At 44.1% G+C, this 288,358-nt stretch overlaps 2 protein-coding genes across 7 annotated transcripts; one reads left to right on the top strand and one right to left on the bottom strand.

Annotated features, from left to right (window-relative positions):
- The first annotated feature begins 56,399 nt into the window (after positions 1-56,399).
- DNMBP (dynamin binding protein) lies at positions 56,400-182,116 on the top strand. Of its 6 annotated transcripts, none has more exons than XM_073685022.1 (18): positions 56,440-56,548; positions 76,532-76,608; positions 104,622-104,768; positions 107,006-107,128; positions 107,538-109,529; positions 160,403-160,599; positions 162,887-162,986; positions 163,268-163,415; positions 164,437-164,454; positions 167,290-167,489; positions 167,924-168,054; positions 169,058-169,162; positions 169,793-169,921; positions 174,572-174,904; positions 175,614-175,793; positions 175,900-176,098; positions 177,432-177,982; positions 179,489-182,116. In XM_073685022.1, the coding sequence occupies exons 3-18, from the start codon at positions 104,624-104,626 to the stop codon at positions 179,672-179,674; spliced, it is 4,737 nt and encodes a 1,578-aa protein (XP_073541123.1). In that variant the 5' UTR covers positions 56,440-56,548; positions 76,532-76,608; positions 104,622-104,623; the 3' UTR covers positions 179,675-182,116. The 6 variants fall into 6 exon arrangements, with proteins under 6 accessions (XP_073541122.1, XP_073541123.1, XP_073541124.1 ...); XM_073685023.1 differs by lacking the exon at positions 76,532-76,608 and adding an exon at positions 63,865-63,936 and having other exon boundaries at positions 56,461-56,548; XM_073685021.1 differs by lacking the exon at positions 76,532-76,608 and having other exon boundaries at positions 56,400-56,548; positions 179,489-182,115.
- Positions 182,117-183,706: 1,590 nt separating this feature from the next.
- On the bottom strand, positions 183,707-268,391 carry ABCC2 (ATP binding cassette subfamily C member 2). The gene is made up of 32 exons (XM_073685027.1): positions 268,151-268,391; positions 259,544-259,717; positions 258,302-258,442; positions 257,951-258,085; positions 257,487-257,597; positions 255,800-255,855; positions 255,238-255,466; positions 248,371-248,540; positions 238,656-238,833; positions 238,170-238,424; positions 235,155-235,220; positions 234,913-235,050; positions 233,439-233,585; positions 227,328-227,412; positions 223,451-223,517; positions 222,892-223,018; positions 222,604-222,780; positions 221,953-222,120; positions 221,522-221,705; positions 220,923-221,049; positions 220,711-220,828; positions 218,357-218,576; positions 217,946-218,100; positions 216,877-217,032; positions 212,201-212,400; positions 211,984-212,110; positions 199,165-199,266; positions 198,357-198,500; positions 196,780-196,938; positions 190,120-190,286; positions 189,332-189,526; positions 183,707-184,929 (listed from the first exon to the last, which is right to left on the bottom strand). The coding sequence occupies exons 1-32, from the start codon at positions 268,190-268,192 to the stop codon at positions 184,800-184,802; spliced, it is 4,650 nt and encodes a 1,549-aa protein (XP_073541128.1). The 5' UTR covers positions 268,193-268,391; the 3' UTR covers positions 183,707-184,799.
- Between the last annotated feature and the right edge of the window lie 19,967 nt (positions 268,392-288,358).

Raw genomic sequence — 288,358 nt, 5'->3', positions numbered from 1 at the left:
TGCTGATAAGAGACGTCTGGATCCACCTCAATTCCGTCCAGGGGACAAGGTTTGGCTCTCTTCCAAATATGTGCGGCTCAAAGTACCCTCCTACAAGTTGGGCCCCCGGTTCATTGGACCCTTCGAAGTCCTCAGGCAAATTAACCCAGTGGCCTACAAATTAAAACTCCCGGCCACCCTATGCATTCCCAACTCCTTCCACGTATCCCTCCTCAAACCCGTTGTCCTTAACACTTTTTCCGACAATCCAGGTACTCCTCCTACTCCAGTTTCTGCTGAGGACGTCTTTGAAGTGGAGAGTATCCTGGCCACCAAGAGGGTAAGAGGGAGAACCTTTTTTCTGGTGGATTGGAAGGGGTTTGGTCCTGAGGAAAGAACTTGGGAACCCAGGGGGAACATCAACGCTCCGCTTCTCCTTGAGAAATTTCTCTCTGACCTAAAAAAGGGGGGGGGCCTAAAGGGGGAGGTACTGTAGCATCGGCGTCTCTGCCTCTTGCTAGGCAGAGACGCCGTCCCTCTCACCTTCCTGTTCAGCGCGCGGCGTCCTCCTGCGCTCCTTCCCTCGCTGCTGCCGGCGCGCGCTCCTTCCCGGGCACTGTACTTAGGGCGCGCGCGCCCGCGCTCCCCCTCTCTTAAAGGGGCCGCACGCGTCGTCCTAAGGGGTCCCCGGCCAATTGCCGGAGGACTTCCCATATATAAGGCACCTCCTCCAAAATGGAGGTGCCCAAGCAAAGTTGTTTGCACTGTGTCTCACCTGTGCTTCAGCCCTCAGGTTCCGCTGCTAGCCTGATTCCTCGTCCTGCCTGCCAGCCTGTTACTTGCCTTGTCTGTTTGACCGCTCACCTGGGAGCGTCCACCAGTTACCTGCCTGTTACCAGCCGCGTCTGTCTGACCGCTCACCTGGGAGCGTCCACCAGTTACCTGCCTCATCTGTCTGCCCGCTCACCTAGGAGCGCCCACCAGTTACCCGCCTCATCTGTCTGCCCGCTCACCTGGGAGCACCTGCCTGTTTCCTGCCAGCCTGCCTGGAGATCCTGCCGTCACTTGTTGTGACCATCTTCCTGGTAAAACCTATAGACTGCTACCTGCCCTGCTTTCTCGAACTGTGTCCACCTGCCAGCTACCAGAGACTTCCGCCTGCTTGCCGGGTCCTTCCGCCATACCGGTCAGTCCCAGCCATCTGACCCGTGGGAGCCACCTGCTCTCTTACAAGGTCGTCCCCAGAGTAGCACTTGGTCCCTCAGCCCGGATCCTCCCTGGTCACGGTGTCGTTAGCTGCCGTACGACCAGGGTCGATTCGGGTGGATACTTAGTCACGCCCCTCTGGGTCCCTCCTTGCACCTCGGCACAGAGGTTCCACCACCCGGCCCCGTAACACCCACAAACAGTCCCGGCTAGGAGGGGACCTGGATGTCTGAGAGCAATTGGGAAATTGGCCCTGGTCAGGATGAGGGTGTAGGCCTACCGTGCTCTCTGCGCTCCTTCTGGCTATCTCCTCCTGATAGGGTAACGGCCCACGGTCCCGAACTCACCGTGTATTCTCACCTGTATGGCCTGCAACGTGGGTCCCTTTCTACTCCCGGCCTGGTACGGCTTTGCTGGTCCCTTCTGTTGTGGCAGAGCCTCCGGGCTTCTTAGGCCAAGGAACATACAGTCCCCTGCGGACTGGTTATCTGCTGCAGGACGTGGAATCCTCACAGCCTCAGACACCAAAGTCTTGTAAATTGAGTTCTTTGTCTGCCAAGACAGGCTCACTTCGCCTCTTGTCTCTGGCTTGTGGCTCTCCTACTGCCACACTTCCTCTTAGGGTGAAATACAACTGTCCTTCTCTGCTCTGGGACACTTCTCAATCCTGAGACAGGTCGTCCAGTTCTCTCTAACCCTGCCCCCAGTTCCAGCTTTTATAGGGGCAGCCTGCTCCCCCTACTGGCCTGAGACAGGAGGTATTGCATGCTAATGTTCCCCTGACTAGAGAACCTCCCCCTTGCTCTCAAACACAGCTTTATTATATTTGTGGCATCCAGGCCAGGGTGACACACAATATCCCTGTAGCGGCCGAACCCTCGGGGCGCTACATTCCCCGCTGGTAAACCACAGCACGTCCTCGGGCTGGAAAAGAGCAAAAACAGTTAAATACAGGACATGCAAACTTTTTCAATAACCTTTTACATTTAGAAACGGACGACACAGATGAATTCCCTTTATGGGACACACTTTTCTTTCACTAGGCATTATAAAATATTTTCAACACTACTGGAACTCTTTTGTCACTTGTCATATAAAACGGTTTCAAGATCATGTAAAACATTTTCTAGCAGCATATTAAACTCTTCATATAAAACATTTTTAGGCAAAACACATTCTTGTATTCTTGGATCATGGCTGCGGTGCAACTTGCGACCAGGTGTTCATTCTTCATTTAAGTGCAAAAACTTCAGTAAACTTTTAAACATGAGGGACTCTCTGTCCTGAGGTAGACGTGGTAGTTTTTTTATAAAACCAGTAGGGGGCGCTTTAGGAAGCGCAACTATTTACAGGGGATTGGCCGTTCCCAGTCCTCGGCCGGTTGGAAAGGGGGTGGCTGCTCTCAGTCCTCAGCCAGGCAGGGGAATGTAGGGGGTAACGTTCACACGGGAAACAGTTTCACAAAAGTCCTTTGTACCCCGACGGGTAACTATTTACACATATGCTTTTGCTACTTACTAGTAGCGGTGTCCCCCATATGCTCCTTCCTCCTCATCTTGATCTTCAGACCCGTCCGGGCCCTCTTGGCTCTCCTCATAGCTGTAGTGCTGCAGCTCCTCCTCTGTAAGCCGATGGACATGGAGGGTGTATTGTCCTTTTGCGCCCTCGTGTCGGGTGAAGGTGACCATGTCACCAGGGTAGAGGTCACGGCCACGGTGTCCCTCTGGTAGGTGGCTTTCAACGTCCCTGCGGGTTACAAAGACGTCGCCTGCCATTTCCGGGCCCCTGATGAAGCCCCAACCGTTCTCCATATGGAATTTAATTATGGTCCCGGTGATTCGGGGACCGCGGGCGGCCCGGAGGTCCTGACGGGCCTTGCGTTTTTGCTCCGCGCTTCGGGCCTGGAGCCGCTCCTCCCTGACGCGCCTCTCCCGCCGTTCCCGTTCGAAGGTCGCCAGTTGCTGCTGACAAGCCTCCAGACGACGGACCACGTCCGCCCGGGTCTCCTGAGTGAACCCCATCAAGTTCTCGCCAGCGGGGTCCCACTCAAATTGGGCGTCTTCTAATGGGGGCGGGGTAACCTCTACGGGCTCCGGAGCCGGTATCAGAGGCTCGCGCGGGGGCTGGGTTTTCCATGGCTGACCGCTGGTCAGTTCAGCCGGCCACTCCGGACCGGTATGATGGGCAAACAGGTCCATGCCCAGCGGTGGTACAGTGGGGGGACCCGGTTTGGGAGCAGCGCCCGGGGGCACTCGGCCTTGCAACCAGGCCGGGGGTCTTCTGGTCACGTCTGGTGGTGGCCCAGCCCGGGAAGGGGGCGCTGGTTGGGTAACGGCGCCCGGGTTAACCAGGCCTTGCGACCGGGCCGATGACGCTTCCTCCTTTACGGCGCCCGGGGTCAAGGGGCGTGGCGCCGTGCGGGGCGTGGCCGCGACGCTCGCCGCTTGAAGCCTAGCTGGGAGCAGTGGCGGCGCGGCAACAGGCGCGGTGAGTCGGGCTTCGGGTTCTGCGACGGGAGGCTGGGGCAGGCTTGCGGTTGCTGGGCCTGGGGTGGTGACGTCCCCTGTACCTGCCTCAGTCCTCACGGCTCCCTCCGCGGCGTCGCCTCCGGTCCTCTCTCCTCCTGCGCCGTCCTCAGAGGCAGGCAGACTCCGGGGTGCGGTTGAGGCCTGTCACTGGTGGGTTTCGGCCTGCCGGGCCAGTTCCTCCCTCCACTCAACGAGCGCACCCCGCTGCGCTCGGACCATCCTCCGCTCCAGGTCCTCCAGTACAGCTTGCGCACGCTCTGGGTCTCTCGGGAGCTGCGCCAGGATCTCTGCCAGGCTGCAGGGTGGTTCGGCTTGCAGCAGGCTCCGGGCCAACAGGTTGGTGCTGTTGAATGCGTCCATTCCTGGGTGCGGTCTGTCTAGACTGATCCAGACCGCGCCCTGCCCCACGGATTTCTTCTCTTCCCACCCCAACTTGGTAACAATCACTTTCAGGGGCAGTCCCCCCACCTTGATGGACATCTCCACAACCGCACTCATGGCTGTTGGGGGTGGGCTCCTTCTTTGGCGCCATTCTGGGACCTGACCCACGATGGGAGGTGGCTTCCTGTGGTCTTTTGGCGCGCACATTATGGCGCTCGTTCTTCTGGGGCGGGCGCCATTTTCCAACACAGTCAATCTCAATAAAACAGTCTCTTTCTCTTCAGGCGCGCAGTACCCGTTGTTAGCGGGCACGAAATCCTGCCGACTACGCCAAAGCTGACTCGCCCCCTAGGCCGTGGGGCACTCGGGACCGGGCTTCAGGTCAATGCTGGGAGTAGTAGTGGCGACCCGGTCCCGTGGCTTAGGGTGGTCAGACCAGTGGCAGCCTTTTATATGTTTTAGGTAATGTCCGACTACGCCACCTATGGATTGCGGTTATTAGGAACCGCCGCTGCAAGGCAGACCGCTGGGGCTGATGATGTATGCAGCTGGGATAGTGTGAATCCCCACGGGAAGAGTGCGGCCCCAGGGCAGTGTAGTGAATGGTGGGAGTGATGGTGGTGAGAGTCCCAGTACCGGTAGTGCTGGAGGCGCGAAGGAGCACTCAGACAACAAGTTACAGTCCAGGGTCTTTACTCACAGTTCATTTGTTCCGGGTCACTTCTGTCAGCAGTGACCGCCCGAGCCGTGCTGCGTCCACCAGGTGTGGGGCTCGGTCAACTCCCAGGCAGCTCAGAAGTATGGCTCAGGACCCCCTTCAATCCTTCCTCTGGCCTGCCTCACCAGTGACCCACTTTTGTCCAGCTGCCGCGGATCTGCGCGGGTAAACGTGGGCCCCGTTCCCCGCTGTCCTTTATGGTGCCTTCCTAGCAGGTTTGATGAGGTGCTGCACCAATAAATGGTCACAGCCTCCGGTCTTTGGCTGAGGGTTGTTTCTCCTCCACCAACTTGGGATCCGGTACCCTTAATCTGCCTGACCCTTCACCCTGTATTCTCGTGGGTTCTTAGGGTCCCTTCCACCTTCTTGTTCCTGAGCCCCTCTGTTCCTCTGTCTCTTCTTCTCCTCTTTTCTGTTCCTCCTTCTTCTCCTTTCTCGTGGAGCTGGTCTGAGAAGGAACCACAGCTCCCCTTCACCTCCTCTCTCTCTCCACTCTCCTCCTCGGCCTTTCTCTAGGCCCACTCTGGAGTAGAGCTCCTACAGAGCCTCTACTCCCTGTCTTCTCCTCTCTCTGCACAGACTGACTGAACATCTGACCTAAGATGGTGCCCACCTTTTATACCTCCCTCTAGCCATGAGCCCAGGTGACCAGCAACCAATGGGCTCCTACCTACGCTCAGGAACCAACCCCTATCTGCTCCTACATCACTGGGTTTTCCTCCCCCCTCCCCACTCCAGCCAGGGACATGGTCTGTCGTACCTGCATTTCTGTCTAATGGGAGTACCGTTGAGCTGTCCCTCGGAAATGGGGTGAGTGTGCTGTATGCAGCTAACTGAGCCCTGGTCCATACTCCATCCTTACCTGGGAGTGGAATACCACACCTCTGGCAGAGGTGCAATACCCCTGTAGCGGCCGAACCCTCGGGGCGCTACAATTGCGCCATTTATTCCATGGTGCTTTACATGTGAACTCACCAGGACTTCAATTTACAGCAGGGGTTGTGTAGAACTTAGTTTTTAGGTCCATAGTAAAAAAAAAAAAAAAAAAAAAAAAAAAAAAGAACAGGCAGGTAGTTTCTAATCGCCCTGCGCTGGCGATTCCGCTGCTTCACGTAAACACTGCAGCTCTTCTTCTTCCAGGCTTCTCTGTCGATGGGGCGTGACTGCCGACATCATGCTGATTGACAGCCGGCTCTTCACAGGTAGAAAGTGGGGAACCGGCTGTCAATCAGAATGACGTTGGAAATTACGCCCTGTCAACAGAACATAGCAGATGAGAAGCTGCTGCTCTGTCGACATGATGATAGCGGATGCTGCAGTAGCGGTCTGTTACTGCTCTGTGCCAGCAGAGATCAGCGCGGGCCATTCAAAACAGGTGGAAGAAAGGTGATTCCGGCAGCTAAACAGGAACGGGTTCTTTACAGTCAGTGCAGTCAGACTGGGGAATGCCGACCACAAGAGGTAGTGATGGCCGACACTATAACAGTTTTTAGAAAAGGCTGGATGATTTCCTCGATACACTTAACATTGTGGGTTATAGATAATTTAGTGACAAAAACCATATAATTGGTGGAGGAAGGTTGAACCTGAGGGACCTGCGTCTTTTTTCAACCTATGTAACTATGATTGTTCTTAAGCACATTGTTAAAAAAATAGTTCTGGATAATCCCTTTAACATCTGGCTGAAGAGTTTTCTATTCCAGAAAAAAAGCATAAAATGCCCAACATTTTCTTTAATCATTTAAATTAACCAATATACTCATCCCAGGTCTGACGGTAATCCAAGGGTTAAAGCGATGTCCCACATTTCTTTGTTCAAATATCTTTATTTAGCTCCAAAAAGCTTTCATTGCTGTACAAAAATGCATCAAAAAAAGGTATCAAAACGCATCAAAATCGTAGCAAAACGCGCGTTTTGGCCTCAGCGTTTTTGCTGCCTAGAGATTGTATAAATTGTATAAATTTCTACAATCAAATACTGAATATGTGCCTAAGGCTATGTGTGCATGTTCAGTATTTGATTGCAGAAAATGGGTATGTGCCCATGATCAGGAAATGCTGCGGGTTTGACGCTGCGTATTTATGCAGTATCAAACCCGCATCATCCAGATGTTACAGCATAGTGGATGGCATCTCTAGAAATCCCATGTCCACTATGCGTGCATTTGAGGGTGCGGATTACCCGTGGACACTGATATGCGGACTGTCTTTCAGGACCGCAGCAGCCCAATTTCTCTTTTGGAGTCGCTAGTCTCTGCAACAGAAATTTGACCACTAGAATGTTTTGAATGCCGTAAATCCACATGGTTCAGTGAACACATGTGGATTTACCAGCGTTCAATAGAACGCAGCGTTTTGGACACAGTAAAAAGATTCTGCGCCCAAAGTGATGCTATGTTCGCATCGTGGGCACATACCCTTAAATTAAAAAATGGTGTGGGCTTCCGCTTCATTTTCACAACCAGCAGAGGGAATGCCGACCGTTGGGAGCTGTTATTAGTAGCCGGGGAAGGGGCCATTAGCCAAAAATGTTCTCTGGCTATTAATAACAGCCCACAGCTGTTTGCTTAGCCTTTACTGGCTAGATTACAGGGGGACCACAGGAAAAAATTGACGTAGGGTCCCCCTATAACATCTAACCAGCAAAGGCTAGGCAGACAGCTGCGAGGTGATATTAATAGCCAGAGAAGGGGCCATGGATCCTGGTCACATGAGCACCTGCTCATGTGTCCTATGTGGGAGTGACCTTCCATCACTGCGGCGGTCCCTCCGCCCTCTGACACACTCAGTTGTTTTTACTGGCATGTCAGTGCTTCATGCGCCAATCCACAGCATAATAACATAAGCACATGACAGCCTGTCATGTGCTGGGCTCTGTGATTGGTCGCCTAACTATACTTAACGGACACAAGGTTCTTATAATGCCACACCCCCAGAGGAAGGCACGTTAGCCAAAACACATGTAGGGATAGTGGTACTGTAAGGGACTCAGGGTAGTAGTTGTGGCCAACGGCTGATGTGTTCCCATACCCTGGTCCCCTGACAAAGATAAAAGTCCCAACTTTCCCTTGTTGTGGGTGTGGTGCAGGACACTCACATCTGGATCATAGATCTCTGCCGTCTTCAGTCTTCTCATCTCAGGAACGGCCGCACACACATTTAAGGAGTTCTGTTCCATTTTATAAAAAAGAACTTTACTAGAACATTTGTAAATATCTTCATACAGCACATTACATTGTATACCGACTCCACCAGGGTCACCGTTCGACACACCGCACGTAGAGATGTTCAGTGTCCATTTGTCCCGAGTTGTCCCTTTCATAGTGAACACTCCTGGTCTATAGGACCCTTGCAGTAGTAAGAATCCCTGTACGGACAGTTTCCCGTCCGGCTTCCCCTTCTCTGAAGGCTTGTGGAGACACAACTCACTGTGAATCCTATGGACCGTAGGTCCCGAACGTACGGAAATGTCTATTCAGATTATCTGAGTACAGGTTCTTCTCTGCTGGACAACTTGTGCCAAAGGTGCCCCCTGGACCACCAACTGTACTACTCTTACATCTTTCTCTCTCTCCCAGGAACTAACTGCAACCAGGAAACTGCACTCTGATCCACTGAATCAGCTCCTCCCACACTCAGCAGCTCCCAAACTCCTTAACCCTTTCCTACACTATCCTCTACTAACATGTAGGGCAATTAATCATAAAACCTTTTCATATTGCAAACAGGATACCATTGCTTGGCATACACATGTAAGGTATTATGGGTTGGTTGCTCACTTGATTTATCCTCTGTTTGGTGGTTGTGGTGTTAGGACCAACATGTAGTGAATATACAGTATGTCTGCACTTAGCACGCTAGCATTATTAATGCATGTTATGTTCACCTATACGATCACTATAGCTAAGTACCTCATTTAAATCAACTACCTCTGTGGACAGTCCTCCTTTTTATGTATTATTATGTTTTGATCTAATGATGTGTATGTATGCCACTCTATGTTGCTTTTTTGGTATTTACCACTGATTATCCTCCACCACTTAATATTTTAATGTACTTGTTGGTTTTATCATCATTATTAAAAAAAAGTATATTTTTATATTTAATTTATTGTTCTTGATCTTGATACATCGTTTTTCCTTTTCTGAGTTGTCCTTCAACATGACGTTGAACACACATTATAGTCCCTATTTATAATGACAATTTTTGTTATTTTGTAACCTTCATGTAGTTATTTAGATATAGTGGCATTACTTCAGGGTTCATCTTTTGTATTTTTTTGGAATCTCAACTCTGCAGCTTTTATCAATTTACGCTGTGGATATTTTTTGCAGCAGGTGCATGAGATTTCTTAAAATTTCCGGCACTATGTTGAAATTATAAAAAGCAGCAGATTTTCCACAGGTGAATACATAGCACAGCAGTGTTACATTAACCCCTTAAGCCCCGCGGGTGGTTTGCACGTTAATGACCGGGCCAATTTTTACAATTCTGACCACTGTCACTTTATGAGTTAATTACTCTGGAACGCTTCAACGGATCCCACTGATTCTGAGATTGTTTTTTCGTGACATATTGTACTTCATGATTGTGGAAAAATTTCTTCGATATCACTTGCGTTTATTTGTGAAAAAAACGGAAATTTGGCGAAAATTTTGAAAATTTTGCAATTTTCAAAATTTGAATTTTTAAGCCCTGAAATCAGAGCGATATGTCACACAAAAGAGTTAATAAATAACATTTCCCACATGTCTACTTTACATCAGCACAATTTTGGAACCAAAATTTTTTTTTGTTAGGGAGCTATAAGGGTTAAAAGTTGACCAGCGATTTCTCATTTTTCCAACAAAATTTACAAAACCATTTTTTTAGGGACCACATCACATTTGAAGTCACTTGGAGAGGTCTTTTTGACAGAAAATACCCAAAAGTGACACCATTCTAAAAACTGCACCCCTCAAGGTGCTCAAAACCACATTCAAGAACTTTATTAACCCTTCAGGTGCTTCACAGGAATTTTTTGAATGTGGAAGAAAAAAATGAACATTTAACTTTTTTCACAAAAATTTTACTTTAGACCCAATTTTTTTTATTTTCACAGGGGTAACAAGAAAAAATGGACCCCAAAATTTGTTGTGCAATTTCCCCTGGGCACGCAGATACCCAATATTTGGGGAAAAAACACTGTTTGGGCGCACGGCAGGGCTCGGAAGGGAAGGAGCGCCATTTGACTTTTTGATTGTAAAATTTGCTTGAATAATTAGCGGACGCCATGTTGTGTTTGGAGAGCCCCTGTGTGCCCAAACTTTGGAGCTCCCCCATAAGTGACCCCATTTTGGAAACTAGACCCCCCAAGGCACCTTTCTAGATGCATAGTGAGCACTTGGAACCCCCAGGTGCTTCACAAATTGATTCGTAAAAATGAAAAAGTGAAAAAAAAAACACTTTTTCATTTTTACGAATCAATTTGTGAAGCACCTAGGGGTTCCAAGTGCTCACTATGCATCTAGATAGGTGCCTTGGGGGGTCTAGTTTCCAAAATGGGGTCACTTGTGGGGGAGCTCCAATGTTTGGGCACACAGGGACTCTCTAAATGCAACATGGTATCCGCTAACAAATTGAATGGAAAATCGGCTCAAATTGTTAGCGGACACCACATTGCGTTTGGAGAGCCCCTCTGTGCCCAAACTTTGGAGCTCCCCCACAAGTGACCCCATTTTGGAAACTAGACCCCCCAAGGCACCTTTCTAGATGCATAGTGAGCACTTGGAACCCCCAGGTGCTTCACAAATTGATTCGTAAAAATGAAAAAGTGAAAAAAAAAACACTTTTTCATTTTTACGAATCAATTTTTGAAGCACCTAGGGGTTCCAAGTGCTCACTATGCATCTAGATAGGTGCCTTGGGGGGTCTAGTTTCCAAAATGGGGTCATTTGTGGGGGAGCTCCAATGTTTGGGCACACAGGGACTCTCTAAATGCAACATGGTATCCGCTAACAAATTGAATGGAAAATCGGCTCAAATTGTTAGCGGACACCACATTGCGTTTGGAGAGCCCCTCTGTGCCCAAACTTTGGAGCTCCCCCACAAGTGACCCCATTTTGGAAACTAGACCCCCCAAGGCACCTTTCTAGATGCATAGTGAGCACTTGGAACCCCCAGGTGCTTCACAAATTGATTCGTAAAAATGAAAAAGTGAAAAAAAAAAACACTTTTTCATATTTATGAATCAATTTGTGAAACACCTGAGGTTCCAAGTGCTCACTATGCATCTAGATAGGTGCCTTGGGGGGGTCTAGTTTCCAAAATGGGGTCACTTGTGGGGGAGCTCCAATGTTTGGGCACACAGGGGCTCTCCAAACGCAACATGGCGTCCGCTAACAATTTGAGCCGATTTTCCATTCAATTTGTTAGCGGACACCATGTCGCGTTTGGAGAGCCCGTGATGTGCCTAAACAGTGGAGCTCCCCCACAAGTGTCCCCATTTTGGAAACTATACCCTTCAAGGATTTTATTAAGGTGTATAGTGAACATTTTGAACCCAGAGGTACAGCACAGAATTTGTTTACATTAGGTCATCATATTGAATAAGTTGTCATTATTCTTGAGCGCAAGTGCTCGCTACTTGAGTTTGCATCGGGTACTCAGGTATGCACCATGTACAGCGTGTGCTCGAGTGACATGCTCGAGTCCCTGCTCCGCATGTTTCACGGTTATTAGACACCCAAAAAAAAACATGCGGGGATCGCTCGTGCATGGCAGGCAATCCCCGTAAAGTTTTTTGGCCGCGAAGCATATGGGGCAGAGACTCGAGCATGTTACTCAAATACCCACGATACTCAATGCATACCAGAGCACCCGATGCAAACTCAAGTAGCGAGCACTTGCTCTCAACACTAGTCGCCATATCGTCATCTTTTTTTCTTACTTTTGAAAAAAATCCCAACCCCAGCCCTAACCCTAGCACAACCCTAGCCCTAGCACAACCCTAGCCCTAGCACAACCCTAGCCCTAGCACAACCCTAGCCCCAGCACAACCCTAGCCCCAGCACAACCCTAGCCCCAGCACAACACTAGCCCCAAACCCAGCCCTAACCCTAGCCCAATCCTAACCCAAGAGTTTATTTTTGACGCCGTTCCTTGTGCGGTATAAGTGATTAGACGACTTTATTCTTCGGGTCGGTGTGATTACAGCAATGTCAGAATCATATGGGGTTTTTATGACTGACAGCTGTCACACACTAAAAGACGCATTTTTTGTAAAATCTAGTTTTTGCATCGCCATATTTTGAGAGCTATAATTTTTCCAGATTTTGGCAGACAGTCATGTGACGGCTCGTTTTTTGCGGGATGACTTGACGTTGTTATTGGTGCCATTTTCAGGCACGTGACATTTTTTGATCGCTTTCTATTCCGATTTTTGGGAGGCAGAATAAACAAAAACCAACAATTCAGGAATTGTTTTTTTTTGTTTTTTTTTATTCTGTTCCGCGTGTGGTAAAATTGATGAGGTAGCTTTATTCTTCGGTTCAGTACGTTTACATCGGTACCACATTTGTATCATTTTTCTATGTTTTGGCGCTTATACACAATAAAAGCTATTTTATAGAAAAAAATATTTTTTAGCATCGCTTTATTCTGAGAGCTATAACTTTTTTATTTTTCGGCTGATGGAGCTGTATGGCAGCTTGTTTTTTGCGGGACGAGATGACGTTTTCAGCGGTATCATTTTTATTTATATGTGTCTTTTTGATCGCGTGTTATTCCACTTTTTGTTTGGCGGTATGGTGATAAAGCATTGTTTTTTGCTTCGTTTTTTTTTTTTTTTTTTTACCGTGTTCACTGAAGGGGTTAACTAGTGGGACAGTTTTATAGGTCAGGTTGTTCCGGACGCGGCGATACCAAATATGTGTACTTTTATTGTTTTTTTTTTTGTTTTTTTTATAATAATATTTATTGATGTGTACATTATATTTTTATTTTTGGTGTATTATTATTTTTTTTTTTTATAATATTTTTGCACATTTTTTTTTTTCCACTTTCACACAGTTTATACACTTTATTACTTTGTCCCACTCTGGGACTTTCACTTTTTTTTTTCTGATCGCCTGCATGGCACAGGAATGAAGCACGATCCCTATGCCATGAAGGCTGTCAGAAGTGCACAGTGTGAAGATTACTTGGAGATGCACTGCGCATGCCCAAGCAATCTTCCTGCTCTCTGGTGACCCGGATGTTGTCATGACGACATCGGGTCGTCATGGCAACACCCGGGAAGCCTTTGCAGACTGCGCTGGAAGCCGGAAGAGGAGGTGAGTATCGCCGATCACCTCCCCTTGCCGCCGCAATGCCGCGATCGACTTCGATCGCAGCATCGCGGGGGTTAATGTGCTGAGAGCGGTGCAGGACCGCTCCCTGCACATAGTACCGGGTGTCAGCTGTGACAATCAGCTGACATCCGGCGGCGATCGCGCCCGCACAGCCTGTGTGCGCGCGCGATCGCCATGACGTACTAATACGGGTCTGGCTCTTAAGTCCCAGGGCACAGACGCGTATTAGTACGTCAGATGTTATTAAGGGGTTAAAGGGAATCTGTCACCCCCTGGAACTTATCTGACCTCTAATATGAGCATATACAGTACAGACCAAAAGTTTGGACACACCTTCTCATTTAAAGATTTTTCTGCATTTTCATGACTTTGAAAATTGTACATTCACACTGAAGGCATCAAAACTATGAATTAACACATGTGGAATTATATACTTAACAAAAAAGTGTGAAACAACTGAAAATATGTCTTATATTCTCGGTTCTTCAAAACCACCTCTTGCTTTGATTACTGCTTTGCACACTCTTGGCATTCTCCTGATGAGCTTCAAGAGGTAGTCACCGGAAATGGTCTTCCAACAATCTTGAAGGAGTTCCCAGAGATGCTTAGCACTTGTTGGCCCTTTTGCCTTCACTCTGCGGTCCAGCTCACCCCAAACCATCTCGATTGGGTTCAGGTCTGGTGACTGTGGAGGCCAGGTCATCTGGCGTAGCACCCCTTCACTCTCCTTCTTGGTAAAATAGCCCTTACACAGCCTGGAGGTGTGTTTGGGGTCACTGTCCTGTTGAAAAATAAATGATGGTCCAACTAAACGCAAACCGGATGGAATAGCATGGCGCTGCAAGATGCTGTGGTAGCCATGCTGGTTCAATATGCCTTCAATTTTGAATAAATCCCCAACAGTGGCACCAGCAAAGCATCCCCACACCATCACACCTCCTCCTCCATGCTTCACGGTGGGAACCAGGCATGTAGAGTCCATCCGTTCACCTTTTCTGCGTCGCACAAAGACACGATGGTTGGAACCAAAGATCTCTAATTTGGACTCATCAGACCAAAGCATAGATTTCCACTGGTCTAATGTCCATTCCTTGTGTTCTTTAGCTCAAACAAGTCTCTTCTGCTTGTTGCCTATCCTTAGCAGTGGTTTCATAGCAGCTAATTTACCTTGAAGGCCTGCTGCACAATGTCTCCTCTTAACAGTTGTTGAAGAGATGTGTCTGCTGCTAGAACTCTGTGTGGCATTGACCTGGTCTCTAATCTGAGCTGCTGTTAACCTGCGATTTCTGAGGCTGGTGACTCAGATAAACTTATCCTCAGAAGCAGAGGTGACTCTTGGTCTTCCTTTCCTGGGGCGGTCCTCATGTGAGCCAGTTTCTTTGTAGCGCTTGATGGTTTTTGCAACTGCACTTGGGGACACTTTCAAAGTTTGCCCAATTTTTCGCACTGACTGACCTTCATTTCTTAAAGTAATGATGGGCACTCATTTTTCTTTACTTAGAATTTGTATTATGGCAAGAAAAAAGCAGCTAACAGTCTATTCAGTAGGACTATCAGCTGTGTATCCACCAGACTTCTGCACAACACAACGGATGGTCCCAACCCCATTTATAAGGCAAGAAATCCCACTTATTAAACCTGACAGGGTACACCTGTGAAGTGAAAACCATTTCCGGTGACTACCTCTTGAAGCTCATCAAGAGAATGCCAAGAGTGTGCAAAGCAGTTATCAAAGCAAAAGGTGGCTACTTTGAAGAACCTAGAATATAAGACATATTTTCAGTTGTTTCACACTTTTTTTGTTAAGTATATAATTCCACATGTGTTAATTCATAGTTTTGATGCCTTCAGTGTGAATGTACAATTTTCATTGTCATGAAAATACAGAAAGATCTTTAAATGAGAAGGTGTGTCCAAACTTTTGGTCTGTACTGTAGGTGCACCAAATGCATAGTGTGACATGCAGAAGTAGTGCTGTTGCTTGAAAAGCATTCAGCAACTATTAGAAGTAACACAAGCACAGGAGACAGGAAGTGTTGTGCTCCAGAAGCATCCAGCAACTAGAGGGGTTAACACAGTCACAGGAGACAGGGAGTGTTTTAGCAGAGCCCCAGGGGGATTATGGAGAAGTTGTTTACTATCTGGCTGGAGCCTAAGAGAAAGGTACAGTGTGTGTTCTGTATCCCACGGAAGCGCCCCTGCAAGTGAAAAGGATTCAAGACTGGAGTGAAGCTAAGCTTAGGTCAGGTAGAGTTCCTGAACTAGCAGTGCAGAGTATTGTCAGGCAGAAAGATAAGGACTGGAAGAAATGGTGTCACAGGGATTATCTCCCTCAGCAAACCCTCCCCCCTCCTCCACCTCACTGTGCTGTAAAGAATGCTGTGTGTGTTCATTAATGTGCCTTTGCATTAGAAGTATGCTGTCCTGTACTACTGGGAAGACTGTGAACTGCTGTGCTGCTAAGGAAACTGCACTGTTTGTCACTGGAGCCTGTTGCTCATAAGACTTAACTTGCACTGGCTGTGCGGCTTCTTATTAAATGCTACTGTTCTACCATTTATGAGGACTCTTGTCAAGTGTGTTTGGTCAGCAAGTGAAATAACCTACGTGTCTGTGCCTGAGGGTCAATACCCCTGTGTGCCTGAGAGAAGCTGCAGCACATGGTCTATGATCACCCTGAGTAACTGTTCCCCCAAGATTCCAAAGAATTTATGTAACCTGTCTATCTGAACCTAGCGGCATGCGTGTAACAATACTAAAGCATAGTATTTTATTGATATTTACTAGTGTTGAGCGAGCACTAAAATGCTCGGGTGCTCGAAGCTCGGGCCGAGCTCGCCGTGATACTCGGGTGCTCGACCTGAGCAACGAGCCCAATGTTAGTCTATGGGAGACCCGAGCATTTTTGCGGTGGCACCCCCGGCAGTCTTTTAAAAGCCTAACAAGTGCCTGAAACGATAGTGACAGTGCTCAAATGACATGGGGACAGCATGGGGATCGCCCCAGGAAGCATTTCTGACCCCCAGGTCAATGCTGTCAACAACGTGGTCAGAGGTATTAAGCCACTTTTAAGGGCTCACAATAAAACGTTCAAAAACGAAACTGAAACTGCTTTCCTGTGAAATATGTTAAGGAAGTTCGTTTCCAGGGTAAAGACTTGTGTATAAGGTAAAATAAATATCCAAAAAAAAATACTCCTCCACACCTTGGGCTATGTTCACAAGTAGCATTTTTTATGCGTTTTTGCACTTTTGTATTGCTTTCAGCCGTGACAAATGCATTCACCGGGAAATGTCATTTTAACATTTTACAACCTTATCTGGCCATGTGCTGTGTAACACATGCATACAGTGCTGAAAAGACATGGGAACAGCATGGGGAAGACCCCTGGAAGCATCTCTGACACCCAGGTCACTGCCTAAAAGTCTTGCAACTATCCCCGTGCAAGTCCCATACTGCTAGCTTGCACTTGAAATGGGGCGTTTTAGTTTGGAGGAGGCCGAAGCTGGCCACTACCTCATGGCTGCTTCGGCAGCGAGGTCTCCATACTCAGTCCCCAGCCGCCCCTATTTGTCCCGGTGTGCCTTATACATAAGATTAAGCGCGCATACCAAAAAATTACCTGTGCCCTCCCCAGTGCATTTAGTGGGAAGGACAGCCTATTCCGCTGTAGTGTGTGCATGCCAAACCCCGTTCATGGTACATGCGAAGATGCCTCCCACCCTGCACCTGTCGTTGCAGACTTGCAACTATCCCCGTTCAAGTCCTTGTCCCAGGGCAGTGTTCAATTGTACCTCTCCCATTCCTTGCAATGCAAGTGCAAGTATGCTGCCTGCCACCCACCCACCCCCAGGCTGCAATACCATACTGCTTGCTTGCACTTGAAATTGGGCCTTTTAGGCATGTAGAGGTGGAATCGGGCCACCACGTCATGGCTGCATTGGCGGCCTGGTATCCATACTCAGTTCCCAGCCGCCCGGCGGCCAGGTGTCCACACTCGGTCACCAGCCGCCAGGGGGCGGCCGGGTGTCCATACTCAGTCCCCAGCCACCCCTCGGCCGGGTGTCCACACACGGTCCCCAGCCGCCTGGGGGCAGCCGGGTGTCCATAAACGGTCCCCAGCCGCCCCTATTTCTCCTGTCAACTTCCCCCCACACACTTTTCTTAGCCCGGCCTGCTTTAGTGCAGCATTGGACGAGCCCACCAGAGAACCAGACTCCTCCATTGGGCCCTGGATTCTCCATCAGGAGAGTTGAGATTGCCAAGGTGAGGAGCATGATGATGATGATAGAAGTTAGCATCTGCTTTGCTTTCTTGGAATGCAAGCGTAAGTGTGCAGCCTGCCACCCACCCACCCCCAGGCTGCAATACCATACTGCTAGCTTGCACTTGAAATGGGGCCTTTTAGTTTGGAGGAGGCCGAAGCTGGCCACTACCTCATGGCTGCTTCGGCAGCGAGGTATCCATACTCAGTTCCCAGTCGCCCCTATTTGTCCCGGTGTGCCTTATACATATGATTAAGAGCGCATACCAAAACATTACCTGTGCCCTCCCCAGTGCATTTAGTGGGAAGGACAGCCTATTCTGCTCTAGTGTGTGCATGCCAAACCCCTGTTCATGGTACATGCGAAGATGCCTCCCACCCTGCACCTGTCGTTGCAGACTTGCAACTGTTAGAACCTTGCTCTTAGGTTTTTTTTCCTTTGCTGGTCACATGTCCTTGTTGGCCTATTTAAGCCTGCTCCGCCCTTCTGGCTTTGCTGGACTTCATTGTATAACTACTTTCTAGCTAGCCTGTGCTCTGTATCTAACTCTGTTAGTTTGCTTGGTCTACGGACCTCTATGTTCTATATATTTTGTTTGTTCGTCTGTCTGCTACTATTTCTGTTAGGAGGTGTCCCATATTCCTCCCAGTCCTTAGTACTTGTAGGGATTCCTTCCCCACATCTATAGGTCTCCGTACAGACTAGCTTAGGACTTTAGCAGGTCTGATCGCAGGATCAGGTTCCCTGTTACATCGTAGGGATTCAGCTGAATTCTATCGTAGGGACAGATCTCCTCTCTTTCCTTAGCTCTGGTAGCAGAACATAACAGTAAGTCCAGCCTGCAAATTCTCTAAGGAAAGATCTTTCTGTTCCATCATGGTGTCGGTTCAGGATTTGGCTCATCGCCTACAGGGACTCTCTCTGGAGGTGGCCGAGCTCCGTCAGCACGTGAGTAACTGTCCTGGAGCACATTTCTTGGAGCCTAAGGTATGTTTGCCGGATTTATTTTTTGGTGAACATCGAGAATTTTTTTCATTTAAAAATGCTTGCTTATTGTATTTTCGTTTGAGACCCAAGTCCTCTGGGGATGAATCCCAGCGCATAGGGTTCATAATGTCACTTTTGCGCAAAGAGCCTCAGGAGTGGGCCTTTTCTTTGCAACCTAGTGATACATGCTTCAGATCAGTGGATAGTTTTTTTTCTGCTTTGGGACTATTATATGATGATCCTGACCGTGTTGCATCAGCTGAGACTGAGTTGAGACGTTTGAAACAGGGATCAGGTAATGTGGAAAAATATTGTACTCATTTCCGTCGTTGGTCTACTCAAATAGGGTGGAACGATTCTGCTCTGAAAAGTCTATTTCTTGCTGGGCTCAGTGAAAGGGTTAAAGACCTGCTAATTGCTTATCCTACACCTGAAGATTTGCAACAGGCTATGCAATTAGCTATACGGGTGGATAGGAGACTGCGTGCAAGGGTTAATGAGAGCAAATTCTCTGCTATGTCAGTTTCTGGTTATGAGAATGTGTGTACTAACAGTGGTGAACCGATGGAGATTGGATCGGTGGCACCTCGCTCTCAAGAAAAAGACCGTCGATTTTCTGAAGGCTTGTGTTTCTATTGCGGAAAATCTGGTCATTTGATTAAAGGCTGTGAGCTTCGTATGAAGAAAGAAAAAAAAATGGTCAGTCATGCCCGTATTGCCTGTTTAAATTCCAAGGGTGTATTTTTAGCTGCTTCCACGATTGCTCAGGAAAAATTAATGGAATTTCGGGTGTTTGTCGATTGTGGGTCTACTCTGAATGTAATTGATGGGGGATTCTTGGAAAGACTCAATTTAAAACCCGAACCTTTATCATCCCCCATTGCTGTGGTTTCTGTGGATGGTTCCCCTTTGAAGAATATTACTCTCAAGGTCTGTGAATTTCCTCTCACTATTAATGGTGTTCACCATGAGAAATTGGATTTGGTAGTTTTGAATAACTTGCCTTCTCCAGTAATATTGGGATTGCCCTGGTTAAAATTTCACAATCCTGTACTGGATTGGTCTACCAATGAAATTAAATCCTGGAGCCATAAATGTTATGACAAGTGTTGTAACGGGCGTATTGCAGCTTTGGATAGGGGAGAATTGCCTGTTCCTATTCAGGATTTTTGGAGAGTTTTTTCTGAGAAGGAATCGCAGGTTTTGCCTCCCCATAGAGACTATGATTGTTCTATTGAATTTATCCCTGGAGCGACTCTTCCTAAAAGTCGTTTATTTAACCTTACTATTCCTGAGAGGAAGGCTTTGGAGGAATACATACAGACAAGTTTGGCCGCCGGTCACATTAGGCCCTCTAAGTCTCCTGTGGCGGTTGGATTTTTTTTTGTAAAAAAAAAGGACGGCGGTTTACGTCCTTGTCTGGATTTTCGTGAGATTAACAAAATTACTGTACGCAATCCTTACCCACTGCCATTGATTCCTGATCTGTTTAACCAGTTAATGGGGGCCAAGTGGTTCTCTAAAATTGACCTTAAGGGGGCATACAATCTGTTGCGCATGAAGGAGGGTGATGAATGGAAGACTGCTTTTAACACTCCTGTGGGTCATTTTGAGAATCTGGTTATGCCTTTTGGTCTTACTAATGCTCCTGCATTTTTTCAGAATCTTATTAATGACATCCTTAGACCTTTGATCGGCAAAAATGTGGTTGTGTATTTGGATGACATTTTGATTTATTCGCCGGATCTGGAGTCTCATTGGCGGAGCGTACGTGAGGTATTACAGTTGTTAATGGACAATTCGCTTTTTGCTAAGCTGGAGAAATGTGAGTTCGCTGTACAGAGAATTAGTTTTTTGGGTTACATTATCTCCAGCGAAGGTTTTGAGATGGACCCGGTTAAAGTTCAAGCTGTACAGGAATGGCCTAGGCCTATTGGTTTGAAATCGATACAGAGGTTTTTAGGTTTCGCCAATTATTACAGAAAATTCATAAAAAATTTTTCTAGTATTGTCAAACCTCTGACCGATCTCACCAGGAAAGGTGCTGATGCGGTTCAGTGGTCTTCTGAGGCCATTGAAGCTTTTGTGTATCTCAAGGAGAGGTTCACCTCTGCTCCCATCCTTATGCAGCCTGATGTGACTAAGCCGTTTTTGGTTGAGGTTGATGCTTCCTCTGTGGGGGTTGGCGCAGTATTGTCTCAGGATAACGGGGATGGATTACATCCCTGTGCCTTTTTTTCAAAAAAATTTTCGGAGACTGAACTGAATTACGATATTGGTAATCGGGAATTATTGGCTATTAAACTCGCATTTGAACACTGGCGTCACTTCTTGGAAGGTGCGGAATTTCCCGTTCAGGTTCTTACGGATCATAAAAATCTGATATATCTTGATGCTGCCAAACGCCTGAATGCCCGTCAGGCTAGGTGGGCACTGTTTTTCTCGCGGTTTAATTTCTCCGTTACTTACATCCCTGGTACTAAGAATGTTAAGGCGGATGCCTTGTCTCGCAGTTTTTCTCCCATAGTCGGTGCTGAGAAAGAGGAGAACATTTTACAAGAAGGTGTTGTGATAGCTGCTTTGGACTCCGTTTTGGAAGATGAGATTCTTAAAGCACAGGAGAATGCCCCATCTAACACTCCCCATGGGAGGTTGTTTGTGCCTGGGACCTTTAGGAGAGATTTATTTGTTGAGTGTCACGAATCTCGGTTGGCAGGTCATCCCGGAATCTCTGAGACCAAGAGACTGGTGGGTCGCAGTTTTTGGTGGCCTGGATGGCAGAAGGAAGTCATTAAGTGGGTGCGTCAATGTACTATATGTGCTAGATCTAAGTCCTCACATACTCCTGCTGCGGGGTTGCTTTGTCCTTTGGAGGTTCCCAGTGCTCCTTGGACACATTTGGCTATGGACTTTATAACTGATCTTCCCCCCTCTGAGGGTTTTACTGTCATCTGGGTGGTCGTGGACCGTTTTAGCAAGATGTGTCACTTGGTTCCCTTTGTCAAACTGCCCTGCGCTAAGACACTCGCTAAGGCCTTTGTCAAGGAAATTGTCAGACTTCATGGCGTTCCTACTGACATTGTTTCTGATAGGGGTCCTCAGTTCGTGGCTCGTTTTTGGCGTGCCTTTTGTGACAGGTTGGGAGTTCATTTATCGTTCTCGTCCGGATATCATCCTGAATCTAATGGCCAGACAGAAAGGAAAAACCAGGATGTTGATCAGTTCTTGCGTTGTTTTGTGGCAGACAATCAAGAGGGGTGGTCTGAGTTTCTGCCACTTGCTGAATTTGCTCTGAACAATCATACATCTTCTTCTGCTGGTTGTTCGCCTTTTTTTTGTTGTTCTGGGAGACATCCGTCGTTTGGGTCGTTCTCCAAGTTGGGATCTGCCGTGCCTGAGGAGGAGAATTTTTCCGGTGATTTGGAGAGAGTTTGGACGGACGTGCGTGGTAATCTTCAGGAGGCCAACAGAAAATCTAAGGACTACTTTGATAGGAAACGACAGGAGGTTTTGTTCGCTGTTGGTGACATGGTTTGGTTGTCCTCTAGGAATCTGCGGTTGAGGATTCCTTCTAAGAAATTGGGTCCCAAGTTTGTAGGGCCCTTTAAGGTGCTTCAGGTTGTCAACCAATCTGCTGTTAGGTTGGAGGTTCCTACCTCCTGGAGAATTAATCTGGTATTTCATGTCTCTCTGTTGAAAAAAGCTGTTGTATCGGATTGTGACGCCTCTGCCTCTGTTCCTCCGGTGGTGGAGGACGGGGAATATGAAATTTCTCGCATCCTTAACTCTAGACTGTATAGAGGTAGTTTGCAGTATCTTGTGGCCTGGAAAGGTTTCGGACCCGAGGATAACTCTTGGGTGAGGTCGGATGATGTTTCCGCGTCCAGACTTATCAGAGCGTTTCACAGGAGATTTCCTGATAAGCCTGGTCCTAGGGGATCCGGAGGATCCTCTTAGAAGGGGGGGTACTGTTAGAACCTTGCTCTTAGGTTTTTTTTCCTTTGCTGGTCACATGACCTTGTTGGCCTATTTAAGCCTGCTCCGCCCTTCTGGCTTTGCTGGACTTCATTGTATAACTACTTTCTAGCTAGCCTGTGCTCTGTATCTAACTCTGTTAGTTTGCTTGGTCTACGGACCTCTATGTTCTATATATTTTGTTTGTTCGTCTGTCTGCTACTATTTCTGTTAGGAGGTGTCCCATATTCCTCCCAGTCCTTAGTACTTGTAGGGATTCCTTCCCCACATCTATAGGTCTCCGTACAGACTAGCTTAGGACTTTAGCAGGTCTGATCGCAGGATCAGGTTCCCTGTTACATCGTAGGGATTCAGCTGAGTTCTATCGTAGGGACAGATCTCCTCTCTTTCCTTAGCTCTGGTAGCAGAACATAACAGCAACTATCCCCGTTCAAGTCCTTGTCCCAGGGCAGTGTTCAATTGTACCTCTCCCATTCCTTGCAATGCAAGTGCAAGTATGCAGCCTGCCACCCACCCACCCCCAGGCTGCAGTACCATACTGCTTGCTTGCACTTGAAATTGGACCTTTTAGGCATGTGGAGGCGGAATCTGGCCACCACGTCATGGCTGCATTGGCGGCCTGGTATTCATACTCAGTCCCCAGCCAACCGGCGGCCGGGTGTCCACACTCGGTCCCCAGCCACCAGGGGGCAGCCGGGTGTCCACACATGGTCCCCAGCTGCATGGGGGCAGCCGGGTGTCCATGAACGGTCCCCAGCCACCCCTATTTCTCCTGTCAACTTCCCCCCACACACTTTTCTTAGCCCGGCCTGCTTTAGGTCAACATTGAACGAGCCCACCAGAGAACCAGACTCCTCCGGTGGGCCCTGGATTCTCCATCAGGGGAGTTGAGAGTGCCAAGGTGAGGAGCATGATGATGATGATAGAAGTTAGCATCTGCTTTGTTTTCTTGGAATGCAAGCGCATGTATGTAGTAGCGGCTAGGCCTGAGGTGGTCAGCGTTTTGGCGCATATCCTATCTCCTCCGAGGATTGCTGGATGTTTTCCTGCTACTATCCCAGTTCTATGATTCCCGTTAAAACAAAGCTTCAGGTGATAAATGATGGATGAGGTGGTGGCAAAGGAGAAAGAGCAGGAGGAACAGGGACCATTCACATCAATATCAGGCCAGTCAACCACATATGTCTTGTAGGATATGTTTATGTAACAAAAGGAGCGGTTCAGCTACACAGTTATAGGGCATACAGTGAGTGCAATGCCTACCAAAAATTTCGAGGCACTCCAATGCCCCTTGGAAATGACATGGAGGTCAGAGGGCCTTAACTAAACCGTTTTTTCCATTTATAGCAACTGGGTCTCCTGTACACTGTTGGCCTAAGCAGTGAATGGAAGGCTTTCCAAAAATTATGAGGAACTACACTGCCCCTTGAAACAGACGTGGATTACAGCGTACTAAAAACCTTCTACCCATTATTGGGGAGTGGGTCTCCCTTAGTTTTCGCCTTTGCATTGAAAAGCAAAAGCTGACTAAAATTAGGAGGAAATGCAATGCCCGTTGGAAGAGTCGTGGAGGTTAGAGGTAATTAAAAACAACATTCCAATGCCCCTTGGAAGAGCTGTGGAGTTCAGAGTGGCTTAAGAAAACGCTTTTAATGCCACTTTGAAGAGACGTGGAGGTCACAGTAGCTTAACAAGACGGTTTTAATGCACTTTGGAAAAGTGGTGGCGGTTGCAGTAGCTTAACAAGACGGTTTGAATGCACCTCGGAAGAGACATGGAGGTCCCATTAGCTTAACAAGATGGTTTTAATGTCCCTTACAAGAGCCATGCAGTACAGCATATTACAAACATTATTCCCATTATTGGGGAGTGGGTCTCCCATAGTCTTTGCTTATGCCTTCCAAGCAAAAGTTGCCAAAAATTAGGACGGAGGAACTTGCAATGCCCCTTACAAGAGCCATGCAGTACAGCATATTACAAACATTATTCCCATTAATGGGGAGTGGGTCTCCCATAGTCTTTGCTTATGCCTTCCAAGCAAAAGCTGCCAAAAATTAGGAGGAAATGCAATGCCCGTTCGAAGAGTCGTGGAGGTTAGAGTTAATTAAAAGCAACATTTCAATGCCCCTTGGAAGAGCTGTGGAGTTCAGAGTGGTTTAACAAGATGCTTTTAATGCCACTCAGAAGAGACGTGGAGGTCCCAGTAGCTTAACAAGAAGGTTTTAATGCCCCTCGGAAAAGTGGTGGAGGTGGCAGTAGCTTAACAAGACGGTTTGAATGCCCCTTGGAAAAGTGGTGGAGGTCGCAGTAGCTTAACAAGATGGTTTGAATGCCCCTTGGAAAAGTGGTGGAGGTCGCAGTAGCTTAACAAGACGGTTTTAATGCCCCTCGGAAAAGTGGTGGAGGTCGCAGTAGCTTAACAAGACGGCTTGAATGCCCCTTGGAAAAGTGGTGGAGGTCGCAGTAGCTTAACAAGATGGTTTTAATGCCCCTCGGAAGAAACGTGGAGGTCGCAGTAGCTTAACAAGATGGTTTTAATGCCCCTTGGAAAAGTGGTGGGGGTCACAGTAGCTTAACAAGACGGTTTTAATGCCCCTTGGAAAAGTGGTGGAGGTCGCAGTAGCTTAACAAGACAGTTTTAATTCACCTTACAAGAGCCATACAGTACAGCATCTTAAAAATATTATTCCCATTATTGGGGAGTGGGTCTCCCACAGTCTTTGCTTATGCCTGCCAAGCAAAACCTGACAAAAATAAGGACGGAGGAACTTTCAATAATGGCAACAAGGACCACGGTCACCCTGGTGGTATAGTGGTGGTGGAGGCTGAGGATACGGAGAAGAACTTAAAACAGCCGAAATGAGGAAGCGTATACCCATGTGTGGGTGTGAAGCGGTGCATGTGAATACACCTCCCGAAAAAACACAGTGGATTTGACTTTATGTTACTCTGCTGTCATTTGGTGGTGATGAGAAGTGTGGCCCAATCCAGCCCTTGTTTATTTTGATAAGAGTCAGCTTGTCAGCATTGTCAGTTGACAGGCGAGTGCGCTTATCAGTTATAATTCCCCCAGTGGCACTAAAAACACGCTCCGATAACACGCTAGCGGCAGGGCAGGCCAGGACCTCCAAGGCGTACAGAGCGAGTTCATTCCAAGTGTCCAGCTTGGATACCCAATAATTAAAAGGCACAGAGGAATCACGGAGGATGCTGGTACGGTCGGCAAGGTACTCCCTTACCATCTTTTGAAACTTTCCACTCCTTGTGAGAGTACCCCGCGCCTCAGGGTCTGTCCGAAGGGAGGGTCTGAGAAAACTTTCCCAGAATGTTGACAGTGTTCCCCTGCCTCTGCTGGATTGGAGTTGCGTCTCTCTCGCATGTATGCCTTGGTTGGGCAACGAACTGTGACCTCTGCCGCTAGCGTGTTCAGATGGGAATTTTTTTAACAGTTCTGCAGCAAGGGCCTTCTAATACTGCCCCATTTTTGTAGACCTCTCCACCTCAGGAATAAGAGAGTGAAAGTTCTCCTTGTAGCGGGGGTCTAAAAGTGTCACCAACCAGTAATGACTGTCACCCAACATATTGACAACTCGAGGGTCACGGTTAAGGCAGCGTAACATAAAGTCAGCCATGCGTTCCAGACTGGTAACGGGCAAGACTTCCGTGTCCTCACCAAGATGACGACTGACCATGCTCTACTCCTCCTCCTCCTCCCCCCTGTCCTCAGGCCACCAACGCTGAACCGACGGTTTGACAGTTGTACAGGTACTACCGTCTACAGCGCATGATACAAGCTCCTGTTCTTCCTCCTTCTCCTCTCCCTCATTGTCCCCCAATGCATGTTGGGATGAGACGAGGCTGGGCTGTGTGTAATCGACCGCTACGGCTTCTTGATCTATCTCATCATACTCTGGCTGCAATGCCTTCTCTTCAATTCTCTTGCAGAGAGCGTTGCAAAAGACAGACAAGTGGAATGCTAATGCTAATGATGGCGTCATCGCCACTCACCATCTTGGTGGACTCCTCAAAGTTTGTCAAGATGGTACATATGTCAGACATCCAGGTCCACTCCTGAGGTCTTGTGTGGAGTCTGACCTGAATATCGACGGCCTTGTTGCAGCTGGTACTCCACAACTGCTCTCTTCTGCTCACAAATCCTTTGCAACATGTGGAGGGTAGAGTTCCAACGTGTGGGGACATCACACACCAGTCGGTGTGATGAAAGCTGCAAACGCTTCTGCAACACAGCAAGGGCGGCGACTTGCGAAAATGAGCTGACAGGCGGCGTACTTTGACGAGCAGATCTGGCAACTCGGGTTACGATTTAAGAAACTGCTGAACCACGAGGTTAAGCACATGAGCCAGGCATGGTATGTGTGTGATCTCGCCTCGCCTCAGAGCCGCCACCAGGTTACGGCCATTGTCACACACGACTATGCCTGGATGTAGGTTCAGCGGTGTCAGCCACAGATCTGCCTGCTCTTTCACAGCTGTCCACAACTCACAAGTAGTGTGAGGTTTCTCACCTAAGCTTATGAGTTTCAGCACAGCCTGTTGCCGCTTGGCTGAGGCAGTACTGCAGTGCTTCCAGCTTGTAACTGATGTGGTGATATCTGAGATGGAGGCTGAACATGAGGAGGAGGAGGAGGATGATGTGCAGAAGCTGTACACTGTGGGGGCAACTCTGACTGACATAGTGTTAGACCCCTCCTGTTAGTTTTTTTTATCTTGTGTTTTGCGGTCACGTGACCATCTGCCTCTATATTCCAGCTCCGCCCTTCTGGCTTTGCTGGACTTCAGTGTTGTTTTGACTGTCTCTCTAGCCAGGTGCTTCGGTGCCTATCTCTGTCAGTTCTTGGTCCTCTGGGACCTTTAGTACTTTTTGTCAGTTTGTCCTTTTTGCTCTGCAACAACTTCTGTTTAGGAGGTGTCCCATTTTTGTCCCAGTCCTTAGTTCATTTAGGGACCCCTCCCTTAATTCTATAGGGCTCCATTCAGACTAGCCGAGGACGAAGGCGGGTCTGTTCACAAGGAACAGACAGCCCGCTACATCGTAGGGATTCAGCTTAGTCTTACTGTAGGGACAGTTTTCCCCTATCTTTCCTTAGTTTATGTTGCAGATCATAACAGTAAGTCCAGCCCAAAAAAACTAAAAGGAAAGAAATTCGGGGATCAGTATGGTTTCCATCCAGGAGTTGGCTCAACGCCTGCAGGGATTGTCTCTGGAGGTGGCCGAGCTTCAGCAATACGTGAGTAGCTGTCCTGGAGCGCATTTTGTCAAACCGAAGGTAGGACTGCCTGATGTTTTTTATGGTAAACAGCAAAATTTTTTTTTCCTTTAAAAATGCTTGTTTGTTATATTTTCGTTTGAGACAAAGGTCCTCTGGGAATGAATCACAGCGCATTGGTTTTATTATGTCACTGTTGCGCAATGAACCACAGGGGTGGGCCTTTTCTCTCCAGCCTAATGATCCATGTTTAAGTACTGTTGAAGAATTTTATTCAGCTATGGGGCTATTATATGACGATCCTGATCGAATCTCATCTGCTGAATCAGAACTTAGACGTTTGAATCAGTGGTCAGATGATGTTGAAATTTATTGCACACACTTCAGAAGATGGGCCTCAGAAGTTAAATGGAATGATTCTGCACTGAGATGTGTATTTCTTGCTGGTTTGAGTGAAAGGGTTAAGGATTTGCTAATTGCATTCCCTGCACCTGAGACTCTGCAGGAAGCTTTGCAGTTAGCTGTTCGTGTGGACAGGAGACTGAGATCCAGGGTCAATGATGTAAAAACTCCTGTAACTTCAGGTCCTAGTTCCCAGAAAATCTGCTCTGACAGCGGAGAACCAATGGAGGTTGGGGCGATGTCACTCCGCTCTCAGGAAAGAGATCGGAGATTCGCCGAAGGTTTGTGTCTTTATTGTGGTAAAGATGACCATTTGATTAAGTATTGTGAGCGTCGTTTAAGTAAAGAAAAAAAAAACGTCAGCTACGCCCGTATAGCTTGTTTACGCTCTGCAGGAGTGTTTCTTTCTGGGAGTACTACTCTGCAGGGAGATTTGATTGAATTTCAGGTATTTGTGGATTGTAGTTCAACACTTAATGTGATTGATAAAGGGTTTTTGGAAAACCTTAAATTGAAATCCAAACCTTTGTCATCACCTATTTCTGTGGTTGCAATTGATAACACTCCTTTGAAATGTATTACTCACAAGACTGCTGCATTTCCTCTCACTATCAATGGAGTTCACCAAGAAATTTTGGACTTGGTTGTTTTGGATAATTTGCCCTCTCCAGTTGTTCTAGGATTGCCTTGGTTAAAACTGCACAATCCTTTATTGGACTGGTCTACTAATGTGATTAAGTCTTGGAGTCAGAAGTGCTATGATAAATGTTGTAATGGTCGCATTGCGGCTGTGGAAAAAGGGGAATTACCGGTACCTATTCAAGATTTTTGGAGGGTTTTTTCGGAGGAGGAGTCGCAAGTTTTACCTCCTCATAGGGATTACGATTGCGCCATTGAGTTTGTTCCGGGTGCTGCTCTTCCCAAAAGTCGCTTGTTTAATCTGACTATCCCTGAAAGAAAGGCCTAGGAGGAGTACATAGAGAGTAGCCTGGCTGCTGGTCACATTAGACCTTCTAAGTCGCCTGTGGCAGTTGGATTCTTCTTTGTTAAAAAAAAGGACGGCGGTTTACGTAAATGTCTGGATTTTCGTGAAATTAATAAAATTACCGTACGCAATTCCTACCCATTGCCGTTAATTCCTGACTTGCTTAACCAGTTAGTAGGAGCCAAGTGGTTCTCCAAAATTGATCTCCCGGGGGCATACAATTTGTTACGTGTGAAGGAGGGTGATGAATGGAAAACTGCTTTTAACACTCCGGTAGGTCATTTTGAGAATCTGGTGAAGCCTTTTGGTCTTACCAATGCACCTGCATTTTTTCAGAACCTTATTAATGACATCCTGAGACCTTTGATTGGTAAGAATGTGGTTGTGTATTTGGATGACATTTTGATTTATTTGCCAGATCTGGAGTCCCATTGGCAGAGTGTACATGAAGTTTTGCAGTTATTGAGTATTAATTCACTCTTTGCTAAGCTGGAGAAATGTGAGTTCGCTGTGCAGAAAATTCGTTTTTTGGGCTACATTGTCTCCAGCGAGGGCTTTGAGATGGACCCTGTGAAGGTTCAGGCTGTGCAGGAATGGCCTAGGCCTATTGGTTTGAAATCTAGACAGAGATTTTTGGGTTTTGCCAATTATTACAGGAAATTCATTAAGAATTTTTCTGTAGTTGTTAAACCTCTAACCGATCTCACCAGGAAAGGTGCGAATACGGCCCAGTGGACTACTGAGGCCTTTGAAGCGTTTGAGTATCTCAAAGAGAGGTTCAGTTCTGCCCCTATCCTTATGCAGCCTGATGAGGCCAAGCCTTCTTTGGTCGAGGTCGATGCTTCATTGGTGGGGGTCGGAGCAGTTTTGTCTCAGGAGAACAAGGGTGGAGTACATCCTTGTGCCTTCTTTTCGAAAAAAAATTTCAGAAACCGAACTGAATTATGATGTTGGAAATCGGAAGTTGCTGGCTATTAAACTTGCGTTTGAACACTGGCGTCATTTTTTGGAAGGCGCTAGATTTCCTATTCAGGTTTTTACAGATCATAAGAATTTGATCTCTCTGGATGCTGCCAAGCGCTTGAATGCCCGTCAAGCTAGGTGGGCACTTTTTTTTTCTCGGTTTCATTTTTCTGTTACCTATATCCCTGGTACTAAGAATGTTAAAGCCGATGCTTTATCTCGCAGCTTCTCTCTTACAGTCGGTGCTGAGGAGAAGGAGAGCATTTTACAGAAAGGAGTTGTGGTGGCGGCATTGGACTCCGTTTTGGAGAATGGGATTCTGAATGCTCAAGATGATGCTCCCCATGTGAGGTTGTTCGTGCCTAGAGCCTTCAGGAGAGATTTGTTTGTGGAGTGTCATGAGTCTCGGTTGGCAGGTCATCCAGGAGTTTCAGAGACTAAGAGACTTATCAGTTGCAGTTTTTGGTGGTGTACTGTGTGTGCTAGGTCAAAGGCTTCACATACTCCTGCTGCGGGGTTGCTTTGCCCTCTGGAGGTTCCTAGTGCGCCTTGGACACATCTCACTATGGATTTTACTACTGATCTTCCAGTGTCCGAGGGTTTTACTGTCATCTGGGTGGTCGTGGACCGTTTTAGTAAGATGTGTCATTTGGTTCCATTCATTAAGTTGCCCTGCGCCAAGACACTCGCTAAGGCATTTGTTAAGGAGATTGTCAAGCTCCATGGCGTTACCACGGATATTGTTTCTGATAGATGACCTCAGTTTGTGGCTCGCTTTTGGCGTGCTTTTTGTGACAGGTTGGGAGTCCATTTGTCATTTTCGTCTGGTTATAATCCGGAGTCGAATGGTCAGACTGAAAGAAAGAACCAGGATGTTGAACAGTTTTTGCGTTGTTTTGTGGCGGACAATCAAGAGGTGTGGTCTGAGTTTCTGCCTCTCGCAGAATTTGCTCTTAACAATCATACATCCTCCTCTGCTGGGTGTTCTCCTTTTTTTTGTTGTTCTGGGAGACATCCGTCATTTGGGTCGTTCTCCAAATTGGAGTCGGCGGTGCCGGAGGAGGAGAATTTTTCTGGTGATTTGGAGAGAGTTTGGACTAATGTACATTGTAACCTGCAAGAGGCTAACAAGAAGTCCAAGAAGTATTTTGACAGGAAACGTAAGGAGGTTTTGTTTACTGTGGGTGACATTGTTTGGTTGTCCTCGAAGAACCTGCGGTTGAGGATTCCCTCTAAAAAACTGGGTCCTAAGTTTGTGGGTCCATTTAAAGTGCTTCAGGTTGTTAACCTGTCTGCTGTTAGGTTGGATGTCCCTACTTTCTGGAAGATTAATCCTGTGTTTCATGTTTCCTTGTTGAAAAAGGCTGACGTTTTTAATAGGGACGCCATTGTCACAGTTCCCCCTGTGGTGGAAGACGGCGAATATGAAATTTCTCGTATTTTGAATTCTAGATGGCATAGAGGGAAATTACAGTATCTCATCTACTGGAAGGGTTTCGGTCCCGAAGACAACTCCTAGGTAAGGACGGATGATGTCTCTGCTCCTAGACTTGTTAAAGCTTTCCACAGGAGGCTTCCGGATAGGCCTGGGCCTGGAGGATCCGGAGGATCCTCATAAAAGAGAGGGTACTGTTAGAACCCTCCTGTTAGTTTTTTCTATCTTGTGTTTTGCGGTCACGTGACCTTTTGCCTATTTATTCCAGCTCCGCCCTTATGGCTTTGCTGGACTTCAGTGTTGTTTTGACTGTCTCTCTAGCCAGGTGCTTCGGTGCCTATCTTTGTCACATCTTGGTCCTCTGGGACCTTTAGTACTTTTTGTCAGTTTGTCCTTTTTGCTCTGCAACAACTTCTGTTTAGGAGTCCCAGTCCTTAGTTCATTTAGGGACCCCTCCCTTAATACTATAGGTCTCCGTTCAGACTAGCCAAGGATGAAGGCGGGTCTGTTCACAAGGAACAGGCAGCCCGCTACATCGTAGGGATTCAGCTTAGTCTTACTGTAGGGACAGCTTTCCCCTATCTTTCCTTAGTTTATGTTGCAGATAATAACACATAGGGCCTACAATCCTCGGTGTGGAGAGGATGTGTTCCGTCCCAAGGTCCGACTGGGTCCCGGCTTCCACTATGTTTACCCAGTGTGCCGTCAGGGAGATGTACTGTCCCTGGCCACAAGCACTTGTCCACGTGTCCGTTGTCAGGTGGACTCTCCCAGTAACTGCGTTGTTGAGGGCACGGCAGATGTTTTGGGACACGTGCTTGTGTAGTGCGGGGATGGCACACCGGGCAAAATAGTGTCGGCTGGGGACGGCCACCGCCATAAGGTTGCGGAAGGATTCCGTCTCCACCAGCCTAAAAGGCAGCATTTCCAACGCAAGCAGTCGTGAAATGTGCGAATTTAGGACTGTGGCCTGTGGGGCTTTAGCTGCGAATTTCCGCTTTCGTTCAAAGGTCTGGGATATGGACAATTGAACGCTGCGGTGGGACGTGGACGTTGATGCTGTTTCTTGAGAAACTGCCATAACAAGTGAAGACTGAGAGGAGGGGGCATCTTTGCATGCAGTATGGACAGGGGATTGCCTTGCACGCACAACAGGGGGTTCTCTTACACGCACAACAGCGGAAGAAGCAGTGGTGACACCCGCTGACACTGGTCATGGACCCTGGGGTTCACCCCACAAAGTCGGGTGCTTTGCTGCCATGTGCCTGATCATGCTGGTGGTGGTCAGGCTGGTAGTTTTGTCACCCCTGCTGATGCTGGAATGGCAGGTGGTACAAATGGCCTTTTTGGGGTTATCAGCAGAGTCTTTAAAAAAATTCCAGACTCTGGAAGACCTACAGGTTGTACTGGCAACGTCCCTCGTGTTGGTGTTACGGGGAACTGTTGCCTGCCTTCTGTGTGCGGCCACCACACTGCTTCTTCCTGCCTGTTGGGGTACTCTGCCTCCCTCACCCTGTGTGCTGCTGGCCTCGCTCTGCATATCCTCTTGCCACATTGGGTCAGTTACTAGATCATCCACCACCTCCCCCTCTTCCACTTCCGCACCATGATCCTCCTCCTCACTTTCTGGCAATTGTGTCTCATCATCGTCCACCTCTTATGACAAATTGCCAGCGTCGACTTTCTGTGGCCGCGGCTGTTCAAATATTTGGGCATCGCTACATGGGATCTCCTCTTCCACCACTTCAAGCGGAGCAGGCGAGAGGCACAAATCTGGAAATGGACCAGTGAACAGCTCTTCAGAGTGTCCAAGTGTGGGATCAGGGTGAGGAGGAGTATGCGGTCGAGACTCACAGCTACTAAGATTTGACCGTGTGGAAGACAGACCGGAGGTGGTGGTGCCCAGGTAACTGGAAGTATTATCTGCTATCCAATTAATAACCTGTTCACACTGATCAGTTCGCAATACTGGTGTTGTTCTGTGCTTCCCTAGTAATTCGGTCAAGAAGTAGGAACGAGAAGATGTGGCTGTTGGTTGTGGCACATTTTCACCTTGGCCACGGCCCCGTCTTCTGCACGCACCATCACCAGAACATCCAGTTCCATGTCCCTTGCCACGCGCCTTGCCCATTGTAAATTAAGTAAAATAGCTTACACTCGCACTATCAATGGAAAAAGGGTAATAAAAAGTAGATTAGAACCGTGGAAGAGGAAAACCACAGTTCTATTTCTCTGGCCTACACCCGACTCTTTTAAACAATCTGAACAATCAGGGAGAAACTATTACTGTTTCTCTTTACGGAAAAAATGCCAAAAGCTGAATAATAGAGATTTTTTACAGTGGAACAGCAAAACCACAGTTATAATTTACTGGTGTATACCAGACTTTTTTAAATATATATATTTGCGGCTGAACAGTGAGCGACACACTCAAATTGTTTTTTTTTTAGATACAAATGGCCAAAAAGTGGATAATACAGAGGTTTGAACCGTGGAACTGAAAAACCACACTTCTGTCTCTCTGGCCTACACCAGATTATTTTCAACAGATATATTTGTGTCTGAAAAATCAGGGAGACACTATTAGGTTTTATTTTACGGCAAAAATGACAAAAGCAGGATAATAGAGATTTTTTACCGTGGAACAGCAAAACCACAGTTATAATTTACTGGTGTATACCAGACTTTTTTAAATATATATATATTTGCGGCTGAACAGTGAGCGACACACTCAAACTGGGGTTTTTTTTAGATACAAATGGCCCAAAAGTGGATAATACAGAGGTTTGAACCGTGGAACTGCAAAACCACACTTCTGTTTCTCTGGCCTACACCAGAATATTTTCAACAGATATACAGTATTTGTGTCTGAAAAATCAGAGACACACTTTTCTTTTTTTTTTTGGGGGGGGGGGGACCACCAAAAGGTTAATAAGACGGGTATTTGTACAGTGTGAAGGAGGAAAAAAAAAGAGGATTTAGATGAAAAAGGATTTTTCCTGGCCCCCGGGACCTGGAGCTAAGTCCAGCAATTTCAGCAACAGGAGCACACAGGACTGTAATGCAGCGTTTGTTGGTATAACCACTGTGTCTCCCATACAGCCTGCCTGCCTGCCTGCCTGCCTGGTATCTGGGATGGATATTAGTCCTGAGAAGGACTGTTTGTTTGATCTGGCAGCCTTTACAGACCCTACACTATTTTGCAGTATATATCTCTCCCTAAATCAGCAGCGCTGTCCCTACACTGTCTGATCCCGGCCGTCTGTGTCCAAGATGGCGGCGCCCGGTTTTAAATACTCGAGGTGACGCTGTGCGGCCAGCCAATCACTGTAATGCCCACAACCAACATGGCTGCGGCATTACAGTGACTGGCTGGCAATCCCTGCATGTTCATTGGCTCTGTAAAGAGCGCCAAACATGCAGGGCGGAGACCCGAGCTCCCGCCCAAGTAACCCGGAAATGCTCGGTGCTTGCCGAACATCCCAAGTGGCGAGATGCTCGGGCGAGTACCGAGCAGTGTCGAGCATGTTCGCTCAACACTAATATTTACAATTAAAATTATTCAAATATATATTGAGGTCAGCAGGAGAAATTACAAGGTGAGATGAGGAAGCGCCAGGTCTGTTTTGGAGTTTAGTTAGGAACTACTCATCAACCGTTTGGACACAGTCATGTATCAATGCCCCCATACCGTAATAATGTCTCCAATCATGTAATAATGTCCTCTGCCCTGTTATAATGTCCTCTGTCCTGGCTCCTTTCTGTAGAAATATTCCCCTAGCCTGGCCTCTTCCTGTAATAATATCCCCACTCCTTGCCCCCATCCCGTAATAATGTCCCCATCCTGGCCCATTCCTGAAATAATGTTTTCACATCCTAGTCCCTTTATTTAATAATGTCCCCCGTACTGGCCCCTTCCTTTAATAATGTCCCCTATCCTGGCCCATTCCTGAAATAACGTTTTCCCATCCTGGCCCCTTCCTATAATATTGTCTTCCATCTTGGCCCATTCCTGAAATAATGTTTTCACATCCTGGACACTTCCTATAATATAGTTCCCCATCCTGGCCCCTTCCCATAATATTGTCTTCCATTCTGGCCCCGTCCTGTAATAATGTCTTCCATCCTGTAGTAATGTACTCTGTCCTGTAATAAATTCCCCCGTCCTGGCCCCTTTCTGTAATAATGTCCCCAATCCTGACCCCCATTCTTTAATGATGTTCCCCATCCTGGTTTTCTTCTGCAATACATTTAAAAAAATAAATGAGTGATTTTTCTCACCTGTGCCTGCTCCCATGATGTGCAGGGGTTTCTTCCTTCTCCATGGTCTGCGCAGAGGGCTGGGCGTTGAGGGTAGAGACGTCATGCATTGCCCTCGACTTGTCCATCGATATCAAATGCCAGCTTTTGATTGACTGATGGATTTTATATCTATTTAGGTGCAGGGAGTTGGTGGTTTTCTGCACCACAATACGTTTCGGCTGAATGTACAACCGAGGACGTACATTCAGCTGAAAACGGCACTGGCATTGGCGGGACCCCTGACTACATAGGCCCGGTTGTAGAAGCACCCTCTGCCACCACAATCATTACCCCCCTGGGGATGACCATTGATTCCATTCCTGGTGTTTTGGAACACCAAGAATGAGACCCTGAGCCCCTTTTTGAATAGAGCGGAGCTGCACATGCTCGACCTCTGCTCCATTCATTGTTTATGGGACTGCAAAAGAACGCTGAGTGCCATTCCAAAGCCCTGATCTTGGGGTCAGGATTGGAACCCCAGTGTTCAGCAAGTTATACGCTTTACTATGGCTAAGGGTTAACTTACTTATTGGGGGGGAAATAAACCTTTAACTTTGTAGCAGGGCCGGCTCCAGGTTTTTCTGGGCCCCGGGCGAAAGCGTCTCAGTGGGCCCTTTTAACACATACACGATTCATGATGCACAGATACGGCGGAGAAATATATATATAGTACACAGGGCCCAGCCTGCCACCTCATCCTTCACATATGCAGACATGCGCATGCACACACGGTACACAGACATGCGCGCGCACACGCGGTACGCAGACATGCGCACACATACACGGTACGCAGACACATGCACGCACACATACACGGTACGCAGACACATGCACGCACACACGGTACGCAGACATGCGCACACACGGTACGCAGACACATGCACGCACACACACACACACGGTACGCAGACACATGCACGAACACACAGTACGCAGACATGCGCACACACACACACACAGTACGCAGACACATGCACGCACACACACGGTACGCAGACACATGCACGCACACGTGGTACGCAGACATGCACACACACACGGTACGCAGACACATGCACGCACACGTGGTACGCAGACATGCACGCACACACACGGTACGCAAACACATGCACGCACACGTGGTACGCAGACATGCACACACACACACGGTACGCAGACACATGCACACACACACAGTACGCAGACATGCGCACACACGGTACGCAGACACATGCACGCACACACGGTACGCAGACATATGCACGCACACACGGTACGCAGACATATGCACGCACACACGGTACGCAGTCACACGCACGCACACACGGTACACAGACATATGCACGCACACACGGTACGCAGACATATGCACGCACACACGGTACGCAGTCACACGCACGCACACACAGTACACAGACATATGCACGCACACATGGTGCACAGACAGGCGCACGCACACACGGTACGCAGACATATGCACGCACACACGGTACACAGATATGTACACATACAGACATGCACACATTTTTACACAAATTCTTAAAGACATATATAAAACAGACAAATATATATACACAGTCATACATGCTGATATTCACATACATGCACTCACACAGACCCATTACAAATATTTTTAATATGGGGATTGGGGAAGCCTCACTGACCTGTCCCCGGTCCAGTGTCCTGTCCAGCAGCTCCTCGGGTATGGGGCAGTGCAGGGCCCCCGGCGTGTCACAGACATCATGGCCCTGGACCATCAGAGGGGCCCACTTGCGGTCGGGTCCGGGTCCGGGCCACTCCCCCATCTGTGCAGGACCTCCGACGGTGTTTGATTGCCGGCACTCCCCCCAGACATGGCCGCGCGCTGTGCGGTTGTGTCTGCTAGTAATGACGCGGCAGGGGCGACACACAAGCAAAATTAAAGGTGCAGTGTCGTCAACCCTGCCGCGTCATTACTAGCAGACACAGCCACACAGCGCGCGGCCATGTCTGGGGGGAGTGCCGGCAATCAAGCAGCGACTGCGTCCCTGAACAGGTGCCGAAGAAGTGGCCAGGGCCCCGACAGTGAGTGGGCGGTGGGCCCCGACAGTGAGTGGGCGGTGGGCCCCGACAGTGAGTGGGCGGTGGGCCCCGACAGTGAGTGGGCGGTGGGCCCCTCTGATTTTCCAGGGCCCCGGCACTTGTCCGGGTACGCCGGGTGCTGACGCCGGCCCTGCTTTGTAGCCATGTGAGAGTTATTCAACTTGTAATTCAGTACTTGTCTCCCTGTCAGGGGTGGATTAAGAGTAGCAAGGGCCCCGGGCAGTTTAGAATGCGCCCCCCCCCCCCCCACACCTGATTCATCACGCCCCCCCCACACCTGATTTATCACGTGACATGTCACATGATCGCCTGTGATAGATCATGTGATAGTTCACGGGAAATTAATTTGGCACAATATTAATTGTGCTGCCTCATCTGAGAGCAGCACAATATTGGGGCAGATACGCTGATTCCAGCGATGTGTCACTTTTTCAGCTGCTTGTTGTCATTTTGAGAAAATCACCGTTTTATCTGCTGCAGATCTAGCAGCTCTCTGAGTACTGCGCTCTGTATAGCCCCACCCACACCACTGATTGGCAGCTTTCTGCCCATGCTCAGTGCACACAAATCTACTGATCAGTGATGGGGGTGGGGTCCTACAGAACTTACTAGTCATCTAGTGATAATTACCTTCTGACAAATCAATGATTTTATCAAAACAACACTAAGCAGCCCAGTAAGTGACACATTACTGGAATCAGTGCCTCTAACCCTACATTATGCTGCTCTCAGATTAGGTGGCAAAAACCTGATGACAGATTCCCTTTAAAGGAGCTGTAAACACAAAAAAGTTTGTATTACAAAAATACAAGCCATTTGTGAAATTAACTTTTTTTCATTGTTAATTCACATTAGACTGTATCTTCAACACTTTTGTCAGCAGGTCTTATTACTGACTCTGAATAGGACAGCTCTCTCCCTCTCCCTCAGAAGAAAGTCACAGCATGGTTAAAAAACGGGATCTTTTATGATTTTCTCATAATAAATAAAAAAGGACATGCAAGTCCTCCAAACTATTTTCCGTTTCTCTATAGGGGAGGTCCTAAATCTTTCTTGTTCTTTAGTTGATCACATGTCAAAAAGGCAAAGCATTTACTATGAACTCGCCTAAAAAAATATACACTTGGAGAGTAATATCATCATCTGCATGTAAATATTCCTTGACTCTAAGGGCTCGCTCACACTGTCGTATAACACTGCCGAATGCTATGTGATGTTTTATCGGATAGGACTCGGCCCTATGTTATACTATGGGACAGTGCAGATCTGCGATTATTGGCATGAGAAAATAATCTCATTCGATATTCGGACCATGTGCACCCATACAAGTCTATGGGTGCACGTAAAACATTGGACTGCACTCGGATGTCATCCAAGTGCAGTCCGATGAACACTCACAGAGACTATGGAGCAGATGGAGAAATTAAGTTCTCCATCTTCTCCATATCTGTGCTGCGAGAGAATCGGATCACACTCAGTTGAAGCTCTGACAGAGTTTGAGCCGAGTGTCATTAGCATAATTGGCCCTATTCTCTTGCATGAGAGAATATATGGCTTAGTGAGTGGACCCTAAAACTGAATAGTAGTGACGGACAGGCACCTCACAAGCGGGATCCATGTAGCTCTCAGATGTCATGTAGGTAGGGCTTCATTCCATGGGGTAGGGCTTAATTTCAAGGTATATAAAAAAAATGGACTTCAAATAAAAATTAAATGAACACAAAAAGCACTAATTGAATTATTTTTTTCGTATTTATGTTTGCAGCCCCTTTAAAAACCCTTTGAGGACCAAGGCACATATATGTCCCATAGTTTTAAACTGGAAAAAAATTTGATTGAATAAAATTTAAGGTCCTCCAAGGTTTAAGTAGGTCATAAATTCATATGAATACTTGCTCATACAATTGCACATGCCAAAAGATGAAGAAGAACAGAATCAAAAATATGACATTAAGTGGATCACTTACAGGTATTCAAGGTGAAAGAGACCAGCAAAGGCATCGTCTCGAATGACAGTAAATGAGTTAGAATTCAGCAAGCTGAAAATGAAAACAGCAGGTTAGAAGCGAACCAGACTTTATGGTGCTCAGAATTAGTCAAGCAGAATTTATTGACTGCTCTTGCAAAGCACTGAGACTCCCGCTGTGTATAAATGGCGCCGTGCGGCCTCCCGCTGTGTATAGATGGCGCCGTGCGGCCTCCCGCTGTGTATAGATGGCGCCGTGCGGCCTCCCGCTGTGTATAGATGGCACCGTATAGATGGCTACGTGCGGCCTCCTGCTGAGTATACGTGTATAGATGGCTACGTGCGGCCTCCTGCTGAGTATAGATGCCGCACGGCGCTCCCCCCAGAGACAGCAGGAGGCCGCACAGCGCCATCTATACTCAGCGGGAGGCTGCACGTAGCCATCTATACACAGCAGGAGGCCGCACGGCGACATCTATACTCAGCGGGGGGCCGCACGTATCCATCTATACACAGCGGGGGGCCGCACGGCACCATCTATACACAGCGGGGGGCCGCACATAGCCATTTATACACAGCGGGGGGCCGCACGTAGCCATCTATACACAGCGGGGGGCCGCACGGCGCCCCCCCCAGAGACATCAGGAGGCCGCACGGTGCCAACTATACTCAGCAGGAGGCCGCATGCAGTCATGCACACACACAAACATATACAGACACGCATAAACACATTTGAAACACAAAAATACATACAAACAGACATCACACAATGACATCTGCCCACACACACACACACACACACAAACAGACAGACATCACACACACACACCTGCCCACACACACACACACCTGCCCCCACACACACACCTGCCCCCACACACACACCTGCCCACACACACACACACCTGCCCACACACACATGCCCAGATGTGTGTGTGTATGTATAGTGTGTGTGTGTGTGTGTGTGTATGTGTGTATGTATAGTGTGTGTGTGTGTATAATTTGTGTGTGTATTTTTTTTTTTTAAGTTAAAAACAAGTAAAATGCATGTGTCATCAATATCAAGACTCCAGATATAAGGGCCTATTCACACTGAATTTTGCAATGCATTCATTTCCTCTTTCCAGGCTTCTATCTAAATCCCTGAAAAATGGCATTCAGATGTGCCTTGACATAGCCATTGATTTGAACAAAGGCAAACCGAGGCTAAAGTCTGAATCTTTAGGCTCCATTTGTTCTGCTTTCAGATGTCTAATTTCAGACAGCACAATCCTGAATTTCAGGGATTCAGTTGTAAGCCTTGTGTAAGGACCTGAATGCAGCGCTGAATGTAGTGTGAATAGGTCCTTACATCCTACACCACCTCAGGGGATTGTTGTTATGGAGTATTGCCCCTGGGTGGCCGCAGTTATGACCACCACCAGGGCTCGCGGTCACCCACCCTAGCTTTGGTATTCTGGGGAGCTGGTATAATGAATATCTGAGAAGAGCCCTAGAGAAGCAAGAACATTGGACAACCAAGAGGTGGTGGCCTCAAGTCAGTCAACAGGGCAAGACTTTCTAACCTGCCCACACACACACACACACACACACACACACACATCTGCCCACACACACACACATCTGCCCACACAGACACACACATCTGCCCACACACACACCTGCCCACACACACACACACCTGCCCACACACACACCTGCCCACACACACACACACCTGCCCACACACACACACACACCTGCACACACACACACACACCTGCCCACACACACACCTGCCCACACACACACACACACCTGTCCACACAGACACACACACACACACCTGCCCACACACACACCTGCCCACACAGACACACACACCTGCCAACACACACACACACACACACCTGCCCACACACACATCTGCCCACACACACACACACACACACACACACACTCACACCATCCCCCGGCTCCATTCCTCCTGCCTGCTCTCTCTCCTCTCCGGTGGTAAGTAGCAGTACAGGCCGGGCGCGCACTGCGTGACGTCACAGCTAGGAGACACGGCCGCGCACAGGGCCGTGTCTCCTAGCAGTGACGCGGCCGGGCCAGCACAGGGAAGTTAACTGCTGCAGTGCTGGCCCGGCCGATGAAGAAGTAGCGGCGGCCGCTGCTGGGGGAGCGGTCCGGGGCCCCCCCTCCCGCCACTGCTACCGGTATGTGTCGCGGCGGCCCGCACATATAATGAGGGCAATCCGGCATTAGACACCCCGCACGGAGCCGCGGGCCCCCTGCAGGCTCAGGGCCCCGGGCGGTCGCCCGGATTGCCCTCATTATAATCCGCCTATGATCCCTGTAGACTTTTCAGTGGTCCGGACAGCCACAACAAACAAGAAAGACCCTCCATAGAAAACATTTAGTAGATTGCCCTTTAGAACCACTAGGTGGCAGCACAGATTAAAATTTGCTGCTTCATAGAATAAGATAAACTGGCGCTCCTCATTAGACGTGACAGGCACATTTCCTATGAGGCCACCTTCAGACGTTTTTTTACAGCATTTTTTCCCCCAAACAAATAATATGAAACTTCCATCATTACCGTTCGTAGCTTTTTGTAATTTTCCTGCTGTTTTTAATGTATTTTTTTCTTTTATAAATGCTTTTTAGTTTCACATGCGTTTTAATGTCAAAACACACAAAAAAAATTTTTTCACAAAGTAAAAAAACACCACATCTAGGAATGACATGATTTACAGTGCCAAAAACACAACAACAAAAACACACGCAGATACTAAATCAGGCCACACGTAAAATCACCTGTGAAGTGCGTGTGACGGTCTATTTCTTTAATGTAAAATTTTAGAGGCTGAAATACTTTAACTTTTTGCCTTTTTCTTCCTCATTTTCTTCCAAGAGACAAAACATTTTCAGTTTTTCTTCCATATAGCCATATGAAGACTTGTGTTTTTGCAGGATAAGTTGTATGTTTTGAATGACACCATTCATTTTACCATATAATGATGACCCCATGGTGTTGTTTGGATTGAAAGTCCTAGCACCAAACATGCATGTTTCGCCCTGCTTCATCAGGGGGCATGTGAAGAGTGAAGTGTTGCTTTTTATAGTCAGGGCATCCAATCAGTGTCACAGTAAAAAGAATCAGCACAGCGATGGATCTATAGAAAAAAATGTACCATATAGTAGTGGCGCCTAAGGCTCTGAAATCCTCTCACTCAGGACCATGCAATGCACACTAGATGCCAACACACCGGTATGATACATACAAAGCTCTGCTACGGCAATACACACAGCTCTGCTGCATCAATACACACAGAGCTTTGCTGCATCAATACACACAGAACTCTGCTACATCAATACACACAGAGCTCTGCTACATCAATACACACAGCTCTGCTACGGCAATACACACAGAGCTCTGCTACATCAATACACACACAGCTCTACTACATCAATACACACAAAACTCTGCTACATCAGTACACACAGAACTCTGCTACATCAGTAGACACAGAACTCTACTACATCAATACACAAACAGCTCTACTACATCAATGCACACATTATGAACCCTGTTCCTGAGTATTTAAACCAAGGTAAAAGAGTGATATAGACAAAATCTCCATATGTGTGTTAAGAACCTTATTTTATTGAATACTGCTGTTTACATCAATGGCCTAAGTATACAGTGTATATCAATTCACACAGTAGGGCTGCTTATAGTAAAGTGCATAGTGCAAAATACACTGTGGACATTAGTACAGCAGAGTAAAATAATACTTAGTCAATAGTTATAATATGATGGTATGATGCCTAAGATAAGAAAATATCAGTGATGGAAATAATATAACCTGAAGACAAGCAAAAGGCCAGCATTGGTAGAAAGTATCATACTTAGCTGTTGTTTGGATTGAAAGTCCTAGCACCAAAAATGCGTGTTTCGCCCTGCTTCATCAGGGGGCATGTGAAGAGTGAAGTGTTGTTTTTTATAGTCAGGGCATCCAATCAGTGTCACAGTAAAAAGAATCAGCACAGCGATGGATCGATAGAAAAAAACGTACCATATAGTAGTGGCGCCTTAGGCTCTGAAATCCTGTCACTCAGGAGGTGCACTTCCTGTTTCAGGACCATGCAGTGCACACCAGATGCCAACACACCGGTATGATACATACAAAAGCTCTGCTACGGAAATACACACAGTTCTGCTGCATCAATACACAGAGAGCTTTACTGCATCAATACACACAGAACTCTGCAACATCAACACACACAGAGCTCTGCTACATCAATACACACAGCTCTGCTACATCAATACACACAGCTCTGCTACATCAATACACACAGAGCTCTGCTATATCAGTACACACAGAACTCTGCTACATCAGTACACACAGAACTCTGCTACATCAGTACACACAGAACTCTGCTACATCAATACACGCAGAGTCCGGCTGCATCAATACACACAGAACTCTGCTACATCAGTACACACAGAGCTCTGCTACATCAGTACACACAGAACTCGGCTACATCAGTACACACAGAACTCTGCTACATAAATACACACAGTGCTCTGCTACATCAGTACACACAGAGCTCTGCTACATCAGTACACACAGAGCTCTGCTACATCAATGCACACAGAGCTCTGCTGCATCAATATACACGCACACAGCTATGCTACATCAATATACACACATACACACACAGCTCTGCTACATTAATAAAAAAATACACACACACATTACCTGTGTCCTGCTCCTCTTCTCCTTTCACCACTGCTAGTCACGTGACCAGAGGCTATCATGTCACCCAAAGTTCCTGGCAGGACCTTCGATCTTTACAAAGACTAAGTGGTGCAGAAAGGAGCTTTTGTCTCTTTCATCCATCGCTACAGTATATTAAGCTGCATCTGTGACCTTAGGACACAGTCATAGCTGATGTTGGGAAGTACCCCTGACCTCCCAGGACAGCTCCCCAAATGTGCGACAGTCCCGCTGAATATGGAACGGTTGGGAGTTATGGTTGATGTCTCACAGAAAAGGACATAAATTCAAAAAACATCACAAAAAAAAGTCAACTATTAGGAGGGCGGTTGCAAACAACTTTATTATAATGGAACGCAATCGACCCCGGGGTCCGCGATGCAGCCTGGTGGACTGCTGCCAAACACTTTCCGGGTGAAAAGGAAAGCAACCAACTTAAATGATAAACCCTTCCGTGTTACTGCACACTGGAACGGGTATAGTGGTTCACTCTATCTCCGTTAATAGCATGAGAGATATGGGGTGAAAAACTATCTGTAGTCCTGTCACAGCACAGGGACTTCACTGGCGGCGCTAGGATGCGTGTGTGATTACGCCGACGGGTACACGTGCCTCCAGCCGGCGTGCTACCGGACTGAAGGGTACTACTCCACGTGGCTGACAGGCGATAGCCGTGGATAGGACGTCTGCAGGCTGCTCGGGGTGTTAGGGAACCCCTTTGGCAGAGCCAGACTGCTAGACGAAGCTACCTGCCTATTTCCACTAGCCTGCCTATTTCCACTACACCTGCCTATGGAAACTAAGTGGAACACAGTCGTCCACACAACAGCATCACTTGCTCAATGATCAGATCGCGCCGCCATGTTTGTGGGCGGGCCTTTTAAAGACTAAGCCCTGCCCACCGTCGCACCATTGGTGACGCCACCCATGGACCAATCAGGCGGTGCCAGGTCACCGAGTCAGGTGGTTGCCAAACCACCAATCACGGTCCGCCAGGTCACGGGCATGCTCAGTGCGGCGAATCCTGGACTTAGACTCCAAGAGCCCTGTCTCCCTCCGCAACCTATGCTTAACATTGCTAGGCACAAATACCAAAGAGACAATCTGTGCATCTCGTGGACCAGGTAGGTGTTGAGGCTGACGATGATGCTGAGCAGCATCAGCCCCAGCTGGACCGGAATGGAAGGCCACAGAAGGTTCTGGACCCATTTCAAATACAGCAACAGCCTGACGCCTAACATCAACCTTACCAACACCAGGTCAGATGACCAATGCACTAGCAGGATGCAGCAGACTCCCATTGATTCGTTCACCTCTACTACCTACCAATGTTTCCAAGTCCAATAGGAAAGTCCTGGATTTGGGGAAGTCGGCGGCATGGCATGCTCTCAGCTGTGTCTTTGGACACAGATACAGTTGAACATATTGGTAGAGCGGGAAGCATCTGAAGCTCAGAACAGAAGAAGCAATGACATCACTAAATTGTGCCTGCTATGTCTGGCCATACCCAACACACAGCCAAGATCTGCTCCTCTCATTGTGGGACTAGGGCTGGCTGAGCATTTTTTTTATTGCCAGTGGGGTGGAATGGAGGGGCATCATTCTGGGGGATAAAGGGGCACTGAGGCATCATGTGTAAGCATTATATTGTGTGGGGGCATTGAAGGCATCATGCTTGTAGGGGAGCCACTGCGGGAGCAGCATCATTGTGATGGGGGCAATGTGAATGCATCATGATGTGTGGGGGATACACTGTGGGGACTGTGTGGGTGGGATATTGTGGGGACATCATAATGTGTGTGTAAGTGAGCCCCTTGGGGGTTTCATTGTGTGAGAGGGGCATCATACTGTGCGGAAGGGCATTGTGGAGGTGTCTTATTGTGTAGTGCCATAAAAAGAGTATCAACTGTGAGGGAACACCAAGGGGCTTTGCGGGGGGCACCATTTCTATATGGGTGTACACAGTGTCAGACATTGGGCCCACCAGAGGATTTGATTCTGAGGGCCCACCTTTCTCCCCCACTCAAAAGCCCCATAGCAGCTGCAAGGTTTGCACTATGAACTCTCCTGAAGAAGAAGCCAGGGCCCACCGGAGGATTCTCCGGTTCTCTGCTGGGCCAGTCCAACCCTGAGTGTACAAACAGGGTGAGGGTATGGCTCTTTCCTCTTTCACCCTCTTTTCTGTCCTTTAAAGTTGTTAGATATGCACCTTCCCTCACCAAAATCCTTTTATCTGTCCACTGGCTGGAGCTAAGGATGTAGTGGGAATCCTTCCCTTTACTGCGTCCCATCCATCTGCCCTCTCACATATACCTTTTATATGGGCCGAAACACACAACCTCCTTTACGCAATGACCACATTAACCATTAAACCACCACCGCTTGTTCGCATCGGATGAGCTGGACTTCCCCTGGTGGGCGGAATAGATTTCCACCTCCACCAGCCGTGACTTTTCCTTCTAGGACTTTTCTAACAATGGATCTCAGAAAAAATAATCTGAAATATTCGCTATCTCGCAAACTCATATAAACTGCATATAAATTAAAAACAGATTGCTCTGCTGAATACGTTTGCCAAAAGTATTAACCTATTCTTGGCCGTAAAGCCCATTTTTTGTGTGTGGGAGGGTGCGAAGAATGAGTCCATTTTGGCAAGGAAAGGGTTGTATACTGGAAACAGGCCCCTCTCTCGGGACGAGACAGCACAGCGGTAATACGGATCCGAGCCAAGAAAGAGGAACTTTACTAAAGAACGGTCCGGAGGAGGTGGAATATTCTCCTCCATGTTGGTGGAGTGAAGAATGTCCGATATCTTAAGACTGAAGTGCATGAGGAATGCTTGACATCTTGGAATGTTGAATTAAATTCCTGTAAATCAGGTAAAACCCGATACCGAAAAAAATAAACGCTATTTTCTCTCCTGAATACATTGTGTCCAATGAAGCAGCTGAAAATGTTTATTTTTGGGGTTCCCTTGGGGATCCACTCCCATAAGAATTTTCTTTTCTTTGATTGCACATGACCAATTTGTTATATTGTCACATGTACCCACACACATTAGATAAAAGTCGTCCAGAATTGTCAATTTCAATCATAACGATTGTCGGTTGTTTTGGTGAAAGGAACGATCACTCCTCAGGGACTGGAGAAGTTTGTGCAAAAGTTTTGCAACTTTTTTCAAAGGTTACAAATGATGATTCAGCTGGAAACATCTGGAAATCCTAAATCTCGGCCATAAAGATAAAAATAAACAAAAACAGGTGAACACATAAAATAGACTTAAAAAAAAGGTGGTGAAATTTAAAAGAATAAGACGCAAAAAAAAAACAGGTGAAGAACATTTGACAAAAAAGGCACAAAAGCAATAATGAACTTTCCATCTCAGTTTGGTATTCATGAGATTTTTGATGGATCATAAGAGAATAAAATACATTTTCGGGCGATCGGACACCATATCCGTTATCACGATGAGTCAGGAGGTCACAGATGATTCCATTTGGTCTCATACTTCGCTTTGTATTCTGTTACTGAACAAAAGTACACGAGGAATTTGATTGTGTCCCAGTGAATGAGATTCATGATGCTTTTGTGCGGAGGAAAAAACCTGCACTGGATCTCAGTATAAAGCAGATGGAGCGGCTGCAGTATGTCACCCTCCACGGAGGCTGCAGCGTTATATGTACATTTGTGATTTACAGAATGGATTCCACCAGGAGAATAACTTTAGGGGATTCAGAGGTAGCAGTCGTACCGAGCCCTGGTGCCTGAGGGGCCAATAAGCACCCCGGCTACATGAGAAGACAGACGGTACGGGGCACCTGGGATATATTTTACCTTGGGGCTCTTTACACTTATGGATTTTTCCTAACCCTAAAATGTTAACATGTTGGGATCATAGTATGAAAGCAGGACTGGCTCTAGGTTTATGCGGGCCCTTGGGCAACAGAGTCTCAGTGGGCCCTTCTTTGCTCTCAATTTTCCCTCTTCGCCTTCCATGAACACTGGCCCCAGATCATCAAAGTGTTCATGCAAGAATTCTCGTGGAAAATATTCTGAAAGGTGACAACACTTTAACACAAATAAATTGCGACTTTTGGCATTTTCACGCCACTTTCGGACAGTTCTGCCAAAGTGACCAGAGCTGGGGATGAGCCGAGGTTGGACAGAGTGTGACAACACCCATTCAACAAATTCATCAAAAGTGGCAGAGTACATAACGATAAAAATGTTGCTCTAATCCCTGACTGGAGTAGCATTTCTAACAAGGCTCACATAGGAGCACACCACTGATAAGTTGCGTCAAATTCATTAACTACATTTTGCCGCATTTTATTCTTGCATGTCCCTCACCCATCATTAAGACTGGTGTACGAAACACCAGTCTTAGTGGATTGGAGATTATAATGTAAGGCAACGTGAACAAAAAACAGCGCAATATAGCCGTCCAAATAGTATAATGGCCTCCACATAGTCCTGCCTATAGTATTATGAGACTCACATAGTCCTCCATACAGTATTATGGCTTCCACATAGTCCTCCATACAGTATTATAGATACCACATAGTCCTCCATACATTATTATAGGTACCAGTTAGTCCTCCATACAGTATTATGGGCCACATATAGGTCTCCATATATTATTATGGGCCCCTTATAGTCATCTATACAGTATTTTGAGCCCCACAAAGTCCTCCATACAGTATTATAGGCCCCATATAGTCCCTCATACAGTATAATGGGCCCCATATAGTCCTACATACAGTATTATGGGCCCCGTAAAGTCCTCAATGTAGTATTATAGGCCCCATATAGTTCTCTATATGTTATTATGGCTCCCATATAGTCCTCCATACAGTATAATGGGCCCCACATTAAAAATAAATAAACAAACACTCACCTCTCCCAGTTTCCCGCCAGCTCTGGTCTCTGCAGCACGTCTTCTGACCCTCTGCCTTGGTCGGCACCGAGGGTGCACTGTAGTGACGTCATTGCGCCCTCTGAGCTGAGATGCCTCAGACGCAGAGGGGGAATGATAGGAGAATGTGTGTCAGCTGACGGCTCCCTCTCCCATCATTGTTTTCAACTGTATCATACATTGTATCATGCAGTTTATGGTACGATGCTGGAGGGGGCGGCACTGACAGCTCCCTCCTCCCGACTTATAAGCCCCATGGTCTGCTGCCATTGGCAGTACGCCACTGTCCTACCCATTCTCTCTGTTCTGCTAATGATATACAGTGGGGGGAATATGTATTTGATCCCTTGCTGTTTTTGTAAGTTTGCCCACTGACAAAGACAAGAGCAGTCTATAATTTTAAGGATAGGTTAATTTTAACATTGAGAGATAAAATATCCAAAAAAAAATCAAGAAAAATCACATTGTATAAATTAGATACATTTATTTGCATTTTGCAGTGAGAAATAAGTATTTGATCCCCTGCAAACCATTATGAGTTCTGGCTCCTACAGACCAGTTAGACGCTCCTAATCAACTCGTTACCTGCATTAAAGACAACTGTCTTACATAGTCACCTGTATAAAAGACTCCTGTCCACAGACTCCATTAATCAGTCAGACTCTAACCTCTACAACATGGGCAAGACCAAAGAGCTTTCTAAGGATGTCAGTGACAAGATCATAGACCTACACAAAGCAGGAATGGGCTACAAAACCATAAGTAAGACGCTGGGTGAGAAGGAGACAACTGTTGGTGTAATAGTAAGAAAATGGAAGAAATACAAAATGACTGTCAATCGACATCGATCTGGGGCACCATGCAAAATCTCACCTCGTGGGGTATCCTTGATCATGGGGAAGGTGAGAGATCAGCCTAAAACTTCACAGGGGGAACTTGTTAATGATCTCAAAGCAGCTGGGGCCACAGTCACCAAGAAAACCATTGGTAACATATTACGCCTTAAAGGTTTAAAATCCTGCAGTGCCCGCAAGGTCCACCTGCTCAAGAAGGCACATGTGCAGGCCCGTCTGAAGCTTGCCAATGAACACCTGGATGATTCTGTGAGTTATTGGGAGAAGGTGCTGTGGTCAGATGAGACAAAAATTGAGCTCTTTGGCATTAACTCAACTCGCCGTGTTTGGAGGAAGAAGAAGGATGAGTACAACCCTAAGAACATCATCCCAACCGTGACGATGTTCCCAACCCATACTTTGGGGGTGCTTTTCTGCTAAGGGGAAATGACGACTGCACCGTACTGAAGGGAAGATGGATGGGGTCATGTATGGCGAGATTTTGGCCAACAACCTCCTTCCTTCAATAAGAGCATTGAAGATGGGTCGTGGCTGGGTCTTCCAGCAAGACAATGACCAAAAACATACAGCCAAGGCAACAAAGGAGTGGCTCAAAATGAAGCACAGTAAGGTCATGGAGTGGCCTAGCCAGTCTCCAGACCTTAATCCCATAGAAAACTTATGGAGGGAGTTGAAGCTCCGAGTTGCCAAGCGACAGCCTCAAAATCTGAATGATTCAGAGATGATCTGCAAAGAAGAGGGGACCAAAATTCCTCCTGACATGTGCGCAACCCTCATCATCAACTACAAACAACGTCTGACTGCTGTGCTTGCCAACAAGGGTTTTGCCACCAAGTATTAAGTGTTGTTTGCCAGAGGGATCAAATACTTATTTCTCACTGCAAAATGCAAAAAAAAATATCTAATTTATATAATGTGATTTTCTTGATATTTTTTGGATATTCTATACCTAACCTTAAAATTATAGACTGCTCATGTCTTTGTCAGTGGGCAAACTTACAAAAACAGCAAGGGATCAAATAATTATTTCCCCCACTGTAAGAATAACATCCTCAATAATCTGAACCTCCCACTCCTATCTCCAAGACTTCTCTGGAATGCTCTACCCCAGACAATTTGATTAATTCTCAGAATCCACCGTTTTAAGCGTGTTCTAAAACCACATTTCTTTAGACTGTTCTATCACCTCACTAATCTACTGTAACTAACTATTCCTTGTTCTCCCTTCCTAACTTTTCCTCAAAAACTGGTCCTTTCTATTATCCTTTTTCACACTGTCCATGTGACGCGCCCCCTGGGCCGTGGGGTACTCAGTAGCCAGGCCGGTCGTTGCTAGGGGAGATGTTGCGTTGGCGGTGACTCGGTCCGTGACCCAGGGCGGTCAATAAAAGGGGATATTTACAGGGGATTTATAGTTCTTATATACAGTTCGTGACGCCACCTGTGGTATGCGGCTAAAGGGAGCAGCCGCTGCGGAGCAGGTCCTCTGGAGGTGATGTTAATGCAGCAGAGTTGGTGTGGCTCTCCACAGGTAGAGCTTAGCTCCAGGGCAGTGTAGATGTTGTAGATGTTGCTGTGCAGTGTAGTGCAGGGGATGATGGCGCAGCAGTAATAATTCACAGAGACAGTGGGGTGCAGTCTTCCTGATTTACTCACAGTTCTCACTTTGCTTCCGGTTACAACTGCAGATCATAGGAGGGGTTCAGCCAACCCTCAGGTACCTCCGGAGTACATAACGGGACCCCCTTCTGTGTGTTCCCTCTGGCCGTCTCCCTGCACCTCACACCCAGTGTCCCAATCCAGTGACCGCGGGCCTTGTCGGGCGACGTCTTCTCTGTCCCCTGGGTCCTCTATGGCCACCTTCTCGGTGAGTTAGATGTGGCTTTGGGCTGCAGTACCTGAAATGCTGCACCCTCCGGTTACCTAGTTGAATATTGCAATTGTGGCGCCCCTGAGGGTTCAGTCGCCACAGAGGTGCTGCATCTCACCCAGAGGTGTGGCATCTCCTTCTCTCAGGTAAGGATGGAGTACTGCCCGGGACCCTAACACCTGCACTCAACACTACACTACTCCAGGCCGGCTGGAAGGGCATTATACACTTCTTCTGCTGCCCCGTCCCTGGCTTGAGTGGGGGGAACCAAAAGTGAGGGGGAATCAGTAGTCGGTGTGGGTGGAGGATGCAGAACAGGGGAGCACTTAAAGAATATATATAAAAAGAGAAGACATCTTAGAGAGATCAGTCAGTAAGAGAGAGAGTGTGAGGACGAAGGGAGCAGAGGCTCTTCAGGAGCTCTGCTCGAGAGGCAGACTTGGCCTGTTGCGCCCAAGGCTGAGAGAGGAGTGGGAGCAAGGGAGGAAGGCTCCAGGAACTGAGGGGATCCCAGGGGGTACGGTGAGTGCAGGATGGCACCCATACGCCCGAATCCGGCAGGCGGTGGAGGGATCAGGCCGCAAGAAGGGAACCGGTCCCTGGACTAGCCGAGTTACTTTAAGTCTCAGCTAGAAAACCAGAGGCTTCTGCACTTTCAAGGTGCAGTTGCCACATCCGCACCTAAGCCGCCAAAAAGGGCACCAAGCCAGGTCCGGGAACTTCAAGTTGCCCAGAGGGATCTCAAGGTACCCGATCGGGACTTTGTGTGGCGGGGCGCAGGGCAGGAGAGAGAGACCCAGGGCAGGAAGATGGCTAAGGAAGGAACATACAGAAAGGGGTCCTGTTACGTGCTCTTGAGATACTTGAGGGAGTGCTGAATCCCTGCCTGGTGAACGCAGCGTGACGTGGGAGACTGTCAGCTATCTAGTGCTACCTGAGGAACCTGAATAACTGTGAGTAAACTCGGATGACTGCACCCCACTGTTTCTGCCAGTTATTTCTACCACGCTATCGCTCCTGCACTACAATGCCCAGCATCACCATCTGCACCTACACTGCCCTGGAGCTGAGGTCTGCCTGTGGAGAGCCGCACCAACCCAGCTGCCCTAACACCTGCTCCAGAGGTCTGCAGCAGCGCCAGTACCCATTACCAGGAACCACAAGTGGCGTCACGAGACAAAACTGTTATTCATCCCTTCAAGTAACAAACCCCTTTTAAAGAGTGACCCCATGGTACGGGCCCGGGAGCCGACTGCTGTGACATCCCAAGAAGGTAAAGGCCCGGGTACTTAGTCCCCTATATCCCCCCTGGGAGAGTCACAATTCTCACTAGTTAGGAGCCGGTCCCCTCTGTGACCCGATCCCTCCACCACCTGGTAGATTCGGGCATACGGGTGGCCTCCAGCACATGCACTCAGTAGCACTTCTTATCTGTAGTTGTACAGATACTGGCTGATGATCAGTTCATGCAGCATTATTTGAATGTCCCTATTTATGATACTGGTGGCTGGACCTTCTGGCTTGTTGGCAAGTAACCAGCTCATGTAAAACTGTGTTTGGTGCTAAAACAGCTTATACACAGCCAAGTTCTTGTCACAATTGCCAGGATCCGACAGGAATCTGATCCAAGCAATTTAACTCCCTTAGATGCTGCGGTTACTTGGGACGATGGCATCTAAGCTGTTTGACAGAGTTTGATATCTGTTTGCATCTGTTTTTTTATGTTTCAGTTTTCTTCTTTTAACTTGATTTGGCATAAATGGATCAAGACATACTATAAGCTGGGAATATTATATATTTCAAAATATAAAACTGACAAAGGACCACCCATGTAAACTCTCCGGTGGGTCACATAAAAAAACATCTGTTACAATAGTTTTATTTAAAAAAAAAAAAAAGCTCCTTACAAAATAAATATCAACGATAACAAAATATATTACTATTATTTAAAAAAATATATATAATATATATATGTATATATATATACTTTTTTTTAAATACTGCATTGGTATATTTTAATCACAACAACCCATAGAATAAAATTAATTTATTAGTTATGCTGCATGGAGCAAAATAAAACAAAAAAATCAATGTTATAATCAATAAATTAATGCATACATAACCTAAAAAAATACAACACCATGAAATTCATCATTCATCAATGGCTCTAAGACTATGGGGACACAAAAATGGCATGTTTCCATAAGGCAAGGTATGATTGTGCGAAAGTACTAAAATGTAGAAAAACATATTTGGCATTGCCTCAATTACACCTGCTCATGGAATATTTGTTGTTGTTATCACATGTTAAATGGAGAAATAAATAAAAAAATTGTGGAATTACTTTTTTATTATTATTATTTATTATTATTATTCCATCCCCAGAAAGAGTTTATAAAAGTTAATCAATAACTTGAAAATTAGATCTCATCAATGGTAAAAAAAAAAAAAAAAAAAGTAAAAAGGTTATGGCACCTGGAATACAACACCAAAAAAACTCAAATAATTTTTGTGCCCTCAATGCTCCAAATAGGTGTACATGACATTAAGGCGAATCTTTCCTTTTATAATTTTGTAATATTAAAGCCAAAGAGTGCATCATATTTTTCTTATTGTGGTTAGAGCTCTTTTTATCCGATACTAAGCTCCAAATCCCCTTCTTAGACAAATAGTTGATAAAATATTGTCTGCCCAAAGCCACCACTAGAGGGAGCTTGGTGAATACTGCATGGAAAAATTATGCTCTTGAACTCCCCTAGTGGAGGTTGTAAAAAGGCAAAATTGTATTATTTAACTGGGTTGTCCCAACTTTTTTACCTTTTGGGGACAAATTATTTATTTGTTTTTACTTAAATGTATGTTTTTGGTGGCTAAAAATCATTTTTGCTGTTGGGTTTCAATAAACATGTTGTAACATTTAACTTTTACAAGATTTGTTTCTCTGCACATTTGATGTGGTCTGTGGCCAAATAACAATAGCTCAGAAAAAGACAGATAAGAGTTATGAATTCTCCATCATTCAGTCTAAATGCGTTTCCTGATGAATTCTCAGTTGACTCAATCTGCAGCCAGCAATAAACAGTGCAACACAGATGATAAATGGTGCAAAACTGATTTTAAGCCTCCATTACATGCATTGAAGAAAAATAAACTATTATACTCCCCCAAAAGGGATCTAAAGGATCTAAGGCAATTTCTGTAAATCATGGTAAATTTGTGATCATGACATTAAATTGTAACTGAAAATACTTGCATGTCTGACTGTTCTGATGATCAGTAGGGTGGACTCCTAATCAGGCACCATCAAGCCACTGTGCAGTAGCAGAAGTATCTAGATAATGGCTCTTATACTGCATCCACCTGCTGTTCAAGTGAATGAGCTGCAATACCTGGCACAGCCCATGGATAAGGGTGGCGCTGTTCCTGAATAAAAAACCCTTTTCCTCTAATTTTAGATAATCCAGCGGTCAAATATAAATGAGGATTATCCAGATGTCTAAAATAACAAGGATCAGGAATTTTGGATTTTAACATCCCAGGAGATAAATGCCGAGTAAAGGTTTTTGGCTTCAGATTATCCTCACTCTGCCAGTGCATGTGTAAGGCATGTTTATGGGTGAAGATTAGTTATTTCTAGCTGGCCCATCCATAAACATGAAGACACCCCTTGACATTTGGCATCAGCTGGTGCAGTAGACTGTAGCTGCTGCAGAGCATCTTTTTTTTTTTTTTTTTTAAAAACAGATTCCTTTAATATCATTATTTGTTGCAAAGCCTGCTACTTATGCTAAAGAAGTTCTGCAGCAGCTGTTAGAAGTGAGTGAAAAATAATTGTTGTAGCATAATGTCTCGCCGAACCTACAAATCAGAAGGGGCGCCGCGGATGTTAGCAAGTAGGAGATGGTTTGTTTGGTGGTCTCGGACTACCGATGTGGCCACTGGACCAGGATCCTGCGAATCGATTCATTCATCTCTAGATACTATACAAACTTTTTTAAAAAATGTCTAAATACGCTTTACTTCGAAAAGAGGTTCTGCAGCAGCATTTCTTTATAAAATAAAAAAAAAATCATGGACGGATATAAAAAAAATTTTTCAAAAGTTTTTACATTTTACGGACTGTCCAGGAATTTACGGAGGGTTGTCAGAGCAGCAGCAGCAGCAGCAGCAGCACAGCAGCACAGCAGCAGCAGCAGCAGCAGCAGCAGCAGCACAGCAGCACAGCAGCAGCAGCAGCAGCAGCAGCACAGCAGCACAGCAGCACAGCAGCAGCAGCAGCAGCCAGGGGCGGAGGATCCCAGGCAGGAGGGGGGCAGTCTCATGACTCTCTCCAGGCGGGGCTCATTCTGGCCAGACTGACTTTCTGGAGCCTCCAGTAAGGAAAGAAAGTGACAGGCTGCCTGGGGAAAGACGTGCTGACATCGGGGAGCAGGTAGGGAGACCCTCCAAAAAGGCCAGAGTACCCCAAGAGGGGACAAGGAGCTGGGGACAGGGAGGAGTAAGACCTGGTAAACATTAACTTCTTCTCTGCAAGGTGGAAGAGCCACAGGCTGCAAGTGTGCAAGGAGCTACAGATGCAGCAGGGCTGAATTTGTCATTTAATACTTGAAATTGTAAAGTTTTCCCCGGCCGCAGTATTGTGTGAATTCCTGCAGTCCTATGTAAACCACAAAAAAACTCTCTGGCACAAGCGGTTGTATCAAATGAGCCAACTCAGCTCTGCTACATTTGTATTCCAGAGATGGCAGTGACCGGTGACTATAAGCAATGTGACCCCAGCCAGGCAAGATGTGATACTGTATAGTGCCGATATGTAACAATTATTATTATGTATTATTATTACTCTGGTTTTAGCTTCTGTTACTGTAATATTTATACTGTAGTATTTACGTCGCTTTTTCTGGCTAACACGGTACCGCAATATGATTCTTTATTGTGCAGCTTCTATTACTGTCGCTATTAGTCTTATCACTATTACTTCTATAATTTTCAGCCTTGTCACTAGGATTTCTACTACTTTATTATTTATTACCTTCATTCTTGGGCTACATTCACACATCTTTTCCCACTTTTACATCTGTGTAAAATGGACCATTTTTCTCTCTTGTGTCGTCCGTTTTGCACTCGTTTATTTTTCTCATCTGTTTTTAAAATCTTGAAGAGGTAAACTTTCTGAACTTTTCTCTGTTGATTCTTGGCAATGGATCGATTAAAACGGATGAAATGCGGATGGATAAAATTTAGCAAAAATTTAATGTCTTTCATTGATGACTTTTTTTATGGCTGCCCGTAGGCATTAAAGTCCGCGTATGATCTGCAAAACGGTTAAGAATAGGATGTGCTCTGAGTCTCGCGGATCAGATACACGGCTCTGTTTTTAAGGGCTCATTCACACGTCCGATTTTCACGTACAAGTGTCATCGTACCTATGATATTCTATGGGGCCATTCACATGTCTATGTTTTTTTGCGGACTAAGTGGTCCACGGAAAATTGCGGAGATATGTCCAATTTTGATCCAAGGATTGGATCAAAATCGTCAATTCAAATCAATGAGTCCGTGAAAGAATCGGACCGCACTCGGATGACATCAAGGGCTGTCAGAAAGGAGAAGGTGGAAAAAAATGTTTTTTATTTCTCCATCTACGAGACAAACTGATGACATCCGGACCGTCTTTCTTGTACGTGGAAAAATCAGACATGTGAATGTGAATGAGCCCTAATACTGATCTGTGTATGGATGAATGAAACAGACGACACACACAGAAATAACCTATCTTTTCAATATTGCTTACTTCTACTATGATCATTATTTTTACTATTCTTACTATTATCGTTTTGATTTTTGATTTCTTCTCAGCATTAGGCTCAGACACATTTCAATCCCCAGCATCTAAATTGTGTGACCGCCGCAAACACATTGACCGGAGCAGAGATAGTATTTGTATGCGGACGCTGGTCCTGAGAGACCCAGAAGGAGCCCTGACCATATAATGAGACACCAATATTGGAGGTCATTCGCAAAAGCTTATGTTGTCCGTGTGCCAAAAGGATCCTACACCAGCATGCAGACCAATGCATGTGGATGGGGGAGTTTACATGAGCATGTTACATATGGACTGATGGTCCGCGTGCAGAAAAGATCCAGCATGCACAACTTTTATTTATTTTACTCACTTATATAGCGCCGTTAATTCCACAGCACTTTACAGACATTATCACTGTCCCCATTGGGGATCACAATCTACAAGTGCTTCTCACTAAATTAGAATATCATCAAAAAGTTAATTTATTTCAGTTCTTCAATACAAAAAGTGAAACTCGTATATTATATAGAGTCATTACACACAGAGGGATCTATTATATAGAGTCATTACACACAGAGGGATCTATTTCAAGTGTTTATTTCTGCTAATGTTGATGATTATGGCTTACAGCCAATGAAAACACAAAAGTCATTATCTCAGTAAATTAGAATAATTTAACAAAAAACACCTGCAAAGGCTTCCTAAGCGTTTAAAAAGGTCCCTTAGTCTGTTTCAGTAGGCTCCACAATCATGGGGAAGACTGCTGACTTGACAGATGTCCAGAAGGCAATCATTGACACACTCCACAAGGAGTGTAAGCCACAAAAGGTCATTGTGAACAGCCCGCTTCTTTAGCAGAGTGCTGTATCTAAGAATATGAATGGAAAGTTGAGTGAAAGGAAAAAGTGTGGTAGAAAAAGATACACAAGCAACCGAGATAACCGCAGCCTTGAAAGGATTAAGAAAAGGCCATTCAAAAATTTGGGGGAGATTCACAAGGAGTGGACTGCTGCTGGAGTCATTGCTTCAAGAGCCTCCACACACTGACGTATCCAGGACATGGGCTACAAGTGTCACATTCCTTGTGTCAAGCCGCTCATGACCAATAGACAACGCCAGAAGCGTCTTACCTGGGCCAAGGAGAAAAAGACCTGGACTGTTCTCAGTGGTCCAAGGTGTTGTTTTCAGATGAAAGTAAATTTTGCATTTCATTTGGAGATCAAGGTCCCAGAGTCTGGAGGAAGAGTGGAGAGGCCACAATCCAAGCTGCTGGAGGTCTAGTGTGAAGTCTCCACAATCAGTGATGGTTTGGGGAGCCATGTCATCTGCTGGTGGAGGTCCACTGTGTTTTATCAAGACCAAAGTCAGCGCAGCCGTCTACCAGGACATTTTAGAGCACTTCATGCTTCCCTCTGCCGACAAGCTTTTTGGAGATGGAAATGTCATTCTCCAGCAGGACTTGGCCCCTGTCCACACTGCCAAAAGTACCAATACCTGGATTAGACACAACAGTATCACTGAAAACTCGCCTGACCTTAACCCCATAGAGAATCTATTCTAGAGAATCTATGGGGTATTGTCAAGAGGAAGATGAGACCCCAGACCCAGCAATGCAGACGAGCTGAAGGCGGCTATCAAAGCCACCTGGGCTTCCATAACACCTCAGCAGGGCCACAGGCTGATCGCCTCCATGCCACATTGCCGCATTGATGCAGTAATTGATGCAAAAGGAGCCCGACCAAGTATTGAGGGCATTTACTGATCATACATTTCAGTAGGACAACATTTCTGATTTTAAAAACATTTTTCACGCTGTTGTTATAAAGTATTCTAATTTACTGAGATAATGACTTTTGTGTTTTCATTGGCTGTAAGCCATAATTATCAACATTAGCAGAAATAAACACTTGAAATAGATCACTCTGTGTGTAATGACTCTATATAATATAGGAGTTTCACTTTATCTATTGAAAAACTGAAATAAATTAACTTTTTGATGATATTCTAATTTAGTGAGATGCACCTGTATATTCCCTATCAGTATGTCTTTGGAGTGTGGTAGGAAACCGGAGGGAGGAAACCCACACAAACAAGGGGAGAACATACAAGCTCCTTGCAGATGTTGTTGGTGAGATTTGAACCCAGGACCCCAGTTCTGCAAGACTGCAGTGCTAACCACTGAGCCACCGTACTGCCCTTAACTTTGATCCATTTTTCAGAACAGACTGTTTTTTGACCCTGCGTAGTTTTTTTTAATTCCTGATGGGTGATAATGAAGATGAAAAATCATTCTTATTTTTTTAATGGATAATTTTTCTTACAGCCTTTTACCCTTTGGAGTCCAGGTACTTAGACGTTATGCCTCTTAGATGCAGCGCGTACAGCTCTTTGCTTCGGTGACCGGCCACCTTGTGTTCCCAGATAGGTAACCTGCCAATGTCAGGAGAGTATCGCTAGCTTGCTGTGTGCTGCGGAGCCTGTTCGCGCCGCTCTAAGCTGGTGAGCTCGCTGGATCCTACCAGCCTCAGTCCCCTGCGCTGCAGAGGTAAAGCCGTCTCTGCCGGCCGCCTGGGAGAGCGCACAGCTTGGAGCAGCGGTGCCACTGGTTCAAACTGTCAGTCTTCAGGATTGCACTGTCCCTGCAAAGCAGAAAGTCGGGGGCTGCGAGCTGTGCACTCTGGAAGAAAAGTTTAGACCACCCCTTTAAATCTCATGCACAATGCTGGTAACTGTAATTAAAGGCAGCGGATGTAAAATTCATGGAGAAAAAGACTGTTTTGTAGCAAATCCACAAGTCAACCTGAGTCACAGCTTTTGATATGGATTTGTAGCAGATTTTGCTCTATGCAAATCAGCATTGAATATCCGCAGCATGGATTGACCGGTTGTGGCTTTATAATCCGCACTGCAGATCAAATTCTGTGTTTCTATTTTTTCTGTGCTGATTTTTTTTTCCCCCCACTTGTGTAACACATTGTGGATTTTTTTGTCCAGATATGTCCCTCGTATGTCTGCCCCACATGTACATACACGGTGAACGCTGTGTCGGTATCTGGCGCTGACAGTCTTTAATGGAGTCTTTATATTTTGGAAGTCGTGTCCCCAGTTTTCCCACGCTTTGCAAGTGTCAGACAAGATAATACAGGGCTTGATAAATATGGCGTTCAGCCTGAACCAGAGAGACTGAATTGATAAATTTGCCCTCCTGAATGGCAGAAGGTGCTTGGAAAGTTGCAGTTTTCACAGACTATTAGTTGCAAAGCAATAGTAGTCAGATGGTACGACAAGGCGATGGCGCTGCACCGTCCACTAGTCGTATCGGAGCTTGCCTGGGCCACGACTGGTGACCACCTCTTGTCCACCGTTGTAACTCAAGAATATGTGAATGTCAACATGACTTTTCTCTTAGCTTCTCTAAATTCCAAGTTTCATCTTGTGACCTGCCACAATCATACAATCGTGTGCCTTTAAAAGTACCTGGACACCTATGGGGGCTTTTTTTTTTTTTTTTTTTACTTCAACCAGTGTCCTAGCAGACAAAAAGCAGGACGGAGGCAGGCTCCCATAGAGTGCATGTTCTTAAATGACAATTTGATAACAGAGAGCAATAGCTTAACTGCTCACTTTTTTTTCTGCTTTAAGGGGTTGGTGCTCACTTTAGCAGCCCCTTCTTAGATGCAGCAGGGCCCCGTATACTCATCTTGGCATTGTGGCTGCCAGCGCTTGTATTACATTATATCACATGAACGCTGCAGCCTATCACCTGGATTGATGTAAGTGTAACTGCTGCAGCCCATCAGTAGCCACAGCTGTGCTCTTGTAACATAATGTCATTCGAGTGTTGGCAGACACAGCGCCGGTCCAGAAGAGAGGTATACAATGATTTTATTTTACATGGGGCACCGTTGCCATTAAGAAGGGGTGGTACTAGTAGTGAACAACCCCTTTGAAAGGGGGAGGTTTGTTACAGTAGTGTAGACAATAGCTCAATACATGAGCAGCACAAATATTTTCGTCTATTCTTTGCAACAATGTATCAGAGTGGACACAATGTATCAGAGTGGACACAATGTATCAGAGTGGATACAATGTATCAGTCTGAAGTCCAGATTCTCAGAGATGCAAAGTTCTCATTATGGGAAAGTACTTCTTCATGGGAAACAACGAATCCTGGAGTAAATCCCTGATCACAGCCACACATGGAGCTTCTTCTGCTGGGAGGGGGGTTGAGACAAAAACCACAGAAGGATTGAGCATGCTGCATGCAAACCCTAAAAATATGCGATTCCCGAGGGTGGATTCACAGGGGCTGTAACTTTACACCACTGACAAATCGGCAGCGAAACCTGCATCTATTATATTTTTCAGAAATAGTGCAGAATTGCTGCAGATTTCACTCTTATTAATTTTGTGACTTTTCCAAAGCAAATCGGCCTCAAAGATGTGAGGATTTTGCAGCAGAGGTACCAGGGATGTAAATTACAGCTTGTGTGAATCCGCCCCAATACGGCATACGGACAGTGATCGTCCATAAGACAGTTCCTCTGATAGATCTGTATGATTGGGGTTTAGTAATGTGGCGTCCAATCTATTTTATGTAAATTCAGCAGCACCGAAAAATCTGCACAAACCATCACATATAGCCACAGCCTAACAATACCATTAAAAGTTGTCTCAAAATCATAAATGTTAAAATTGCAAAGTTCTGGGGCAAACAAGCAACTTTGCATTTTACTTATTAAATATCTTCTCCGTTCTCAGGAATGGTCTGATTTTAAAATATTATTTAGTTCTAATTGCCTAGGTTACCAGCCACCTATGCAGTCCATCAGCGGTAGCCGGTCTCCTAGGCAAGCTGTTATTCGCAGCACATGTCCTGTTCACACCAGGCGATGCGCCGCTGATAACCTTTTTTATAGACTGAGTGAGGACTGTTGCACTCACTGGTGGACCCCTACAGGACTGTTGCACTCACTGGTGGACCCCTACAGGACTGTTGCACTCACTGGTGGACCCCTACAGGACTGTTGCACTCACTGGTGGACCCCTACAGGACTGTTGCACTCACTGGTGGACCCCTACAGGACTGTTGCACTCACTGGTGGACCCCTACAGGACTGTTGCACTCACTGGTGGACCCCTACAGGACTGTTGCACTCACTGGTGGACCCCTACAGGACTGTTGCACTCACTGGTGGACCCCTACAGGACTGTTGCACTCACTGACGGACCCCTACAGGACTGTTGCACTCACTGACGGACCCCTACAGGACTGTTGCACTCACTGACGGACCCCTACAGGACTGTTGCACTCACTGACGGACCCCTACAGGACTGTTGCACTCACTGACGGACCCCTACAGGACTGTTGCACTCACTGGTGGACCCCTACAGGACTGTTGCACTCACTGGTGGACCCCTACAGGACTGTTGCACTCACTGGTGGACCCCTACAGGACTGTTGCACTCACTGGTGGACCCCTACAGGACTGTTGCACTCACTGGTGGACCCCTACAGGACTGTTGCACTCACTGGTGGACCCCCACCGGACTGTTGCACTCACTGGTGGACCCCCACCGGACTGTTGCACTCACTGGTGGACCCCCACTGGACTGTTGCACTCACTGGTGGACCCCCACTGGACTGTTGCACTCACTGGTGGACCCCCACTGGACTGTTGCACTCACTGGTGGACCCCCACTGGACTGTTGCACTCACTGGTGGACCCCCACAGGACTGTTGCACTCACTGGTGAACCCCCACTTATGCCCATGGAAGTGTCAGTACATAGACCATCGGCTAGATTATATCTCAGCTTTTCTTTCTGGCGAAATACTGTAACCCTGCATACACAGTGGATTTTCTGCAACTGATTTGCATGTGGAAAATCTGCTTCCTGTTAAAGTTCCAGCAAAGTCAATGATTTTCATCTCATCCACAGACAACAGAGAAAATCTGCAAAAGATATTGACCGCTGGTTGGATTTTTTTCTGCATATTTCTCTCTTTGCAATGTAAGTCCGTGGCGTTTCCTCTACGAAATCTACAACCTTAAATATCTGACTTGATGCGGTTTTTTTGCTTCTATGGATATTCCATTGTGAAAAATCCACAGTATATCAGTCCTTTGTCAATGTAACCTAAGGCTATATTCACACAGGTTTTTTTTTTGTTTGTTTGTTTTCAGACATTCAAAACCAATGAGTTTTTAAGCAGAAACGGTTTCAGTAATCTTTCCGTTTTTTGGTGTTTTTTTACCAGTTTTTGCAGCCATTTGATTGACCAGTACTTAGTTTGGAGCAGATTCTTTCATGATCAAGCACTTTATTATTTAATCCAAGGATTTTTCAAAACCTCTTCAAGGAAAAAAAAAAAAAAAGCTCCAAAAACTCCTCAGATGAACATCAAAAAAAAAGATTTGCCATAGAAATAAAGTATGAGATTTCCAAGAGGTTTTTGAAGCTTTTTTTGAGTATTTTTGGAGAGTTTTTGCTTAAAAAAAAAAAAAACTGTGTGAACATAACCTAAAGAGGAATTTTGATTGGAAGATCGTGGTAAGTCTCTTGAGTCTTGTTCCACCGTTCCATTATCACACAGTTATCCCCACTCCAATGCTGGTGCAGCTGCTTTCTTGCAAACTTTCTAACCTTTGTACGTCCGTGCCCTCACACATCTTAAAGGGGTTATACCAACCATTAACATTTATGTCTGTCTCTCATTTTCGCCCATATTCTGCAGGAAACAAAAATATCAATGACTACAAACCCTTCTCAGCTGATCCTGGATATGGGATTTTGGATTTAGAGTTTTTCCCATTAGCAACTTTTTTATAAGTGGGATTTGACCATTCGCGTCCCCGTGTCCTATAGAGTGCATGCATGATATGGGAACACGGGACCCCAGTTGGTCCTACTAATATCCTGTACCCTTGCCCATCTCTCAACATGGCCTTATTGGTGGTCACCGAGCTGTCATGGAGGAAGGACACATCCTTGTTTTATGGGAGATGGTTGATTGTTTTACTAGAAGAGATGGGAGGATTTACTATAGTGTTAATACGCCCAGGATTATGGCCACCAGGGATTTTCTGCCGCACGGGTCCCATCCTTGTGACGTGACTCTAGGAACTGTAATGAAGATCGACGGGGACATATTTCATAATCGGATGATGGTTCCGGTTTCTTCCACTTCCCCTGGAGAAGGCATTAAGCCGTCTAGGTGCTTCAGCTCTTGCTCCTCACTGCGACCTGTGTATTAAAATAGACCGGCACATGTCTGATCCTATCTGCAGGATAATCTGCCTCGCTCCAGAAGGGCTGGAGAAGAGCGGCTTCATTGTTCTCAGTCTTATGATGTCCAGTATAGAAAGCCCTATTTTAATATTCCCTATTAAGAAAATGAGGGTTAATATACAGTGGTCCTCTGTTTGGGATCCTCATCTCTTGGCCACTCGCTCTGGAGGACCCGACCTGTCCTGGATTACACAAATAACTCATTGACTAGATAGGGCTCTGCGTAATGCATAATTTCCCCTGTTGGGGGCACTGCAGGAAGATGGAACACTTACAGCCAGGTTTCCCAACAGATTACGAGTAGGGATGGGCGGACCCATGGAAGTCCAGGTTTGACTGAACTTGGGTCCAAAGTTCAGTTCAGGTACCTGAACTTTAACCCGAATCCAACAGAAATCAATAGGGTCCTGAACTCTTTCTCAAACAGACTAGGTGTCCGGTGCGAACCCCGAACTTTACAGTTCGGGTTCACTCATCTCTAATTAATTCGCTCATCTCAAAGTGATTGCTGAGGGTCATAGGAGAAGACACTTTTTGAACACTTTATTGGTAAAGGACCCATCTAACAAAAAAAGAACACAGCCGCACTCTGTAAGGGCCAAGGGACACTGAAAACATAAGATCTAAACTACATTGTTGCTAAATAAAGTGTACTTACAAAAAATTGTACTCACAAAAAATAAAGGTTTTTAGCCCATAAATTGGCTAATTCATGTATGCCCATCAACCACAGCAAGGTGACCTCCCACAGATGGGAGGTCACCTTGCCGTGGTTGATGGGCATACATAAATTGGCCACTTTATGTGCTAAGAACCTTCATTTTTTGTAAGTACACTTTATTTAGCAACAATATAGTTTAGATCTCATGTTTTCAGTATTTGCACATACCTTGGCCCTTACAGAGTGCTGCTGTGTTCTTTTTTTTTTTTGTGTTTTATGCAGTCATTGCAGCTTGTACCTGTTCACACTATATGGAGGTGCTGGTCAGGTTTTTTGTTTTTTGCAGGACCCATCTAACAAGTCAGAGTTGTCTAATTATAAATTATGTGGAATTGCAGAATAACAATTGTCAAGACAGTTTGTTTTTTTGTTTAGATGTCAAACAGAAAATGCTGTGCCATGTTCTGCCGCCCCTGTTCACCCCAAGTGCCAGACATCCCCTGGCAGCCCCTCTCACCCTGCCCTTCCTGGTGCTTTGCATACCTCTAACTATTGTTTTTTTTCTTAAGGGTGTGTTTCCCCAAAATACACCTTATTTGGGGTGAGGCTTATGCAAATGTGTCCTGACATTCAGCATTTCTGGCGGAGTCCATAGGAGTTGGTTTATTGGTGTAGGAAGGACATAAAATGGCCTCAGAATGGGGATTCAGATTGTGGGATGTCCTGTAAGCTTTCGGGGTGACTTCCTTATGCCATAATGGGGAATAATATATAAAGTGTTGGTTTTTAGGAGACCGTCCCTTTAAGGCCATAAACGGTAATGAAGCCTAGTGATACAGGGATCAGTGGTAAGAATGAGAAAATCATTTTAATACTAGAACTTTTTTTATTTTTCTGTTTCTTTATGGCTTTTGGAGAAGATTGTCTTGTATAATAAGTTCCATCTCGGGAGTCTGGATCTGTTCCTATGATTGTTGTTGAGGACGGCCGCACTGACTTGTTGGGTGGATGTAGCATTAGATTTTCACCTTAGTCATTGATTATTATGCAAATATGTCTAATTATCTGGTGTTTTCTGCCACAGTTCTAGTTACACCTGTGAATCGACTTATCACGTATTTCCTACTTTGCTGCTACATTGCATCATTGGATTATTGAGCAATATTCCTTTAACCCCTGTATACAATCAGCTGTCTCTTCCGAGACCCCCATACACAGGAATGATCGACTCTGATCAGAGCCCCTGTGTTCTGTATGAGAGAGACGCTGTCGGGCTCCTCTGGGGGCAGGCTTGGACTGGCCCACTGGAGAACAGGGGAATCCCCTGGTGGGCCACAACCCTCTTATATGACCAGTAGTAGACACAATATGTACAGACAAAGGCAGCATCTTATCCATTTACCAATCTACCCAGTTCTATGTTATATACGTTTGTGATTGAGGATAAGGTCATATTTGCATGTAGCTGAAGAGTGGGGTCCTGGAGTTGGTTACTGGTGGGTTCCTGGCTCCCCAGTCCGACACAGCGGAGCTTTTCTCCCAGAGAACATAAGTTCGGCTGGATCCTTCTCTCCCCCGACAGACGATGTTTTCCCCTATAAACTACTGGATCATCCCTCCGGATTCTGCCCACTTTAGTCTGTGTATGGTGGTTTTTCTACTTGCGCACCAATTTTGCCTCCTCTCCAGTCCATTAAACCCGACCATCAACCAGAATAAAAACTGATCCCCAGGGTCCGGTCTGTGTGAATGGATCAGTGGTGCTTACGTTTGATTGGCACATTAACTGTATATGGGAGCGGTGGCCACGTATTTGCACCACCGCTCCATTCACATGGGGGGCCCCTATTCTATGAAGCATGACTGCTGGGAACCCACTGATCGTACATTTATCTCCCATCTTGTGGATAACTGATCCATTTAATATACATTATAAAAATCTAAACACAAAATCCCAAGGCCACTGCGTGTGTCCTTTGTCGGATAACCCCTTTGGGTCACTATTATTCTCCTAATTGATCTTAAGAAGTCATCTATTTAATTAATAAATCCCCTAAAAGGAATTTTTTTTTTTTTTTTTAAACAGCGCCACCTTTGACTATGGGCTGTGTCTGGTATTGCAGCTCAGCCCACTCTATTTTAAAAGGAAGGTTTGCAACTTTTACTCATATACCAGTGACAAGAGCAGAGGGCGAGATGAGAAAAGTCACATATGGGGAAAAATAGTTTTGGAGTGGAGTTGGCATTTTGTGCGGCTGTGACACATCCCCTGTGTCCTTTGTACGTCTGGATGGACGTCATCGTTGTATTACAGGCTGAAGAGGAGGTTCCGGGGCTTTAACATTTCATTAGAGTCGTTGTAGATGTCAGCAGTGTTCCTACGACGGTCATCAGGTCCATTGTACATCGCGCTGCCCACTGCTGCCAGTGACGGCTGCCGCCATAAATTGGCCTTTGTGACCGGGGTTTTCTCTATTCATTACTATGAGGCTGTGGGTTTATTCTCAGCGTATTCTGCTGCTCATTGACTGGGAAGAAGGTCCTGACATTTCCTACAAGTAATGAAAGATGGAGGATGTGGGACTATTGTGCTACAATGTAAGGGAGCAAAAAACGTTTTCTGTTTGTAAGTTTAAAACCTCACACACATTATGATTCTGGGGGCAGCGATTTTTTTACCTGAGCGCCAGGTAACCGCATATAGAGAGATGATTTTATAGCAACACATGGACCATAGACCGGTTCTGACTTATTAATTGCTGGGTTTTCTAGGCATGTGCTGTGATCTGAGATCACGGCAGGGAGGCGAAGGAGGTGGGCTGTGACATCTATTGTGAATGGTGGACTCAGTACCTCAATATACAGTAGATAACAATCAGTCATTGCACAGGAGGAGGAGGTGAGCTGTGACATCACCTATTGTGAACGGTGGATCCTGTGCTATCTACTGTATATAGAGGTGTTACCAGACATTGTACAGGAGGAGGAGGTAGCTGTGACACCACCTATTGTGAATGGTGGATCCTGTGTTATCTACTGTATATAGAGGTGTTATGTGTAATTGTACAGTAGGAGGAGGTGAGCTGTGACACCACCTAGTGTGAATGGACCCTGTTTTAGCTACTATAAAGGATAGAAGGCAGAGGGTGGTTATAAATGGAATATACTCAGATTGGGTAAGCGTCACTAGTGGGGTACCACAGGGGTCTGTACTAGGCCCAATGTTATTTAATATCTTTATTAACGACATAGTCAACGGGATAAATAGTAAAATATCAATATTTGCAGATGACACAAAGTTATGTAAAACAATTAATACAAAAGAGGACAGTGCAGACCTACAGAGGGATTTGGATAAGCTGGGTAGGTGGAGCATTAAATGGCAAATGAGGTTTAACGAGGAGAAATGTAAGGTCATACATATGGGAAGGAAAAATGGAAGTCACCAGTACTCACTGAATGGGAAATCATTGGGGAATTCAGAGATGGAGAAGGACTTGGGCATCTTGATTGATAGCAAACTAAATTGGAGTGCCCAAAGTCAGGCCGCTGCTGTAAGGGCAAACAGGGTAATGGGATGTATCAGAAGAGGTATAGCTGCAAAGGAGGAGAACATTGTTCTTCCACTGTACAAAGCACTGGTCAGACCACACTTGGAATACTGTGCTCAGTTATGGACCCCAATATATAGAAAGGATATAAATGAGCTTGAAAAGGTACAAAGGAGGGCAACAAAATTAATAAAGGGAATGGAGGGACTGCAATACCCAGAGAGGTTGGCAAAACTAGGACTATTCAGCCTGGAAAAGAGAAGGTTGAGGGGGGACATAATAAATGTGAACAAATATGTTAGGGGACAGTATAGAGATCTTGCCCGGGATTTGTTCAAAAGGAGGGATATTACGGTAACAAGAGGGCATTCACTAAGACTGGAAGAGAAAAGGTTTCAGCACCAGCATAGGAAGGGGTTCTTTACGGTAAGAGCAGTGAGAATATGGAATTCACTGAGTGAGGAGACGGTAATGTCGGATTCACTACACCAGTTCAAGCGGGGACTGGATGCATTTCTAGATACCAGGCAGATTTCAGCATATACTTAAAAATAAAATAAAATAGTAGGTTGATACAGGGATTTATTCTGACTGCTGGTTTCAGAGTCGGGAGGGAATTTTTTCTCAGGTGAAGATTGGCCAAATCATTTGGGGTTTTTGCCCTCCTCTGGATCAACTTTAGCAATTACAGAACTAACAGGTCGAACTTGATGGACGCAAGTCTTTATTCGGCTTTACAAACTATGTTATGTTATGTCCCCTTCCTTTGTAATCTTCACTGTGATGAAAATTGCAAGATTTTGGTGTCATTTTCAGTATTGATAATGATCTAGAAAATATATAAAAATAGCAATAAATATAAAATCTTGATTTAAACAAGGGGTCATTTTCTGATGACACATTCCCCTCTAAGGTATGTGCATATCATGCTTTAGATGTGTGTGAACCCGACAAGTTTTTCAGAAGGAAAACTCTAAAAGACATGTCGGCGTCTTTTTTTTTTTTTTTTTCCCCTTTTCCGGTCGTTTCCTGATCTTTTTGTGAAGTCTTTGGCCGCCGTATTTTTTTTCACTTGTACTGTATAAACTAGTTAGGCGCTTGAAGTGTGGTCAGGACACGTTTTAACCGCTTTGCATCTTTGGAAACCTGAACTACTTAATAGAAGCTCAAAAGCCTGAACGTGTGCACAGCGAGTGGTTTTCACATATTCCTTATTTTTAGTATTTATTCAGTACTTTTCACATCGTTTAGAGCGTTGCGTGTGCACTTACCTTTACTCGGATTAGTTGTCAGGATCACAAATGTCCACAATCTATTCCGTATTATTGAACCTATTAAGCACTTGATTGAGCCCTATAGATCTCAGGCTAATTATGTGTTTAATATGGATTATAGGGGATATCCGTTCATGCAGTGTACTGTACATAAGCTGAGCCCACACATGGACCCCGTCTCCCGCTCCAGGATGAAGCAATTGTTCTAACTTGCGTCACGATTGTAATAAATTAGTTTATCAGCATCTAAACATCCGTTAATTACCAAGTCACTTCTTATTTCAGGAGAGTAATCCTAATATTTGTGGAGGGGCTGTAATACTCCGGGTGATCGCTGGCTCCATATGACTACTTTTTTCTTTGTATCCTCATGTTTTCCTCGGGAACATCTGTTACTCTGCAGATTTCTCCAAAACCGCTGTCCTTTATTATGTCATGTGATGTAGTAGACAGAGTAACCCTTTAAGTGATCTGGGTTAGTCAAGTCTTTTGTTAAAGGGCGACTCCAATCAAAAATATTCATCACTGCATAGATACATATCCCCACCCGTAGGGGGCAGTATCTAGTAGTGGTTAGTATGCTTAGCAGAAGCTAATTGATGGGGGGGGGGGTGGGGAAGTGACAACCACTTCTCTGATCCTAAAATATGGTGACAGTAGTTGTCACTTCCAATCCATTCATTGTGCGTTACTCAGCACAGAAGTGACATTCAGGGCAAAAAAACACTGAAATCTTTGTTCATTTTTGTTTCGTAAAGCAGATGTATTATTTTGTTTGTTCGTTTGCTTCCTAAATGCAGATTGAGCAGCTTTCTAAATATTCTTCATTAAAAAAATTTCTACAATTTTGCTGCTGCTGCAAAGTGTCTGTAAGTCTAGCTGAGTGATATGCAAAAATGTTACAAATCTCTTAGTTCTTGCTCTCTGCTCTCACCATCCCTTCTCTCAGTGTTAGAGAAAGCAGCCGGGAAGGTGTTGTACACAAATCCGCAGTGGAAAGGGGAGAGAGCATCTTGAGAGAGGCAGAAAAAAACAGGCTATAGAAAAGAAGGAAAGCACATGGCGAGGAAATTGCAGAATAGAAGTTGTGCCGGTCTATTAACTGCTGAAAACCTCAGCATACCGGATACACATAAACCTTACATCCAACCGATATTACTGGGAGAGATACTCTAAGGGAGCAGTCAGACGGCCGTTTAAATTGGACCACAATGCTTGGACTGGCCACCGCTCTCCTGACCCGAGCATGACAGCTGCATAGAAATACAGTGGTGAGAAAAAGTGCTTGCCCCCTTCCTGATTTCTTATTCTTTTGCATGTTTGTCACACTTAAATGTTTCAAATCACAAAACAAATTTAAATATTAGACAAAGATAACACAAATAAACACAAAAATGCAGTTTTTAAATGAAGATCTTTATTAAGTGAAAAAAGAAATCCTACAGGGCCCTGTGTGAAAGTGATAACCCCCCCCCCACACACACACACCCTTAATGTATGTTTTAACTGTGGTTTATCACATCTTTGGGAAGTGGAGTTCAATTTCCCTAGCCACACACAGGCCTGATTACTGCCACACCTGTTCTCAATCAAGAAATCACTTAAATAGGACCTGCCTGACAAGGGGAAGTGGACCAAAAGATCCTCAAAAGCTGGACATCCTGCTGTGATCCAAAAAAAATTCAGGAACAAATAAGAAACAAAGTAATTGAGATCTATCAGTTTGGAAAAGGTTATAAAGCCATTTCTAAAGCTTTAGGACTCCAGCGATCCACAGTGAGAGTTATTATCCACAAATGGCGAAAACATGGAACAGTGGTGAACCTTCCCAGGAGTGGCCAGCCGATCAAAATTACCCAGAGAGCATAGCAACGACTCATCCAAGAGGTCACAAAAGACCCCACAACAACATCCAAAGAACTGCAGGCCTCACTTGCCTCAGTTAAGGTCAGTGTTCATGACTCCACCATAAGAAAGAGACTGGGCAAAAATGGCATGCATGGCAGAGTTCCAAGATGAAAACCACTGCTGAGCAAAAAGAACATAAACGCTTGTCTCAATTTTGCCAGAAAACGTCTTGATGATCGCCTAGCAGGGCTGTGGAGTCGGTAAGCCAAACCTCCGACTCCGACTCCAACTCCGACTCCTCAATTTCCATGACACCGACTCCACGACTCCGACTCCCTCATACATGACTCATGTTTAAGTGATAAATTTACTGTAGCACAGATTCATCTCAGCTAAAAGTCCAGACCATTAGATCAGGAATAGGACAGACATTTATAGGACATTTCATAACTTTCCCAAATTCTTATCAGAAAAATATTCCTCACAAACTGCTTGCAGCACTGTGGTCCTGGGTTCAAATCCCACCAAGAACAACATCTGCAAGGAGTTTGTATGTTCTCCCTGTGTTTGCGTGGGTTTCCTCCGGATTCTCCAGTTTCCTCCCACACTTCAAAGACATACTGATAGGGAATTTAGATTGTGAACTCCAATAGGGACAGTGCCGATATTGTCTGGGAAGCGCTGTGGAATTAATGGCGCTATATAGGTGAGTAAAATAAAATAAATTAAATAAAGAACTACTGTACCCAATTTATTATATATTTTAGGAGTTGGAATCGGTCCATTTTATACCGACTCCACAGCCCTGTTGCCAAGCCTTTTGGGAGAATACTCTGTGGACTGACGAGACAAAAGTTGAACTTTTTGGAAGGTGTATGTCCTATTACATCTGGTGTAGAAGTAACAGCATTTCTGAAAAGAAACATCATACCAACAGTAAAATATGGTGGTGGTAGTGTGATGGTCTGGAGCTGTTTTGCAGCTTGCTTCAGGAACTGGAAGACTTGCTGTGGTAATTGGAACCATTAATTTTGCTGTCTACCAAAAAATCCTGAAGGAAAATGTCTGGCCATCTCTTCGTGACCTCAAGCTGAAGCGCACTTGGGTTATGCAGAAGGACAATGATCCAAAACACACCAGCAACTCCACATCTGAATGGCTTAATAAAAACAAAATTAAGATTTTGGAGTGGCCTAGTCAAAATTCTCAACTTAATCCAATTGAGATGCGGTGGCATGAGCTTAAAAAGGCGGTTCATGCTCGGAAACCTTCTAATGTGGCTGAATTACAACAATTTTGCAAAGATGAGTGGCCAAAATTCCTCCAGAGGATGTAAAAGACTTATTGCCAGTTATCACAAATGCTTGATTGTAGTTGTTGCTGCTAAGGGTGGCCCAACCAGCTATTAGGTTTAGGGGCAATCACTCTTTCACACAGGGCCCTGAAGGTTTGGATTTCTTTTTCGCTTAATAATAAAGACCTTCATTTAAAAACTGCATTTTGTGGTTACTTGTATTATCTTTGTCAAATATTTTAAATTTGTTTTGTGATCTGAAACATTTAAGTGTAATAAACATGCAAAAGAATAAGAAATCAGGACGGGGCAAACACTTTTTCACACCACTGTATATGAAGCTGTCATCCTCTGGTCAGGAGAACCTCCGGCAAGTCCGTGCATTACGGTTCGATTAATACAGCTGTCTGACTCCTCCCTTGGAGAAAAATCAGAAACTTTGCTCAGACTGCATATCAGTGGGCCTGAAAATCAAAAAAGCAATGAAGATTGCAGATGGAAAATTAGTGTTATTTTATAACTAATGGAAAAAATGTTTTTTTTTCCCCATATCAACAGTGTGCATCGCCTTTAAGAATTTATTAAAAACTTAAAATGCCAATATGTAAATGCTGCAAGAAAACGGACAGGTTTTTTAATCCTGTAGAACCTTTAAAACTTTGTCAAGATCCATCTGTGTAATGTTACAGGCTTGTCACATTATATGACAGTAATCTTGTTATCTACACAGCTACTGTTCTCCCTTTATCGGTCAGTCTCTGAGATAGTCGACTTTATGGTCTGGCTGATGATTAACTGACCGGTCATCATGAGCGTTTGAAATGTAAATTAAAGAAAAATAATAATAATTAAATATGTAAACTAAAAAATTCTGATTATTTAATGTTTTGGTTTTTTTTCATGTTTTTATTTTTACAAATTAAGGTCAGACCTCATATAATACATTTACGTTTTGTATTATAGCAGGAAGACAATTTTGTGCCGCAGCACATATCAACTACGTAGATTTCTACCATTTTTCTTAAAAAAGGTTCGACCATCATATGTGGTCAAAAGCTGAGTATTTTCATTTCAGAAAAATCTGATGCCGACACTCGAACCCATGTGACACTAAAAAGAAACTCAAAGGCCACGGAAGACTGATGTTTGTACACGAGTCTTAAACTGCGCGCTGGAGTAAGATGCGCCAACTTCAATGCCTCATAATTGTGCAGCAGTACAATCTCTCTCGCAAATGCCACTATTGTGACATAAATTATGATGAATTTGTTAACCACGCTTGGGTCATAACGTATCTCAGCTAAACTTTGCCAACTTTTTCAAAATTGGTGTAAAACACATTTTTTTTTTGTTTGAAATATTGCAAATTTTCTGAAAAAAACAAACAGCAGAAAACTGTCAAAGACTTTTTGTTAATCGAGGCCAAAATCTATTGATAACTTTGCTCCTATACTGCATCTACCACGTTCCCGTTCATTGTAAATGAGATTTGGAGTTACTTCATATCTAATTAACTCGTTCTTTGTTTACTGATTTCATGGGGGGCTCCAAGTGCATTTGTGTCAAAACAAAAGACCACAAAATTCTCCTCTTTCCTTGATTATATTGACTTTGACAACCACATGATACATCACACACTTTACATAGAGGTGAGTAATAGGGATGAGCAGACCCGTGGAAATTCTGGTACCCAACCGAACTTTATGTCCAAAGTTCGGTCGGGTACCAGAACTTCACCCAAACTTGAACATGAATCTGAACCCCATTGAAATTTCTATCTTTCTCTTTTTTTCTCTCTCTTTCTCTTTTTTTCTCTCTCTTTCTCTTTCTTTCTCTCTCTCTCTCTTTCTTTCTCTCTTTCTTTCTTTCTTTCTTTCTTTCTTTCTTTCTCGCTCTTTCTCGCTCTCGCTCTTTCTCGCTCTCGCTCTTTCTCGCTCTCGCTCTTTCTCGCTCTCGCTCTTTCTCGCTCTCGCTCTTTCTCGCTCTCGCTCTTTCTCGCTCTCGCTTTTTCTCGCTCTCTCTCTCGCTCTCGCTCTCTCTCTCGCTCTTTCAAATATATATTTTATTACCCAGTGTAAATGCCGCTGTTCTCCTGAATCCCACGATGTTTTTCTTTTGTTCCTGGGCCTCTCCGCCCCTGAGATATGGCCCTTTCTTCTCTGTATATAAATCTAGTCTTGTTGGCCAAGTGGGCAAATTTTTGAGGCCCACGCCCAGTTGTTTAACTAGACTAGATTTACGTACAAGCAAGAACGGGCCATTTCTGAGGAACGAAGAGACCCAGGAACAAAAGAAAAACTACGCCTGATTCAGGATTATTAGGTCTCTTCTACTGTTTATATGGGGACAGAGCTCCTCCTTATAGGCAGCCATGTCGGATACTGCAATACCAAGCACAGCCACAACTGCAGGTGTAGCGCTGTACCTGTTTAACTATGTGCTGTGTAGAGGTTGCACGTACAACCTAATCTCACCATGCAGTCAACAAACTGTAAAACCGGGTGAGTGATTCTATGAATCCAAATCCTGTGAATACATTGTAAGGACAACGTGAAATCTGATCCTGGATTTCCAGTTGTGGTTTTACAAGTGATATAATTACGTCCAATCCTTCATACTTCTCTTACTTATTGTTGGCTGCTTTAAAGCACATCTAGGATCAGTGACTCCAGCTCTTGTCTCCTTACAGACCCAGACTGCTGATTTTTCACTGTCCTCCATGCTTTACACTGCAGCCCAGCTTGTCTCACCTGGAAGCTATTGCAGGTACAATCTGATTTTTGATACAGAATTGACCAACTAACTATAAAATACCATGAAGATCAGCTTTGTAGGCAAGCGTCCCACATATACGAAGAAAAATCGAGCCTCAATAAGAGGGAGCTAGAGTTCTGCCACAACTAGACACCAAAAATGTGTTTGTACAGTGGGTACGGAAACTATTCAGACCTCTTTCTACTCCTTCATTGGAGTCCAGCTGTGTTTAATTAAACTGATAGGACTTGATTTGGAAAGGCACACACCTGTCTATATAAGACCTCACAGCTCACAGTGCATGTCAGACCAAATGAGAATCATGAGCTCAAAGGAACTGCCCAAGGAGCTCAGAGACAGAATTGTGGCAAGGTACAGATCTGGCCAAGGTTACAAAAGAATTTCTGCATTACTCAAGGTTCCTAAGAGCACAGTGACCTCCATAATCCTTAAAAGGAAGAAGTTTGGGACCACCAGAAGTCTTCCTAGACTGAGCAATCGTGGGAGAAGAGCCTTGGTGAGAGAGGTAAAGAAGAACCCTAAGATCACTGTGGCTGAGCTCCAGAGATGCAGTAGGGAGATGGGAGAAAGTTCCACAAAGTCAACTATCACTGCAGCCCTCCACCAGTCGGGCCTTTATGGCAGAGTGCCCCGAGGGAAGCCTCTCCTCAGTGCAAGACATATGAAAGCCTGCATAGAGTTTGCTCAAAAACACATGAAGGACTCCCAGACTATGAGAAATAAGATTCTCTGGTCTGATGAGATGAAGATAGAACTTTTTGGTGATCATTCTAAGCGGTATGTGTGGAGAAAACCAGGCACTGCTCATCACCTGCCCAATACAATCCCAACAGTGAAACATGGTGGTGGCAGCATCATGCTATGGGGGTGATTTTCAGCTGCTGGGACAGGACGACTGGTTGCAATTGAAGGAAACATGAATGCGGCCAAGTACAGAGATATCCTGGATGATAACCTCTTCCAGAGTGCTCTGGACCTCAAACTTGGCCGAAGGTTCACCTTCCAACAAGACAATGACCCTAAGCACACAGCTAAAATAACAAAGGAGTGGCTTCAGAACAACTCTGTGACCATTCTTGACTGGCCCAGCCAGAGCCCTGACCTAAACCCAATTGAGCATCTCTGGAGAGACCTGAAAATGGCTGTCCACCAACATTCACCATCCAACCAGACAGAACTGGAGAGGATCTGCAAGGAAGAATGGCAGAGGATCCCCAAATCCAGGTGTGAAAAACTTGTTGCATCATTCCCAAGAAGACTCATGGCTGTACTAGCTCAAAAGGGGGCTTCTACTCAATACTGAGCAAAGGGTCTGAATACTTATGACCATGTGATATTTCAGTTTTTCTTTTTTAAAAAATTTACAACAATTTCTACATTTCTGTTTTTTTTCAGTGAAGATGGGGTGCAGAGTGTACTTTAATGAGAAAAAAATTAACTTTTTAGTATTTACCAAATGGCTGCAATGAAACCAAGAGTGAAAAATTTAAAGGGGTCTGAACACTTTCCGCACCCAATGTACTTCTTCTTTACCTCTTCCGAGTTTTGTCAGAATGAAAGTGCTTAGCAGTAATATATTTAGATAGAAGGTCACATGTGGGGACCTATAGATCTTTGCATGCACTTCCTCCAAATGTATTACTGTCTCTGCCTGCATCTCTCAAAATCTAAAAGGGAACCTGTGACATTGTACATGATGGAGTCCGATAGTCTGATCTATGACCAGCGCTTGGCAGAGAAGAAGCTGAGCAGAATAATATATCAGTTTATTGGAAAAGTTTCAGTATAACTTGTATTTTATTCATTGTATGTATAGTCCAGTGAGCCGTCCGAATAGTGATTTGACAGCTGTCTCTGCATGCACATACAGGCAAGACTGTCAATCACTGACTAGGACCGCCCACTGGACTCCACCAGGGATTCAATTAATGAAATGCGAGTTTTACTGAAACTTTTCCCACCATGATGTATATCGGCTCCTTCTGCTCTGTAACCTCCTGCCTGCATATCAGAGACCATATTACGTGTAATAGGTTCCCTTAAAGGAGTCGGCATCATTTTTCATCTGACAACTATCTCTCTCTGACTGCCCCCATAACATGATGTTCCACCTCAGCCCAGAGTCCTATGCGAAGAGTGGAGTAAGCACCTGATATCTGTCAGCCTGCAGAACGAAAGGATTAGGTGAATAATTTAAAGCTTCCTAGGACTGACCATTAGGGTGTACTCAGATGGCCGTATAGATCGTACTTTGACCGCTTTATACACTGCTCAAAAAAATAAAGGGAACACTTAAACAACAGAATATAACTCCAAGTAAATCAAACTTCTGTGAAATCAAACTGTCCACTTAGGAAGCAACACTGATTGACAATCAATTTCACATGCTGTTGTGCAAATGGAATAGACAATAGATGGAAATTATTGGCAATTATCAAGACACCCTCAATAAAGGAGTGGTTCTGCAGGTGGGGACCACAGACCACATCTCAGTACCAATGCTTTCTGGCTGATGTTTTGGTCACTTTTGAATGTTGGTTGTGCTTTCACACTCGTGGCAGCATGAGACGGACTCTACAACCCACAGAAGTTGCTCAGGTAGTTCAGCTCATCCAGGATGGCACTTCAATGCGAGCTGTGGCAAGAAGGATAGCTGTGTCTGTCAGCGTAGTGTCCAGAGGCTGGAGGCACTACCAGGAGACAGGCCAGTACACCAGGAGATGTGGAGGGGGCCGTAGGAGGGCAACAACCCAGCAGCAGGACCGCTACCTCTGACTTTGTGTAAGGAGGAACAGGAGGAGCACTGCCAGAGCCCTGCAGCAGGCCACAAATGTGCATGTGTCTGCACAAACAGTTAGAAACCGACTCCATGAGGGTGGTATGAGGGCCCGACATCCACAGATGGGGGTTGTGCTCACAGCCCAACACCGTGCAGGACGCTTGGCATTTGCCACAGAACACCAGGACTGGCAAAGTTGCCACTGGCGCCCTGTGCTCTTCACAGATGAAAGCAGGTTCACACTGAGCACATGTGACAGACGTGACAGTCTGGAGACGCCATGGAGAGCGATCTGCTGCCTGCAACATCCTTCAGCATGACCGGTTTGGCAGTGGGTCAGTAATGGTGTGGGGTGGCATTTCTTTGGAGGGCCGCACAACTCTCCATGTGCTTGCCAGAGGCCCCTTGTGAGACCATATGCTGGTGCGGTTGGCCCTGGGTTCCTCCTAATGCAGGACAATGCCAGACCTCATGTGGCTGGAGTGTGTCAGCAGTTCCTGCAAGATGAAGGCATTGAAGCTATGGACTGGCCGCCCGTTCCCCAGACCTGAATCCGATTGAGCACATCTGGGACATCATGTCTCGCTCCATCCACCAACGTCACGTTGCACCACAGACTGTGCAGGAGTTGGCGGATGCTTTAGTCCAGGTCTGGGAGGAGATCCCACAGGAGACCATCCGCAGCCTCATCAGGAGCATGCCCAGGCGTTGTAGGGAGGTCATACAGGCACGTGGAGGCCACACACAATACGGAACTTCATTGTGACTTGTTTTAAGGACATTACATCAAAGTTGGATCAGCCTGTAGTGTGTTTTTCCACTTTAATTTTGGGGGTGACTCCAAATCCACTCCTCCATTGATTAATAAATTTGATTTCCATTGATGATTTTTGTGTGATTTTGTTGTCAGCACATTCAACTTTGTACAGAACAAAGTATTCAATGAAAATATTTCATTCATTCAGATCTAGGATGTGTTATTTGAGTGTTCCCATTATTTTTTTGAGCAGTGTATATTTCTATGCGGCAGTCACTCTTGGGTCAGGAGAGCCGCCGGTCAGTCCGCGGTCTAATCTGTAGTCTGACTGCGCCCTTAGTGTTTGATCCATGGGAGTCTGACTTCCTACACAGGCACAGCGGCTCCTCCATGCTCTGCATTATTTTCTGTACCTTATAATATACAGAGGTATAAGATCTGGGACATTTATCAGACCCTTGTGTATATTCCTGCCATTTATTGCAATGCTCTAATACCTGGACCTATGTGGCATGAGGCAAGGTAAAAATAATGCTGCAATCTTTTCCTCTCTGACTTCATGAAATAACATTGCTGAGACCACCTTACTAGCCAGACATATAAGATGGGGGGTGATTTTGGAGATGTGGCTTCATGGGAACACTTTTTTTTTTATTACCTTTTTCTTTTTCCCAAGCTCTCTAGTGGTCTATGTCAAAATCACCATGGGTAAAAGTGTTTGCAACAGATCATTGCCAAAATCCCTGGTGGTCGGAGGCAGTAAAGGGGTCAATGTTGGCATTAACCCTGGTGGCCTAGTGTGGCAATATTGTCTGATGTCCAGTGCATGTTTCTTGCAGAAGGAGAAGCAGCATGATCTGTATAGAAACAGGAGCTGACATCCATTATTATTCTCCGCATACCTGAAGATAGATGATGTGAGGGTCTGACTGTGCCAAGGACAATTTATACCCCCCTTCTCTGCCTATTTGGCACTGATCCCTGGCCGTGAGGCAGACCGGGCCATCTCTGTCTAACAGATCTGATGGTGGGTGATTGTACATCACGTGTGCCAATAATAGGGGCCCGATTCACCTGCTAGGATTCCTGGGCCAAGTACACACTGTGCATTGTTCCCACGAGATGGTTCTAATGCGAGAATGAATCCGCCAGCGTCAGCAGTCAGAGCTGCTATAGTATCGGGCTGGCAGTGCCATCCTCTCCTGCGCTTTGTGTACAGGCATCACATGAAGACAAACCTTTTTAGCCTCCCTGGCATTCCTGAACAATACCGGTCCCATGACCGGCCGGCAGGACTTGCTGACCTATGATAACACTTATGCTCCACGTTACTCGTCCCCAATACAAAGCAGTGCAGCATTTCAGTTGTGGATCAGGCGGCTGCCACGCTGGCGAGCACGTGTGGGCAGTAAAGACACGACACCGCAATGACCATCAGTGAAGGATCGTAGAGTAAATCCTCTTTTTACTTTTGCTGCTGGTTTGGGTTAATCCAAGAAAACTTCTGAAACTTTCTAATGCACTTTTGATTTTCAGTTCCTCACTGGTTTTAATTTCTCTGCTGTCAGAGGATGAACGTTCTTCACTATATTCAAAGGCAGAAAATCCAACCAGAATCTAAGATGAGCTTTCTGCAATGACATTTCGTCTCTACGCTAACTTTTGTGCGCTAAATATCCTGATATATTTTATCTGCACTGACACATTATAACAAACTCGATCTGATCAAGGAAGAGACTCGGTATGTTTTGGTGTATTTGCCACCTAGAGGAGATTACTTAGATTATGTCTGCAATTAGGAAGTATTGAATAAAGACGGATTTTCAACCTCTGGATATAATTTATGGAGTTGGCCACTACTTTTTTTTTTTTTTTTACTGCTAGCCTATCCTTAGGGCAGGTGCAGATGATCTAACTTTCAGTCCGAGTTGGTTCCAACAACACAATCGGATCGCACTCAGACCAATGTTAGTTTATGGGGCCGCACATATGTCCGCTGCATGCTCAAGTTTGATCTGATATTCGAATGGCACTTAGCCATGCAAATCAATGAGTCCATGGAAAACATCAGACTGCACTCGGATGATATCTGAGTGCAGTCTGGTTTTCAAGGACTGACAGAAGATGGAGAAATAATAATAATCTTTTTATTTATATAGCGCCAACATACTGTATTCCGCAACGCTTTACAATTCAGACAATTTACAGGCATTATGGGCACTGTCCCCATTGGGGCTCACAATCTACATTCCCTATCAGTATGTCTTTGTAGTGTGGGAGGAACCTGGAGGAAACCCACACAAACACGGGGAGAACATGCAAACTCCTGCGGATGTTGTCCTTGGTGGAATTTTCCCAAAATAATTGGATCACGCTCCGAAAAAGTTTGATCCCCATAATTGACCTGATTCTCTCAGATGAGAGAATCTACGGTCGTCTACACCTGCCCTTAGGATAGTCCATCAATATTTGATCGGTGGGGGAGGGTGGATCTGACACCCGGCAACCCGCTCTAATTTGCTGCTACCTACAGCTCCGCTATTTCTATAGTGGCCGCGATCGAGTATTGTAGATCCACCCCTTATTCTTGTGATACTTCCCAACTGCGGCCACTATAGAAATGACGGTGCGTTGTGTTCCGTAAAAACTTCAGCCGCAAGTAACAGCTGATCAGCAAGGGAACCAGATGTCGCACCCCCACTGATTGATGGTCTGCAATAAGGATAGGCCACCACTAAAAAAAAAAAAAAATAGTGGCCAACCCCTTTTAAGATCTTTTTAGCAAGTAGGGATCTCTAGAAACTGCTGAGAAATTAAAATACAAGGTGTATTTTATAAAGTTGTCAGGTTTATAGGGGTGTCCAACTGCCACAGACCTGATATTGATGACCTATCCTAATATCGAAAAGGCAGGAGAACCCCTTTAAGTTTCATTTACATAAAACTGCAAACTTCTGAATATACTCTGCTTACATTCCTCATCATTTCTAAAGTCTCTGCTTCCTGTCACTGATTGAAAACATTTTTAATGCTGAGAGTTTGGCTGCAGTTACATCCAGTCTGCACAATTCCCTGTGAGAAAATAAATATGGAGGGTTTTATTTATTTATTTATTTATAGTTTGACTGATACATTGTAGCAAACAATCTGGGCAGGAATGAGATTTGTGCTGCTGCTGGTTTTATGTTACAGAAGATGTCCTGGACTGGAAACGTTGTAGCAAACTGTAGCTGTGGGGGCAGGACTGTGTCATTGGGGGCTTCAGCCTTGTTTTCCTTCCTAATATAACACAGTGATCTTGAAAATGTCAAGAAATTGAAACTCAAAGTATATTCTAATGGTTATATTGGGATTTAGGACACATTCATTAAAGTTGTTGCCCTGCAATAACAACTTACCAATATTCCACAGAATAGGGGGAAGCTGCTGCTCGCTGGGGGTCCCGCCAATCAAGAACACGGAGGTCATGTGTCCCGTTGGAAAGGAGTGGAGATCAAACATCTGCAGTTGTGTTCTACATAATCTCTATGGGACTGATGGAGATAAGTCATAGATTTTTAATGAAGCGGCAGCTTGTTTGCGCAACCGCTGCTGCATTCAAGTGGGGGGCACAAGACCCCTTTTCTTCTGATGATTTTAGCGGAAGGATGCCCCCCATCGATCAGCAGCTTATTATCTATTCTGTATATGAATTTTGCTGGGTGATGTAGCTGAATTACACTATATACTGCAGTACTGTGCTATTTCTTGTATTTTTCATTTTATTTATTTTTTTTAGAGGCAGTGACCAAAAAATTCTTGTTTTTCTCCTTTTTTTTTTTTTTGCCGTGTCTCTTACAGTTTAAGTGATTAAACAAACCACAGGTTCAGTTCACTATGGAGACTTAAAAAAAAAAAAAAGTAAATATATTTGGCATCATCGTATCAGTAAGTCTGATCTATCAAAGCATAAAAAATTGAAACTGTATGTAACACTCCAAAAAGACAAAAAATCATGTTGCAAAAGTTTATCTTTTTATGGTCACCGTACTCCTCTCCGCCTCCCCTCTCGAAATAAAAGAAAAAAACAAATTGTCGTATGTACCCCAAAAAAGGTATCAATAAAAATTACAGTTCATGGTGCAAAAAAACAAATAGTCACACCGCTCCATGGATGGAGATCTTAAAGTTCCGTGCCTCAGAATATTACGACAAAACCAAATTTTTAATTTTTTATTTTTTTTTAAAAGTTCAAATTATTTTTACTGCTAAATAAAAACCAAAAAAGGAGGTTTGGTACAAACGTAATTGTACTGACCTGCAAAATCATATTGCCAGGTCATTTTTCCAGCACAATGAATGCTGTAAAAATAAAACCCAAAAAATAATGGCGGAATTGTTTATTATTATTATTATTATTATTAATAATTGTCTCCGGATGGAGTCATTCATTTTATCATATAATGTGCAGAAAAATGGGAATAAATTCCAACTCCTCCTGCAAAAAACAAGTTCTCGTACGGCTAGATCAACAGAAAAATAAAAAAAAAAGATATGACTTTTGAAAGAAAAAGGGCAGGACTCAAAAGTGCAAAAATGAAAAAAATTGTCTGGTCAAAAAGGGTTAATGTAGCTGTTGGCTGTGGAAAAGGGTCTCCTCAAAAAAATGATTGATCCCCAGTGATCTTCTGTGTTGAAAAATCCCAGCAGTGCCACCCCAGGAGAAATGAAGCATTGCATAGTTCCCATTGAAATCAATGTGTTTCTATCTAATGCAGAACATGCTTTTTCCTCTTGTGAGTGAAAAAAATCTGTTTACAGCCATTCTGACGTGAGGGGCCTAAAACGGTGCCCCCCACCCCCCATGAACTCCGAATTGCCTATTGGACAATATTGTTTGCTTTGGTGTTTTGAGAAGGAGTCGATCATTTGATCTGCTTTGCTATGTTGCAGCACGGTTGTGACTCTTGTAGGACTCTCTGACACTAGATTTTCAGCCTTATTTAGGCCCTGCAGCCAGTCTGCTGAAATCCCAAGACGTCTGGAGGGATCAGGAGTGCAGGAGGAATTCCTGACAGCCCCAGCATGTCCTGAGCTGCAAGAGAAGAGCCAACTGCACAAATACACTTCTAGGTTGTATTTTTTTTTTCCAGGGCTGAGCAGCTAACGCCCATTATATTTCCTTTTCCCAGATGTCATTTGCAAATGTACAAACAGAGCGAGGAGTGAGGAGGGCTGTAATATATTTATTGAGGGATTCCAGGGAGACCTCGCGGCTCAGGATGTGTTTACTATTAATGCAGCTTGTAACAAGAAGTTCCAGGGATTTTCCACTTTTCCGAGTTTTCCTTTTACTTTTTGCTACTATTTATTTTTCAAAAACTTTTTTTTTTTTTTAAAGAAAATATTATTTTTTGTATTTTTTTATAGCTTTTACAGTGTAGAGCTGTATTACATTATGTCTACACTGAGACATAAAACAGGGCAATTTTGGGATGCAGAAGTTAAAGCTTCGTCTGAGCCAAGATGTCGGAGGCGGCCGAGTAATCCCTCCCCGGCACAGCTGGACTGTAAGTGATATGAAGGCTCTTACTACAGGTGAAGCGGGGGCTCAAAAGTTTAAAGTTACAAATCAAAAACACTAGATCCAATCCTCTGAGTCATCCACTTCCCAAAACAGGAAAATAATGACTGGGGTTCATGGGGAAAAAAAGATTTTTACATATATTAGTAGTTACCTTTTAATTAACAAAGTTGCACTTAGTTTTAGTCTGCCATCTACATTCCTTAATTCATTTTCAGACATATTTTGCTTTTGTGCCAGTGTCCCTCCCAGTAATATAGGCTGGGTGTAAGGTCTGTGTATCCAGGGTGCTGCTTTCTTCTTTGGGTCCCATATGAGCACAGCTTCTATGCTGCACTTATTTTTTCTTCATGTGCTTTCCCTTTATCTGTTTTTTCTGCCCTCCTTAAGACTGTAGATACTTTCTCCACTTCCCACGTTTTTGTGATCTGTGCATAAATCTCTCCCTGCTGCAATTTCTAAATCTAAGAGAAGGGAACAAAGAGAACCACTGGGAGAAAGAGCTCTGGCAAGTTTGAAACATTTTTTACAAAGTACTGAGCTGGGATGAAGGCATTTTACAAACACACTGCAGCAGCAAAATTATTTTTTTGTTAATGAAGACTGTTTAGAAAGTTGCTTAACTTTTAATTTATTAAGCAAATGTACAATTTAAATACATTTTGTGAAAGTCTACACAATTCTTTAAAGTTTTTCAGGAGTTTAGTGTTTATGATATATTCTTAGGATAGGTTGGGGGTCTCAATCTCAGCACCTTCACTGATCAGCTGACTTAAAGGGAAGCTATCATTTTTCTGTTAAATATGTTTTGAGAAATTTTGGCAATGTTTTATTCATTTCATACCACCATATGAATTAAAAATAAATGTTGATTTTTTCACACCGTCAACTGGGGCATTTTTTTTTGGTCTCTAACTTCCTGTTATTTCTGGAAATAACATATGTATATTAACCGCAATTAACTGACTCTCTTGTATTGAAGAATCTAATGGGCGTGTGAAAAAGTAATTGTGAATGGAGGAAGAGGTGAGCTGTGACATCACCTATTGTAAATGGTGGATCCTGTGTTATCAGCTTTCTATAGAGGTGTTATTTCTCACAGCTCACCTCCTCCCCTTCTGATACAATAACAAGTAACACCTCTATAGACAGCTGATAACACAGGATCCACCATTCATAATAGGTGATGTCACAGCTCACCTCCTCCCCTTCGGATACAATTACATCACCTATTGTGAATGGTGAATCCTGTGTTATCAGCTGTCTATAGAGGTGTTACCTGTCATTGTATCAGGAGGGGAGGAGGTGAGCTGTGACATCATCTATGGTGATTGACAGTTAACATCTCTATATGCAGTAGATAACACCGTAGCCATCATTGTACAGGAGGGGGAGGTGGTGAGCTGTGACATCATCTAAGGTGATTGCCAGATAACATCTCTATATGCAGTAGATAACACCGTTGTCCTCATTGCACAGGAGGGGGAGGTGGTGAGCTGTGACATCACCTATTGTGATTGGTGGACCCTGTGTTATCAGCTGTGTATACAGGTGTTACCTGTCATTGTAATCCTGTCTCTGATGTTAAGGAGCCTGCTGAAAACTCTTTCTGAAATTACAGGTAGTAGTAGTCTAAAAATGTAGCCAGTGTGAAAATTGCAAGAAAAAATAAACATGTAACACAAAAATCTGATGTAAACAATAGATAATCTTCTGATGATAGTTTGCCTTTAAGGGGTTATCGATCTCCAGAAGCTCCACATATTGTGTAGTGGCCGTGCATGGTACTGCAAGCTGTGTTCCATAATTTGGACAAAACTTATAGTACTGTTCACAACTACTACACAACATACAGGTCTGGGGCACTGCAGCACCTTCAGCGGATCAGTAAGGGTGGCGTGCAGTTGACCCTGACAGATCTGATATTGATGCCTTTTTGTAAAGATACATCATCCATATAAAAGTTCTGGAAAATCCATTTTAATAAAGAAAGGAATCTGGGAAAGAACAGTTTTTGCTCTGATTGACATGGTCACCCAATGACTCTAATATGTGATATGTGATGTTACATTTGTGGATATTCTGACACCTTAGGGGGAGAAAGATAATTGCTAAGGGTTTCATAATCCAGATCTGCTGTAAGAGACCTTTAGAGACAATAATCCCATCAAAGTTTTTATCCTTTTCATATATTGCAGTCATCATATTATACAGCACTGTGTACTTACAATTGCTCATTTTGCCTTTCTACCCAGCTAATTCTTCTCTTTTCTCTGATCTATGTAGAAACAGGAAGTCTCTTGTCCCTGCATTCATCATTCCCCTCTTCAGCTCCTGACCCAGCTGCTCTGCTCCTCCTCCTGCCAGGGACTTTTGCAGCGACTCATGACTCATACAGGGAAAATTGACCTCCTGTTTATTCATAGAGCTTACTATGATTCAGCTAGTCAGTTATTAATCACGTGATGTCATAGACCTAATGGAAAAGAAAAGAGTTGAGTAGAAAGGCAAAATGAGCAATTGTAAGTACACAGTGCTGTATAATATGATGACTGCAATATATTAAGAGGATACCCCTTTTTAATGTGAGGAGAAGCAGCGCTTCTTTAAGATTGAAGCAAGATTGTTCATTTTTCCAACTATGAGTGGTCAGTGTAGGGAGATGTAGTATCTTGCGCGGTCGCCAAAGTGAAGCCTACATGGTGCCTCGCTGTTCATAGCGGAGGGTCAATAGTGGGGACCCCCTTCTTTGACATGCCCTAATGAGGCATATGGGCCAGGGTTTTCTTCATGAGACAATCCTTTTTTAAGGAGTAAGGAAATCAATAATTCAATGCTGGTGAGCATAATGGAAGGTCATAAAAAATGGACGACTTGGACCACCCTCAATAGGAAAAAGGGTCCTAAAGTTGTTGATCAAGTGGATCCAGAATTGAAGAAGTGCTGCTTGTTACAAAATCTAATGTCCTTTCTATAAACAGAGCGCCGTGTATCAGGAGGACAGATATATAGTAGCAGAGTGGCATTTCCATGGCAGAACTCCTCACCATTCCTGTTACCTGGAAATGTGTCTGTATTTAGCCTGTGTGTCTATTTAGGATCGGACATCCAGTTTGTTGGTAGACAGAAGATGGAGAACTTATCGCCTCTGACATTATCCCTCCGTGACCTGTAAATAATTGATTGCCGCACTTATAATCAACAATGAGCCGAGAGGCAAACGGTGCCCTGGATCTGTGCCAGGTTTCGGCTTCCAGTGCTCTGTATTCACATGTAGGTGTTGTGTTCACATTTACAGTAAATATCTTGTGCTGCAAGTTCATACACGGGACATGTTCTATTATAGAAGAGTTCTAAATGGTGGCACCATATGGCGGCACGTGGAGTGGCTATGGATCTGCAATATAACCCAGTGGGGAGTCTGTGCCGCCATACAGGGTCCGAGCGTGCGGCATTACCATATTGGCATGAATTTCTGTCTTATTTATTTTCTAGGACATTTTTTACAAAGTGCGAATGATATTTGTTAGGGCTCACCTGATGGGAGTGGATTTGCTAAGCCGTGATTCAGACTGTGCAGCATTGACTGGAAGTGTTGATGCAATGGAGTTTGATGGGCCGGGCAGCACAAGGAGCAGCAAGGATCAGAAGAGCTGGTTATGCTCTGCTGTGCAAGGAACTGCAGAGCTGGTTATGCTCTATTGCGCATGGAACTGCAGAGCTGGTTATGCTCTATTGCGCATGGAACTGCCGAGCTGGGTATGCTCTATTGTGCATGGAACTGCCGAGCTGGGTATGCTCTATTGTGCATGGAACTGCCGAGCTGGGTATGCTCTATTGCGCATGGAACTGCCGAGCTGGGTATGCTCTATTGCGCATGGAACTGCCGAGCTGGGTATGCTCTATTGCGCATGGAACTGCCGAGCTGGGTATGCTCTATTGCGCATGGAACTGCCGAACTGGGTATGCTCTATTGCGCATGGAACTGCCGAGCTGGGTATGCTCTATTGCGCATGGAACTGCAGAGCTGGGTATGCTCTATTGCGCATGGAACTGCAGAGCTGGGTATGCTCTATTGCGCATGGAACTGCAGAGCTGGGTATGCTCTATTGCGCATGGAACTGCAGAGCTGGGTATGCTCTATTGTGCATGGAACTGCAGAGCTGGCTATGCTCTATTGCGCATGGAACTGCACAGTTGGTTATGCTCTATTTGTATGGAACTGCACAGCTGGGAATGCTCTATTCTTATGGAACTGCAGAGCTGGTTATGCTCTATTGCGCATGCAGCTGCAGAGCTGGTTATGCTCTATTGTGCATGGAACTGCACAGCTGGTTATGCTCTATTGCGCATGGAACTGCAGAGCTGGTTATGCTCTATTGCGCATGCAGCTGCAGAGCTGGATATGCTCTATTGCGCATGGAACTGCAGAGCTGGGTATGCTCTATTGCGCATGGAACTGTACAGCTGGTTATGCTCTATTGCGCATGGAACTGCAGAGCTGGGTATGCTCTATTGTGCATGGAACTGCAGAGCTGGTTATGCTCTATTGCGCATGGAACTGCACAGCTGGTTATGCTCTATTGCGCATGCAGCTGCACAGCTGGGTATGCTGGACGGCTCATGGAGCTGCACAGCTGGGTATGCTGGACGGCTCATGGAGCTGCACAGCTGGGTATGCTGGACGGCGCATAGAGCTGTAGAGCTGGATATGCTGGGCGGCGCATGGAGCTGCAGAGTTGAATATGCTGGACGGCACATGGAATAACAAGGTTGTATTGGGTACAGCAGAGCCGAGTTGACAGATAGGCACCTTGGTATAGGAGAACCGAGTGTGCGGACAGAACCTTGGAACAGCAGAGTGTTGTTAACATACGCACCTTGATGTAGCCAAGCCCAGTCATAGCTACATCAGATATGTGTGCTGCATGGCAGCTTGACATGCATGAGAGCAGACAGAGCCTGCTGCCCAGGAAGGAAAACGAGCTAGAGCCGGGATAGGTGCATAACCATATTCTCCCAAGGTGGCGGTATAGCAAGGTGTTAATCTCCATGTAACGGGTCTAAATAACAGTAACTTCTCTTGCAGCTGTAATATGGACACAGTGCACGTTACCTTATATTAGAATACCTAAGATACCAGTGTTACGGTAGAAGTTGTGTGCACTGTTGTGCGCTTCTTCTCCCTGGAATGTGCTTGTGGCTTGTGGTCAGATGGATGAGATTCTTAGATGAGACCTGACTTGCATTGTGCCTTGGAATGTATTTAATTGGGTATGATGAGTCTGGTGCTGCGCCAGGTCACCCGGGACTTTACTATATTGACAGAGTATAGAGTTTTTTTGTGCTGAATTAATCAATATACAGGACTATTGGAATTGTAGCTCACTGAATACCCCCATATAATTCCTGCTCAGGAGTTGGTGCCGGCGCCTCCTAATAGTAAAAACTAGAAGATTGCTGTAAAGAAAACTTCATGATCTATGCAGACCCCATGCTAGAATGGGTATTCCTATCAGTAATGAATGGATATGCCATTATCAATTGGAAGACCCCCGCCGATCACCTAAAGGGGCATACAAGTGAATCGGGTTGTGTGGAGTTAAATGCATAGGTGGTTCACTAAGGGATCTGTCACCTGATTTTACAATGAAAACTGCACACATTGCTGAAATAATCTTTAAGGCCTAGTGGTGCTGGTGTACTTACTGATAAAATCCATGTCATAATGACTATATAATCCTGAAGTAAAAATGAGCTTCTTGTGAGTCTAGCCACTGGCGGATACAGATGGAAGAGGGCTCCTCTGCCAGAACAGTATATGGTCCCCTTTTTGGGTCTGTGACAGGACCTGTTTGCTGATTTGAAAGTGAGAGTGGACCCTCTTACCTCTTGGGCTGCTGTGCTGCTGCACATGTTGCACCAATAATATGTCCGCCCCTGACTGTAGCTAAAGGGTGAGAGAGCTCATGAGTCCAAGTGTATTCAGTCTCCACCAACTTGACCTGACAGCTGCAGTTTGCACTGAGCAGTGTGAGACTCAACAGCGGGGAGGAGGGACACTGAGGAGCTGCCTATCAAATTAGGGGGTGGACATTCATCAGAAGCAGGGTGAAAGGACACTGAGGAGCTGTATTATTATTCTGACGAGTAAGTACACCAGAACAATCAGGTCTTAAAGATCTGCTTACAAACTTCACACATTTTTATCGTGAAATCTGGTGACAGATCCACTTTAAGGTTGGGTACAGAGGCCAGATGCAAAACCTGGACAATAATGAAACAAGACAGAAGAAAAATGTATGCCTTCAAAATGTGGTGCTGGAGAAGTATGTTATCAATACACTGGATGGCAAGAAGAACAAACAAATCAGTTTTGGAACAAATCAAGACAGACATGTCAATCAAAGTAAGGATCACCAAGCTACGACTTGTCTACTTTGGACACATCATACGAGAAAAATCACTGGGAAGGACATCATGGTCTGAAGAATAGAAGGAACAAGTCAAAGAGGAAGACCAACAACCCGATGGCTTGATACTACCAGGTAACGGTGGAGAAGACCCTGGTGGACCTATCTAGACTTGCACAAGATCGTCCTAAAGAGCATTCATCCATCAAGTCGCCATGGCTCAAGATCGAGACAAAGGCCATTAAAAAAAAAAAAAAAAGTACAGATGCATAATTGGAAACTCCTGGGCTACAATGAAAAATCTTTACCTGGCTCCCTCCACCATGTGCCATTTATTATACCATGTGTGGTGAAAACCAAGGGACACGTCTGGCTTCAAGACCCAAATGCTTTTGCTACCTCTGTACCTGTGATACGGTTCATCAGGTTTGATAAAATACATGTTCCGCTCACTACCTTGTGAATGAGCTCGGCTGTGTGTCCTCCATATGTTTTTAATTTTGCTTAAGTCATCGAGTTGATTATTGTCATCCAGCAGACTGTACCCCCCGTGACAAGCTCATTATATCCATATGATGGTTAATAATTGTGTTCTTCACCCCTGGTGTCTGTATTGGCCTGCGCTGTCCCTATTCTTCTGAATACATGTGTTCTTAATTGTATCACCCTTGAAAATAGTTTCTTGCAGTTCTCTAGCTATATTTAGGGGCGTCCATAAAGGAATGAGAAAGACTGAGCCCCGTATTCAATCATAAGCCCTCGATTTCTTGGACAACTGGGTGCAGTGCTCATTCGCTCCCATCCCTGGAGAGCAAGGGGTCATCAGTCCGATCCGGTAACGATCGAGGGGATTTTAGTGAAGTCTTACCAATGTGTATTGTGCAAACTTGCAGGAATTTTTTTTTCTTTCCCCCCCCCCCCCCCCCGGAAGGTTTTGTTTTTGTAAACGTCTGCTGGAAATCCAACAGCCTTCAGATGCCGCTTCTCATCTGGTGTTTCCCATTCTTGTGTTACTTATCTGGGATGTTAAGGTCAGCGGTGTGTAAATATTTCTTACAGAGCAGATGGAGGCTCCATTTCTGAATTTTTAAAGCATCATCTTGTATACAAATGGAGACTTGATATGATGATAGATTTAGTTATGAAGCCTGGCTAGATATAGAGAACTTCAGGGCTATTTTTGTTTTTTTTAGTTAAATGCATGTATTTTTTCCTGGAAGTTATTTTTGCAATTGGGTTTTGTTAAAAATGTTCCACTCTATGCTTCACAGTCTATTGCTGGTTACAGAATGAGTTAACAAGTAAAAATCATTTTATTTATTTATTGTCAGAAATCAATAGTACACTTGAAAATAAATATTGCTCTAAGTGGGGAAAAAAAGATAATCTTGTAGTTATGATACCTTTTTAATGGCTAACAAAAATAAAATAAATGATGTTACAAGGCAAGCTTTCCAGACAACTTGGGTCTCTGTTATGATCTGCAACAAGTACTAAGGAAAGATAGGGGAAAGCTGTCCCTACAGTAAGACTAAGCTGAATCCCTACGATGTAGCGGGCTGCCTGTTCCTAGCGAACAGACCCACCTTCGTCCACAACCATACAGTGCCAAAAAGATGTGTATATACATACAGGTGCTTCTCACAAAATTAGAATATCATCAAAAAGTTAATTTTTAATTGCATCAATGCGGCAATGTGGCATGGAGGCGATCAGCCTGTGGCACTGCTGAGGTGTTATGGAAGCCCAGGTGGCTTTGATAGCAGCCTTCAGCTCGTCTGCATTGTTGGGTCTGGGGTCTCTCATCTTCCTCTTGACAATACCCCATAGATTCTCTATAATAGAGTCTCTATGGGGTTAAGGTCAGTGCTGCCAATCAAGCACCAGCAGATGACATTGCTCCCCAAACCATCACTGATTGTAGAAACTTCACACTAGACCTCAAGCAGCTTGGATTGTGGCCTCTCCACTCTTCCTCCAGACTCTGGGACCTTGTGGAGTGTCAATGACTGCCTTCTGGACATCTGTCAAGTCAGCAGTCTTCCCCATGATTGTGGAACCTACTGAAACAGACTAAGGGACCTTTTTAAATGCTTAGGAAGCCTTTGCAGGTGTTTTTTGTCAATTATTCTAATTTACTGAGATAATGACTTTTGTGTTTTCATTGGCTGTAAGCCATATTCATCAACATTAACAGAAATAAACACTTGAAATAGATCACTCTGTTTGTAATGACTCTATATAATATGAGTTTCACTTTTTGTATTGAAGAACTAAAATAATTAAACTTTATGATGATATTCTAATTTTGTGAGATGCATCTGTATGCATATATATCTGTGTGTGTGTGTATACATAATATTTATCTCCATGCTAAAACCTGATTTAAGCATGCGATTAAAGGGAATCTGTCACCACTTTGCAGTTATCAGACCTCTACTATGGGCATACAGGGTATAGAAAAGTAAATCTATACATACCTGTATGGCCCATGGTTGAGGTTTGATTGCAGAGAAAAGCGCTTTAATCAATTCTATTTGGTACAAAATTGGCGTCCGGGGGATGCCAAGCAATCCCCGCCTCTGTGCTTTTTATTGCCCCCAAATCCCCGCCTATATGCTTAATTATCATATTCCCCCTCCCCTGCACATCACAGGGCCCTATGACATGCACTATGCTCCCTGACTCCCCAGCACCTGCGCAATAGGACTCTGCTTTGCAGTGCACAGGCAGATGGGGCCGGGATGAAGCAAAGCGCGCTCCATGTGAGCATGCTCGGGAAGTCAGGGAGCACAGTGCATGTCGCAGGGCTCTGTGACGTGCAGGGGAGGGGGGGAATATGATAATTAAGCATATAGGCGGGGATTTGGGGGAATAATAAGCAGATGGGCGATGATTGCTTGGTGTCCCCCGGACGCCAATTCTGTACAAAATAGATCCCAGGGGGTGACCAATTCCCTTTAATTTCATATGATACATTCACTTTAATGGGGCTTCTAATCCTGACAATCACTATTCGTTCTTATTCTGTAAATGGAAATGCGAGCACACAAGTAACGGATAATAGAAAGTAATGTCAGCCTGTGAGCTTTCTGTAGATCTGGTCACAGTCAGCTTGTAGAGTCGTTTATCAGCTCTAGAAATGGCTGTGGAAAATGATGAGTCAGGGAAATAAAAACCCAAAATGCGTCACGTTGTAGTAATTCGCTTTGAGAATGAGCAGGATTGGGCCACTGTGTAACATCTGCTGGAGGAGTCTTGGGAATTTCCTCTTCTGTGTTGGTTAAGGTGCTATTAAAAGAAATTGTAAAACCCATGAGAATTGAGGATGATTCTTACATTGGTGATATGGTTCTTATGGGGACTATAGACTACTTCTAACGACAGTCCACAAAGAACGGAAAAGCTACGGATTTGTCAGAAATCTGCAATCCCCCTGCAAGGTAATTGTTTCCCCACCTCACATGGATCAACAACTGGACCCGCAAGGATCAACTGATCGCCAGGGAACTTTTGCTTTGAAGAGTACAAGAGTCCTTGGAATCGGCTTTTTGTTTCTGCCACTTCTTCAGTTCCCAGTCCCATTAGCCGATCAGTGTTTAGGTTGGAGCCACGATTTCTTCCATAGTTTCTGGCTCTGATCGTTCTCCAGGGGTCCGCACCTCCCAGCTGTGATACTGTTATGATGACCCATCCTCTCCCCACATCTGGGTCATTTCCAAACACACAGCTCAGTGCAATGCCTGCCACATGTGGTGGATCAGGCCGGCTGGCAAGAAAACGCGTTGGGTTGTCGGCGCAGTTCTTTGGCAGAAGGTTCAGATCAGGGATGTTTCCAAGATATTGTAAAAAAACGAGGTTGCAATTTATCAGCTGATTCATTAATTGTACAGCAAAACTTCAGTGTAATGTCCTGATGGGAGTGATACAATGTCTAATATGCCGGAGATCTGTTTAATATTATATGGATTTTAATTGCAAACATGGATTTTAATTGCAGGCAGTTATAATAGGACAGACGCGTGAAATTCCCTGTTCTGTTACCAGCTGGAGAAAGGCTGAGTATAATGTGGCACAATGACATATTTGCATACTTTTTTTTCGCCAGGGGTCATTGCTGGTCTCTCTACCCAAACTTGGCAGTTTCCTCAAGACGAAACAGTACTCCTCCCGCCTCTCCTCCTCCCTAGACCTCCATCAGAGGTACCATTAGTCACCCTCTTCTGCAGATGTTGCTCTTCTCCTTTTTAGAATTCCTTTTTGTGTTGTGGAGTCTAAGAAGTAACGTTTCTGCTTGTGGAGAGTGACATTCCTGATGTGCCAGTCTAAGGCTGCGTGCACACGATGCGTTTTTCATGCGTTTATGCTGCGGAATTTCCGCAGCGGAAACGCATCAAAAACGCATGTTAATCTGCACCCCATGGTCCCCAATGGCATTCCGCAATGTCAATGCACATGCCACAGCGTTTCTGCAGCGCTCATAAATCCGCAGCATGTTCATTAATTTTGCGGCAGCGCCGCCATTGACTTGCATTGAGACGCATAGAATCCGTGTCTGTACATTTGTACACGCGGAGTATATGCGTCTCTATGTGCGGATGGTACCCAGTTCTGGAGGAGAGGAGACTCTCATCCAGACCTGGGTACCATTGTACCTGTAAAAAAAAGAATAAAATAACAAATAAAGTTTATATTCACCTGTCCGGCGGCTTCTCTCTGAATGCCGGCAGCGCTGAAGGACCTTCGGTGACGTCACAGTCATGTGACCGCAGGCCCTTCACCGCTCTGTCTCGCGATATGCCGGCAGCCGGGAACCAGACAGGAGCGAGCGCTGCAGCACACGCCGGGGCATCGGGGGTGAGTATAGCTTTATTTTAAGCATTGTTTTACGGTCACACTATATAAATCCATGCTGTTTGCATGGATTTATATAGTGTGACGTAGTTGACAAACACTTTCCAAGTGATGCTAATCGCCTGGAAAGTGCTTGTCAGTCTGCATGCGGAAAAGCATGTGGATCCGCATGTATTCTGCAGGAAAAACGCATGCACAATCTGCATGCATTTTTTCTGCCAGGGAGATGCAGAAATGCTGCAGAAATTTTCTGCTTCATTTCTACATCGTGGGCACAAAGCCTAAGGAGACTTAAAGGCCATGTAATGATTCTCTGTTAAATTTAATCAGCAAATTTGCTCTTCCAAGAGGAAGAGGGTTTGATCTCTAGCATTACCTATTGGAAGTAGCAATCCTAAAAGTCAACAGCAAGCCTTATGTCAGGCAAGGTGTGGGAAAGACTTAGTGCAACACAGAGGGAAGAGGGAAAGGGAACCCAGACTCTAGGGAAAGGGGGGAAGTGGAGACCTCCTAGTCTGGTCTATTATCACCCTGTCTCAACTACTGTCCCTATATTGGCTCTTCACCTATCGCCGCACTTGTGCCTCACCATGACTTTCCATGACGTATGGCTAAGGCTAGGGAAGGAAGGAGATGAGCACTAGTCAGTCTCCACTAAACTCTATAGACAACAAGGGTAGACAAACGGGGAATTGCTTCGCGTTAGACGACTCTAAACAAATGCACACACTGCCTCAAGCTCCAGAGAGCACGAAGTACTGCTCTTGCTAAAGCCTGACAAGTAGTAATGAATATAGCCGGCACATCTCTCTGACACACCAGGTATTTATACACCCAGGCCAGGGAGCTAATTAGCCAGAGGGAGGTAGCTGCTAGATCCTAGAGACAGCCAGTCTCTAGGAAGATGTTTGTAATGCCAAACGTAGAGATCTCCTGCAACCAACTGCAGGGCGACTGTCTGTTACCTCTAACACACCCGTAACACCTTAGGATAAAGGCCAAACCAGAATCGCATCTTTCAAACACGTGTTTCAGGGTGTTGCCCCTCTTCAGTGCAAAGAAAGAGATCTGATTTGTCTGTATGAGAGACCTCTGACTGGGGTCTAAGGGGTAAGTCCTCTGACAAAACTCACTAAAGGATCAAACATTGACTTCTAGCCTAGGCTTGCTACCCTCAACGTTCAACTTTTTACATCAGGATCATTGCATTTACAGGCAGGGACAATCTGGTCATGGCTGCAGAGTTTCTGGGGAGGTTATTGCAATGCTGACACAGAAAACTTACAGTTATCCAAAGGTGGAGATTCCGCTTTTTAATTACTCATTAATTCAGACAAATGTGAATTTTCCCCTTACAGTTTCTTAATCTGAATTGACTCCAAAGAGATTTCATGTAGTTTATGGTGACTAGTAAGGAAGGAGTTAACAGCCAAACTTCGTTGCGAGGATTTAATTGGTTGGGGGTCTAGATTCTAAGACCCACCTCCCCCTCCCCCCCCCCCCCATTGGAACAACTACAATGCACAAACAACATGGGTGCAACTATAGCTGTAGCTGCCAGTGTCAGGGTCCTGGTGGAATGAGGGTCCGCGGCATGCATGCCATAGAAGCAGCTCATGTGGCTTCTGTGGAATCCATGGAGAGTTGGGTCCCCAAACTTTATGGCTCAAGTGATCTACCCATTACCATAGTCTCCTTTATTTAACCCCGTTGTGGACTGTCAACTCTTGTTGGCTGATAGAGCTGGAGAGAAAAATGTATCCTGAGCGCCCCCACTTATTTCCTTCCTGAAATTCAGCTGATTTCCCCGCTGTGGCTTACAGTTACTGCATGTGATTTATTCCCACCTGCTGCTTTGCATAAGAATAGCTCTGTGTATACAGTTGTATCTATATAGGGATGGGATATAATCTGCTGCCGCCTTCTATGTAAACATGACAACTGCAGGATTATGGTGAGTTCAGGGTCATCAGCTGTGGCCCCCTTACATTGCCACCATTGGATGCCCTTGCCAGCTCGTACACTAGTTATAGCTGAGCTTAATGGTGTTATCTTTTAATGAAGGCACCAAAGTATTTACAGGCAATGCCCCATTGGAAAAATGTATGCAAATTAACTCTTCTCCAGAAGGAAGAAAGCAATCTGATATCAGTTGAACCAAAAGGGAGATGATGATTGTTTCAGAGTTCTTGCCTCTCATCAGTACAGAAAAGGGTACTGAACCCTGATAGATCTCTGTAGAGAGAGGGATTATCTTCATTTTGTAGGAGTCTTTGGTTTGGCTGATATGAGAGCTTTCTTCTTTCTGGCGGAGAGCTAATTTGCATAGTGGTTGTGTCAAGTTAGTCTTTCAGGAGCACAACACTGCTCTGCTTCCCAGCTTCCAGATTGCCAGGGCGTGAACTCCTGTGCTTTCTTCAATACTGCAAACAGGAGAAGCATTTGCCTCTGCAGAATGGGAGCAGCGGAGGGGCACTGAAGATGGCTAGACACCATGATTCAGCCAGATTCAGAGCAGAGCTTACAAGCTCTATTGTAAAGACCTTCTAAGCTCTGTGCTCTTTGCTTCAGAGACCGGCCACCACTGCTAAGACTGCAGAGGTGGGTCATAACTTAGGAGAGGGGTGCACAACATTTTTTGGACCAAGGGCTGCAATACCATACTGAGCCAATCCCTTGAGCCTCAAAAACGTTAAATCGGTACTTGCATCCATACATCACCAGAACCAAGTTTTGAGTATTTGAGGAGGATTTGGAGAGATTCTGCTCCGTTTTTGCTCCAAAAAATAAGTGTGAACATACGCTAACCTACTCTGAGCTTTTAGAGCAGAAACTGAGCATAATCTGGCCAAATCCTCCTCATAACCTTCTTTTTTTTCTTTGGGATTAAGAGGAGATTTAATAGCTGTCTACAAATGTCTGAAGGGCTGTCACACTGTAGAGGGATCATCCTTATTCTCATTTACACATGGAAACACGAGAAGCAATGGGATGAAACAAAGGGAGAAAATACAGATTAGATATTAGAAAAACCTTTTTGACAGTGAGGGTGATCAATGAGTGGAACAGGCGGCCACGAGAGGTGGTGAGTTCCCCTTCAATGGAAGTCTTCAAACAGAGGCTGGACAGATATCTGATATGTCTGAGATGGTTTAGTGACTCCTGCATTGAGAAGGGGGTTGGACACGAGGACCCTGGAAGTTCCTTCCAACTCTAACATTCTATGATAACTCTAAGTTTTGAGAATTTTTAGGTTTTAACATAGCCATGTTGCAAGTTTTGGATTCCTACATGTGTACAAGATCAGAACCACCATCTGCATATGAATGCAGCAGCAGAACCACCATTGGTACATGAATACAGTTGTGCTCAAAAGTTTACATACCACGGCAGAATTTTTCCTTTCTTGTTCTTGTTTCAGAGAATATGAATGATAACAAAAAACTTTTTCTCCACTCATGGTTACTGGTTAGGTGAAGTCATTTATTGTCAAACTACTGTGTTTTCTCTTTTTAAATCTTAATGACAACCAAAAACATCCAAATGACCCTGATCAAAAGTTCACATACCCCAGTTCTTAATACCGTGTATTGCCCCCTCTAACATCAATGACCACTTGAAGTCTTTTGTGGTAGTTGTGGATGAGGTTCTTTAATTTCTCAGATGGTAAAGCTGCCCATTCTTCTTGGCAAAAAGCCTCCAGTTCCTGTAAATTCCTGGGCTGTCTAGCATGAACTGCGCGCTTGAGATCTCCCCAGAGTGGCTCAGTGATATTGAGGTCAGGAGACTGAGATGGCCACTCCAGAACCTTCACTTTGTTCTGCTGTAGGCAATGACAGGTCGACTTAGCCTTGTGTTTGGGATCGTTGTCATGTTGGAACGTCCAAGTACGTCCCATGCGCAGCTTCCAGGCTGATGAGTGCAAATTTGCCTCCAGTATTTGCTGATAACGTGCTGCATTCATCCTTCGTTCATCTTTTACCTAGTTTCCTGTGCCTTTGTAGCTCACACATCCCAAAAACATCAGCGATCCACCTCCCTGCTTTACTGTAGGAATGGTGTTCCTTTCATCATAGGCCTTGTTGACCTCTCTCCAAATATAACGTCTATGGTTGTGGCCAAAAAGTTCAATTTTGGTCTCATCTCTCCAAATTACCTTGTTCCAGAAGTTTTGAGGCTTGTCTCTGCTGTTTGGCGTATTGTAGGCGAGATACTTTGTGGCATTTGCGCAGTAATGGCTTTCTTCTGGCAACTCGACCATGCAGCCCATTTTTCTTCAAATGCCTCCTTATTGTGCATCTTGAAACAGCCACACTGCTAGTTTTCAGAGAGTCCTGAATATCTGCTGATGTTATTTGTGGGTTTTTCTTTGCATCCTGAACAATTTTCCTGGCAGTTGTGGCTGAAATTTTTGTTGGTCTACCTGACTGTAGTTTGATTTTTTACAGAGCTCCTGATCTTCCATTTGTTAATCAGTTTGAACGCTGCTGACTCGTATTATCAATTCCTTGGTTTTCTTTTTGTATTCCTTTCCTGAGTTATACAGTTCAAATACCTTTTCCCATAGATCCGTTGACAATTCTTTTGCTTTCCCTATGACTCACAATCCAGAAACGTCAGTGGCTGGATGAAAGATGCAAGAGTCTGTCTGGATCCCAGAAACTCACTCAGCTTTTATGCACACACACTGATTACAAGCAAACAGGTCACATGTGAGGATGTTACCTTTAGTAGCCATTCAAACCCATTTGTGTCAAATTCTGTGCATGTTATCAGGCCAAAATCACCAGGGTATGTGGACTTTTGATCAGGGTCATTTGGATGTTTTTGGTTGTCATTAAGATTTAAAAAGAGAAAACACTGTAGTTTGACAATAAATGACTTCACCCAACCAATAACCATGAGTGGAGAAAAAGTTTTTTTTGTTATCATTCATATTCCCTGAAACAAGGCCAAGAAAGGAAAAATTCTGCTGGGGTATGTAAACTTTTGAGCACAACTGTACATCCTGGTACCTTTATCTTAGTCTTCTTATCTGATTGAAGTTGTTCCCATCACTTTTTGTCTCCATGTAGCACAGACGTCATGATGAGATTTCATGCCCAGAGGTAGTCTCCGTAAACTTCCCTCTTCTCCATCTTCAGCATCGATGTCACACCATGTCCTTAAAAATTTAAGTAGAATTATACTGACCCATAAATAAAGATGTCTCATGCTGCGCGCCTGAATAAATAATTGCCTGTACTTCCTGCATAAAATATTCCCCTGCATAAAATATTCCCCTGCATAAAATATTCCCCCGCATTGCCCTTCTCCAAAATATCCCCCCGCATTGCCCTTCTCCAAAATATCCTCCCCCGCATTGCCCTTCTCCAAAATATCCTCCCCCCACATTGCCCCTCTCCAAAATATCCCCCCCGCATTGCCCCTCTCCAAAATATCCCCCCGCATTGCCCCTCTCCAAAATATCCCCCCGCATTGCCCCTCTCCAAAATATTCCCCCCCGCATTGCCCCTCTCCAAAATATCCCCCCGCATTGCCCCTCTCCAAAATATTCCCCCCCGCATTGCCCCTCTCCAAAATATCCCCCCGCATTGCCCCTCTCCAAAATATCCCCCCGCATTGCCCCTCTCCAAAATATCCCCCCTGCAGTGCCCCGCCGGCCGCACAGATCATCCCAGAGAGCTGCGCGGGCCGCACAACACCCTTCAGCGGGCCGCATGTTCTGTAGGACTAACCTAGGCAATGAGCAGTACACAAATAACTAATCCCTCCAACAGAGAGGATGTGTAATAAGAGCCAAATTGCAAAGTGGCTTATTTTTACCAGCGTTTTGTAATTTGGCCCATTTAAGAACTTGAGAATATCCCTTTAAACAGTTATTAAGATGAGCATCTGTTTACAGAGGCAGGACTGTGTCCCATAATTAATGTTTCTATCTCTCACACATAAGCCGCATTATTAGTTCCATTGACAAAAGTCTGTGCCTCTCTGGCTGTAACATTGCACTGTAAATCCAGCTGCTCCCATCATTTCTAATAGATGGAATATGGCCTGATGCTACAATTGGCGGCGAGGCTCACAGTCATATATTGTCTATGATGAGGCAGTCACTTTCATTTCTAGAAAACTTTATAAACTGCGAATGTAGAACATTTATCGTTATTTGTTCTGTTCTGGTTTTCAGTCTGCGTGCTATTCACTGACAGCATGCGGAGATGATCTGTAGAGATTGCTTCTGTGCCGTCATCTCATTATCAATTGGTGGGAGGATAGGAGCAGTAGTCTGTGCTGCTGTGTGTGATCACCGTGCGGCTTCTCCTCATGTCAGACCTTCTTGCTGAGTTTGCCTTTTGCAGCACTCCTGCTACAAAAGGCAAACTCAGCAAGAAGGCCTGACACGAGGAGAAGCCTTGTGGTGACCACGCACAGCATCGCCGACTACTGCTTCTATCCTCCCACCAATTGTTCTACACATAGGCATCTCCTGACCTGAGGGTACTGCAGCAGCTGTCATACCTTGATTCCTCAGTTGTGGGTTAAACAACCCCAAAAGGTGAGCAATTCCTAGACCAATTTCCCCACCGGATAAGACCCTATTGCACTTGGCGTCTCCCCCTCTTTCTAGTCATCTCCTTTTCATCACCAGTAGGTTTTTACCTTTCTATTTTATAAAGCTTGGAAGCAATTCACGCACGGTCTACCATCAACTCATCTGAGTGTAGGGTAAAGTAGGGACTTGGACCCCCCGATTGCAGTGCTGGGTCATTAATAGGCTTCTTGATGTAGTTTTGATAAGACCTTTTTTATCTGCTGCAGCTCTGCTACTCTTCACATTGATGAGGTCTGTCTAGTACCATTCACCCACCAGCTGTCAGTCAGTGCTATACATAGAGCAGTTACTGAAGCCGTGCCGTGCCGGTGCCACCCCAATGACTGAACACTGCCGGGAGGAAGAAAGTTAATTTCCTCCCAGCAGCGGGGCTCCCAGTGCAGCGGCCACACAGTGTCAGAACGCTATTAACCTGCAGGGTAATACCTTTTTTTTTAATCATGACAAGTTCACTTTAAAAAATACACATATTTGGTAACTTTGCGTCCTTAAAAAGTCCAAACTATAAAATTAATTTATAATTGGTGAAAAAAGATGTTATCACCTTATCCAAAGGATAGGTGACCACTTCTAGATTGGTAAGAGTCTGAACACTGGGACTTCCACCGATTGTCTGAATGGGGCACTTTTATTCCCTTGGTGGTGCAGTGCACATGCTCGCCGTTCCATTTGCCCCCAAGTACAGCGCTCCGCTTCTTCCTGTAGCCCCCCATAAAGAATGACTGAAGCGGTGGTCGAGTGTGTGCATGGCCACTCCATTCTAACAGGCATAAAATAGCCGTCATCTAGGTGGTAGTCCTGGTATATGGCACAGACCGATCTAGAAGTTGCCGCCATCCTGCTGATACATGATAATGTCTTTTCATCAGACAACCCCTTTAAGTGCATTACAGGCAGATATATATTTTTTTTTTAAATCCGACAAGTAGAGATTTTATGTTTGGCGTATCATCGCATCTTGTTACTCGCACCCTCTCTACTGTACACAATGATTCACGTATGATTGATCATTATTTTCCCCGCAGGGATGGAGGTCGGTTCGATGGTACGTGCAATGTTTGATTTTTGCCCCAGTGTGTCGGAGGAGCTGACGCTTTTTGCTGGAGATGTCATTGAAATTCTCAGTGTAATAGATGAATTTTGGTTACTGGGGAATAAAGAAGGAATCACAGGTACAGTCTGCTAATTTTAAATATATATATTTATAGATTCTTTTTTTCCCTTTTTAATTTTTTCCCTTAATTTATCCTTTTATTATTTTTGTATTTTTGGACGAGCACCACATGTTTTCTATATTTGCCACTATATTTGCAATTTTGTTTGTTTCATTATAGGTGTTGCCTCAAGACTGTAAATTATCCCCTAACCCCTAAGCTCAATTCAGCTGTTGTAGCTCCCCATTCTTTGGATTGGTGGGGGTCCCAGTAGCCGGACCCCCTGCAATAAGTTATTCTCTATAATATGGATAACGGGATAACTTACAATCTTGGAACAAGCAATTTAAAGAACACAAAATGAAATTTTCCAAATTTAGCGCCGAGCTAAGAGGGGAAAAAAATATCAGTGCACTACCAATATAGACCACCAGGTGCCGCTCTGATGCTTATTATTCTCATTTCCTTCTAACTTATTTCTTAGAATTTCTTACCTTTTTAAGATCTGTTTGCAGTCAGTAAACAGCAATATTCTTATATATATGCTGAGGCTGAAAAAAAATATTTTTATTAAATATATCTCACTGGTGTTCTCTGTATTTGTATCCATTCTATACAATCTTCTGTGAACTGGCTAATGCACTTTACCTGGGCTAACAGTGTAGCAAACTATCAGCACCAGAACCTTTATTTCACAGAGGATTATTTAGACTGGATACAACTGTATCAATCTCACAACCATGAGCAGGACTAGAGGTCTGTTGGTATTTTCAGTTTCTATATGATACAGTCAGTAATAGAAAGTTGCACAACTTTTCAAGGTACCATGATTATACTTTTATTTAATTAAAGCTGGCTTTATGGTGAGTGATGCCCTTATCTGTTAGTACCTCTTCCCCAAGCAGTGTCAGCCATTTACCAATTATGATACCAAATTGTGCCCATTGATAAGCCTCATACAATATAGTGTCCAAATAACAATACTATATAGTTGACCAAACAATACTACGATCTATATAGCTGTCCAAACAACGCTACCCTGTGGCTGTCCAAACAACGCTACCCTGTGGCTGTCCAAACAACGTTACCCTGTGGCTGTCCAAACAACGTTACCCTGTGGCTGTCCAAACAACGCTACCCTGTGGCTGTCCAAACAACGCTACCCTGTGGCTGTCCAAACAACGCTACCCTGTGGCTGTCCAAACAACGCTACCCTGTGGCTGTCCAAACAACGCTACCCTGTGGCTGTCCAAACAACGCTACCCTGTGGCTGTCCAAACAACGCTACCCTGTGGCTGTCCAAACAACGCTACCCTGTGGCTGTCCAAACAACGCTACCCTGTGGCTGTCCAAACAACGCTACCCTGTGGCTGTCCAAACAACGCTACCCTGTGGCTGTCCAAACAACGTTACCCTGTGGCTGTCCAAACAACGCTACCCTGTGGCTGTCCAAACAACGCTACCCTGTGGCTGTCCAAACAACGCTACCCTGTGGCTGTCCAAACAACGCTACCCTGTGGCTGTCCAAACAACGCTACCCTGTGGCTGTCCAAACAACGCTACCCTGTGGCTGTCCAAACAACGCTACCCTGTGGCTGTCCAAACAACGCTACCCTGTGGCTGTCCAAACAACGCTACCCTGTGGCTGTCCAAACAACGCTACCCTGTGGCTGTCCAAACAACGTTACCCTGTGGCTGTCCAAACAACGTTACCCTGTGGCTGTCCAAACAACGTTACCCTGTGGCTGTCCAAACAACGTTACCCTGTGGCTGTCCAAACAACGCTACCCTGTGGCTGTCCAAACAACGCTACCCTGTGGCTGTCCAAACAACGCTACCCTGTGGCTGTCCAAACAACGCTACCCTGTGGCTGTCCAAACAACGCTACCATACGGCTGTCCAAATAGGGCTACCATGTAGGTGTCTACTAAACAGCATATACAGTGCCACCATCCTATATACTGCAAAAACAACTCCATAATGCCTAAGACGTAATAATGCCTAAACTACAGAAATACAGTGCTCACATAATAGCATCATATAATCACTAAATACATCACCGTACATAAATTACGGTAAACTAGTAGCAGAGCTATACATTTTTTGTGGCAGTCCCAGGCCCCGGATGCCAGGTTCTCCCTTTAGCATGTAAAGCAGTGTGACCCCCCTCCCCCACACAGGTTACACCCCTTAAGGCCGTATATAATTAATGTAATTTAAGTCATTTTCTAAATATGTAACTTCTATGTTCACAGGACAATTTCCTGTAAGTTTTGTGGAAGTGCTGACAATCCCGACCACGAAACATGGAGAGAAGATGTACGTCAGTATTAGCGACTTTACCTCCCATGAGCCTGGAGCGCTCTGCCTCCAAAGAGGTAATGACTTTTTTTTCCAATATGTTTACATTGTAACTTGTTACTTTGTGGCAATTGTCTTGCTATATTTTATTCGTTTTTATTTTTTTTTTAATTTATTATCTATGCAACGTCATCCAATCCAGACTGTGGCCACTGTTACATGTATATATCCAGCGGTGGCAACAAATGTCATGTGGACTTAGAAATGCACCTGCACTAGATCACGTCTTTAGATTGTGGATTGAGGACATGAATTCATTAAAATGTCCAATAGAGGGCGCTCTTATCTGACATTTGATCCAATTAATATATTCATCTTGGATATTGTAAATAACTTATAGCTAAATATTATCTGTGATTCATATAATATTTTCCTTTTTTATGGTAATAGGTATTTAGTTGTATTTGTTTATTTTTTTGTTTACAGGGGATCTGGTGGTTTTGGAGGGATCCTTGGCTTCTAGTTGGCTGCAAGGTAGAAACTGTTGGGGTGCAAGAGGATTTTTTCCCCTATCATGTGTCCAAGAGTTCATCCTATCCTCTAGGAGCCGTCAGCTTTGCCAAAATATGACTATAGAACTCCCCAGTTATGCCATTGGCCAAGCGAAGGCAATAATGGGTCTTTCCGCACAACTTGAAGAAGAGTTAGACTTCCGGGAAGGAGACATCATTATAATAACCGGGGTTCCAGAACCTGGTTGGTTTGAGGGAGAACTCAATGGAAGAAGAGGAATTTTCCCTGAAGGGTTTGTGGAGTTGATGAATCCTTTAAGAGTTCCTGATAATGGAGTCACTTCAAATGAAGAGAGAGAAGAGTATGTTCGTGATAGGTCACCTGAAATAATCCATGAGATTGACATGGGTAAAATTATAGAACAAGAGGAACAAGAGGGGACATTTGCTGTGGCCCTATATAGATTTCAAGCTATGGAGCAGAGAGAACTGGATTTTAATGTTGGAGACCGAATACGAATAATCGGGACGTTGGAGGATGGGTGGCTGGAGGGCGAGTTGTATGGGAATCGGGGAATTTTTCCTTATAGGTTTGTAAAAATGGAGACTAAAGAAAAAAATTCTCGCGGGGAGCAACCAGTACATACAGAAACTTCAATATCAAATCCTTCTATGAACTATCTTGACATGTCGTCTACCCAAGAACCAGGAAGCGGGACAGATCCACATTATTGGGATGTCCATGTTGACAATCCACCATTATCGCCCTCAAGTCAAGTAACTCAAGACACAATGCAAAGTCCAGAAACTTTTATTAATAGTCACATAGAAACGAGACAAAGCAACTATGAAACAATAAACAGCTCTTCTGCAAAACCCCAACTACCTCCTCGGCCACAGAGTAAGATCTGTAGTCCTCCGGCATCACAAACCCAAAGGCCTAAGGAACACAATAAGTTTACAGCACAGGTTGAAGACAGAAGAGGTAGAACCAGTTTACCTAATGGAGCTCAAGAAAAATGGCCTTCCAAGAAGTCATTGTCTTTAATGACGACTGATGACATTTACTTAGCTGAGGATCATGTCAATGAAAGGTCAAAAAACAAAAACAGAAAACACAGCCTTCCTCTCCAAGACGTTGTTCATTGGGTGGAGGACCATAGAAGAAAACCAAAGACTAACTCCAAGGAAAAATGTGACAACTCAAGTTTGTGGACAGCTGGGCGAGAAAGCCCAGCAAATGATAATACTGGGCTCGATTTAATTGACTTGGACTCTAAACTTACTGAGCAGCTTTCCGAGTTTGAAAAGAGTCTCTCCAACCCTCGGAAGAACAGTAGTAGCAAAGTATCTCGCCATTTTTCAATATTGGATTACAACTCTGAAACGGACATTATCCGAGGATCACCAAAGTTGTCTAAGCAACAGAAATCACCGGAAAAATGTAAAGTTTTAAGACCTCCCCCACCACGTCCTAACCCTAGACCCCACTGTTCTCGACATAAAGTACCTAAATCAAGTTCCTCCTCCTCTTATTTATCTCCAACTCAGAACCCACATAAAAATGAATATGTAGAAAGCTCTCCTCCAACTCTTGCTCTTCGACCATCCAGACCTGCACCTCTGCCCCCAACCAATAGTCAGAGAAACACTCCATCTCCGAAACCACTTCCAAGGCAGGATACCACACCCAGTGACAACTTTTTGCTATCAGACATCCCAGATTCGATGGATGCCCCTGATGACTTAGAACTGGCAGAGCGGGTTTCCCCCTGTCCATTTTTACTCTTGAAGATCGAAGACGTGGAGCGCGAACTTGAGGTCTACAGAAACACCCGTGAGGAGCTCTGTCAGATGCTCGAGGATGAAGACCAGGATGAGATGACGAGAGCCGAGACCATTGAGAATTTGGACTTTTGTGACTCCAACATTGAAAGCTTGAACTTGGAGCTACATCAGTTGAAGGGTAAGATGTACCCTTGGTTCACTCTTCACTATGCATACGCGATAGGTGCTGTTGGGTGATGATGCATTTTAGTTGATGATCTCCTATTTCAATGATGATATTGCTTTATGAAATATTCTAAGCATGGATAATGTCTTTTGGACTTTCAGTCTTCTACCACCTATGTCTTTTTCAGATGGTTGTACTCTAACTTCAAGGGGTTGTTCATGGTTAGAATAACATTTCTGCCTTCTACCAAAAAGTGTTACACCTGTCCATAGGCTACGTCTAAGGGTACGTTCCCACAAACGTATTTCCAGTCCTTGTGTACACTTACGTACTAGTGCATATGGGCAATCCTCCATGCTGAAGAATAAAGTGGCAGCATGATCTTAACCTAATATTGCTGATCCGCTCCATTGAAGGGATCTGACCTGCAGTACCATACAGAACCTGTTCACTGGTGTGGCGCTATTTATTTTTTAGAAGAAAGTAGAGGAGTTATTCTAATCCTCTTTATCTGGTCTAGATATAAAACCTGAATCCTCCCCATGAACCAATTTTACTGTCCCCAAGAAATATGTGGTCTGCATGAGGTCTGATACCTGGCAAGGAATTGATATAGAAAGGAGATACATGTACAGTACATTGTATGGTCAGTCGGGGACCGCACGCACTGGGAGGTGCTGGCATTGACCATGTTTTCAGTTACTTTGTGAATTGTGTTTGTGGTTTTAGCGATGATGTGATATCTGGCTATTGGCATTGTGGTTGCACTGCTCAATATCTTTCGATTGATGAAGATATATAGTTCATTGTGAAAAATCTGTTAGCATATTGTTCTCTGTACATTGTGCTTTATTATAATTTTATTTTTCATTGTCCCTTTTTTTGATGTTTTTGGGTGCACATGTTTAGTGGGAACCATGAGGACATGTATGTAATTGTGTGATCTGTTCAATATATCACTAAGCGCAAATCAATAAGTTTGGGAAACTTTTTGTATGTGCTGTTATGTACATTAGCATCACTTTTTTTTTTTAACCCTAAAATTTAACTGGCTTTTGCAGCTGCTCCTTGACATTGGGTATTGTTGTCTAGTTTCACCTGCATTCGTGTCCTTGTTGATTTACAGACTGGTTGCAGCTCTCCTGACCTGGACTCATATGTAGAGCTCAGGTCATGGGAGGTGCAGCCGGTCCGTACACGGACATGTACCAGCAGCCTTCTTCTCTGTTCATGTCACGCTAATGTAAGGTGCTGCAGAGCTGCTGTCCGGTTGCGCTCTGACACTCTACAGGAAAATCGTGTCTGGTTCCCAGTGTGCTGTTAGGTATGGGGTCCTTCACACTCACTTGTGGGCCATAGGCCTCTGCTGACTCCAGGCTTCCATCTTCAGGATCCACCTCACACAATCCAGGGGACACAAAGTGCTGTTCAACAGTTCAGTCATTACAGTGGAGCATGTGGGATAGGGCACAACAGGTTACAGTCTTTCCCTCAGGCACCGGACATAACTTCAGCCCTAGCACTCGTTCCCGATAGAGCATTCCTTCTCCTGCTGTCTCCACTACCTCTAGGGATCCCTCTTTACTGATGGCAGTGCACCCAGATTCCAGCCTTTGAGGATACATGTTCATCTTCCCCTGCAAGCCTACAGGTACGATATGCCCGATGGCCCAGGCGCCAATCTCTAGGTCCAGGGTCTGACAAATGGACCAGCATGGACGAGTTGTATGGCTATCCACTGCCCTGAGTGATAGGCCCATGTTGGCCCTAGCAGCCCACTGCACTTGAACTCCATGAAGAACTTCCTTAAACCTTCCACTACTCCTAATCACCCATATCCAGGAAGTATCTCTCCTTTTATGAACAATATTCCCCTCCCATCTGTGGGCCTATACTCAACATTAACAATTCCTTATCTCTACAGTATATCACTAATAATCTATGCTCCCTATTATCTATAAAACACTTATCTTTATACACTATCATGGGGTTTCTGCATTTGCCCAGCTGTTCTTCATATTACCATAACACTTTCAATAGGGATTATACACATACACATCAAATGCATAAAACGCATAACACTGTTCATACTAAACATTTGCATACGGAGGTTGCTTTCAGGGTAGGGACTGAGTAAGACAGTTCACATCCTCACACTAACACTACATTCTCCGTATACACTGGGAAAAGCTCCCGGTGCATACGACAGATATACAGCATTCATTTGGTATGAGTGCTGTCTGTGGGAAGCGGAGGAATAAGCTGCTACCAGGCTCATGTGATATTCACCTGGGAATTGGGTATTGGGCATGTTGAAATCCAACATGCCCAATTGATCTTTCTTCTGACATCAATTTTGGGAGAATTCAGGATACCCTCATATTTATACTAGATGGACAGCTGTCTCGGCCTAAATTGGTGGGTTCATTAGGTGCTCATCTAATGTGTATAGTGCGCCTTCAGTTCCTTTCCATTCTGTTTCTAGTTGTATCTACGTCCCATGAAATTAATAGGAACTGTGAAATGCACCAGAACAGTGTTCCTCGGGAGCGGTGTTCCTCCTGGAGCGGTGTTCCTCCTGGAGCGGTGTTCCCCCCGGGAGCTGTGGTCCCCCCGGGAGCTGTGGTCCCCCCGGGAGCTGTGGTCCTCGTAGAGGCTATGTGGCTAATCCAAATTGAGTCCTCTAATAGGAGATATGGAAAGGCCCTACTTATATTGCTATATTCAAGCGGTGTAACATCGGATAAACATGAGCATTGCTCATACAGAGGAGCTGACAGAGCTGAACTACAAAACGTTCACCACCAATTCTCTGTTTCTTGGCCAGATCTCCGTTTTCAGTACCCAGCCCACTTTTTGGCCTCCTTTTATACAGTATATCGGTCACACCCTGTAGTGCTATTGTTACTGAGCTTGGCTCATTGTAGAGTGTGACCCAGGCTTCCCCTCCTTAGGACTTCGCCATCCCTGCAGCTGCGGACAGATTATAAAGCCTGAACTGCAAACACAAGGTCTATAAAGTGCAATGCTATATGCAAAGCCAGGGCCGCTGTCACTCAGCTTTTCTAAGCTCCTGATTAGCAAATCTTACCCATTCATACAATCCTTTGAAAGACGAGAATGTGACTGTTCTTCTCTAATACTTAGAATGGCAGTGCATCCCTATTTAAATAAGTGTGAATGATGTGTAATACCAAACACAGCCAGTGAGCAGATGTGGCACTGTCTAGAAGACTAAAAAGCAAATCTTTTTGTTCTCGTGCTGGAATACCCCTTTTAACTGAGTTTTCTAAAACTCTAAACTTATCACTTATACTTCTTTTTTTTGTCCCATTGGCTTTGTATGGAGCAGGAGCGCGCAAGTGCAGTCACTTCTCCATTCAGATCAGGGATATGGGACCCCTGTTCTCATGATTAGGCCACGTTCACACGTTCAGTATTTGGTCAGTATTTTAGAAACACGTCACCACTCCTGTATTTTTCACCCACTCCTGGTTTTGGCTTACAAATACTGATGTAAAATACTGACCAAATACTGCAGATGTGAACGTGGCCTTGGAATAAGAGTCTGTGTCCCTCATCTGATGGTCGCAGCAGTTGCGCATGCTCAATGTTGCTTCAATGAAAGTCTATGAGATTGATGGAGATAATCGAGTACAACACAGGGACCCCAGAAATCAGACACTTAGGAATAGCCAATATGTCTTTCATTTTGGGAATACCCCATTAAGTAAAAGTTAGAGATCAATGTTCTTCGTTTTTTGTGCTATGTACATAAAAGTAAATATGAAAGACGTCAGTAGCCAAAGGAGGCACTCACTAGTCCATTTCACTCCTTCGCTTTCTTCTATAAACTTATCTTGGTTATGAGAATTGAGATAAGGATTGCTCCATTTCGGGACATTTCTGACATCTTGACCATACGCCCCCGGCGCTCACAGACTGTCTGGCACGTGTGGGTGTCTTAATTCATTTTTAGGGGAGTTGTGAAGAATTGGTCAGATCTGCATTGGTACCTTATGCAGTAACTCGCATATAGTGCCCAAATAATGCAGGAACCATATAACAATCCCGAGCAATAAACCAGTTGACGTCTTGGAATTTTGGGCACCAAATATGGGATCGAGGATGGGACCTGCAGGTGCTCAATTGCCCGCTGCGTTAGTGATCGACTATGCAACCTGGTCACTAACACCGACCCCACAGGAGACTCGGCCCAAGGTGGAGTTGTGTCGCTGTGATGTAAGAGTTGTGTAAGTGCGCGGCGCTGCAGCCTAGTGTAGCCGGTGACATGTCGGGTGTCGCTCCACCCTGCTCACCTGTTCCAGTTGTGGACAGTGGATGAGACACCGGTAAGTTATGTGCTTGTATGACTCCTCACACTGCTATTCGTGTCCACAGCTGATGTTCCCGGGTCACGTCATGGCGTTCTCCTTTGCAGCCCGTCACTGGAGCATGCTTCCTCCTCTGTCATTGTATGTGCAGGTCGTTCCTGTTACACATAGGAACACAATGTCGGGCTCAGGGCATTTAATGTTAATGGTATGTTTACATTGGTTTCTATCATGTGCACAACACGTATGTAGTCGGCGTGATGGTGATGCTCTGGACACCTTCTGGGGCAACATTTTTACTTTAAATGCCTATATTTTGGTCTAAAGATAATTTTTGCAATTGGGTTTCAATGAAAATCTTGCATAGTTTGTCTTTTACAGGCTCTTTGCTTTCTTGCACATTGCTGGATTCAGAAAGAGTAAACTGAGAATCCGTGAGTGAGTGCATTCAGTCTGGAGTTTAACCCTTTTTATTTGTCCTTTTTTCCGATTTATGACCACTTTAATGTGGCCTGTATTCATAAATCAGCACGGGGAGTTCAGATAAAGACAGATTAAAGTTACCAACTTCCTGTCAGAACAATCTCACTGATTGATATTCAGTTACCTCAGTCTGTAGCCAGCAATGTGCAGGGAATCACAGAGCCAAGTGGTGCGCAATATTTTTTTTAAGTAAAACTTAAAAATTGCTCAAAATATCCGCAATCCGCAATGACGTCATTGCTAAGTGCCCCAGCTATGTAGGAGGAAGAGCACGCTGTTTGCTGAGGGAGAGAGGTCAGGTGAGAAGACTTTTTTATGTGTATGTAAAGAGCAGCAGAATGGGGGATATTGTTACAAGAAGGGGCCCAGGATGGGGACATGACTATAAGATGGGCCCGGGATGGGGACATTACAATAAGATGGGCACAGGATGGGGACATTACTATAAGATGGGGCCAGGATGGGGACATTACTATAAGATGGGCCCAGGATGGGGACATTACTATAAGATGGGGACATTACTATAAGATGGGGCCAGGATGGGGACATTACTATAAGATGGGGACATTACTATAAGATGGGGTCAGGATGGGGACATTACTATAAGATGGGTCCAGGATGGGGACATTACTATAAGATGGGCCCGGGGTGGGGACATTACTATAAGATGGGCACAGGATGGGGACATTACTATGGGGACATTACTATAAGATGGGGACATTACTATAAGATGGGGTTAGGATGGGGACATTACTATAAGATGGGCCCAGGATGGGGACATTACTATAAGATGGGCCCGGGGTGGGGACATTACTATAAGATGGGCACAGGATGGGGACATTACTATGGGGACATTACTATAAGATGGGGACATTACTATAAGATGGGGTTAGGATGGGGACATTACTATAAGATGGGCCCAGGATGGGGACATTACTATAAGATGGGCCCAGGATGGGGACATTACTATAAGATGGGGACATTACTATAAGATGGGCCCAGGATGGGGACATTACTATAAGATGGGGACATTACTATAAGATGGGGCCAGGATGGGGACATTACTATAAGATGGGCCCAGGATGGGGACATTACTATAAGATGGGGCCAGGATGGGGACATTACTATAAGATGGGGCCAGGATGGGGACATTACTATAAGATGGGCCCAGGATGGGGACATTACTATAAGATGGGGACATTACTATAAGATGGGCCCAGGATGGGGACATTACTATAAGATGGGGACATTACTATAAGATGGGGTCAGGATGGGGACATTACTATAAGATGGGGACATTACTATAAGATGGGGTCAGGATGGGGACATTACTATAAGATGGGGACATTACTATAAGATGGGGCCAGGATGGGGACATTACTATAAGATGGGCCCAGGATGGGGACATTACTATAATACGGGTCCAGGATGGGGACATTACTATAAGATGGGCCCTGGATGGGGACATTACTATAAGATGGGCCCTGGATGGGGACATTACTATAATACGGGGTCAGGATGGGGACATTACTATAATACGGGTCCAGGATGGGGACATTACTATAAGACGGGCCCAGGATGGGGACATTACTATAAGACGGGCCCAGGATGGGGACATTACTATAAGATGGGCCCAGGGTGAGAACATTACTATAAGATGGGCACAGGATGGGGACATTACTATGGGGACATTACTATAAGATGGGGACATTACTATAAGATGGGGTCAGGATGGGGACATTACTATAAGATGGGGTCAGGATGAGGACATTACTATAAGATGGGCCCAGGATGGGGACATTACTATAAGATGGGCCCAGGATGGCGGACATTACTATAAGATGGGGACATTACTATAAGATGGACCCAGGATGGGGACATTACTATAAGATGGGCCCAGGATGGGGACATTACTATAAGATGGGCCCAGGATGGGAACATTACTATAAGATGGGGACATTACTATAAGATGGGGTCAGGATGGGGACATTACTATAAGATGGGCCCAGGATGGGGACATTACTATAAGATGGGCCCAGGATGGGGACATTACTATAAGATGGGCCCTGGATGGGGACATTACTATAAGATGGGCCCTGGATGGGGACATTACTATAATACGGGGTCAGGATGGGGACATTACTATAATACGGGTCCAGGATGGGGACATTACTATAAGACGGGCCCAGGATGGGGACATTACTATAATACGGGTCCAGGATGGGGACATTACTATAAGACGGGCCCAGGATGGGGACATTACTATAAGATGGGCCCAGGATGGGGACATTACTATAAGATGGGCCCAGGATGGGGACATTACTATAAGATGGGCCCAGGATGGGGACATTACTATAAGATGGGGTCAGGATGGGGACATTACTATAAGATGGGGCCAGGATGGGGACATTACTATAAGACGGGTCCAGGATGGGGACATTACTATAAGATGGGGTCAGGATGGGGACATTACTATAAGATGGGGTCAGGATGGGGACATTACTATAAGATGGGGTCAGGATGGGGACATTACTATAAGACGGGTCCAGGATGGGGACATTACTATAAGATGGGGTCAGGATGGGGACATTACTATAAGATGGGCCCAGGATGGGGACATTACTATAAGATGGGGTCAGGTTGGGGACATTACTATAAGATGGGGCCAGGATGGGGACATTACTATAAGATGGGCCCAGGATGGGGACATTACTGTAAGATGGGGACATTACTATAAGATGGGGCCAGGATGGGGACATTACTATAAGATGGGCCCAGGATGGGGACATTACTATAAGACGGGCCCAGGATGGGGACATTACTATAAGATGGGCCCAGGATGGGGACATTACTATAAGATGGGCCCAGGATGGGGACATTACTATAAGATGGGCCCAGGATGGGGACATAACTATAAGATGGGGCCATTACTGTAAGATGAGGACATTACTATAAGATGGGCCCAGGATGGGGACATTACTGTAAGATGGGCCCAGGATGGGGACATTACCATAAGATGGGGACATTACTATAAGATGGGCCCAGGATGGGGACATTACTGTAAGATGGGCCCAGGATGGGGACATTACCATAAGATGGGGCCAGGATGGGGACATTACTATAAGATGGGGCCAGGATGGGGACATTACTATAAGATGGGCCCAGGATGGGGACATTACTATAAGATGGGCCCAGGATGGGGACATTACTATAATACTTGTCCAGGATGGGGACATTACTATAAGATGGGGTCAGGATGGGGACATTACTATAAGATGGGCCCAGGATGGGGACATTACTATAAGATGGGGTCAGGATGGGGACATTACTATAAGACGGGTCCAGGATGGGGACATTACTATAAGATGGGGTCAGGATGGGGACATTACTATAAGATGGGGACATTACTATAAGATGGGGACATTACTATAAGATGGGGTCAGGATGGGGACATTACTATAAGATGGGGACATTACTATAAGATGGGGTCAGGATGGGGACATTACTATAAGATGGGGACATTACTATAAGATGGGGTCAGGATGGGGACATTACTATAAGATGGGGTCAGGATGGGGACGTTACTATAAGATGGGCGTTAAACTAGAAGAAGAGGGGATGGGAAGAAAAACGCCGGACACGAACATGCAACCAGAGAGCATACTAATGAAAGATATGAAGTGCGACAAAGAAGGTCCAAGACAAGATACTTGGAAGGGAGGTAAGAAAATTTCTAATACAATCCACAGGGAGAAGATTGGAACAAAACAAAATCGTGTAAACTGCGTGCTAGCAAATGCCAGAAGCCTGACAAACAAGATGGATGAACTGGAAGCAGAAATATCTACAGGTAACTATGACATAGTGGGAATAACCGAGACATGGTTAGATGAAAGCTATGACTGGGCAGTTAACTTACAGGGTTACAGTCTGTTTAGAAGGGATCGAAGAAGTCGGAAAGGGGGTGGAGTCTGTCTATATGTAAAGACGTGTCTAAAGCCTACAATACGGGAGGATGTATGGGAGGGAAATGAGGAGGTCGAGTCCTTATGGGTGGAGATACATGGGGCAAAAAAACAATAATAAAATTATCATAGGAGTCTGTTATAAACCACCAAATATAGCAGAAGCCACGGAAAGTCTATTAATGAGACAAATAGACGAAGTAGCAAAAAATAACGAGGTGTTTATTACGGGGGACTTCAACTACCCCGATATAGACTGGGAAACTGTCACACTGTCACAGAATACTGGAGGTAGGGGGCCTAAGCTGACCCTAAGCTGGGGCCCTGACTAATCCCTCATCCTGGAGGTACTGTTAAAGGTACAGAGGTCCAGGCCGCCAGCGTAACCCCTACCTCCTGAGGATCCCTGCACCACAGTAATCTAGTCCTGAGAAGGACCCCGATCACAACAATTGGGAACCAGCGATAATATGCCCACACACAGTATTTAGACGAACGAGACAGTACAAGGGAAAAACCAAAACCACCTTGCATACAACTTCAACAAAACTACAACAGAGGGAACACCAACGGGAAAGGAGATAAATGATAAAGCGAGGAAAGGGAAATGACACTTTCAAATACACTTATCTCAGCAACTCCAAACACCACGATCCGCTCTGTAAGTCTGAATGAAAAGCTTTCACCGACACCTCACAAACAGACCTGCAGGAATATAAAGGAGTCTCACTAACGAAGCATTGATTGCAGCTGGGCGAGGCTGGACCTCAGCTAGCCCAGAGAGAGAGAGAATTAACTCCTTCACTGCCGAGAAAACACAAAGCACCAACAAGTCAGCTGCGAGAAGTCAGGCTGTGTACTCGTGACGATCTTCGTGGCAACACACCCGTGACAGTACCCCCCCTTCTACGAGGGGCCTCCGGACCCTCAGGGCCAGGTTTATCCGGGTGAGTCGTGTGGAAGGCCCGAACTAATCGGTCTGCGTTAATATCCGACGCAGGAACCCACATCCTCTCCTCAGGACCATACCCCTTCCAATGAACCAAGTACTGAAGGGACCGGCGATTAAAGCGTGAATCAATGACCCTCGATACCTGGAACTCCAAGTTACCATTGACAACCACAGGAGGGGGAGGTAAAGGTGACGGTACCACCGGCGCCACATACCTCTTAAGCAATGATCTGTGAAACACGTTGTGAATTTTAAACGTAGGGGGGAGGTCAAGACGGAATGCCACCGGATTAATAACAGAACTGATTCTGTACGGCCCGATGAACCTGGGACCCAGTTTCCAGGAGGGAACCTTAAGTTTAATATTCCTGGTAGACAACCATACCTGATCGTTCACACTTAGGTCCGGACCAGACACTCTCCTCCTATCAGCCATACGTTTGTATCGGTTCCCCATAGTATTCAGATTCTTCAGCACCCCTCTCCATACTGAAGCGAGAGATGAGGAAAATCGTTCCTCCTCCGGAACCCCCGAAGAGCCCCCCCTACTGAAAGTACAAAACTGGGGGTGAAAACCATATGCCCCAAAAAACGGGGACTTACCAGTGGACTCGCTTCGCCTATTATTGAGAGCAAACTCTGCCAGAGGTAGGAAAGAAGCCCAGTCCTCCTGGTTCTCTGACACAAAACACCGAAGATATGTCTCCAAGCTCTGGTTCATACGTTCCGTCTGACCATTGGTCTGAGGATGAAAAGCCGACGAGAATGACAAATGCATCCCCCGCCGTGCACAAAACGCCTTCCAGAACTTGGACACAAACTGAGACCCCCGATCAGACACCACCTCGGAGGGTACCCCGTGAAGCCTCACAATCTCCCCAATGAACACCTGCGCAAGAGTTTTAGCATTAGGGAGAGCCGGAAGAGCGATAAAATGTGCCATCTTGCTGAACCTGTCCACTACAACGAGTATGACCGTTTTACCCGAAGACGGAGGGAGGTCCGTAATAAAGTCCATAGACAGATGAGTCCAAGGACGCTCCGGGATCTTCAAAGGTAAGAGGGCCCCAGACGGACGGGTATGTGAGGTCTTAGAGCGCGCACAAACCCCACAGGACGCGACAAAAGTTACCACCTCTTTATGTAAGTTAGGCCACCAAAACCGACGCGAGAGGAGATCCACAGTTGCTTTACTCCCCGGGTGTCCTGCAAAAACTGAGTTATGGTGTGCCTCGATCACCTTTTGTCGCAACTGATCTGGAACGAACAGTCTCCCCGGAGGTCCAACAGGGGCGTCCCCCTGAGCCTCCAATATCTCCTCCTCCAGCTCAGAGCATACTGCCGAAACCACCACCCCCTCCTGAAGAACAGGAATCGGGTCGTCCGTATTCCCGGCCCCAGGGAAACTACGAGATAAGGCATCCGCCTTTACATTTTTAGACCCAGGACGATATGTAACGACGAAATTAAACCTGGTAAAAAACAATGACCACCTAGCTTGTCTGGGATTCAGACGTTTAGCGGACTCCAGATATAGCAGGTTCTTGTGATCGGTGATGACGGTGACCGGATGAACTGCCCCCTCCAAAAAATGGCGCCACTCCTCAAAAGCTAACTTAATGGCCAGGAGTTCCCTATTGCCGACATCGTAATTCCTCTCAGCGGACGACAATTTTTTAGAGAAAAAGGCGCACGGATGCCACTTACCAGGGGACGAACCCTGTGACAATACTGCTCCCACCCCTACCTCGGAAGCGTCTACCTCTACAAAGAATGGCTGAGACGCATCAGGTTGAATGAGTATGGGTGCCGAGGCAAAACATTTTTTCAAGGAGGAGAATGCTTGACAAGCCTTGTCAGACCACCTAGAAAAATCCGTCCCCTTTTTAGTCATGTCTGTGAGAGGCTTAACCACGGACGAGAAATTACGAATGAACTTCCGGTAATAGTTAGCAAACCCCAGGAAACGTTGTAGTGCCTTAAGATTCTCCGGCCGATCCCACTCAAGAACTGCCCGCACTTTCCCAGGGTCCATACGAAAACCGGACGCAGAAACCAGGAAGCCTAAAAACTGGAGTTCCTGTACGGCGAACACACACTTTTCCCACTTGGCATACAGTTTATTATCCCGCAAGATCTGTAACACCTGTCTAACATGCTCCTGATGAGACACCAGATCCGGCGAGTAAATTAAGATATCATCCAGATATATGACAACAAACTGTCCCACCAGGTGGCGAAAAATATCATTAACAAAGTGTTGAAACACCGCCGGGGCATTAGTCAGACCGAATGGCATGACAAGGTTCTCATAATGCCCCTCCGGAGTGTTAAAAGCCGTCTTCCACTCATCCCCCTCCTTCATCCTAATCAAATTGTACGCCCCCCTGAGATCCAACTTAGAGAACCATTTGGCGCCCACGATCTGATTAAAGAGATCGGGAATAAGTGGGAGCGGATACGGATCTCGGACCGTAATCCGATTAAGTTCACGGAAATCCAGGCAAGGGCGTAGGCCTCCATCTTTCTTCTTAACAAAGAAGAACCCCGCGGCCACCGGTGAAGATGAAGGTCTAATATGCCCCTTAGCCAGACTTTCAGAAATATAATCCTTCATGGCCTGCCTCTCAGGACCAGAAAGGTTATACAACCTAGCTTTAGGTAACTTGGCCTCAGGGAGCAGTTTTACAGAACAGTCATACTCGCGATGAGGAGGTAGTTCCTGACACCCATTCTCCGAGAATACATCCTCAAAGTCTGCCAGAAATGGAGGTAAGACCCAAGGAGTAACCGCACCGATGACCGTGTTCATGCAGTTTTTATTACAGAATTTACTCCATTGGCTTATCTCTCTGGTTTGCCAATTAATAACAGGGTTATGCTTAGCTAACCAAGGAAGGCCCAACACTATAGGAGTGGGAAGACCCTCCAACACGTAGCAAGACAACAGTTCTTTATGTATTGCCCCCACTTGAAGTTTTACGCCATGCACAGCTTGCAAAAAACTTCCCTGACCGAGAGGCCTGGCATCGATCGAGAATATGGGGATGGGTTTAGCCAACTCACTCAATCGCATACCTTGAACCCGGGCAAACCGAGCATCAACCAGATTAGCCCCGGCCCCACTATCCAGAAGAACAGATATCCTCTCAGTTCTCGTACCCACCACCACCTCCGCCGGTACGAGAAACTGAGACGAACCTAGGGACGAAATACCTACTCCCAGATTGCCGTCCACCACACAACCTGGGATCAACAGTTTTTTCGACGACTCTTTACTCAGCAAGGGGCGGGATGGACACCCCCCAATAAAATGTCCCTTTTTCCCGCAGAGGAAACACCTTCCTGTCTTATGGCGCACCACCGGTCCCCTTCCCCGAAATGATGTCCCTCCTAATTGCATAGGCTCCTCCGGACTGACCAGGGGAACCACCATATGAGGGGACCTTGTAAGAGGTGGAGACATTACAGGGGGTAGAGTTATCCCGCACCTCTCCCGAAGCCGTCTGTCAACGCGAATAGCAAGGGCCATAGCGGCTTCCAGTGACGCGGGAGAGTCATACTGTGCCAACACATCCTGTAATTTGTCGGATAAACCATGACAAAACTGGCTCCTAAGAGCCGGGTCATTCCACTGGGTGTCCGTGGCCCACCTACGGAACTCCGAACAGAATTCCTCCGCCGGACGATCTCCCTGCTGAATCCTACGTAACTTAGACTCAGCAAGGGAGATCCGATCTGGGTCATCATATACGAGTCCCAAAGCAGCGAAAAACCTATCCACTGACTGGAGAACTGGGGAGCTAGGGGGAAGAGAGAACGCCCAAGATTGTGGGTCCCCTTGTAGGAGCGAGATGACAATTCCCACCCTTTGTTCTTCACTGCCCGATGACCGAGGCCGCAGCCGAAAGTACAATTTGCATGCCTCCCGGAAAACAAAAAACTTGTCCCGCCCCCCAGTGAACCTGTCAGGGAGAGCTACTTTAGGTTCTGGTCCGGCTTGCTCCAGAGGATGCAAAACCTTGGACCTAACGTCCGCCAGCCCCATGGACAAACTCTGCAACTGCTGAGCTAGACCGGCTACTGGATCCATGGTAGCTGGAGAAAAACTAAGTCGGTCGGTGAAAATGTCACACTGTCACAGAATACTGGAGGTAGGGGGCCTAAGCTGACCCTAAGCTGGGGCCCTGACTAATCCCTCATCCTGGAGGTACTGTTAAAGGTACAGAGGTCCAGGCCGCCAGCGTAACCCCTACCTCCTGAGGATCCCTGCACCACAGTAATCTAGTCCTGAGAAGGACCCCGATCACAACAATTGGGAACCAGCGATAATATGCCCACACACAGTATTTAGACGAACGAGACAGTACAAGGGAAAAACCAAAACCACCTTGCATACAACTTCAACAAAACTACAACAGAGGGAACACCAACGGGAAAGGAGATAAATGATAAAGCGAGGAAAGGGAAATAACACTTTCAAATACACTTATCTCAGCAACTCCAAACACCACGATCCGCTCTGTAAGTCTGAATGAAAAGCTTTCACCGACACCTCACAAACAGACCTGCAGGAATATAAAGGAGTCTCACTAACGAAGCATTGATTGCAGCTGGGCGAGGCTGGACCTCAGCTAGCCCAGAGAGAGAGAGAATTAACTCCTTCACTGCCGAGAAAACACAAAGCACCAACAAGTCAGCTGCGAGAAGTCAGGCTGTGTACTCGTGACGATCTTCGTGGCAACACACCCGTGACAGAAACCGAAAGCTGTAGATCTCAGAAAGGAAACAGGTTTCTGTCAATTATCAAAGACAATTATTTGTCACAACTTGTGCAGGAACCAACTAGAGGGACGGCCCTTTTAGACTTAATATTAACTAACAGGCCAGACAGAATAACTGAGGTGCAGGTCGGGGGGCACCTGGGAAATAGTGACCACAACATTATACAATTCCACATGTGCTTCAGTAGGGTGCCCAGCAAGGGAGTCACAAAAACACTGAACTTCAGGAGGGCAAAGTTTGATCAGCTAAGAGATGCCCTTCACCTTATAGACTGGGATAGTATCTTCAGTAATAGGAGCACGGATAGAAAATGGGAAATTTTCAAAACAGTTCTACATAGTCACTGTAGAAGGTACATACCTTATGGGAATAAAAGGGCTAGGAATAGGAGGAAGCCAATGTGGCTAAATAAGGAAGTCAAGAGGGCAATGAAAAACAAAAAAAGGGCTTTCGGTAAACTTAAACAAGAAGGCAGCGAGGAAGCGCTAATATCTTATAGGGAAAAAAACAAAATCTGTAAGAAACAAATAAGAATAGCAAAAGAGGAGACAGAGAGACTAATTGCCAAGGAAAGTAAAACGAATCCCAAACTGTTCTTTAACTATATAAACAGTAAAAGGATTAAAACTGATGGAGTTGGCCCATTGAAAAATAACCTGGGTAAAATCATAGAGGGCGATGAGGGTAAAGCAAACCTACTCAATAGCTTCTTCTCCACTGTTTTCACAAAAGAACACAATTTATCGGAGGAAATGCAGAGTGATAAAGTAAACCTTCCGCTAAATATCACCCACCTAACCCAGGAGGAAGTTCAGAAACGCCTAAATAATATCAAAATAGACAGGTCACCAGGCCCAGATGGCATACACCCCCGGGTACTAAAAGAATTAAGTAATGTGATAGACAGGCCGCTGTATCTTATATTCAAGCACTCTTTATGGACAGTGACTGTCCCACTAGACTGGCGCCAAGCAAATGTGGTACCAATATTCAAAAAGGGGTCTAAAAGTGACCCTGGGAACTATAGACCAGTCAGCTTAACGTCTGTTGTGGGTAAATTGTTTGAAGGATTTCTTAGAGATGCTATTGTAGAATATCTTAATGATAATAACTGTCTAACTCCATATCAACATGGATTCATGAGGGATCGCTCCTGCCAAACAAACCTGATGGCCTTCTACGAGGAGGTGAGCTCACAGCTGGACCGGGGAGAGTCAGTGGATGTTGTAGACCTTGACTTCTCCAAAGCGTTTGATACCGTGCCACACAAAAGGTTGGTATATAAAATGAGAATGCTTGGTCTGGGGGATAATGTGTGCAAGTGGGTAAATAGCTGGCTGAGTGATAGAAAGCAGAGGGTGGTTATCAATGGAGTAAGCTCAGGGTGTGTCAGGGTTACTAGCGGGGTGCCTCATGGGTCTGTCTTGAGCCCTATATTATTTAATATATTTATTAATGATCTAGTGGAAGGGTTGCATAGTAAAATAGCAATATTTGCAGATGATACTAAACTTTGTAAAGTAGTTAATACAGATGAGGATAGGGCACAGCTACAGGAGGATTTAGATAAAATGGGGAGTTGGGCCAAAAAATGTGCAAATGGGGTTCAATGCCGATAAATGTAAGGTCATGCACATGGGGAAGAAAAACAGCAGTCACCCATACATATTAAATGGGAAACCGTTGGGGAAATCTGACATGGAGAAGGACCTGGGCGTCTTGGTTAACAGCAAATTAAATTGGAGTGCCCAGTGTCAGGCAGCAGCTGCGAAGGCAAATAGAGTCATGGCATGCATCAGAAGAGGAATAGGGGCATATGATGAGAACATTGTTCTTCCTCTGTATAAAGCGCTGGTAAGGCCGCACTTAGAATATTGTGCACAGTTCTGGGCTCTATTGGAGCTAGAGAGGGTACAAAGGAGGGCGACTAAGGTAATAAAGGGAATGGAGGGACTAGAATACCCAGAGAGGTTGTCAAAATTAGGCCTATTTACATTGGAAAAGAGAAGGCTTAGGGGAGACCTCATAAACATGTATAAATACATCAGGGGGCAGTACAGAGATCTCTCCCATGACCTGTTTATACCAAGGATGGTGACAAAGACGAGGGGGCACTCTATGCGTCTGGAGGAAAGGAGGTTCCTGCACCAGCATAGAAGGGGATTCTTTACGATCAGAGCCGTGAGACTCTGGAACTCTCTGGGAGAGGAAGTGGTGATGTCCAACTCACTTAAAGAGTTCAAGAGAGGCCTGGACGCCTTTCTTGAGAACAATAAAATTACATCTTATGCTTAGTTAATTAATCCAGGGATTTAATCTGACTGCCAGATTGGTGTCGGGAAGTGAATTTTTCCTCAATGATGTAAATTGGCCTATACCGCATGGTTTTTTGTTGCCTTCCCCTGGATCAACGCTGCGGAATAGCTGCAGTGCACAAGAAATAGGCTGAACTGGATGGACGCTTGTCTTTTTTCGGCCTTATAAACTATGTAACTATGTAACTATGCAGATGTTGCCTTTGGTCGAATTCCAACCCAGGGCTCAATACTAATTACTGGGCCACCATGCTGCCTTCAAGAAAGCCTAAACAAGACCTTGCAAGAAAACCTCTTTACTGTCACAATATATCAGATCTATGCAAAAAAATATAGAATCTAGTGCTGACAAATTCATGTATCTGTATAATCAATGGGCGCTAATATGCAAAATCCGGATACGCTTCTATATTTCCAATAATTTTTATGTGTGTCTCTCTCAAATTTATTTAATAGAAAAATAAGACTCACGAACGAAATCCCCTAAGTGGTTAAAGGGGATAACCCGTATAACTTACCCGTAAAATATGGGGTGAGACCCTGGTCTAGTAACACCTCAAATGCCAAGTTAATAAAGGTACAAAATGGCACAATAATGAAGCAGTAACAAAAAGTAAAAAAAAAAAAACTAACACACAAATATTAAAAGCAGCACAATAAATAGAGATATAAAAAAACAATAATGTAACCAAATACCAAAAATAATGGCTAAAGAGTCGTAAACCGATACTGCCAGGAGGGAGAGAATACAGGGAGAGACCCCACGTGTTGCGCTGCTCAGTAAATTTTGGAGTAAACTTTCTGAATTGATTGGATAGAAGAAATATCCCTGTATCCGAGTATATTCAGAAAGTATCTGTTTTTTGCTCTTTTATAGCCAGTAGGGATTTTAGAAATGAACCACACCTTTATATTAATTTTCCGCTCAGTACATTTTCGAGGCTCGGGCTGAATTTTCACATCTCCTGGCTACATTTCTGCTCCTGATGTTTGGAGGTCGTCTCCTCTTCTACATATCCTGGTCTTTCATCCATTTTACTATTTCTCTTTAGTCGTTTTTCTGCCTTCTTTCTATGCTTGTACATCTTTGTATTCAGAAGTTCAAGGACTTATGCTGCCATTTCCCTTATGTGGATGGTACGGGGCCGTATTCCAAGATCTGGAACCAACTGGGTGCGTGTCTTCATTTCTTTGTGTAACTACCATTGTGGGTGAGATTAGAAAAGTATGGCGGTATGCTTCCAGAAATAGCAACCCTCTTGTCTACGGGCTGGTGAAACATTCAGCTAAATGGGGCTGAGCTGCAATACCAGACACTGCCTATGTGCAAGAGCGGCACTATTCCTGATGGTAAGGAGCCGTGTTGTTTTCTAATCTCCCCTTTTAATATGAAGCTTCACCTTCAGGAGCACACTATAGAATTTTTAAAATGACATTTACCATGTATGTAAAACCTAACCCCTAGCCATGATTGTTGGTTTGATCAGTCTAATTTGTGTTAAGCTAAATAATTATTGGTCATATCTACTTTTTTGTTGTTGTTGTTGTTGTATGTCTCTTTGTTGCCATTGCATGGAAACACCTTTAGGTGCAATAGGCAGCTGCCTACTGCACCATTGTGAGGGGGCACAATTTATGGATTTCAAAAACGAAAAAACTTTGCAAAGCTGATGTTGCGCCTGACCTAGAAATCAAAAGAAGAATTACAATTCTTTGTAAAGCCTGCTGAATGCTGAGTGTGAGTGGTTGATCACGATGTAGGTGCCAGGGTACAACCAGTGATTCCCCTTAGGGCGAGTGAATGTAATAGAAAATATAGTATATGTGTATAGGTCAGGTACCCTACTAGGGTGGGGGTGGAAGGAAATGAGGTGTATGTAAAGTTATAAATTTGGACGCTTGGGATTTCTGGTGAGCGGGGTTACATGGAGTAACTAAATGAGTGTATAACCAAAAGTATGTTTCAGAATAAACTTTTTGAAAAGTTTTGGTACGTTGTAGCCACTATTTCGTAGTGATTAAAAGTGATACTTTAGTGATTAGTATAGACCGGGCCTGAATAACATACGGCCCGTGGGCAGCATGTGACCCGCCAAGGGATGTTGTGCGGCCCGTGTAGCTGCCCAGGATGCGAAGGCTCCTTCTTCCCATATTCTAATGCAATCGCGTCTTTCAGACGAGAATACGAAAGAAAATAGAAATAGGAACAGAAATAGTGCCCCTTAAAGCCTTTTAGTGTGGGCACACAGTTAGATACCCTTTTTTAAGGCCCCCAAGCAGTATGATGCCCCCAGGATGCCTCACCATACAGTAGGATGCCTCACCATACAGTGGGATGCCTCACCATACGGTAGGATGCCTCTCCATATGGTATGATGCCTCTCCATACATATGATGCCACAAAGACCCCACAATGCCTCCTTACATATATATTATGATACCCCACATTATCCCTGCACATTGATCCCCTCTACAGGTATTATTATACCCCATGTGGCTCCCACACAGTATGATGTCCCCAGGGGAGCAACCATAGGGTTCCCCGCTCCAGTCCACCATTACAGTCAAGTTAGTCAACAGTATTGTGACCTAAAAATTCATATACAGTTTACAGCGGGACCACCAACCTCCCTGGAGGGATCCCCCAATCCAGGACTATGCTCCTGGATCTGGGAGATTTAGGAGACATGGTACCGTCTAGTATCTGTTAACTCTTGCTTGAGTAGATATTCCCTAAAACAATGCGATCCCCCTATTGGGATACTCAGATACCCAATTACCTCCCTACTGCTTTCCTTTCATAGTTCAGCTCCAGTGTCTATTCGGAGCAGTTGTATTAATCTGGTTTTGGTTAGGGAATCGTTGTTTAAGAATTTTTCTAAAAATAAATTCTTCAAACATCTGATGAAAAGAGAATATAGCAATGGCCATTTATGATGGTTTCCATCATGGTTTTGGACAATATCCTTTTAAATAAAAGTGTCCTCGGACTATCAGCTAATCACAGGGTGCACATTGCAATCCTCATCAGTCGTTTGTATCATATGGAACACGATGATAAAAATGTCGCTTCCTGATCCTTCACAGGAACGGCATGCAACATTGTATGGGATGGATGGCTGCCCTGGATGACATAACATGGACAGCACATTGCCTGCGGTTGGCGGCACGGACTTGTGACATAATCGGGCTGTTGGTTCCCATCAGGAACATGACTGGTGGTAAAGGCTCGCAGGTGTACTGACACAGCTACCGTCCTGACCGTGCAGGTTCAGGCTCGTCTGCCTCCTCGCTGTCTGCCGGTCATGAGTAGAAGACAGGTTGTATCTTGAACAGATCTAGTTGCTGTATAGTATAAAGCTGAGCTGTAAACAGGACAGGCTTGGCAGAAAATGTTAGCGCCATTCACCAGGATTTTATTATATTTTTAACCCACACTGCCTTATAGTGCCAAGATAGTACCGCCATATAAAACAGAGCCAAACTAATACTGCTGTGTACAGCCATGGCGCCATATAGAGCAAAGATATTTCTGCCAATTATACTCCACTATATACCATCATATAGAGCCATGACGGTACTGCAATGTACAGCTCACATAATGCCGCCATATAGTGCCAAGACAGTACTGCCATGTACAGCCCACGTAATACCACCATATAGAGCCAAGACAGTGCTGCCATGTACAGTCCAAATAATAAGACCATATAGTGCCAAGACGGTGCTGCTATATACAGCACACATAATACCACCATATAGTGCCAAGATAATACTGCCATAAACAGCCCACTATATGATGGTATATATTATTATGTTAACATAATACTGCAGTGTATAACCCACATTATGCCACCGATACAATACTGCCATATACAATCCACATAATACCACTATATAGACTCAAATCAATACATCCCATATAACACCACCGTAAAGAGCCAAAACAATACTGCCACATACAGCCCACATAATACCATCATGTATTGCACATCCCCCATCCTTTCAATCACACTAATTATTTTAGTAGCAGGGACCCAGCGTTTCACTGAAAGCCTCATATCTCTGGCAGCACAATGGTATCGGTGTAGAGCGGACACCATATATTGTATGATCAGGACTATTCAGAGCCTCGCTCCAACAATCAGCCTCTAATCCTTCCAAAGAAGACAATGATTGTCCATTCCGACCTGAAGATTTATATGTCTACGCTGCCAAAATTCAATCACTTTTCTCAGCCAAACCACTTGTTGGTGTGTATAGGGGAGTGATGGCTGTCACTCTGTAACTCTGAAGTGATGGCTGTCACTCTGTAACTCTGAAGTGATGGCTGTCACTCTGTAACTCTGAAGTGATGGCTGTCACTCTGTAACTCTGAAGTGATGGCTGTCACTCTGTAACTCTGAAGTGATGGCTGTCGTAGCTACTTTAGCATTATTGTTGCTTGGCTTATTTTTTGTTACTTTGATCATCTCCTTTTCTGGGGTATTTTTTGCTTGTTTTATACACCCCTGATTATTACTTTGATGGTTGTTTCGCTGCTGTTGTTACCCTCGCTTCAGCCAGTGGTTTCTGTTTTTCAAATCTAGAAAAAATTAAACTTTTTACAAACTTTTCACTTTTTGTGCTTGATTACGTTTGTGTTTTGCTGTTTATTAGTATCGCATTGCTGAGTAGTCTCATGTCTTACATACCAGAGCTGCTTTTTTTGCCTCTCGTTTAGCATAACAAAGCCATTTATCCAGTTTTGCTTCTTGGGAAAACCAATCCCTCATATGTAAATAGGGCATGGTCCTACCCAATGAAACTCAAGGACTCATCAAGAGCTTCTGGTCATATGACGCTAGTTACTAATTAATTCTGGAATCAGGTGGGAGAGGTAGTCCTTGCTTGTGGATTGGCTGCTGGAGAGTAAAGAAAAAAAAGTGAGGGTTTGGGTTTCAGTGAGAAGAAGCCGAAGGGAGTGTCTGCAGGTATGCTGAAAGCTCATGAGATATAACTTTTTCCGATCACAGAGTAGAACGTTCAATGGAGACTTCTTTTCCACATTGTGGATCGGGCATTCATACATTCTTACATTGGCTGAAGTGTATACAATGGACTTGTCATAGTTGGGTGCCAGCTCAAGGCTGGTAGAAGAAAAGAAGACATTTCGAAGGATGTGTGCCTTGCAGCATGAACAATACCGCACATCAAGAACACGGTCTACAGTTCCTGAGAGAGACCTACAAGTGCCAAGCTGGGAGTATGAAGACTTCCAGACCACAGGAAGACGTAGACTTGATGAGGAGGACAAGTTCTACATGGAGCAGCGGTATGCTGAAGAACATAGGACTTTGCCCATGAGAAAAGAACAATATTATGAAAGCCGAGGCAATGATAAAGTGCCCAAGGACTATAGAGAGTCTGAAGAGTACTACTACTACAGAAGATCCCAAAACGAGTATTATGACACTAGGACAAACATGGACAGATATTACGATACTCTGGAGAATATTAGAGCTAGTCCTGTTAAATACAGGCATGATGGCAGGCGATATGAAGACAGGCGCCCCCGTCACGATGGCAACAATGAATATAGATATTCCTATCAAGACCCCAGAGAACTAGATTCTCGATATATGAGGAAATACGACACTTATTGTTCTGATGAAATCGAAAACGATGATCGATATTATCAGGACAGTCACCAGAGAAAAGTAGAGAGGGGTTACGAGAAGGAAGTGAGACATAAACCTTTGGAGAAAAGGTACTCCGACCAAGATGTTCAAGATTATAGGACTGACCCTTTTATAGAACGGAAAAAGACAGATTATGAACAAAGGGATTATAGAAGGGTAAAGGACCATTATACAAGAGGTGAGAATGTTTGTTCTTCTCGATATCCTGAAGTTTCAAGTAGCAGATGTAGACCCTCTGAGAGGGACTCTGTGGATTACAAAAGAGATAAAACAGAACCTGGACCAAAAGGAAATTCTAAGAAGACCAATACACGGCGTTATGACTTTTTACCTTTGGATCTTGATTCTATTGATGTAGTTAAAGATGAGAGGTTAGTAGATCGAGATGTTGAGGAACGAAATTATGACCGAAGTCGGTCTTTAGATTTTGAGGCTGAGCCTACTACCTCATGTAAACGCATGGCTTATGATTTTGAGTACAATCCTCCAGAAGAAATTGACCTGTATCTTAATAGTGATTATCTACAGGAAGAATACCTGAACAGGGATGCAATGGATGACCGTTATAGAGATTACGATGGGTATAAAAATACTAATAAACAGCCAAAACTCAAGAGAGACCAATATGGAAGTTCTTGGGAAGATCAAAAGACGACTGATTTAATTGATGGTCCTTATTACAGACCAGAGAGGAGTGATGGTTATCACGAATTTGATGATTTTGAAGATGAAAGATCAAGAAATGTATCTACTAGGAACATGGATTCGAACAACCATGGAGATAACAATACAGCTAGGAAACCTCAAAGTAACAATCAGCAAACTGACAGGAAAACCGAATTGGAATCTAGTACAAATTCTATGAAACGGAATAGCATTTATAGAAGGACGGCCCCAAGCAGTCTACGGAATTCCGAATTTGTCCAAAACCGGCGGAAAAAGCAAGGTATTTTTTTTGTTTATTTTGTAATGGGAAAGTTAATATAACTTGTAGAGTCCCTGTGTCACAGCACAGGGCCTGGACTGCTCCTTAAGTACAGAGGTGTACAGCCTCTGTGTACTGCTGCACAGACTTCAGGTGTGTATGGAAATAATCTCCCTTAGGGTATGTTCCCACAGAGTTGTGTTTTTCTTTTTTTCATATGGATTTTGAAGTGGATCTGCTTCAAAATCCACTTTAAACTGTGAGAACCTGCCCTTAGGAAAGGCATATGGAAATACAGAAAAGGCTCTTTGCACCTCTGCCAAAACTGGCCTCTGTGCAAAACTGAGCCATAAATTGACCTTGTGCATGAAAAGCACTGAAAAGCACAGATTATATTTCCCAGTGTGGTTAACCTTTTAGTAGCGGACTATGTTTGTGTTGCCAGTTACTTTTCCAAGTCATGTTATGTGCTAAGCTGGCGGCATGTAGTATTTCAGGTTTAGTTTGGTAGGTGTGGGTAGATACTGTTAATGTTGCTATGCAGTTAGCAGCAATGATCCACCACTTGCAGTTATAGTCCTTCTGCTTACTGTAGTATGTGCTTGTAGCCATTGAAGATCTTTTGGTGTTTTCTCAAAGAATGAACAGTCCCTTGTAAATCTGTAAATATCAGTCCTTGAGTTGTCATCTTCTGTCATATTATGTATTTCTAATGGTGTGTTTATATGGGCCGATTAAGGTGCCCATTACTGTGCCTAAAATTGGGCTAACCTCTGTTACCCTACCGAGCCAGTGCAACCCTGCTAATATTCTAGATTCCAGAAAGACCTTTAATTCTACATTAGCTGAGATATAGTAGGCTCCTGTGCTAATGAGGAGTTTGGAAAAGATGTATGGAACCCAACTTTTCCCAGTATCAAACATAATAAAGTATAATTTTAAGGTTATCAGAGTTTTGTACTTGCAACTATAAAAAAAACTGTTAAAGAATAAGTACTCCTTTATAAAATGCACAAATGTAGTTTTCTTTTTCATAGTAAATACATACGAAGAAAAAAATGTCGCTGTTTAATTGTGCACGTTTCTTCAGGGGTATCCTACGTTTTGTTCTTGAAACAGTGTGTAGATGGAAACAAATTTGTGTTGTCTCTGCTCCCCCCTCAAACTTCAAAATGAATCAGCTTCCCTTGAATTCACCTCTCACCCCTTCCTCCCCCTCCCCTGACATACTTTCACTGACTCCTCCTCTCCATCTCCAACTTTCTTTGTAATGGCAGTGCAGAGATGTCAGGTTGCATCATGCAATGTTTGCCAAAGGGACAATGATTATAAGATTGTAGAACAGACAATCACAGTCCAAGTGAGGAAAATGGAGCAGAAAATTACTTTTGTAACTTTTAGAAGTACAGTAGTTGTTTCCTTTTACTAAAGTTAGCAAACTTCATGTCTGCGTCGGAATAATTACTTCCTGGTGAGAAGAAAATGTGTAAATAAACTAAAAGTTATACAAACTAAAGCAAACTTTACGTATGATACATATGCAGTGATTTCTCCCGTGTCTTTGCCTGGGGATTGCAATTTCTTAGGGTAAGCAGCATAAACTCACGAAAAATAAAGCCCATCACTAGAAAAAACGCAGCAAAATCCACTTAGTTTGGCATTTTAATGCATTGTTTTTTTTCTGCAGAAAATGTTGTGCTTTTTACTCGACAACAAAAAAAGCCAAGTGTGAATGAGATTTTAGAGATCTCATTTATTTGCTGCTATTGTAAAATGCTATTTCCCCCCCAAAAAAACACAATAGGGAAAAAAGGGATGAAAACTCTTACGTGTGAACACGCTCTAAAGCTGGCTATGCAGGTTAGACTTGTGTTGGCCTAACCAGCTAATATAGACAGGTTCGGTCTGAAGGGCATTATAATGTGTATGGGGGTGCCAACCAGATGGTGGTCAGGAGAGATGTTGATCAGGCATGTCCGATTTCGGACTGCTGATTGCATTGTTCTCCCTGAGATAAGCCGCCAGGTCGACATGTCTGTCTGTGGCTTTCTCACAGAGAACACAGGAGCGCTCAACCAAACAATCTTCCAGCCGACAGCCATCTAATGTGTATGGCCAGCCTAAGGGTATGTTCACACTCGCATATGCAGTGCTGATTTTACGCAGCCTTTCCACAGCAAATTCTGCATGTTTTATTTACCAATTTTGGGTAAAATTGACAATGAATTCTACACCATAAATTGATACGTTGCAGATTTTAAGCTAAATTTACATGTTGCATTTTTGGTGCAAATTTCATCACAGCACATCCGCAGCATAGTCTTCATTTGTTCCATGTGTATTTTGTTGCTGCTTTGGTGCAGATTTCACCCTTTCTATTTCCAAAAAGGGCAAAATCTGTCCTGAATAATCACAAAGAATTGGCATGCTGCGGCTATAAAAATCTGCACACTGAAAATATCCTGAGTGTGAAGCTGCTTAGTGTGAATTTTCTGCAAGAAAAATCAACACCAAATAAACAACGTGTGAACTGATCATTACAATCAGGATCGCCTCTAAATTTTTGCTCAGAAATTTTCAGCCGTGAGGTTCGTTGAAGTCTGATCTACTTATTTGGTTTTATACGCAAAAATCTGCACCAAACATGCAACATGTTTACTTTCTAAAACTAGCCATGCCCCGGTCAGTTCATCCCAAAACTTGGTTGTTTCTGCGTCTTCTGCATACAATTGGACACACTCTTGTTATAAAATTGATTGTGTGAAAATTTAGTCACCCAAGCTCCAAAAAAATGCATAGACCCTGCACTCCTCTCTCTGTACTTTGCACCTGTTCTTCTATAACCCAACACAGTGCTGAAGTTTTACAAAGTATCTCACTTGCATGGGACTGCGTTGTAGTTCCTGGCACTACAGTATCTATGGCCAAGTGCCTATGTAAACAATGAAGGAGACGTAGCCCATTCATTCAGCTAATCGGCGGGGATGCGAGGGGTCAGAGCCTTAAAGGGGTATTCCCATCTCCAAGATCCTATCCTAATATGTAGTAGGTATAATATAAGCAAATACCTCCAATTAGAAATGTAGTATAGTTCTTCTGATTAGCTATGTCTCTTACCCCATGTGCAGGGCATTGCAGTAGCTTAGGTATCCAGTGTTATGACCAATAGCAACTAGCTAAGTAACAGTCACCATATTAGTTGTCATAACCATGGATACCTAAGCTACTGAAATGCCCTGCACATGGGGTAAGAGACATATAGTGAATCAGAAGAATTATACTACATTTCTAATTGGAGGTATTTGCTTATATTATACCTACTACATATTGAGATAGGATGGCCTTTGCTAAGGATAGGACTCGCGATCAAAGTTCTGAACATTCCTTTAAGTAACCTTTACACCAAATTCTGGGCAGGAAGTTTTGAAACCTTCCTATTCATTAGATTGTTATTCTTCTACATAGCACTGACTTCATACCGGCCAGCTTCTCCTCACCCTTGACAAGCATGCGACTTGTAAATGTTTGCTAATTAGTCATTGAGCAAAAAAAAAAAATGGCCGTTCTTTTACGAGAATGTAATACTTAAGACTCTCTTTATTTCAGGCTGTAATTATGGAATTATGTACAGAAATGTGGCACTCGCCTGTCTATTGTGTCTTCATAAGACCCAGTCTGAATACTACCATAATATGATCATTGGGAAACGCTCCGATAATTCCATAAGATGTTCCATTTAGTGTTTAGTGCTGATTAAACACCTGATAAGCAATTATATTAGGCAATAGCATGAATAACAATTCCCCAATTGTATTATAGTTACTATTCCATCCTATACAGTTCATTAATAGACCACAAGTGATTTCTATTGGCTCCGTAGTCTTGGGTAATAAATAATCCAGAAGTGTGCAAGCTGCCATTTACTGCTTGTGAAAGATGCAATTTATTGGAAAACTGACTTTATAATATATATTCTGGAAGTACTATGACAGTACGACCCTGTATTATTCCAAGTGCGGAGCTTGGTGGCTAGAACCAGATGTTAGTACTCTGTGAACACCGAAGGCAGAATTCCTGCCCATTCAGACCCAGGATAGGCGTAACGCAATGAAAAAGTTTTTAAAGGGGTTTTCCAACAATCCATGGGGACCTCGGCGATCGTGAGAAATTGAGTCCTGCGACCTCCTTTTGAATGCAGCTGTGGTCATGCTGACTTACTATCGCTCCATTCAATGTCTATGGAGTGGACAAGCATTGTTCTCTGTGGTCTCCATTATGGTGCATTTAAAGGTGCTGATTTCGGCACATCGGAGCAGCATTAATGAGCCCGAATCAATTATATCCAAGTCGTTTGGCGCTCATTTACCTCCATGTTTATACAAACTGGTGTGCAATGATGGGGACAGAACGGTCGTTAGTACAATAGTTCTGTCACCATACAGCAGGGGTCCCCAACCTTTCTTGACCTGACAGATGGTTGTGAACTTCATCAGAGCCCCCTGAGTAGAGGAGACGCCCCAATTCGGTTTTCTCTCATCAAGTACTCCCACCACACTATCATATCCAGCTTTAAGCACCCCTCAATATCTGGCAGTATCATCTTATTTCCAGCTTACCATATTTATCTCTCCACCCCTATGATCAGTATATGTGCATCCAGATCTGCATATTCTGTGCGGGGGTTGCACAGACAAGTCACCATCTGGAGACCTGCTCTTCATAGCAGTTTGCTAGACCTGATCCTAATCCACCAAGTTTGTAGACAGCCGGAGCCGCACGGCGTGGTCCCGTGAGCCGCACGGCGCTTTTCAGTGATTATCTACTGGTGTGAATGCACCATTAGACGAGGGCTAGATGAGGAAATGTTGAGCAACAGCAATTTTCAGAAAAATTACACAACCAAAAACATTTGTGCAACTTGATGTTGCACCACGATCTTGGAACTCCAATTATGCTGTAAAAAAACCCAAAAACAACCTGCCAAGTTGCATGCAAGTCACGGTCACATATAACTTGCGTTGAAGTGTATGCCACGTGTTTTGCGTGTGACTTGCGACCAACTTTTATTTTTTTTCTTAAATTTATGTATTTGGGGTTAAAAATTATTTTTTGCAATTTGGGTTTCATTTAAAATTTTGCACCATTTGACTTTTACAGAGTTTGTTTGCTTTGCATATCCTCGTTTGATATGACCTGTGGTCATAAATCTGCTGAGAGGTGTTTTAAAGACAGATAAGAGTTACAAAGTCTTCCATTAGACCAGAGATGTCAAACCAAAATACACTGAGGGACAAAATTAAAAGCTTGGACAAAGTCGCGGGCCAACCTTGATATTTATTAAAATATGTGGGCCCCACATAGTCCTCCATACAGTATAACACATTAAAAAAATAAATACTCACCTCTCCTTGTTCCCCCGCTGCTCCGGTCTTGGCATTGAAAGCTCTGAAACTCTTCACTGCTCGGTACAGCGGGCATGAAATGGTGACGTCATTGCGCCCGCTTCACCGAGATGTCAGACACAGAGGGAGAGTGATGCCAGCATGCTGATACAGTTGAAAGGCGTCCCGGGCCAAATATCACCCTGCGGGCCAGAGTTTGAGATGCGTGCATTAGACCATCAGAATAAGCTCACTGACAGATTCTCTGAACTGATTCTGCAGCCATCAGAAGACAGCACAAAGGCGATAGAAGGCAAACTGTGCACATTTTTTTTAATAAAAAACAATTTGCAAAAAAAAAGTCCCCAAATCCTCAGTAGTATCACTGTTTTGGGGGGTCAGAAGTTGACTTGCCGCGATTATATATTCACGGGCCATCTTCATGCATGAGCCTCTTTATTAGTTTCCATAGGTAGCAAAGTTATAGTAACTTCACCTTCTAAGCCCAAGACTTGTTGCCCTCAGGGCCGTCTGCGGTGACATACAGGGCCGTTCTACTCACAATTACGGATTTATAAATTCCTTCTTTGGGAGAGTAACCTGTACTTGTCACATACTTTCTGCCGTCTAGTAAACCTCATTGATCTGGAATGAGGGACGGTACAGGTGAGACCAGTTCAGGTTAAGATGTTTCTCTGAGTTGTTTGCAACGTCAAGTTCACCTACTAATTACATCACAATACTAATTGCTGTTAAAAAAAAAAAAAAATTATTCACCAAAAATACAGCTGTTTTTTACAATTTTTGACACCATATTGTTTTGAAACCATGGATAAAGTGCCCTAGTTTTCAGAACTTTCCAGATATTTACAGATGGTGGGCAACCTTGCCAGGGGCTATTACAACCCCTACACTATTGCTGGCTACATACATATTAATGTAATCTAAAGGCCATATACACATTAGATGATCGGCTAAAGCTGCTGATTTCAGTGGGTCCAGTGAAGAATCTGATGTGAATGGGGACCGGTGTCGTAACTTGAAGCTTGTTGGCCCCAATGCAGAATCTTTAACAAGGCCCCCAATTATTACGGGTCTTTAATAGTATTGGTCTCCCATAGTCTCCAGGTGCAACTGCAACCCCTGCACCCACTATGGTAACGTAACATTTCCCCTGTTGATGGGGTCCCCCAATTCTTTCCTGGTATTTGTTGGGGTGTGACAAGGATCCGGGGGTTTGAATTCAACCCTCTACTCTTCCTTGGTCAGACCTCATCTGGAATACTGTGTCCAGTTCTGAGCACCACATTTTAAAAAAGACATTGAAAAACTGGAGCAAGTTCAGAGAAGAGCTACCAGGATGGTGAGCGGACTGCAAACTATGTCCTACGAGGAACGGTTAAAGGATGTGGGAATGTTTAGCTTGCAAAAGAGAAGACTGAGAGGAGACTTAATAGCTGGCTACAAATATCTCAAAAGCTGTCACAGTGTAAGAGGGATCATCCTTATTCTCATTTACACATGGAAACACGAGAAGCAATGGGATGAAACTGAAAGGGAGAAGATCCGAGAGGTGGTGAGTTCTCCTTCAATGGAAGTCTTCAGAGGCAGGACAGACATCTGTCTGAGATGGTTTAGTGAATCCTGCATTGAGCAGAGGGTTGGACACGATGATCCTGGAGGTCCCTTCCAACTCTAACATTTTATGATTCTCCAGGCAGATGTGCCACAACTGGTGTCTGGCAGCGAATTGTTCCACTCACCCCATTGAAATCACACGAACGCTTGACTGAGATTTATTGTATATACAGAGCTGACAAAGCATTCAGCTGACTGTCTAGAGGATCCCATACATACTACATGAAAGTCTTCCGAACCCAGTCGATAAGTCTCCATTGAAAACAATCTTAATTGTTGCTGAAAGATATTTATGAAAGGTCTATCACCTTCCTAGTGACTATAGCCCCCGTCTCACATAGCGAGATCGCTAGCGAGATCGCTGCTGTGTCACGGTTTTGGTGACGCAACAGCGACCTCACCAGCGATGTCGCTATGTGTGACACTTTGCAGCGATCAGGCCCCTGCTGTGAGGTTGCTGATCGCTGCAAAGTGTCCTGGACCATTTTTTGGTCGTTGCTCTCCCGCTGGTCAGCACACATCGCTGTGTGTGACCAGCGGGAGCAGCGATCAGGCTGGTAACCATGATAAACATCGGGTAACTAGGGGCACACGCGCACCTAGTAACCCGTTGTTTATCATGGTTACGAGCCTGCTAAAGTGAGCGGTAACCTCCCGCTCACCGTAGCAGAGTGGTAACCATGATAAACAACGGTTTACTAGGAACGCGTGTGCCCCTAGTAACCCGATGTTTACCATAGTTACCAGCCTGCTCCTGCTTCGGCAGGCTGGTAACCGGAGCAGGACATCGTGGAAAGATTCTTTCCACGATGTCGCTGCTCCCCTGATCGTTGGTGAGCCTGCCTGTTTGACATCTCACCAGCGACCACATAGCGACGCAGCAACGATCCCTGACAGGTCGCATCGTTGTCGGGATCGCTGCAGCGTCGCTAAGTGTGACGGGGCCTTATGACCATCTGTATGCACCTTATCTTCCATGCTAAGACGACTTCAGGAAGTGACAAGGTTTATGGAGTGAACTGTTCTCATGTTATCACCTTTTATAATGGGAGCGTTCTTCACTTTTCTTGTTTATTCTAGATACTTGTCTTAGTTACTAGGCTGAATATCCCATGCATGTCTGAGGATATCTGTTCTGAGCCAAACAGGCATGTGGATGAGACAGTCAGAAGAGAGAGCAGCCCGATTTGTCTAATATTTATGGTCTTATATCCTTCGTTTTCAGCATCTCTAGATTTGTTAATCTTTCACTGATTTTATTAATCTTGTTAGTTGTTGTTGTTGTTGTTCTGTTCGCTTTTCCAAATCTAAATGAGCGAGTATCCTGATGGTATCTAAGTCAAGGATCCACTTCTGCTCTTGGCACATTGTTCTTGAGTCTTCCCCGACACCAAAGAACAAAATATCACCTTGGATGCCAACCCACCACCCATATATAGAAGGAGTTGGATCCAGTGGGTTTAGCAAACAAGACTTGACCCTCCTTGTATCTGCATTGTAAGGCACCGTCTATGTGAGGTTCATCTGACAACCACTGTAACTTACGCTGGGTAGATCCCCGGAGCAAAGTTGCCAACGGTCCTGGAAATTTGCTGCTAGTGCCTAATGGTGCCCAATGATGCCCATACACATTATATGAAAGTAATTCAAACCCACCGATTTCCGCAGGACCAGATGACCACCTGATATGTATGGGGGCTTCCAAATTCTCCTCTGACAGATGATGTTAGGGGAAGAGAAGGATTGGGTAGTTAGTATGTGAATTGACGAGATAAGCCTCCGCAAACATTTTTCATTTTTATCCTTTGAAAATACATGAACACCCGGCCGAGTCGAGCCTTCATCTGTGTGGGGAAGTCGAGAGAGAGGGAGATGTCTGCCCAAGGAAAATCTTACCATTGGTCCCTTGACCTCTATATTTGTCACTTTTTCAGCTCTGTATGGCTTTAAAGTGCTGTTAACAAAGTGGAAGGTGAGCTCTTGTTACAGTAAAGCCCTTTTTAATTTTCTTTTTCACGAATTGTGTTTGTGCGAGTTTTTTCCATGTTTTCTTGAATTTTTAATCTGCAGTAATTGTATCTGATACCTTGTGTAGAGAGATGGAGCCTCATGAGATCCAAAGTAATAACTCTCCATTGTGAGTCTCGGAGCTCTTCTCTGCTCCTCATGGCTCCCAACAAAAGCCGCTCTGAGTTCTCAGGTGATACGATCAGTTTCTTTAGGGAAAGTGAACAAATGGTTCAGCCGTACCTCCCCGGTCTGTGATCTCGTATGGCAGGAGGCACAAGTAACCCTTCAGCTGTGATGAAAGGTAATATTAATGGGACTTGGGAATCTCTGGAAACTAGTATATACACCATGCGGATGGGGGGCAAGACTTGTTAAAGGATTAGGGAGAGGAACGATTTGTGATATGTGAATACAGTATATTACACGATTTGCATATATACCTATATAAGTACTTACATTGTATCAGTTTTTTAATATTATTTATTATTATTATTATTATTATTATTATGAAACTGATGGAAACTGGACACTGGTAAATACAATCAAGAATGGTGGCTCAGTGGTTAGCACTGTAAACTTGCAGCGCTGGGGTCCTGGGTCCAAATCCCACCAAGGACAACATCTACAAGGAGTTTGTATGTTCTTCCCGTGTTTGCGTGGGTTTCATCCTGGTTCTCCGGTTTCCTCCCACACTCCAAAGACATACTGATAGGGAATCTAGATTGTGAGCCCCAATGGGGACAGTGATGATGTCTGTAAAGCGCTGTGGTATATGATAGTGCTATATAAGTGAGTAAAATAAATCAAATTTGTCCCCATATGGCATCATGTTGTCAGCAGCACATCCCTCGTTTGCTCAGGGCAATGTGCTGCCAATTAATGATTATTTTTATGCTGATATAAATGATCTGACCACCCGACATTTGTGGACCAACTTTTGGGTAGGGTTTCTATTGACCCCACTAAAGAGGAACAATTCGATTTGCTCTGCCCTCGTCCGGTGTCAAGTCTCATTCTCCATGACAGCCAGTTTTTCACTTTTGTATGTGGCATCCTGGACGCCTCTCAACCCATAATGTTACATCATGAGCTGAGAATGATGGGTGCAGAAGGGAAAACTGGCCATAATGGATGACTGGACTGGACACCGGAGCAGGACAGCACCCATCTCTAGGGGGATTGATGTAAACCCCTCCTGAAAGTGGGTGTCCCAACTCTAGTTTTTGACATTTCTGGGGTCCCTATTTTACAAACCAAGATATTGGTAAGTACGTGGAAGGAAAGGGGCTGGTGGGAAGTTTTCCCACTGCTGGGATCCTTAGTGGAATTTGCTTCTTTTTCTAGAAGATTCCAGAACCGCTGCTGCTACATTGCTGTATATCCATAGATTTGCTGTTAGTTCATCCGTTCAGGCTGTGCTGGTCATGTAGATCACAGTATCTGGCGGCTGTCTGCTTGCTGTAAACTTTTACAATGTTGTACCACACAAAAAGGTGATAAAGTCTGAATTTCACAACCTATTATAACAATTCACATAATACGTTGTCTTCCTCGTACACTGTAATAAATGGTTATATAGTATGGAGCCATGGAGTATGGCACTGTGTTAATAAATGGGGTATCCAGCTCCATTGACTTTTTTGTGGCTGGTAAATTACATTTAATATGTACATACATTACATTACTGATCCTGAGTTACATCCTGTATTATACTCCAGAGCTGCACTCAGTATTCTGCTGGTGCAGTTACCGTGTACATACATTACATTACTGATCCTGTACAGATCCTGAGTTACATCCTATATTATACTGCAGAGCTGCACTCACTATTCTGCTGGTGCAGTCACTGTGTACATACATTACATTACTGATCCTGAGTTACATCCTGTATTATACTCCAGAGCTGCACTCCCTATTCTGCTGGTGCAGTTACCGTGTACATACATTACATTACTGATCCTGTACAGATCCTGAGTTACATCCTATATTATACTGCAGAGCTGCACTCACTATTCTGCTGGTACAGTCACTGTGTACATACATTACATTACTTATCCTGTACTGATCCTGAGTTACATCCTGTATTATACTCCAGAGCTGCACTCACTATTCTGCTGGTGCAGTCACTGTGTACGTACTGTACTGTACATTACAGTACTGATCCGGAGTTACACCCGGTATTATACTTCAGAGCTGCACTCACAATTCTTAAAGCTTTGGAGCTGAAATCTCCCAGCACTTTTTGCTAACTCATTTAGGTGATTTGCATTTTGAGATGTCTTCTTTTATATCACAGCTGGGCAAATATTTTAGGGAGTGGTCTGACAACAAGGCTCGACTGATTCCAATAACTGCCAGCAGAATTATGAGCGCAGCTGTAATAGACTAACTGTAATAAATGTATATTGTAACCTGGTTTTCACACGTGAACATTAAGCGCAGAAACCGTTTATTGCTCAGAATGACATTCAGTGGTTGAAAGGTCGTTGTGACCAAGTGAACGAGCCGCATCATATTTTGCAATCATTCTTTCCAGTTTGAAACTGCAAATTAAATTCCACGTGTAAGAAAAGCGCAGGCTGAGTCAGAGGATTTATTATTGCATGTTTATGGAGGCTGAAAGTACATAAGCGGCCCCTGTAGGAGTGGGGCAGATTGCTTAGATGCCCCTTTTCCATAGGGTGTGCAAACCAGCAGAACGTCCTAAAACGAGATGGGGAACGGTTATGATGGTTTCCCCTTTACATGTTTCGGGAGGGGTAAATGAGCAGTGGACCTTATTGTGGCAGCATCGGTTAGTAATGGTGACATTGACTTCCAGAGAGTGTGTACAGTACAGACCAAAAGTTTGGACACACCTTCTCATTTAAAGATTTTTCTGTATTTTCATGAATTGTACATTCACACTGAAGGCATCAAAACTATGAATTAACACATGTGGAATTATATACTTAACAAAAAAGTGTGAAACAACTGAAAATATGTCTTATATTCTAGGTTCTTCAAAGTAGCCACCTTTTGCTTTGATGACTGCTTTGCACACTCTTGGCATTCTCTTGATGAGCTTCAAGAGGTAGTCACCGGATATGGTTTTCACTTCACAGGTGTGCCCTGTCAGGTTTAATAAGTGGGATTTCTTGCCTTATAAATGGGGTTGGGACCATCAGTTGTGTTGTGCAGAAGTCAGGTGGATCCACAGCTGATAGTCCTACTGAATACAGTGTTAGAATTTGTATTATGGCAAGAAAAAAGCCGCTAAGGCTATGTGCCCACGATGCAGAAATGAAGCAGAAAATTTCTGCAGCATTTCTGCATCTCCCTGGCAGAAAAAACGCATGCAGATTGTGCATGCGTTTTTCCTGCAGAATACATGCGGATTCACATGTGTTTCCGCATGCAGATTGACAAGCACTTTCCAGGCGATAGCATCACTTGGAAAGTGCTTGACAACTAGGTCACACTGTATAAATCCATGGAAACAGCATGGATTTAGTGTGACCGTTAAAATAAAAAAATAAAGCTATACTCACCCCCGATGCCCCGGCGTGTGCTGCAGCGCTCGTTCCTGTCTGGTTCCTGGCTGCCGGCATATCGCGAGACAGAGCGGTGAAGGGCCTGCGGTCACATGACTGTGACGTCACCGAAGGTCCTTCAGCGCTGCCGGCATTCAGAGAGAAGCCGCCGGACAGGTGAATATAAACTTTATTTGTTATTTTATTCTTTTTTTACAGGTACAATCTAGAAGTGCAGTTTAGCTGTCCTCCCTTCCCATAGTAAATTGAGGGTCACTTATATTGGATTTTAACCTATTTAATCTATTATTTCCCAAGCGATAGACTACACCAGAGGAGTGGTGACAGACGCTTATCTCTCCTCCACCCACTGAAACAACACCGCGGAGCTCAATGGGCACATAACATTCATGGGGCAGTCAGAGGAGATTATCCTGCCGATTGTGTATAAAGCCGTGTCCTCTCATTGTTATGGCTGTGATTTCGCCCCTCGTATTGCTGCGTACTTCAACGTATATGTAAAGCATGTGGCTTGTCTCACTATGGATTTCCGTGTTGACTCAGGATACATTCAGATAATGTTACACGGCGCCTTAGATTTGCATGGCATTGATCTGCAGCCTCAAGCTGCTACTGTAAAAAAGACTATAAGCCGTAGGTGAAGCCATGCTTATATTAGGTGATTCCATAACACATGGCTCCTATTCTAGATGTATCTCGAAGGGCCCTGTGGCGCCTGCATAACTTAAAGCTCCAGCGCCACATTGTAAAATCTGTAACAGGGACCCCCCACCTTTCATGTGCCATGTATGATAATTTGTGCTTTATGTAAAGGTTTTTGGGCCCCCTTACACCGGGATATGACCACTACCTCTGCACCCCCATTGGCCTTTTCTAGAATGTATATTTTATTTATTTTACTCACTTATATAACGCCATTAATTTCCCTAGCACATTACAGACCTTACCATCACTGTCCCCATTGGGGCTCACAATCTACATTCCCTATCAGTATGTCTTTGGAGTGTGGAAGGAAACTGGAGAACCCGGGGCAAACCCACACAAACATGGGGAGAACATACAAACTCCTTGCAGATGTTGTCCTTGGTGGGATTTGAACCCAGGACTCCAGCGCTGCAAATCAATAGTGCTAACCACTGAGCCACTGTACAGTGCTAACCACTGAGCCACCGTGCTGCCCCATCACCACCTTAGGCCGGATTCACACAACTGTGTTTTTACTTTGTGTGGTGACCATTGCGCACATGGACAGTTACACTGACCAGTCGCAGCATGCATTCTCTACGTTTAAGGGATGAGAATCATGCATGTAAAGTTGGGCAACTCCTGCACCCATCCAACGTGCAGATGAGCACCCAGACCCCATCATATCCATAGTTTGCCAATTTTTGATGTTGGGCAGCTCCAAGATGCAGATGAATGCAGGCACCCAATTATGTCCACAGTTTGCCAATATTTGTGTGAACCCATCTTCTAAAAAACATATATATATAAAAAATGATATTATACTTCATCCTTTCTTCTAGATTGCACTTCTTGAGCTGTACACCCTAAATAAGTGTACTCTTCTGACACAGGACCCTTTGCGGTCTATACTAACCCCTGAGGAACCATAATGAAGTTTGTGATTCCTCATTAATAACCCCAGCCCTCTTCTCTCTCATCCGATTCACAAATGTAAATATGTAATATCTGAGGCCGACGCGTTGAGATAATGTGACCTCCGGTCTGTGGGACCTCCGCGGTGCAGGTGACCTGTATAGAAACCCCAAATGTATGTATACAACCTGCAACTCCTCATCTGTGGCGAAACTTCAACTTCCAAGCTGTTACCTCTCAGCTCCCAGCTGTGCACCGACGGCTGCAGCTCTACACAATCAGTTAGCACTTCTTATTGGAAATTGTTATTTTTAGAAAAAGAAAGCAGAGTATCCTCGTGTAATGGGGGCCTAGGAAAACAGCCCAACAAGAATCTTATAGGATGAGGTATATTTTTATTTAACTGTTTTAAATGAAAAGTTCATCCTACTAATTGGGGTGTTTCCCCCCTGGGCTAGAGTTTCTGTGTATTGCACTTGTATAGGGTTTTTAACAGCAAGAACAGAGGGAATATTTACAAACAATAAGAAACTGGTTTATGAAGAGGAAACATCTGACTTTCCTGAGGAGTCTTCTCCTGACCAGACCTATGATTGATCTGCATTGTCTGTGACTTCTAATCCCTGCTAGTAAATAACACATTGTCCTCATCACATAAACCGTGTCCACCATAACAAAGACCAGGGTTTAACATTCCTGCAAATCCTAAAGTACAAAACTCCTGGAGGTCCAGTCGCCTTTACACACTTTCTGTATAGTGTTCTACATTTAATGACCAATGGATTCACGTTTTTACCAGTAACTTCCCTGAAACGAAGAATACCGTAAATCACAAAAACCTTGCATCTTCCTCTTATGTCAGTTCTTTATGTATTTATGGGAACGGGTGGCCATATTGACAATCAGTGTGGCCACTATTACTACTTACATAGAGATCTTCCGTATTCAGCATTAATCTAACAAATCTAACAGATCAGTGGCCATCATACTGACATCTTTGTCTTATAGTCTATTCACAAAGCCTAAATAGCTGCCGTGTTTTGGGGTCCGTATTATTGCCGCATACCTGCAGAACTGTTCTTTTAAAAGTACAGTCCCTATTTTTGACACAAGGCTCTCTGTCCTTTTCTAGCCTTATTTTCCAGACTTAGTACGGTACAAGAAAAATGGATGAGATTTTATCAAATGTCGTCCACTTGCTGCATTAAATATCCTTACAAAATCTTTGTGGAAATTGAATTATGGTGTAGAGTTTAAAACGACCTTGTGACGATATATGCTGCAAATTTTTACCTTTTGCAATGCATAGGGTGAAACCAGCATAAAACTCGTGACAATTCTGTATGGCGGATTTTTAACAAATGCCCTAAAGATGTGTCATATGTTTCCCTCCTTTTTGACCTGGGAAACAAATAGTTTGTTAATCTACTGTATTCAGAGATATTGAATACACCCTTGTGCTCTTAGGGACATTGGTTGGAAACAATCAAGGGCTGCATGCCCCTTCTCTGGCTCCACAAGATGCAACTTTTTGTTGTTTTGCAATGTTTTGCAGAGCTGACCGTTTTACTATGATTTGCGTCAGATATTGTGGCAAATTACAGTGCAAATCTGCTCCAGTTTGTAGCTCGCATATATTTAGTTTTCTGTTGCAAAGATGCTTGATGGAGGCGTGCACAATCCACCATATAGAGTATGCATCAGACTTTGATCAGACTTTTTGATCAGTTTTTCTCATATGCGGAGACAAAAAATTTCTCCTTTCTGACAGTCCGTGAATATTGGACCACTCTCCGATCTCCTTTGAGTGTAGTCTGTTTTTTTTTTTATTATTATTTCATGGACCCATAGACTTGCAAATCGGACATATCTCCGCAATTTTTTGCTGACCGCTCAGTCCGCGAAAAATCATGAACAAGTTAATGGGCCCATAGGCTATCTGTGAAAACCAGGTACGCAAAAAAACAGACGTCTGAATGAGGCCTAACATGCTGCACCAGGAACCCTACTAATTAATCTACTTCACGGATGTAACCAGAGGATCTCTCACAGGCATCATCCTAAATCCTTGTCTCCAGGCTTTGCGTTTTTCCTCTCTCTATTGTTTCTGCTGCAGAGATCCCCGGCTATGGACATAATGCACTGAGGTGAGGGGTTTGGCTGTATCTGCAGGGGGCACATGGCTTTGGGCAGGGAGAGGACTGAGCCACAGAGGTAAGTACAGAGACAGAATTCCATTATAGGCAGATAACTAGGTTCTGGATTTCTGTTTTATAACCTGCAATTATTCCCTGTCACAGCCCCAGTAACAAGTCTCCAGCAAATGGACAATCATTGACAGGATGCAAAAGTTTTAAAGTTTCCCTTGAATTCTCTGCAGAGGGCTAGCAGAATCCCATTGTACAGATTATAGTGTTGTTCTCCTGGGCTGGGGGCAGGGAAGAAGTCCAGCAGGTTGCTCAGACTGGGAAATGATGGGGGATGGGAGACATGTTTCAGAGCTTTGCACAAGTTCAAGACTCTAGCCAGGGGAGACAAAGGATGGGAATTGTGTCACCCCCTCCTCCATAGTATCATCCCCCTCCACCCCCACCGCTGCTGCTTTCATCCGGGAACTTTTCTGCTCATAGTTTAAAACTTTTTGCTCTTTGTAAACAAACAAAGTTAGTGAATGGAGAAGGCGGCCATCGTCCTGCTCTAAAGTTGTTGTTTTTTTCTTTATATACAATGTAACGTTTCAGTTTTATGTTTCAATTCACTTTTCATAATATTTAACTTTTTTAAAAAACTTTTAGACCCACAGAATTGAATTTAGATTTGCATACTGTGGAATTGTGCCACAAGTGAATTTCCTTGAGCGTTTTTATCCTGTAGGGCATGTTCACACAGCACAGGTATAGTGCACAGATTTATTTAACTGTTCATATTTTGCTGTACAAGAAGCGCTAGGAATGAAGTGTCCAAATATTGGTCAATAGGGAAATGGCAAATACTTGTAGTATCTGGTGTTTTTCTTCCTTATATCTCCTTATTTTTGTCACTGGAAATTAAAAAAAAAAATACTTGTGTATGTATGCCCTACTCACTCCTGTTGAATTTCACTGGGTAATCTTGTCACTTTAAAAAAAAGAAAAAAAAAAGCGTTGAGAAAAGTGCAAATATGTAAAACGCTGCAAATTTTGGAGAACGCTAAATTTGCACGATGATTTTTTATTTTTGGGTTATAGAAAAGATTCAATTTTGGCATTAGTAATAAGTAAAGAACAATCACTGAAAAAAAAAGTCAAAGTATATATTTTTTTTACAGAGGTGTTTTGAGACTAGTTTTTCAAGCAAACTTTTTCCTTTTTTTTTGGGAGGGGAAGTTTTTGAAAAAGTTTTTTACTTTTAGTGGCTATGTGCACACAGAGTCTTTTTTCAGAGTTTTATCTAAAGAAACTGAGCAGAATCTCCAAGTTTTTGAGAAGTTTTGCATTTTTGGGAAGGATTTGAACCGTTTTGATTTCAGTTTGCGCTCAGTTTCCTCTCCTAAGCCTACTCAATAACTGCAGGTTTTATAAGTGTCTTGTCCTGATCCATTCTTTGATGCCTTTTTATTGGACAGTGCATATTTTGGAGTCCATTCCATCAAGATCCACTTAAAAAAAAGTGACATTAACTTTTTTTTTCCCCCTAAAAAGGCAGAAAAAAAATCTTCAAAAAAACTCATTATGTCAGCAGCAATTGTAAAAGCAAACAAATGTAAAGGATGAGTTTTCAAAGTAGTTTTTTTTTTTATTTGGAAGTTTTTGGAGCTGATCCTCCTCCTAGTAAATATAGCATCTAAGTGGTATTTATCCAAACATTGGACATTGGTACTCCCATAATAATCCCTCGCATCATCCTGGCAATATTACACGTGACAGATTTGGAGTGCTGTGGTTTGTGGTTAGTTTTTCTCTGAACTTGAGCTCCCATAGTTATGTCAGTAAACAGTAGTTCTCATGCAGGAACACGTCAGTAATCCACCAAGGATCACCTGTGCGCCTACTGTTCTCAGCTCATTAACTTTCTAGGTGTTATTTTACAGTTAATCAGCAAAAGTTGTATAGAATTTGAAAAATATAGCTTTTTTTTTTAGAAACGGTGCCCACTCATCCACAGGTTGCGTGTGGTATTACACCTCCGCCACATTCACTTCAATGAAGCTGAGCTGCAAAAGCAGACACAACCCATATTGGAAACAAAAGGATTTTTTTGTATAGTCTGTGGCTACACTGTAACACTTGTGGTGTGACAGCAATTTTCAGAGACATCATGCAACCAAACACTTTTGTGCAACTTGCTGTAAAACAACTATTTTAGAGCTGAAATTTTGTTTTTTAAAAAAGGCCAAATTGCAGATTCCCTGGACTATTAAATATGCCCATACACTTTATTTAAATCTCAACCACCCGCAGATTTTGGCAGCATTCGGAGAGCTCTGTTGATCGGAGATGATTGGGCATGTTGTAATTCGGCATGTCCAATCCTTTCATCCCACTGGAGCTGAGCTAATGTTGGAGGAGCCTGACAGCTGCTTATTCCCATGTCATGCATGGATGAGTTGATGGTCACTCTATGGCGTTTGGTGGGATCTCTACTGACTGAAGCAATCAGGAAAAACAGGAATTTAACCAGGAATTTTGCAGTCTGATCTTTTCTTCATGAGATGAGCGGCGCCAGCTGTGCCCTGTGGCTGCTTCTCCCTCTTGGAATTCAGTTGTCCTGTGTGTTATCTGCTATTAGGTGTTAATCAGTGAGTGACACATAATGTCAAATAATTGTCTTGAGCACTTGAAGTGTTTGCACAATTGTCAAGTGTTTTTCACGGACGTGATACAACTGTGGACAGAATCATTTGTTTGTTTGCGTTGCTGGGTAATTGTCATTTATCAGTGTCAAAGGTTTTACGAGCCCAACCTGTTAGGTGTAATACACCCTGATTATGAGCTGTGTGCACTGTCACTGTGCGGTGGAACGTAGTACAGAAAAATGGGCAAAGTTCTTTTCTATTCACATTCCCTGTGTGATATAAGAACTTTCCTGATGGGAGTCATAAAACAACACCAGAAGGATATATCTTTTGCAAAAATTTAAAAAAAAAGTGTACCATTAATTCCAAATTAAAGCCCCTTATACTTTCCGTGGTCTGCATTGAACTCTGCTCTTAAAGCATTGTTCCCATTTTCATAGATGGATAATGTCGGTCGGATCGTCCCGGGTTTAGGAGCTAAAAGTGCGTTATTCAAATGATCCTGGCAAGCTTCAGTGCCTCGCTTACAAGCTCAATAGAAAAGCGCTTGTAAGCACTTTACGTGTTTGGCTACCACTGCTAGACTGGGCGACATGCTGAAAAGGGAAGAGTTAATATTGTAAGAATGGCAGCAAATTCAACAATCTGTGACATGCAAAAGTGCTTGTTTTTCTTCTTTTTTTTTTTTTTTTTTTCAAGCACTATCAAACAATATTCATATATGAATATAAGAATAACCCTTTAATTAAAGGTCTGCGGAGGTGTCCTGGGTAAGGCATGCATGGGGAAATGAGGGTTCTTTCTGTTTCCCCTCTTCTCAAAACAAAATTCTGTGATAATTCCGTCCAAATAATAATGTCGTGCTTTTACATGAATAATACCTCCTATTTAGGGCCAAATAAAAATACCGTACAGGAATGGATATAGCCCTGCCGTACGGGGAGCGTATAATCCTGCCATGCAGGGGAGCGCATATAATCCTGCCATGCAGGGGGGCGGCGCATATAATCTTGCCATGCAGGGGGGCGGCGCATATAATCCTGCCGTACAGGGGGGCGGCGCGTATAATCCTGCCGTACAGGGGGGCGGCGCGTATAATCCTGCCGTACAGGGGGGCGGCGCATATAATCCTGCCATGCAGGGGGGCGGCGCATATAATCCTGCCATGCAGGGGGGCGGCGCATATAATCCTGCCATGCAGGGGGGCGGCGCATATAATCCTGCCATGCAGGGGGGCGGCGCATATAATCCTGCCGTACAGGGGGGCGGCGCATATAATCCTGCCGTACAGGGGGGCGGCGCGTATAATCCTGCCATGCAGGGGTGCGCATATAATCCTGCCATGCAGGGGGGGCGCATATAATCCTGCCGTATAGGGGGGCGGCGCATATAATCCTGCTGTACAGGGGGGCGGCGCACTTAATACTGCTTTACAGTGCTTTCTTCATTATATTGTACAGGACCTACGTGATGCTATTGTAAAGAGACTATATATTATACCTGTGAGTACATACCATAACACCATCCAATTCAGATGCTATGTGGCCATTATATAAGAGGCCTGGTTGAACTTAGCCCTACGGCCCTTACTTCAGCCTCTGTAATGAGGTCTCCTCCATCCCAGGGATGTCAACCTCAAATACACAGTGGGCCAACCTTGATATTTATTAAAAAAAATGTCTACAATTGAGGAAGTTTTTCCTTATCATCAAATAGAACGATGAACCTTTTCATATGAAAACAAACTTTAAAGGGGTGAACGAAGTACATTTTAATTAATAGATCTTAGATTAACAAAGGATAAAACCTTGAATAATACAGATAATGAAGTATGATGCCAACAAAAGTGCCCGCCAAACACATTAAGATAACCCCACAGTACCCTCCACACGCACGGTATGATGGCCCTACAGTACCCCCCAGCAAAGTATGGTGACCCCCATCACCGTATGATCACCCAACTGTGATTCCCACACAGATCTCTACACAGCATAATGGGCCCCACATAGTCCTCTATACAGTATAATGGGCCCCACATAGTCCTCCATACAGTATAATGGGCCCCACATAGTCCTCCATACAGTATAATGGCCCCACATAGTCCTCCATACAGTATAATGGGCCCCACATAACCCTCCATACCGAATGGCTCCCACATAGTCCTCCATACAGAATAATGGCTCCCACATAGTCCCCCATACAGAATAATGGGCCCCACATAACCCTCCATACAGTATAATGGGCCCCACATAACCCTTCATACCGAATGGCTCCCACATAGTCCTCCATACAGAATAATGGCTCCCACATAGTCCTCCATACAGAATAATGGCCCCATATAGTCCTCCATACAGTATAATGGGCCCCACATAGTCCTCCATACAGAATAATGGCTCCCACATAGTCCTCCATACAGAATAATGGCCCCATATAGTCCTCCATACAGAATAATGGGCCCCACATAGTCCTCCATACAGAATAATGGCTCCCACATAGTCCTCCATACAGAATAATGGCTCCCACATAGTCCTCCATACAGAATAATGGCTCCCACATAGTCCTCCATACAGAATAATGGCTCCCACATAGTCCTCCATACAGAATAATGGCTCCCACATAGTCCTCCATACAGAATAATGGGCCCCACATAGTCCTCCATACAGAATAATGGGCCCCACATAGTCCTCCATACAGAATAATGGGCCCCACATAGTCCTCCATACAGAATAATGGGCCCCACATAGTCCTCCATACAGAATAATGGGCCCCACATAGTCCTCCATACAGAATAATAGGCCCCACATAGTCCTCCATACAGAATAATGGGCCCCACATAGTCCTCCATACAGAATAATGGGCCCCACATAGTCCTCCATACAGAATAATGGGCCCCACATAGTCCTCCATACAGAATAATGGGCCCCACATAGTCCTCCATACAGAATAATGGGCCCCACATAGTCCTCCATACAGAATAATGGGCCCCACATAGTCCTCCATACAGAATAATGGGCCCCACATAGTCCTCCATACAGAATAATGGGCCCCACATAGTCCTCCATACAGAATAATGGGCCCCACATAGTCCTCCATACAGAATAATGGGCCCCACATAGTCCTCCATACAGAATAATGGGCCCCACATAGTCCTCCATACAGAATAATAGGCCCCACATAGTCCTCCATACAGAATAATGGCTCCCACATAGTCCTCCATAATTGTCCAGTATAATTGCCCCACATAGTCCTCCATACAGAATAATGGCCCCACATAGTCCTCCATACAGAATAATGGGCACCACATAGTCCTCCATAATTGTCCAGTATAATTGCCCCACATAGTCCTCCATACAGAATAATGGCCCCACATAGTCCTCCATACAGAATAATGGGCCCCACATAGTCCTCCATACAGAATAATGGGCCCCACATAGTCCTCCATACAGAATAATGGGCCCCACATAGTCCTCCATACAGAATAATGGGCCCCACATAGTCCTCCATACAGAATAATAGGCCCCACATAGTCCCCCATACAGAATAATGGGCCCCACATAACCCTCCATACAGTATAATGGGCCCCACATAACCCTTCATACCGAATGGCTCCCACATAGTCCTCCATACAGAATAATGGCTCCCACATAGTCCTCCATACAGAATAATGGCCCCATATAGTCCTCCATACAGTATAATGGGCCCCACATAACCCTTCATACCGAATGGCTCCCACATAGTCCTCCATACAGAATAATGGCTCCCACATAGTCCTCCATACAGAATAATGGCTCCCACATAGTCCTCCATACAGAATAATGGCTCCCACATAGTCCTCCATACAGAATAATGGGCCCCACATAGTCCTCCATACAGAATAATGGGCCCCACATAGTCCTCCATACAGAATAATGGGCCCCACATAGTCCTCCATACAGAATAATGGGCCCCACATAGTCCTCCATACAGAATAATGGGCCCCACATAGTCCTCCATACAGAATAATGGGCCCCACATAGTCCTCCATAATTGTCCAGTATAATTGCCCCACATAGTCCTCCATACAGAATAATGGGCCCCACATAGTCCTCCATACAGAATAATGGGCCCCACATAGTCCTCCATACAGAATAATGGGCCCCACATAGTCCTCCATACAGTATAATGGGCCCCACATAACCCTCCATACCGAATGGCTCCCACATAGTCCTCCATACAGAATAATGGCTCCCACATAGTCCCCCATACAGAATAATGGGCCCCACATAACCCTCCATACAGTATAATGGGCCCCACATAACCCTTCATACCGAATGGCTCCCACATAGTCCTCCATACAGAATAATGGCTCCCACATAGTCCTCCATACAGAATAATGGCCCCATATAGTCCTCCATACAGTATAATGGGCCCCACATAACCCTTCATACCGAATGGCTCCCACATAGTCCTCCATACAGAATAATGGCTCCCACATAGTCCTCCATACAGAATAATGGCTCCCACATAGTCCTCCATACAGAATAATGGCTCCCACATAGTCCTCCATACAGAATAATGGCTCCCACATAGTCCTCCATACAGAATAATGGCTCCCACATAGTCCTCCATACAGAATAATGGGCCCCACATAGTCCTCCATACAGAATAATGGGCCCCACATAGTCCTCCATACAGAATAATGGGCCCCACATAGTCCTCCATACAGAATAATGGGCCCCACATAGTCCTCCATACAGAATAATGGGCCCCACATAGTCCTCCATACAGAATAATGGGCCCCACATAGTCCTCCATACAGAATAATGGGCCCCACATAGTCCTCCATACAGAATAATGGGCCCCACATAGTCCTCCATACAGAATAATGGGCCCCACATAGTCCTCCATACAGAATAATGGGCCCCACATAGTCCTCCATACAGAATAATGGGCCCCACATAGTCCTCCATACAGAATAATGGGCCCCACATAGTCCTCCATACAGAATAATGGGCCCCACATAGTCCTCCATACAGAATAATGGGCCCCACATAGTCCTCCATACAGAATAATGGGCCCCACATAGTCCTCCATACAGAATAATGGGCCCCACATAGTCCTCCATACAGAATAATGGGCCCCACATAGTCCTCCATAATTGTCCAGTATAATTGCCCCACATAGTCCTCCATACAGAATAATGGGCCCCACATAGTCCTCCATACAGAATAATGGGCCCCACATAGTCCTCCATAATTGTCCAGTATAATTGCCCCACATAGTCCTCCATACAGAATAATGGCCCCACATAGTCCTCCATACAGAATAATGGGCCCCACATAGTCCTCCATACAGAATAATGGGCCCCACATAGTCCTCCATACAGAATAATGGGCCCCACATAGTCCTCCATACAGAATAATGGGCCCCACATAGTCCTCCATACAGAATAATAGGCCCCACATAGTCCTCCATACAGAATAATAGGCCCCACATAGTCCTCCATACAGAATAATGGCTCCCACATAGTCCTCCATAATTGTCCAGTATAATTGCCCCACATAGTCCTCCATACAGAATAATGGCCCCACATAGTCCTCCATACAGAATAATGGGCCCCACATAGTCCTCCATACAGAATAATGGGCCCCACATAGTCCTCCATAATTGTCCAGTATAATTGCCCCACATAGTCCTCCATACAGAATAATGGCCCCACACAGTCCTCCATACAGAATAATGGGCCCCACATAGTCCTCCATACAGTATAATGGGCCCCACATAGTCCTCCATAATTGTCCAGTATAATTGCCCCACATAGTCCTCCATTCAGTATAATGGTCCCCACATAGCCCTCTATATATTGTAGAATAATGAGCCCATACATTACACAGAAGGTCAAGCTCTGAGGTCCTGGGGTAATTGCTCCTGTGTAAATGCAGCTTTTAATTAGAAACACAATTTTAGTGAAAGTGAAATCAGGAAGAATTATCTAGGTGTCTAGGCGTGTTATTACTGCTACCTGCCCCAACATGATCCTCCAAGCACACAAATAGTTTTACATTCTGTGCTTCTGTGAACGTCTCTCTGCTGCCGATGTACATAGTAAGGTATAGAAAAGTAATATGCGTGATCAAAGTACAATATATCTGCAAGTCACACTCATCTTCACTTTCTAAACTTTACTCTTCTACTGTACATAATCTACGGTACTTAAAAAAAAAAAAAAAAAAAATGTTGATGCCAAGTTACTGCTTTTATTATATAATCCGGAGCTGCATGCACAATTCTGCTGGTTGTCTTTGGAAACTTCTATCCGTTCATCTGAGATGAAGAGTTCTGCTGTTTTCAACAATATCTAGTGTACACCTGGAGCTGGCAAGAAATGCTAAGTGATGTCAGCTCTGAAGCCTGCAGAATTGTGCATGCAGCTCTGTAGTATAATACAGGCTGTGACTCTGTATCGGTGCAAGATAAGTAATGATATATATAGTGCATTGTGAAAGTATTTGGCCCCCTTGAACTTTTCTACCTTTTGCCACATTTCTGGCTTCAAACATAAAGATATAAAATTCACATTTTTTATGGAAGAATCAACAACAAGTGGGACACAATCGTGAAGTGGAACAAAATTTATTGGATATTTTAAACTTTTAAAAAAAAATCAAAAGTGGGGCGTGCAATATTATTCAGCCCCCTTGAGTTAATACTTTGCAGCGCCACCTTTTGCTGCGATTACAGCTGTAAGTCGCTTGGGGTATGTCTCTATCAGTTTTGCACATCGAGAGGCTGAAGTTCTTGCCCATTCTTCCTTGCAAAACAGCTCGAGCTCATTGAGGTTGGATGGAGAGCGTTTGTGAACAGCAGTTTTCACCTGCTTCTTTTTGAGCTACTCCTTTGTTGCCTTGGCTGTATGTTTTGGGTCATTGTCTTGCTGGAAGACTTCTTCAATGCTCTTACTGAGGGAAGGAGGTTGTTGGCCAAAATATCGCAATATATGACCTCATCCATCTTCCCTTCAGTACGGTGCAGTCGTCATGTCCCCTTTGCAGAAAAGCACCCCCAAAGTATAATGTTTCCCCCACCATGCTTCACAGTTGGGACGATGTTCTTAGGGTTGTACTCATCCTTCTTCTTCCTCCAAACACGGTGAGTTGAGTAAAATTCAAGGAGCTCAATTTGTGTCTCCTCTGACCATAGCACCTTCTCCCAATAACTCACAGAATCATCCAGGTGTTCATTGGCAAACTACAGATGGGCCTGCACATGTTCCTTCTTGAGCAGGGGGACCTTGCGGGCACTGCAGGATTTTAAACCTTTAAGGCATAATGTGTTAGCAATGGTTTTCTTGGTGACTGTGGTCCCAGCTGCCTTGAGATCATTAACCCCACGAGGTGAGATTCTGCATGGTGCCCCAGATCGAAATCGATTGACAGTCATTTTGTATTTCTTTCATTTTCTTACTATTGCACCAACAGTTGCCTCCTTCTCACCCAGCGTCTTACTTGTGGTTTTGTAGCCCATTCCAGCTTTGTACAGGTCTATGATCTTGTCCCTGACATCCTTAGAAAGCTCTTTGGTCTTGCCCATGTTGTAGAGGTTACAGTCTGACTGATTAATTGAGTCTGTGGACAGGAGTCTTTTATACAGGTGACTATGTAAGACAGCTGTCTTTAATGCAGGTAACGAGTTGATTAGGAGCGTCTAACTGGTCTGTAGGAGCCAGAACCCATAATGAGAAATTATTTCTCACTGCAAAATGCAAAAAATAATTAGCTAATTTATGCAATGTGATTTTCTTGATTTTTTTTGGATATTCTATCTCTCAATGTTAAAATTAACCTATCCTTAAAATTATATACTGTCCATGTCTTTGTCAGTGGGCAAACGTACAAAAACAGCAAGGGATCAAATACTTATTTCCTTCACTGTATATATTAGTCAACTTAATGTAGATTGTATACGGCATAGGGGAGGTGGAGTAGACCGAGGATGCAGAGTGGAGTTTATTATTAAGCGTTCAGTGATAATGCATCCAAACTCCTCGTTGCTGCCTCCGTCTGCCCCGTCTCACTATACTGGTCAAATGCGACGACATATGGCGGGAGAAGTGGCCATGCGGTGGCCTAAGCTGAGTCGGCGTCCGTTCTTTGTTTATCCACTTTATGTGTTTTCATTGTTTCTCTACTTATCCATCAAGAAGTGAGTAGATTAGTTTGGAAAGCAGGTGGTGGAGGAAAGATTAGCGCCTAATTCTCTGCACCAAAAATGATGCTATTGATTGATTTTCATTTTTCCATTTCCTTCCTCTTCTGCACATTTATTATGTGGATAGATTTAATATAAAATATTACAATTACTGAATGTTGCAGAAGATGTGGAGTGATGGATATGATGCCAGTATGGAGCAGATAAAGCACGTCGTCTTCTGTAATAACCAAGATTACAAGTAGAATGAAAATCTTAGACCTGAAGGATAACTTCCAGTCTGAATTGTTAGGAGCATTTTACAAAACAATGCATTTTCTTTGCAGACATGACACTGTTGTCATCACAACCCGAAATCCTGGAAGAGGGACCATCAGCTGCATCTACCACCGAGAACTCTGAGACGAGGATGCTGGAGAAGAGATCAAAGGTGATTGAGGAACTGTTACAGACCGAGCGTGACTACCTGAGAGACCTGGAAACTCTGGTGGAGTACATCATGTTCCCCCTGCAGGCTACGCAGGTAAGACTGCCACTTATATTCTAAATAAGTGTCATTAATGCCTTATTCAAGGGCAGCACAGTGGCTCAGTGGTTAGCTCTGCAGCCTTGCAGCGCTGAGGACCTGGGTTCAAATCCTGCAAAAGACAACATCTGCAAGGAGTTTGTATGTTCTCCCCGTGTTTACGTGGGTTTCCTCCGGGTTCTCTGTTTTCCTCCCACACTCCAAAGACATGCTGATAGGGAATGTAGATTGTGAGCCCCAATGGGGACAGCGATGATAATATCTGTAAAGCGCTGTGGAATTAATGGCGCTATATAAGTGAGTAAAATAAAAATAAAAAAAAAAAAAGAATAAATTCTGTGCATATAAAGTAGTGTTTAAGTTAGCAAATTAAGACAAAAAATGCCAGTGATAAACAAGTAAAGATTGGGCACCGAACCCACGAGGTCTTACTATCTCGTCTGAATTGAATCTGGCTACAATCGTAACACAATAAGTTTTCTTGTTTTAATGAATAAAAAACTTAAAAGGATAATTTCACAGTCGCTGGGGATCAAACCCCTGTGAACCCCACTGATTCTGATACAGCGTTCAGCTACCTCCGGCGCTCCATAGAGCATTAATGGAGCGGAGATGCACATGCTTGACCTCTGCTAAACTCAGAAAGGGCACTTCAGAGCCCCATTCTCAAGATCGGTAAGGGTTCTAGCAAGATGGACCCCAGCAATCAGGAAGTTTTCCCCTATCATATGGATAGAGGATAGTTTACAAACTAGGAATAAACCTTTTTAATTGTTGTATTTTTAATTTCTCACTATTTTTTTTTTTTAAGAGCTCTATTTTGCTTTCAATAAATGGAAAGATTCCAGTTCACATTGTAGAGGCTTAAAGGGGTTGTCCAGGACCATTTTATTTTTATTTTTTACTATGGGCCTAAAAAGTAACAGAGGCAACTACCTTCCTGTTCAACCCGGCGCCAACTCAGAGCGGTCACCGGCCTGCCGACGTTTCAGTTGCTCCACGTCAACAAAACAGTTCTTCCTTCCCGTTCTTCCTTCCCGTTCTTCCTTCCCGTTCTTCCTTCCCGTTCTTCCTTCCCGTTCTTCCTTCCCGTTCTCTACTCGTGACTGCTTCTTGTCACAGTTCATCAACCGAGCAAAACGGAAGTGAAGCCACTGCTCTGTCGACGTGACGTCAGCGGAAGCCGCTGAATCGCCAACAGGAGCGGACTGTGACTGCTCTGAGCTGGCAGACATCGGAGCCGGGCACAACAAGGATAGCAACGGTGCATAGTAAACAACAGATAGTTAGCAGTGGCCGTAGTAAAGAAGAAAAAAAAATATATATATATATATATATATATATATATATATATATATATATATATATATATATATATATATATATATATATATATAGTCCTGAATAACTGCTTTAAATTTTGTAAAGACCTAATTCTTCTTACAGCGGCGGGCTTCCTGCAGTTGTATCCAGTTTAATGTGTGCTGTGCCTGTGCTCTAGTGTTTGTTTGCGCCTCTCATCAGAAGTACAGGCCTAGTAATACTCCTGATGTATAACCACAATGAAAGGCTCCAAGTTTTTTCAAACGTCTATGAGGTCAAAACATCAGCTATACAAATCGCTCCTGTTCTAATAGTTTGCTGCAATGTATCATGTATCACAGAGAATTTGTGGCTTGGATACAATCGTAGCAAACTCTAAACTGTCAGAAGTATAAGGTTGTGTGCAATCAAGAATTGCTTGCAGAAATTTCTGCAACGTTTCTGCAGTGTTCTGCACCTCTTGGCATTAAAAACGCTTGTGGAAATTCCACGTTTTTTTGCATTTACATGCGTTTTTTTTGTGCGTTTTTTGCATGGAGATTTGCCGTGTGTTTTTTTTCCAATGCATTGTATAGGAAAAACGCAAGCAAATCCGCACAAAGAATGAACTTGCTGATGCTCTTTTTCTGCACATGAAATCCTGTCTGGAAAATTCCTAATCATGTGAACAGATCTTCCAAAATCCCATAGAAAATGCTGGAATAAGGCTTGCAATGCGTTTTTGGGGCTAAATCCACACTGATTTGCCGCAGCAAAATGCAAAAAAAAAACGCACTGTGTGCACATACCCTTAGGTTTATAGGGGTAACAGCCTCTCGGTGTCAGCAAGATTATTTGCCACTCACTGACAACAAGCATGTGAAGCTTATTTTAAAATTTGCAGAAACATATTGACCTTTTTTTGCATTTATCTTGTCCCATTTTGCTATAAGTCATCGTTTATTTAATATTTCTTGAACAGATGACTAATGTGGATTTCGATGTTCTGTTTGGAAACATCCATTCAGTTATTGGTGTGACGAGGATGTTTTTGGGGGCACTGGAGAACTGCGATTCAGTCGGTAAGTATGCGGTCTATATAGGATCGGAGTTCTTTGGGTGTTTTTTCCAGATAATGTAGATATAGTTCAACGGTAGAAATGCTAAAATACCAAGGAGAGTAAGACTTGCAGTGCGGTACAGTGCTGTCTTAAAGGGACAGTCTATCTTGGAAAATCACATAAATTATTAAGGACCCCAGGGATGAAAATCGGGTGACAGCTGCCTTTCACAATACATAGACCCATAATTGAAGCACATAGTGTAACATCCTGACCTGTATCCTCCCTCCATCTGTACACAGGTCTGATATTTCTTGAGCACCGTATGGAGCTGGAGTCTGTGTATAAGGAGTATTGCCAGAATCACGAGGAGACCATCGCACTTCTGGAAGCCTATGAGAAAAATGAGAAGTTCCAGAGAAGCCTGCAGGAGTGTATGGAGACTGTAAAGTAAGAAGATAGTAGGATCCGTTACTGTAGTGGCAGGCGCTTAAATAAAGTAACATTGGAGTTAAGGTGGCCACAAGAGGCAGTTGCCTAGGGACCGTGACCACCCTGGGTCTTCATTCCCCATTTCCTTCTAGCCCTTACCAGTTTCTACCACCTGTAAGAAGTCCAGAGGAGGATCAGCCAAGGGTTGTTTTTTTTTGCAATAAGGAGATAAGTGGCTTCTGGTCTTCTTTTGGCTCTGCTTATCTCCTGAATAAGCAGAGACTGAATAAAGTTAAAAACCAAAGTGGCATTAATGAGGACTGCCAGATTGTTGGCTTTCCTGTTGATTTTGGTTGGGTCTAGTGGCGTAACTTGAAGTTCGTGGACCCCAATGCAAAAGCTCCAACAGGGCCCCCAATTATTGCAATTCTTTAACAGTAGTGTTCTCTACATATGGACCAAAGACACCTTTTGGGCCCTCTAGGCTCCAGGGCCCGGGTGCAATTGAAACCCCTGCACCTATTGTAGTTACACCTCTAATTGGGTCTAATGACAATTGGCTAGTGTGTGTGGCTAGTGATTTGATCCCTCGCTTTTAAGATTGGGTTTCTACCTGGCTCAAAGTAAATCCTGGGTCGGGTCTCCTCTTCTTATGGCTCGAGGGTACGGTACACCAATAACTATGGGGTCAGCAACCGGTTGCTTTGCATGGATCAACTTTTAGCCGTACAGTTTTAGTTTCACTCCACATGCTCCAGCGCAAAATTACAGAATGCTGCGAGTTTAAGCCGCCTGTTCACACCAAGTTTCATGTTACTTCTGTCCCTTTTGATCTTTATGCTAATACATCCCTTTCTCAGTGATGCATACTAGAACTGAATCCAGCAGTTCACTATTCATTACTAATATGCCGTGTCTGTCATTTCATGATAACTTTACAAAAAGTTCCTTTGCATTTTTCCTAAAACTGTGCGTGGGTTGTAACGGTGCATTGTGTTTTTTTCCCCACTTCTCGCACTCTCTTTGATGGCTGACACAGGAGCTTATATCAAGAATGGTGAGTCCGTCTCCTCCTTGTTTAAAAAGAAATTACACTATTCTTAAAGGGGCACTGCAGTTGAATGTGGGAATGTCATAAAAGTCTGAGTTGGGAATATCCCATCAATTTGGAATTTAACTATTAATCCAACAATGAAAAGTCAAGGATGACTATATGTCCACCAAACTACACAAACCTATGAATATGACACATAGTCAAATGTAATAGCAAAATTATTTATTTTATTGAAAATTAAAAAACATCAAAATACAATTGCACATAAAGGAGGTAGAATTACAAAGGACACTGATCTCAAACAAACAACCACAGGGTCCACCAATCATATATTACTCAAAATAAAAGTACATAAGGTAAAGTGCATAATGCAATAAATATTAGCCCAAGTGATATTATTATTATTAATACTATTATATCTTCCCTATGTATATAAATTACAATGCATGATAAGAAGTTGAGGAGGAGAATAGATTGCAATGGTAGCTTAAAGTCCACATGTGTAGCTCAGTATATCATATGGATCAAAAGTGTCACCATAGTAAAGTAATAGTACAATGAGATACCTGCCAGTCCCACAGAGTACACAAAGATCTGACGCGCGTTTCGCTGATGGCTTTAACGAGGCTATCCATTGGCGAAGCCATCGGCGAAACCGCGTCGGCTCTTTTTCCTCCTTTATGTGCAATTGTATTTTGATGTTTTTTAATTTTAAATAAAATAAATAATTTTACTATTACATTTGACTATGTGTCATATTCATAGGTTTGTGTCCTATTTTAATGTAGAAGCAAACATGGTTTATCTAATTCTTGATGATCCCTTTAACCTCCGGAATTGTAAATCTGCTTCCATATGGCATAACGCTAGATGCATTGCTGCATACATAGGATTACACACATGTACAGTGGGTAAGGAAAGTATTCAGACCCCTTTAAATTTTTCACTCTTTGTTTCATTGCAGCCATTTGGTAAATTATAAAAAGTTAATTTATTTTCTCCATTAAAGTACACTCTGCACCCCATCTTGACTGAAAAAAACCTGAAATGTAGAAATTTTTGCAAATTTATTAAAAAAGAAAAACTGAAATATCACATGGTCATAAGTATTCAGACCCTTTGCTCAGACACTCATATTTAAGTCACATGCTGTCCATTTCCTTGTGATCCTCCTTGAGATGGTTCTACTCCTTCATTGGAGTCCAGCTGTGTTTAATTAAACTGATAGGACTTGATTTGGAAAGGCACACACCTGTCTATATAAGAGCTCACAGCTCACAGTGCATGTCAGACCAAATGAGAATCATGAGCTCAAAGGAACTGCCTAAGGAGCTCAGAGACAGAATTGTGGCAAGGCACAGATCTGGCCATGGTTACAAAAGAATTTCTGCATTTCTTAAGGTTCCTAAGAGCACAGTGGCCTCCATAATCCTTAAATGGAAGAAGTTTGGGATGACCAGAAGTCTTCCTTGACCTGGCCGTCCAGCCAAACTGAGCAATCATGGGAGAAGAGCCTTGGTGAGAGAGGTAAAGAAGAACCCCAAGATCACTGTGGCTGAGCTCCAGAGATGCAGTAGGAAGATGGGAGAAAGTTCCACAAAGTCAACTATCACTGCAGCCCTCCACCAGTTGGGCCTGTATGACAGAGTGACCTGACGGAAGCCTCTCCTCAGTGCAAGAAGTATGAAAGCTCGAATAGAGTTTGCTCAAAAACACATCAAGGACTCCCAGACTATGAAAAATAAGACAGAATTTTTTGGAGATAATTCTAAGCGGTATGTATGGAGAAAAGCAGGCACTGCTCATCACCTGGCCAATACAATCCCAACAGTGAAACATGGTGGTGACAGCATCATGCTATGGGGGTGTTTTTCAGCTGCAGGGACAGGACGACTGGTTGCCATTGAAGGAAACATGAATGCGGCCAAATACAGAGATTTCCTAGATGAAAACCTCTTCCAGAGTGCTCTGGACCTCAGACTTGACTGAAGGTTCACCTTTTGAATATGAATACTTATGACCATGTGATATTTCAGTTTTTCTGTTTTAATACATTTGCAAAAATTTCTACATTTCAGTTTTTTTTTCAGTCAAGATGGGGTGCAGAGTGTACTTTAATGAGAAAAAAAAGAACTTTTTAGAATTTACCAAAATGGCTGCAATGAAACAAAGAAAAATTGAAAAGTGAAAAATTTAAAGGGGGTCAGAATACTTTCCGTACCCACTGTATAACTTTTTGTATTAAAGGAATTGTCTTTGTACAATTTTTAGGGCCACCTAAAAATAAATTCAGTACAGGTTGTTCCATTACTGAGAAGTTTGAGTCGCCCCCTTTTTCCCCAATGCCATAATAAAGAAAAAAAATAAATAAATAAACACATTTGGTAGGTATGGCCACATCTGAAAAAGTCAGATCTCTAAAATATACAATTAATAAACCCATACAGTAAATGACATAAAAAAATCAAAACACCAGAATTACGGTTTTTCAGTCATCGCGCCTCCTGAAAAATGGAAAGCAAAAAGGTTATCAAAATCCCGTATGTACCCTGAAATGATACCAATAAAAACTTAAGCAGGCCACAAATGAAAAAAAATAAAAAAATACATCTCCATCAACATAAAATTGCAAAAATCAAGCCCTCATATGGCTATGTTGATGTGAGGGACCCTCACGTTGATGGGAAAGAAAGTTATGATTCTTGGAAGGAGGAAATAATAAAGTGCAAAAATGAAAATTGGTTCCACTCAGGTTTCCCCCATATGTAGAATGTAAAGTGTAATGCAAAATTTAATTGAATTTAATACATTCTGTAATCTCTATCTATTATACCACAGGGGGCGCACCAACTATATAAATTTGGGTTCCTTTCTCATCAAGCCTGTGCAGAGGGTAATGCGTTATCCTTTACTCCTTATGGAGCTTCAAGGAGCGACCCCTGAGTCCCACCCGGACAAGACCCCAATAAAGGATGCTGTACGAGCCGTGAAGGAAATTAATGTCAACATTAATGAATACAAAAGAAGGAAGGATCTAGGTGAGTTGTATAAGATAAAGTTTACTAGAAAGGGGGCAGCAGTTTAAAGGGCTTGTCTCATCATAGACAATCCCTTTAATATTGAGCCACAGAAAACCAGGCTCCTTCACTGGGTAGGGGGGAATTATTATTCTATTTCCTTGTGGTGATGCAATAGAATGGCTGCCCATGCAATACACAGTGAGCCCTAATATGCCAGATCAAGAGCGGGATGACAAAAATATTTAGAGAGGGGGACTTTCACTACTAAATGAAGATTTTGATAATGGTTTAGCTAAGTTATTTTTATATTTCATACTTTTTTTTCATAGATCACAAAAAAAGCAAAAACTAAGTTTATATCATGTTTGGAATATAAAAATGTTCCAACTGCAAGAAAAGAAAAGTTAGTTCTGGTATTTTAGAAATGATAGGAAATGTTTTCCGTCCAACAGTTGTAAAGTACCGCAAAGGAGATGAAGAGAGTCTAATGGACAAGATTTATAAACTAAATATCCACTCAATCATCAAGAAATCCAACCGGGTGAGCAGCCACCTGAAGCATCTCACCGGACTCGCCCCTCAGGTAATGAAACTTGTTGAATATTTTAAACATGATTAATTATGTGAAAGCAGTTGTCTGGGATTTTCCAGAAACAGTGCCACTAATTTACATTTGTAGCCGACTCCATGGGCTACAAATGCAAATTAGGTATATTAGCAAATGTTAAAAACTTTCTGATGTTTTCAATAAACCAATGAAGCAAGAACAATGTAAATAACTCAACAATATGAATACATCACAAATGCCAGTGTCAGCATTTGTCACCCCTTGATGCCTATACTACTTAATAGATCCCCCTCTGGCTGTTATGACCTGCTGCAAACATGATGCATAGCAGACACCAGCTTTCGAGGAATCTTAGCCCATTTTTCATGATAAGTGGCCTTCAGGTCATTAATATTCTTAGGTTATCAAGGGTGGAGGGTCCGATGAATTCAACCAAGTAAAGAAACCTGGACATCATTGGACCTGCCAACAGGTCAGTGATCCCAAGCATGCCTCACGGTACACCAAGGCTTGGTTTCTGGAGAAGTCCTGGAAGATTCTGGCATGGTCATTGCAGTTGCTTGACCTGAGCCCCATAGAAAACCTTTGATAGGATAAAGAAGGCTGTTGCTCCACACAAACCAAGGATATTAGTAATCTTGAGATTATTGCCCATGAGGAATGGGCTGAAATTCCTCAGAAGCTGTTATCTGGCTTTGTATAACATTTGCAACAGGTTATAACAGCCAGAAGGACTCAAGTCCTGAAAACACTGGCCATGAAGGGATGAATAATTCTGAGACTTCAGTCAGTAAAAGTGGCATATTGTGCTGAATTTACAGAAACCACTTTCCATTATTGTTTCATTGGTTTATTGCAAACAGCATAAAGATTAGAAATGTTTCTAATAAATATAATTTGCAATGGGAGTGAATAATTTTATTTGTAATGGTAGATGTGATCGAGCAATGAGTACAGTATAAATAAAGGTATTGATCATGGTCATTATAACCTGAGGGAATGTCAATTGTATCAACAGATCAAAGATGAAGTGTTTGAGGAGACGGAGAAGAACTTCAGAATGCAGGAGCGGCTGATCAAGTCCTTCATCCGCGACCTCTCGGTCTATCTGCAGCACATCAGGGTGAGGCTTTATTAGCGGGACGGTAAATCTTGACCTGATAATATGTGAAGAGCTCTCCATTCATATAGTCTAGGGTTAATAAATAATATTTCAGTACATGTTTTCTTTGTTCCTTCCCTTGGAAAGTCCACTGGTTACACTTTGAACTTGTAAACAGTCAGCGGTATCTGAATTCATAAATCAATACATTTCCCTTTCGAGGACTTTTGAGAATAGAAACAAAGATTCACCCCATCCATTAAGATGATTGAAATTTAGGAATGTTCCTATAAGAGAGAAAATCCGTTCCCCTATACCTTTTTATTTAAAAATCAGTGATTTAAATAGATATTGTGTAATACACTATATTGATATTTATATATGGGGAAAAGCCGGGCTCACAAGGGAGATATAAAATGACGTGTAGGGACCACTTTGTACAGTAGAAAGATTGATGAAGAACATCTGTATTTGTTGCCCATAACATCCAATCACAGAGCAGCTTTACTTTTACCAGAGCAGTTTAATCAATGAAAGCTGAGCTCTGATTGGTTGCTATGGGCAACAAAGAAAATACACGAGGCCTACAGTGTCCTTTCCAGCCTTCGTTGTCAGGGACATTTCCAAGCCTTTTTTTTTCATACATTCCAGGAATCGGCTTGTGTGAAAGTTCTGGCCGCCATGAGCATGTGGGATGTATACACAGACAAAGGAACCAGTGACCTGGAGAAGTTTCAGAAGGCTCATCGCCACATCAGCGAAAAACTTTTCACAGACTTTGTGAGTAGTCGTCCTAGAAATCTCTCAATGTATATGCGTATAGCTATGTATGTGTGTGAGTGTGCAATATAGATTTCACATGCTATATATAAAATATATGCAAATATAAAGATGTTATATATATATATAATATGCTTGTGAGTATGTGTGTGTGTGTGTGTGTGTGTATGTATATATATGTATATATATATATATATATATATATACAGTTATATGAAAAAGTTTGGGCACCCCTATTAATCTTAAGCTTAATGTTTTATAAAAATTGGTGTTTTTGCAACAGCTATTTCAGTTTGATATATGTAATAACTGTTGGACACAGTAATGTTTCTGCCTTGAAATGAGGTTTATTGTACTAACAGAAAATGTGCAATCTGCATTCAAACAAAATTTGACAGGTGCATAAGTATGACTACCTCTTGAAGCTCATCAAGAGAATGCCAAGAGTGTGCAAAGCAGTCATCAAAGCAAAAGGTGGCTACTTTGAAGAACCTAGAATATAAGACATATTTTCAGTTGTTTCACACTTTTTTGTTAAGTATATAATTCCACATGTGTTAATTCATAGTTTTGATGCCTTCAGTGTGAATGTACAGTTTTCATAGTCATGAAAATACAGAAAAATCTTTAAATGAGAAGGTGTGTCCAAACTTTTGGTCTGTACTGTGTATGTATATAATATATATATATATATATATATATATATATATATATATATATATATATGCGCATATATTATATAATATATATATTATATATGGAGAGCGCACTCAAGCTTCCAGTGGCACACGCCCGGAGGGATACTCCCAGAGAAGTTCTGATGATAGGAGCCCTGAGCGGGGAGAGAGATCTTGTGACGTCACGCTGTCAGTGCTGGTACGGATCACTGCTGGATGGACCAGAATTATTTCCAATGTGTTTCGGAAATTGCGGTTTCTTCATCACAAGATCTCTCTTTCTGCTCAAGACTCCTAGCATCTGAACTTCTCTGGGAGTATCCCTCTGGGCGTGTGCCACCGGCCGGGACACCGCTCGAGTATGCTCACTGAACGAACATTCTTTCCTTGTAAGAACCGGATTGGAACTTAAAATTCAAGGTTCTACTTTTTAAAAGAAAAAAGACTCTTTGCAGCTATTGAACTATTATATACTATTATATAGGATATTTTAAGTAAAATGTATAACACATATTTTTGACTTGCGTATGGTCGGGTCTTATATGTATCTTTGTAGATTATTCAGTATGATCTATAAAGGTAAGAATTATTGCAAACTACGGGCCAATCAACCATGAGTTCATTAAAAACATTTATGGTGATAGTGAAGCACAAATTGATAGTACTTTTATGCGCTTTATAATACAGACAAATAGTGGTTTTGCCGTTATTTGCTGCTAATTGGTACTAGTGCCGTTGTGATTTTATTGTAGACTGTCTAAATATATATATTTTCTTATATTTTATTTACAAATATATAAAAATATTACATGTGTATAATATATATAAAAATGTTGCGCGTATAAAATAAAAAAATTAAAATAGATTGATTATACACACACATGTACACTTCTTTTCATCCAGCATCAGGTCTGATGTTGGATTGTCCAATCTCATTTTCTGGATAATTAAATACCGCATTAAAATAATTTAATGGTTTCTAAATAAATTCAATGACTGCCGCTCAGGTTTTCAGCTGGAAATACTACAATAAAAGTAAAGCGCCATTGAATAAATAATAATAAATAATAATAATAATGTAATATAGAAATGCCTACTTTCCAGATGTCCCCCTTTCCAGAATTTTTCCCTTGTGATCTGGTCACTTACAGCCAAACATCACCTAAATTTGTCAACTTTTTGATATGGAGACTAGAGATGAGCACATTTTTAAAAGTAATTTTCGGGTTTGATTCATCCAAATTGGCTGAAAAAATAAAAATTTGACCAAATCGAAAGGACCTCGAAAATATGGTAATTATGTACTGAAGTCCCTCCAGACCCCAAAGCATAATAAGCGGTATGTACTCTCCTATCCTAGGTTCATCCCACCACCACAGCTCTCTTCTGTTTTGGATCTTCCAACCTACAGTTTTCTGGTCTTCTGTCATAGTCTAGGCCGCACATGGTCGCGTGGGGCACAACATATTTCATTGACCACCTTGTTTGCCAGGAGACCAGAAGACTGTATGGGGAGCGGTGGTGGTAGGACAGGTGAAGAGCAGGCCTAGGGCAGGTGAGTATACAGTTAGGTCCATATATATTTGGACAGAGACAACATTTTTCTAATTTTGGTTCTAGACATTACCACAATGAATTTTAAACAAAACAATTCAGATGCAGTTGAAGTTCAGTATCAAGAGAAAATAGTCGGCACTCCGTGTAGCTAGGGTGGTGCACGTGGAAGTTCATTTGAAGTTCAGACTTTCAGCTTTCATTTGAGGGTATCCACATTAAAATTGGATGAAGGGTTTAGGAGTTTCAGCTCCTTAACATGTGCCACCCTGTTTTTAAAGGGACCAAAAGTAATTGGACAATTGACTCCAAGGCTATTTCATGGAGAGGTGTGGGCAATCCCTTCGTTATGTCATTCTCAATTAAGCAGATAAAAGGCCTGGAGTTGATTTGAGCTGTGGTGCTTGCATTTGGAAGGTTTTGCTGTGAAGTAAACATGCGGTCAAAGGAGCTCTCCATGCAGGTGAAACAAGCCATCCTTAAGCTGCAAAAACAGAAAAAACCCATCTGCGAAATTGCTACAATATTAGGAGTGGCAAAATCTACAGTTTGGTACATCCTGAGAAAGAAAGAAAGCACTGGTGAACTCATCAATGCAAAAAGACCTGGGCGCCCATGGAAGACAACAGTGGTGGATGATCGCAGAATAATCTCCATGGTGAAGAGAAACCCCTTCCCAACAGCCAACCAAGTGAACAACACTCTCCAGGAGGTAGGCGTATCAATATCCAAATCTACCATAAAGAGGAGACTGCATGAAAGTAAATACAGAGGGTTCACTGCACGGTGCAAGCCACTCATAAGCATCAAGAATAAAAAGGCTAGACTGGACTTTGCTAAAAACATCTAAAAAAGCCAGCACAATTCTGGAAGAACATTCTTTGGACAGATGAAACCAAGATCAACCTCTACCACAATGATGGAAAGAGAAAAGTATGGCAAAGGCGTGGTACAGCTCACGATCCAAAGCATACCACATCATCTGTAAAACACGACGGAGGCAGTGTGATGGCTTGGCAATGCATGGCTGCCAGTAGCACTGGGTCACTAGTGTTTATTGATGATGTGACACAGGACAGAAGCAACCGAATGAATTCTGATGTATTCAGAGCCATACTGTGGGCTCAGATCCAGCCAAACGCAGCCAATCGGATTGGTCGTCGTTTCATACTACAGATGGACAATGACCCAAAACATAAAGCCAAAGCAACCCAGGAGTTTATTAAAGCAAAGAAGTGGAATATTCTTGAATGGCCAAGTCAGTCACCTGATCTCAACCCAATTGAGCATGCATTTCACTTGTTAAAGACTAAACTTCAGACAGAAAGGCCCACAAACAAACAGTAACTGAAAACCACCGCAGTGAAGGCCTGGCAGAGCATCAAAAAGGAGGAAACACAGTGTCTGGTGATGTCCATGAGTTCAAGACTTCAGGCCGTCATTGCCAACAAAGGGTTTTCAACCAAGTACTAGAAATGAACATTTTATTTACAATTATTTAATCTGTCCAATTACTTTTGGTCCCTTTAAAAACAGGGTGACACATGTTAAGGAGCTGAAACTCCTAAACCCTTCATCCAATTTTAATGTGGATACCCTCAAATGAAATCTGAAAGTCTGAACTTCAACTGCATCTGAATTGTTTTGTTTAAAATTCATTGTGGTAATGTCTAGAACCAATATTAGAAAAATGTTGTCTCTGTCCAAATATATATGGACCTAACTGTATTCCCGGACCTTAAAAGAATCCAACAAAATGGTGGCTGCCATTTTGCTAGATTTGTGAAAATCCAAATTTTTGGGGTCAAATTTAAATGCTTTATGAAGCTTGTGATGAATTCATGAATAGAGATGAGCAAACAAATTTGCAGAATCCGTGTCCAGCTGCCAGGTCAGTATTGGGGAAGCCCTCTGAATCTCTTCTAACTTGCCAGCATCCCCAACTCCACTTTTGATTTGTCGGCTTGGCACAACATTTCACCAGGTCGATTAATTAAAAGATGAGCCGGAAATTTAACAGGTAGAAGATGAGTGATTCTCGGTTTTCCGGTCTAGGAGACACTGACTACAGATCTGTCCTTTTGGCCCAGGGTCCTACAAATCGATTCCTTCATCTCTAATGGGGGTCGTATATATTGAAATTGAGATGGTTCCAAATTGTCCTGCAACTGTGAACCCCAAAGATCAGCTGTGAGCAAGTTTTAATTTCCCCTGTAGCACCTCCACAGGAGGAACGAGGCATTACATAATTTAAAATCAGTAGACCACCTACTGTCTGTAACATGCAAAGAGACAGGTGCTGTGTGTAGATGCTTGCTGATAAGTAATGACAAGCCCTTTAAGAAATATAGGTGTACAAGGGTCTCTATGTGACGGTATGTCGGAGGTTATGTTCTTACTTCTTTTTTTTGCCTTGCAGAAAGAGAGAACGGAGAAGTTGGTGATCTCGCCTCTGAATCAGCTCCTTACAATGTTTGCTGGACCCCACAAACTGGTGCAGAAACGGTTCGACAAACTTCTAGATTATCACAACTGCACGGAGCGAGCGGAGAAGCTGAAAGACAAGAAGACGCTGGACGAGCTGCAGTCGGCCAGAAACAACTATGAAGCTCTGAACGCTCAGCTCCTGGATGAGCTGCCCAAATTTCACGGTTACGCCAAGGAGCTATTTTCCAGCTGCGTTCGGGGCTACGCTAATGCCCATTGTGACTTTGTGAAACTCGCCCTGGAGGAACTAAAACCTCTTCTATCAGTAAGTCCTATGACTCCGTATATCATCCATGACTGTATCTTGTTTGATGTTACCCCCTGTTTTGTGGGGTAAATGCCATGGTGAACTGATTGGGGAGCTGCGGCGCTAGGACAAGTGAGCGTCCTCTTATATTTTTTATAATCCCTCTCCAGCTCTCAAAGGAAACTCCAGTGAAATGGAGGTCGGCTGATGGTTAGTTTGGATAATGAAATTATCTTATTAAAGCACTTAAGTTTCCAGAAAAACAGCCACAAAGTCAGAGAAAGAAAAATAAAACTTCAGCCACTAGAGGGAGCTTACTGCAAAAGTTATAGATATTGTTCAGTTGGAATTGTACACATCTATATGCAGTGAGCTCCCCCTAGTGGTGATTTCAGAATTGTATAATTTTACAGTAAACTTATGGCTATGGGATAGCAGGTTATTATGCCTTTAAAAATGATTACTGTTGCTCAGCAAAATAATATTTTGCCCTCTTCTTCATATACATAGTCCTTTATAATACTGCATATTGCAAAGGGCATTTTTATTGGATTGAAGCCATTAAAAGTTTTGTATGAGAGTCTGTATTAAACTATTGCTGGTGGTTCTGGTATCACATTCAGTTCTGTGGGTCTCGGCTGCAATACCAGATACATTCCGTGGCCAAGAGTCTTGCTGCTGTTCTCATGTTATTTCTATGTGTTGACTCATATTTGCTTCTTCCCAGCTGTTGGGGATTGGAGGACGAGAGGGGAACCTCATTGCGTTATTCCAGGAGGAGCACGGCAAGGCCCTACAACAGCTCCAGGTCTTCACGTTCTTCCCAGAGAACCCTCCCCCGGCCAAGAAGCCTTTTGAGAGGAAAACTATTGAACGCCAATCTGCTAGAAAAACTGTACCGAGTCCGGTGAGTGATGTGCGGCTGCCGCACGGATACAGCGTGCATTGGATGTGTCGCCTTCTCTTCTTTATGATATGTCCTGTTTTATAAAATGAGTCATTTACCGCCACAGGCCAAATACATCCTGCAGCTGGATGAACATCGGACGCTCTTACTTGCTAGATACCCACCTGAAAAACTCTACCAGGCTGAGCGCAACTTCAATGCTGCCCAGGACCTGGACGTTTGTGTGCAGGAGGGGGATCTGGTTGGCGTAATTAAACAGCAGGACCCAATGGGTAGTCAAAATCGCTGGCTGGTAGACAATGGAGGTAAGATATGTAGGTTTATTCTGTTTAATAGTACATGAAGATGAAGAGGGGTCATTACCCTATTAGTGATTTTTGGGGGGTCCTAACTCCTAAGACCACTAATGATCCTATCTTCTGGAGAGAGGTAAAGGTGGACATGCACTTTAAAAATCTAACTGCACCTTCACTTTAACATGTCACAGAGATATGTCAGAAGTTTTGAAACCTGAGGGTCCGGGTGCTGAAACCCCCCACCCGAAAATAAAATGATGGGGCAGAAGCCCTCAGTCGAGTGTCGTTTATGCTTGTAAGCTGAATATGGATTCATCAGTCTCCAAGAGGAGCAATATTTGGCTAAATGCTTCTGGACCTTTGCTTTAGTGATCAATGAATGGGGGGGGGGGGGTTTCTGCATTCGGACTCTCACACATCAAAATTTTGACATGCCTCCATGTGCAGTTACTCATTAAGTATGGCCAGAATTTGGTTGGAGGAGGCCACCATTTGATTTCTGGATCTGTGCCGACCGGGTCCTGAAAGATGGCTGAAAGAGGGACCTGCTTTAAAGGAGAGCTACACATGTGTTTCTGCTTTCCTAGTGTAATAGGATCGCAGAACAGTTTAAGGAATCCTCATTTTTCCAAGAAGTGGGATTCCCAAAGATGGACAGAGTATGCACTACTAAATAAATAGTTCCTGCCAGGGGCGTCACTAGAAGATCGCCATCTCTTATGCCCTGGGGCTGCCGTAAGTGAGGTGTGTAAGTGCCGTGCTCAGACACTTACATACCCCCAAATGAAAAGGCAGCCCCCAGTGAAAATGAATAAACAAACTATTAAAGTTGTATATTTAATTTTGGATTAAAAATAATTGATTATATAATCAATCATTAATAATACAAAATGTAAAATCACGGCACCTTCCCTTTAAGAAAAGAGAAGGAAAGGGATGAGCCTGGGTAGTTTAACTGGGTGGTGGGCTTCTAGATCCACAAGGTTGTGTAAGATCCAGTTCCCTCGCTGTGCTCCCACCCTGCCTTTAAGAAACCTTATAAACCTGTTTCCACTGGTTTTATATATGCATATCAAACTCCAAAATATGGACTTGTTTGACCTGGTCCCCCATCGAGTGCTGGTGGTCCCCGGTGATTTTTGTTTCCAAACCTTACATCTTTACCTTTGATTTGGTGACTGCTATATTCTTATAGAACATGATCCCTTTGGTGACCCCTATTGTATAATGAATAATAATAATGAGTGGCCAATGGAAGCTCATGAGATCCTACTCGCGTTTTGTCACTAATGCATATTGGACCTTGCCCATTAACCTTGCATCGTGTTATTTCCTTTCACAGTGACGAAAGGTTTTGTATACAGCTCCTTCTTGAAGCCATACAATACCCGGCACAGCCATTCAGACGCGTCTATTGGCAGCCATTCCTCCAACGAGTCCGGCTACGGCGGCTCTTCTCCCAATTTCTCAAGGCAGAACAGCAACAGCACTTTAACCATCAACCCTACTATTGGCTCAGTGAGTTTCACCAACACTTCCACCACAAAGTCTTCAATGGAGTCCTCTGTGCCGAGCAGCAGCGGGCACCAAGACGCCAACATTTCTTCCAAATCTAGTATCTCTGCTGAAGTGGCCTCAAAAAGATCTAGTGAAACAGACTCCGCTCCATTACCAAGAATTATGGAAAAGGAGAACACGATCACCGCGGACTGTGCCGAACAGAGCGACTCTAATCGGAGGGGGAGCCACACCGAGAACGGGAGCGTCTCAACAATACAGAACAACGGAGACAAAGGATTAAACGCTGCTAATCGCAAAATGAATAGAAGAAAGACTCCTTCACCCGCAGGAAGCGACCTGGAGCCAGAGGGATGTGACTTGGAAGGCAACCAGGTGAGACTCCACAGTTTCCAGACACTTGTCTGTGTTTGAAGATGACCCCTATCTTAATAAGAGATGTAGAATGAATTGTTTTTTTTCCCTCTACATGTCCTATATTCTATATTGTGTCTGAACCTGTCATTATGTACAGTGTAAGAATACAATGACAACGTAAACGCACGAGGCTGCCGGCCGCACTAATACAGCTCGAGGAGTTTCCACTTATGTATTTTTCTTTATATTTTATAATTGTGAGTAAAATATTCCTTCTAATACCTCAGCTGCTGCAGTACTTCTTTCTGAAGAGAAGTGTGGACCAGTGCACCATTTATTAATTGATATGTAATGTCCTCATCCAGCCGGGGTGTAATTTCATTTTACACTGCAACTGCGGACAGTACACACACAGTGTGCACATGGTACACGCATATACATACAGTGCACATGGTATACATTGACATACATACTGTGCACACAATGCACACACATTTTGTGCACTTTACACATCGACATGCATACTTTGCTAACGGTACTCATGCACACACACATACTATTCACACCATATAGACATGTATATATTTGTATATATATATAAATATATACGATGCACACCGTACACACACACACTGTGTAATACGCATGCATACTGTGCACATGCACACACACATACTGTTCACACGATATAGACATATATAAATATATACAATGCACACCGTACACACACACACTGTAATACACATGCATACTGTGCACACGGTACTCATGCACACACACATACTGTTCACACAATATAGACGTGTGTGTGTGTATATATATATATACGATGCACACTGTACACGCACACACACACTGTGTAATACACATGCATACTGTGCACACGGTATGGACATATATACTATGCACACCGTACACACACTGTGTAATACACATGCATACTATGCACACGGTACACATGTTCACACAGTATAGACATATATATAAATATATACTATGCACACCGTACACACACACACACTATGTAATACACATACACACTGTGCACACGGCGCACACACAAACCAGCACAAACAAATGGAAGATGCCCCTGTTTGTGTCTACCAGGACCTGCTTGCTGATTTGAAGGTGAAAGCAGCCCCCCTGGGCGGCTGCACATGTTGCACCAGTGATATGTCCGCCCCTGGTCTGTCTGGTAGAATCGGACTTTGCACCAACACAAAACCTTAGCCAGATGACACTTTTCAGACAGTAGCTTCCAGCTTCATTAGTACCTTTTGTTCTGCCAAGTAATTGGCCATTTGCTGTAGGATTTCTCAATTAAAACAAAAGACTGTTTTAATTCAGAAATAGCGCCCCTCTTGTTCACAGGCTGTGTCTGGCATTGCAGCTTTGTTCTGATCTAAAATACCAGACACGGCCTGTGGAAAAGGGTGGAATTTCTGGAGTGAAAGAAACCAGAATATATTGAATATTGAAGCGGAGGTGAAAGAGCTGACGCAATCCTTCTCTTTGTCGTTCTAGGTGTATTATGCGGTTTATTCATTTATAGCACGCTCTCCAAACGAACTGTCAGTCACAGCCAATCAGAGACTAAAGATCCTGGAATTTCGAGATATGAATGGAAACGGTGAATGGTGGTTGGCCGAGGTGGAAGGAAGGCGGGGCTACGTCCCATCCAACTACATTCGGAAAACGGAGTACACGTGAGAAGCCGGAATCCTTCTCCAACCATTAGGACACAATCTGTGCCTTTTTTTATTTTTTCCTGAGATGACTTTTTAAATTTTTTTGCTGCTGAAATCGCTTGAACATTTACAGAGAATGTGGTTTTATATAATGGGGCTTGGTATCAACTAGAACGTCCGTACTGAGAGGAAGGTGTGTGGCGGCACGTGTGTGGCGTCCGGCTGGTGAGCAGAATTATTAAATATGGCCGGCTTCATCCGGACTTCTCCGAGCAATGTTTGGCGATCCATCAGGTGTATTCATCAAGCCAAGGTCATGCTGGGCTCTGTAGTGGCGTGGCTATAGCGAGTGCATGGGATGCAGTTGTATTCATGCCTTGGAGATGGCAAAAACACCAGTATTATAGATGGCAGATGATAGGAGGGGGGTCCCCGTTATGGATTTGGCTCACCTTTGTGGTTAGAGCTTCCATAGATTTGTCCAAAATTAACAAAACCTAGCTGATTTCTTCCAAAAACAGCACCACACCTGCTAATGGGTCGTGCCTGGTATTGCAGCTCAGCTTCATTAAAGTGAACAGGACTGAACTGCAATACCAGAAGCAACCTGCAGACAGGTGTGGCGCTGTGGTGATGTTTTTCTAATCCTAGACTACCCATTTCAATATTGACAGCGCAATGTCACAACCTAGTAAATAAAGGGTCGTGTGTCACTTCTGGGTGCTGATAAAATAATTAAACCTCTATCTGTCCATCACATTACAAAAGTATTCAGAGCCATCCAATCTCTGTATATAAGAGCGGTAAAGCGAGACACGGGTGACGGTTTGCTGTGCTCTGATTGGTTGATCAGAGTGGCGAGGATACGCCCGCTCCCGTGTGGGCAGCCAACGTGGGTACTCTTTTGGTGGGAGTCGTGGCACTTACTATTTCTTAATTTGTTTAAATGGACATATTTAAGAATTTCTGCTTTACTTTTCATAAAGCGATGACTTTTTCAGGGAGCACCCGCCAGATACTAGTGACGTTCTCTCCAGCGTGTGGTGCTGATTGCGGTTTGCACAGCAGTATTACTATTTTCGGGAATAAATATAATAAGAGAGAGTCTTAATACGAATTGCAAAGAACCGCAGTGGAAAGGGCTGTAATTGACATGTAAAACATGGCTGCTTTCTTCTACAAACAGCGCCACGCTTGTTTACAGGTTGTGTCTGGTATTGCAGGTCTGCCTGGATGAAGTGAATAGGGGCTCAATGTCAGACACAACCTGGCGCTGTTTTTTTTTGTAAAGAAATCAGCTAAAACTTTTGATATTTCTGAATTCTGTACTGAGCATGGCATGGGCGATGCCTTAAGACATATGTAGCCGCCACTTGCCGGTAACATCATGCATGGCCCCATAGGATTGGTTGTCAGCTCAGACAGATCAATGATCGTTCATGTTGAATTCTTTAAAAGGGTTGCATGACATTTTTATGTTGAAACAGCGCCAGTCTTGTCCATGGCTGTGTCAGGTACTGCAGCCTAATTTAACTGAATGAGGCTTAACCGGCAATGGACAAAAATGGGGTGGAGTGGGGACTGACTTTTTTTTTTTCTTTTAACCCCATTACCCCTGTGGGCCTCTCTTACTATATGATGGTGTTCTGCAAGTAAAGTCACCCCCAGGTTAAAGGACTTATTTTCCCCAAGATCATAAGTCATCCCCTATGCATTGGATAGGGGGCTAATATGATGATTGATTGCTGGGGTTCCTTGCGATTCTGAGAACTCTGCAGATCCCCATCTTGAATGGAGCAAATGTGCGCATGCTGCATTCATTGTCTATGGGACTGTGGTTAATAACCAATTTCTCCAGCAGTCCAATAGACAAGGAATTGAGGTCTCCATTCAAATCCTGGGGGTCCCAGCAGTCAGACCCTCAGAGATCAGCAAGTTTATCCCCTATCCCAGGGAATAACCCTTTTAAAGAGACATCACTTACCAAGATTTCAAGATATTAATCCCTAAGGAACTCGATCCCAGCGCTCCACTAATCTCCGGCCTCTTCAGAATATGCAATTTCCTATGAAATGACGCCTTCTATACAATTTGTATCACAGACCAGACACAAGTAATACCATGAACATTCACATCGGACTACTGAAGGGAGTGTAATATCCGCTCTGTATTATTTGTATTATTATTTTTCTCATTTTATGTGTTTTTACAGACGTAGCCTTTGCACATTTCCACATAGGCACCTTTTTTTTTAGATTTCTTTTTATTGATATATTTTGTGTTTAGAACAAATTTTGTACATTATTGATACATTTTGTGTATATTTTTTTTATACTGTTGTCATTTTTTTTCCCTGGAAGTGGAAGAGGAGACAGATGTTGGGGTGGGGGAGTGAGGGGGTCTTCCTGCTCCATATTTTAAAAGCTGTGGTTCAATAAGGAAAATCAAGTTTGACCCTATTGTGCAATTCTATAATGGAACCAATAAACCTCATATCTTCATGACGTTTGTGGTCTTGGATTTTTTTTTTCAACCCACTTTTGCTCTACAAAATACTGTAAAATTGCTTTAATCTAATAATCCAGTTTTTGTCACGCTAGGTATGGGGAGAACCCACGACGGGAACAGGGGAGGGAGCCCTACAACTAGGGAAAGGGAGAGTGGAGACCCCTAAGCAGATCTAACAACACCCTGACTCCCCTGTCGACCCTAAATAGGTTCCGCACCGATTGCTGAGCAGGATACCTTAGACTTAGCTGACCCTAGAGCTAGGCCCTAGGAAGGGAGGGGAAGGTGACCGCACTAGTCAGCCCCACTGCAATCTAAAGTACAAACCATGGCAACAAACAAGGGAATACTCTTCTAGCTTTAAGATGCCACAGGAGAGAACACTGCTACAATCCACAAAGGAACTCCAAGGAAATTCTATCCTACTACTTGAATTCTAGGCCTGAATAGAATCAGAACACTCTATCACCAGCAACTCTCTGGAGAAACTGAGTGTATTTAAGGATCCAGCAAGGGTGTGGTAATTAGCAGCAGAAGGTGAGGATCACCACTGGGTCCTAAAGGTATAATCCCCAAGCAAGGTGAAGATCACCGTTGGGTCCTAGAGAGGGAGGGATAATGAAAGGATCAGGAAGATGTTTGCAAGTCCAAACGCACGACCTTCTATAGCCGTATCCCGTATTACTGTCTGTCAAACCTGACAGTTTTACAATAAAATAATTTGGCCTCTTTGAAGACTGGGCTGATTAAACTAGATTTGCATCCCTACAGCGCCATCACAGGAGAAATGAAGAATTACACATTTCCAAATGAAAACAAGAAACTGCCTATTTAATGTATGGACATAACTAGTCCTCCAGAGAACCAGACACTCTTTATATTAGGCCGCTCTTTAGTCTGAGTTAAAGATGAAACTCCCCCTTTATTAAAGGGAACCTGTCACCTTGGAAAATGCTGCTTTCATGCAGATATAGGTTTAATCTGCAGGTAAATAGCATTATAACGCTGCCTTGTCGCCTTACTGAAAGTGCAACTGCTGGGAGAAAATGAGCTTATTTCCTCCTTGGAGCCGCCGGCTTTCAGTCATAGGGGGCGTGCAAGGAGCGGCTACAGTCATAGCTCAAAACACAGAGAGCTTTGACATTCGGCTCTGCAGCGTGTACGTGCAGAGCAAGCTGTCAGCCGTCACTCGCAGTATAGTGCGCGCTGACTGTATCCACTCTTGCACACCTCCATGACTGAAAGCCGGCGGCTCCAAGGAGGACATAACTTAACTTAATTTTCTCCCAGTAGCCGCACTTTCAGTAAGTGTGACCGTGCAGCATTGTAAAGCTGTTTACCTGCAGATTAATCCTATATCTGCAGTTCAATCATGTTTTTCTAAGGTGACAAGGTTCCGTTTAAATCAGAATTCCCTATATAGGAAAAGAAATCTTAATTAGGTAATTCAGCCAACCACTTTAATGAATCCGTTTGGTGACAAATGCCCTTTAACTCTTTAAATTCAGTAAAATGATAATTTTAAAACATTGAAAAAAACAAACAATTTAAATAAAAAAAAAAACAAATATCTTTATTTTATCCATAAAATACACAGTAAACCAAAATGACACAATAAGACAAAATGATACAATGTTACACACGACTAAATGGTGAAAATCGATTTGCTGGATGGGAGCGCAGAGAACAGCCTCTTTCCTGATGCCATTCCTGGCTCCTCTTTTGATTAGCCGGCCTGCCGTGACTTCATCATTGCAATGTATCGAGCCGGGCCGGCTAATCAAAAGAAGAGCCACTGATGCCGGCAGGTAGGAAGTGGTTCTCACTGCTCTTGTCCAACGGCCACAGATATTGCAGTATTAAAGTGAATGGGGAGGATCTGCAATACCAGACACAGCCTATGGACAAGAGTGGCGCTGTTTCTGAAAGAAAACCACTATATTTTTCAACCCTCATCCCTTTTAAACTATCAGACCACATATGTTCATAAACTCGCATTATTAAATATCCTATTATAATTAAAATACAACTGAATGTATCTGCATCAATTTTGCTTCCCCTTCTTCTAACTTTTGTTAGCGAGAAAAAGGAGGGGTTGTCTGCAGTCTGAAATCATGTAGACACACAATTCTGCATAGGAGCTGTATACACAAAACGACAGAACCTACCTGGATACCACCCATCCTTATTTTATCTCATATGTGGCTTGTTGGCCACCATACTTTAACATACCATAATTTACTCTAAAAATCCCCTACAAGAATGCTTGGTTAACTCCCACAGTCATGCTGGTATATGTGGTTCATCACCTTCCATAAGCTTAGGTAACACTATAAAGAACAAAGATTTCCCAAGACTTCCCTTATAACTTATAAGTGCTGAAGAATTTTATCCCACGGACAGCATTAGTCTCACAATTAATATCATTCACTTTTTACTGAAATTTCAATGACGTCACATAATTTCGGTCGCCTTGTGAACTGCTGTCCAATCAATGTTTCCTACTGCGCTGGCGAAAGTCGCCCCCCCCCCCCAAAAAAAAAGTTTGGATCTTTTCCCAGTTTGTTTTGGGTTTCCACCAATTCATGCTCAAAGAGTCCAAAGAGAGTCCGATCCGACACGTCTACCTCTTCCAGGCCTCACAACGTCGTGTTGGTGGTGCTCTCGATGCCAGCGTCTCTGGCCATAGATGCAAAGTGTCCTTGGCTTGCCAGGAGGTCTGCAGGGCTATCGTACTCTATAATCTTTCCTGAGTCCAACACCATGACTCTGCAAAGGAATAATAAAGAAATGCAATGAATTCCTCCATTATAGCACATGGCAATGCATTTGTGATTTAGTAAGTTGCATCCAGACACTGTAAGCAGAGAGTGGTGGGGGCCAGTAGCCTTCCTACCATAGATGCAGGCTGGGGCAGAAGAGGGATTCTGTGCAAGAACAATATGAAGGCCCTTTGTAGTGCAATAGCTCATCATAATGCACCATTCCACCTACTTTGGAGGCAGTAGTGGCCCCTTTACCTCTTGGGCCCCTGTGAGGCTGCACCAATGGTATGTTGACTGCAAGATACAGGGCATATAGGTGCTGTTGGGTCTGAGATGTGCTGGCATATAGCTGCTATCATCTGCCACCACTAGGAGGAGCTCACTGCATACGAATTTGAGGGCTCTCCTTGCATTCAATGAATCCATATGCAATCAGCGCCCCCTAATGGTGGTAGCTAAATGCAACCAGGATCATCACAAGAATACAAAAAAACCTTAACCTTATTCGCCATCTTGTATAGGTATAGTATGATTTTATTGAATACAAATTTTTTGGGATTGTGGCCCATTCTGAGTTTGGATATGATATTCCACAATTTCTATGAACATCTGCTTGTAAACTTGAACATAGCACTGGAAGGGGAAGAGCTGCATTATATATTGATCCTGAATCACAGCCCGTTCTCTTCAACAATCTGGAGATATCAGCACCAAGACCGCTTCAGCTTTCAGCTTTAAATCGATGTACAGGTGAGAACTTTAAATTTTGGTACATGGCCAGTGCTGTGTGTGAAAGGGGCTGGCTGACAATACCAATGCAAAAAAACAAGCAAGTAAGCCCCCTTTATGCACAGGTCATAAGAGAAAGATTTATGGTCATGTGAAGACAAAGTTCTCTGGACACAAAACCAGAAGTGGAAATGCTGGGATTTGGTAACTATATTAATAAGTTTAATCTTTCTTTTTTTTCTTTTAACAATGGACGTGGTATAGGCTGGTGGTTCTAGTGATACATTCATGTACTAATGGTGGTTCTGGTGACGTATTCATGTATGTACTGATGGTGGTTTTAGTGACGTATTTATTTAGGGATTGTTTCTGGTGCCATATTAATGTACTATTGATGGCTTTGGTGCTCTAATTATGTACTGAAGATGATTTTAGTTTCGTATTCATGTACTGATGATGGTTCTGGTGATGAATATATCACAAGAATTGTCATCACTATATGAATACAGCACTAGAACAACCATCACTTCACGAATATGTCACCAGAAACACCATCAGTACGTGAATACAATACCATCAGTTTTGTGAAAGCTGTATTTGTCACATGGCAGATGCAAAAACCATCAGACGCATCCCTTTATCTATAATGAGGGTCTGTTTCTTTTCCATTAGGGCATCTGCCAAATGCTGAACACCTTAATTGAAACCAAACTGCCCCCATTAGTTACGCTATATTAGTTTCCATGACTATCCTTGGGTTTGACATTTAAAATATAGGACATCAGGGATGAAAATCACTATTTTTTCCCCTGTATTGTATCAATGGTCCGCAAAACATGATTGATTCTGTAACTAACTTTGAAACTGCACTCCCTGTTAAGTCACACCCTTAAAGTACACAATTTTTTTATTTTACATTTGCTGACATCTTTTGTGAAAAAGGTAACAATACTAGTGGAAGTGGTCATCATAGCTTGTTACCTGACACCTCAGCCTGGGAGAGATGCATTAGGGGTCCTGTTAAGTTAGTCTCTGACCCATTCTTTTGCTTTGGGGTGGGGGTGAGGTTGGGCACCATTGGCTTCATTTGCTTAGGGCAGATGTCCCTGCCCTGTGTGCTGACCCCTGTGCAAGCAAAAATTCCAGAATGACCGTATACTAGATAAATGGGCACAATCAATGTATCTTGGGAACAAGTCAATTGCAGACGCTAAAACTTCCAAAAAGACAAAGAAGAGTGCATCCTAAAAATACAAATTATTTTAGTAGACCACAAAAGACATACACTGCAAATTAAAAAAACAAACACTAAAAATTACATACGGGTATCAAAATATGCAAAGGTGTGACTCTGATATGTCACGTCTCATTCCCCTATAAAAGCCAAAGAAAGGAGCAGACAAATTATAATATAAAAGACAAATGATCCCAAAAAAACACAAGTAATAAATGAAGAGAAAAGAGAAAATGGCAGTCCTGCTGTATATCATCTCAAGGACATAAAGTACAAAAGATCCATCCACATAAGATTATCTATAGAGAAGAACAACACAAGATCAAAGTGCAACATACAAAATACCTGAAAGACACAATAACATGTATGAACACTAAGAAAAAAGCACAAATGTGCATATCATATATCTGAATAAATGAAAAGATATACCAGGACCGGGCATACTGCTATATCAATATGGCTTCATCAGATCTGCACTTTTTTCTTGGCACTTGTACATGTTGTTGTGTTTTTCAGGTATTTTGTATGTTGCACTTTGATCTTATTGTTGCTGTCGCTCTCTATGGATATCTTACGTGGGTTCATCCTCTTGCACTTTATCTACATGTGATGATATACAGCAGTACCGCCCTTTGTACTTTTCTCTTTATTAAGTATTGCCTGTGGTTTATGGGGGATTTTGTCTGCAGCACCCCTTTTTTGGACCTTCAAACAGAAATACAGGTGCTTCTCACAAAATTAGAATATCATCAAAAAGTTAATTTATTTCAGTTCTTCAATACAAAAAGTGAAACTCCTATATTATATAGAGTCATTACAGACAGAGTGATCTATTTCATGTGTTTATTTCTGTTAATGTTGATGATTATGGCTTACAGACAATGAAAACACAAAAGTCATTATCTCAGTAAATTAGAATAATTAACAAAAAACACCTGCAAAGGCTTCCTAAGCGTTTAAAAAAGTCCCTTAGTCTGTTTCAGTAGGCTCCACAATCATGGGGAAGACTGCTGACTTAACAGATGTCCAGAAGGCAGTCATTGACACTCAACAAGGAGTGTAAGCCACAAAAGGACAATGCTAAAGAAGCTGGCTGTTCACAGAGTGCTGTATCCAAGCATATTAATGGAAAGTTGAGTGGAAGGAAAAAGTGTGGTAGAAAAAGGTGCACAAGAAACCGGGATAACCGTAGCCTGGAAAGGATTGATAAGAAAAGACCATTCAAAAATTTGGGGGAGAGTCACAAGGAGTGGACTGCTGCTGGAGTCATTGCTTCAAGAGCCACCAAACACAGACGTATCCAGGACATGGGCTACAAGTGTCGCATTCCTTGTGTCAAGCCACTCATGACCAATAGACAATGCCAGAAGTGTCTTACCTGGGCCAAGGAGAAAAAGACCTGGACTGTTCTCAGTGGTCCAAGGTGTTGTTTTCAGATGAAAGTAAATTTTGCATTTCATTTGGAAATTGAGCTCCCAGAGTCTGAAGGAAGAGTGGAGAGGCCACAATCCAAGCTGCTGGAGGTCTGGTGTGAAGTTTCCACAATCAGTGATGGTTTGGGGAGCCATGTCATCTGCTGGTGTAGGTCCACTGTGTTTTATCAATACCAAAGTCAGCGCAGCCGTCTACCAGGACATTTTTGAGCACTTCATGCTTCCCTCTGCCGACAAGCTTTTTGGAGATGGGTATTGTCAAGAGGAAGATGAGAGACCCCAGACCCAACAATGCAGACGAGCTGAAGGCTGCTATCAAAGCCACCTGGGCTTCCATAACACCTCAGCAGGGCCACAGGCTGATCCCTCCATGCCACATTGCCGCATTGATGCAGTAATTGATGCAGAAGGAGCCCGACCAAGTATTGAGGGCATTTACTGAACATACATTTCAGTAGGACAACATTTCGGATTTTAAAAACATTTTTCTAGCTGATGTTATAAAGTATTCTAATTTACTGAGATAATGACTTTTGTGTTTTCATTGGCTGTAAGCCATAATCATCAACATTAACAGAAATAAACACATGAAATAGATCACTCTGTGTGTAATAACGCTAAATAATATATGAGTTTCACTTTTTGTATTGAAGAACTGAAATAAATTAACTTTTTGATGATATTCTAATTTTGTGAGAAGCACTTGTAGTTAGGTAGGTAGAAGACATGGCCGATCTCCGCAACTTATTTATAAGTTATGGTAACATTAAGTAACTTTTTAGATGTTTTATGCAATGTATGTCTTTTGTGATCTAAAAAAAATTTAGTTGCGTTTTTGGAATCTTTTTGCTTTCCCACAATTCTCTGTCTTTTTTTGGAGATTGTAATTATTGCAGAATAGCAGATACTATGAACGGTGCCTAGAAAGGTTGTCAGTTTTGACTTCGCACCAACACCTATGCTGTCCGCCATGACTAATGATGAGCGGTAATAATTAGTCGTGTTCTCACTTGTTACTGTCCATGATGGTGTGCAACCGATGTGCGATGGTCAACACTGTGCAATCTGAAAATTCACTACGGATCGTCCTCTGGATTAAGTTATCAGTCTCCAGGTCCACCGCGGCCGTGGCTTCATCCAGAATGAGTACCCTGGATTTCCGAAGTAGCGCCCGAGCCAGACATACCAGCTGCCTCTGACCCACGCTGCAGACAATAACAATTGGTGTCGATGTAAAAATGTCTACAAATTTGGCAAAATCATGAAACAAAATTTGTAAATTGAAGTAAAAAAAAATGGCAAATTGTGTCTTAAAGGGAATCTGTCACCAGGTTTTTGCAACCTAATCTGAGCGGAGAAAATATTGTAGGGGTATAAACTCTGATTCCAAGGATGTGTCACTTACTCGGCTGCTTGCTGTAGTTTTGATAATCTGCTGATAAAACAGTGATTTTTTTTCACTAGAGGACTAGTAAACCTGCTGTCATGTAGTCTAACCCCGCCCTCATCACTGATTGGCAGCTTTCTCTGTACACTGTGCAATCAGTGGTGTGGGCGGAGTTATACAAAGCTCAGCATTCCGAGAACTGGTAGATCTGATAAAACAGTGATTTTATCAAAATAGCAGAAAGCATCCCAGTAAGTGACACATTGCTGGAATCATGATCTCTGCCCCTACATTATGCTGCTCTCAGATGGGGTAGCAAAAACCTGGTTACAAATTCCCTTTAAGACTGGTCTATGAGAAGAAGCCCCCTCAGGCATGAGCCCAATAAAGCAGCCATTGCTACGTTCTTACCTCAGGTTCTCTCCTCCTTCACTTACTTCGTAGAAGAGCTTTTCCTGTAGCCCTTCTACGTACGGTTTCAGGTGAGAGAGCTCAAGAGCTTTCCAGACTTCCTCATCCGTGTACTGGTCAAATGGGTCCAAATTCATCCTCAGTGTCCCAGAGAACAGAACCGGGTCCTACAGGGGAACATTACACTGTCATGGTGGTAATATTACTTTTGATTTACAGCAGCCAAACTGTATAAAAAAAATAGTCTTTCTTTCCAACCCGTCAACAATTCCTTCACATGTACCTGAATATACATTTCCAGGTTCCAGTTGCCTCACAAATGTGTCTATTCCTTTAATTAATCTTTACACAGAAGTAACCATTTAGTTGTGTTTTCACATAAATGATGTAAGCACAGATAGTAGTGCTGCCTGGTCTCTCCCTGTAATTGATGGAGGCACACATAGTAATGCCTCCCTGTAAGCAATGTAGGCACAGATAGTACTGACTGCCTATTTCTCCCTGTGAATGATGTAGGCACACACAGTACATCCTCCCTGTTTTCTGTTCTAAATTATGTAGACACATATAGCACTGCCTCCCTTTAAACAGTGTAGGCACAGATAGTACTGCTGCCTAGTGAATAATCTCAGCACAGATAGTACTTCTTCCCTGTTTCTCCCCGTGAATAATGTAGATACAGATAGTACTGCAGCCTTCTTTCTCCCTGTGAATATTGTAGGCACTGATAGTACTGCCTCCTTGTTTCTCACTGTAAATAATGTAGGCACAGAGAGTACTGCTGCCTTGTTTCTCCCTGTGAATAATGTAGGCACAGATAGTACTCCATCCCTGTGAATAATGTAGACACAGAGAGTACTGCTGCCTTGTTTCTCCCTGTGAATAATATAGGCACAGATAGTACTCCATCCCTGTGAATAATGTAGACACAGATAGTACTGCTGCCTTGTTTCTCCCTGTGAATAATCTAGGCACAGATAGTACTCCATCCCTGTGAATAATGTAGACACAGAGAGTACTGCTGCCTTGTTTCTCTCTGTGAATAATATAGGCACAGATAGTACTCCATCCCTGTGAATAATGTAGACACAGATACTACTGCCTCCCTGTGAATAATGTAGAGACAGATAGTACTGCTGCCTTGTTTCTCCCTGTGAATAATGTAGGCACAGATAGTACTCCATCCCTGTGAATAATGTAGACACAGATAGTACTGCTGCCTTGTTTCTCCCTGTGAATAATATAGGCACAGATAGTACTCCATCCCTGTGAATAATGTAGACACAGATACTACTGCTGCTTTGTTTCTCTCTGTGAATAATGTAGATACAGATAATACTGCCTCCCTGTGAATAATGGAGAGACAGATAGTACTGCGGCCTTGTTTTTCCCTGTGAATAATGTAGGCACAGATAGTACTCCATCCCTGTGAATAATGTAGATACAGATAGTACTGCTGCCTTGTTTCTCCCTGTGAATAATGTAGGCACAGATAGTACTCCATCCCTGTGAATAATGTAGACACAGATAGTACTGCTGCCTTGTTTCTCCCTGTGAATAATGTAGGCACAGATAGTACTCCATCCCTGTGAATAATGTAGACACAGATAGTACTGCTGCCTTGTTTCTCTCTGTGAATAATGTAGGCACAGATAGTACTGCCCCCCTGTGAATAATGTAGACACAGATAGTACTGCCTCCCTGTGAATAATGTAGAGACAGATAGTACTGCTGCCTTGGTTTTCCCTGTGAATAATGTAGGCACAGATAATACTGCCTCCCTGTGAATAATGTAGAGACAGATAGTACTGCTGCCTTGTTTTTCCCTGTGATTAATGCAGGCATAGATAAAATTGCTTCCTTGTTTTTCCCTAAGAAAGATGCAGGCACACATAGTACTGCTGGATCTCTCCTTGTAAAAAAAAAAATCTATGCACAGATAGGATTTCCTACTTGTCTTTCCTTGTAAAAATAAAGTAAGAACAGACAGTACTGCTTCCTTATCTCTTTTTTAAATAATTTAGATACAGATAGTCCTGCCTATTTAACTCTCATTGTAAAGGCACAGATAGCACTGCCTGATTGCTCCTCTCTGTGACTGATGTAAGCACAGATAGATCTGAAAAAGTAAGTGCTGCATGCATGTCTCTCCCCATGTATGATGCATAGTACTGCTTCCGTCTCCACCTTTTAATAGATTAATCACACGTTGCACTGTCACCCTATCGCTTCCTGTAAATTGTGTGGTAGTGCTGCCTTTCTGTCTATAACCTTAAATTTAGTATATACACCACCAGGGCCGGCTCCAGGTTTTTCTGGACCCCGGGCGAAAGAGTCTCAGTGGCCCTTTTAACACATACACGATTCATGATGCACAGATACGGCGGAGAAATATATATTTATTACACATGGCCCAGCCTGCCCCCTCATCCTTCACATACGCAGACATATGCGCGCGCACACACGGTACGCAGACATATGCGCGCGCACACACGGTACGCAGACATATGCGTGCGCACACACGGTACGCAGACACGTGCACGCACACACGGTACGCAGACATATGCGTGCGCACACACGGTACGCAGACACGGTACGCAGACATATGCGCGCGCACACACGGTACGCAGACATATGCGCGCGCACACACGGTACGCAGACATATGCGCGCGCGCACACGGTACGCAGACATGCGCGCGCGCGCACACACGGTACGCAGACATATGTACACATACAGACATACACATAGATAAAACAGACAAATATATATACACAGTTATACACACTGACATTCACATACATGCACTCACACAGACCCATTACTAATATTTTTAATATGGGGATTGGGTAAGCCTCACTCACCTGTCCCCGGTCCAGTGTCCTGTCCAGCAGCTCCTCAGGTATGGGGCAGTGCAGGGCCCCCAGCGTGTCACAGACTTCATGGTCCTGGAACATCAGAGGGGCCCACTTGCGGTCGGGTCCGGGCCCCTCCCGCCCATCTGTGCAGGACCTCCGCTCCGACGGTGTTTGATTGAAGGGCACTCCCCCAGACATGGCCGCGAGCTGTGTGGCTGTGTCTCCTAGTAATGACGCGGCAGTGGCGACACACAAGCACAATTAAAGGTGCAGTGCCGTCGACCCTGCCGTGTCATTACTAGCAGACACAGCCGGACAGCGCGCGGCCATGTCTGGGGGAAGTGCCGGCAATCAAGCAGCGCCTGCGTCACTGAACAGGTGCCGAGGAAGCGGCCAGGGCCCCGACAGTGAGTGAGTGGGCGGGTGGGTGTGTGGGCCCGGCCCCGACAGTGAGTGGGCGGGTGGGTGTGTGGGCCCGGCCCCGACAGTGAGTGGGCGGGTGGGTGTGTGGGCCCGGGCCCCGACAGTGAGTGGGCGGGTGGGTGTGTGGGCCAGGGCCCCGACAGTGAGTGGGCGGGTGGGTGTGTGGGCCCGGGCCCCGACAGTGAGTGGGCGGGTGGGTGTGTGGGCCCGGGCCCCGACAGTGAGTGGGCGGCTGGGCCCCTCTGATTTTCCAGGGCCCCGGCACTTGCCCGGGTACGCCGGGTGCTGACGCCGGCCCTGTACACCACAAATATTGCCTCCTAGTCTCTCCCTGGAAATAATGTAAGCACAGATAGTACTGTCTTCCTGTTTGCTCCTCCTGTAATTACAGATAGAAATTGAGAGGGAGGCAGTATTATCTGTACATGACTTCAAAAAGCAAACAGGAAGGCGGACGATCCATGCTTATATTATTTACTAGACAAAAACTATTGTATCCACTTATCTATGTCGCAGGCACAGATACAGTGCTGGCCAAAAGTATTGGCACCCCTGCAATTCTGTCAGATAATACTCAGTTTCTTCCTGAAAATGATTGCAATCACAAATTCTTTGGTATTATCTTCATTTAATTTGCTTGCAAGGAAAAAACACAAGAGAATGAAGCAAAAATCAAATCATTGATCATTTCACACAAAACTCCAAAAATGGGCCAGACAAAAGTATTGGCACCCTCAGCCTAATACTTGGTTGCACAACCTTTGGCCAAAATAACTGCGAACAACCGCTTCCGGTAACCATCAATGAGTTTCTTACAATGCTCTGCTGGAATTGTAGACCATTCTTCTTTGGCAAACTGCTCCAGGTCCCTGATATTTGAAGGGTGCCTTCTCCAAACTGCCATTTTGAGATCTCTCCACAGGTGTTCTATGGGATTCAGGTCTGGACTCATTGCTGGCCACCTTAGAAGTCTCCAGTGCTTTCTCTCAAACCATTTTATAGTGCTTTTGGAAGTGTGTTTTGGGTCATTGTCCTGCTGGAAGACCCATGACCTCTGAGGGAGACCCAGCTTTCTCACACTGGGCCCTACATTATGCTGCAAAATTTGTTGGTAGTGTTCAGACTTCATAATGCCATGCACACGGTCAAGCAGTCCAGTGCCAGAGGCAGCAAAGCAACCCCAAAACATCAGAGAACCTCCGCCATGTTTGACTGTAGGGACCGTGTTCTTTTCTTTGAATGCGTATTTTTTATTTCCTGTACACTCTATGTTGATGCTTTTTCCCAAAAAGCTCTACTTTTGTCTCATCTGACCAGAGAACATTCTTCCAAAACGTTTTAGGCTTTCTCAGGTAAGTTTTGGCAAACTCCAGCCTGGCTTTTTTATGTCTCGGGGTAAGAAGTGGAGTCTTCCTGGGTATCCTACCATACAGTCCCTTTTCATTCAGACGCCGACACATAGTACGGGTTGACACTGTTGTACCCTCGGACTGCAGGGCAGCTTGAACTTGTTTGGATGTTAGTCGAGGTTCTTTATCCACCATCCGCACAATCTTGCGTTGAAATCTCTCGTCACTTTTTCTTTTCCGTCCACATCTAGGGAGGTTAGCCACAGTGCCATGGGCTTTACACTTCTTGATGACACGGCGCACGGAAGACACAGGAACATTCAGGTCTTTGGAGATGGACTTGTAGCCTTGAGATTGCTCATGCTTCCTCACAATTTGGTTTCTCAAGTCCTCAGACAGTTCTTTGGTCTTCTTTCTTTTCTCCATGCTCAATGTGGTAGACACAAGGACACAGGACAGAGGTTGAGTCAACTTTAATCCATGTTAACTGGCTGCAAGTGTGATTTAGTTATTGCCAACACCTGTTAGGTGCCACAGGTAAGTTACAGGTGCTGTTAATTACACGAATTAGAGAAGCATCACATGATTTTTCAAAGGGTGCCAATACTTTTGTCCACCCCCTTTTCTAGCTTTGGTGTGGAATTATATCCAATTTGGCTTTAGGACAATTCTTTTTGTGTTTTTTTCATTGAAGACAAATTAAATGAAGATAATAATACCAAAGAATTTGTGATTGCAATCATTTTCAGGAAGAAACTGAGTATTATCTGACAGAATTGCAGGGGTGCCAATACTTTTGGCCAGCACTGTAGTACTGTTTCCTTGTCTCTTCCCATAAATAAGTTAGTACTGTGTTTCAGTAAATAATTTAGGCCCACATATAACTACATCCCTTTAAATCAGGCAGTAGCTGATCTGGTAGTACCACTTCCCCGTCTCTTTGTCAGGGGTAGCACAGATAGTGCTGTCTCTTCGTCCATCATGTCACAACTTGCCTTACTGAGCTTATTATGCCCTTTTGTAACCTTTACTACATAGTTTGCTCCATCTCATATCCCATCATCATGAACTGATAGGCAGATTTATTTTCATTGTGCCCTTGGACATGACTGAGCGCTGCTCCGCACATCCACTGAATGCAGGGAAAGCAGAGCAGATATGGGTCATTTTCAAGGGCAAAGAAAAGCGAAAAACTCTGTGCAATTATAATCAATCCTTAAATATGTTCCTGAAGCTGTTTAGCGTGAATACTTTTATGCACGCAGAGGGGGGCAGCTACTTTTCCTGCAGAGTAAAACAAAGTTACTCCTGATGTTGGGTGAGCCTCCATTGTGTCCACATTATAGAGGAGCGAACGCATCATATTTTTTTGGCATCATAACTGTTTCAATCAAAGGATACCTATTGTAGGACACAGTGAAACGCTGCCAACAGTTAACAATATCCTGAATTCTTCACGTGAGCGACGTAATCCTTAAATATTGGCAATCCACCTGCTGTTAAGCTGCCTGCGAAATGTAATTTTACTAGGAAAGTCTTGCCAGGAAATCTCACAAAAAAGTCACGACGCGGAGAAATGAAAATGGGATTTCTTGCTCAGTAAGCAGGCGCCAATCACTACGGCCGTACGTGTGTCACCGCTGCCCTCTAGTGGTATGTTTGCCAAGTGCAATTTGCAAACAAATTTTATATATTTAATCTGATTGAATCATATCTGTCTGTTTAGGCGCCTGTTCAGGGCAGAGGCATCAACGGGAGCACCTGGGTCGCAATACAAATAAAAGGGACCCCACTTACTATGTGCTGTTTAAAATACACAGAATAGGGGGCTGGCTTAGCTATGAAGATGATCAGTCAGCCAGCCCCCTTCACATGCTGTTTTGGTCACATCCTGACACAGGAAGAAACTGGAAGAGAAGGTTCAGGGACCCAGGATTGGTAGTGATTCTCCAAGGTGGAGAAATCCTTTAATTGTTGCACTGAGTTTGAGCTTTCTGAAATAGTTTTTTTTTTTTTTTATCTAGTGATTTACCTGAGGTATTATAGTCAGTTTGTTGCGCAGATCATGGAGGCCGATGGTGGAAATGTCCAGACCATCAATGATGATCTTTCCTTCTGCTGCCTCGATGATCCGGAAAAGACAGTTAGTAAGTGAAGATTTTCCGGCTCCCGTCCTTCCAACTATTCCAACCTGCGGGACAGATCCACAAATGTAGGAAAAGCCACAGCTTTCATTTACAGAAGGAGCAGGATGAGCTGATCAATGCTGAGGAATAACACCCCGGCAGCTAACACAGGGCTGCGAATATGGCGGATCCCATATACTTATCTATCTGTATTTATCCGACTATCCATCTATCTAGACTCTAATAATAGACAGCCCTCCCCAAAATATTTTATAAAAATAGTGGACTTTATTAGCCCACGTGTGGCAACACTTCAGCTAAAAAAATAATGAACCTTTCTCAAGATCATCTACAAAAGCTATTTATCTATCTCTCTACGTATCCATCCATCTATCATCTATCCATCTATCTCTGTACCCATCCATGTATCTATCTATCTCTCTATGTATCATCTATCTATCTATCTATCTAACCCATATCTATCTATCTATCTATCTATCTATCTATCTATCTATCTATCTATCTATCATCTACCCATCCATCCATCTATCTATCATCTATCCATCTATCTATCTATCATCTATCTATCTATCATCTATCCATCTATCTATCTATCTATCATCCATCCATCTATCTATCATCTATACATCTATCCATCCGTCCATCCATCTATCCATCTCTCTATGTATCATCTATCTATTATCTATCTATCATCTATCCATCTATCTATGTATCATCTATCTATTATCTATCTATCTATCTATCTATCTATCTATCCATCTATCTATCATCTATCCATCTATCTATCTATCTCTCTATGTATCATCTATCTATTATCTATCTATCTATCCATCTATCTATCTATCTCTCTATGTATCATCTATCTATCTATCTATCTATCTATCCATCTATCTATCATCTATCCATCTATCTATCTATCTATCTCTCTATGTATCATCTATCTATCTATCTATCTATCTATCCATCTATCTATCATCTATCCATCTATCTATCTATCTCTCTATGTATCATCTATCTATCTATCTATCTATCTATCCATCTATCTATCATCTATCCATCTATCTATCTATCTCTCTATGTATCATCTATCTATCTATCTATCTATCTATCCATCTATCTATCATCTATCCATCTATCTATCTATCTCTCTATGTATCATCTATCTATCTATCTATCTATCTATCCATCTATCTATCATCTATCCATCTATCTATCTATCTATCTCTCTATGTATCATCTATCTATTATCTATCTATCTATCTATCATCTATCTATCTATCTTTCTATCTATCTATCTATCCATCCATCCATCTATCCATCTCTCTATCCATCCATGTATCATCTATCTATTATCTATCTATCTATCTATCTATCTATCATCTATCTATCTATCTATCTATCTATGTATCTATCCATCCATCTATCCATCCATCCATCCATCCATCCATCCATCCATCATTACCTTCTCCATGCTGTCAACAGTGCATGAAATCCCATGTAGAACAAGGTCTAATTCAGGGCGATAACGGGCCTTATAGTCCACAAACTGCACAATGCCTTTCTCTGGCCAGTTCTGTGGGGGGCGCTGCTGAGTCTCCCACTCTGCCTATAAAGTAAACACAGTGAAGATGGCTGAATGTATCCGGTGGCGCACGCACAACATGAACACTTTACTGCATAGATGCCTTAGACATGTGAAATGGAATTGGTTCCCTTTGTAAAATAAATAAATAAAAATTTACCTTGAGGACACTTGTGTAAGACATGGAGCTGCTCTATTCCATACCGTAAAGAAAGGGTTTATCAACAACTATCAGCCTGATGTCCGGTGAATGGGAGTCTATTATTAAATAATGCTTAGACCAGATGAGGCTGGTGTACCTGCTCAGAACATCCACTCTACAATAGCCGCATAATCCATTTTCAAAAGTTTTCCCACCTGATATTATGAGCATTTTAGTTCAGCCACACTCATAATAATATCATATTATAAAACTTTCAAATAGGATTATAGAGCAATTCTAACATACATTTTCAATGTAAGCACACCAGCCTCATGAGCTCTAAAAGAAATAATAATTAGATCTTTGTATGAGTGTAGTTATCGGAAACTGCTCATAATATCATAAAAGGATTATATGCCCATGGATGTTTTATGTAAGTATGTCTCGCTCACCAGGTCTAAGATATCTATTTAATAATGTATAAAGCTTGTATGGAGAAATCTGGTGACAGAAGCACTTTAACCACAGGTATACAGTGCTACTCACTTCATTCTCTGTTTTAATGTACTCATCCACGCGCTCAACGGCGACAATGTTGGTCTCCAGCTCAGACGTCATCCGTACCAACCAGTTCAGTGTCTGTGTGATCTGTAAAAATAAGAAACGCTCAGCGCTATATTGAGTGACATAATGTATAACACAGACGTGCAGCCAAAGGTTCCCGCGTACTGGTGCAAACGCACTACCAGGGTCCACTGCCAAACCGTGACAGGTCATCATCCGCAATGGTCTGTATATAGCGGTGTACTGCCAATGGCGGCAGACCACACGGCTGCTATGGGACCCATGAGCTGGGGGGACCGGTGCCAGCGCCATCCTGGATGCCGATACAGTTTACAGCAATGATGAAATAAGGAACGGCAGCTGAGGCTCCCTCCGCCATTATTCTTCCTCAGCATCTGACGTCTCAGCACAGCGGGCATGATGACATCACTACATGGCCAGCGCGGCAGGGGAACGTGGAGAGGTGAGTATTGGTATTTTTTTTAAATCAGTGAGAACATTGTGGTGGCCATAATACTATATAGAGGACTGTGGGGAGTGCAGTATACTGCATGGAGGACAATGGGGAGTGCATTATACAGTATGGAGGACTATGGGGAGTGCATTATACAGTATGGAGGACTATGGGGAGTGCATTATACAGTATGGAGGACTATGGGGAGTGCAGTATACTGTATAGAGGACTATGGGGAGTGCAGTATACTGTATAGAGGACTATGGGGAGTGCATTATACTGTATAGAGGACTATGGGGAGTGCATTATACAGTATGGAGGACTATGGGGAGTGCATTATACTGTATAGAGGACTATGGGGAGTGCATTATATTGTATAGAGGACTGTGGGGAGTGCAGTATACTGTATAGAGGACTATGGGGAGTGCATTATACTGTATAGAGGACTATGGGGAGTGCATTATACAGAATGGAGGACTATGGGGAGTGCAGTATACTGTATGGAGGACAATGGGGAGTGCATTATACTGTATAGAGGACTATGGGGAGTGCATTATACAGAATGGAGGACTATGGGGAGTGCATGATACTGTATGGAGGACTATGGGGAGTACCGTATACTGTATGGAGGACTATGGGGAGTGCAGTATACTGTATGGAGGACTATGGGGAGTGCAGTATACTGTATAGAGGACTAGGGGGAGTGCATTATACTGTATAAAGGACTATGGGGAGTGCAGTATACTGTATGGAGGACTATGGGGAGTGCAGTATACTGTATGGAGGACTATGGGGAGTGCAGTATACTGTATAGAGGACTATGGGGAGTGCATTATACAGAATGGAGGACTATGGGGAGTGCATGATACTGTATGGAGGACTATGGGGAGTACCGTATACTGTATGGAGGACTATGGGGAGTGCAGTATACTGTATGGAGGACTATGGGGAGTGCAGTATACTGTATAGAGGACTATGGGGAATGCATTATACTGTATAAAGGACTATGGGGAGTGCAGTATACTGTATGGAGGACTATGGGGAGTGCAGTATACTGTATGGAGGACTATGGGGAGTGCAGTATACTGTATAGAGGACTTTGGGGAGTGCAGTATACTGTATAGAGGACTATGGGTAGTGCATTATACTGTATGAAGGACTATGGGGAGTGCAGTATACTGTATGGAGGACTATGGGGAGTGCAGTATACTGTATGGAGGACTATGGGGAGTGCAGTATACTGTATAGAGGACTAGGGGGAGTGCATTATACTGTATAAAGGACTATGGGGAGTGCAGTATACTGTATGGAGGACTATGGGGAGTGCTGTATACTGTATAGAGGACTATGGGGAGTGCAGTATACTGTATAGAGGACTATGGGGAGTGCTGTATACTGTATAAAGGACTATGGGGAGTGCAGTATACTGTATGGAGGACTATGGAGAGTGCTGTACACTGTATAGAGGACTATGGGGAGTGCAGTATACTGTATAGAGGACAATGGGGAGTGCAATATACTGTATAAAGGACTATGGGGAGTGCAGTATACTGTGTGGAGGACTATGGGGAGTGCAGTATACTGTATAGAGGACTATGGGGAGTGCATTATACTGTATAAAGGACTATGGGGAGTGCATTATACTGTATAGAGGACTATGGGGAGTGCATTATACTGTATGGAGGACTATGTGGAGTGTATTATACTATATGGAGGACTATGGGGAGTGTATTATGCTACATCGAGGACTATGCGGACTGCATTATACTGTATGGAGGACTATGGGGAGTGCAGGAACGGTATGGAGGACTATGGGGAGTGCAGTATACTATATGGAGGACTATGCGGAGTGCATTATACTGTATGGAGGACTATGGGGAGTGCATTATACTGTATAGAGGACTATGGGGAGTGCAGTATACTGTATAGAGGACTATGGGGAGTGCATTATACTGTATAGAGGAATATGTGGAGTGCATTATACTGTAGAGGACTATGGGAAGTGCAGTATACTGTATAGAGGACTATGGGGAGTGCATTATACTGTATGGAGAACTATGGGGAGTGCATTATACAGAATGGAGGACTATGGGGAGTGCATTATACTGTATAGAGGACTATGATGAGTGCATTATACTGTATAGAGGACTGTGGAAATTGCAGTATACTGTATAGAGGACTATGGGGAGTGCAGTATACTGTATAGAGGACTATGGGGAGTGCATTATACTGCATAGAGGACTATGGAGAGTGCAGTATACTGTATAGAGGACTATGGGGAGTGCATTATACTGCATAGAGGACTATGGGGAGTGCAGTATACGGTATAGAGGACTATGTGGAGTGCATTATACTGTATAGAGGACTATGGGGAGTGCAGTATACTGTATAGGGGACTATGGGGAGTGCATTATACTGTATGGAGGACTATGGGGAGTGTATTATACTATATGGAGGACAATGGGGAGTGTATTATACTATATCGAGGACTATGCGGACGGCATTATACTGTATGGAGGACTATGGGGAGTGCAGGAACTGTATGGAGGACTATGGGGAGTACAGTATACTGTATGGAGGACTATGGGGAGTGCATTATACTGTATAGAGGACTATGGGGAGTGCATTATACTGTATGGAGGACTATGGGGAGTGTATTATACTATATCGAGGACTATGCGGACAGCATTATACTGTATGGAGGACTATGGGGAGTGCAAGAACTGTATGGAGGACTATGGGGAGTGCAGTATACTGTATGGAGGACTATGGGCAGTGCATTATACTGTATAGAGGACTATGGGGAGTGCATTATACTGTATAGAGGACTATGGGGAGTGCATTATACTGCATGGAGGACTATGGGGAGTGCAGTAACTGTATGGAGGACTATGGGGAGTGCAGTATACTGTATGGAAGACTATGGGGAGTGCATTATACTGTATAGAGGACTATGGGGAGTGCATTATACTGTATGGAGGACTATGGGGAGTGCATTATACTGTATGGAGGACTGTGGGGAGTGCAGTAACTGTATGGAGGACTATGGGGAGTGCAGTATACTGTATGGAGGACTATGGGCAGTGCATTATACTGTATGGAGGACCATGGGGAGTGCATTATACTGTATGGAGTGCTATGGGGAGTGCAGTATACTGTATGGAGGACTATGGGGAGTGCAGTATACTGTATGGAGGACTATGGAGAGTGCAGTATACTGTATAGAGGACTATGGGGAGTGCATTATACTGTATGGAGGACTATGGGGAGTGTATTATACTGTATGGAGGGCTATCGGGAGTGCACTATATAGTATGGATGACTATGGGGAGTGCATTGTACTGTATGGAGGACTATGGGGAGTGCAGTATACTGTATGGAGGACTATGGGCAGTGCATTATACTGTATGGAGGACCATGGGGAGTGCATTATACTGTATGGAGTGCTATGGGGAGTGCAGTATACTGTATGGAGGACTATGGGGAGTGCAGTATACTGTATGGAGGACTATGGAGAGTGCATTATACTGTATAGAGGACTATGGGGAGTGCATTATACTGTATGGAGGACTATGGGGAGTGTATTATACTGTATGGAGGGCTATCGGGAGTGCACTATATAGTATGGATGACTATGGGGAGTGCATTGTACTGTATGGAGGACTATGGGGAGTGCATTATACTGTACAGAGGACTATGAGGAGTGCATTATACTGTACAGAGGACTATGGGGAGTGCAGTATACTGTATGGAAGACTATGGGGAGTGCAGTAACTGTATGGAGGACTATGGGGAGTGCATTATACTGTATAGAGGACTATGGGGAGTGCAGTATACTGTGTGGAGGACTATCGGGAGTGCATTATACTGTATGGAGGACTATGGGGAGTGTATTAGGAGAATTATGGGAGTGCGGTATACTATGTGGAGGACTATGGGGAGTGCATTATACTATATGGAGGACTATGTGGTGGCTATTATAATATTTGGAGGTTTATGTGGGAGCTTTTATACTGTATGCAAACAATTATACAGTGTGAAGGTTTGTGTGGTCCATCATACTATGTGAAGGGCCATTATACAGAGTGGTGAGGTGTGAGGCCATTATACTGTATGTAGATCTATTATACAGCATGGCAGGCTGTGTGGGGGTCACAGTTGAGGGATCATACTGTGTCACCATACTTTTCTGGGGGAGTTGAGCGGTGGGGTACAGTAAGGTCATCATACTGTGTGTGTGGAGGAAGTCTCTGTGGGGGTATCCTTTGTGGTGCACTTTTGTTGGTATCATACTTTATGAGTGCAATGAAAGGGCAATGTAGGGCTTCACTAGGAGGAAAATTACTTTGTAAAGTCTGCAAAGTTGTGAGATATGCTCTTCTGTGACACCAACGAATATTATTATTTGTGTTTCTTTTTTGTGTGTGGGGGGGGCAATTAGAACTTCTGCCATGATTTATATGTAATTCCTTTTCTTTATACTAGTATTATGTTACTGTACGATTAAAGGAAATGTGGATGTAATGCAGGTGCCGGAATGCAACGCACAGAGACACAAGGCGAGAACAGTCAGAAATGTTTGTAAACAGTTTTATACAACAGGTATACTGAAACAAGGGATTAGCAACAAGGGTAATGAACAGTGGTTTGAAATATCAGAAAAATACGAAATTTCTCAAAATAAGGCGCAGCCTCTTAAAATAAGGCGCAGTCTCTTAAAGTAAGGCGCAGTCTCTTAAAATAAGGCGCAGTCTCTTAAAGTAAGGTGATGCCCTCAAGCATGAGAAGCACCACACAAGTTCTTTAACCGTGAATTTGGCCCTAGCGGGGGTCACCGGTTATTCCCGCTAGGCCGTGAGTCTCTTTCCGGATGAATTCAATTAAATCACGTTGTGCTACTTTAGCCCCAACCGTCCCCCTCCCAACCTGAGTACTTAAACCCAATTGTCCCCGGTACCGTGGGTGAGCAGTGGAAGTGACGGCCCTGCTCACGTATGCAGCTCATCTCTGCTTGGCTGTTGGGGGCAGTCTCTCGGGCCTTGGATAGGGGGGCCGACGTCGGGTTCCGCGAACTCACTCAGCACAGCGATCAGGTTCCTAGTATCCTCAGCAGGCACAGCACTCGAGTCACAACTGTGAGGGATCCGGAGCTCTTTTACCGGTGCCCGGCTGGAGCACCTCTCAGGCCTCTGGATTTGGCCTGTCACACGGGGTTTCTCAGGACGCAGGGAGCACGTCTGCTCCTCTCTGCTGCTTGGCGCCAAAGACCCCTCAGGTTTGGCGCGCTGGCCTCTTATCTCTCTGAACTCCTTCCTGGAAGTCACCTGATCGGGTCCAGCCTCTGAATCCCCCCTGCCTGCAACTTCCTTTGTGTATTTTGGTTCCGCTTGACTGTCTCTGGCCAGTAGATGGCAGTCTCGCTCCATCCTTGAAACGTCATGTTGAAGTTCTGTTACAAGCTTTTTAGCTCGTTCTACATTCCTCCCTCCTTTTTGCTCGCCAGTCCTCGGGCGAGTGGACTCCTTGCAGAATTGATGTCTCCTTCCAGGCAGTGCAAGCTCAGACAGGAGTTGGGCACACTCCTACGTTTTCTGTTGGATTCGAGACCAGATAAACTCTTCCTGAGCATACCGGTTAGGAGGAATTCCGGCATTAGCCCGCTCAGTTCTGCGGGGCTCTTCTTGCGGAGGAGACTCCGGGAGATCCGAGGAATCAACTACTGGGGATTGCAAATCATTTCCTGACTCATTCTGACTTCCACTCAGGAGTGGCACCAACGGTTCTGACGGGCCCAACTGCATTGTGGCCCACCCTTCTTCATCCCCCAAGGTTCCTGTATGTGGCACTTCAGCCAACACGTCTGAGGGCCCAGCCCTGTTACAGACTTCTGCTTCAGAGGAGCAAGGTCGCAACATATTACGGTGCAACACCCTGGATGTCGCGGTGTCATCCCCTTCGGGCCTAACCTCGTAGACGGGGTTGTCTGGGTGAACCTTCTTCACCACCCGATATGGTATTGCCTCCCAACGATGGTCCAGCTTACTCCCAAATCGTTTAGCCCTCACCAGCACTCGGTCTCCTGGCTGAAGCGATCCACCTGTGGTCGGGGGCCGAACTGCATGCTCTACTTCCTGAAAACTTCTGAGCAACCAGTCTTCTCACGGTATGGAGTCGACGCTGGTGTTCTCGAATCCAGGTACTTGGGCTACTGCCCGGACCGGGGTCTTCTGAGTCTAGCTCCAGTTCGGTGATTTCTCGGCCACTTCTTCCAAACAGCAACATGTAGGGGGTGTAGCCGGTGGTTGCATGAACTCGATTATTATACACCCACACCAGCTCGGACACGAATTCGGGCCACTTCATCTTTTTGTCCGCTTCCAGTGTTCGCAACATTTGCAACAGGGTTCGGTTAAAGCGCTCGCAAGCCCTGTTCCCTTGCGGGTGGTAGGGCGTTGTCCGGGAACGGTCGATCCCATAGATGCGGTATAGCTCATCCATCACTCGTCCTTGGAAGCAGGCCCCCTCGTCAGAATGTATTCGCTTCGGGCACCCATAAATCCGGATGAAATCTTGACAGATGGCCTTGGCTGCGGCTTCTGCCATCTGATCTTTAGTGGGCGTCACTACTGCAAACTTGGTGAAGTGATCAGTCATGACTAAACAGTGTCCATAACCGTTGTATGAAGTTCCTACCATCAAGTAGTCAATCATCAAGACTTCCAAGGGGGCAGAAGTTCGGATAGTCTGAATGGGAGCTCTTTGCTCCGGGGGCTTGTTCAACTCACACTGGCGACATGTTCGGCAGACCCCCTCGACTTCTTGTCGCAGTTGAGGCCAATACACCAGCCGTTGCAACCACCGGAAGGTCTTTTCTACTCCGAAGTGAGCACCTCTTCTATGAGCTTCTTGGGCTAGCTGTGTTACTAGTGCTCCTGGAACTACCACTTGCCAGGTAACATCAAACTCTCGAGGCAGCTGGATTCTTCGGCATAGCAAGCCATCCTTCAGGAGGAGCCTCTCCCACTGGCCTAGGATTTGTAGGGTAGTTGGAAGTGAAGCGGCTCTGGTTTCCTGGTCGGGTCTCTGATTAAGGGCGACCCATTCTCTCAACTTTGCTAGCTCCGGGTCGGATTGCTGCAGATGTATCCATTTGTCTCTTGAACGTCCCAGAATCTGAGTGGGCCTCGGCTCCCCTCTGGTCTCTTGGGCGTCGACCACAGCAGCGGCGAACTGGCTGAAATCCGGGATCTCGTCGCCTTCGAGCTCCTCATCTCTGTCCTTCTTCGGCCCCGCCTGAGTGACCCGGGACAGGGCATCTGCATGTGTGTTCAGGGCCTTGGACCGATAGGCGATTTTATACTGGAATTTGGACATCCTTGCGACCCACCGCTGCTCTAACGCGCCCAGTTTGGCGTTCTCCAAGTGGGCCAAAGGGTTGTTATCTGTCCGCACTTGCACTTCTGACCCTGACAGGTACTCAGCAAACTTCTCGGTCATGGCCCACACCAGTGCTAGTAGCTCCAGCTTAAACGAACTGTAGTTGTCCGGATTCTTCTCCGTATCTCGGAGTGACCTGCTGGCATACGCGATCACTCGCTCTTTCCCTCCTTGTACTTGAGCCAGCACTGCTCCCAGCCCATGCAAGCTTCCATCAGTGTACAACATGAACGGCTGCGAAAAGTCAGCGTAGGCCAGAATCGGGGCATCTGTTAGCGCCATTTTCAATGCTCGGAATGCCTCTTCTTGTCGTGGGCCCCACTGAATGGGCTGCCGCTTGGCTCCCCGGGCTGTTCCTCTCAGCAATTCATTGAGCGGGTTCGCAATCTTAGCGAAGTCTTTAATGAATCTGCGGTAGTATCCAGCGAGCCCCAGGAATGCCCTTAGTTCCCTTAGATTGGCGGGCGTGGGCCACTTCTGCACGGCAGCTACTTTCTCCGCAGTGGGGTGCACCCCTGCACTGGACACAGTGTGCCCCAGATATTCAATTTCTCGTTTGAAGAGACGACACTTACGAGGCTTAATTTTCAGGCCGTGCCTTTGTAGCCGTTCTAACACTTGTTCCAATCGGCGGAGATGATCCTCAAACGTTGCGGAATAGATAATTATATCGTCCAGATATATTAAAGTGGCTTCAAAGTTGAGGTCCCCCAAGCATCTCTCCATCAGCCGTTGGAAGGTTCCTGGCGCATTTGTTAGTCCGAACGGCATTCGATTGAACTCAAACAGGCCCATAGGGAGAACAAAAGCTGTCTTCGGACGATCCTTCTCAGCTACTGGGACCTGCCAATAGCCACTGGCCAGGTCGAGGGAGGAGAAGAATTTGGCGCTCCCTAGTGCAGATAGAGACTCTTCGATTCGGGGGAGTGGATAGGAGTCCCGTACTGTACAGGCATTCAGCTTCCGATAGTCTACGCAGAATCTCAGGGTACCGTCCTTCTTTCGGACCAGCACGATCGGAGCCGCCCAGGGGCTCTGGCTTTCACGGATCACACCGTTCCGCAACATGTGGGCCAATAGCTCTTTCACCTCCTGGTACATTTGAGGCGGGATCTGCCGATATCTCTCTCGGATGGGAGCAGTATTTCCGGTGGGTATTTCGTGCTGAATGTCCCGAGTGCACCCGAAATCATCTTCATGCTGTGCAAACACTCCCTGATATCGCTGTAGAAGTTGTTCGATCTGCCTCACTTGTCCAGCAGAAAACTCAGTCAGGTTAGCTTCCATTTCTTCCAGGAGGTGGCGTCCAGCCAACGGTTCTCTTCCATGTTCCTGGCTATTGAGGGACACCTCTAGGGTCCATGGTTTTCCTTCCACAGGTGCCAGCCCTATAGCGTCAGCTCTAGTAAGGGCCTCCGGCATTACGCACACTCGCGCCACCTCTTGTCGGGGCAACAACTGTAAACTGGTGCCACTTAAATTGATGCAGCGCACGGGTACTCGACCGTGCCACACGGTGGCCAGAGTTCGAGCAATCAGGAGTCCAGAGGGCGCTTCTTCTCCCTCCATTGGTTCAACTTGAATGTCCACGCCCTCTAAGGACACATGTGCCAGCACCGGCAAAGTGAGTACAGTCTGTCCCACCGGCAGTGTTATTGTGGCTTCGGGCGGTATCGATACCTTACCAAGGTACTGGGAGGTAGTGGGCAACTTTTGAATCTGACTGACCCGCACGAGGTGCTGGAACACTCTCTTGTTAGCTGGGTCTCGAGTGGCGCGGGTCCAGTTGTTTTTGCTACAGCCCTCAGCCAGGAACTGTCCGACTTCTTTCAGTACATTCATGCCCAGGGTTACAATGGGCCCATCGCCTCCGGGCCCGGTGGTCAGTACAATCCCTTTTCGACCGAGGTCCTTTCCACATGCCCGCACAGACATCCATACTACTCCCGCTACTGGGATAGGTAGTTGATTAGCCGCCACCAGTTTGACAGTGGGTTCCCGGCAGGAACGAGCGACTTCAGGAAAGTGACTTTGGAAGTACGTCTCAGGCATAGTGGTCACTTGAGACCCGGTGTCCATCAAACAACGGATCCGCTGCCCATTGAATTCAGCCCAGATAATGGGCCTCTCGGAGACAATGTCTTCAGAGCTCCCTCTTCTACTCTCTGAAGCTCGAGACCCCACGGTATGCTCCACAACCGTGGGGCATTTTAGTTTAACGGCTGTCCCCTCCTCCTCCTTTCTCGGTTGGGACAGTCTTTGGAGATATGCCCCCTACCTCCGCAGGTCCAGCACTCCGGTCCTCGTTCTGCCGATAGGTCGGGTACATGTCGTGCTGGGGCCGGATAGGAACGTCTTTCTCGTTCTGGTCTCCGTCCGCGTTGAGCAGTACGGTCCGTCGGCAAGGGGGCAGTAGGAGTCTTCCTAATAGAATTCAGCTCACCCCGAATGTCTCGAATTTCCTGACGTATTTCCCGTACCCAATCAGGCTCTTGGTTGGTGAATCCAGGAGCAATTGCCTCATGACTTCTAACTGTGGCTTTGAGAACAGGAACTTCTCTCTCCAGGACTCTAGCTTCAGCCCCTACCTCCAGGAAGCCCATATCAGGGCTCAGTCGCAGCCGCTCCTTCAGGATCTGCCTCAGGGAAGGGTCTTTCAAGCCAGCAATCAGTTGGTCACGCAACACCTCATCCAATGGTCCCAGTCCTCGGTTCCCATCTCGAGTTTTCTTAGTGATATGGGCCGTCACTTCCTGTAATGCATTAACATACTGATTTACTGTCTCATTTTCCCCTTGGACCCGCTGAAACAACCGTAAGCGCAAGTGTCCCAAATCTGTAGTGTCACCGTGCATGTCCTCTAGAATTTTTATCACTTTATCCACGGTGTCACGGTCCCCAGGTGGGCGGTACATCACAGTCTGTCGGGCCTCTCCATCAAGGGTTAGGAGGGCCAACTCCGCCTGGGCTAGAGGGTCAAGGGGATACATACGTAGCATACTTCTCAGTCTTTCTGCCCAGTCCCAAAGTGACATGCCATCCCCTGTAAACTTGGGAAGATGGCTGAGCATAGCCCCCAGGGGTATATGGCTCCGGCCGGACCCAGCCATAGACTGATCCGCCATCTCTGCGTTGAATGTTGCATCCTGCCGACTACGCCAAATGTAATGCAGGTGCCGGAATGCAACGCACAGAGACACAAGGCGAGAACAGTCAGAAATGTTTGTAAACAGTTTTATACAACAGGTATACTGAAACAAGGGATTAGCAACAAGGGTAATGAACAGTGGTTTGAAATATCAGAAAAATACGAAATTTCTCAAAATAAGGCGCAGCCTCTTAAAATAAGGCGCAGTCTCTTAAAGTAAGGCGCAGTCTCTTAAAATAAGGCGCAGTCTCTTAAAGTAAGGTGATGCCCTCAAGCATGAGAAGCACCACACAAGTTCTTTAACCGTGAATTTGGCCCTAGCGGGGGTCACCGGTTATTCCCGCTAGGCCGTGAGTCTCTTTCCGGATGAATTCAATTAAATCACGTTGTGCTACTTTAGCCCCAACCGTCCCCCTCCCAACCTGAGTACTTAAACCCAATTGTCCCCGGTACCGTGGGTGAGCAGTGGAAGTGACGGCCCTGCTCACGTATGCAGCTCATCTCTGCTTGGCTGTTGGGGGCAGTCTCTCGGGCCTTGGATAGGGGGGTCCAGGCCTCGTCTGTCGGCGGCCGACGTCGGGTTCCGCGAACTCACTCAGCACAGCGATCAGGTTCCTAGTATCCTCAGCAGGCACAGCACTCGAGTCACAACTGTGAGGGATCCGGAGCTCTTTTACCGGTGCCCGGCTGGAGCACCTCTCAGGCCTCTGGATTTGGCCTGTCACACGGGGTTTCTCAGGACGCAGGGAGCACGTCTGCTCCTCTCTGCTGCTTGGCGCCAAAGACCCCTCAGGTTTGGCGCGCTGGCCTCTTATCTCTCTGAACTCCTTCCTGGAAGTCACCTGATCGGGTCCAGCCTCTGAATCCCCCCTGCCTGCAACTTCCTTTGTGTATTTTGGTTCCGCTTGACTGTCTCTGGCCAGTAGATGGCAGTCTCGCTCCATCCTTGAAACGTCATGTTGAAGTTCTGTTACTAGCTTTTTAGCTCGTTCTACATGTCATCATGAGAAACAGCTCTGTGTGGATAAGTAGAAGAGACAGACTCCAAGGATCCACTTAAAACCCGCCTTATGTATACTGTTGATTTTTACCAAATAAATAAGAAATGAGTGAGTGTTGTTATATGACCATATTCACATAGTAAAGGTTTTTGTTTGCTTCGCTGCTCCAAAAAAAATTTTTCAATCGCCAACGTTTGAAAGCTTTTATTTTTTATTTTTGGGTTGATAGAGTTATATAAAGGTTATTATTTATTTATTTTTTTATTGGGAGGATTTTTGAGTCCCTATGAATTTTTAATCTGTTTTATGTCCATTTTTGTTGAAGGTTTATTTGACCAAAAATAACATAGATTTGGCCATTTTTGATCATCATTTTGTTTCAATTATCTATATTTAAATAAAAAAAATCTTGCAATTTTTACACTGGCCACTATCACTGGCACCGCTCACCTGCCAGAAAAACTCTTTAAAGATAGTCTCAATTAGTTAATAAGCTGATCACAAAGTGACCCTCTTACTGGGACCTTTAGAGATCAGTTGAGATCTGGAAAAAAAACTTGGCACTAAGTGTTCAGTTTTTCTGCAGCGCCACCACTGGAAAAGTGAAGTGTTACACAATGCCCACTGTGTAATGAGGGACGGGGTAGGGTCCTCCAGAGTAAGACCACCTCTATAAATTCCTCAATAAGGTAGATGGAAATGGACAAGAAATAGTAAAACCTTACATTTATCTTATTGTTTTGCCTTTCATTGTGACTCACATTGAGTGCTGCGGAAATAGAAAGTCCAACCGTCCCACTGTCCACCGTGTCCCGGGCCAACACAGCGAAGAGCGCAGCAAAAAACACCGTCAGGTTCCCCACAAATTCAAGACGGATGGCCAGCCACCTGCAGACAGTGACACACAGACGGGAAATTATGAGAGATACGTCTTTTATCACAAATCCCAAGGACTGAAACGCGTTGTGGACGTTTTACCTGTTGGAGACAATCCAGGAGTAAACACTCTTCTGATTGATATCTAAGGTGTCTTCATTGTGCTGGAGGAACCTCTGCTGATGTCCATAAGCCCGGATGACGGACAGGCCAGAAACTGTCTCCCCGAAGTGAGAATAGATGGGCGACCTTGTGACGGAATCCAGACGTCTCAGCTGACGAGAGGTTGTGACGTAAAACCTCTACAGACAATGACAATGTCATGTTTCTTGATATTTGCAAGTATAAATAGACATCCGTGGGAATAATGGTCATTAGGGGGAAGATGTAATCAAAACGTGATCTATTATTTAAATCAGGTTTTTGTCTTCTATGTGTTTTTTTATTGTATTATTTTTTTATCTGATATTTATTAAAAAAAATAGTGATCTTTCATTTTTCACACTGGCCACTAAGGCTTTTTTAGACTCGCACTTTTTATTCTTTCAGAAAGAGTTTTCAGCAGGCTCCTTATCATCAGAGACAAGATTACAGTGACTGATAACACCTCTATACACAGCTGATAACAGAGGATCCACCATTCACAATAGGTGATGTCACAGCTCACCTCCTCCTCCTGTACAATGACTGATAACACCTCTATATACAGTAGATAACACAGAATCCACCATTCACAATAAGTGATGTCACAGCTCACCTCCTCCTCCTCCTGTACAATTACTGATAACACCTCTATATACAGTAGATAACACAGAATCCACCATTCACAATAAGTGATGTCACAGCTCACCTCCTCCTCCTCCTGTACAATTACTGATAACACCTCTATATACAGTAGATAGCATAGGATCCACCATTCACAATAAGTGATGTCACAGCTCAACTCCTCCCCCTCCTGTACAATGACTGATAATACCTCTATATACAGTAGATAACACAGAATCCACCATTCACAATAAGTGATGTCACAGCTCACCTCCTCCTCCTGTATAATGACTGATAGCACCTCTATATACAGAAGATAGCACAGGATCCACCATTCACAATAGGTGATGTCACAGCTCACATCCTCCTGTACAATGACTGATAACACCTCTATATACAGTAGATAACACAGAATCCACCATTCACAATAAGTGATGTCACAGCTCACCTCCTCCTCCTCCTGTACAATTACTGATAACACCTCTATATACAGAAGATAGCACAGGATCCACCATTCACAATAGGTGATATCACAGCTCATCTCCTCCTGTACAATGACTGATAACACCTCTATATACAGTAGATAACACAGGATCCACCATTCACAATAGGTGATGTTACAGCTCACCTCCTCCCCCTCCTGCACAATGACTGATAACACCTCTATATACAGTAGATAGCACAGGATCCACCATTCACAATAAGTGATATCACAGCTCACCTCCTCTCCCTCCTGTACAATGACTGATAACACCTTTATATACAGTAGATAACACAGAATCCACCATTCACAATAAGTGATGTCACAGCTCACCTCCTCCTCCTCCTGTACAATTACTGATAACACCTCTATATACAGTAGATAGCACAGGATCCACCATTCACAATAAGTGATGTCACAGCTCACCTCCTCCTCCTCCTGTACAATGACTGATAGCACCTCTATATACAGAAGATAGCACAGGATCCACCATTCACAATAGGTGATGTCACAGCTCACCTCCTCCTGTACAATGACAGATAACACCTCTATATACAGTAGATAACACAGAATCCACCATTCACAATAAGTGATGTCACAGCTCACCTCCTCCTCCTCCTGTACAATTACTGATAACATCTCTATATACAGTAGATAGCACAGGATCCACCATTCACAATAAGTGATGCCACAGCTCAACTCCTCTGTTCATTGCTGCTAATGTACATGTGTTTTCTGAAACAACTGGAAGTCACAAAAAGCCCCAGTGCTCTTTGTCTCTACAGGAAGTGTCGGGGCGGCTCTTTGTCTCTACAGGAAGTGTGGGGGCGGCTCTTTGTCTCTTTACAGGAAGAGTGGGGGCGGCTCTTTGTCTCTCTACAGGAAGTGTGGGAGTGGCTCTTTGTTTCTAAAGGAAGTGTGGGGGCAGCTCTTTGTCTCTACAGGAAGTGTGGGGGCGGCTATTTGCCTGTACAGGAAGTGTGGGGGAGTCTCTTTGTCTCTACAGGAAGTGTCCGGGTGGCTCTTTGTTTCTAAAGGAAGTGTGGGGGCAGCTCTTTGTCGCTAAAGGAAGTGTGGGGGCAGCTCTTTGTCTCTCCACAGGAAAGGGGGGGGCGGCTCTTTGTCTCTAAAGGAAGTGTGGGGGCGGCTCTTTGTCTCTCCATAGGAAATGTGGGGATGGCTCTTTGTCTCTACAGGAAGTGTGGGGGCGGCTCTTTGTCTCTACAGGAAGTGTGGGGGCGGCTCTTTGTCTCTACAGGAAGTGTGGGGGCGGCTCTTTGTCTCTACAGGAAGTGTGGGGGCGGCTATTTGCCTCTACAGGAAGTGTGGGGGCGGCTATTTGCCTCTACAGGAAGTGTGGGAGTGGCTCTTTGTCTCTACAGGAAGTGTGGGGGTGGCTCTTTGTCTCTACAGGAAGTGTGGGGGCGGCTCTTTGTCTCTCTACAGAAAGTGTGGGGGCGGCTCTTTGTCTCTACAGGAAGTGTGGGGGCAGCTCTTTGTCTCTCTACAGGAAGTGTGGGGGTGGCTATTTGGCTGTACAGGAAGTGTGGGGGCGGCTCTTTGTCTCTACAGGAAGTGTGGGGGCGGCTCTTTGTCTCTCTACAGGAAGTGTGGGGGCGGCTCTTTGTCTCTACAGGAAGTGTGGGGGCGGCTCTTTGTCTCTCTCCAGGAAGTGTGGGGTCGGCTCTTTGTCTCTATAGGAAGTGTGGAGGAGGCTCTTTGAAGTGATTGAGATGGCTCTTTTTTTCCAAAGGAAGTGTGGGGGCGGCTATTTGGCTCTATAGGAAGTGTGGAGGAGGCTCTTTGTCTCTACAGGAAGTGTCGGGGTGGCTCTTTGTCTCTAAAGGAAGTGTGGGGGTGGCTTTTTGTCTCTACTGGAAGTGTGCGGGCGGCTCTTTGTCTCTCCACAGGAAATGTGGGGATGTTTCTTTGTCTCTACAGGAAGTGGGAGGGCGGCTCTTTGCCTCTACAGGAAGTGTGGGGGTGGCTCTTTGTCTCTACAGGAAGTGTCGGGGTAGCTCTTTGTCTCTAAAGGAAGTGTGGGGGCGGCTCTTTGTCTCTACAGGAAGTGTGGGGGCGGCTATTTGCCTCTACAGGAAGTGTCGGGGTGGCTCTTTGTCTCTACAGGAAGTGTGGGAGTTGCTTTTTATCTCTACAGGAAGTGTGGTGGCGTCTCTTTGTCTCTACAGGAAGTGTCCGGGTGGCTCTTTGTCTCTAAAGGAAGTGTGGGGGCGGCTCTTTGTCTCTCCACAGGAAATGTGGGGACGGCTCTTTGTCTCTACAGGAAGTGTGGGGGTGGCTCTTTGTCTCTCCACAGGAAATGTGGGGACGGCTCTTTGTCTCTAAAGGAAGTGTGGGGACAGCTCTTTGTCTCTACAGGAAGTGTTTGGGATGGCTCTTTGTTTCTAAAGGAAGTGTGGGGGTGGCTATTTGGCTCTACAGGAAGTGTGGGGGCGGCTCTTTGTCTCTCCACAGGAAATGTGGGGATGTTTCTTTGTCTCTACAGGAAGTGGGGGGGCGGCTCTTTGTCTCTACAGGAAGTGTGGGGGCGGCTCTTTGTCTCTCCACAGGAAATGTGGGGATGTTTCTTTGTCTCTAAAGGAAGTGGGAGGGTGGCTCTTTGTCTCTACAGGAAGTGCGGGGGCGGCTCTTTGTCTCTACAGGAAGTGTCGGGGTAGCTCTTTGTCTCTAAAGGAAGTGTGGGGGCGGCTCTTTGTCTCTACAGGAAGTGTGGGGGCGGCTCTTTGTCTCTACAGGAAGTGTGGGGGCGGCTATTTGCCTCTACAGGAAGTGTGGGGGCGGCTCTTTGTACCTACAGGAAGTGTGGGGTCGCTCTTTGTCTCTACAGGAAGTGTGGGAGTGGCTCTTTGTCTCTACAGGAAGTGTCCGGGTGGCTCTTTGTCTCTAAAGGAAGTGTGGGGGCGGCTCTTTGTCTCTCCACAGGAAATGTGGGGACGGCTCTTTGTCTCTACAGGAAGTGGGGGGCGGCTCTTTGTCTCTACAGGAAGTGTGGGGTCGGCTCTTTGTCTCTCCACAGGAAGTGGAAGGCAGCTCTTTGTCTCTACAGTTAGTGGGGATGGCTCTTTGTCTCCACAGGAAGTGTGGGGCAGCTCTTTGTCTCTACAGGAAGTGGGGGCGGGTCTTTGTCTCTACAGGAAGTGTGGGGACGGATCTTTGTCTCTACAGGAAGTGTGGGGGCGGGTCTTTGTCTCTACAGGAAGTGTGGGGGCAGGTCTTTGTCTCTCTGCTCTTGCTCTCCTGTTTGTCATACTGCATACAGGCATGACTTAGCGGCCGGCTTTCAGTTCAGGACAGGCAAACCATAGCACAAAGGTAAGAGCAATGCATGCCAGGAATTACAATAAGGGAAGTTCCAGCCCCTATAGTGGTGGCAGAATGCCATAGACTATAAGTAGCGAAGAAAGAAACACAGCAGGAAATAAACATTGGCAAAGGAATTAAATCAAATGTAGTAAAATACTGGACATCCAAAGGGAGCTAAGAAAAGTCAGACACCATTAAGGATGTTTACCTGCACAAAGTAATATAAAACGACTAACGGTATGATGACGGCGGCAAAGATAGGAGTAGCCCAGCAGATGAGAAACAGGGTGCTGATCACCCCCAAGATGCAGGAAATCCAACTACGGAATGACATGGGGATGGTTTCATCCACGGTGAAGATGTCCTGGAAGCAAATAACATTCATTTCGATAAGATGATGTCATTCTTTTTCACCAGTTTTATGAAGGTTGTCCGTCATTCCACAAGACTTTTGTGCTCTCTGTCGTTTCACCAAACTTTACATAAATCAATGGTACAAGTGAAAATAAGATACTGTCTGATACATCTTACAGAAAAACGATTCTTTCTCTATATATAAGCTACTTTTTTCCCTCTTCTCTTCCTCCACTTTGAAAAACTGCTAAAATCTTTTGTGGTTAAAACTGCTCACTGAGATGTTCGATTACAGATGACTATTGAAATTTATGGAGAAGAGGGAGAAGAAGTGTGATAGAGAATTGCAGATGCATAGAGACACTTCTGCTGTTTTCCAGTGTTTTATTTCACTCCAGAGCTGGATTCATAGCTATGCTGCTCAGCACTGCTGTTAAATGTCCTACATGCTTCTGCTTTCTAGTGTTTTATCTCACCACAGAAATGTATTCACAGCTACACTGCTCAGTGCCAGTGAATAATATCCTCTTTGCTGCTGCTTTCTAGTAAGTGTTTTATCTCACCACAGAAATGTATTCACAGCTACACTGCTCAGTGCCAGTGAATAATATCCTCTTTGCTGCTGCTTTCTAGTAAGTGTTTTATCTCACCCCAGAGCAGGACTCTCAGATACACTGCTCAGTACTGCTTTATAATGACTCCCATGCGGCTTCTTAACATGTACTACGTAGAGACAGGAGAGCATGAATCCCTCATGCCCTAGCAAGATGTTCCGCTGCTGCAGGATGTTATGTCTTAATGGATATACCATGGTAATGTTTGTGGCTATGTTACCAGTCTTCAGTTTGAACAATCTCAAATCTATCATCTCAGGCATCCCCAAGAAGCAACAAACTCTTTCAATAAAAATGAATGTTACTGACCTTGGCAAACCTGTTGACGATGCGCCCAGTTGGAGTGGTATCAAAAAACTGCATAGGTACGTGCAAGATATTTCGCAGCAGTTGTGTATGGAGCAACCTTGATGCCCGCACCGTACCGGCAGCAACCAGAAAAGCACTGAGGAACACGAAAATACCTGAAAAATACATATACAAATCATTACTACCCCATAAAGTGTTACCGCACAATACTGGAATGTAGGGGCTTGGAGGAGCCGCAGACAACCAGATATTTTTCTGTATTGGCCATAAAGATGATTAAGGTTATGATATGTGACCACACTGGCTCAGATTTGCTAGAGCTTGAGCCCACCATTCAATTCTTGTGCACTAGAAGGGGGCTATGGGGTCCATATGTCTATATCCAGTAGAAAAATGATTGTTACTTCTTACCTTGTATCACTCCCAGGGCTCCAAACACCCCGACCCGCATGTCTCTCTGCGAGACCGGATAGGTCCTATTATAATATTCCACAGCGTCCGACGTCCACTCACTGATCCAGATGTTCTGTCCGACAAAGGCTGCATTTTGTAAAATGAAGGTCAGCAATATCGTGACAGAGTACCCCCATCCAATGGCACGAAGGTACTTCATATACAGAGAGAATTTCACCTGCAAACAAAACAATGATACAATAAAAATGAAAAATCTCTTAAAGAGGAAGATTTATCAAAACGAATGTAGAGAGGAAAATGGTGAAGTTGTCAGATGTCATTTGTAGAGAATGTATTACAGTTTTGGGCCATCTTTTCTTAGAAATCTGCATCGTACCGTTCCTCTGTTATTCCTCCTAGAAATAATTTACCAAACGGGGGATACTAATCCCTTTAATAAGTGTTTGGATGCTGGAATTCCTTCCTTGGAAGGAGCATGATGGTGTCATGTACAAGAAATCTTCTGAAAGTGCTGTGCCTAGGATTGGCCAACTCTTCTAGGAATCCAAGAAGTTCCCCTTTTTAATGGACAATCAAGCAGAGTGGGCAAGTACAGTTGTGCTCAAACGTTTAGATACCCCGACAGAACTTTTCCACTAAAGAGACCTGGGTGCATCCTGCATAAAAATGTGCAAAAAAGATGAAAAATGGTGTATAAGATAAATACACCACATGAGGTATTAGTCAATATTTTGGCCAAAATAGATAAGCTGGTGGCCAAAATATCGACTAATATCTCATGTGGTGTATTTATCTTATACACCATTTTTCATCTTTTTTGCACATTTTTATGCAGGATGCACCCAGGTCTCTTTAGTGTTGGCTGGGTGAATTGGGGCGTCTGTCCTGTGTGGGTGCACGTATTATAGTGCTGGGCAGCCCGCCTGATCTAATAGTATGGGCGTCATCAATGGGCTGCAAGCCAGACACTGTGCATCACACATATCTGTGTGACTGGCGCCCTAAGCAAACTCTATCGGTGTGCATTATAATACTACACAGCCACCCCCTCCATGAATTGGTAGGTTAGTGAGTGGCTGTTTGCATCAGTATCCTGCACATGTGCTGCCCCCGCCTTTATCATGGAGGCTTGCTGCATCCTGCAGTCCATTGTTAATCTGACCTGGTGTTGGTAAAGTATTATCTTTTACTGTGACGCTCTGTAAAAACCAAACCACGGTCAGGTAGACCAACAAAAATTTCAGCCACAACTGCCAGGAAAATTGTTCGGGATGCAAAGAAAAACCCACAAATAAATCAGCTGAAATTCAGGACTCTCTGAAAACTAGCAGTGTGGCTGTTTCAAGATGCACAATAAGGAGGCACTTGAAGAAAAATGGGCTGCATGGTCGAATCGCCAGAAGAAATCCATTACTGCGCAAATGCCACAAAGTATCTCGCCTACAATACACCAAACAGCACAGAGACAAGCCTCAAAACTTCTGGAACAAGGTCATTTGGAGTGATGAGACCAAAATTGAACTTTTTGGCCACAACCATAAACGCTACATTTAGAGAGAGGTCAACAAGGCCTATGATGAAAGGAACACTATTCCTACAGTAAAGCACAGTAGTGGATCACCACTGTTTTGGGGATGTGTGAGCTACAAAGGCACAGGAAACTTGGTAAAAGTTGAAGGAAAGATGAATGCAGCACGTTATCAGCAAATACTGGAGGCAAATTTGCACTCATCAGCCCGGAAGCTGCGCATGGGACATACTTGGACGTTCCGACATGACAATGATCCTAAACACAAGGCTAAGTCGACCTGTCATTGGCTACAGCAGAACAAAGTGAAGGTTCTGGAGTGGCCATCTCAGTCTCATGACCTCAATATCATTGAACCACTCTGGGGAGATCTCAAGCGCGCAGTTCATGCTAGACAGCCGAAGAATTTACAGGAACTGGAGGCTTTTTGCCAAGAAGAATGGGCAGCTTTACCATCTGAGAAAATAAAGAACCTCATCCACAACTACCACAAAAGACTTCAAGTGGTCATTGATGTTAGAGGGGGCAATACACGGTATTAAGAACTGGGGTATGTGAACTTTTGATCAGGGTCATTTGGATGTTTTTGGTTGTCATCAAGATTTATAAAGAGAAAACACAGTAGCTTGACAATAAATGGCTTCACCCAACCAATAACCATGAGTGGAGAAAAAGTTTTTTGTTATCATTCATATTCTCTGAAACAAGGCCAACAAAGCAAAAATACGGCCGGGGTATCTAAACTTTTGAGCACAACTGTATGTATTAATCCCGCACGCACGACTAGTTGATGAGATTTATTGAATGGCGTAGGTAATTCTACCTTTCCGGTCTCCACTGTTTCTTTCTCAATAAGCTGCTGTCCTTTGGCAGTTGTCTTCTCCTCTTCACCCTTCTCCTTCGCTACATCCTTCAGTGACTTCCTTAAAGTGCCATTCATACTATAGGACAGGCAAGACGCATACGGTCAGGTTCATAATCAGTGCCGTAATGTGTACTACAAACATTTCTGTATACTATATCTATCAGCCTCACCTGCCGAGCTTCTTCTTATGGAGACTGTTCTCTCTCTTAAGGGTCGTTGTCACAATGTCTTCTGCTACTTCTGCGGCTTGTTCTATGGGGTCTTCACCATCATCTTCCTCATCTGCCTTGAGTAGCACTGCATGGGGGACAATAGGGAAACCAGATAAGTTGTGCAAACAGTAATGTATGAGTTGTATATTTCTGCCTCTGTACACCTCCTGCTATCCATGCAGAGCTCCACTCTAGGGTCCGATCGAGTGATCAAGTGCGGAGAATCTATCATTTCATTTTCAATCTTGGCAAATCTCAATGTGTTGAATATACTAGTCTCAACTTCCGATTATTATATAAGTAATTCAAGTGATAGACTTATCATATACAAGAATAGCCTGGTATATATAATCCTGGCACAGTGTAGGATACAAATTATATCTAGTAATATAGTTTAAGTGGAAGGTCTTCTGGAGATGTTATTGGAAATGTATCTTGTAGGGTCTTCTCAAATATCAAGCAAAAAAAATGTAATGAAGCCAATACACAAGCTTTTGATATTTTTCCAAACAACCAGACGACTATGAAAGAACATTGCCTATCTACATTAAATGTACCAGTCGGCTCTGAGTCCTTGACATGGTCCTGCTGGGCGTATGTCCTGAGGAACTCTGCAAAAGCTCCATTGTTGGCCAATAATGTTTTGTATGAGCCGGTTTCAGTAACGCTGCCATTCACTATGACCACAATTTCATCTGTGTGCTTTAGAAAGCTTACACCGTGCGTGACCAGGAGGCGGGTCTGCGAAAAGATGAGATGTGAGAAGTTCACAACCATGTACCTCTAGAAGATTGTACTATATCAGTCCAATACTGCCGAATCATATAAGAGAAAGTCTAGTAATGATGGTGGCCTGACAACGTCCTGCACTTGGGGATGGATATTTTATCACCTCGCCTCTGCAGAGCAATTTTTATAGGGTTGATTGATGTTTCCACTTATCTATTGGTTTATATCACAATATTGAGTTTTGTTATCTGTGATTTACCTTGTTTTTGAGTAAACCATTGGGGCCAACAACCTTCTCAAATATGTGTTTCCCCACATGAGCATCGACAGCCGAAAGAGGGTCATCGAGGATGTAGATGTCTGTATTCTGATATACAGCCCGAGCTAGACTCACACGCTGCTTCTGTCCTCCACTCAAGTTTATTCCCTAAGTGACATGAAAAGAATAAAAAAAAAAACTAGAAAGATCGGTGGGAGTCCCAGGGATCAACCCCCCATATCCTAGTTTGAAAGCAAAACTAAAAACTTTTTTTACGTTATCCTCCAGGCATTGTAAGGTTATGAAGTTTTGTAATATAATTAATTACCTTGTTTTGCATCCTCTCCCAGGCACAGTGCTGTTTCAATGCCCAGTTCATGCTGCTTTATAAGCTGCTTTCAATTGCTGCTCAAAAAAAGATCCATACACTATAATTAAACAATCTTTGTACAGGAATTTCCCTGTCTGAGTACAGAGTTGGGGAGCAGAGAGGCGTAGGCAAGGAAAATACCGCACACTGATTGTTTATGGATCTTTGCTGAGCAGCAGTTGAAAGCAGCTTCTAAAGGAGCATGAACTGGGCATGCGAAACAACACTGCAGCTTAATTCTTGGAAAAGAAGTAAGTTTTATTACTGACATATAAAATTACCTTTTCTCCTATCTCAGACATATCTCCTCCAGGTAACATCTGCAAATCGGGAAGCAGAGCACAGGCTTCTAGAACCCGTTGGTATCTCGCCTCGTCTAGTGGTGACCCAAACAAGATGTTATCTTTCAGCGTGGCATTCTGAATCCAGGCTTGTTGAGGAACATAAGCCACAGATCCCTGAAATACAAGTTTACATTACAAACAAGATGTCCCATTTCGCATCACTCTATACAAATATCCTCCCATCAGTATAAAACATAGGAAATGTGGGCAATATTCTCATTATACCTTTATGTTGATGTGTCCTTTGACATGATCCATTTCTCCAAGCATTGCAGAAACAAGAGAAGATTTTCCAGACCCAACCCCACCAACTACTGCAACAAGATGATTTTCCTTAATTTCCAGGTTGACACTACAAGAAAGGACATAAGGACATCAGAACAAGACACATTGAGGACAATGTAGAATTTACCCATACAAAGCCTCATAAATAGAAGAATATCTACTGCACCCCTGGGACATTTAGAAAATTTCCAAAGTTTGTGGCAGACTTGTATAATGGAACGTTCGCTTGGACACTTGGCCAAAGCACAACACTTCAGCCTTTTTGGCTACAAGATCATGAGGACGCGTTGGATATCGAGAATCAGGCCTCCACTACCTCTCTGACACAACGTTGGATAATCAGTTTGTTTCTATTGGAACATTTGGGCTCTTGATTTCCAATTACACATAGTAATAATAGGTAATGAGGGCTGCAATTATCCTATTTGTGGCAACATGATGGGCCGTCCATTATTTTACTTCTATTTCAGTACACATTAAACATAGAATAATGCCTTACTTCTTCACTGCTGGAGACGTGCCGGGCTCCCAGGTAAAAGAGGCATCAGAAAACTGGATGGCAGCATCTGTAATAATAACAGACTTCTCACTTAGACTGTGAACCTATGCATTGTTAATAGGAACCGGTCATGTTCAAAATGGTATGTGATCTGCAGGCAGGATGCTATAGAGCACAAGATGCTGATCAAATTGATATATATTTTTTGGGGAAAATTTTTAATAAACATTGCATTTTATTAATTAAAATCCCTGGAGTTTGTATGTATATGAGTCCAGTGGGCGATCTTATTCAGTGTTTGACAGTCTTCTCTGTATGACCATGCATGCAGAGATAGCTGTCAATCACTAGTAGGACCACCCACAGGACTCATGCATACAAACACCAGGTGTCATGCTCCTGGATTCGATCCCTTGAGCTTGTGTTCTGTGATTAGCTTCTCTTTCTGCCAAGCCATAGTATACACTTTTCTCTGGGTGTTTTAGTTCTGCTATTCTGGCTGCAGTCAATAAGGTGTTTTCATTTACTCTGTTTATCTGTCCTATCGCATTTTGGGTGCAGCTTTAAATAACCTTCCTCACTGGTGTTTCCTTCTGGTGATAGATTAATTTAGATGTTCTGACATTCTATTGATGTTTGGAGCCAGTCTGTGAAACTCCAGGTAAGGGTTTTAGCTTTTCAGTTTCTTTGCTATACTTTGCACCTATCTTCTGTTTATCATTAGTAAGTAGGCAGTATATTTGTTAACGGTACTTGCTTTATTCTGATATTTCATTATTTACTTTACTCACTTTGGGATCTTTCTTTTGTTCAGCACACTTCTGCTCTAGTAGGTAATTCACACTCTGCTCTGCCCTCCAGTTCTTTAATCCCTGGTGTTATGCTACACAGGCATAAAACCAGGGATATTAATGAATAAAATACAAATTATACTGAATCTTATACAAACCTACTTATGATTTCTCTCAGTTTCGTTCATATGATCATTTAGTCCCCCATACAGTTTGAATTTGATTACACATTCCCTGTTTACACTGGAAGTTGTGCTGTCAAAACGGATTGTCGGCCGATCACTGCCATGTTTTCACAATAATAGGGACTGAGTCAATTACGGACCCATGTTAAAGGGCCTTAAGCAAAATATATGAACACGGATGTTTTCTGTGTATGTTCCTGCTAAAAAATGACTTCAAGTATTACTCTATATGATGCTGTATTAGTGGACTTATGAAATTATGTTAATCTGGTCCATGGGTAATTAATAGAGATGAGCGGATCAATTCTGGCATGAATTTTTCAAAAGTAATCAAAGTTTGTGAATCTGAATAATTTGTGATTTGTTTTGGACAAATTACCTAAAATGGCCAGCGGTGGTTAGCATAGAACAGAGAAGAAGGAACACATGACCCCAGACACAGCCCGGAAGGCGACCTCATAATACTTACAGTTATCCCACCCTATAGCACATCCAATCATGATAGGTTAAAGACATTGATGATTTACAGCCACTATAAAAGTCCAAGCAGGAAATACTGCTGCCAATTTGTTGGGAAAGTGGGTAGGAGAGAGGACATCAGAGCTCAGTTAGAGAGACATTGTGAAGAGAAGGAAATATTGTGGGCACAAAAAAGAATAGAAAGATTTAATTACAAGAAATTAATAGAGAGAGAGGGATAGGAGTCAGTGACACTGTGCCAGGAATGGAGTAGCTTCTTGCATGGCAACTCAATTTTTGCACTTGTCCAGTGTCTGCTTTTGTCACACCCAATATTGCTGTATTTTGTGCATCAAACTACTAACATTTAAAGGCCACCCCACCGATTTTTCTAGCTCAGTCTGTGACCATTTACTGAGGCACTGCACTAAATAGCCAGTGCAGGTTCAAAGGTGCCTCATTTATAAAATGTCTAATAAAAGAAAGAATGGCAACGAATGGGGTAAAGGAAACACCGATGCCTCCCCCAGTAAGAATATAAGTGGCTGTTGCGGTTACTATCCATTTACCCATAGCCATATATGTCAAGGTCATTTGGATATTACTAAGGTTGTGTTTGTGCTAAAGAGCTTGAATAGGATAGGATACAGTCTTAGGAGACCTCAGAGTGTTACTGTCAGGGATTCTACAGAGACGACACCGGGTAGATCACGCAATATCTCGCCGTTGCCGTCACTCTGTCAGGATTTCGTCAGGAATGCGCGAGCACACGATCCCGACTACTCGCTACGTAGGTATCAGCAAGATCGGCAAGCGACCAGTGAGCGTATGGCATCACACCTCCGGATTCCAACGCATGGAATACGTGTATACGCACGATAGCCCAATTATTAATATTCTCTGCCACCATCATTCAGATTTGAAATATAATACAGGCCTGGGCGGACGCCTGCATACTGGTAGCATATATGGCTTCGGGGGAGGGAACGATTACAGAACAAAAGAAACAGAACTATTCAATTTTATATTTAATCCAAAAGGGAGGCAGTGTTATGAAAAATATACAAGATTTTACAGAAGGGGACAATACAATACATAAGCAATTACACAAAATAATAAGGATTAAAGAAGAAACTTACTCTATAAAGATTACTGCGACGATTCAATATAGCCGGAGGGGAGCTCTCCTTATGACTGTTCAGTGGAATGTGACCCTTTGCTTATGATACATATGCTCCCTGCAATAAATACTGCTCCAACCTCAGCAAACTATTTTATGCTGAAGGGAGAGACCTGGCTACACCCTCTGTGCTGACATCACGGTGCTGGTCTCCAGTCTGCATATTTTTATTGAAAACGCTAACTTCTGCGATAACTTATCCCTGGTTGCTCGCAGAAGCTTGCAAGCGATGCCATTTTTTCCATTATGAGTTTGCCTTTCCATAGAGACCATGCATGGCATAGCTGTGCTCTGGTATTTTGTTACTTTTGACCCACAGCCCCCTGGACGGGATTACGGCTATGGAAAAATAAGCATATTTCTCCTTGGCTGACACTGCCACTAAAAGTATAGGTATCATTATTATCAGAATTATGGAACTTCAGTTATTCCATATTTCATATCGGCTTCGGTTGGACTGGGGCTTCGGCTAAAACTCCCTGTGACGTCCCGCGAATCAAGCTCCAACAGTTACGTGTAAATTGATCGCCAGCCTGTGTCTAATCGCCCCCTGTTTTTGCCAGGGAGAAAGACCCTCACATTTTAATTAGGTTGTAGCTTTACAAGTTACTTCTACTGTAGGACTGTAGGTGATAATTTGCAGAGAGACAGATGCTGGACTGTCAGCTCTCCTATGACAAACGGGGAATAACGGAGGGGTGAAGAGGGCCTTGGGAGGGGGGAGAAAGAATATTTTCAATATTTCTCAATATTTCCCTGACAGTTACACACATCTTTTCAGGACAAACTGCGGATGTGGAGTACTTTCGATTCATAATGAATTAAATTTTTTGTCTGATTGAGATCCTAAACATATTTAATGAAATTCGCTCATCTCTAGTAATTAATATAAAAACGTCGCTAAGGTCCATACAGTGGGCATTCTTTTGCAACCACTGGGCTATAGAGATGAGCAAATCGATTCACAAGACCCTGGTTTTCTGTGGCTGCTGGATGGGAGCGCTGCAAACTGCCTCCAATCTACTGGCATCCCTGGCTCCTCTTTTGATTAGCCGGCCTGGTGCGACATCATTTGTATGTTATGCCACAAAGATAGCGGGTCAACAAATCAGAAGAGGAACCTGGAATTCTGGAAGTTAGGAAATGATTTGCAGGGTTCCAATCTGAAGCTGTTCCAGAGTCCTCCGAACCGATTCGCTCATACTGGGTGACTATTATATACTTTACACCCTCATATTAGGGCATTGATTTTCGATTCTTACCAACATCAGGATCATTGGTGATGGAAGAGGTATCCAAGTCGTCCCCACCCAAGTATTTCTCCAGCCGAGCAGAAGATACATTAGTCTGCAAACAGTCAATAGAGATAATTAGACAAGTCCTGATTGTACATAAATAGGTATACAGGTGCTTCTCACAAAATTAGAATATCATCAAAAAGTTAATTTATTTCAGTTCTTCAATACAAAAAGTGAAACTCATATATTATATAGAGTCATTACACACAGAGGGATCTATTTCAAGTGTTTATGTCTGTTAATGTTGATGATTATGGCTTACATCCAATGAAAACAGAAAAGTCATTATCTCAGTAAATTAGAATACTTTATAACAACAGCTTGAAAAATGATTTTAAAATCCAAAATGTTGGCCTACTGAAATGTATGTTCAGTAAATGCCTTCAATACTTGGTCGGGGCTCCTTTTGCATCAATTACTGCATCAATGTGGCAATGTGGCATGGAGGCGATCAGCCTGTGGCCCTGCTGAAGTGTTATGGAAGCCCAGGTTGCTTTGATAGCCGCCTTCAGCTCATCTACATTGTTGGGTCTGCGGTCTCTCATCTTCCTCCTGACAATACCCTATAGATTCTCTATAATAGATTCTCTATGGGGTTAAGGTCAGGCGAGTTTGCTGCCAATCAAGCACAGTGATACTGTTGTGTGTAAACCAGGTATTGGTACTTTTGGCAGTGTGGACAGGGGCCAAGTCCTGCTGGAGAATGACATTTCCATCTCCAAAAAGCTTGTCGGTAGAGGGAAGCATGAAGTGCTGTAAAATGTCCTGGTAGACGGCTGCGCTGACTTTGGTCTTGATAAAACACAGTGGACCTCCACCAGCAGATGACATGGCCCCCCAAACCATCACTGATTGTGGAAACTTCACACTAGACCCCCAGCAGCTTGGATTGTGGCCTCTCCACTCTTCCTCCAGATTCTGGGACCTTGATTTCCAAATGAAATGCAAAATTTACTTTCATCTGAAAACACCTTGGACCACTGAGCATCAGTCCAGGTCCTTTTCTCCTTGGCCCAGGTAAGACGCTTCTTGTTTATTGGTCATGAGTGGCTTGACACAAGGAATGCGACACTTGTAGCCTATGTCTTGGATATGTCTGTGTGTGTTGGCTCTTGAAACAATGACTCCAGCAGCAGTCCACTCCTTGTGAATGGCCTTTTTTTAACAATCCTTTCAAGGTTGTGGTTATCCCGGTTGCTTGTGCACCTTTTTCTAGCACACTTTTTCCTTCCACTCAACTTTCCATTTATATGCTTGGATACAGTACTCTGTGAAACGCCAGCTTCTTTAGCAATGTGTCAATGACTGCCTTCTGGACATCTGTCAAGTCAGCAGTCTTCCCTATGATTGTGGAGCCTACTGAAACAGACTAAGGGACCTTTTTAAACACGTAGGAAGCCTTTGCAGGTGTTTTTTGTTAATTATTTACTGAGATAATGACTTTTGTGTTTTCATTGACTGTAAGCCATAATCATCAACATTAGCAGAAATAAACACTTGAAATAGATCACTCTGTGTGTAATGACTCTATATAATATATGAGTTTCACTTTTTGTATTGAAGAACTGAAATACATTAACTTTTTGATGATATTCTAATTTTGTGAGAAGCATTTGTATAGATCTATATAAAGTATATAAAGAAATATATATATTGATATTGAGATAAATATATATAGTGACAGAGTCACTGTTGTTATAGGCAAGGGGAGGTATGTGTCACTCCGGCTGCTAACCTGTGTGAACTGAACCTACAAACTTTCCTCCAGCATGTTATATGTTGGGGGTTAATTCACCTAAAGGGTGTGGTTTTGTGTGAATGGCAAAGAAGGTGGGAAGTCCAGGGGCGGATATACCGCCGATGCAACTGCACCAGGGCCCAGCGGTGCAGGGGGGCCCTTGCAGGGTGAATAATAATGAGGGCAATCTGGCCAGTTTATCGGAGCCTGACGCTCCCGTGGGCCCATGGCCAGATTACCCTCACCCTGAGCAGCGGGCAGGGAGCAATCGCAGCAGCTCTGCTGCCTATAGGAGAATCAGCGGAGCTGCAGGGATCCGTACTCTGCTTCCTGCATGCCTTAACTCTGTGTGACACAGACGCGCGCTGCTTGATGACATCAGCAAGCAGAGCGCGCCTGTGTCAGGGAGAAAGTTGCTGGTGAGGACGATGCTGCAGGGGAGAGGGCTGAGAGTTATGTTGTTTTTTTTTATTTTATTTTATCCAATACACTGGGGCAATGATTGGGGACAGCAATGATGAGGATGATGGGGGGGAGAGCAATGATGGGGGAAGAGCAATGATGGGGGGAGAGCAATGATGAGGGTGATGAGGGAACAGCAATGATGGGGGACAGTAATAATGGTGATGGGGGAGAGAAATTATGAGGGTGATGGGGAAGAGCAATGATGGGGTGATGGGGGAGAGAAAATATGTGGGGTGATGGTGGGAGAGCAATGATGGGGAGTGAAGGGGGAGAGCAATGATGGAGTGATGGGGGAGAGCAATGATGAGGATGATAGGATGATGGGGGGAGCAATGATGAGGGTGATGGGGAAAGCAATGATGGGAGTGGTGTGCGACAGAAATGATGGGGGTGGTGTGGGACAGCAATGATGGGGGTGGTGTGGGACAGCAATGATGGAGGTGGTGTGGGACAGCAACGATGGGGGTGGTGTTGGACAGCAATGGTGGGGTGGTGTCGGGCAGCAACGATGTGGGTGGTGTGGGACAGCAATGATGGAGGTGGTGTGGGACAGCAGTGATGGGGGGTGTGGGAAAGCAATGATGGGGTTGTGTGGGACAGCAATGTTGGGGGGGTGTGGGGCAGCAATGATGGAGGTGGTGTGGGAGAACAGTGATGAGGGTGGGGGAGAGGACACTGAGGTGTGATGTGAAAGAACAAAGATGGGAGGAGAGCGATGATGGGGGTAAGGTGCATAGGACACTTTATAATGAAATGAAAGGTGGAAGAAGATGCTGTCAGGGACTTGTAATGAATTGGGATGTGGCTGAGGATGCTCAGTACCTGATAACGTCTTCTCCCACCTCCAAAGTGTGGGGGAGACGTATGTATGTATACAATATACTGCATGTGACTTTGTTATTTTCTAGGCTGGAGATCATCGTGACAAGACGAGTCATGGCTGGGAGATGTCGACATGAAGGTCTGACCAGATGGAGAAGAAGCAGCAGAAACCGGCTCTCATCAGATGAGACGTCAGCGGTAAGTGCCTGGATGTAAATATTATTCTCTATCTGCACTGTGTGACTTGGAGTTATAATGTTATCTGTAAAATCCCTTAAGCCGCATTCTCACATTTGTGTGAAATCTCTGTGTGCTGCCAGATTTTTTCATTAGATGGCACACGGACTCGTAGAGTTTTGTAGATCCATTCACACATCTGTGAAAATCACGGATCTGAGAATGAGATCTAAGAGGGTCAGAGAATGTCCTGTTCTGATCCAATTTTGAGAATCAGAATAGGACATGCTCAATGCGTCTGTAAAACAGGGCAGCACACCGACACTGCACACAGATGCAGGAATGTAGCCTTATTATGTATAGCACACTCCCTTAGTATACAGACTTTTATATATATATATATATATATATAGTATATATGTGTGCGTGGCTATATATAATAATGTATGTAAAGTGCTGTGGAATATGTTAGCGCTATATAAAAATAAAGATTATTATTATTATATACAGTACAGACCAAAAGTTTGGACACACCTTCTCATTTAAAGATTTTTCTGTATTTTCATGACTATGAAAATTGTACATTCACACTGAAAGCATCAAAACTATGAATTAACACATGTGGAATTATATACTTAACAAAAAAGTGTGAAACAACTGAAAATATGTCTTATATTCTAGGTTCTTCAAAGTAGCCACCTTTTGCTTTAATGACTGCTTTGCACACTCTTGGCATTCTCTTGATGAGCTTCAAGTGGTAGTCACCGGAAATGGTCTTCCAACAATCTTGAAGGAGTTCCCAGAGATGCTTAGCACTTGTTGGCCCTTTTGCCTTCACTCTGCGGTCCAGCTCACCCAAAACCATCTCGATTGGGTTCAGGTCTGGTGACTGAAGGCCAGGTCATCTGGTGTAGCACCCCATCACTCTCCTTCTTGGTCAAATAGCCCTTACACAGCCTGGAGGTGTGTTTGGGGTCATTGTCCTGTTGAAAAATAAATTATGGTCCAACTAAACGCAAACCGGATGGAATAGCATGCCGCTGCAAGATGCTGTGGTAGCCATGCTGGTTTAGTATGCCTTCAATTTTGAATAAATCCCCAACGGTGTCACCAGCAAAACACCCCCACACCATCACACCTCCTCCTCCATGCTTCACGGTGGGAACCAGGCATGTAGAGTCCATCCGTTCACCTTTTCTGCGTCGCACAAAGACACGGTGGTTGGAACCAAAGATCTCAAATTTGAACTCATCAGACCAAAGCACAGATTTCCACTGGTCTAATGTCCATTCCTTGTGTTCTTTAGCCCAAACAAGTCTCTCCTGCTTGCTGCCTGTCCTTAGCAGTGGTTTTCTAGCAGCTATTTTACCATGAAGGCCTGCTGCACAAAGTCTCCTCTTAACAGTTGTTGAAGAGATGTGTCTGCTGCTAGAACTCTGTGTGGCATTGACCTGGTCTCTAATCTGAGCTGATGTTATCCTGCGATTTCTGAGGCTGGTGACTCGAATAAACTTATCCTCAGAAGCAGGGGTGATTCTTGGTCTTCCTTTCCTGGGGCGGTCCTCATGTGAGCCAGTTTCTTTGTAGCGCTTGATGGTTTTTGCAACTGCACTTGGGGACACTTTCAAAGTTTGCCCTATTTTTCGGACTGACTGACCTTCATTACTTAAAGTAATGATGGCCACTCGTTTTTCTTTACTTAGCTGCTTTTTTCTTGCCATAATACAAATTCTAACAGTCTATTCAGTAGGACTATCAGCTGTGTATCCACCAGGCTTCTGCACAACACAACTGATGGTCCCAACCCCATTTATAAGGCAAGAAACCCCACTTATTAAACCTGACAGGAAACACCTGTGAAGTGAAAACCATTTCCGGCGACTACCTCTTGAAGCTCATCAAGAGAATGCCAAGAGTGTGCAAAGCAGTCATCAAAGCAAAAGGTGGCTACTTTGAAGAACCTAGAATATAAGACATATTTTCAGTTGTTTCACACTTTTTTGTTAAGTGTATAATTCCACATGTGTTAATTCATAGTTTTGATACCTTCAGTGTGAATGTACAATTTTCATAGTCATGAAAATAAAGAAAAATCTTTAAATGAGAAGGTGTGTCCAAACTTTTGGTCTGTACTGTATATATATCTGTAGCTTTGTCGCAGTAAAAGGAGGGGGGCCCATACACATTTCTTGCACATTTTGTTTTGCCGTTTGCCAGAGAGGCCGTGTTTATTTTTGCTGGAGCTGCAGGGCTTTATGCCATATAATAAACCTGCAGAGAAAATCCAGTTCCTGAGTCTACTTCCGAAAGCGGCCGAGTGAGTCGTCTTACCACAATATATATATACAGTACAGACCAAAAGTTTGGACACACCTCCTCATTTAAATATTTTTCTGTATTTTCATGACTATGAACATTGTACATTCACACTGAAGGCATCAAAACTATGAATTAACACATGTGGAATTATATACTTAACAAAAAAGTGTGAAACAACTGAAAATATGTCTTATATTCTAGGCTCTTCATAGTAGCCACCTTTTGCTTTGATGACTGCTTTGCACACTCTTGCCATGTGTTAATTCATAGTTTTGATGCCTTCAGTGTGAATGTACAATGTTCATAGTCATGAAAATACAGAAAAATCTTTAAATGAGAAGGTGTGTCCAAACTTTTGGTCAGTACTGTATATATATATATATATATATATATATATATATATATATATATATATATATATACATATGTCAGTAAGAATGACGTTGCACCCTGATAACCAGAAGGGAATTGAGCACTGCCCAGGAGCCCATGGCGGTGCCGCTCAGTAACTATTATGGCCTCACCCATATTCTGTATATAGATCTTATACACACCTGCACCATGTTAGAGATAAGCATAGGCAGCATGGCGAGGGGGAAGCGTAGAACATTAAACAGAGAGATGGATGTGAAGGCTTTCTCTGCAGTCAGCACATTAGTTGGTGCAACTACAACATACACAGCGAAACTTGCAACAGATACCTGCAAAAAAAAGGTAACACAATGAATATAGAGGATGCCAGTGTTTTATCTACGGGGCAAATTTATCAAAGCCATTTAAAAGTAAATTTGTCCTTATTGCCCATAACAACCAATCAGGGCTCAGCTTTCATTTCTTACACTGCTCCAGTAAAATGAAAGTTGCACTGTGATTGGTTGCTATGGGCAACCAAGAGAGTTTGGCTGTTGGACAGTTCTGATAAATCTGCTCCAATTGTTTCTTATTTCACCCCAGTATATTGTACAGGCCTTCAACCGATCGCAGATTTAAGTGCGCTGGGAAGGGGCGAAAGACTAAAAATAAGGAGAAAATTAATTGAAAAGTGTTTTTTTAAGCGTATTAAAATAAAATCTTAAATTTAAATGTGTGAATTACTGCCCTTTTCCAAATTCAAAAAAATAAATAAAAAAACACCACAATTGGTATCACTGTAAAAATCCACTCAATAAAAATAAAAAATAACCCCCCTCCCCCCAAAAAAAAACAATAAAAAGCCATCACACCATGCAATATGTACCCTAACATTGTACCAATAAAAAAACACCAGCTCGCCACACAAGAAACAAGCCCTCACACTGCTCTATCGACCGAAAAAAAGAGAAGTCTCAAAATGGCGTTACAAACTTTTTTTAAACAAAATTCAGAGTTTTTAAGCCACGAAAGTAAAAAAAAAAAATCAAGTTTGGTATTAATGTAATCGTACTGACCCGAAGAATCATACTGACAGGTAATTTTTTTACCGCAAAGTAAATACCGTAAAAAGGAAACCCAAAAAATGATGCCGCAATTGTGTTTTTTTTCCCACTATTTTGAATTTTTTTTCCAGTTTTTTTAGTACATTATATTGTAAAATTAATGGTGTTATTCAAAACTATAACTCGTTTTGCAAAAAAAAAAAAGAAAAAACAAGCCCTCATACGCCTATGACGATGGAAAATAATGACTTTGAAGAAGAGGAGGTAAAAGCCAAAGGACATAGAGGAAAAGTTGTGTGGCCCTTAAGGGGTTAATTCTTAATTGCAGAAGACAAAGTGGAAAATTATCAAAAACTATGGCAAAGAAAAAAATTTTGGAATAGCGACAGTAATCAGACTGGTTGCTACGGGCATTATCCTTTTTGTCCATAGCAACCAATCAGGGCTAAACTTTAGTTTCCAAAACTGCTTTGGAAAAATGAAAGCTGAGCTCTCATTGGTTGCTATGGACAAGAATTCTAGAAAGTTTTGATAAATGAGGCCTAAGAGGTCTAGAAAATAAGACTCATTGCGATAATAAGGCACATGTGACGGGGGAGGACCTGGTTCTTACCAGGAATGGGGCGCAGGTGAAAATGAACAGGGACACGGAGAACAGATAGGCGAAGTGTAACATGTCCTTCAACTCCTTCTCACGAATTCCCTGCACCTGTTTTTCAAACGAAGGTTCCCATGCGTACAACTTCAAGATCTAGACCAAAAAACACGACATAAAGTTAAATAAACATGGCCGCCGTGACGGAGGAGAACAAATACAGACGCACAGCGGCTAAGCCAGATAATAGGAGTTCTCACCTTTATGCCATTCAGAATTTCATTCATTATTTTCAGACGTTTATCTTTATTTTCCATGTTTTTCATCTGCAAAATATAACAGAGTATATGGACTTCATGAGTGAGCAGAGCAGCCATTGAATCTAGCATTGGTCCCGTTCTTAAAGAAAGAACAAGCGTAGCCCTCCCTCCCGGTAATATTTACCAACCTTTAATTATCTTAATTATCTGGGGAAATGTTTAGATGTATGTTCTGCCCCTAAAAAAACTTCCCCTAGAGCTCTTGAACACATAATAGTGGCAGCCATAATTCCCCATAACAGGGCAGCCATAATGTCCCAGCTACACAAGGGCTCTTTCACATGTCAGTATTTCTGGTACGTGTGGTGACCATTTCCACACGTACCGGAGACACTGACACACGCAGACCCATGCAAATCAATGGGTCTGTGCACATCTCAGTGTGTTTCCACAGTCCGTGTGTCCATGTGATCCACACGGAGACATGTCCGTTTTTAGACGACAGCACGGATCACACGGACCCATTCAAGACAATGGGTCCATGTAAACACGTACCGCACATGGATGCCTTCCGTGTGACACGTACCGGCGCTTGAGAATCAGTGTACAATTAGCGCTGTTCCCAAGCGCCGGTGCTGAACACTGCCCTCATCATGGTTTGCTGCTGACACTGCGATCAGCACCAGCAGGGACAATGATGAGGGTAGTAGTGTCTGCTCCCGCAGTGTCCAACTGTAAAAATAAGAATAAAATAAAAAATCCATATACTCACCTGTCGCCTGCTGTAATCAATGCGAACGATCAGCAGAGGAGCTGGGGAGAATGACTCCTGCAGCGAGCGGCTCTAGAACTGAGCTCTATGAGTGACAGGGCACCGCTCCCGAGCTCAGCTCCAGGGCCCGCTCGCTGCAGTGCTTCATTCTCCACGGCTCCTCTGCTTTTGATCACATGGATTACAGAGGGGGACACTTAGGTGAGTATATGGATTTTTTATTTTATTATTATTTTTACAGGTGGACACTGCAGGAGCAGACACTACTACCCTCATCATTGTCTCTGCTGGTGCTGATCGCAGCGCCAGCAGGGAACCATGATGAGGACAGCGTTCTCTTAGGAACAGAGCTAACTGTACACTGATTCCCAGGCATCGGTACGTGTGATCCTAATGTGGCACACGATTGCCATACGTGTGACACACTCGGACACACGGGACATGGATATCTCCGGTACCGGAAATATACGGACGTGTGAATCCGGCCTAACAGAGACAGCCACATTGTCCCCATAATAAGATCACCACAGTGTGCCTATAACAGGGACAGCCATAGTGTCCCCATAATAATATCACCACAGTATCCCCATAACAGTGACAGCCACTGTGTCCTCATAACAGGATATGCACAGTGTCCCCATAACAGAACAGCCAAAGTTTATCCATAACCGAACAGCTAGTGTCCCATAATAGTGACAGCCACATTTCCCCCATAAAAGTAACAGCCAAACTGCCCGCATAACATTAGTAGCTGCAGAGTTCCCATATGAGTGTCAACCACTGTGTCCCCATAATAGTGATAGCCACAGTGTTCCCAAAATAGTGACAACCATGTTATCCCCATAATAGTGACATTCAAAGTGATAATTACGTTGACCCCATAACAGTGACAGCCACAGTTTTCCCATAATAGTGACTGTCACATTATCCCAATACCAGAGAAAGCCATTATCCCCATAAGCAGCCAGTGTCCCCACAACAGTGACCGTTACAGAGTCCCCATAACAGGACAACTACAGGGTCCTGATAACAAAACAGCCACAGTGTATCCATAACAGGACAGCCACAGTAACCATATCAACAGGTCTGCCTCAGTGTGCCAATAACAGGATGGTCATAGTGTCCTCAAAATAGGACAGCCACAGTTTCTCCATAAGGCCACAGCCCCACTATCAGTATTCGGTCAGTATTCGGTCAGTGTTTTTTCTGAGGAGTGGGAGCCAAAACCAGGTGAGGAACAATCAGAGAAAAGGTATAATAGAAACAAGCCATCAATTCTGCATTTATCACCCACTCCTGGTTTTGGCTCCCACTCCTGAGAAAATATACTGACCGAATACTGACCAAATACTGATAGTGGGGCCGTGGCTTAACAATGACATCTGCAGTGCCCCAATGACAATGACAACCACAGTGCATCCATACTAGTGACCATCATAATCCTGCATAACAGTAAGAGCCATGGCAGCCGTGTCCTCATAACAGTGAAAGCTATAACAGTGACAGTCACAGCGGGAAGAACCGGTGACCCCCGGCCATACAAAGAGAACTCACATGGTGACTCCCACGACTGGGTGCATCACACTTTTGCAAAGAACTTTACCATTATTCACTGAGATTATTTCTTATTGTTATTCTAAGTTGCTGTTTGTTACCCCTGTTACTACCCCCTTGCATAATAGTTGTTATACATATAAAGTGGTTTTATCAATCCCTGACTGTTCCCGTCTTGTGTCTCTGTGCGTTGCATCCCGGCACCTGTGTTACAAAAGTGACAGTCACATTGCCCTCATAACAGTAGCAGCCAGTGTCACTAAAACAGTAGTAATCGCATTACCCCACAAAGTAGTGACAGCAACAATGCCGCCTTCTACTATGCCCACTTTATGCTGCCAGACACAGTGCCCCTTCTCTTGCATGGGAGATATACTAGGTACTTTTTTTTTTGCATGTAAACACTAACTTTCAAGAAGCAGGAGCAGATGCCACTCTTTGCGGCCATAAATTAACCAATAATTGAAACTGGGTAATCCTCAAGAAACACCTGCACTTCTGAAGTCTGGCGGCTCCTGTGTATACAGGGACTTTGAGCATGTTTGACATAGGAGCTGCAATATTAGCAAGCATTGGAGTGTGCCAATTTGAAGGTCATGGCACCCTTCTACAGGCCACCATTTTTGTGCATCAGTCTGGATTTTGCACCATTTTTCCCCTGTGTTTCTGGCAGAAGCCGGGGGCCTCACCTGGAAAGTCTTTGATTTAGTAGCTAGGACGGCATTGATTGGTATCAAGAGGATCATTACTCCAAGCCCTGCCATGACTGATGGTCCCAGCTCTTCCCACAGGAACACCACAGAGATGGCGATCTGTAGGGGTGATGACCAAATGAGATGAATGAAATTTGTCAGATCCATGAATTTCTGTGCATCCGCAGACATCAGGTTTACTGTCTCTCCCACTGTTGATTCCTTTCGAATGGCATTCGAGACCGTCAGAGCCTAAAGGGATTAAAAAAAAAAAGTTTTAAATATGGCGGCAAACATTTCCCTATGGCTTCCATAACCAAGTGCAGAGATAGATCATCCAAGTACTATAATAAATGCTGGCAGAGAGGAAACAAAAGAAATGCGATTATAGACAGTTTTCTGCCATTTAGGGTTAACGCTCAGTGACAACTATCATTGGCACCGGATTGTTGACCTTCTAGAATGTTGGCAATGTATACTCACTTTTTTGTATACCGCCGCTGTCAGTGTTGTACGGACCCTCATTCCCAAAACGAAGCAGCCCTGAAAATACTGCTGCAGACACAAGGACTGGATTAATGCTGTCACAAGTAGCAAGACGGCATAAAAAAATCCCTTCCATTGATACTCATTAGGGTTGGATGTGAACGAGACCATCAGTCTGCAAATCAACAACAGGAAACATTACAAAATACAAAATAATGTCATGTCATATAGACAATATAAATAATCCTGACGAAGGCTGATCCGAAACGCGCGTCGGGGTGGACGTGCGTACCGTGGGAGCTCCTGTATTTAATGTAAAGGTATTGCAATATGGCTCAGGCTGGGATTAATAATACATTTTAATATTACTACACATGCCCCTTTTGATCTACCTAGAGTCTCAATACAGGATTATTTATATTGTCTATATGATATGACATGCTCTATAACAGTGATGGCGAACCTTTTAGAGACCGAGTGCCCAAACTGCAATCCAAAACCCACTTATTTATCGGCAAGTGCCAACACGGCAATTTAACCTAAATATTGTGGTTTTAGTTTAGAAAAAACAACTGATACAAAGAGCAGGTGAGCGCAGTATAGAGCAGCCACAGAAAGGAGCAGGGGTATGAGACTGCAGAAATAAAGAATGTGCTCACCCTGATCTTGGTATGTGCCCCCATCCTTGAATATATGCTGGCCTCCCTCCATCCTTGTATATATGCTGCCCTCCCCCATCCTTGTATATATGCTGCCCCCCATCCTTGTATATATGTTGCCCTCCCCTCATCCTTGTATATATAAGGCCCCCATCCTTGTATATATGCTGCCCTCCCCCCATCCTTGTATATATGCTGCCCTCCCCCCATCCTCGCATATATGCTGCCCCCCATCCTTGTATATATGCTGCCCCCATCCTTGTATATATGCTGCCCCCCATACTTGTATATATGCTGCCCCCCCATCCTTGTATATATGCTGCTCCCATCCTTGTATATATGCTGTCCTACCCTCATCCTTGTATATATGCTGCTCTCCCTTCATCCTTGTATATATGCTGCCCCATCCTTGTATATATGCTGCCCTACCCTCATCCTCGTATATATGCTGCCCTGCCCTCATCCTTGTATATATGCTGTCCTACCCTCATCCTTGTATATATGCTGCCCTCCCCCAATCCTTGTATATATGCCCCCCAATCCATGTATATATGCTGCCTTCCCCCAATCCTTGTATATACGCTGCCCTGCCCTCATCCTTGTATATATGCTGTCCTCCCCCAATCCTTGTATATATGCCCCCCAATCCATGTATATATGCTGCCTTCCCCCAATCCTTGTATATATGCTGCCCTCCCCCAATCCTTCTATATATGCCCCCCAATCCATGTATATATGCCGCCCTCTCCCAATCCTTCTATATATGCTCCCCCCCAGTCCATGTATATATGCTCCCTCCCCCAGTCCATGTATATATGCTCCCTCCCCCAGTCCATGTATATATGCTCCCTCCCCCAGTCCATGTATATATGCTCCCCCCCAGTCCATGTATATATGCTGCCCTCCCCCAGTCCATGTATATATGCTCCCTCCCCCAGTCCATGTATATATGCTCCCTCCCCAGTCCAGATAGGAGCAGACGTGCTCCCTACGTGCTGAGAAGCCCCGCGTGGCAGGCCTAAGCCAGAGGCCTGCGAGGTGCCACAGCCGGACACCGGTGGATGAGCTCCGGATCCCTCACAGATGTGCCCCGAGTGCTGTCCCTACTGAGGAGAGTCGGAACCTGCTTGCGGTGCTGAGTGAGTTTGCGGAACCCTACGAGGTGTGGACCCTCCCCTATCCACGGCTTGAGAGACTGCCTCCAATGGCCAAGCAGAGAGGAGCTGGGAGAGGGCTGAGCCCGGAAAGTCACGCCAGTGAAAGCAGAGGAGCTGCATACGTGAACAGGGCCGTCACTTCTACTGTTCACTTACTGTACCGGGGCCAGTTGGATTTAGGTACTCAGGTTGGGAGGGGAACAGTTGGGGGGGAAGAAGCTAAACGTGATTTAATTAACTTTGTCCGGAAGAGACTTTCGGCCTAGCGGAAATAACCGGTGGCCCCCGCTAGGGCCATATACAGAGTTAAAGAACTGACGTGGTGACTCCCGTGATTGGGTGCACCACATTACCTTGAGAGACTTCGTATTTTGTTAATATTTCAAATTACCGTTCATTACCCTTGTTGCCATTCCATTGTTCAGAATACCTGTTATATCTATATATATAAACTGTTTATATTCACTTCTGACTGTCCTCGCCTTGTGTCTGTGTGTGTTGCATTCCGGCACCTGCATTACATATGCTCCCCCCCAGTCCATTTATATATACTCCCTCCCCCAGTCCATGTATATATGCTCCGTCCCCCAGTCCATGTATATATGCTCCCCCCAGTCCATTTATATATACTCTCTCCCCAGTCCATTTATATGTACTCCCTCCCCCAGTCCATGTATATATGCTCCGTCCTCCAGTCCATGTATATATGCTCCCTTCCCCAGTCCATGTATATATGCTCCCTCCCCCAGTCCATGTATATATGCTCCGTCCCCCAGTCCATGTATATATGCACCCCCCTAGTCCATGTATATATGCCCCCCCCTTAGTCCATGTATATATGCTCCCCCCTTAGTCCATGTATATATGCTCCCTCCCCCAGTCCATGTATATATGCTCCCCCCCAGTCCATGTATATATGCTCCCCCCAGTCCATGTATATATGCTCCCCCCCTTAGTACATGTATATATGCTCCCTCCCCCAGTCCATGTATATATGCTCCCCCACAGTCCATGTATATATGCTCCCTCCCCCAGTCCATGTATATATGCTCCCCCCCTTAGTCCATGTATATATGCTCCCCCCCAGTCCATGTATATATGCTCCCCCCAGTCCATGTATATATGCTCCCTCCCCCAGTCCATGTATATATGCTCCCCCACAGTCCATGTATATATGTTCCCCCCTTAGTCCATGCATATATGCTCCCTCCCCCAGTCCATGTATATATGCTCCCCCACAGTCCATGTATATATGCTCCCTCCCCCAGTCCATGTATATATGCTCCCCCCCTTAGTCCATGTATATTTGCTCCCCCCCAGTCCCTGTATATATGCTCCCCCCCAGTCCATGTATATATGCTCCCCCACAGTCCATGTATATATGCTCCCTCCCCCAGTCCATGTATATATGCTCCCCCCTTAGTCCATGTATATGTAGCACCCTGAGGATTCGGCTGCTACAGGGGTATTGCACCTCAACCCAGAGGTGTGATATTCCACTCCCGGGTAAGGATGGAGTGTGGAACTGAGCTCAGTTAGCTGCATGCACTACACACATCCCATTTCCGGGGAACAGACCGATGGTACTCCCACTAGAGAAATGTGCAGGTACGACAGTGTCTGTTCCTGGCTGGAGTGGGAGGGGGGTGGAACATCCCAGTAGTGTAGGGGCAGATAGGGGGAGCAGCCTGGGTAAAGCTAGGAGCTCATTGGGTGCTGGTCACCTGAGCTCACACATAGAGGGAGTATTTAAAGTGGGCACCATCTTAGGACAGGGTCTTTTGTAGAGTGAGTCAGTCTGTCAGAGTTTAGTCAGAGGAGCAGAGCAGAGAAGCTCAGCCAGAAGGGCTGACAGGGAGTTGTGGTTCCGGCTGGGCCCAGCTCCAAGGCCAAGAGAGAGAGAGGAGTCAGAAGGACCCAGAGAAAACAAGAGGGAACTCCAAGAACCCAAAATTAGATCAGAGGGTGAAGAGTTGGCACCTAGGGTACCGGATCCCAAGCTGGCAGAGAGAAAAGCACACCTTAGCCAGAGACCGGAGGTCGTGGGCAGGATCTGCCACGACCCTCACCAAATCCACCAGGAAGGCAGACCAAGTATAGGGTCAGGGAACCCAGAGGAGGTGTACCCACCAAGAGACCCGAGGGAGCCGGACATAGGTGGATCCCTGGTGAGAACGGCCAGAAGAGAGGGAAAGTCAGACAGGAGCTCAGGACCACGCTCCAGAACTACCTGGGGGTTAGCCGAGTCCAGGACCTGGTGGACGCAGCACGGCTCGGGTGGTCGCTTCAGGCCAGAGTGACCATAAGAACACCCGTAAGTAAAAACCCCTGAACTGCACAGCCCGACTCTGAGTCTTCTTGCTTAGCTCTCCTGCACCTGCACAACCACCATCCTCTACATCTGACCCCCTGAGGCTATACCCCTCCCGTTGGGGGTTATACTACCAAAGCTGCACACATACCAACAGCCTCAGCGGACCCTGCTGCAGCGGCAGCCTTTTGACCGCAAATCAACGGGTGGCGTAGTCGACACAAAGAACTCTAATAACATCTGTAGGACTGCCACACACTGAGCTTGACACCCTGGGCACGGACCGGGTCACCGCCACTCGGAGACTACAACCCCCATCTGATCCGGCTCCGGGTATCCCCCAAACAACACTGGCCCAGGGGGCGCGTCGACTTTGGCGTAGTCGGCAGGATAACGTGCCCGCAACAACCGGGTACTGCGTGCCTGAAGAAAAGTTCACCGTTACCTCAAAAAGAAGTCTCCTGCCGGTTCCGGAGGGTCCCCGCCAACGGACCCCATCACAGGTCGTTTCCCGCCGGTTGTCCGCCATTTGCAGCTTTTTCCCGCCATCCATGGAGTTTCCCGCCACTGGGAGACGATTCCCGCCATTTCCGAAGATTTCCCGCCTTGGAAGAGCGGACGCCATTATGGGCGTGCCAGAGGGTGGCAAGAGGTCACCTCCCATCGTGGGCCAGGTCGAAGAATGGCGCCAAAAGTGGAAACCGCGCCCACCAACAGAGACTGTGATGCTGGAAGTGTCCATCAGCGTGAGAGAACTGCCCCTGGAACTGACAATCACAAAGTTGCTCCGGGACCACCCTCAATGTGGGCGGAGACAGAACAAGAGAGCAAAAATGGGTGTCGCTTGGAGCAGTCTAGAGAGAGCGCACCCGGAGACAAGACGTCTGGAAGAGAGTCCAGAGAGAGCCTACCCGGAGATGGAGGGAGAGTCAGGCAGCACCGACCCAGTGGTCAGGAGCTTGTTGCAGGTCGCCACTCCAGAAGGCCTGCTGGAGATCCTAACACAGCTCCCCCGAGACCGGGAGTGTGCACAGACCGTGCTGGAGGGCCTCGCACGGAGGATGGCCCGGGTGCAGCGAGAGACGTTGGCGGAGTGGAGCCGAGAGATGGCCCAGCAGACCGGAACCCGTCAGCGGAGCACGCCACCCGAGACGAGGAGACAGACCGCCTCTGAGGATGGTGCAGGAGGACTCAAGGCCGGAGACGGCGCCGAGAAGGGAGCCGAACGGACGGAGGCAGGTAAAGGGGACGTCTCTGCCCCGAGCCGGGAAACCGCGTGCCTGCCCCAGCTCCCCGTCGCAGAGCCCGAAGTTCCCCCTGCCGTGCCCGTCGCTGCATCGTCACCGCCGCCGACTAGGCCTCAACCGGAAACCGCGGCCGCGACCCCTGTGACGTCACACGCCTCGACTTCGAGCGTGGCCAAGCAGGAAATACCACCGGCCTGGTCGCAAGGCCTAGTACACCCGGGCGCCGCAATTCCAACAGCGCCCCCTACCTCCGCGGAGCCACCGGCCTGGTCGCAGGGCCGAATAACCCAGGGCGCCGCCGTTCTTACGGTGCCCTTTGCCTTTAAGGTGCCCCAGGCCTGGTCGCAAGGCCTGGTCAACCCGGGCGCCGCTACCATCAACGCGCCCTCAACATCTAGAGTGCCGCACCTGGGTGAAAATCTATTTGCCCAGCATACGTGCCCGGATGGGCAGCCCTTTGTATGGCCCCAGGAGTATATTCAGCTGGAACTCCAGAGAGCAAGGCCCATGTGCGAGCCCCTGATTCCGGCTCCGAAGCCTGTAAAGAGGACCCAGCCCCCGCTAGAGGAGATCCAGTTCGAGTGGGACCCCACCGGAGAAGACCTCATGGGGTTCACTCAGGAGACTCGGGCGGCCGCAGCGGAGCGTGCAGAGTGCTGCCGGCAGCAGCTCGAGGTCTTCGAGAAGGAGCGGAGAGAGAGGCGGGTCCGGGAACAGCAAATGCAGATAAGGAGCGCGGAGCAGAAGAGCCGGACCAGGAGGAAACCCCGTGCAGCTCATGGTCCCCGTGCCACCGGGACTGTGATAAAATTCAATATGCAGCACGGATGGGGCTTTATCAGAGACCATCAGACCCCCGGCGACGTCTTTGTAACCCGCAGAGACGTAGAAAGCCATCTGCCGGAGGGACACAGAGGTCGTGACCTGTACGTAGGGGACGAGGTCACCTTCACCCGGCACAAGTGTGCCAAAGGACCCTACGCCCTCCATGTGCATCGCCTGACGGAGGAGGAGCTGCGGTGTGAGGAGGAGCAAGAGGACCCGGACGGGTCTGAAGAATCTAAAGAAGGAGCAGGAGGACGCCGTCGTTGAAGTACGGTAGAGAGAGACTGTACATAGTTACCCGTCAGGGTATAAGAACTGTTCTAGTTAAAATATAGTCCCCGTTGGGACCAGCCAATTGAACTGAAACCCGTGTGTCCCTATTCCCACTGACCGAGGACTGAGAGCGGTCATTCCTCCCTAATACCTGGCCGAGGACTGAGAGCGGCCATAATTCCCTTGTATATAGTTGCGCTTCCTAAAGCGCCCCCTACCGGTTTTATAGGAAACTGTTTTCTTCAAGAGACTGTCGCACTTTACCCGGTCACAAGTTGCACCGTGACCGGAGGAACCGGAAACAAGAATGTTATATATGAAAAGTTTATTGCTGATGATATCTATATGATGTTTTCTATGTTTATGTTTATGAAAAAAAAATTGTATGTTTTGGATGTTTATATCTTACAGCCCGAGGACGTGCTGTGATTTACCAGGGGGGAATGTAGCACCCTGAGGATTCGGCTGCTACAGGGGTATTGCACCTCAACCCAGAGGTGTGATATTCCACTCCCGGGTAAGGATGGAGTGTGGAACTGAGCTCAGTTAGCTGCATGCACTACACACATCCCATTTCCGGGGAACAGACCGATGGTACTCCCACTAGAGAAATGTGCAGGTACGACAGTGTCTGTTCCTGGCTGGAGTGGGAGGGGGGTGGAACATCCCAGTAGTGTAGGGGCAGATAGGGGGAGCAGCCTGGGTAAAGCTAGGAGCTCATTGGGTGCTGGTCACCTGAGCTCACACATAGAGGGAGTATATAAGGTGGGCACCATCTTAGGACAGGGTCTTTTGTAGAGTGAGTCAGTCTGTCAGAGTTTAGTCAGAGGAGCAGAGCAGAGAAGCTCAGCCAGAAGGGCTGACAGGGAGTTGTGGTTCCGGCTGGGCCCAGCTCCAAGGCCAAGAGAGAGAGAGGAGTCAGAAGGACCCAGAGAAAACAAGAGGGAACTCCAAGAACCCAAAATTAGATCAGAGGGTGAAGAGTTGGCACCTAGGGTACCGGATCCCAAGCTGGCAGAGAGAAAAGCACACCTTAGCCAGAGACCGGAGGTCGTGGGCAGGATCTGCCACGACCCTCACCAAATCCACCAGGAAGGCAGACCAAGTATAGGGTCAGGGAACCCAGAGGAGGTGTACCCACCAAGAGACCCGAGGGAGCCGGACATAGGTGGATCCCTGGTGAGAACGGCCAGAAGAGAGGGAAAGTCAGACAGGAGCTCAGGACCACGCTCCAGAACTACCTGGGGGTTAGCCGAGTCCAGGACCTGGTGGACGCAGCACGGCTCGGGTGGTCGCTTCAGGCCAGAGTGACCATAAGAACACCCGTAAGTAAAAACCCCTGAACTGCACAGCCCGACTCTGAGTCTTCTTGCTTAGCTCTCCTGCACCTGCACAACCACCATCCTCTACATCTGACCCCCTGAGGCTATACCCCTCCCGTTGGGGGTTATACTACCAAAGCTGCACACATACCAACAGCCTCAGCGGACCCTGCTGCAGCGGCGGCCTTTTGACCGCAAATCAACGGGTGGCGTAGTCGACACAAAGAACTCTAATAACATCTGTAGGACTGCCACACACTGAGCTTGACACCCTGGGCACGGACCGGGTCACCGCCACTCGGAGACTACAACCCCCATCTGATCCGGCTCCGGGTATCCCCCAAACAACACTGGCCCAGGGGGCGCGTCATATATATGCTCCCCCCCTTAGTCCATGTATATATGCTCCCCCCCAGTCCATGTATATATGCTCCCCCCAGTCCATGTATATATGCTCCCCCCAGTCCATGTATATATGCTCCCCCCCTTAGTACATGTATATATGCTCCCTCCCCCAGTCCATGTATATATGCTCCCCCACAGTCCATGTATATATGCTCCCTCCCCCAGTCCATGTATATATGCTCCCCCCCCTTAGTCCATGTATATATGCTCCCCTCCAGTCCATGTACTGTATATATGCTCCCCCCAGTCCATGTATATATGCTCCCTCCCCCAGTCCATGTATATATGCTCCCCCACAGTCCATGTATATATGCTCCCCCCCTTAGTCCATGTATATATGCTCCCTCCCCCAGTCCATGTATATATGCTCCCCCACAGTCCATGTATATATGCTCCCTCCCCCAGTCCATGTATATATGCTCCCCCCCTTAGTCCATGTATATATGCTCCCCCCAGTCCATGTATATATGCTCCCCCCCAGTCCATGTATATATGCTCCCCCACAGTCCATGTATATATGCTCCCTCCCCTAGTCCATGTATATATGCTCCCCCTTAGTCCATGTATATATGCTCCCCCCCAGTCCATTTATATATGCTCCCCCCAGTCCATGTATATATGCTCCCCCCCAGTCCATGTATATATGCTCCCTCCCCCATTCCATGTATATATGCTCCCCTCCCCAGTCCATGTATATATGCTCCCCCCCTTAGTCCATGTATATATGCTCCCTCCCCCATTCCATGTATATATGCTCCCCTCCCCAGTCCATGTATATATGCTCCCCCCCTTAGTCCATGTATATATGCTCCCCCCTGCCTGCTAGCGCCGCTGTTCATTGCATATTAAAAAAAAATAAAACAAATAATAAACATTCCTACTCAACCTCCTTCCTCTCCCGCGCAGCGGGACGTCACTGCCATGCGCCCAGTCGCTTGTACGCTGACGTTAGCTGCTAGCTGCTGGCCTCTGATTGGCCAGCAGCGTTTATTGCAGCGCACGGGCCGGGCAAGTTCGTGCGCTGCAATACACGCACATCTAGCTGAAGTAGCGGGGCTGGCGTCGGCACTCGGCGGGCTCAGAGTTCTCACCCGCCGGGCCCGATCCAGTAGCGCTAGTGCTGAGGCGATGGCGCGCGTGCCCACTGGGAGGGCTCTACGCGCCCCCTCTGGCACGCGTGCCATAGGTTCGCCAGCACTGCTCTATAACATGCAGCTGACAGATAGTTCCGGATTTCGAACCTCACAGGTGCCCTTTAAAGGGGTTGTCCAAGGTTAGAGTAAAAGAGTCTGCTAATTTTAAAGGAACAGCACCACCCTTACCCATGGGTTGACTCTGGTATTGCAGTTTAGCCTGATTTCTCTGAATGTAGTACCACACACAGTCAATGAATAAAAGTAATGCTGTTCCTGGGGAAAAAATTAGACCCTTTTTTTCGTCACAGCCCCTTTAAATATTTCTGTGGAAGTCTACCAGGATGTCAGTAATGATGGAATAGGGAAACAATTCTTACTTTAAGATTTGAGGGCTGACGAACACCAAGAGGTCATGAACGAGTTTGAAGAAAGCTGACTTTAGGAGGATATTGGAAAACGTTTTAATCAGGGTCTTAAATAGCCAGGACTTGGGGTAATCCTTAGACGTCCCAGATATGGACTCTTTCTTTTTTTTCTTCTTTTCTTCCTAGAAAGGAACAAGAAGTAAAATTAAGATAATGAAGCAGGAAAATAAAATTTAGGGGATATTAGAAACGATATGTCTCTTTTACCCCCAAAATAGCGCCACCCATGTCCAGAGGTTGTGTTTGGTATTGCAGTTGAACCTCATTTTTTTCAATGGAACTATGCAGCAATAACGTTTATAATAAAAGGGATAACTATATAAATTAATATGGGTGTTAAGGGCCCATTTCATTATTAAATTTGAGCCTTTTTAAGATTTTGGTGTTTTTCACACGTTTTTCATTTGCATGTTTTTCTTCTTTTAAATTTCGCCTTTTTGAAAATCAATTTTATGTGTTCGTCTGTTGTGGTCAAGATTTGAGGTTTCCAGATGTCTTTGGATGAATCATTAGTTACGAATTTTTAAAAAGTAGCAAAAATGGTGTACATATGTCCTCCATCCCTCCATGGAGTGATTTTATATACGTTTAATTATTTTTATTTTTATTTATTTTGCTCAAATTTTGGGACATTTTAGCTGAACATGTGACTTTTTGTACTATAAAAAAGGCACAAAAAAAGGTTAAAAAAATATAATTTTTTATTTGCACAAAATTCATCTCTTCTTGAAAAATATGCTGCAAATACAGTACAGACCAAAAGTTTGGACACACCTTCTCATTTAAAGATTTTTCTGTATTTTCATGACTATGAAAATTGTACATTCACACTGAAGGCATCAAAACTATGAATTAACACATGTGGAATTATATACTTAACAAAAAATTGTGAAACAACTGAAAATATGTCTTATATTCCAGGTTCTTCAAAGTAGCCACCTTTTGCTTTGATGACTGCTTTGCACACTCTTGGCATTCTCTTGTTGAGCTTCAAGAGGTAGTCACCGGAAATGGTTTTCACTTCACAGGTGTGCCCTGTCAGGTTTAATAAGTGGGATTTCTTGCCTTATAAATGGGGTTGGGACCATCAGTTGTGTTGTGCAGAAGACTGGTGGATACACAGCTGATAGTCCTACTGAACAGACTGTTAGAATTTGTATTATGGCAAGAAAAAAGCAGCTAAGTAAAGAAAAACGAGTGCCCATCATTACTTTAAGAACTGAAGGTCAGTCAGTCCGAAAAATTGGGAAAACTTTGAAAGTGTCCACAAGTGCAGTTGCAAAAACCATCAAGTGCTACAAAGAAACTGGCTCACATGAGGACCGCCCCAGGAAAGGAAGACCAAGAGTCACCTCTGCTTCTGAGGATAAGTTTATCAGAGTCACCAGCCTCAGAAATCGCAGGTTAACAGCAGCTCAGATTAGAGACCAGGTCAATGCCACACAGAGTTCTAGCAGCAGACACATCTCTACAACAACTGTTAAGAGGAGACTTTGTGCAGCAGGCCTTCATGGTAAAATAGCTGCTAGGAAACCACTGCTAAGGACAGGAACAAGCAGAAGAGACTTGTTTGGGCTAAAGAACACAAGGAATGGACATTAGACCAGTGGGAATCTGTGCTTTGGTCTGATGAGTCCAAATTTGAGATCTTTGGTTCCAACCACCGTGTCTTTGTGCGACGCAGAAAAGGTGAACGGATGGACTCTACATGCCTGGTTCCCACCGTGAAGCATGGAGGAGGAGGTGTGATGGTGTGGGGGTGCTTTGCTGGTGACACTGTTGGAGATGTATTCAAAATTGAAGGCATACTGAACCAGCATGGCTACCACAGCATCTTGCAGCGGCATGCTATTCCATCCGGTTTGCGTTTAGTTGGACCATCATTTATTTTTCAACAGGACAATGACCCCAAACACACCTCCAGGCTGTGTAAGGGCTATTTGACCAAGAAGGAGAGTGATGGGGTGCTACGCCAGATGACCTGGCCTCCACAGTCACTAGACCTGAACCCAATCGAGATGGTTTGGGGTGAGCTGGACCCCAGAGTGAAGGCAAAAGGGCCAACAAGTGCTAAGCATCTCTGGGAACTCCTTCAAGATTGTTGGAAGACCATTTCCGGTGACTACCTCTTGAAGCTCATCAAGAGAATGCCAAGAGTGTGCAAAGCAGTCATCAAAGCAAAAGGTGGCTACTGTGAAGAACCTAGAATATAAGACATATTTTCAGTTGTTTCACACTTTTTTGTTAAGTATATAATTCCACATGTGTTAATTCATAGTTTTGATGCCTTCAGTGTGAATGTACAATTTTCATAGTCATGAAAATGCAGAAAAATCTTTAAATGAGAAGGTGTGTCCAAACTTTTGGTCTGTACTGTACGTAAACAAAAAAAAAAGAAAAGTGATGTGAAAAGAAAAAAACAAAACCTAAATGAATGAATCAGGCCCAAAATCTCCATAGACAAAAAGTATTGTAATCACATAAAAACACTATGCCTAAAAAAATAACTTTTATTGATCAATACTAAAAGCTCAAAAGACCAAAAAAGACACACAAAAAAATAGGGGGAAACGTTGTGGCGCCCCAGCTCCTCGGTGGCTTTCCCAGGGGTCCCTTAATAATCCTAATTATAGATGGAGTTGATAATACGAGGTCCCTCAATCTATACAGAGTCCAACCTCCACGCTAAGGGAAGTGCAGGTGTCAAAATGAAATCTCACACTGATAACATGTAGTCCATCAAAAATATACAAATGTGACCATGATATTAGATAAAGGGCCACACCTCCTTGGATAATATTTTGTTTTACGTTTGAGATCAAATGCATATATAAGGTGCAGTGTGCTCATATATACTTTACCCTAACATTGCTTTATATTACAGCACATATGTGCCTTTGATTTCATCATATGCCGCTCAATTGATATATATATATATATATACACTGCTCAAAAAAATAAAGGGAACACTAAAACAACACAATGTAACTCCAAGTCAATAACACTTCTGTGAAATCTACCTGTCCAGTTATGAAGCAACACTGATTGTGAATCAATTTCTCCTGATGTCGTGCAAATGGAACAGACAACTGGTAGAAATGATCGGCAATTGGCAAGATACCCCCTATAAAGGAGTGGTTCTGCAGGTGGTGACCACGGTTCATTTCTCTGTTCTCATCCTTTTTGGCTGCTGTTTTGGTCACTTTTTCATTTTGCCATTGCTCTCATCCCTAAAGGTACAGTAGCATGAGGCAGTGTCTACAGTACAATCCACAGAAGTTGCTCAGGTAGTGCAGTTCATCCAGGATGGCACATCAGTGCGAGCTGTGGCAAGATGGGTAGCTGTGTCTGTCAGCACAGTGTCCAGAGCATGGAGCAAATACCAGGAGATGTGGAGGGAGCCATAGGAGGGCAACAACCCAGCAGCAGGACCGTTATCTCCTCCTTTGTGCAAGGAGGAACAGGAGGAGCACTGCCAGAGCCCTGCAAAATGACCTCCAGCAGGCCACAAATGTGCATGTGTCTGCACAAATGGTTAGAAACCGACTTCATGAGGGTTGTATGAGGGCCCGATGTCCACAGATGGGGGTTGTGCTCACAGCCCAACACCGTGCAGGACGCTTGGCATTTGCCACAGAACACCAGGATTGGCAAAGTCGCCACTGGCGCCCTGTGCTCTTCATAGATGAAAGCAGGTTCATACTGAGCACATGTGACAGACGTGACAGAGTCTGGAGACGCCGGGGATAGCGATCTGCTGCCTGCAACATCCTTCAGCATGACTGGTTTGGCAGTGCGTCAGTAATGGTGTGGGGTGGCATTTCTTTGGAGGGCCGCACAGCCCTCCATGTGCTCGCCAGAGGTAGCCTGACTGCCATTAGGTACAGAGATGAGATCCTCAGACCCCTTGTGAGACCATATGCTGGTGCGGTTGGCCCTGGGTTCCTCCTAATGCAGGACAATGCCAGACCTCATGTGGCTGGAGTGTGTCAGCAGTTCCTGCAAGATGAAGGCATTGAAGCTATGGACTGGCCCACCCGTTCCCCAGACCTGAATCCGATTGAGCACATCTGGGACATCATGTCTCGCTCCATCCACACCACAGACTGTCCAGGAGTTGGCGGATGCTTTAGTCCAGGTCTGGGAGGAGATCCCACAGGAGACCATCCGCAACCTCATCAGGAGCATGCCCAGGCGTTGTAGGGAGGTCATACCGGCACGTGGAGGCCACACACAATATAGAGCCTCATTTTGACTTGTTGTAAGGACATTACATCAAAGTTGGATCAGCCTGTAGTGTGTTTTTCCACTTTAATTTTGGGGGTGACTCCAAATCCAGGCCTCCATTGGTTAATAAATTTGATTTCCATTGATAATTTTTATGTGATTTTGTTGTCAGCACATTCAACTTTGTACAGAACAAAGTATTCAATGAGAATATTTCATTTATTCAGATCTAGGATGTGTTATTTGAGTGTTCCCTTTTTTTTTTGAGCAGTGTATATAGAAGATACCATGGGCTCAGCCAAAGATATACGGAAATAATGACATAAACTATAGCCCAAGATAAACTTGTACATTAATCATGATTATAGTTAAAAAAAATCCAAAGGGTTTGTACTCATCCAAAGAGGTGGTAGCCTTGGTCACTGATATGCCCCTATTGCCTCAACGCGTTTCGACAACACTGGCTCATCAGGAGGTCGAATAGATCATAATGTCATTAATTTCGGATATGTGGATAACGCATGTATGTGTGTCAGACCCCTTTCCTTCTTTATAGGGCCAGCTCCCACAATCACTCCTCCTCCACGTCGGAATCACTTCCTGTCTCAAGAATAGTGAATGTGCAACATCCTCCTTGCGCTCCAGCGTCGAACACATCGCGTGCGCATGTCTAGATGTAAAGCTCAACACATCCGGTCTAAGATCACCAGACCACCGCGTTCCAGCGTGGAACGCTCATAAATGCGCATAACCAGATGTGACAATAACAACCGGTCCCGGGTAAATTAGATCCTCGCGTTCCAGCGTGGAACACTCATACCAGCGCATAAAAGGATATAGCAATCATCCACATCCGGCACGCCGCCCACACCCAGTCCCGCACGTCCGGGCATGACCCGACAACAATCCTCAAACCATGCGTTCCACGCACCGGACCAACACTCTCCACTGGAACGCACCCACTCAACTGGATGCGATACATATCCAAAAATCAACCAAAAGATGGGGACTTGCCAACCTCATAGTAAAATCTTTCTGGGTCATGTAGCTTATTATTATTATTATTATTATTATGTATATCATTCTAAGGAGTGAAGGGAGACTATGTCAGAATATATAGAATTAGTTAGATACTTCAATACTGCACAACAATTTTGCAATATCCCCACATAGAGGGAAAAAATAGCTAAATGGCAGGTTTGGAATACAAACATGTCAGGTCCAAAAAAAGGCTAGACTATAGGAAACAGGCATACGAAATCTGTTCATTAAGTCTCCTTGGAGTCAAAGACCCCATTATAAAGATCCATTCGCAGTCCCTTATGGTCACCACCCCTCGGGCTTAATTTCACTACCTCAATAATACTTAAGGAGATCCTGTCAGTCTCCCCCTGATGGACCAATCTCATGTGTCTGGATAGAGGGGTATCTCGTTAATTTCTAACATCCCCCAAATGTTCACCTACTCTCTTTTTAAACTCCCTCTTCGTTTTTCCCACATGGGCAAGGGCATGTTGCCGAATACACCACCCCAGCAATTTTACAATTTGAAAAATTCCTTTGATAGAAGATCTTCCCAGTAGCCGAGCTTATGAAGGATTTATTAGGCCTCATCCATTTGCAAAAATTACAATCCCCACATTTAAAAAAAAACACATGGTTTCCTATTCAACCATATTTCCTCTTTTTTAGACCAGAAGATCTTTTATCGAACGTCCTTTCTTAAAAGTAATCGCCGGATGAGGCCCCAGCGTTTTTTAGTATATTTCTAACCTGTTGATGTCTATTATCAAAAGTGCCGATCATCCTCATATTTTTATTTTGGGAATCTCTCTTAAGATTAGGTTTATTGAGCAAGGATTCTCTGTCCTAATTTTTTGCAAAATCAAATGCTGTAGTAAATACATGTTGGGGATACCCCTTTTTTCTGAACCTTCAATTCATCTTGGCTGCTTATCTCTCAAAAGTCTTAATGTTAGAGCAATTCCTCCGCAGTCGGAGGAATTGCCCTTTCGGGATTCCCTTTCTAAGGGGGGCCAGATGGTGGATCTCCCACTTTAAAAGGCTGATTGAACTCGTAGGTTTACGGTAGATACAGGTGTCCGAAGTACCATCTAAGTACTTTCTGATCATTACATCTAGGAATGGAAGTTCCCTGTCCTGAATCTCTGATGTCAATCTTAGGCCCACCTTGTTGATATTGAGTTCATCGACAAACATCATAAATTCCTCCCTCGTACCAGACCAAATAACAAAAACGTCGTCAATGAACCTATACCAAACCTCTATAAGGGATTGCCACCACTTGACTTTGTCACAAAATACCACTGTTTTCTCCCACCAGCCCAGGAACAAATATGCGTACGATGAGGCACAAGGCCTCCCCATCGCAGTGCCCCATAACTGGTGGTTTGACCTTTTAGTATTGATCAATAAAAGTTATTTTTAGGCATAGGGTCTTTAGATGATTACAGTCTGAATTTGGACCTTTATCACACTGTATCTTATTCCTAAACATAGACAAAAAGTACCCAGCACACACAAGAAAGAGAATATTAAGTTATTAAGTAAATGAAAAAAAGATGTATTTACCGTGACTAAAACGTCTTGACTCTGGGCATTGCTTAGCCCATTCATTTCAATGGCACCGTCCTTCTGTTTCCTCTTATTTCTGCGTTTCTCCAGCTCTTTCCTCGCTTTAGCTACTTCTGCCTTCATAGTTTTGTCGAATATTTCATAGGTGTATTGGGTCTGATCTTCTTTGCTCAGTTCCCAGAGATCTTCCATGACTAAGGGTCTCTTGTATCCTTTAAGCACGATTCTGCAAGAAACAAGGATTATAGGATCAGACTACAAAGGGTTTGTTTGTAGTCTGTTGCCATGGAGACATATAGCTCAGCATGAGAGTTGAATACACAAAACAGACTATTTAAAAAGTTGTTTATTTTTTTTTACATTTTAGTGCAATAAATAAAAACATCTTTGAATAGAATCTCTTCATGGGCTGTGCTAGGTTAAAAAAAAAAGTTGTATTCCCAGCAATAACGCTGTTTTGATCAGTTCTCTACGTTTAATATTACATTTTTTAAGAGCTCCAAATTAATGACCTGGGACCAGAAAAATTACACTCAAAATCAACCTATAGAAAACTTACCTGTCATACCAGCTGAATGTGATTCTGCTTAGGAAAGATGCCGTTAATTCAGGATTCTAAAAATAATATAAATTAATATATTTTATTTATAATAATGTATCATAAAGTTAGTACAAAAAAAAAAATAAACAATATTCATTTTTCGTCAAAAAATTCTACAAAAATATTAATTGGATTTTCCAGGAATCATTGTACTGCTTTATAAACTCCTCTAAAGTGACATTACATCCTGTGGTCATCTGACCGCAGTGATCAATGGCACGACATGTACTGGATGACACTGGCATACGACGGCTGAATGTGATGTCACTTCAGTGGAAGACACGTCATTGCGGAGTTTAGGGGAAAGAAAGACGGAGAAGAATTTTTAATAGATATATTGATTTAATTTAAAGCACATTTACATATTTAAAAAAAAATGGAAAATAATTTAATTAATACTAAAGGGTAATTCTCAATTCATGGGTAAAATCTGTTTTCAGTTAAGACAGATTTTTACATTACTGAGATAGGAGATGACAGTTGGTGCTGATAAAATTCTATGTACAGGGGAGGAGCTAGTGGCAAAGCTCCTCCCCCTCCATCAAATCTTATCTGTAGCAACAGCAATCTCCTATCTCAGTAATGTAAAAATCTGTCTTCACTAAATACACATTTTACCCGTGAATTGAGAATTTTGAGTCCAGGAGGAGAAAGAAGCAGATTTCCTTGATATGATACATTGCAAAGTTTTTTTTATATTTATGTGTACTATTGGCTTATTAAAAAATAAAATTATAATAAAACAACAGTTACACTATAAAGGTTATTCTAAGTGCGCCAAAGGTGGGGTAATAAAAGAAAAGATGGTCATAGCTTCTCTGTACTCATCTGATCTGTTGGCCTTGTCACAGGACCGCTGCAGCCGATCAGCAGTCGCTGATGGGCTGCAGCACTCACATTTCATCTGAACAAGAAACCTGTGCTGGTACTATATTTCCGCCATCACAATTTATTTGACTTTCAAAAATTTCAAGAACTAAGATTCCGATTCATTAACTTACTGAAGCGAGCTCTGGAGTAAGATGCGTCACATTTATTAAGAGGTTGGCATCTTTTTAATGAATTTGGCACATCTTTCAACTGTTGTGCCCCACTGTCAGATAGGTACACCAGGCAGGACATTTCTGTTGTAATTGATACAATTATTGTGGCGTAAGTTATGATGACTTTGTCGACCATGCTTTGCTTTGCCCCATCTTACTTTTCAAAAAGTCGTAATAATGCCAAAAATTGCAAAAAAAATGTAGGCAATCTTATGCCAGAATTCTAGTGAAAACACCTTGATGAATCGGCCCTTATTAACTTGCTGGATAATATTTCCCATCCAGGGGTGGACATAATATTGGTGCAACAACCGCACAGGGGCCCAAGAGGTCAGGAGGCCACTTACACCTCTAAAGTAGGTGGAATTGTGCATTAAGATGAGTTTTGGACTGCAAAGATGTTCTTGCACAGGGTCCCCCTTTTTATCTGTGTCTGTCCCCGATCCCTTTTAATATGGGTCATAGTCACCAGATGTTATAATTTTTTCATCTCAGTGGTTTAATTTTATGGCTTATTGGGTAAAATCAAAAATTTCTAAAAAAATATAATGCAATCCTGGTGCCATTCGCTGTCATCCTCACCAGCCAATCTCGGGTCTTACCTTCTTTGTAAGATCGTTGGTTTCTGAGATGGAAGAGATGATGAGAATAACAACCTGAAGACCGTATGAGATGAAAAACAAAGAAAAGCGCGGGATGTCCGGAATATCCTCCTGCGAATAAAAGGAACTTTATGGGTGATTTATTGGAGACGCACGTGTCAAGGTCATAGCCAAATCTCACAATGAAGCCTTTTTGAATTGAACATCCAAGTTTGGCATGAAAAATAGTCTTCTAGAGCGGTGAACTTTCCCCAAAAAAGTCCAATATACATACATACAATAGAGTGACATATCGCCACAGATCGGTGCGATCCTGGTCTGGATTTGGGGCGATTCTGTTCTGGATTTGGGGTGATGTTTTGGGGAAGTTTTATGCTTTATGTTAATACTATGAGCATTATATCAGTGTAAAGTGTTTTTTTTGGGCAATATTGAAGGGCAAGATAAGAATTTTGATAACTTACTTTCAGTGCAAACCGGACTAGAGACTGAAATGGAAAAACCCCACAAACAACGGAAAGAGTCCAGAAGATGAAGAGGGCACCAGTGTCTTTCCGGACACAGTACCTTCTGCCATGGTGGATTATTAATACCAAGATCTAAGTGGACAGAAAGATGTTTAATGAGAAGTCATGTTTTAATTGCATAAACTTATGGCAATATGGACAAGCAGTGCTGCAGTATAAAGCATGGAGGAGGACATACTTCAGCGAAGAGTTTTCAAAATATATATTTTTAAAACATTTACGGATGACAACTGTACAAGTATTTTTTTTTACTTGAAATCTAGAAGAGAACATCCATACAGTCCTTACCCACGTAACAGCATAGATTGAAGGATTAATATAGAGGACCATAGGGAGCATTTTGTTGGAGTTCGATTGTTCCTCCACATGTTCTGCTATTGTGATGCCGATTCCAGCAACCGATGTACAAAAAAGTAATAAAGTCAGAATCTGAAACAGAAGAGGAAACATTCACCAAATGACAATAAAAAGGACTAAACTGTAATGCCAAATACAACCCGCAGACAGGGGTGGCGCTGTTGCAGGATTAATCTCAGACAACTCCTTTGACTGCATTTCAGTTAGCGAAATGCAAAAAACTGAGAAACTTTTGAACAATAGATAAATTCTCTCCACATCATCCCATATTTCTCACCCTATATGTTCTTAGTCCTACATGTCTGTGGAAAAAGTAAAAAGTGCAGACACACATTTGTATTGATATATGGTATTTTCTCTAGTTTACAGCTTAGTCTCAAGCACTTTAGGCTGGAGTTGCAATACTAGTGATGGCCGGTATTGCAAAAAAGGGGCCGGGGGCATTCAACCATTCTTTGGTAAGGACAGGTTAGTTTTCTTTTAAAGTTTGGAAACTCCTTTAACTTAAAAAGTTTGAGTGCTTTCATTACTTCTAAAGGTGCTTTCATCATTTCTGAACAATTTTTTTTTTTACACAAGGGTAGATGGATAATTATTTTTTTGCAATAAATGAAATCATTTGAACGTTACATCTTATGGTCATTCTACAGGAAACAACATCACATTTGTCCATTAGCTGCGTCAGAACATTACAGTTCACCCCCATTTACTTGGAGATATGCTGCAACACCTATAAACAAATTTGATGTTTTTTTGGGGGGGTGGGGAACTATCTCAGGCCTCATTCAGACGTCCATTTTCACATACGTGTCTTTCACAGATAAAACGTGTTACCATTTTATAGTTCACATCTGTATGGCCGTTTTTTACTGTTTAATGGGATGACGAAGTTTAGAATTTTTTTTTTCATATTAGAAAAACGGATGCAACGCTGACGGTAAAAATGGACGTACAGACCAAAAATGGATGAAATTCGGATCCAGCTCCCTGATGAAAATCAATCCATTTTTTCACGTACAAGAAAAATATGGACGAATGAATTACAAATTTGGTGCTATTTTTTGTTCTAATTCTGAACAACCTTCTGATGTAATTACAGAACGGCCTCTTTAATGATTCGAATGTTACGCACGATCGTTCTCTATTCAGGATTTCAATGTGTTGGTGACTCACCTGCTTGGCTTTATATAGCTTAGTCATAGGGGATTTCACTTTGCCTGATCCACACAAGTTGAGGAGCTGCCAAGGAGCACACAGCCAAAAGAAGAGAAGAGGGATCCAAACCAGAACCGTTTCTTCGAAACATATTGGCAAATCTGGATCAGGTCTTTCCAACAAAGAAGAATTCTGTAAAGATAATATAATTAATCAAGGTTCCAGGGTCAAGAATGACAATAAATGTTAACTCTACCAAAATGTCCGGGAGCTTTCCAAAAAAAAGGAAAGACCACCAGGACTCCCACAAGAGTTGGATGCTAGCAAATCCTTCCGGACAGCAGCACTTATAAAAGAGTTATTGTGTGTATTCCCAAAATATTATCAGAGGCCTGGCATCCATCAGAAAATGAGGCATGATCCAAAAAAGCAGGGTGGCACACCACACTCATAAATCTCCTCTACAACCATCACCGAATGATGGGAAGTATGGCATACTTGCCTTCTACTTGCCTCTACTTCTACCTGCCTTCTACTTGTGAGTAGTGACAAAATCAACATGCTTAAAAGTAATACACCACACACACACAACTTTTTAATATATGCCCAACTCAGTAGCGTAGCTACCGGGGGGACAAAGGGGGCGGTCGCCCCGGGTCCCGCGCTCTGAGGGGGCCCACCCGGAGCTACACTATTGTAACTGTAGCGGTGTGAGCATCATGCCGCTACAGTTACACTCCAGGCAGAGCAGGGAGACTCGATGTCCCTGCACTGCCTAGCAGCCGCTAATGGGCAATTGAGAAGAAGGGGGGGCCCCCTGTGCCAGCATCGGGCCCCCCACCATTCACCGCAACCGCGAGCTCAGTGATGGGAGAGGGAGCGACGCTCCCTCTCCCATCAGTCCCCATAGCATCCTCTGTGTCTGGCATCACTGACATCATCACTTGGTGCCCGGCCCGCTGTGCTGAAGATGTGTGCGGGGGAACCAGGAGGAGAGAGAGGTGAGTATTGTGCTTATTTATTTTTTCTTATGGGGGGATTATGCTACAGACTGCCTATGGGGGTGGGGGATTATGCTACAGACTGCCTATGAGGGTGGGGGGATTATGCTACAGACTGCGTATGGGTGGTGGGGGGATTATGCTACAGACTGCCTATGGGGGTGGGGGCATTATGCTGCAGACTGCCTATGGGGGGGATTATCCTACCAACTCTGCCTATGGGGAGTGCATTATACCATATGGAAGTTATTTATACAGTGTGGGGATTACAGTTAGGATCATACAGTGTGGGAGATTATGTGGGGTCTTTGCACAGTGTAGGGGCCATCATACAGTGTGGGAGATAATGTGGGGTCTTTGCACAGTGTGGAGGCCATCATACAGTGTGGGAGATAATGTGGGGTCTTTGCACAGTGTGGGGGCCATCATACAGTGTGGGAGATAATGTGGGGTCTTTGCACAGTGTGGAGGCCATCATACAGTGTGGGAGATAATGTGGGGTCTTTGTATAGTGTGGGAGCCATCATACAGTGTGGGAGATAATGTGGGGTCTTTTCACAGTGTGGGGGGCATCATACAGTGTGGGAGATAATGTGGGGTCTTTATATAGTGTGGGGGCCATCATACAGTGTGGGAGTTAATGTGGGGTCTTTGCACAGTGTGGGGGCCATCATACAGTGTGGGAGATAATGTGGGGTCTTTGCACAGTGTGGAGGCCATCATACAGTGTGGGAGATAATGTGGGGTCTTTGCACAGTGTGGGGGCCATCATACAGTGTGGGAGATAATGTGGGGTCTTTGCACAGTGTGGGGGCCATCATACAGTGTGGAAGACATCAGCTTGGAGGCTACTAAGGGGTCAGTATACTGTGTGGGGGGTACTATACAGTGAGGGGGCATTATACTGTGTATAGGAGAGCATCATACTGTGTAGAGGGGAGCTGTACATGGGGGGAGACTCAGGACATTATTAAATGTTAAGTGGGCACTTATCGTTATAGGGAAACTCAGGTTATTGTGACTGTCAGAGGGGCACACAGAGGGCATTATTACTTTCTAGGGGGCAAAATGTGGTCACTGTTTTCTAGGGCACTTGCACAGTTAATTACTTTATTCTAGAGGTTTGTTTTACCATCTAGAAGGCACACAGAAGGTGCAGTAATAGGGACACTTCAGCAGCGGCTCAGCATTGGAGTATCAGCAGGATGAGGGGTTTGTGCAGGTTGGGGATAGATGGGGATGGGGCCTGAAATGTAAGGAGTCAAATGTGTCTTTGTTGTGATCTCTGCAGACCTGAGACTCTAAGTCCTGGATGGAGAAGTCGTCGTGTCGGTCTGGGCCAGATGGAAAAGACTGGCAAAGTGAACAATTTAATCAGAAAGAACATCAGCTATAAGTTACTATATATAACTGTGCTGTGATCTCTTATATGCTCTGCAGGACTGGTATCTAGCAATATGTCACCATATGGCGATAATAGCAGTGCTGGTCTTTGTATAGAGATTATTTTCAGTAACAACGCTGTCATCTGTGAGGTTCTCCTACATCCACTATCTGGGTGCGCCACTATTTTTGTAATCAGGGTTACCTGGTTAGGGGCCCACTCAGAAGTTTTGCCCCCCCCCGAACCAAAACCTTAGCTACGCCTCTGGCCCAACTTATTTACATGCAACATCCTCCAACATTAAGATCCCTTTACTACACCCCTAATATAAATACACACTACAAATCAAACCCCAAGATAAATTCAGACCCACATCAGGCCCCAAAATAAATTCAAAGGATAGGACTTTTTCATCACAAATAAACAACCTGGAGAGTGTTTCTGCATTAGATAACCCTGACAAAGGAACAAAATGAACTTATTTACTGAATCTGTCAACCACCACCCAAATAGCAGTTTTTCCATAAGACAGAGGTAAATCCGTGCTGAAACACATGGACAGATGAGTGCACGGTCTTTCAAGGAATTGGAAACCAATTCCCCGGCTAGCTGCTTATGACTGGCTTTAGTGCATGCACAAACTTCACAAGCGGATACAAAATCTTTAATATCATTACTCATAGATGGCCACCAAAAGAGCCTAGTAATAGCTTTCTGTGTAGCTGTGACCCCAGGATGACCACTCAAGACGGAATCATGAAACTCCTGTAAACGCGCAATCTTAAGTTCTCAGATACAAATAATTTGGAACCCGGAGTTTTACGGATCTCAGCTTCCAACTCTGAGGATACCAAAGAAACCACAATGTCCTCAGGGAGAATGGAGGATGGAGGTTCTGGAGAAGAATCTGAATCAAGACAGTGTGACAATGCATCAGCCTTCACATACTTGGACTTCGGCCTTAATGCGATGGAGAAATTGAATCTAGAGAAAAATAAGGACCCCCTGGCCTGTGTAGGCGTTAGCCATTTAGCTGATTCAATGTAAGCTTAATTCTTATGGTCTGTAACTACAGTAATTTGATGAACCGCCCCCTCCAAAAAAATCCTCCATTCCTCAAAGGCTAATTTATCAGCAAGTAACTCACAATTCCCAACATCATAATATCTTTCAGCAGATTAATTTTTTGTTCGAAAAAAATGCACAGTGCCGCAAATTAGTCAGAGATTTGGGTTCCTGAGATAAAATGGCCTCTAGTCCGACCTCCAAAGCATCCACCTCCATAATGAATGGTTTTTGAAGATTGGGTTGGATTATAACAGCAGCAGACATAAAATACTTTTTCAATTTTTGAAAAGCCCCAGTAGCTTCTGGTGACCAAACCTTGAGGTCCATCCCCTTACGTACTGTATGAGGTCAGTAAGAGGTTTAATAATCTGAGAAAACCCTTGAGAATTTCCTATAATAAGTGGCGAATCCTAGAAAATATTGCAACACTTTCAGGTCACTAGATTGAACCCAATCTATTATGGCTTCACCTTCACAGGATCCATTTTAAACCCATTAGCCGATAAAATGTATCCCAAAAAGGAAACCTACTGAACAGAAAAAATACATTTCTCAATTTTCTCAATGACAATTTTTCAATTTTCGCAAACAAAGAATTTTCCCTCAATCTTTGTAATACTACGCGGACATGTTCATGATGAGAATCCAAATCAGGCGAACAAAATAAAATATCACCAAGGTACACAACAACACATCTCCCATTGCAATTAGAAAAAAATATCATTAATAAAGTTTTGAAACATTGCTGGCGCGTTGGATATATAGTGTGACAAGATTTTTGAATAGACCCTCCGACGTTAAAAACGCCGTTCTGGATGCGTATTGTAGTGTAAGCCCCTCTAAGGTAAAGTTTAGAAAACCACTTAGCTCCCATAAGGGGATGAGTGGAAGTGGGTAAGTATTCGTATTCTTAACCATGATTTTTTGTTCAGTTTTCAGAAATCGAGGCAAGGACAGAGAAAAATCCAGCAGCCCCAGGGTAGGAGGAAGGATGGATATGACCCTTCCGTAAACTTTCCTTCACATAACTTTTCATGGCGGTACGTTCACACCCAGATAAATTGTAAAGGCGAGCAGCACCAGGGACAAGATCAATATGGGGAAGTAATGTCTCAGCCTCTTTTTCCAAAAACCCACCTCCGAAGTCTTTCAGGTACCCCGGCAGACCCTCCAGACTTGCGGAGCATACTTGTACAGAACTTAGACATTTCTTATGACATTTGGGGCCCCACTTAACAATTTTCTTCTGGCACAAATCAATAACAGGACTATGTATGAGCCATCATGGAAGCCCCAGTACCACCCCAGCAGGTAACTTAACCAAGACAAAAAAGGAAATGGATTCAGAGGGAAGTTCTCCCTCTTGAAGCGTGACTTCCACCGTTACAAATTTGGCATAATTCTTAAGGAGCTGTGTTTTGTCAATAGCAAAAAAATGTTCATTTTTTTTCCACACTAACTGTCCCTAATTCTAATTTCAGAATCAATAAAGTTAACTGAAAACCAGCAGTCGATGAACGCCAATGCTGGCAATACCTTGTTACATAGTTACATACATAGTTACATAGGTTGAATAAAGACCTAGGTCGATCAAGTTCAACCTTCCTCCACCAATTGTACATTTTGTCACTAATTTAACTGTAACCCACAATGTTATGTGTTCTTGAAAGACAAAACCGTTTTAAGCAGTACATTATCTGAGGAGAAAAAGGGTAACTGGAAGTCTGGGTGACCTCCTCAACTATCACCTAGACTGTGACGCTTTCCTGATGGCTTTCTTGAAGACGAGATGAACAGTCCTTCAACAAATGGACCGCGAGGCCACAGTAGAAACAGAGTCCAAGATCATGTCTACATTTTTTCTCCACGGCATGAAAACTGGCAGCTCTAACCTCCATAGGCTTTACCACGGGTAAACGGGCATGCTCCGGAGAGGAAAACAAGGCATCTGGCTGCCCACCATGCCTCTCACAAATTCTGCGGTCGATCCATACAGCCTGGGTTATGGCCTCCGCCAAAGAACAAGGAGGATCATGCAGAGCCGGAGCATCCTTCAGGGATTCAGATGGACCTTATGAAATTGTCACTTGAGAGCCGCATCATTCCTCTGAACCTCAGTGGACCACTGTCGGAATTTAGTACAGTGGTCCTCAGCGGTGCGGCTCCCCTGTGTCAGGTTCATGATCCTAGCCTCGGCAACCTGGATTCTGTTGGGTTCATCATAGATAACACCTAAGGCATCAAAGAAAGCATCAACCGAAGACCGTTATGGGGCTTGTGGTGACAAATAAAAAGAGAAAAAAACAGACCATGAATAAACCAGCAGGGCCTCAATATCAAGTAAACCAAGCGGAAAATAGACCACTAACAAATACATTTTTATCTAATATTTTTAAAAGAGAAACACTCATAAACAATCTTTCTAAAAATAGGGGTGTTAACCAATTTAGGTCAATCAGGGTTACTCAAGAATGAACAATTAAATACACATATAATGGTGGGGACTAACAATTCCCTAATGATCCCTATCAGCCTCCGTACCTGACAGCGGAGGTTGACACCCTAATAGTCACGAATTGGCGCCCCCCCAAAGGATGAGGGAGAAGTCCATACCAACCATCACAGCTGAAAAGTATCACACAATCTTCCTGATTGTAGGATAAGAAATGTTTTTTTTATTACTAATGAAGGGAGTGTGTACATACGTACCTGTGGCCTAGTGTTTGGTACACTGTGGGTTATTTCATCTGACTATATGATTGATTTTGAAGTTATCTATGCTATACCTTGATTTTCCATCTGTTTGGTTCATATTCCTCTGTATTAATTAATACCCTGATTTTCTATAAGCTGGACTTCTATTTCTCTGTATTGATTAACGATGGGCTTTTTTTATTATCCTTTATGCATCGGTATAGCCTTGATTAAAGGCACTTTTTGGACAGTAATACGTTAAATTGTGGATAAACTATTGCCAAAACAATTGCTATTTAATAGACTATGGTATAGGGATTTTTTTGTCCCTGATAAAGGGTGCTTTGGGTCAGAGGGACCCTATTTTTTTATCAAGTGTAGCCCGTGATTTAAGCACCCTATATATTACTTTATAAAAAAATTCCAAATACTTCTTTTAGGTAATTTTTCTAATATAGGTCTTGTTTATATACACACAACCTTTTGTTTTTCTGTTTGTGTTGTCACCTTTTTGTATTATAGGGGTTAATAGGGCTTTCAAGGCTACCGACATGGAGCGGGGGCGCCAATTTGCGACTATTAGGGTGTCAACCTCCGCTGTCAGGTAGGGAGACTGATAGGGTTCTTTAGGGAATTGTTAGTCCCCACCATTTTATTTGTATTTAATTGTTCATTGTTGAGTAACCCTGATTGACCTAAATTGGTTAATACACCTATTTTTAGAAAGATTGTTTATAAGTGTTTCTCTTTTAAAAATATTAGATTAAAAGTTATTTTTTAGGGGTCTGTTTTTCTTCTTGGACAAATAAAATGCCCAAGTCTGAGGGCCTCCTCGCAATAGGGACATAACTATTCCCACCCACTGGCAGTCATCCCCTGAAGACCGGTGTCGTAGAGTAAAAAATAGCCTACAGCTCTCCCTGAACACCCTAAACTAGTAATTTTCCCCAAAAAATGTATCAGGAAGGGCCACTACTGGTTCAGGGAAAGACCAAATGAACGTCACAAGGTGCAGACATCACAGTCTCTGCTGGCAGCGAAGAGCTATGGGGAGTTTTCATAAACCTAGCCACCGGCCCTGCAACTGGGACTGTGAAGATTCAAGGTTCTGCTGCTTTTCTGCCAGATCTTGAGTCACTTGGATCAGATGCATCACATGATCACCAAGCACGTGAATGGGATCCATGCTGGCGAAAAGTAGTAATGGTCAGTAATGTGAGGCTGAGTCACTACTCACGGACAAGCCATGAGACAGGGTATTCAGGAAGTCCAAGGTCAAATACCAAAAGGGCTCGTGGTACAGAGGGGCAAGACAAAGGCAAGGTCATATCACAGTCCGGGGTCAAATGTCAGAAGGGTACGTCAAGATAAAGGGATAAAAGAAACGGATAGTCAGAGTCTAAGCTAAGAGGGTCAGGTATCGAAGGTCAGAGAGCATCAAGAGCACTAGGGATATTACACCCGAATTGTCAAGATAAAACCAAGGTCCGGCAACAAGATCAGAAAATCAGACACAGAGCACTGAGTACACATCCGAAACCACACTGAGCAAAGCTACAACTGACAATGGTCTGCTCATAGCTAGCCAGTAAATAGCTAGCAAATTATCTCTAATGAGAGACACCTGGAGGAAAGCCTGTAGGCCCGGCCAGATTGAGCAGCAGGCCAGTCAATCAAAATACTGACAGCCCAGCACATCTCAGCATCAGATTGGACGACTGAACTGTCTCTCACCATACTGACAGTCCAGCACACTCCAGATCCTATATGTCACTCACAGCGTCCCTGGGACACAGTGAATGATGAAACCGTGACAACTGTTGTCTATACATCTGGTCTTGGCCCCCGAGAAGCACCAAGGCTTGTGCGCGACTCCTCCAACTGCACCCTTTCTAGCTCTGCTACTGTCCTGTGTATGTCATCATTTAAAAATATTTCCATTTCATAACATGCTGGGCTATGCCACCACTTTCTGAATACTAAGTGACCAAATGATGTGGTCACAGTTCTGATATAGTAAAACAATCCCAGCAAAGTTTTTCCCTACATATCTGGCACTCCATTGGCTGTACAAGGGGCTGAAACATGGCCCCAATCACAATGTCCTCAAAGTTTCTATACTATATCTGGGATTCTTCCCACTCTCTATAAGCAAACTAATAACCGATCGGTTTCCCATAAATGTACCCCTCCGCTGAGGGTTAGAGTCAGGTAGACTGATTTTGAGATCCACTTTGACAGGGACTGATTAAAGAATCCATTGCAAAACACGTTGGCACAATGTAAATACTAGAAAATGAATACAAGTGTCCAACATTTCCTTCAGACTGGAATCATTTTCTTTTTAATATACTGTCGGTATTTGGGGTAAAATGGCGCAATTCTTCCTATAGGCAAGAATTTTTCAGACAATGTATCTATCACAAGGAAATCTGCATTTCTTGGCCCAATTTAAGCACAAATAAGAAGTAAACTTACCCAGAACACAGAGCCGCAGTAGTCATCCAGAGCCTTGGACATGTTTCGAGGAGGAGAGAGCCGCCCTTGCTGCCGGTAGGGTCTACGTATACTGAGCCTATAGATTATTATATGTCTATATATTCCTCATGGTGAATACCAGAGAACTGTTATCACCCCGTGATTCAGCAGGTTAAAAGTCCCCCGCACCCACGGCAGGCTCTGAACTACTGAAGGGACATCTCAGTTCTTGCAGAGACCTATTGGACTATAGTTGGGTTAAATGTTAACCATTTTCATAACTGCAGAGTTTGTCCCAAAGAGTCTTACGAGGCGGCTCCTAGTGATAAGTGCCCAGAATACAAAGAGCACATAAGTCAGGCGTTATTTTCTGGAATCGACATTTTTTTATTATTATTATGGACCCTCTCAGCTCCAACTTCTAGCCAGCCATTCTGAATAATGTAAAGTCCAAGATGAGGGTCCTCCAGCAATGTCATCCTGGGGTATACCAGTCTCACCAGAGCAAAATGACCCACAGGAGGGCTTCTCTTTTAATTCCATGGTCCATATTGTGACATTACGCTCGTGCTTCGGACCTTAACATTTTTCGTTTGTTCATGATGTTTTTTCATTTCAAGAGTCATAACTTTTTATTGTTATTTCTCCTTCGATGTAGCCATTTTAGGGTGTTTTTCCCCAGGACAAACACAATTCTGGGGTATATTCAATTTATTGATTTGATTAACTATTATTAACTTTTTTTTTTTCGAAGGAGGGAAAATGCAACAACAACACAAAAAAAAAATTCTATTTTTTTTCTCCGCTCTCTATCATGTAGTAAAACAAGTTAACTTTTTTCCTCGGGTTCGTTGGAACACAATTAGAGTTTTTTAACATTGTAATATTTTTCCCACAATAAAAATGTTTTTTTTTTTTTAGGAAAATAAATAATCCCCCCCAATAGTCCCACATCCCAAAATCCAACCTTTTTGTGTCCGTTCAAAATTCCAGGATGAGGGATTTTTTTTTTTTTTGCGAAACAGAGTTGAAGTTTGTATCTATATTATTTTGGGGCACATGTTATTTATTGTTCAATTTTTATCTTTTTTTTTGGGGGGGGGGAGTGAATGCAAAAACAAACAACCAATTTAAGCTTGTTAATTAATTTATTTTTTCACTGCTTATTTTGTGATGAACATAACTACGTAACTTTAGTTAGCCTGGACCCAACAATGGATCAACTGATCCTCTGGCTGTAAAAGTCCAGGTCTACAAGCTATGACTATCAAGGCACCATTATACTTCACCCTTACTATAAATCATAGGACAATACAGAAAAGTGTTTAAAGGGGTATTCCCATCTCCAAGATCTTCGCCCAATATGTAGTAGGTGTAATAATAATAATATTAGCAAAACCTCCAATTAAAGATGTAGTATAGTTCTTCTGATTAGCTAGGTCGTTTACCTCATGTGCAGGGAATTGCAGTAGCTTGGGTAAAGCCCCTCTGCCTTTCGATCGGAGACCACGCGACGTCATCGCAGGGTTACGATTGTTGCCATGTGGACCCGATGTCTTCATGACAATATCCGGATCACCAGAGCTAGGAAAGTTGCCAGATCATGTGCAGTGCATCATCTGGCAACTTTCTGTGTCAGTGCAGAACTGACAGTTTGCATAGTATAGGAATGCTCCTGCATCCCTATACTATACAAGTGATCAGACTGCAATTATTCAAAGTCCCATAGTGGGACAAAGTGTAGAAGTAAAAAAAAGTGAAAAAAAAATTGTAAAAATATTTTTTAAAAAGTCACAAAATAATCATAAAAAAATACAAATATATCTCAGAATAAAGCAATGCAAAAATAATTATTTTTTCAATAAAATAGTTTTTATTGTGTAAAAGCACCGAAACATAGAAAAACGCATTAAATGTGGTATCGCTGTAATTGTACTGACCCGAGGAATAAATTTGCCATATCAATTTTGCCACACGAGAAACGACATAAAAAAAACAAAAAAAAACCTATTTCTGAATTGCTGGTTTTTGTTCATTCTGCCTCCCAAAAATCAGAATAGAAAATAATCAAAAATGTCACGTGCCCGAAAATGGTACCAATAAAAATGTCAACTCGTCCTGCAAAAAACAAGCCGTCACATGACTCTGTCGGCTGAAATATGGAAAAATTATAGCTCTCAAAATATGGCGATGCGCAATAAAAAGCGTCTTTTAGTGTGTGACAGCTGCCAAACATAAAAACCCGCTATAAATCTGGTATCGCTGTAATCGCACCGACCCGAAGAATAAAGTAATCTAATCACTTATACCGCACGAGGAATGGCATAAAAAATAAATAAAACTAATTCTTCACCTGCTGTTGATCTGTTTATTCTGCCTCCCAAAGATCACAGTAAGGCTCAATGCACATTTATTCTGCGCACTGTGCTGAGCACTTACACCGGGGTTTCTATATAAATCTCTGAAATACATTATTTAGACAGAACCCCCAGCAGAAGATTCTCTATAATGAGGCAGATGGAGGCACTGTCGACGGCGTGAGCCTATGATGTGTTGGCGTCAGTCTTTCTATTAGGCGTGCATAAAAGTGCCGTTGGCCACAGTTTTGTGCACTTCTGAAAAGGACAACGCTGAATAGAGCCAAGCGGAGTCCAGAGTAACTCTGCTGCCTCATTATAGTGAATGGATCCCTCGGGAGTTCATCTGAATCACGTCACTCAGAGATTTAGATGGAAACTTCAATATAAGTGCTCAGCGTTAAGTGCAGGATAAATGTGATCCAGAATGTTATGTAAAATGTTCCCAACAAAAACTTCAACTCAATCCACAAAAAAAAGCAAGTCCCCACTCAGGTCCGTCATCTGTTATTGGAAATATAGGGGCTTCCACATTACTGGTAGCACAAAGGGTCTGGAAAAGCGCCATGGCTCATCGCCCTACAAAAGAAATAGAGCAAATTCTGCGCTCCCAAATCCAAATGCCCCCTCCCTTCTGAGCTCCAGTGTGTGCCTAAACCGCAGTTAGTGCCCACATGTTTGGCATTTCTGTAGCGATGAGAGCCCGCCTAATTTATAGGTACGTGTCCAGAAGCACAAGCTGTGCACAATGTACTGGTCACTACAACTTACTGGTCACTACAACGGCAGTTTGCAATTTTCCCTCAGCAACATCCACTGCAGCCTGTTTCTGGAAAAGACCCATGGAGTCAAAATCGTTACTACACCCTTAGATAAATTCCCAAAGGGGTATCATTTCCAAAATGGGGTCACTTGAGGGGGAATTCTGCTATTCTAGCACTTAGGGCCTCTGTATATGGAGTCCGCATACTATTCTAGAAAAATCTGCACTCCAGGAGGCAAATAGCACTTCGTCCCTCCTGAGTCTCGCTGTATGGCTAAGCAGTACTGAACAGACAATTCTGTGACTAACCTATGCTGTCAATATGCTCAATGCACCCCTAGATGAATTCATTGAGAGGTGTAGTTTGTAAAATGGGGTCTCTTATGGGGTGTCTGCTGTTCTGGCACCTCAGGGGCTCTGCCAATGTGACATGGCACCCTCAAACCAGTCCAGCAAAATCTGAACTCCAATATGGTGCTTCTTCCCTTCTGAGCTTTGCACTGGGTGTGCATCAAAAGTAGTTTTTGACCACATATGGGGTATCAGTGTACATAGGAAAAATTGCCCAACAAATTTTGAGATCCATTTTCTCCTGATATCCTGTGAAAATGAAAAAAATTGAGGCTAAAACAATTTGTGGGAAAAATATACATTTTTCATTTTTACAGATCCACGTTGTAAAATTCTGTGAATCACCAGTGGGTTCAAGGTGCTCACAACACATCTAAATAAATTCCTTGAGGGGTCTAGTTTCCAAAATGTGGTCACTTGTGGGAGTTTTCCACTGTTTAGGCACATCAGGAGCTCTCCAAACGCCGTATGACACCTGCAAACCATTCCATCCAAGTCTGTGTTCCAAAATGTCACTCCTTCCTTGCTGAACCCTGCTGTGCGCCCAAACAATAGTTTTCCCCCACATATGGGGTATTTGTGTGCTTAGGAGAAATTGCACAACAAATTTTGGGGTCCATTTTATCCTGTTACTCCTTTGAAAATAAAAGATTTGGGGCTAAAAAAAATTTTAGTGGGGAAAAATGGGATTTTTTTTTATTTTCATGGCTCCGTGTTATAAACTTCTGTGCAGCACTTGGGGGTTAAAAGTGCTCACCACACATCTAGAGGGGTCTAGTTTCCAAAATGGTGTCACTTGGTTTCCACTGTTTAGGCACATCAGTGGCTCTCCAAACGCGATATGGCGTCCGCTAATTATTCAAGCAAATTTTACATTCAAAAAGTCAAATGGCGCTCCTTCCCTTCCAAGCCGTGCCGTGCGCCCAAACAGTGGTTTTCCCCCACATATAGGGTATTGGCTTACTCAGGAGAAATTGCACAACAAATAATATGGTACAATTTCTCCTGTTACCCTTATGAAAACACAAAATTTGGGGCTGAAAAACATTTTTGTGGGAAAAATGTGATAATTTTATTTTTATGGCTCAATGTTATAAACTCCTGTGAAGCGCCTGGGGGTTCAAGGTGCTCACCACACATCTAGATAAGTTCCCTGAGGGGTCTAGTTTCCAAAATGGTGTTACTTGTGGGGGGTTTCCACTGTTTAAGCACATCAGGAGCTCTCCAAGCGCGACATGGCGTCTGCTAATTATTCAAGCAAAGTTTACATTCAAAAAGTCAAATAGAGGTCCTTCCCTTCCGAGCCATGTCGTGCACCCAAACAGTGGTTTTCCCCCGCATAAGAAGTATCGGCATGCTCAGGAGAAATTGCACAACAAATTCTGGGGTCCATTTTTTCTTGTTACCCTTGCAAAAATAAGACAATTTGGGTCTAAAATAAAAATTTTGTGAAAAAAAGTTAAATATTCATTGTTTTCTTCCACATTCCAAAAATTCCTGTGAAGCACTTGAAGGGTTAATAAACTTATTGAATGTGGTTTTGGGCACCTTGAGGGGTGCAGTTTTTAGAATGGTGTCACTTTTGGGTATTTTCTGTCATAAAGACCTCTCAAAGTGACTTCGATTGTGATGTGGTCCCTAAAAAAATGGTTTTGTAAATTTTGTTTGAAAAATTAGAAATCGCTGGTCAACTTGTAACCTTATAACTTCCTAACAAAAAAAAATTTGGTTCCAAAATTGCGCTGATGTAAAGCAGACATGTGGGAAATGTTATTTATTAACTATTTTGGGTGACATATCTCTCTGACTTAAGGGCATGAAAAATCAAAGTTTGAAAATTGTGAAATTTTCAAAATGTTCACCTAATTTTTGATTTTTTTCCACAAATAAACGCAAGTCATATGAAATAAATTTTACCACTAACATGAAGTACATTATGTCACAAAAAAATATTCTTAGAATCAGGGGGATCCGTTGAAGCGTTCCAGAGTAATTACCTCATAAAGTGACACTAATCAGAATTGTAAAAATTGGCCTGGTCATTAACGTGCATTCAGCCTAAAAGGGGTAAAGGGGTTAAGGGGCTACTCATCAACTTTGGCCATGACACAGATCACGTGGCCCAAGATCGCTCTGTGCGGCAGCTACATCGCTGTAGGTGAATGGTATCACAATGCCACCCGCAAGGAACTGTAAACATGACAAGCAAATTAAAAAAAAGTCGATACAAGTTGGATTTTTTTGTGGCTCGCTTTTCACGGTCACAGTAATTTGCGGGTCACGATGTGACCCAATTCACCTTTAATAACCTGTGATGTAACAAGGGCAAAGAGCGATCTCTGGCAGTGTTACTTTTGTCAAGGCCAAAGTTGCCATTTAGTTCCATCCTACTGCTTACCAAACTATCCGACGGTTAAACAATTTAATTGGTTACCGTTATTTTATAGTATTTCTGACTGGATAATTTGTATAAAATTTTCACACATACTGGTCAAATACGTAATTTTTTTTGCCTATCAATGTAGTTTTTTAGCTATTTTATTCCTTGAATAATAAGGGTTTTATTTTTTATTATTTTGTACCAAATCTATTTTTTTCCTTATAGAAATACCTGTTATTTGGGAATGAAAACAAATCACTTCCTTTTTACGCCAAAATACAATGAAATATAAATTATATTTTTTACTATTTGTTTTTTAACTATTAGATTAGAGCAAAAAAAAACGTTAGGGGAGTTGATTGATTATTTTTTTAAAAGCCTAGCAAGCACAGTAGTAGAAGAAAACAGTCCTTAGCATGTCACATCAGTCCCAGTCAGGGCTAATATTCATTTATTTATCCCCTGTTGTTCCCTTTGGTCTTTCCACCAATCTCCAGAATTGTTATTTATATAGAAATACTAATAGAACCTAGAAGGTCACCATCGATCCTTCCCTTTGTTTCAGTCTTATTCCTCTTGGAAATTATTCCAAATTACAAACATTTGTTCATCCAACATTTCCATCATCAGATTTTGGTCTGAGTTTAAATAGTTTTACTTGGATGGAAAAAAAAAGTTTATCCAGCTTCTATTATCAAAAAGTCTGTGAACAACAGATAGCATGATGGCATCTGAGCGCTGTCTGATTTTATCACGGACCCATAGACTTGCATTACAGAGTTTGATCGGACATTCAGATCAATATCGGTTAAGTCTCTGTGATCAGTGGCGTAACTAGAGTCTGATGGGCCCCCGATGCAAGATTTGGACCAGCCAACCCAATCATGAATAATATATATAGTATGCACCTCATAGTAATTCATAAAGTATAATGCACAGTCCATAGTCATCCACATAGTATAATGCACCCCATAGTTATCCATAAAGTAAAATGCACCTCAGTCATTTATAAAGTATAATGCACCCCCATAGTCATCCATAAAATATAGTGCACTCCCATAGTCATCTATAAAATATAATGCATCCCCATAGTCATCCATAAAGTATAATGCACCCCATAGTCATCAATAAAGTATAACGCACCCCCGTAGTCATCCGTGTAGCATAATGCACTCCCATAGTCATCCATAAAGTATAATGCACCCCATAGTCATCTATAAAGTATAATGCACCCCATAGTCATCCATAAAGTATAATGCACCCCCATCGTCATCCATAAAGTATAATGCACCACCATAGTCATCCATAAAGTATAATGCACACCATAGTAAACTATGTAGTATAATGCACCCCATATTCCTCCATATACAGTCCTGCTCATCGTCATTGGCACACATAAAGTTTAAGTACATAATGTGGAATATCTCCTAAAAAAAATGAATTAAGTTTTTTTGTATAGCGCATTCGTGTTAAACACAAAAGAGCAAAGGATAAACAATAATTTAAAGCCAAAAATAATGGGAGGAAAAACAGAAAAACCTAAAGCTTGCTGTGTCACTGGTATTGGCACCTTTACATTAATTTATTATGGAAACACATTTTGACTCACCTGTGGTAAATCACAAATGAGATTCTCCTGTGATTAATTGTCGGTGCCCATGTGACATGAATTAGCCAATAAATGATGACTTCAGTGTTTTAAAAAGCCACATGGTAGGCCCTGTTCCTTTGTCAAAATGGTGAAGACAAAGGAGCTGTCTGAGGACATCAGAACTGCTATTATTAGTAAACACAAGACTTCCAAAGGGTATAAGGCCATCTCCAAAGATCTTGGTATCCCAGTTTCAACAGTGAGCAAGCTTATTAAGAATTTTGCCAAGCATGGAACCGTCAAGAACCTTCCTGGACGTGGGGGAAAGAGGAAAATTGACAAGAGATTTCTTCGAAGGTTGGTGCGAATGGTGGCAAAAACACCACATCAAACATCCAAAGACCTGAAGGCCAACCTGGAACAGTCTGGGGTCATGATTTCAACACGTACCATACGCACCACACTAAGCCAAGTTGAGCTTTATGGGCGAAAGCCAAGGAAGAAACAATTGCTGAAGAAAAGACATAAAAAGGAACGACTGATCTTTGTCAAAGAGTACCTTGATAAGCCACAATCCTTTTGGAAAAATGTCCTGTGGACAGATGAAACAAAAATAGACCTTTTTGGCAATGCAAAGCAAGAGTTTGTTTACAGACGGCACAATGAAGCTTATAAGGAAAAGAACACCTTAACAACAGTTAAGCATGGTGGAGGATCCATAATGCTGTGGGGTTGCTTTGCTGTGTCTGGTACTGGAAGCCTTGACCATATCACAGGAATCATAAAATTAGAGAATTATCAAAAGATTTTAGAGCGACATGTCCTACTCAGTGTAAGAAAACATGGTTTCAGTCGAAGATCTTACCTCCAGCAAGACAATGACCCAAAGCTCACATCCAAAAGTACATAGAAATGGTTGTAAAAGAAAAAATTGACTTTTCAAAATAGCCAGCAATGAGTCCTGACCTCAATCCCATTGAAAATCTTTGGAGCGAGCTGAAATCTGCCATTGGGAAAAAGAACCCTGCAAACATTCAAGAGCTTGAACAAACTGCAAAAGAAGAGTGGGAGGAAACTCCAGCTGAGAAGTGCAAGAAGCTTATAGATGGCTACAAGAAAAGTTTGGAGACTGTCAGCAATGCCAAAGGGTGTTCAACCAAGTATTAATTAGGTTGGGCCTTTATTGCTGCACATTCTATTTATTCTTTTTTTTCCTTGAAATTGCAACATGGAAGTTGAAAAACAATGTTTTATTGTTGTATTACTTTGGACCACAAATTAAAAAATCCTGAGGATAAAACTTTTCCATTTATTTCTGAAGATATTGTACAGTCTATGAAAAAAATGAAGGGGTGCCAATAATGGTGAGCAGCACTGTAGTATAATGCACTCCCATAGTTATCCATGTAGTATAATGCACTCCTATAGTCATCCATAAAGTATAAGGAGCATCCGAGGAAGCACATCAGTTGAAGTTTCTGCTGGTGTCGGCGGACCCCTGGTCTGCCAGGTCCTGGGGGTCGTTACGCCCATGTTTATGATATTAAGCAGACAACTCAGTTTAAGAAAAAAATCTGACATGCTTAATTCAATAGTAAGTGTGAAATAAGCAGAAATAAGCCGATTCCAGACCACTTATCTTGTACGAAACCAAAAGATCAGACATATTAAATTCTAACATGCCCAAACCTTTTGTCTTTGGTATCTTCTGTTGGGTGCAAAGGCAGTTGACCACCATACAGATATAGCCAACCTATATCTAAGGGCTCATTCAGACATCCTTCTGTTTTCATGTCCATGTTCTGCATGTTTTTCTCAGATAGAATTCATACCCATTATAGTCAACATGCAAAAAAAAAACAAAAAAAAACAGAGACTTGTCTATTTTTTATCTGTATCGCGGATGAAATCACGGTAAAGATCCATGATAAATTCAGACCGCATCTGATGGAATCCTAGTTCTGTCCGCTTTCCACGTCTGTTTGATAGGAGAAGCTTTAGAAATCTCATACGCAATAAAATAATGAAACTCCGATGGTAAACCATATCTTAGTAAGAGAAAAGTCACTTAAGTGTGAATGAGCCCTTATGAGTATGGGTGCCTTTACTTGGCAGTATCCCCTGAAGAAGCAGTATCCCCTGAAGAAGCTCTCCCTCCCTATTACATCCACATAAGATGCTTTTAGAAAGCTATGCTAAAAGTAACATTTATTTGGAATATGGGCATCTTTTTTTTTATCATTATGCCAATTTATACCCAAATCTGTATTTTTTACCAATTTCATGATGAACTGCAATTATTATTATTATTGCGCCATTTATTCCATGGCGCTTTACTTATAGAAAAAACACTTAGGATGAGTAAGCAATGAAATCATGAGATCTGCAGTGTCATGCCTTGTCAGACCAGTAGTCACTGGTTGTCGCTATAAACAGGAGGAAGGACCTCGAGGTCCAATGTACAAATAGTCCAACGCAGGTGTATCATTCATCTGTTAATAATTAGAGAGGAAAAGTAATCACTCTTATCACTTTGTCATAAAGAGCAAGTTACCTTGGTGCAAACTTTCACCTGCATCTATCCAGCCATACACTAATTACCTAATTTCCTTACTTCGGAGGGACATTTTTATTTTTTGGATATTAAATAACCCTTCATGACGGGACAATTTTCCATTTTTGCACTTTAATTTTTTCCCTTCCCCTCTTTCAAGATACATAACTTTTTACTTTCCATCCACATAGTATACGAGGGCTTGTTTTTTGTTTTCTTGTGGAACGAGTTGTAATTTTAAGATATAATGAGCTGAAAAAAGGGGAAAAATTACAAGTGGGGTGAAACCTTGAAATAAAAGCAATTTCACCATAGTTTTTTGGGGGGTTTATTTTTACGAAATAAAATATAAAATGACCTGTAAATATGATTCTCCAGGTCAGCATTATTACAGCAATACAAACTGATAAGGCTTTTTGTTAAAATAAATTCAGAACTTTTTTTAACAGTTTTTTTGTGCTTTATTGATACCATTTTGGGGGATTTACCACATTTAATTTCTGTTATCTTTTAATGTATTTTTTGGGTGCAGTGAAGAAACCAAAATGACTATTATGGCATTTTGATTTTTTATTTTGTACAGTTTAAATAATTTTCAATTTTGATAGTTCTGAATTTTATAGTCATGACTTTACCAAAAAGGTTTTCTTACTTTTTCAACTGGGAACTTTTTTTATTATTATTATTATATTATTTTTTAGTTCTTTTTTTGGAGACTTGATTTTGTGATCCTTTCATTGCTAGTTGTATATACAATGGAATGTAAGCTGGGCTTAATAGGAGCACCAAGATGGCGGGGATAGGTGTCTTCAGGACCCCAGCTGCCATGGTACCCCATCGGCTCCGCTTGTACTGACACCATAAGATTGTACACCTATATACGCCATTATGTTGGACACTCACGTACACACTTAGGCTTCATTTAGACGTCCAGTTTTTCCACATACGAGAAAACCGGCTTGATTTTTTGGATCACATTTTGATTAGTGTAATCAGAGTTTCATGTTTTTCTCGTAGGTGGAGGGAAAACATTTTTTTCCCACCTTCTTCATTCTGACAGTTTGTGAAAATCGAACCGCACTTGGATTTCATTCGAGTGCGGTCTGATTTTTTCATGAATCAATATACTTGGACTGCAGATTTTGATCCAACCCTTGGATCAAAATCGGACATGTCCCCATGATTTTCCGTGGACCGCACGATCAGCGAAAAATCATGGCCGTGTGAATGACTCCCATAGACTAACACAGGTACGAGTGCGATCAGTGAAAACCACAGATAACACTAGTATGCAAAAATCAGAAGTCTGAATGAGGGCTTATGGTGTCTTGTCCAAAAGCCCAGCTCTTCTGGAAAAAAAATTCTTTATTGTGTGTAGGTCAACTCAATTTTGGGCTTGCTGTTTAAAAGACTACAAAATGTGGACAAACATCTCAAAGAAATTAAACAGAAAACATAACAGATCATAAAACTATTAGTCTCAGCTTTTGCAATCCTGAGATAAAAAATAAACAAACATAGATTTCATTGCTTTTGGTATAAATCCAGGAGCAAGACAGGCTCTCTTTAAGCTTTGGTCCAGAAAGACCATTAATTTCTGACCCCTGTAGAACCCTGGCTTCGAGTGTTGGGAAAGTTTTATGGTTGCGTTTTGCCGAGACCCTGTGATGAACTGCATCCTTGTGCTTGCTTTTGTGCGACACGCTGCCCTTTTTTGCAACACTTATGTTAAACCATCTCTGCCTTCTCTTTGGGAAGTCTGGCTGTGTCTGACAGCCGGCTCCTCTCCCGTGCAGCTGCTTACTGTGCAATGACATTGTAGAACGTCACTGCAGAGTAATATGTGGACTGCCCGGAAGTTTTAGTCCATCGGCAGAATAAAAGTATTTAAAGGGAACTAGTCACCAGGTTTTCCCCATATACAGTGGCGCCCAAAAGTATTGGCACCCCTGCAATTCTGTCAGATAATACTCAGTTTCTTCCTGAAAATGATTGCAATCACAAATTCTTTGGTATTAATATCTTCATTTAATTTTCCTGCAAGGAAAAAACACAAGAGAATGAAGCAAAAATCAAATCATTGATCATTTCACACAAAACTCCAAAAATGGGCCAGACAAAAGTATTGGCACCCTCAGCCTAATACTTGGTTGCACAACCTTTAGCCAAAATAACTGCGAACAACCGCTTCCGGTAACCATCAATGAGTTTCTTACAATGCTCTGCTGGAATTGTAGACCATTCTTCTTTGGCAAACTGCTCCAGGTCCCTGATATTTGAAGGGTGTCTTCTCCAAACTGCCATTTTGAGATCTCTCCACAGGTGTTCTATGGGATTCAGGTCTGGACTCATTGCTGGCCACCTTAGAAGTCTCCAGTGCTTTCTCTCAAACCATTTTATAGTGCTTTTGGAAGTGTGTTTTGGGTCATTGTCCTGCTGGAAGACCTATGACCTCTGAGGGAGACCCAGCTTTCTCACACTGGGCCCTACATTATGCTGCAAAATTTGTTGGTAGTCTTCAGACTTCATAATGCCATGCACACGGTCAAGCAGTCCAGTGCCAGAGGCAGCAAAGCAACCCCAAAACATCAGGGAACCTCCGCCATGTTTGACTGTAGGGACCGTGTTCTTTTCTTTGAATGCCTCTTTTTTTTTCCTCTACACTCTATGTAGATGCCTTTTCCCAAAAAGCTCTACTTTTGTCTCATCTGACCAGAGAACATTCTTCCAAAACGTTTTAGGCTTTCTCAGGTAAGTTTTGGCAAACTCCAGACTGGCTTTTTTATGTCTCGGGGTAAGAAGCGGGGTCTTCCTGGGTATCCTACCATACAGTCCCTTTTCATTCAGATGCCGACGGATAGTACAGGTTGACACTGTTGTACCCTCGGACTGCAGGGCAGCTTGAACTTGTTTGGATGTTAGTTGAGGTTCTTTATCCACCATCCGCACAATCTTGCGTTGAAATCTCTCGTCAATTTTTCTTTTCCGTCCACATCTAGGGAGGTTAGCCACAGTGCCATGGGCTTTAAACTTCTTGATGACACTGTGCACGGAAGACACAGGAACATTCAGATCTTTGGAGATGGACTTGTAGCCTTGAGATTGATCATGCTTCCTCACAATTTGGTTTCTCAAGTCCTCAGACAGTTCTTTGGTCTTCTTTCTTTTCTCCATGCTCAATGTGGTACACACAAGGACACAGGACAGAGGTTGAGGCAACTTTAATCCATGTTAATGTTAGAACTCTCCTGTTAGGTTTTTTCTATTTTGCTGGTCACATGACCTTTTTGCCTATTTAGTCCTGCTCCGCCCTTCTGGCCATGCTGGACTTCATTGTAATTTCTACTCTTAAGCTAGCCAGGTGCTTTGTAACCTTTCTCAGTCAGTTTAGCTAGGTCTTTTGACCTTCATGTTCTATGTTGTGTATTTGTCTTTTTACTGCTACAATTTCTGCTAGGAGGTGTCCATCTTTCTCCCACTCCCTAGTTCTTGTAGGGATCCCTCCCTCACATCTATAGGTCTTCGTTCAGACTAGCTGAGGACTTTAGCGGGTCTGATCGCAGGATCAGGTTCCCCGTTACATCGTAGGGATCTAGCTTAGTTCTATTGTAGGGACAGATCTCCTGTCTTTCCTTAGTGCTTGTAGCCTATCATAACAGTAAGTCCAGCCCAAAAATATCTCTAAGGAAAGACCTCCAGTTTCCATCATGGTGTCGGTTCAGGATTTGGCTCAACGCCTGCAGGGACTCTCTCTGGAGGTGGCCGAGCTCCAACAACACGTGAGTAGCTGTTCTGGAGCGCATTTTGTGGAGCCAAAGGTACGATTGCCTGATTTATTTTTTGGTGAACAACAAGATTTTTTTTCCTTTAAAAATGCTTGTTTATTGTATTTTCATTTGAGACCCAGATCCTTTGGTGATGAATCACAGCGTATAGGGTTCATAATGTCACTTTTGCGCAAAGAACCTCAGGGATGGGCCTTTTCTCTCCAACCTAGTGATCCGTGCTTTAGATCAGTGGATAGTTTTTTTTCTGCTTTGGGGTTGTTGTATGATGATCCTGATCCTGTCTCATCAGCTGAGACGGAATTGAGACTTTTGAGACAGGGATCAGGTAATGTGGAAAATTATTCTACTCACTTCCGTCAGTGGTCTGCTCAGGTGGGGTGGAATGATTCAGCTCTGAAAAGTTTGTTTCTTGCTGGGCTAGGTGAAAGTGTTAAGGATCTGCTTATTGCTTATCCTACACCTGGAAACTTGCAGGAGGCAATGCAATTAGCTATACGTGTGGACAGGAGACTGCGTGCAAGGGTTAATGAGAATAAATCCTTTGCCATGTCAGCTCCTAGTCTTGAGAGGGTCTGTACTGACATTGGAGAGCCGATGGAGATTGGGGCGATGTCACCCCGCTCTCCGGAAAAAGACCGCAGGTTTTCTGAAGGTTTGTGCTTTTATTGCGGAAAATCTGACCATTTCATTAAGAACTGTGTGCTTCGTATGAACAAAGAAAAAAAAAAGAGGTCAGTTACGCCCGTATAGCCTGTTTAAACACTAAGGGGGTATTTCTTTCTGCTACTACTGCAGCTCAGGAAGAATTAATTGAATTTCGGGTATTTGTGGATTGTGGTTCTACTCTGAATGTGATTGATGGGGGATTCTTGGAAAAACTTAAATTAAAACCCAAACCTTTGTCATCCCCTATTGCCGTGGTTTCTGTCGATGGCTCTCCCTTGAAATGTGTTACTCACAAGGTTTATGAATTTCCCCTCACTATTAATGGTATTCACCAAGAAACTTTGGATTTGGTAGTATTAAATAATTTACCTTCTCCAGTAATTTTGGGGTTACCCTGGTTAAAATTGCACAATCCTGTACTGGATTGGTCTACTAATGAAATTAAGTCCTGGAGCCCGAAGTGTTATGATAAGTGTTGTAACGGACGTATTGCTGCTGTGGATAAAGGGGAATTACCTGTACCTATTCAGGATTTTTGGAAATTTTTTTCTGAGGAGGAGTCGCAAATTTTGCCTCCCCATGGAGACTATGATTGTACCATTGAATTTGTCCCTGGAGCGACTCTTCCTAAAAGTCGTTTATTTAATCTTACTATTCCTGAGAGAAAGGCTTTGGAGGAATACATACAGACGAGCTTGGCCGCCGGTGATATCAGATCCTCTAAGTCTCCTGTGGCTGTTGGATTTTTTTTGTTAAAAAAAAGGACGGCGGTTTACGTCCTTGTCTGGACTTTCGCGAGATTAATAAAATTACTGTACGTAATCCTTAGCCACTGCCATTGATTCCTGATCTGTTTAACCAGTTAGTGGGGGCCAAGTGGTTCTCTAAAATTGATCTCCGGGGGGCATACAATTTGTTGCGCATGAAGGAGGGTGATGAATGGAAGACTGCTTTTAACACTCCTGTGGGTCATTTTGAGAATCTGGTTATGCCTTTTGGTCTTACCAATGCTCCAGCATTTTTTCAGAATCTTATTAATGACATCCTTAGACCTTTAATCAGCAAAAATGTGGTGGTGTATTTGGATGACATTCTGATTTATTCGCCTGATCTGGAGTCTCATTGGCGGAGCGTACGTGAGGTATTACAGTTATTAATTGACAATTCGCTTTTTGCTAAGCTGGAGAAATGTGAGTTCGCTGTACAGAGAATTAGTTTTTTGGGCTACATTATCTCCAGCGAGGGCTTTGAGTTGGACCCGGTGAAAGTTCAAGCTGTGCAGGAATGGCCTAGGCCTATTGGTTTGAAATCGATACAGAGGTTTTTGGGTTTCGCCAATTATTACAGAAAATTCATTAAAAAATTTTCTATTATTGTTAAACCACTGACCGATCTCACCAGGAAAGGTGCTAATACGGTTCAGTGGACTACTGAGGCCATTGAAGCGTTTGTGTTTCTAAAGGAGAGGTTCACCTCTGCTCCCATCCTTATGCAGCCTGATGTGACTAAGCCGTTTTTGGTTGAGGTTGATGCTTCTTCTGTGGGGGTCAGTGTGGTGTTGTCTCAGGAAAACAAGGATGGAGTACATCCCTGTGCCTTTTTTTCAAAAAAATTTTCTGAGACTGAACTTAATTACGATATTGGTAATCGGGAATTGCTGGCTAATAAACTCGCATTTGAACACTGGCGTCATCTCTTGGAAGGTGCTGAATTTCCCATTCAGGTTTTCACTGATCATAAAAATCTGATCTATCTTGATGCTGCCAAGCGCTTGAATGCCCGTCAGGCTAGGTGGGCACTTTTTTTTTCGCGGTTTAATTTTTCCGTTACTTACATCCCGGGTACCAAGAATGTTAAAGCTGATGCGTGGTCTCGCAGCTTTTCTCCCATGGTCGGTGCTGAGGAGGAGGAGAGCATTTTACAAGAAGGTGTTGTGATTGCTGCATTGGACTCCGTTTTAGAAGATGAGATTCTTAAAGCACAGGAGAATGCCCCATCTAACACTCCCCATGGGAGGTTGTTTGTGCCTAGGACCTTTAGGAGAGATTTGTTTGTTGAGTGTCATGAGTCTCGGTTGGCAGGTCATCCAGGAATTTCTGAGACCAAGAGACTTGTGGGTCGCAGTTTTTGGTGGCCTGGATGGCAGAAGGAAGTCATTAAGTGGGTGCGTCAATGTACAGTGTGTGCTAGATCTAAGTCTTCACATACTCCTGCTGCGGGGTTGCTTTGCCCTCTGGAGGTTCCTAGTGCACCTTGGACACATCTGGCTATGGACTTTATTACTGACCTTCCCTCCTCTGAGGGTTTCACGGTCATCTGGGTGGTCGTGGACCGTTTTAGCAAGATGTGTCACTTGGTTCCCTTCATCAAACTGCCCTGTGCTAAGACACTCGCTAAGGCCTTTGTCAAGGAAATTGTCAGACTCCATGGTGTTCCTACTGACATTGTTTCTGATAGGGGACCTCAGTTCGTGGCTCGTTTTTGGCGTGCCTTTTGTGACAGGTTGGGAGTTCATTTGTCGTTTTCATCCGGATATCATCCTGAGTCTAATGGCCAGACAGAAAGGAAGAATCAGGATGTTGAGCAGTTCTTGCGTTGTTTTGTGGCAGACAATCAAGAGGGGTGGTCTGAGTTTCTGCCACTTGCTGAATTTGCTCTTAACAATCATACATCCTCTTCTGCTGGGTGTTCACCTTTTTTTTGTTGTTCTGGGAGACATCCGTCTTTTGGGTCATTCTCCAAATTGGTATCGGCTGTGCCTGAGGAGGAGAGTTTTTCCGGTGATTTGGAGAGAGTTTGGACGGATGTGCGTGGTAATCTTCAGGAGGCTAACAAAAAATCCAAGAGGTACTTTGACAGGAAACGTCAAGAGGTTTTGTTTACGGTTGGTGACATGGTTTGGTTGTCCTCTAAGAATCTGCGGTTGAGGATTCCTTTTAAAAAATTGGGTCCCAAGTTTGTAGGGCCCTTTAAGGTACTTCAGATAGTTAACCAATCTGCTGTTAGGTTGGAGGTTCCTACCTCCTGGAAGATTAATCCGGTGTTTCATGTTTCTCTATTGAAAAAAGCTGATGTATCAGATAGAGACGCCACTGCCACTGTTCCTCCGGTGGTGGAGGACGGGGAATATGAAATTTCCTGCATCCTTAATTCTAGACGGTATAGGGGGAGTTTGCAGTATCTCGTCGCTTGGAAGGGTTTCAGTCCCGAGGATAACTCATGGGTGAGGGCGGATGATGTTTCTGCTTCCAGACTTGTCAGAGCGTTTCACAAGAGGTTTCCTGATAAGCCTGGGCCTAGGGGATCCGGAGGATCCTCTTAGAAGAGGGGGTACTGTTAGAACTCTCCTGTTAGTTTTTTTCTATCTTGCTGGTCACATGACCTTTTTGCCTATTTAATCCTGCTCCGCCCTTCTGGCCTTGCTGGACTTCATTGTAATTTCTACTCTTAAGCTAGCCAGGTGCTTTGTAACCTTTCTCAGTCAGTTTAGCTAGGTCTTTTGACCTTTATGTTCTATGTTGTGTGTTTGTCTTTTTACTTCTACAATTTCTGCTAGGAGGTGTCCATCTTTCTCGCAGTCCCTAGTTCTTGTAGGGATCCCTCCCTCACATCTATAGGTCTTCGTTCAGACTAGCTGAGGACTTTAGCGGGTCTGATCGCAGGATCAGGTTCCCCGTTACATCGTAGGGATCTAGCTTAGTTCTATTGTAGGGACAGATCTCCTGTCTTTCCTTAGTGCTTGTAGCCTATCATAACAGTTAACTGGCTGCAAGTGTGATTTAGTTATTGCCAACACCTGTTAGGTGCCACAGGTAAGTTACAGGTGCTGTTAATTACACGAATTAGAGAAGCATCACATGATTTTTCAAACAGTGCCAATACTTTTGTTCACCCCCTTCTTTAGGTTTGGTGTGGAATTATATCCAATTTGGCTTTAGGACAATTCTTTTTGTGTTTTTTCATTGAAGACAAATTAAATGAAGATAATAATATCAAAGAATTTGTGATTGCAATAATTTTCAGGAAGAAACTGAGTATTATCTGACAGAATTGCAGGGGTGCCAATACTTTTGGCCACCACTGTACACTTAAAGCACCATCTTTAAAGAGGTTGTCCAGTCCAAATCGGTAAGTCTGTAGTTACTCTGTGTGCTGAGGGGATTCACCAGTTTCTGAGCCGGGACCGGAGGATATATATGCAGATGCGCCATTCACAGACTTGCGACACTCATCAGACCGGATTAGCATACAGTGCTGGAGAATTAGAAGAGGTATTTCCAGGAAACCTATCAGCTGATCTTTGCCTCCCAAACTATGAGCAGCATGATTCAGAGCCTGGCTGCACAATTGCAGACAGGTATGTTTTTTTTTACTGAAACACTCCAGGTTTTTCAGGTGAAACATAATTTAAAGATCCAGCCGAGGATCATAGGCAGAGATGATGCTATTCCAGCGCCACCTCGGCTGTTTTCTACCTGCATCGCTTCAGGTGATTGTCAGATCTCTCCCTATGTACACACCGAAAAGAACCAGCCATCAACTAGAGCAGCAACGAAATAGAGTCGTCTCTGCTTATGGCCCCCAGCCGGAAACTTTAAGTTGAAACGCTGGAGTGTTTTGTAGAACTTACCTGTCTGCAATCGTGCAGCCAGACCAATTCATGCTGCCCGTGGTTTGGTCGCCGGGCAGTCCTGAAGAAGCTAAAGGAGAGGTCCACTACTGGTCAACCACAGCTGAATCAATTCAGAGCCCCATATAAAATAACAACAGTCCATACGCACAGCGGCGCTATTCCAGCGTTGCTGGCGCCGCTGTTCCCAGTGGTAACGTGACATTGTTGTCATGTGCCAGCTGTAGCAAATGAGTGGTGTTATGGTAAATATTTATACTTTGCTTTATTATTTAGACAACTGATATATCTTTGATCATTTTGTATTTTAATATTAGCTTTATAAGTGTTATTCGTAACAGCAAATGACATAAGGCGTATCTAATATAGAGCTGTCTTTGTGTTAAAGACTTCCTTTGTTTCCGAAAGTATAGTAAACTAGATATAGCCAGTCTCTAAGCAATTTAGCAGAATACATAATTTACAACTTTGTTATTCCCAACTTGGATATCTTCCTTTTTAGGTAATGTAATGTAAGCCATTCCCACTTTCCTTATCTTTGTGGTTTGTAATAAAAACTTGTGACCAGGCATCTGAGAGCAGACAAGTCTGGGACACAGACAGAATTGGTTGTGTTCTCTTGTCTCCGATCGATCGACTCCCTGATTTGATCAAAACCGGCAAACGTGTGAAACCTTTTGAGTTTCTCCATCAGCGGCCACTCGCCAGCTGCGGCTCGTCAATATTCCATCAAGGAAGAAATCCGCTCTGATGAAATAGTAAAGGCCACAGCTGACGAATGGTCATTCATTGGCTGCAGCAGGCACGTAACATATACACCATTATTTTATATGGGGCCCAGAATTGATTAAGCTATGGCTGCCCCGTAAAGTGGACAATCCCTTTAAGTAGGACTGTAACAGTCAGGTGACCGCAGGTAGACAGTATGTTCTCTTTCTTTCTACATCTATGCAAGGAATTTGGGGCTATGTATCAGAAAAACAAACACTATAATGATATATTAAGAAATTAATCAGAACAGAATTGTGAACCATTAAAAAAAAAATAATAATCCCTCTCCCTCTGTCCTCACAAATGAGATTTAAATATTTGACTGATTGTCTAACTGACAATACTTAAAATGTAACT

The sequence above is a fragment of the Phyllobates terribilis genome, unplaced genomic scaffold, assembly GCF_046119375.1.
Source record: "Phyllobates terribilis strain yellow unplaced genomic scaffold, ASM4611937v1 Scaffold_5__5_contigs__length_657084704, whole genome shotgun sequence".
NCBI classification, from domain to species: Eukaryota; Metazoa; Chordata; class Amphibia; order Anura; family Dendrobatidae; genus Phyllobates; species Phyllobates terribilis.
Note: the sequence above shows the minus strand (reverse complement) of the source record. Positions and strands in the feature narration are given on the sequence as shown.

What these genes read in the sequence shown, in the direction of transcription:
- DNMBP (XM_073685025.1), top strand. Translation starts at nt 85,591, where the DNA reads ATGTCTACACTGAGACATAAAACAGGGCAATTTTGGGATGCAGAAGTT. An exon ending in TCCCCCTGCAGGCTACGCAG is followed by an intron (nt 160,600 to 162,886) that starts GTAAGACTGCCA and finishes TTTCTTGAACAG; the next exon opens with ATGACTAATGTGGATTTCGA. An exon ending in GGAGAACTGCGATTCAGTCG is followed by an intron (nt 162,987 to 163,267) that starts GTAAGTATGCGG and finishes ATCTGTACACAG; the next exon opens with GTCTGATATTTCTTGAGCAC.
- ABCC2 (XM_073685027.1), bottom strand. Translation starts at nt 268,192, where the DNA reads ATGTCCAAGGCTCTGGATGACTACTGCGGCTCTGTGTTCTGG. An exon ending in CTATTTCCGCAGCACTCAAT is followed by an intron (nt 199,267 to 211,983) that starts GTGAGTCACAAT and finishes TTATTTTTACAG; the next exon opens with ATCACACAGACACTGAACTG. An exon ending in AACTGACTATAATACCTCAG is followed by an intron (nt 190,287 to 196,779) that starts GTAAATCACTAG and finishes GTTCCCCTGTAG; the next exon opens with GACCCGGTTCTGTTCTCTGG.